Source organism: Sceloporus occidentalis, unplaced genomic scaffold (assembly GCF_023333645.1).
Source record: "Sceloporus occidentalis isolate IW3139 unplaced genomic scaffold, rSceOcc1.0.p SCAF_181, whole genome shotgun sequence".
Lineage (NCBI taxonomy): Eukaryota > Metazoa > Chordata > Lepidosauria > Squamata > Phrynosomatidae > Sceloporus > Sceloporus occidentalis.
Window position 1 is genome coordinate 704,748 of NW_028317161.1, and position 288,358 is coordinate 993,105.

At 40.6% G+C, this 288,358-nt stretch overlaps 6 protein-coding genes across 6 annotated transcripts; 1 reads left to right on the plus strand and 5 right to left on the minus strand.

Annotated features, from left to right (window-relative positions):
* Positions 1-38,184: 38,184 nt before the first annotated feature.
* LOC149278764 (CASP8-associated protein 2-like) lies at positions 38,185-43,485 on the minus strand. Its single transcript, XM_089501761.1, has 5 exons — positions 43,431-43,485; positions 42,387-42,455; positions 41,552-41,652; positions 39,965-40,039; positions 38,185-38,304 (listed from the first exon to the last, which is right to left on the minus strand). Exons 1-5 carry the CDS (start codon positions 43,483-43,485, stop codon positions 38,185-38,187), a joined length of 420 nt encoding a protein of 139 aa, XP_089357887.1.
* Positions 43,486-49,918: 6,433 nt separating this feature from the next.
* Positions 49,919-114,063, plus strand: LOC149278765 (midasin-like). Its single transcript, XM_089501762.1, has 102 exons — positions 49,919-50,005; positions 51,837-52,063; positions 52,339-52,563; positions 53,258-53,365; positions 53,448-53,651; positions 54,441-54,639; positions 54,953-55,084; positions 55,462-55,565; positions 56,081-56,198; positions 56,727-56,911; positions 57,328-57,409; positions 57,853-57,948; positions 58,461-58,573; positions 58,738-58,886; positions 59,624-59,684; positions 60,328-60,536; positions 60,916-61,019; positions 61,507-61,651; positions 61,952-62,048; positions 62,368-62,481; positions 62,581-62,728; positions 64,257-64,367; positions 65,105-65,256; positions 65,566-65,744; positions 67,787-67,995; positions 68,137-68,283; positions 68,442-68,583; positions 68,683-68,817; positions 69,064-69,202; positions 69,478-69,616; positions 69,702-69,832; positions 70,081-70,222; positions 70,875-71,004; positions 71,295-71,516; positions 74,162-74,359; positions 74,830-75,038; positions 75,422-75,544; positions 75,802-75,999; positions 76,207-76,314; positions 76,970-77,158; positions 77,654-77,743; positions 78,349-78,612; positions 78,716-78,986; positions 79,286-79,445; positions 80,534-80,650; positions 80,883-81,091; positions 81,223-81,371; positions 81,854-82,050; positions 82,246-82,466; positions 82,880-82,993; positions 83,119-83,245; positions 83,503-83,609; positions 83,803-83,936; positions 84,318-84,478; positions 84,811-84,931; positions 85,361-85,571; positions 85,972-86,203; positions 86,479-86,587; positions 86,905-87,069; positions 87,351-87,565; positions 87,790-88,177; positions 88,370-88,479; positions 89,161-89,863; positions 90,012-90,173; positions 90,393-90,663; positions 91,446-91,681; positions 92,389-92,484; positions 92,948-93,042; positions 93,140-93,252; positions 93,351-93,494; positions 93,594-93,703; positions 94,572-94,645; positions 95,305-95,497; positions 96,777-96,921; positions 98,234-98,380; positions 98,599-98,725; positions 99,837-99,942; positions 100,339-100,454; positions 100,725-101,156; positions 101,437-101,663; positions 101,835-101,939; positions 102,182-102,354; positions 102,471-102,632; positions 102,821-102,958; positions 104,014-104,155; positions 104,439-104,623; positions 104,754-104,903; positions 105,439-105,589; positions 106,048-106,358; positions 106,568-106,726; positions 107,115-107,216; positions 108,766-108,967; positions 109,178-109,357; positions 109,628-109,788; positions 109,963-110,049; positions 110,911-111,026; positions 111,356-111,530; positions 111,621-111,694; positions 111,779-111,893; positions 112,135-112,198; positions 112,422-112,564; positions 113,875-114,063. Exons 1-102 carry the CDS (start codon positions 49,919-49,921, stop codon positions 114,061-114,063), a joined length of 16,563 nt encoding a protein of 5,520 aa, XP_089357888.1.
* A 2,650-nt stretch (positions 114,064-116,713) lies between these two features.
* Positions 116,714-153,404, minus strand: LOC149278766 (gamma-aminobutyric acid receptor subunit rho-1-like). Its single transcript, XM_089501747.1, has 10 exons — positions 153,283-153,404; positions 140,966-141,019; positions 129,725-129,831; positions 126,143-126,210; positions 123,523-123,746; positions 122,884-122,966; positions 121,704-121,844; positions 121,235-121,387; positions 117,444-117,640; positions 116,714-117,001 (listed from the first exon to the last, which is right to left on the minus strand). The coding sequence occupies exons 1-10, from the start codon at positions 153,402-153,404 to the stop codon at positions 116,714-116,716; spliced, it is 1,437 nt and encodes a 478-aa protein (XP_089357873.1).
* Positions 153,405-177,607: 24,203 nt separating this feature from the next.
* On the minus strand, positions 177,608-216,214 carry LOC149278767 (gamma-aminobutyric acid receptor subunit rho-2-like). Its single transcript, XM_089501746.1, has 9 exons — positions 216,099-216,214; positions 207,370-207,476; positions 185,022-185,089; positions 183,471-183,694; positions 182,523-182,605; positions 181,842-181,982; positions 181,013-181,165; positions 179,924-180,120; positions 177,608-177,919 (listed from the first exon to the last, which is right to left on the minus strand). The coding sequence occupies exons 1-9, from the start codon at positions 216,212-216,214 to the stop codon at positions 177,608-177,610; spliced, it is 1,401 nt and encodes a 466-aa protein (XP_089357872.1).
* Positions 216,215-220,553: 4,339 nt separating this feature from the next.
* Positions 220,554-231,377, minus strand: LOC149278768 (ubiquitin-conjugating enzyme E2 J1-like). Its single transcript, XM_089501763.1, has 8 exons — positions 231,347-231,377; positions 227,708-227,781; positions 227,046-227,177; positions 226,852-226,936; positions 226,632-226,737; positions 226,064-226,187; positions 223,535-223,684; positions 220,554-220,811 (listed from the first exon to the last, which is right to left on the minus strand). Exons 1-8 carry the CDS (start codon positions 231,375-231,377, stop codon positions 220,554-220,556), a joined length of 960 nt encoding a protein of 319 aa, XP_089357889.1.
* A 6,292-nt stretch (positions 231,378-237,669) lies between these two features.
* Positions 237,670-250,764, minus strand: LOC149278769 (ras-related GTP-binding protein D-like). Its single transcript, XM_089501764.1, has 7 exons — positions 250,632-250,764; positions 243,477-243,772; positions 240,834-241,033; positions 240,036-240,150; positions 239,059-239,201; positions 238,504-238,646; positions 237,670-237,827 (listed from the first exon to the last, which is right to left on the minus strand). The coding sequence occupies exons 1-7, from the start codon at positions 250,762-250,764 to the stop codon at positions 237,670-237,672; spliced, it is 1,188 nt and encodes a 395-aa protein (XP_089357890.1).
* Between the last annotated feature and the right edge of the window lie 37,594 nt (positions 250,765-288,358).

Below are 288,358 nucleotides of genomic sequence, written 5' to 3' on the forward strand. Positions count from 1 at the left end.
CTAATCTTATTAGTACTGGTGCTGCAGCTCTTTAGTTTGTGCTTTGTTTTAGCAACAGCAGGAGACCAAGTAAATTTTTCTTAATTAATAATATTTAATTTTATTTCATGTGTTTTGCTCACCTCAGTCCATCAGTGAAGTGAACGTGTTGTGCTAGTGAGTGCAGCCGCATAAGTGCTGTGTGTTTCAGCAAGCAGTGAAGCTATCTGTTTTGCTGTGACATTTTATTTTATTTCTAATTTCTTTTCAAGAAAAATTGACTGTGTGACGACAACAACTATACTAAGCAAAGCTTCAAGCTACTAGCTGTAGTACTAAAATAATTCTAATCTTTAATCTTAATCTATAATATATTATATAATATAATATAAATTCTAATTCATAATCTATAATATAAGTAATTCTAAATTCTAATTCATAATCTATATTCTTCTATCTATAATCCATAATATAAGTAATTCTTCTAATATTTATTATATAACTATAATATAATAAATTCTAATTCATAATCTATAATATATATAAGTAATTCTTTCTAATTCATAATCTATATTCTATCTATAATCCATAACATAAGTAATTCTAATCTATTAATAATATAATATTATATATAACTTAACCTCACTTTAGCTTAGTGGGCTTGAGAGCGTCTGCCTAGAGTTTGACTAGAATACTAAGAAATATAGCTTTAGGTTTAACATAGTAGTAGGATAGGCTCTTAGGCCCGTGTAAATTCAAAGTTTTTAATTTTTTTATCCCCCTTTTTTTTTAAAGTTTATTTTTTTTTTTTTTTGTCAATTCACCGTTTATTCAAACAGTAAGCAGAAAAAGGTTTGAACAGTGATATACACAGTGCAAAGATACAATGAAAGTACAAAACCGGCTTTCAAAGGCATCAATAAAAAGCGGTAGTACAGGCATCGGTGGAAAACAAAAGGGCAGCAGCGACACAAAAAACGAGGTAAACGAAATGTAATATCATCCGAATACATCGTGCATATCATCAGCTGTGCGGGGCAAACGGTATTCAACGAGGACACAAAAAGCGTCAAGGAACCAAAAAGACGCTTCGGACGATAATAGGAACCAAGAAAGAATGCTCCGCAGGGAGTACATGTGCAGTGTACATAATAACAATAAGAAACTAAAAATAAAGAAAATAAAAATATATATAGTCATACCATGCCATCAAAATCGTGTAAATGTGTATGTGTGAGAGATTGAGAGAGAATAATGTACCACGTATCAGGGGTATCCAAATAGCGTACCAGAGCACCACAAATGGGTGGAGATATTTATGAGGAGGCACAATGAGGGCCAAAAATAGTGCGAAAATCAGGCGACGAAACAAACGAATGCCACCAGAACCACTTAAGGTCATTCTGATGGCCCTTACCCCTAGCGGACCAAATGAGATCCTCCATTTGAGCCACAAACATAACTTTTTTAAGCCATGCCTGTAACAGAGGTGGATTGGGAGACTTCCAAAACCGCGGCACAATTGACTTAGCGGTGTTAAGTAAATGTATTGTCAACGAGCGTTTATACGCGGTGTGGGGAAGGGGGTTTAAGTGCAGTAGCACGGAAGCTGGGACGCAGGGAATGTCAGGTGCACACACCAAGTCAATGACCCTCCAAACCGTGTCCCAAAAGGATCGGATCGGAGGGCACGACCACCATAGGTGGAGCAGCATACCTCCCGCGGCACCACAACGCCAGCAGGCATCCGGAACCGAAGGGATAAACCGATGTAAGTCCGCAGGGACCTTGTACCACCGCGTCAGAACTTTGTAGGAGCACTCCTGCAATTTGCTAGAGAGTGATCCCTTATGAATTGCCAGCAGCGCCTTATCCCACTCTTGTGGAGAGGGGGAGATACCCAGATCACTCTCCCATAGGCTGAGGAAAAAGGGTTTAGTAACCGAAACGGAGTCCAACAGTATAGCATATAGCGCCGAAAGGAGATGCTGTGGCTCCGTCTGGTGGGTGCAGAGAGACTCAAAGTTGGAGAGCGGTCTGGACAAAAGGGTGGTCCGGGGTAAAGAAGAGATATAATGGCGCAACTGGTGTAAAAAAAAAACGCTGAGCCTGAGTCGAATCAGAGGAGGCAAAAACCACCTCCGCGGTAACAGCAAGGGTCCCTAAGCAGACATGGTGGTAGCGTAGGGGCAACCGAGCGAAAGAGCGCAGGGGCAGCGAACGGCACAACCTCCAACCCGGCAAAAACTCCGGGTTAGGGACCAGTGGGAGCATGGGACAAGGCATAGACGATATCACACCACCCCTCATAGCGTGCCCGATCACCCGAAACGTAGGCAATAACGTCGTGAAGCGACCTATATCTGAGCAGGGATTCGGGCCAGAGAGCCATGGGAGCACATTTAGGGGGAAAGACAAGAGGGCCTCCTCTACCGCCAACCACTGTTTGGGAACACCGATAGTCCACTCCACGATCCTCCGCAGGTGGGCGGCTCTCCAATAAAGCTCTAGATCAGGGACCCCCATGCCCCCCTTAAGTTTAGGGCGAATTAAATGGGAACGAGCCAGCCTAGGTGACCTAGCCGACCAAATGTAGGAGGTAAAAATCCGAGCACACTTCTTGAAAAAAGTCCTTGGCACAAAAATCGGCAAGGATTGGAATATATATAAAAATCTGGGAAGGATATTCATCTTGAGGACGGCAATCCTGCCAAACCATGAAATATGCGAAGAAGCCCACCCGCGGAGGTCTGCAGAAACAGCGTCGAGGAGCGGCATTAGGTTAAGGGAGAGCAACCGGGTGGAATCAGTGGATATTTTAAGACCCAGGTAAGTCAAGGAACCGTCGCAGATACGAAAGGAGAACTTACGGCCGAGCAGTTGCACATCGGAGGGAGGAATGCCGGTACAGAGGAGCTCCGACTTCTGAACATTAATTTTATAATTGGATAGGCGTCCAAATAAGTCCAGCTCCGAAAGTAGATGGGGCAGGGAGGACCTAGGCCGTGTGACAAAGCATAACATGTCATCAGCATACAAGGCCACCTTGTGTTGAACACCCGCTACAAAAATCCCAGACACCTGGGGGTTAGCGCGGAGCGCAGCCGCCAGAGGCTCCAGCCCCAAAATAAACAAAAGTGGAGACAGAGGGCAGCCCTGCCGTGTTCCGTTCGACAGGGTGACCGGGCCCGACAAAAGACCGTTAACCTTAATATGAGCCTTCGGTTCATGGTACATTGCCCTAAGCCATGTCAAAAAACAACGTCCAAGACCCAATTTCTCCAACAGACGGAACAAATAGGGCCAGGCCACCCTGTCAAACGCCTTTTCCGCATCTAAGGAGACCAACGCAAGCGGCAGGGAGGAATGGGCAGCAAAATCCAAAAGATCAAGGACCCTGATAGTATTATCCCTAGCCTCTCTGCCCGGGACGAAGCCCACCTGGTCAGGATGTACAAGACGGGGAATTAGGGGCTTCAGCCTGTTCGCCAGAATTTTCGCTAATAACTTAACGTCCGAATTTAAGAGGGAAATGGGATGATAACTGCCACAGGAATCAGGGTCTTTCCCGGGCTTCAAAATTACAGAGATATGAGCCGTATTGGTTTGCAGAGGGAAATGCTCCCCAGACGCCAAAGCGTTGAATGTTTTAACCAAGTGCGGACCTAATATGGGAATAAATTTCTTGTAATAAGCAATCGTGAGACCATCCGGTCCCGGGCATTTCCCCTGTTTAGTAGACTTAACCGCATCGACAACCTCGTCCAAAGAGATAGGGGAATTCAAAGAGTCAATTTCAGGTACAGTAAGAGATGTCGGGAAATACTTGGCTAGGTAGGCATCCAAGACTGAGGTATAATCCGGGAATGCATCCCGGACAGAGGGCAGGGCATAAAGCTTTTGATAAAAAGAACGGAAACATTCCGCAATCTGAGGAGTGGAGCACAAGGGTTTGCCCCTATCAGAAACAATACGGGGGATGAAGTTAGTCGCCTTCTGAGACCGAAGAGCCCTAGCGAGCAATCTCCCCAGTTTGTCACCAAACTCAAAAAACCGCTTCCTCGTAAGGAGGAAGTGGCGTTTAAGTCGCGTATTCGTTAGGGACGCTAAGGAGGCACGAAGAACTTCCAATTGGGTCAACACCGCCGGGTCCCTAGTGAGTTTATGCGAACGCTCAAGATCCGAAATTCGTTTAATCAGATCCAGCGTTTCTGCCAGCGCAAGGGTTTTAATATGGAAGCCAATTTGAATAAATTTCCCCCGGACCACCGCTTTATGGGCCTCCCAAACTGTAGGAACAGGGACGTCTGGGGTATAATTGTCTTGAAAATAATTGTCCAGAAGTTCCGTGACGTCCGAAGCATAGGTAGGATTAGATAGGATATTTTCATTAAAACGCCATATCCAGGGCCGAACCGGGAAGGAAGAGAGCTTCAAAGACATAAAGACCGGGGAATGGTCGCTAAATGTAGAAGGCCCAATCGACGAGGAGTGCAACATAGGAAGATGATGGTGTGAAATAAAAAAAGTGTCAATCCGCGTGTAACTGTTGTGCAGGTGGGAATGGTATGTATAATCCCTATCGAAGGGGTGAAGTGTCCTCCAGGCATCAATAAGCTGGGCTAAATGCAAAAGCCGTTTAAGGCGATTGATTCTAGCATAAGCTATATGGGATCGTCCCGTGGAGCAATCTGCGGAGGGGTGAAACACCATATTGAGATCCCCCCCCATAACGGTGAGGCCCTCCTGGAACTCCATAAGGCGTTTAATCGTGGACGTTAGGAACTGAGGCTGCCGGCGATTTGGGGCATAAACGTTTGCTAGAGTAATTTTATGCGAGCCAAGGAACCCCTTAATGAAAATACAATGCCCATCTCGATCCCTCCAACTATCTAACACACGAAAGGGCAATGATTTGTGTATGAGTATCGCCACACCTTTGGATTTCGAATGGGAGTGACTCGAGAGAAAGATGGAAGAATATCTATGGTTAGTCAGCCTAGGTTCTTTAGTGTCACGAAAATGCGTCTCTTGCAAAAAGGCGATACGTACTTTCAGTCTATGGAGCTCCAGTAACAGTCGGGATCTTTTTTCAGGTACATTCAACCCCCTAACATTCAGGGAGACCAGTTTAATAGATTCAAGTGACATTAGGCCGAGTGGAGAGACAACTGGTATCATAAGATGGCATGGTGTGTAGTTGCACATATACCCGAGAAACAGAGCAGAAACGAACAATCAAACATAAAACAATAAAGGAAAACAAATATAAAACCAATCTCAGGAAAACTGCGAGATCAAGATGCCAGGGCATCAACCAGTGAGCATGATGTCCAGGAGACTGAACAAGTACCAGACGGTGGAATCCCAAAGGACTCCACCGGGCAAGCTCCAGGGGGGACACTCTCCCGGAAAACCGGAAGACGTGCGCAGCACGTGAACCTAAGGTAGCAAGACAAGAAAATTCCATATAGGAAGCCTTAGATCACATAACAGAAACACAGGGTACATAGGACATAACAAGTGTGAAGTGTGATGTGGGTGCGAGCGTAGACAATATGTTTGAAGGGCAAATGTAAAACCGGAGATGAACCGGCTATGGCCAGAAGCCCAGAAGGCATATGTCAAGCAAAATAAAATGTAAACAAGAACAAAGAAAAATACATAACGGCGGAGTATACGGACGAAAATAACACCCCCCCCCAGCACGAACCAGTAGCGCTAACAAAAAAAAAAAAAGGGTATTCGAGAATGCCAGCGTCGGAACGACGCCAGGTAAAAGGTCCCAAAATATTAAAGTCAAACCTAAAGAAAAAAAAATAAAAATTTGTAGAGACGACTAGAGGTTGTATCTCACATGAGTCCCGACGACTGGAAACCTTGGGTGTAGGTACACAGAAGGCTGAGACCTGGTGCAAGGGATGCCTGTAGCGTGTTGCAGAGAAGCTGGTCGTCGGACCGTCAGGAAGATCTCAGCCAGACGAGGAGAAGGGCACCAACTGTGCCAACAAAGCCGACGCCAGGAAACAGGCAACAGATCCGCAGGTAGTCCTCGAAGAGGAGGGCACAAGGTCCCCAGGAGGGAGAGGCAGGTAATAAAACTAGGTAAGCATCAACTGTACCAGGCATGACCCTTAGAGAATATCCCGTCGCGATGGCGTCCCAGCAGAACGCTTGGACCGGGGTTGACGTCTCGGCAACTGGGACCATGTCGCAGGTAAGGCGGTCAGGCGCGGAGCAGGAACCCAAGCGTTGGACCATTCCGGGAGAGTAACCGGAGGAAGATTAAGCTCCGCAAGGAACTCCTGAAGGTCGGAGGGCTGTCGGAGAATCACAGAGTGAGTACCTTTCCTCGCAATCAAAGAAAATGGGAATCCCCATTGATATGGGATACCCGCTTCTCGCAGAGCCATCGTGAGAGGGCGAAGTAGCCGCCTGGACTGCAGGGTGATCGGTGAAAGATCCTGAAAGATGTTAAGCTTCTCACCCTGGAAGACAATGTCTTTTTTAACACGGCACAAACGCATTATGTGGTCCTTCACCCGATACTCGTGTAGGCAACAGATTACGTCCCTCGGTGGCATATCCTCTGGCCCCCTGGGGCGAAGCGCCTTATGGGCCCTATCAAACACAATAGGGGTATCCTCAGGCTGAAAGTCCACTAGGGGGCGCTCGTGTGTTCCATTCAATGAAAAATAAAACAGAGAAAAAAAAAAAAAAATATAGTGTAGGAGTAAAACAGTGTGTAATGCCCTGCGTATCGCAGATTTCCCACTCACAGTGTGTTGATGGGGTTCAGTGCGTCGTAGAGATGGCCTTGAGGTCCATATACAGGGATATATACCGAGGAAACAAACCAGAAAAGAATCCAATAGTCCAGTAATTGCTTCCGGATTCCATTCAGACGCCACAACAGATGGTTCTGCACATTTAAAAAGACCTCCACATACGAGAAGAAAATACTCCTGATGAAGCCGCACACGGCGAAACGCGTAGAGTGACTTTTTTAAGGACTTTTATGATATATTCTTTATTTGTATCAGTATTTTTATTTGTACCAGTACTTTTTATGTTATTTTAAAAAAACTTTTTAAAGCTGCAGCTGAGATGGATCCAGCTGGCTGCTAATTAAGAATAAATATTTCTCTTTACATACCTTCTATGTGGATAGTGGCGGTTTCTATACACCACACACACATTGGTATCCAACTATTGGACCCCTCAAACCAGAAGAATACACGGATGTGACCAGATCATCGCCAGAAATTACGGGCATCTTGACACTTATTTAAGTGTAAGTATATCTCCACTTGTTGCGTATTTAGCGCTATATACATAATACACTATTGGATTCTTTTCTGGTTTGTTTCCTCGGTATATATCCCTGTATATGGACCTCAAGGCCATCTCTACGACGCACTGAACCCCATCAACACACTGTGAGTGGGAAATCTGCGATACGCAGGGCATTACACACTGTTTTACTCCTACACTATATATTTTTTTTTTTTTTCTCTGTTTTATTTTTCATTGAATGGAACACACGAGCGCCCCCTAGTGGACTTTTTGCTGTATTACTTCAACACCCGGAGAGTGTTGCTTAAGGGTTGCAGCTGTGGTTCCAGATACACAAGGAAAGTCAATAAGGTTGATTATTCCTACCATTCACTATCCTATTCCCTATACTGGTTTTTCTCACGTTTTCTACACGTATCCTCAGGCTGGTCTGGAATATTGTTAAACAGGGCCTGGAGGGTGGAAGGTAGCTCAGCAGCAAGTATAGTCTCGGGTAGGCCCCGAATCCGGATATTGGATCGGCGGCCCCGGTTATCCAAATCCTCAACTTGACGAAGGAGACGAGATATCATACCCTGCTGGGAGGCACATTGGTCGGATAAGCCATCCACTGTAGAGGCAATCTTGGTATGCCCATCTTCAAGAGAGGCCACACGGTCACCAAGATGGGAAAGGTTGTGTTTTATTTCCTTCAGGTCTTCACGAAGGCCCGATAAGGCGGAATGAATTAATCCAGCCATCTCCGCCTTTGTAGGTAAGTCTTTGACCGCCTCCTGCCATGCATGCTCCGTGTGCGGTAGAGATGGTGCCAAAGAACCCGCCAAGGAAGGTGAATCCGAGTGAGTACTGCGCGGGCTCGGAGGCGGAGACGCCATTTTGGCATGCGGAGGGTCCAAGTCCCGATCCGGAAAACTATTAAAATAAGCCTTCACCAAGGCCGGAGGAGGCTTCTCCCGGTGCCCAGTGGATTTAGGTGTCGGCGCCGACCTGTGTGTCTTGCCCATCATCGAAAAAAGCTCCCAAAATGCGGTAGGTACCCGGTGTTTCCACAGAGCTAGCAACTCATGCGGCCATATTTAGCAAGCGCTAGCCACGCCCCCCCATCTTTTAAAGTTTTTTTAAACACTACACTACACACACAACACAAAATTTGAAATGGATCCTCATTTTGGGACTAAGGAGGGACAAGCTCCATCTATCACCACCACCACCACCACCAGCACCACCACCAGTTCTAAGATGCAGCCTTTGCGTCAGTCTAGTCGGCCAAGTAGGCCAAGCTCTTGCTTATCATTTGGGGAAGCATTGCTTGAAGGATCATCAAGTAAAGGAAAGGCACCAAAAGCAGGCAGTAGTAGTGCGGCTAGGCCCACAAGCTCTATAGTTTTTTACGGAAAGCCTAAAGCACCAGAAGCACGTTCAAAGTTAAAGGGTAGCACAACTAGTACTTCTACTAGCCCAGTGAGTAAAAAGAAGTGCCTTTTGCCCCAAGCAGCATCTTCCCCATCCAAAAGCAGAATGCAAGGTACCAAGCAGAGCCAAATTAGCAGCAAGACTCAGAGGGGTTTTCCCAAACCAAAGCGATCTCATTCCTTCGCAGGGAAAACCACCACCACCACCCCCACCTCTACCGCCTCTACCACCACTAGTGCTGCGCCTACTGTTCCCACCGGTACCGCCACGCCATGTCCTCCTAGTACCTCTAGCAAGCCACCAAGTCCTTACAATATTTTTGTAAAGACAGTTAGAGAGAGGGCTACACATAGTGGAACTCCACCTAGCGAGGTAGCAGAGGAGCCTGAGACTGAGAGGCCAAGTGCAGAGTCTGTTTTTCCTGCTCGCACTACTACTAGTCACGAGTCTCACGACGATATCAGTCTTAGCTCCAGCCTAGCAGGAATTCCATTTGATCTGGCTAATGTAGAACTAGACTATGAGCCAGAGAAAGTAGAGGAGATGAGTGGTCAGGAATCAGATACCTCAGGGAGCAGTGTCCAAATGACTAGTGTACAATTTTCCCCTGAGCCTCCACCTTCTACGCTACGATCATCACCACCAACAGCAGCAGCAAAACCTACCAAATCTAAAGTTAAAGCAATAAGCAGTCCCACTATGGCCAGTACTGTTACCACCAGTCCCACCACCACTAGTTCTACCTCTGTTCATCCACCCCGAGCAGTAGGAGCAGCACCCAAGGCACACTCCAAGGCTATGCGCGCCCCAATTTGGGAGCACTTTGAAAATGTTGAAGAAGGGCGCTATGGAAAGTGCAAACATTGTGGGAAGCTAATAAGCAGAGGGAAAGTGTCTGGCCATTTTACCAGTGCTAGCATGAAGCATCACCTCAGCACTCAACACAACGCTGTGCTATTGGGGAAAGATGCAGAAGTAAAACTTAGTGCAGGCAGCATAGCTGGTGGCTGTGGAAAAAAAACCCAACAGCTGCTTCTGAGCCAATAGCAGCAGCAGCAGCAGCTAGTGCTGGCAGCCAGAGACCAAGGCAGGTTGGAGCACTGCATGTCCAGCCCACCCTGGAACAATTTGTGGCATTCCAATCCAAAATGTCAATGTCCAAACAGAAGGCCAATAAAGTAACGCAACTTACGCAGCCGGGAGAAAACGAAGATGAAACGAGCACGAAGAATGTCCACGAATATTCGCCCAAAAAGAAGACGGGAACGAATATTCGCGGAATACGATTTTTTTTTTCTCCGAAGATGAGTACGGAGACGAACACGAAGAGCCCCCTGGTGCCCAAGTCTAGTAGGAACCCCTAAAATCTGGGGGGGTCTCTCCATCAGATACCTCTTTTCTCACTTTCCCTTACCCCACTTTCTCCCCATCTTGTTTTGCAAACAAGTACAATAATATATATATATATATTTATACTGGTAAAATAATGTATGTTTAATACATTAAAAAACAGCTAATCTTTGTAACAAAAACATTTTTTAAATATTGAAAACTTGGACCCTAGACATTTCCTTAGGCCCTGCTCCACGCTCCCTAGTATGCAATCACTCCCTCCACTGCTGCATCAAAAAATATTTGCCACACTGACTGCAGATTAGGGGAAGCCTGTGAGAGTCAGTGCAGTCTTCCCTCCTTCTGACCCTACTGTGACATTGAGAGATCCTCTCCCCCTGTAATCATCCCCAGAGTCCTTTTGTCCCTCATTCACTAAGCCCAGGGGCGTACATTGGCACCTGGGGCGGATCCTGTATGTGGCACCCCCCACACCCACACACTTTAAAACTTCATAGTGTAACAATCCGACAAGGGACGGGTCCCGTATGCAGAGTGGTGAGCTATCCGGACAAGTAGTTGTAGGAGGAATAGTGGGACAGCAGCGGAACAGTACAAATAGCAAAAACAGGTCACAGTCCAAGGTCAAGGCAGGCAGCAAACAGGCAAAGTTCAAAAAGCAATCCGAAGTCAATCCAGGCGGCGATCAAAGAGTAGTCAGGAACAAAGCAGGAGTCAGAAAACCAGAATATCAGATATATAGCACACTGAGACAGTGATAACGAATGTACCACACAAGGGCTCAGATTAGAGTGAGCAGTGGGCTTAAATTTGGTGCCAAACAGCTGCAGGCAATAATCAGCCAATCAGATAAAAAGCGGGAGGACCCGCCCCCTAGCGTGACATACGCAGTTGCTGGGTAAGGATTCCTGGCTGCCATGACAGCGTGCACGTGTGTGCACTTCCATAGCACCGAGGACGGCAGCAGAGGCGCTCCCTGGACAGACCCGCCGGCGAAAGGTAACAGAACCCCCTCCGCAAGGGCCGGACTCCGGACGGGCACAACCAGGACGGAAGGAAAGCGGCGATGGTAACCTTTCACCAGATGTGGGGCATGAAGATCCTTGGCCGACACCCAGGAACGTTCTTCGGGTCCATAACCCTTCCAATGGACCAAATACTGTAAAGAGCCCCTGTGGAAACGGGAGTCCAGTATAGAACGCACCTCATACTCTTCGTGACCATCAACCTGGACCTTATCCGGAACAGGATCCAGAGTGGTGTACCGGTTACAGTGAAGGGGTTTCAGGAGGGACACATGAAATACCCGGGGTATCCTAAGAGTTGGAGGCAGTTGCAACTCGTAAGCCACTGGGTTGATGCGTCTGAGGATCTTGTAAGGGCCGATGTATCTAGGGGCAACACGTAATTTTATGTTCTTCGTGGATAACCACACACGATCTCCAGGGAGATAGGAGGGTGTTCCCCCTCTTCTTTTGTCTGCGTATTTCTTTTGTTTCTCGGTAGCCAATTTTAGCGATTCCCGAACTGTATTCCAGATTCCTCTTAATTCTGCCAGTCTGTCATCCTGAGTAGGAATGTTACTGACTTGAAAGGAGTCGGGCAGGAAACGTGGATGTACACCGGAACAACAGAAGAACGGAGAGGTTTTAGTGGATTCATGTGTAGCATTGTTGAAGGCAAATTCTGCCCAGGGAAGAAGATTGGACCAATTGTCCTGATGGTCTGAAACGAAAAGGCGAAGGTACTGTTCCAGTGATTGGTTGGTCCTCTCTGCTGCCCCATTGGATTGGGGATGGTAGGCAGATGAAAACGGTAATTTGATTCCCATCTCAGAGCAGAATGTTCTCCAGAATCTCGACACGAATTGGCTCCCCCTGTCTGAGACTATTTCCTTAGGCAGTCCATGCAATCGGAAGATCTCTCTGATGAAGATGGTAGAAAGTGCTGCTGCTGTAGGTAAAGCAAGAAGCGGAACGAAATGAGCCATTTTTGAGTATCTATCGACCACAACCAGAATAGTAGTATACTTGTTGGAAGGTGGCAAATCCACGATAAAATCCATCGATAAATGAGTCCAAGGTTGTTCGGGTAGAGGAAGTGGTTGTAGCAGACCAGAAGGTAGTGAGCGAGGTGTCTTCACCCTGGCGCAAGCTTGACAGGCTAACACGTATTCCTTGATGTCCTTATTCATGGTAGGCCACCAGTATGATCTTTTGATCAATGAAATGGTTCGAGAAACACCTGGATGTCCAGTAGGTAAAGTATTATGATGGATTGACATGATGGGAATCTTCTCCCGCATGGGTACAAACAATTTTCCCTGTGGTAGGTCGGTAGGAAGATGGTGTTGCATAGCCTTGATTCTGGTTATTAGAGGAGACTCAAGTGTGGTTTTAACCATGGCCAGTATCCTATTCCTTGGAATAATGGGTTCTTTTTCGATCTCCTCCTCCTCCTTGATAGTAGTATGTTGACGAGATAAAGCATCAGCCTTGGTATTTTTGGAGCCGGGTCTGTAAGTAATGACATATTGAAAGCGAGACAAAAAGAGTGCCCAGCGGGCCTGTCGAGGGTTTAAGCGTTTAGCGGTGCTCAGATAGGATAGATTCTTGTGATCAGTAATGATGGTTATCGGAATGGTGGTTCCTTCCAAGAGGTGTCTCCACTCTTCCAACGCAAGAATAATGGCTAGGAGTTCCCGGTTTCCCACATCATAGTTCCTTTCGGATGAACTGAATTTCTTCGAAAAGAAGCCACATGGGTGTAACGGACTGGAATACGTTTTCCTTTGGGAAAGTACAGCTCCCGCTCCACATTCTGAAGCATCGACCTCAAGGGTGAATGGAAGAGACGGGTCAGGGTGAACCAGGACCGGAGCAGAGGTAAATGCCTTTTTGAGTTTCTGAAAGGCTTGGTATGCTTCTTTGGGCCAATTGTGTACGTCGGCTCCCTTCTTCGTAAGGGCTGTGAGAGGAGCTGCGACCCGTGAGAAATTCCGGATAAATCGCCTGTAATAATTTGCAAAACCCAAGAATCGCTGAAGAGGTTTTAAGCCTTCTGGTTTAGGCCAGTGAAGGATGGCGTTCAATTTGGTAGGATCCATTTCAAAACCAGACGGACTGATGATGTAGCCCAGAAATGCAACTTTGGAAACCTCAGACATTTTTCAAGCTTAGCATAGAGTCCATTCTCCCTTAATCTTTGAAGAACGAGGGTAGTATGCCGGCGATGGGTATGGAGATCAGGTGAATATATCAGGATATCGTCAAGATATACTATGACGAATTGGGAGAGGTAGTCTCTGAGGCAATCATTAATAAAGTCTTGGAAGACCGCTGGGGCATTGCAGAGCCCAAATGGCATGACCAGGTATTCATAGTGACCTGACCTGGTATTGAAGGCGGTCTTCCACTCATGTCCTTCACAAATCCGTACAAGGTTATAGGCCCCTCTGAGATCGAGCTTTGTGAAGATTTTAGCCCCCTTTAGTCGGTCAAATAATTCAGGAATCAGAGGTATGGGATACTTGTTCTTTATTGTTATCTGGTTCAAACCACGGTAATCAATACATGGTCTTAAATCCCCCTCTTTCTTTTTGACAAAGAAGAATCCCGCTCCTGCCGGGGAGGAGGACCGTCTGATGAAGCCTTTCTCCAAATTCTCCTTGATGTAGGCTTCCATGGCCTCATTCTCTGGTTTCGAAAGAGGGTACACCCTGCCCCTAGGAGGTGTGGTTCCAGGTAATAAGTCGATCGGGCAGTCGTAGGGACGATGGGGTGGAAGGCGATCCGCTTCCTTCTTACTGAACACATCCGCAAATGCTTGATACGGTTTCGGAATTCTGGTGGAGAGAGGAGACATAGTGACACTGTGTACGGGCGTGATTTTACAAAGACAGCAATTTTTACACTCCTCACCCCAAGACACGATTTGAGCAGTTCTCCAGTCTATCACCGGATTGTGTTTCTGGAGCCAAGGAAATCCGATCACAACAGGACAGGAAGGAGATGTGATTATGTTGAAGTTCAAGACTTCTTGATGCAGTGCTCCTACTTGAAAGGTAACGGCCTCTGTCTCATGTGTCACTGTGGAAGGGCTTAGAGGTCTGCCATCAATTGCCTCCAATGTCAATGGTGTATGTTTCTTGACCTGAGGTATGTCATACCGGGTGACAAACTTGGAATCGATGAAATTACCGGCAGCACCGGAATCGATGAGTACCTCTACGTTAACCCTGGTGTTTTCCCAACATAACGAGGCAGGAACAGTCATGCGTTTGATCTGGTGCTCAGGGGAGATACAAAGAACACCCAGAGTAGGTCCCCTGATCCTACCTAGGTGCGGGCGTTTCCCGGCTTGTTCGGGCAATACCTAGCGAAATGTCCCCTACCTCCGCAGTACAAACAGAGGCCTTCACTACGGCGGTGAGACTTTTCTTGCTCAGTTAAGGAGGTAGCACCCAATTGCATAGGTTCCTCCGGATCTAGGCTCTGGGGTGTGGAGTTGGAGAATCGGGGAGCTAGCCGTATATGGGGTTTCCTTTGTTTCTCCTTTTGTGATTGTCGCTGTCTGAGGCGGAGATCTATGCGTGATATGAATAATATTAGATCCTCTAGGTCCTCAGGCATTTCTCTGGCTGCTAATTCATCTTTTAACTTATCAGATAGGCCATGCATGAATGCAGCCACTAGGGCTTCGTTGTTCCAACCAAGTTCAGCTGCTATCGTTCTGAATTCTATGGCATAGTCCGATAAGGAACGGGAGCCTTGTTGGAGGGACATGAGCGATGCAGAGGCTGTAGCCTCACGGCCCGGCATGTCAAAGATTCTTTGCATGGTAGCCACAAAGTCACGGTAGTCATTGATTAAAGGCGACTCTTTTTGCCAAAGAGGTGAAGCCCAGGCTAGGGCTCGGTCTGTTAGGAGTGAAATCATATAGCCGACACGGGCTCGGTCAGACGGGAACATAGAAGGCATCAGCTCAAACTGGATCGCACATTGATTGAGGAAACCTCTACAGGTGGTGGGATCCCCTCCATAACGAGGTGGAGACGGTAGGCGTAACGGTATAGTCGCAGCGGGCGGTGTGGTAACTTGGGGGTTAACAGGAGGTGCAGCGGTACCTGACACTGGATCAGTGCGTGTGAGGAGAGTCTGCAGGGCTTGCGCCAATTGATCCATACGATGATCCAGTCCTTGCATTCTTGCCTCCTGTGACCGAAACAGCTGATCCATTTCTGCGGGATCCATTAAATGGCCCTTGTGTACTGTAACAATCCGACAAGGGACGGGTCCCGTATGCAGAGTGGTGAGCTATCCGGACAAGTAGTTGTAGGAGGAATAGTGGGACAGCAGCGGAACAGTACAAATAGCAAAAACAGGTCACAGTCCAAGGTCAAGGCAGGCAGCAAACAGGCAAAGTTCAAAAAGCAATCCGAAGTCAATCCAGGCGGCGATCAAAGAGTAGTCAGGAACAAAGCAGGAGTCAGAAAACCAGAATATCAGATATATAGCACACTGAGACAGTGATAACGAATGTACCACACAAGGGCTCAGATTAGAGTGAGCAGTGGGCTTAAATTTGGTGCCAAACAGCTGCAGGCAATAATCAGCCAATCAGATAAAAAGCGGGAGGACCCGCCCCCTAGCGTGACGTACGCAGTTGCTGGGTAAGGATTCCTGGCCGCCATGACAGCGTGCACGTGTGTGCACTTCCATAGCACCGAGGACGGCAGCAGAGGAGCTCCCTGGACAGACCCGCCGGCGAAAGGTAACACATAGCTTCTACCATTATATACCGGCGCAGACACTGAAGGTGGTACAGCATTACTGTTATCATTATAGACTGAGGCAGACATTGACGATGGTACAGCATAACACTTATCACTATATACTGAGGCAGAAATTGACGGTGGTACAGCATAACACCTATCACTATATACTGAGGCAGACATTGACGGTTGTACAGCATAACACCTACACCTATATACTGAGGCAGACAATGACGGTGGTACAGCATAACACCTATCACTATACATTGAGCCAGACATTGACAATAGTGCAGCATAACTCCTATCACTATATACTAAGCCAAACATTGATGTGGTGTAGGCCTACCACTTCATTAGTAGTAGGGATGCACCGAAACGAATTCTGGACTGAAACCGAAAATGCAGTCCAAAAAATGTTACCTGCAACACTTTTATTTAAAGTAAGTAACACACCAAAATAGGACAAAACAATTAAATAACAATATTAATATATATATATATATATATATATATATATATATATATACTCTTATTTTACAAGGAAACCGACAAAAAAAATAATCTGTTAATTGTGGCACATTTATGAGAAATCATGTTTGTGTATGTTTATATATATATATATATATATATATATATATATATGATTGTTAACAGCAATCACATTCCTATCATGCCCAGGCATACCCAGATTCCAGGATGTACTCGCAGACTTGGCATGATAGGAGTATGATTGCCCTATCTACCCCTTCTCACTCCCTTCTGCCCTATCTACCCCTTCTCACTCCCTTCTCCCTATCTACCCCCTATCCCGTGTCTCACTCCCTTCTCCCTATCTACCCCCTCCTAACTATCTACCCTCTCCCTCTTTGAAGTTCACTTACCTTTCATGAGTCCTGCGGTGGGGGTGCAAGGCCTCTGTCTCCCAGCTCTGCCACTGTATGGAACAGTATAGAGTGATGGGAGTTATGATGTACTTTAGAGCATAATTATATAATGAAAAATACATTGGAAATGGTACAGCATAACACCCATCACTCTCACACATTTACCAATCCACATTTACCAATCCACACATATACCAATCCACACATACACCAATCCACACATACACGAATCCACACATACACCAATCCACACATATACCAATCCACATATACTAATCCACACATATACTAATCCACACACATACCAATCCACACATACCAATCCACACATATACTAATCCACACATACCAATCCACACATATACTAATCCACACACATACCAATCCACACATATACTAATCCACACATATACCAATCCACACATATACCAATCCACACACATACCAATCCACACACATACCAATCCTCTCACATACCAATCCACACTTACCAATCCACTCTCACTCTCACTGAATGCTTTCCTACCTTTCCTCTTTTCTCCCGGTTTAGAGGGCACGGACAGCGGTGGGCGCGGCTTCAATGTTGTGCGGCAAGATCTGACAACAAACCCCGGCGCACAGCAGCTGTTGCCGCGTGGATCGCAAGGGAGCGGTATCGGAGTTGGCACCCCCCTGATGAGCGGCACCCGGGGCGGACCGCCCCCCCGCCCCCCGCTAGGTACGCTACTGACTAAGCCACACCTCTCTTTTACTTACTCCCTGTAGTTACGGTATAGATCAAATAAACAACACATGTAAACAGCACCTGCATGTATAGATCAACTGAATTAGACATATTTGCAGGTACATAAATAATGTATGGAAACATGGCATAGCAGCTATAGATCAACAGAATAACACACAAACCCAGCTTTGCAGGTACATATCAACTGTAAATCGCAACTGGAAATCGCAAAACAACTCAGCATTAAAGGTATAGCTAAACCCCCTAAATTACAGGCACACCCCAAAGCCAGTGTGTCCACACTGCCCACATAGAACCTGACCAGCACTCAGATAACATTAACAAATTACAGCTCAGAGTGAGCCAACTTTGTCCCCAAACAGACCAGCGTGAGCCATATTTGTCCCCAAACAGCCTGCCCTGACACCAGTACAGGCTCTGCAACATCGACACCCAAACACACACCAGGACAGGCTCTGCCACACCAATACCCAAACACACACAACAGGACAGGCTCTGCCACATAGACAGCCAAACACACAGACACCAGGAAAGGCTCTGCCACACCGACACCCAGACACACACACCAGGACAGGCTCTGCCACACAGACAGCCAAACACACAGACACCAGGACAGGCTCTGCCACACTGACACCCAAACACACACACCAGGACAGGCTTTTTCACACTGACACCCAAATCAGTATGTGTTGATCTACACAAAGCATCATAAAATGCTATCCACACTTGTTTGCTGTTTCTTTGTTTTCCCCCCTTGTGCATTGATGCCCCAGCCAGCCCCCCTTTGGTTTTAATGTATTCCCCCCACACCCTTGTGTATTGCCCCATGTGGATTTGTGCCCCCAGCCAGCCCTTTGTGCATTATGCCCCAACACCCTTGTGTATTGATTTATGTGATGTCCCCAGCCAGCCCCCTCCCTTGTGTATTGATGCCCCCTTTGTGTTGTTAATGACCCATGTGTATTGCCCCCAGCCACCCACCCCCCTTTGTATATTGATTTATGTGGTGCCTCAACCACCCTTTTGTGTACTTATACCACCTAGCCACCCACTTTTTGTATTCAGTTGTTGTCCTAAGGCAGCCATCCCTTTTAATATGAGTCCCCTTCCACCTAATACTCCAACTATTGTTTTATTTTTTTAATACCATATTTGCTCTATTATAAGATGACCCTGATTACAAGACGATGCCCCAAATTTTGAATAGTAATTTGGGAAAAAAGAAACCCCCTATATGCCACTCTGCGTCTCTGATATTCCTTTTAACCCCCTATATGCCACTCTGCCTCACTGATATTCCCTTTAACCCCTATATGCCACTCTGCCGATATTCTTTTTAACCCCCTCATATGCCCCTCTTACCCTCCCCTGACCTACCAGTGCTTCCCTAGACTTCTCTCCATGCTTCAGATTGCTTGGTCTGTAGTGGTGGCAGCCGGAGGAGGTCTGTGCAATGCGTGCAGACAACCTCTGCTGCTGCTGCCAGCACTTCCGCTGAGGCTTCTAAGAATGAGCACCGGAAGGTCATGTGACACTGGCCCGCCGTCATTGAAGCCCCGGCAGAAGTGCCGGCAGCGGCGGAGGTTGTCTGGGCGCATCGCACAGACCTCCACTGGCTGCCGGAGAGGAGGATCCAGGTCCCGTGCAGTGCTGTGGGGAATCTGGATCTTCTATTTGAGGTCTGATTAGAAGACAACCTAAAATATAAGACGATCATCTTATAATCGAGCAAATACAGTACTTTTTTTTTTGCTGCCTTCCTTCCCTGCTGCTGTCCTCTGACGTGCTCTTCTAGCTGTCACGAGGAACTGTGGCTGGACATGGGGCTGGACATAAAAGAAAATAGTGCAATAAAAAACATAAAAGAAAATACAGTAGACAATACAGAATTATCCATCCCCAATAATTGTTGCACTCACAAAGGAAAAAATAGCATTGGCTCTCAAAGCATGTAGCCAGGACCTCCAAATATATGATAGCCATTCCATTTAGAAAAGAGAGAAAGCACCAGTTAATAGACACACAATTTTCAAGCCTTTAATAAATAAATATCCATTAGGAATCTTCAGTTTGTCCAATAACTAAACCTGTCCAGGAGAATTAATCTATGGATACATTTAAAAGACACGCACTGATAAAGCCATTATGGCTTATTAACCCCCAAAGGAAATGTGTACCCTTTGTGACCGAGGCTGTTTCTGCAGTATTTGTGTTTAGATGTCATTTTATATATTTGGGTTTTTTCAGGACAAGAAGGGCTTTCTTTAGATACCATTATTTTAATCATATCTATGACAAACTGGAAAAGCCCTGCTATTTTAACTAATTTGAAAGCGTTTTCTTAAAAAATCAAATATAAATATACTAAAACAGCTGGGCTACTGTGTCCAAATGGCCACGAAATGAAGCTCTACTTTGGCTCAAGGATTTTCAGGGATTGTAGAAAGTCTACTTGTCGGGAGGTCAACATTCGCACCAGAAATTGGTTCACGGATAGTCTACCCTTTATGCAGTGGCGTCGGCAGGGGGGGGCCAGAGGGGGCCATGGCCCCCCCTACATCATGCTGTGCCCCCCGGTGTGCCCCCCCAATTGAAACGCCGTCTTTTTTTTTTTTTTTAATAGACCCGGAGGAGAGAGTGAGAAGCGCCGAGCGGTTGCTGAGGAATAAGTTCTCAGCAACCGTTCGGCGCCTCTCACTCTTCTCCGCGACCGCGAGGCCTCTTCCTGGTTCGCAGTGCCGGCATTTCAAGCCGAGCGCCGGTATATGTCGTCATATCCGGCGCCCAGCAGTGAAGCCGGCAGAACCAGGGATACAGAGACCTCGCGATCTCACCGCTGGACAAGCCCAAGGTAAGTGAACTTCAAAGGGGGGGTTAGAAAGTTAGGAGGGGGCTAGAGAGTCAGAAGAGGTAGATAGGAAGTGAGAAGGGGTAGATAAGGATAGATTGGGAGGGAGAGGGGGTAGATAGGATAGATTGGGAGGGAGAGGGGGTAGATAGGATAGATTGGGAGGGAGAGGGGGGTAGATGGGATAGATTGGGAGGGAGAGGGGGTAGATTGGGAGGGAGATGGGGGTGGATGGGATACATTGGGAGGGAGAGGGGATAGTTAGGATTGATTGGGAGGGAGAGGGGGTAGATAGGATAGATTGGGAGGGAGAGGGGGGTACATAGGATAGATTGGGAGGCAGATGTGGTAGATAGAGAGGCAGATGTGGTAGATAGGGAGGGAGAGGGGGTAGATAGGATAGATTGGGAGGGAGAGGGGGTAGATAGGATAGATTGGGAGGGAGAGGGGGTAGATAGGATAGATTGGGAGGGAGAGGTCTTTATGGGACAAAAATGGCGTACGTTCAGCTGTTTGGGGACAAAGTTGACATAATGTGTAACTTAGGTGCTGGTCAGGTTCTATGTGGGCAGTGTGGACACCAGGGTTGGCTTTGGGGTGTGTGACCAGTGATCTATGCCTGTAATTTAGGGGTTTTTATCTATACCTTTAATGCAGAGTTTATATGTAATTTCCAATTGATTTATATCTGCAAAGCTGGGTTTTGTGTCATTCTGTTCATCTGTATCGGCTATATTTCCATACATTATTAATGTTTACCTGCAAATATAGGATTTGCATGTCTTATTCAGTTGATCAATACCTGGAGTGCTGTTTCCATGTGTTGATTATTTGATCTAAACCTTCAGTGCTGAGTGTACATGTGATTTCCAGTTGATATATACCTGCAATGCTGGGTTTGTGTGTTCTGTTGGTTTATACCTGCAATGCTATGTTTCCATACATTATTTATGTATACCTGCAAATACAAGTTTTTTTTAATCTCATTCAGTTGCATGTGCTGTTTCCATGTGTTGTTTATTTGATCTATACCTGAACTACAGGGTGTAAGTAAAAGAGCGCTATGGTTTAGTGAATGAGGGGACAAAGGGACTCTGGGGATGATTACAGGGGAGAGGACCTCTCAATGTCACGGTGCCAGAAGTCAGAAGGAGGGAACACTGCACTGACTCTCACTGTCTTCCCCTGATCTGCAGTCAGTGTGGCAAATATATTGGCAGCAGGGTCTAATATTAATATATATTGGCTGCAGGGGCTAATATTAATATATATCGGAAGCTGGGACTAATGTTTATATATATCGGCAGCAGGGGCTAATATTAATATATATTGGCTGCAGGGCCTATTATCAATAAATATTGGCTGCAGGGGCTAATATTTATATATATTGGCTGCAGGGACTAATACTATATATCGGCAGTAGGGGCTAATATTAATATATGTTGGCAGCAGGGTATAATTTCTATGTATATCGGCAGCAGGGTATAATATAAGTATGTATCTGCAGCAGGGGCTAATATTAATATATATCCGCAGCAGGGGTTAATATTAATATGTATCGGAAGCAGGGTGTAATATTTCTATATATCTGCAGCAGGGTCTAATATTTATATATATTGTCAGCAGGGGCTAATATTAAAGAATGAAAAATAACTGTCACTTTAGCTGTTATTTTGAAATCATATTTTAATCACAGTCTTTACTTCAAAGAGATAAGTGCATATTATGTAGTTAAAAATGCACGTCTAACGTGTGTGTGTGTATATATATATATATAGTGTATATGTACCGTTTTATAATTGGCCCCCCTACTTTGGTCCCTGGCCCCCCATGTGCCCCCCCTAAATATGAAACCTGGAGACGCCACTGCCTTTATGACAGCTGTTCATTTCTTCTATCGCTGGGCCAAGGAATAGACATTAATCAAGTGGAGTGAGGATGAATTGGGCATGAATAAGAACACAACCGTCCACTGGAACAGCTACATGAGAGAAGTCCGCGCTAACTACCTCATTGAACTACCAAAACAGAAGATTGGAGGCGAAGGATTAATTGTTGAAATGGACGAGGGCTTGTTCACTAAGTGTAAGAACAATGCTGGACAAGTGTTTTCTCAGCAATGAGTATTCGGAGGAATTTGTCGGGAGACCTGCAAGTGCTTCTTGGTCATCGATCGCAGTGGAGCAACCTTAATGACAGCAATTTTGGAAAATATCAAAACGGGTTCTATCATTTACTCAGATAGTTGGGGTGCCTACAAGACCAAGGAATTGGAAAAGGTTGGAATTGAGCATTTTAAAGTCAATCATTGCAACAATTTCATTGATCTGCACACTGCCATCCAGAAGCAGAGCATTGAGCGAATGTGGGAATTGGCCAAATGGCACAACAAACAACAAAGGGGAGAGCATGTCATCATTTGAAGTCACATTCGACAAAATGATGTGGAGGCAGCACGTGGGACACAAGGGTTATTTCAAATTGTGGTATTTTAACTCTTTCCATGCACTAATTCTACCACCAGCCTTTGTCAAAGTTTGTAGTAGTTTTTTTTTGTCATCCCCCCCACACACATTGTATTCAAGGTATGAATTTACAACCCCTGCGATATGTCACTGAAAAATAATACCCAATATGTGTTCGGCAACATCTCCTGAGTACAGGGATACCACCCTCTCAGAGAAAGAGAGGTGCAGAAATGTGTCTCTTTCTGTGAATCTATCTGCAATATTGGGGCTTCTTAGCTAAAGAGCGAAGTCATGGGGACAGCCTCTTGCCCTTTCGGGGGAGCAGGTATGCCTGGAAGCTCCGCCCTTTAGCGGAAGTGCACCAGAAGTTAAGACTGAACAAATGGTGACAAGAGAAAAACAGAGCAAGAAGATACAAGAAAAGAAGAGAAGCCACATGAAAGAAGACTGGAGCACAGAAATAGTCTGCACATAAGGAAGGGGGGAACATTAAAAATGTCTAAACCCTGATAATACACCACACCCCTTTAAGTACACCTTAATGCAGAATACCGCATTTCAAATAAATTAATAAGTCAGAGGTGTCCAACATGCGGCCCGCGGAACCTCGAGGTGCGGCCCGCATGAGATCGGCGCCAGGATCACGAGAGCCCTGCTGCTTACTTGTGGGAGGGTCTATTCTCTGCTCCAGTCCTGCTTCCTCTGTGGGGAGAACGAGGGAGGCCGCGCCCCCCTGCTGAAGTCTGTGAGCGGCATCGAGAGCTGTAGAGCAGGTAAGGGGGTGGGGTAGGTTGTGTGAATGAGTATATCTGATTGAGGGAATGAATCTGTGAATGAATGAATTTGTGTGTGTGTGTGATAGCATGGATGTGTAAGTGCTGGAACCTAGGCATGATGGGACTGTGATTGCTGTTAGCAATCACACCCCTATCATGCCAAGTCAGCCAGTACATGCTGAAACCTGGCTAGCTGCCCCCCTTGTGTATTAATGGTGTCAGCAGTATGGGGTCTGCACTTACAGCCACCCTGTACCAACATGTATTGGCTGACTTGGGATTATAGGAGTGTGATTGCTAACAGCAGTCACAGTCCCATCATGCCTAGGTTCCAGCATTCACTGGTTGCCTGGGTATAAAAAGAGTGTGTTTGCTGTTAGCAATCACACTCCTATCATGCCAAGTCATATTGTTGATTTTTTTTGTCCAATTGTGGTGTGTTACTTTTAATAAAAGTGTGGTTATACACTAAAATTGGACAAAAAATACAATGCCCGGCCAACCAGTACATGCTGGAATCTGGGTATGCCTGAGATTGCAGTTAACAATCATAATATATAATTTTTTGTACAATTTTGGTGTGTAACTTACTTTTATTAAAAGTGTGTGGGGGGTCACTTTCAGTTTCCGCTAAGTGAACCCTGAATTTTCGGTTTTGGTCCAGAATTTTCATTTTAGTGCATCCCTAAAATAAATAGAACTATTTTATTTTTACTTATCCAGAATCCTGAATTTGTATGCCCAGAAATCCCAGAAATCAGCGAGAGGAAAAGTAAAGGTTTTGTGTCATTTACTTTATTTTAATCTACATATCTTATTAAAGGCCATATTTTCTCTCAGTGAAAAATTAGTGCGGCCCTCGCACATATACAATTCTGATGAAGTGGCCCACTGCAGAAGAAACTTGGAAGCCCCTGGAATAAGTATTTCATGAGAACGGTGAGGAATCCGCCTAGAACTACACAGGAGGATCTTGTCAATGATCTCAAGGCATCTGGGACCATAGTCACCAAGAAAACAATCGGTAACACACTACAGGACTGAAATCCTGCAGTGCCCGCAAGGTCCCCCGGCTCAAGAAAGCACATGTAGAAGCATGGCTGAAGTTTGCCAATGAACATCTGAATGGTTCAGAGAAGAACTGGGTGAAAGCGTTGTGGTCAGGCAACAAAGGAGTGGTACATGAAGAAGCATGTTAAGGTCCTGGAGTGGCCTAGCCAGTCTCCAGACCTTAATCCCATAGAAAATCTGTGGAGGAAGCTGAAGGTTCAAGTTGCCAAACGTCAGCCTTGAAACCCTCATGACTTGGAGAGGATCTGCAAAGAGGAGTGGGACAAAATCCCATGAGATGTGTGCAAACCTCCTGGCCCACTACAAGAAACATCTGACCTCCATGAACGCCAACAAGGGTTTTGCCATGAAGCACTAACTCATGTTTTGCAAAGGGGTCAAATATTTATTTCACTGAGTAAAATGCAAATCAATTTATAATTGATTTGAATTGCGTTATTCTGGATTTTTTTGTCATTCTCTCATTTTTCAAATAAACCTACGACTAAAATTATAGACTGATCTTGTCTGTCAGTTGGCACACATACAAAACCACCAGGGGATCAAGTAATTTTTGGCCTTCACTGTACAAAACACATATTGATTCTATTGAGATACCCATAGCTAATTCCCATCTAACAAAATGGTTTGTATAACAAAATACATAAACAGTTTCCCATAGTGTAACAAAAGGATGAGCATATTTTTTTGTAGAAGCATAGTGTGACTGTAAATCAAATGACGGAAATAGACTTTTAGGCAGTATGTACAGGGGTACAATGGAGTCTTCTCTTTTCTTAACCGAACCAAGGCCAAAAAACGCACTGCTGAATCTGTGTGCATGTATTTAATCATGTCTTTGTATAGTTTATCTGCAACCAGGGCCAGCCCAAGACAAAATGCCGCCTGGGGCGAAGTTTAAAATGCTGCCCCCCCATCATTACCTACCCTTCCTTACCCTGCCGCCCCCCCATTATCTACCCTTCCCCCCCAGTACTTACCTTTCAGCAGTCCTGCGGTTAGTCTCCCTGCTCGGTCTCGGTGCTCCATTGTCGGGCCGGCCCTGTCTGCAACAAATCTGCTATATCCAACGCTGCATAACATTTCTGCTTTGCCCCTAAAGATGGAGTTGGCAGGGGAATTATCTAGACAGGTAATGTTTTTTCTCCTTAATATGACCTTTTGTTGTGAACCAGGGAAATTCTCAGTCAAGAATAGCTTTGATGGCCCTGTATATAGCATATCAAAATCGGTGTGAGTTCTTGAAAATCATCTGACCGATGAATCTATCCTTTATTTGGGGCCAGCTTTGCCCTTCTTGCATAGACATTGCCAATGTTGACCCTCATCTTATTGAGTTTTACGGGCTTTTAAAACACACTAAACTGAACATTTAATTATTACTTAAGTAGCTTGAAGTCTATGTAGTCACTGAATGCTTGAGGTTGCAACAGAGAGAGCATGAAATGCATATTGTACTATAAAAGACCCACACTGTCATGATATATTCTTTAGATGCCTAAAATCGTAGATTTATTTGAACAGGTTTTCTAAAAGCACATTTAGATAAATGAAGACATAAAAAGACAAAACGGAAAAAAAAAAAAAAGCCCACACATTTTGAGAAGCCCAAAACAATTTTATAGGTTTTTTACATATTATTTCTATTGCATTTAAACAGGATGTTTATACAAAATAAATCCCTCCTATATTTTACATCTTAAAAAAGGTTGTCTTACATATTATACAAAAGATTGAAAATAACGTCAATCTGTACACCAGTATGCATTAACAATAAAACAATACAAGTTATTTTTTACAGAACAATGGGTGTTCAAAGTAATTATTTCTCCAAGCTCTTTTTTGGTTTTTTATTGTGTGTATTCTAGCAAAAAAGAAAAGCGAGTCTTTAAAACCACGTTGATTATATAAAATTACATTTCTTTGCCTCACTAATACTAATGTGAAAACTACACCTTTAAGCAAGTCAGAGGTTGTTTTCTGCCACACAATGCATCAAAACCAATTGACCTAGGTCAACTAAAACTGTATCAAATGACCCTATTTTAGGCAGACACTGACTCATAACATGGAGATAAAGCAACATAACATATATAACTTAACCATTACATACATAAACAAAAACAATATACATATGGGCAGGAAAAAGTGATGTTCCATCTAATCAAATGAATAAAACATTTTCAAAATCATTTGGCCAGAAGATTTTCAACAACTTTCCCACAGACATTTTTTATTATTGTATTTTACCCAATAACTGAACACATATTGTAATCTGGAAAGCTAGGTATTCTAGAATTGTTATGAAAGTGTCTTATGCATAGGGTATGTGATAGCAAATTTCCACATGAATACAAATTTTAGGCTCAAATCTTCCCCCATCTTGTATGTATGTGTTGACAAAAGACTAATAGTCGGGGGAATTTATCTTAAATAAATACAAAATAAAAACAAAACAAAAAAACACATACAACAGTGAAAAAAACATAGTATGTCTGTATTAATCTTCTACCATTAAACAGATAAGACGTAAAGTTATGTTTACGTATACAAAATAGCTACTGCAAAGCCATATGCACAGTTGAACACATTGATGTAGTATTTAGAGGATCCAAGAAGAACACAAGCAGTACTGTTAAAGAATGAATGAATCAACATATATCATATCATATCATTCACTACACAGGGGACATCTTGTAAGAAATAATTTATATTCCAGAACTGAATGTTAACCATACTTACAGAACAAATAATAGCAGTGTCCCGAAATATACAGTAACAGTCTACAGCTTATGCAAGGTCAAGAACCAAAGGAACATGAGTGTGTGTTGAGTTATTGGAAATACATGATGCTGAAAAGCAGAATAAAAGAAAGGGTTGATTTTGTTTGGACGTACAAGTGAAGAACAATGCTTTGCTCCCCTTAGTGAAACTGGAAACAAAGGAAAGTAGGTTACTGAAAGCAAGAAATTCTAATTTTATTCTAGATCAGATTTCGGTACACGCGGGAAAGGACTGGCATGTGGAGAAATGTGCTGTCCCAAACATGAAATACAGAAACAGCATTTACAAAAGTATAAATCTTTCAAACTTATTTTACAAAATAAATACAGTATTTTACAACATACACTCCCTAATAAACAATTAGAATTTCTGCACCACTGTACAATACCCCTGCCTTGGTATTTTTGTGTTCTCAAATAGCCACGATGTAACACAAAAGGTACTGGAGATTAGAAAATGATTATTACAGATACACATTTTAATCTCACTGGCCGCAAAAAACTGGACACAAGGGTAGAAAATAGAGAAGAGAAAAAAAAACCCTGGAATTCACAGCTAACACTTCAAAATATATTACACTGCACTTGCACATTCTTAATTTACTTGTTGCTGAGGACTTTAATAATTATTTTATTGTTCATTTAAATGAAAGAATCCAAGGGAGAATAAGCTATACCTCTCCAACTTGAGGATCAGCAAATGGACAAGCAGTATACTGGAGAGGCAGTAAAAAGACGAAAACAAACAAAACTGGCACCCAGATATATTTACAAGTTATTATGGACATAAGTAAGTTTACAGTGTAGGTCCCACACTTTACTGTATTCAGCATATTCTTCTTGAATCTAGAAGAAACTGTTCAAGATACTGAAGTCTCAGCTTTTGGCATGTTTGGATTTCTTGAACAACTTGAGTAATTGCCGGAACCTTTCTTCTATCTAAAATAAATAAAAGGGACAAGTTATTACTTGTACTGCAGCCAAATATTTTACAAAAGCTAATTTTTATCATATACATCCCCTTTCCTCTTTGGTATTTTTCTGGAAAAATAACAATAAATATAAATAAAGATTACAGAAATTTCAGGAACCAGGTTTGCACACATGCCTCACAAATATGTCTCAAAAAATCCTAAATAAATCAGTCCAGGCCTGATATTTGCTCAGTCATATACATTTGTATACACATATATTTTGTTTTTCAAGGACACTTTTCATACAACTATATTTCTCTTTCAACTCAACACTGATATAAATTAAAGAAGCCACCGCAAAGGTGTTAAGAACCTGAGAGTAATGAGGGATATCATATGGGTGAACTACAGTATTTCAAATTAAGTCGCACAGAAAACGGAAAATTCATTGTGTACTATCAATTAAAATTGTGACACGGTAATTATTATGCGTACCACCAGTCCAAGCATAATAATGTATATTTAGTGATGACTGAAAAAAGAAGCTCCAACATTGAATAAATCAATTCTATTGGAAATCCATCAGGCAGCATCCAGTCCCAACCTGAAAACTTCTCACACTGACCTCCCCCTCGCTCGCTCAAGACTGCTGCACTTTTTAAACCCAAGTGATACGTCTCCATGATCAAGCTGTGCAGCTCCTGCCTCTGTACTGCAGACAGAATGTTAAAGGCCTGACTCTCTGCCATTGGTACCTTGTTTGGGGAAGGGTTTATACCAGGGGTGTCCAACCTGCGGCCCTCCAGCTGCTGCAGGACTACATCTCCCATAAGGGGCAGGCTGAAGAGTATGGGAGATGTAGTCCTGCAGAAGCTGGAGGGCTGCAGGTTGGACACCCCTAGTTTTTACACTCCATCCCAGTATACTGTAAGTCAATGAAGGGAATTGCATTTAAAGACATGGCAATGGCGTAAAAGAGCCCTGGCTTTAATACAGTTAGTTTTGCTAATAGTTAATTCATCATGTTCTTTCTTAACGTACCTTTTATCTAACATTACACTTTTATTAATTATCTAATAACATTTATTGTCAAATAGCAATGTGGAAACTCTGTTGGGGCAAATATTTTTCAACAACTGTGCAATGGAGGTAAATGTGAGGTAGTAAAGACCTAGGCACTTATTTAGTAAAACTTAATAAAAAAACAAAACACACACACAGTCCTAAGACACTGTTCAAAAACTTTTTGCGTTTAAGTCTACCATACCAATTAAATGCAACAGTAGCCACTGAATACCTGAAACGGGAGTTTATTCATCTTCAAAGATAAGAACTCAAACGTCTTCTCATTTGGTCCAAGCTTCTGACATTCAAGAAGAATTGTACGGTCTTCTTCCCTAAGTAACAAAATGTAAAGAAAATAGTTGTATTGTTTTTTTGTCAAAAAAAGGCTTGTTCACAATCATGCATTATGTAAGATAGTTTTGAGACAGATACCGTATTTCCCCATGTATAAGTCTAAAAACTGGGTGCGGCTTATACAGTGGTTGTAGATTGCAGTTACTACAGTACTTTCCAGTACCTCCCTGCAGTCACACTGCCGATTGGCCCCGCCCCTTTCCGTATAGCATCCACACTGCTTAGACAGCAACTCATCTAACAGTAAGTATAAAATATTTGGGCTGCTGAAAGTTAGGGGAGGTGGGAGTTATTTTAAGGGCAGTTATGGTTGATGGTGTCTTTAGGGTTAATTTAGGGGCAGTTAATGGATGGGAGTGATGAGGATGAGTATAAATTTTATGATAGTACATTTTTTTTTCAAATTTCGGGCCCCAAAATTAGAGAGAAAATGTCAGAGAGAATTCAGCGCAGGAGAACTCTCCAGTGACAGCCGGGGAAGGTCTGCGCGATGGACGCAGACAACCCCCGCTGCTAACGGCACCTCCTTCAGGCTGCAGTGGAAGTTGCCTACGCGAATCACGTAGACGTCTACCTTCTGCCCGACTACACACCAGGGAGTCAGAAGCACTGGTAAGTGCCAGAGAGGAGAATCTAGTTCCCCTGCAGCGCTGCGGGGGACCAGGATCTTAGTCTCATAGTCAGACCTCTATTTGAGGTCTGATTATAAGACGAGGGGCATAATATTCAGAGCATTTGCTCTGAAAAAAACATCTTATAATCGAGCAAATACGGTATGTTTGAAAACTAGACACTTTAGGGTATTTCAACCATTTTCAAGCACCAATTCTATTACGGCTTTTTCTAAAATGCATTAATATCAAGACATTTCAGCAACACTGGTTAAGCTTAGGAGGCGATCACTTATTTTAAAGCAGGCAGCAACCATATTTGAATATTTGCCGATTTGTTAATTGTTGTCGAGGGGCTAAAGGAAAACCTAGTGGGGGGGGGGGGGACATAACATTGTCAACAATTGACGTGCGTGGCATGTAGCGGCTTTAAACAGGGGTAGCTCCACTCAAACGGTGTTGCTGTAATGCCTTGATGTCGAGGCATTAAGCAACACCGAGATCGGCAACTAGGGCCCCGTGGGCCCCCTAATGCAGATGCCAACGTCTGCTACATATTGTATGGCTATGAACGGCTGATTTAAAAAACAAGCTTAGGAGTGATCAACGAGGTGGTCCACAAAAAAATTGTCCTCAAGGACCAATTACATATGTAGTACACTATGGGATGAAACTTGTGCTGCAGCACCATTCACACCCAGGATGTACACAGTTAAAGGGACTTCTGTGGTGCTACCAAGATGTCATCGGTGGGACCCTACAACCACAATAGAGATCCTTGGGGTCAACAAAGACGCCAAGGTGATCATGTCACACCGCTCCATGGTAAATTTCTGTGCAGGTAAACTAGGATTTAAGGAAAACAAACCACTAAAGAGTTTTAACTACTGTGACTAACAATTGTTAATTCTGGTATTTGTGCGTTCAAAGCTTAATGCTTACCTTGTCCAAGACACAATGACTTCTCCTTTCTTTTTGATAATGTTTTTGGCAGACAGATTACTGGGGGAAGACATACATGTTAGATCATCACTAGATGATCTATTGTGCTTTCCACTACACTTCTCTGCATCCAAAGATGTGTTTGCATCAGTTTTATCAATGCACCTGCTTTTACTATGTTCAGTTTCAGAATCTTGGTGCGATGAACCTTTCTGTCTCTTTGGCAGTGACTCTTCCTTTGCTACATTTTTCCTCTTTTTGACCACAGTCGGCCCCGTGTCCTCAGCAATGCATAGATTGGATGCCTCTTCTCCTAATGGATCTACATTGGTATTGCCAGAACACACGTCTTCTTTTACACTTCCAGTGCTGTGTTTCACGGTATCGCAAGACATATTTACGTCTGTTGCTGTTGTAGTACCAGAAGCATTTAAACCTTCTAGTAACTTGGTTACGGCTTCTAGTGCATTAACACTCCTTGTTTCATTACTAAAGGATGGCTGGTCTAAAATCTCTTCAGAAGTCTTACAGCCACCATTGCCACGCACGTACACTTCACTTTGACAACCCACACCTTCACCAAGTAGATCAGAACCTCTCTCTCCTTCATTACTGTTACATGACACATTGTTAAGGGTTTTAACCTCAGGTTGTGCCAGGTGTGCGGTAGCAATACTGGCATCCTCAGTTGATGAGCATTCTGCGTTTGGAGAGTTAGACACAGCTCGTCTAATCTTTACAATGAAGTGATCATTTGATTTCTCCATGACAACTGCTTGCATTGGCTCACTAGGATGGCACTGAAAAGTAGAGGGAGTATCATTTGTATCTGGCAATGAGCAGCTGCTTGAGTTTTCAGAATCCAGTGTTAAATGTATGTCTTGTTCAGTTGCATCTTCCTCAAGAAGAGCATCTTCTATGCAACGGGGATCAAGAATTTCTCCCAAAACTGTTTCAGGGGCGATAGCTTCTTGAAGAAAGCTGAGGTGAGAATCAGACTTCAAAGGTGACGGTACAGTAAGAGACACTGCAAGATCTTCTAAAAGGATTGAAGTAAAGGATTTTGTCCTTTCCTCTGAGCTTGGAATATCTTTGACAGATGAAGCACTGTTGGGAATCTCCAGCATGCAACTTTCATCAAGGACATCTGGGTGAAGGAAATTATCAAACCTAGAAAACGTCTTTGATTGTGAAACAGGAGGCCAAGAACCAAAAGATTGTGTTGGAGTTGTCAGTTCTGTTGACAAATTCACATTTTCACTTTTCTGCAAAGAGTTGTTTTTCTCAGGAGATATACAAATTAATATGTCCTCATCCAAAATGTTGTTAGGGACCAAATGGTCTGAATGGTGAAGTAAGCTTTTAAATAATTCTCCCATGTGGTCATCACTCAGTAAACTAAAGGACAACTCTGAAGTATTTTGTATGGATCTATCAGGTTTTGGTGAAAGAGATTTGTTACCAATGCGTGAATGTTTTGCAGCATGATTTGCATTTACATTTTTGCCAAGTGCAACAGCAGGCCTGGTGTCACTTACAGGGGAAACAGACCCCCCTTTCTTTGGATAGGTCAGCCTGTTACTAACATTAGGATGTTTTGTAGCAGAACCTTTACTTCCATATGGCAATTCAAGTTGCTCTTGTCTCAAACACGTTCCACGTCTAAGCATTTTTTTAGACAACTGAGACAGATTTTTTTTCTTGTTTTTGCTGGTTTTGTGGGGATCACTTACAAGGACAGAAAATACTTTGGGGTTTGCAGTGGTTTCAGACGTCAACAGGTTTGTACTATAATCACGCTGCTGTTTGACTTTGTCACATAGTCTTGTAAGCATTGCTTTAAGTTTATCAAACAAACAATCAAGCTGTTCATCTACGAATTTCCATAGTTTCTTTTTCATGTCCTCTAAGCGCTGCTCAAATATGCGGTCCACAATCCCATTCTTTTTTACCTGTTTCATTTTGGATTCAATGTACTTACAGGCACATTTCTTCACACGGTCAGGTGATGAACACAATGTGGACCAATCAACACTCTTCATTAACTCTAAAAAATATAATGTTCCATGTTCTATTACACTATGGAACTGGCGAACTGAAACCTGCATCTTAAATTTCATGTATTTTGTTCTTATGTGCTTCCTGATAACCCTTGACATCAGAAGCACATCCAGTACAGTTGATGGTTTAACAATTTTCACAATGCCTTCAAGGCAAGACTTCTGCTTTCTTGATGTACTGTTTGGTAATGGTATTAATTTGGTTTTGGTCCTTATTTTCGCTTTCTCCTTGGATGCAGGAGGTGTTTTTGAAACCACCCCATTAGCATCAGTCAAAGATGACATTTCTCTTGTGCAAGTTACTTGACTATGAATGATGTTCACTTCCTCTGCAGAATTATTTTTTTCAGAGCTTTCTAGAGTTTTTTCAGATTTGAAAGCATCTTCGTTATCACTAATAATTTCCCCTTCTTCCACCTCATCTGAAGAAATTACAAGCCAATCATTCCCAGAATCAGTGTCTGCCTTGTTCGCTGGTTGACAGTTCTCCTTGTTTAGTTCCTTTGACAAGGACATACACTGGTGGCTTGTATCTACATCTGGTGAGGAAATGAGGAAAGGTACTTAACGGTTGTAAGAAAAAAAATATTTTAATGCTGCCTTGCAACATGTACAACAGATATGCATTTAGGAAAAATGACTGAATGCGGTCACCCTACTCCTAGGTCACCCAGTTTCTTTCCCTCATTGTACTTTTGCCCTTAAGTTCCTTCATTGTTCCCAATAATTTTTTTCCAGTATATTTTCACTATGCCCCATATAATCTTTCTACCATGTCTTTCCTCATGCCATCTTATGTGTTCTTTCTAGGGCATTTTTTTTTTTTTTCCTCTTACAGCTTGCCTGTACAGAGGGAACTCAACACAAGCTATAAGTTCTGTCCTAAATGACAGCTGAAGTCATCAGGAAATGAAAATAGGCTCTGAAATTATGTCTTATACTGCATGAGAAGACTATTTATAGTGAAACTACATTCAAAGAAGTGCATTCTAAGAAAAATAAAAGATAAACGAACATATATGAAATTGTATAAAACTCCACTATATATATCCAAAATATTCACTATGAGCAAAGCCAAAAATAAAATGCATATGTACACAAATGTACCTTTGTTTAAAACACTTGCTATGGAAGCCTTGGCTATGCACTGTACTTTATAACATGTTGTCCCTGAACACCTTTGTGAGCTTTTCAGTGGGCTGATGATTTTAGGTACGTCTCTCAGAAAATGTATGTCAATACTCATTGGACCGCTTTTATCATCATGCTTAAAATCAATACATTTTGTTCTAAAGTCAATATCTAAGAAATTACCTTTTAGGTTTTCATTTGTATTTGGTTCCAAATTACTTGTGGTGCCAGCAGCAGGATCGGGTATTTGCTCAGCAAGCATTGCTTTATCTTGACAGATTTCAGTTTGCACTATATCTTTGTCTGGGTTTGATTCATTGGGACTTTCACTACCACTACACTTGTCAATTTCAATGAATGACTCAAGTTCACCTATATCTGATCCATCTACACAACTATGTGTCTCCATCTCATCAGAGCTCAAAGAAATTAAGTAATCAGCCAAAAATTCTTCAGGTGGTACTTTTTTTATGGGTGTTGCATTAATGTTGTTGAGTATCAATGCTGGTGGTAACTCCTGAAGACATGTAAGTGGGTCTACAGTTCTTATAGATTCACACACAGATAGAGGCTCTTCTATGTGAACACCACCAACTTGCAACTCTTGTGTCTCTGTTATAGTAGTTGAGTCAATCTCTTCAGTGGTGTTTAAGTTTGATAGAGTTTTTTTCTCCCCAGCATTTTCTAAACAATCAAACACTTCAGAAGACACAACATCCTCTGCCGCAACGATGGTACATTCCACATTAGATTCAGACACGTTTTTACTGCCATGTTCCACTTCACACTGCGATTTCTTTTTAGCTGGAGAAAGAGTAAGATTCAGTGTCTCCATAAAAGACAGTTTGGTGTCTTGCTCACAGAGTGGCTTTTTTTCGGCATTTGTTTTACCATTGCTCAGCGTACTTGGAGACTCTTGCTCTGCACTACAGGAATCTACTTTGTTTCTTTTCTTATTTGGAGATTGGGATATCAACCTTTCTTTTTCTGTGGGTCCTTTTCTTTCCCGTCTACTTGCATCTCGATCATCTCTAGACTTTTTCTTTTCATCGTGTCTTCTATCGCGATCAGATTTTGTACTTTTATCATCTCTGGTTTGCTTACCATTTTTAGATGTGGACATTTCATTTTTACTAAAACACCTCGATTCTTTGTTATATGTGGATCTCAAGTCAGGGGTGCGTTTTTCTTTTCTACCCAAATCATTTCTATTCTTGCTGTCATTAAGGTCATATTTAACAGATTTGTGAGAGGTTTCTTCTTTTGGGAATGGAATAGTTCTTTTTGACCTGCGTGGCTGGTTGTCTTCCTTTCCAGTTGCAATTCTTCTGTATTCTGTTTCTCGGCATCTCTCATATCCTTTGGAGTCCCTTTTCTGTGGTGATTTTTCATGTTTATTCTTAAGCTTATCTTTTGGGTGAGGTTGATCTCTCAGCTGCGTCTTCCCTCTTGTACTGCTTGATTTCTCGTAACCACTTGAGTTGAAATATATTTTGTTGCCCGTTTCGTGATTCCTGTCAGATTTTGTGCCCTTACTTTCTTGGTCACCTTCATTTTTGCCATGGTTTGAAGATGACTGGTTTAACTTTCCTCCTAAATCAAAGTTTCTTATTTCGTTTTCTAAACTTGTAATTTGCTGTCGCTCTTCCTTCCTCCCTCTGAGATCTCTGTCCCTGTTATCTGTGTCTTTTTCTTTCCTTGGTTTCCTTTCTCCTGCATTTAAGTGGCTTTCTGATACCTCCTTCTGTAAAGAAGAGTCCAAACTCCCTTTGCGGTGCATAACATTTTGGCATTTTGTGGTAATTAATGTGCCAATTTCCACAAGACCTGTAATATTCCCCTTTTCTGGGGCAATTTTATCAGACAGGTTTAACTTTCCTCTTAAATCAAAGTTTCTCTTTTCATTTTCTAAGCTTGTAATTTGCTGCCGCTCTTCCTTCCTCCCTCTGAGATCTCTGTCCCTGTTATCTGTGTCTTTTTCTTTCCTTGGTTTCTTTTCTCCTGCATTTAAGTGGCTTTCTGGTACCTCCTTCCGTAAAGAAGAGTCCAGACTCTCTTTGCGGTGCATAACATTTTGGCATTTTGTGGTAATTAACGTGCCAATTTCCACAAGACCTGAAATATTCCCCTTTTCTGGGGCAATTTTATCAGACAGGTTTAACTTTCCTCTTAAATCAAAGTTTCTCTTTTCATTTTCTAAACTTGTAATTTGCTGTCGTTCTTCATCCCTCCCTCGGAGATCTCTGTCCCTGTTATCTGTGTCTTTTGCTTTCCTTAGTTTCTTTTCTTCTGCATTTAATTGACTTTCTGATACCTCCTTCTGTAAAGAGGAGTCCAAACTCCCTTTGCGGTGCATAACATTTTGGAATTTTGTGGTAATTAATGTGCCGCTTTCCACAGGACCTGTAATATTCCCCTTTTCTGGGGCAATTTTATCAGACAGGTTTAACTTTCCTCTTAAATCAAAGTTTCTCTTTTCATTTTCTAAACTTGTAATTTGCTGTCGCTCTTCATCCCTCCCTCTGAGATCTCTGTCCCTGTTATCTGTGTCTTTTGCTTTCCTTAGTTTCTTTTCTTCTGCATTTAAGTGACTTTCTGATACCTCCTTCTGTAAAGAGGAGTCCAAACTCCCTTTGCGGTGCATAACATTTTGGAATTTTGTGGTAATTAATGTGGCGCTTTCCACAGGACCTGTAATATTCCCCTTTTCTGGGGAAATTTTATCAGACAGGTTTAACTTTCCTCTTAAATCAAAGTTTCTCTTTTCATTTTCTAAACTTGTAATTTGCTGTCGCTCTTCCTTCTTCCCTCTGAGATCTCTGTCCCTGTTATCTGTGTCTTTTGCTTTCCTTTGTTTCTTTTCTCCTACATTTAAGTGGCTTTTTGTTACCTCCTTCTGTAAAGAGGAGTCCAAACTGTCTTTGTTGTGCATAACATTTTGGTATTTCGAGGTAATTAATCTGCCACTTTCCACAAGACTTGAAATATTTCCCTTTTCTGGAGCATTTTTATCGGAATTGCCAGAAACAGTGGCCTCAGACGAGGTGCTTTGGACTTTTACTTCAGTTCTCATAATACTACCCACATTCATTGATCTCACATCTCTATAGGGCACGTCCCCCTGGCAGTGCGTCTTATGCGGAGGAACAGACTTAAAATTGCGGAAACTTCTTGGTGTAGACAAGCTAAAAGGAGAGAGAAAAAAAAAACAGTCAATACAGTGGTAATATGTACCGATTTCATAAAGTTAGTTGAAACCCATCCTTGTGTGTATATCTCATTCCAGTAGTTAAAATACTTATTGATTCTAGTAGTTGCATAGATGGGCTGAAGGGTACTACACTTACTGCAAAGCTATAGCTTACTATGTTACTCCATACTTAGTTGATAAAACTCACAGGTTGATCTCATTTGTATTTTAAAAGATACACTAGTGACAGAATGTTGCAACACCTTTTTTTATTGGACTAACACTGCTTTGTAATGACAGGCTTTCGGTAGTCTTCCCTTTATAACGCAAAAGTCTCACAAGTACATATCCTGATACCGGGGGTGGGAGTGACACGTACTTGCGAGACTTAAAGTGTGTGTTTTAGTCTGCTGGTCAGAAATGCTTTTGAGTTGATAAAGGGAAGACCCCCCCCAAGCTTGTCACTACAAATCACTGTTAGTCCAATATAAAATGTATTACAAAGTGCAAAATATTGTATTAACACAATTACCGACGCTCGAGATTGTTGATTTCCTGATCTTTTCGATTAATTTCTACTCTTGCTGTTTTGATAAGGGCCGAAATATTCTTCTTCAAGCAAATATTTTCATTCTGTAAGCTTGTGTTCTATGATAAAAGAATAGAAGCAGTTATATATTTATCGCAGTTACCAGTTGTCACAAACAATTACTTTTTTGCTTGATTGTAAGACAACCCCCGAAAATGTGAATATTAATTTAGGAAAAAAGAAAGCCTGAATATAAGACTACCCCTATAGGGGGAAAAAAAAGTTTTACTAGTAAATACTAAATCACATGTAAACTATTTTAATAAAAACTATGATTGGTTTTTATTTCCTTTTATTTGCCACTCTGCCCTAGTTATGCACATCTGCCCCCCAGATATGCCTTCTATACCCCCTTATATGCCACTCTGTTTCCCTAATAAACCACTGTGATATGCCTTTTATTCCCCTATTTGCCACTCTGCCTCCTAGATATGCCTTATACACCCATATATACCACTCTGCCTTCAGAAAACCATTGAACCCCGCCCCCATGCCACTCTGAACCCCGCCACCCCGACTTACCAGTGCATCCTTTTACTTGTGACCCATGTACAGACTCCCTGGTGTCTAGTGGGGCAGCTGGTGGAGGTATGTGCCAGCAGCAGAGGTTTGTCTACGCGCATCGCACAGACGTTCACCGGCGTCCCCTACTAGACACCAAGGAGTCTGGAGCAAGGGGGTAAGTCTGTGGGGGCAGAGTGGTATATAGGGGTATAAGGCATATTTGTAGGGCACAGTGGCATATTGGGGGGGAGTGGCATATCTGGGGTATAAGGTATATCTGGGGGGGCAGAGTGGCATATCCAGGGGGTATGAGGCATATAGGGATATAAGGCATACCTGGGGAGGGCGGAGTGGCATATCTGGGGGTATAAGGCTAGGGTGGGGGGAACAGGTTGGGAAATAAAAACAAGAAATGCATTTTTTTGTCAGTTTTTTTTATTCTGCTGTTTGTTCATTAAATTATTTTAAATAAACAAAAAATGTACATTTTTTTATCCGATTATGAAGATAATCGTTAGTTGCACCCCTAATCTTAACATATGACTGTCTATACACTGCGCGCTCACACTGAACTCTCCTTTCAGCTGACATCAACCATCACTATTATTTTACAGGCAGCTTAAACTGCTTCTAATATTATTTTGAAACAAAGTTCCCAGTTGTGGAGCAGCGTGGTAGCTAGGGCTGTGACTGAGGGCCACTGGATTGGAATTTATTATTTCTGGCCATGTTGACAAGTAAGCATGTCCAACTATGAAGAGCTACAAAATCCTACCGTCATTACTCCTGTCTCACACCTGTGTTGCACCCCTTCTGTGGAATTCTCTTCCCAACATCCTCGGTCATCATCCTAATCAAGCCATCTGAATGATCAACAAACTCTCATCCAAATGGCTTTCTATTACTGTTTAACTTCCCCTCAACCAGCAACTAGATTGTAAGCTCACAAGAGCTGGGTCCTCTTCTCCCTTTTTACCATTTTTTTTTTATTGTGTGTGACTTTAAATTATCCCACTAATTGTACCAGCACTAGGGAACCTGGTGGCGCTATATAAATGTAATGTAAAATTCAAAATCCTGTCGAGCAAAAGATTACTCAACCAAGAACACTTAGCATATTTATCAAAGACTAATTTTAAAACCCAATATTTCTCTTGCATCATATATTACATCATTAAGAAAGAAAAAAAAATGAAGTTGTATTTTTTACTATACCTTCATTTGAATTTCCTTGAGTTTGTCAATTAGGGCTTTCATTTGTTTCTGACACTTATCATATGCAGATTGCAGCTGTAACATGACAAGAAAATAAGTACACACAACTAATGTATTCTGCTTTACAAACAGTGTATTTTATCTATATAGAATCAACAATTTACACAGCACTTCTTACAATATATTAATTTTAAGGGTATTGCAAAACTAGACTTGACAAGACAAACCAATTCATTAGGTAAATAGGGCCCTGCTCGCAAGCTTACGATCTAGAGAGAATGAGGTGTAGAGAAACATAAGATATACGAAAAGAGGGAGAAAGAATGCCATAGATGGAAGGAGTGGATAAGGGGTAGATAGGTTCTAGCTGCAAAGATTGTATGAATCTCTGAAGATATGGCTTTTAAAGTTGTTCTTAAATATAGAGAGGGAGAGTGAACGCTCAATGTTAGGTGGAGCAGGACAAGTGAAGTCTTGTAACTGGGAAAAGGAGGATGTTATAAGCAAGGAGGAAACCCTTAGTACACAGAAGGAACACAAAAATGGCATATGGGAGAAGTTTGTTATGGAGGGAGAAGTTTCATGGGGACGTGGTATGTTAGAAGAGGGATTCTACATTGAGAGACAGCAGAGGGATTCAGACTGAAGAAGCAGAAGGAGCGCATTGTGTAAGGATACAGTTAAGAACAGTGTTTATCAAAATATTCTTTGTAATATTCGAAGGACATAATAAGGGAATGAGCCAGGGGATTTTGTGGCTTGTTGGGTGAGCAAAGGACAGCTGCAAGTTTTTTTGCAAGTGCAAGGGGCAGGATGTGGCATTGAATGTGAGGGATGAAGGAGTGAGTTGAAAATGACCCCAAGCTATTGGACATGGTTAGTAGGAGAGATAGTCATGTTGTTAATGGAGTCTGAGAATTCAGGTACTGGGGTGAGGATGGGAAGACAATGTTAGATTAAGTTTCAGGTGTGATGTTCAAGAAGTAATAGCAGACAAGCAACTGGTAACATGGGACATGAGAAAAGGAGAGGTCAGAGGAAACAGATCGGTTTGAGTATTACCTGCACATAGGCAAACAGTACAAAAGACAACACATATACCTGCACATTTTATATATTGTAGTACAGTTTAAATGATTGTGCCGACTAAATTACTCATACCTTGTGCATATAAAATCTGTGTCTCAGAACGGCTAAAAGTACTTCTCCCCGACAACACTTTACCCTTTGTAAGTAACCTGTGCCCATCATAAATTATAAAACAGAAAAAAAAAACCAACTTATGTCACTGAAATCGAGGGAATCAGTAACACCATCAAAATAACTGTAAGGCTGCTTGGACACCATTCATGACCCCAGTAGAGGCTGCTTTATGATGGCATTTGTTTTGTGAATAAATCCTGGAAAGAAATTATGTTTACTACATTAAGCAGCAACTCACATACACCCACTAAAAATGTCAATGGTACCAACAAATCTAAAAGTTAAAAGCGGATTGTTAAATTTTACCATGCTCACAGCTTTAGCTTACCAGAAAGATGCTCATTACTATATTCAACAATTATCACACATCTGTTAGATACATACGTCACTATGGGAGGCTTCTTTAGCAGTAACTTCTTCTGTAATGATTTCCTCATATAGGTCCAAGCAGTTCCTGGGGGGTGTGCTGGATTGTGGGAGTTCATCTGAAAACATAAAATATATATTTTCTTCACTGATCATGTCTTTGTCGGGGTACAAGATCAGCAGAGGATCAAATATCTTTTTCCTTCACTGTACATCATTGTATTTTATGCTGAAAGATTTGCACTTAATGGGAAATACTAGATCACGTGATGCACAATTTGCCTTATTTTCCGGTAAATGCCAAAACAATAAAAGGGAAAATAAATAGTCCCCAGTCCAGTAGTAGATTTATGCATTAGATGCACTTTTTTGGATATCACTGGAGCCTCGTAGAATTAAATATCTTAAAAGAAGGACCTGTAGTATCTACAGTTCTGTATACAATTTGTTTTGTGTATGTGACATGTTACATTATACATTTATTCATGAGATTAGGAGCCTGGTTAGTGCACATTCATTGTGACTTTAAATTATCCAGAGAGTGTGGTTTAGGCTTGTTTTGTAGTCTACTTAGTCTTGACCATCAACAAGCTGCTTTTGGCTAACCATTCAGAGTCCCTAAATTGTTGTATACCTTGTCACCCGATTATGGGCAATTAACTGGCCTATTGGTATCTCACATAACAATTACATGTAATGGTTTACCAGTATTCTCAACAAGTTTGTAGGAAAATTATGGATTTGATCAGTTGCAATACCCTGGCTAACACATTACAAACAAATGCGTACGACTGTCAAAAATGTACTAGGATTCATTGAATGAGCACACATATGAACAAAGTGAATTACATACCGGACAAAGATGCCACATCCAATCCATCATAAATATCCAGAGAACTGGTATCACTTTTAGCTGGAGAACCTAAAAGTACAAATTAAAAGTATTGCTGCACTAAAATGACCAGAACATTTTCACATAATACAGAAAACAGTCCTACCAGAGAATGCACGGCAACTGTTTGGTTAGCAATAATAAGCAATATGTTTTTTGATACCATCATAAATAAATGTATTAATACTGTGCTCATAATCGTGATTTTACTTAGGCTGGAAAAATGCTATCATTTTATAATTTATAGAGAAAGTAAGTAAAGCGAAACTAACCTTCTAAGTCACTCCTGACATCATATACACTTTGCCGCTTACCAGCAGACACAAAACGCCAGCTAGTATGCAAAAGAACCAGTAACCATTTATTGGAGAGAATACAAGGTTTTCATGCGACAAAGGTGGCTCTGGGTAAACGCACTGGACACAAATTGGCTCATTTGTGGTTATCTATGGCCAATGGGGCATCGAATGTGATGGGTGAGGGTCCCTTCAATGTGATTTGAACCTGGGTACAGTACTTTCATATGCATTCTTCTTAAGTAGGCGTAACTGGGAAAGTAATCCGTCACGTTAAGGAATGAATAACCAGAAGGAAAATGTATATTTTGAAAGAGTAAAAATGTGTTTAAATAGTGTACATGAGCAGCTATATACGTGTTTCACATGGTAAACAATCTATAATTGCAGATACTAACAATATTTAAAAGACAAGCGTTATAGAGTTATCCTCCCTTCATCAGGTCTGAAGCATTACTTCAGACCTGTGAAGGGAGGATAACTCACGAAAGCTTGTCTTTTAAATATTATGTTAGTCCAATAAAAAAGGTATCACCGCATATTCTGCTGTGTATATATATATATATATATATATATATATATATACACACACACACTGTGTGTAATCATCTAGTACGTTACTCGGGACTAGAGGCCTATCTAGTAGTAGGACAGTAAGACTGAAGTACACATTTATATGGAAACTTTCTAATTCACAAAGAATATTTACCAAAAACATTGAGGAAAATGTCTCGCTCTTCAACTCCCGTATATTTGTCCGTCATTTTGTCGGCGTACATCTCTACCTAGCAGCAAAAGAGAAATGATTTCAAAAAGGCAACCTCTAAGGAGGAACAAAATCTTTATGATCGTCTATCTTTCACTTCAGAGACTTTAATAAGGACTGCCCAATAAACTTGGGGAGAAGGATTGAGATTATCCAGTACTGTTGCTGGGGGTCTTAGGTTTTAGTGCAAAGCATAAGGCAGAACACAGAAACTGAAATGTAAACAGCCAGCTTTTGGTAAAATGTGGGTCTTATCTAAGGACACATACACTTCACTCATTTACAATGCAAACATACAGGAATCGTGAACATGCCATATTATTTTTGGTTTTATTCAGAAATTTATCTCACTCCTGAACACATTTTTAATATTTTAAGTATATCACAATATGACAAGCATATGAACTATTGAATAGGGAATAATAAGTGACTGTAACAAACAAACACCAGTTTACATTTTGAAGAAACATAGCTTACTAAACCGGTAGAAGAAGTAAGCGTTTATATAAACCACTTCCACACACACGCCTGATATGATGCAAATCATTGAAGTATAAAACTCAATAAGTATGATGTGAGGTATAAGTTACTGTAAGTATATCCACAGTATAATAACATAACAGACCTAGTACTACTATTGAAGGGAATGTGCTATTAAACTGTATTCGCACACATACAACAGTTATACATAACCATAATGTACATACATGCAGTAAGGACCATAACAATGTGCTTTACTCGAGAGGATGAAGTGTAACAACTGGAAGTCCCAAAATAGATCATTTATAAACCAACCGATTTAACCAATTCTTCCCCTTAGAGTTCAGGGCAGGCAGGATAAGATACAGTACACCAGGGGGCTATTACATATAGTTGCATATCCCGTGGATTGCACGCACAGTTGTTTGCGCTTTACGCCATGACAGGGGCCTGCTGTTTCTTTTTATTATTCACTCACCAGCTCCTCCCCTATGATAATTCACCGAACACGGCACGGTTTTGCCTTCTAGCACCGGATACCTCTAACACCCGCCCTATCCCGTACTACAGCCCCATGGACAGAAGGTAGACCGGGTCCACCAAAGCCATCCCTGACCTCGCCAAATCTCCACGACCAATCAAAGACAGCGCATGGATGTGACGTTCTACGTCACGATGCCCCGCCCCTGTGTTGGTTTCAGTTTGGCGGGAAGCCTTGTCTGATAGCGTCGTTTCTGCAGTGTAGATAGATACGGCTCCCTGGAACGATGTAGCAATTCGGGGGCAACTGCATATACTCCACTATTGGCATTTTAAATAGTGTTTGTATTAGTCGTGTAATGCTTTCTCCTCCATATTGTGCATCAGCCCAGTTATGGCTTGGTTCACTATGAGATAACAGTATATATATATATATATATATATCTGGCCATTTGCACTCATGCCATGGAGAGAATTAGGGTTTGTTTTGCAAAAGAAGCCCCAAAACTTTGATCTGGGGGTCCACAGCCATGGGGTGTTTAGGTTTGCATTCCAACTGGCACACTGAGCTGATTTAACCCCTTCGTGACAACGGCTGATTTAAATTTTTGTACACTTCGTGACAATGGCTGTTTTAACATTTATGCGGTGCTTGTGTTTAGCAATCATTTTCTTCTTTCCCGTTTACTGAGCCCACATTATATATATATTATATAATATAAATTGTTTTTTTAGGACAAGAAGGGGTTTATTTAGGGCCATTATTTTGATTGTATCTTATCATTTACTGTACTCCCCAAGCGGCCTCATCATAAGTGGCTATTTCAGAGTTACACTGGAGGGAAACGACATACCAGGTACCACTGCAGAAAGCGGCTACAACATTGGAACCAGGTCAACTCATCCCCATCCAAGCAGTCCTCTCCTATTGTCTCACTTCCCCCTCAACCACTGACTAGATTGTAAGCTCGCAAGAGCAGGGTCCTCCTCTCCTTTGCACCACTTTGTTATTGTATGTGTTTTTGTATGTAAAATTGTTCTAACAGCGCTGCGGAATCTGCTGGCGCTTTATAAATAAATGTAATGTAATACAAAAAAAGTATAAAATATGGTGAAACATTGAGGGCTTTTACTGACTTACTTGAAAAATCTTTACTCATCTATAAAAGCTAATAAAAAAACTGCTTAATAGATTCTACTATTTGTGCTGAGTTTAGAAATACTGAATGTTTTTATTTGCTTTCTTCTGTACGTTATGGGGCAATAAGCACAAGTCTGGTAATTCTTCCCCATGTGCTATTTCTGGCCATATATTTTTGAAAACTAGACATCCCAGGGTATTTCAAATGCTGGTATTTTAACTCTTTCCATGCACCAATTCTACTACCAGCCTTTGTCAAAGTTTGCAGTTGTATTTTTGTGTATTTTTCTCACACATCTTGTACTTTAGGTATAAATTTATAGCACCTGGTATATGTCACTGTCACACAACACCCCAATATGCATTCGGCAATATCTCCTGAGTACAGTGATACCACCGTGCATGGGTTTGCCTGGCTGTTTGGGGGCAAAAGGGCCACATTTGGGGCTTGCGCATTTTCCAATGTTAACATTGGCACTGCCCATGCCCTATTTAGTACATGTTTGAGCCTGGCCAATTCAGTGTGCCCTATTAAACCATATATTTTTGAAAACTAGACACCCCAGGGTATTTCAAATGCTGATATTTTAGCTCTTTGCATGCACATTTTTTACCACCATCCTTTGTCAAAGTTTTCAGTAGTATGGAGGCATTACAGCAATACCTTTCGCTTTCTGCACCCATTCAAAGCCATGACGGTCCTGATATGTTAATTGTCACTAACTGGATATTAGTACATGACGTGCCTGGACCGTCAATTGTCATCGATGGGTTAGTAAGGTCCCCATATTAAACAGTAAGAGTCTCAGACAGTAAGATACAGAACAGACTTGTGCATTTGAATTTGTAGAAATCTAATTTTTTTACAAAATTTGCCAATTTTGTTATCATATGAATATCTGAAAATGAGCATTGACCCCCCAATGAAACAAACAAAAATGTTGTAGAGAGCTCTTTGCTTGCATTTTGCTAGTTTTTTTCACTCACTTTTACTCTTGCATGCTCTCTGTCAATCTCTCCATAACTTTTCTGCCTACTGCTTGTGTGTCCCTGTCTTTTTCTACAGCTCTACTTCTTATTTTGCCTCTTCTCGTTCTCCTGTCTTCTATCGTTATCGGCTTCTACCTCCGTATCAGCTCTGTTAACCGGGCACTCTCGGAGCGATTCCCCAAAAGGGCTGAGCCTCCGCACACAACCTTTCCCTCAATTGTACTCCAGGATATTGCAGGTAGTTTAGCATAGTTTTTGTACCTCTGTTTATCCGCAAATCCATCAAAGGACCCCCGTCCATCGCATTCAACACCCCATTGGCCATAGATAACACCAAATTAACCGATTTGTGTCCCTGTGTTTTTCCCAATAATTGGTTACAGGTTCTTCTGCATCCTGATGTGTTGTCATTACTGGTGGAAAGGGTTAGCTTGGGTGACTTTTCCCGGAGGACTACACTTAAACTGTGACTTGGAGTAGGTATCCACCTATAGCTAGCTCATGCTACGAGTAGGGCAGCAGTGCTGGGACCTTCCCGTAACTTCTTTTCAACTCAGCTCTGTTTTATTTACTAAGAAGATACTGTACAAGTACACAAACCTTAATCCTTTGTGTGCCAGAGGTCAGAAAACATTTCTCCCACTGGGAGGAAGAGCTAGATTTGTTTGTAAGCTTGCTTTATTCACTAAATGGAGAATTTGCAGGATAGTTGTGATTTAACTCAATTACTGTACTATTCATCGTTATGAGCCAACACCAGCAGGTTTCTCCAGCTAGAATTATGGCCCTGTATAATACATATTTAATGGGTAAGGAGTCTTTGGAGACATCTCACTAAGGTAACTGCATTATACAGGGCCAAGCTCCTCCTGCTGCAAAAGCTTTTTGAGCATATGCCTTCATGGCGCAAAGGGGAGTCAAGTAGGTGGGTTAAAGTGCAGATTTATAGTGTGCGGCATATATATTAGCTCACGGAAGGAAAACAGTTACTCCGTTATAGGGCTGCCAGATTGAAATGACCTAATTTTATGCCCAACTTGGGAACTGCGGCCATACTTGCAGGATGCAGCCAGGACTACCCACTTCCGATAGTGGGTTTCCCCACTTGAGAGGTAGATAGGCTGGGCATGGGGCATGTTATGACCCCGCTCCTGAGACCCAAAGGATTCGGGTGTCAACCTGGAGAACTTGTGCTTATCCCTGGATCAGTTCCCAGGTATGCCTCAAGGACAAGGATTTAATATTGCGCCCTCTGCTACTTTCAATGATTGTGGTGAATTCCTGAAGTCTGGGCAGACCAGCAACAGAAATAAAAATGCGGCGTCTATGTGCTCAGATGAAGTGGGAGGTTCATTTTTTGGGCTTTCTTTCTTGTTTCAGGTAGCCCAGTGTGAAATATCCATTCCCGAAACATGCCTGACATGAAAAAGCTAGGGCAAAATAAAATAAAACTCCAGTGTTTCAGTTAAATTTGTGGTTGCAGTGGACCACCTAGAAAGGCAAGTAGAGTGTCTTTGACATCTTTAAGGGGTTTGCTTTTTGGGAATACCGTATTTGCTCGGTTATAAGACAACCCTGATTATAAGATGAAAACAATTTGAATATTCATTTAGGAAAAAAAGAAAGAAAGCCTGAATATAAGACTACCCTATAAGAAAAAAGTTTTACTAGTAAATATTAATTCACATGTAAATTTTCATATGTAATAACTATGATTGCAAAAAAAGATTTTTTTGTCTTATACACCACTTTGCCTCCCAGATATGCCTCTTGACCCCCTATTTGCCACTCTGCCTCCCTGATATTCCTTTTAACCCCCTATATGCCACTTTGCCTCCCAGATATACCTTATTTACCCCTATATGCCACTCTGCCTCCCTGATATTCCTTTAACCCCCTATATGCCACTCTGCCTCCAGAAAGCCCTTATACCCCCCCATATGCCATGCTTATCCTCCCCCGACTTACCAGTGCATGCCTAGACTTGTGCCCTGTGCTTCAGATTCCTTGGTGTGATGCGCGCAGACAACCTCCGCAGCTGCCGGCACTTTCACCGGGGCTTCTATGACTGAGCACTGGAAGGTCACGTGATGCTGGCCATCCCGCATCGCGCATACATCCACCGGCTGCCAGAGAGGAGGATCCAGGTCCTCTGCAGGGCTGCGGGGGATCTGGATCTTAGTCTTGTAGTCAGACCTCTATTTGAGGTTTGATTAGAAGATGACATTGAGTATAAGACGATGGTTAATTCTCAGGGCATTTGCTCTGAAAAACACCTTGACTTATAATCGAGCAAATACGGTATATTGTCTTATAGCTATAAATTCAAATATTGGACCTCTACCGTTCTTCAACTGAGACATGGGCCAGGTAAAATGGTCTGATCAACCATGCATGTGGGATATTGCTGTATTCCGTGGGTGCAGTGGAATATATGGTAAATCAAGGACATTTCTGTTCCAAGATTAAAAAAGTGAAATGCGCATGTTCCAATTCTTTCCCTGCAATGTTCGATAAACATGACTTACTCATGCATGTGTACTTAGGGGGTTTGCTGAACACAAATTAATTGTTGTTTCTGTACTCGCACACTGCAATGTGTTTGTTAAAATAGAAAAACAAAACAATCTTAATGCAACATTGGCACAGATTGATGCTAAAATTACCCTAGCAAAGTATTTTGGGCTGTTATTATTATTATTGTTCACCTGTTTTGGTTTTTCTAGCCACAATTAGGGTCCAACTCCCAGCATATCATTTTTATTTTTTAAAAAGCCTTCGTCAACATCGAGGATCAGCGTATCCTGTATTAGTGCATTTTTTTTGCTTCGTCGGTTTTGGTAATGCACTTTGCATTTATATACCTTGTATTCTGATATTCGCCACACACGTTGAATATTATTCAAGTATATTTATTCTGCGTCCTCTTTTTTGTGAAGCGCATGCTTTCAATTATATATACTTGTATGGAGGGCACGCATTTAACATTACTCATTTTGCTTATTTCATTTATTTGGGATGCAGTTGTAATTTCCTAATTTACATAAATACTCTATTACACACTAGCGCTGCACCTAACAAACATAATCAACTATTTGTATTATGTTTTAACAACACGGAAGGTAACTCGAAAAACTTTGTTTCCTGAGAACCGAAACTACGTTACATTATAGTGTCTCCATGTGCCGCTGACATAGTTACGGTCGCGCCGAGGATGACGTCAGGTTGCTCCCGGAAGTGATCCGTTGCGCTTGTGTCTTCCCCACGTGTGGAATAGAATTGGTGTTTGCAGACCGCGCACGGCCGGAGCCGTGCTATCTTTTTCATTCCAAAGTGGGACATGGAGAATTTCCAGCTGAGCCTGTCTGGATTGGGCTCCATCGCTCAGAGGAGTGGTGGGGAACTGAACAAATTCTTGTCTAAACAGGTGAGGGAAGGAGGGGGTAGTGGAATAAGAAAAAGAGGCTAACAGGGACTCCGGTATCTGTAGCAGAGCGGACTAATTTTTGCGATCTCCATCAAACTATGCTATTATCTTTGAAATCACTTTAGGCTTTGATTCATGGAAGTGTATTTCTTATTATAATAGCTAGTTGTATTGTGTAAACAGTGTCCCTTCATTCTGTCAAGGATGTGTATGTCTTCCCTTATTTAACAATCTATTCATTGCCTTAATTAAATGAGGTGTTTGTGTTTTGTTCTGTGCGAGGGTTACATTATTTGATCATACCCCATGCTGCTGTCTTTTGCCTAGATGTGACGGTTACTAATGTTTGGAGACAAGCTCCATTAGCTAACATGTAAACTACTTTGCTTTAGACAGCTATGGAGACCTTCACAATGTTAATAACCCATGATCGGTTAAGGGATGCTAGCATCATGTAAAATAATGCAAATTTTTATTCAAAATACCAAATGTGTGTGTGTGTATATATATATATATATATATATATATATATATATATATATGTGTGTGTTGTTCTGTAAAGACCTTATCTGCAGTGATTTTATAAACTGTCTGGAAATATATATGGAATTGTATTTGGGAAGCCAAAATGCATAAACAGATGAGTGACTTTCCCTTGAGGCGGTCCTGCAATCGGAATATTGAAAAGTCTCCTTATTTATAAAGCGCTGTTCTAAGGGCTGTTTTTTGGGGGGGTTTTTTTACCCGTAACAATATGCAGGCTTTTAAAACCTTTTGTGGAACGTGTGCATCGAAAAAAATCAAAGATTTTTGGAGTATAGGGAAGTAGTAAAGTTCTGGTGCATCAGATATTTGAATAGAACTTTCCACTTCAAATGTGAAACTATAGTAGTGTATATCATAAAGAACTTTGATTTCAATTGTCACTGGGTTCATAGAATGTAAGATTTCTTTTCATTACATGCTTTTCATCCTCCTGTCTGTAACTGTGTTTTGATAACTTAAAAGCCATCATACTTTTTCCAGCGGAATTACTATTATTTGCAATTGTGACACGCATACCAGCAACTTTTCTGAGCCTTTCCTAATCCTCTCTAACTTAAATAAACCAAAGACACTTTGAAATAAACTTACTGTTGAGCAGATGTGTGCATCAGGTAGCTTGCAAAGTTCTGTGTATCAACTCCCATGACTCTCCGCCAGTATTTACTTGATAGGGTTGTAGTTGCAGCCAAAGATAATAAATATATCTTAATTTTAGTTGGAACCTCCCCTTTAGTAAATGTCAAAAGGGCACCCAATGTTCTCCCCCCCCCCCCCCCTATCAATTGTTTTCTTTGAATCTGGGGGAAGATCTGATCTGTAATCCTCTACCATATTTTATAGAGTAGCTAGTTAAAATGTTTTAATTCATCTATAAAATTCCTCAGTGTATTGACAGACTGTATGCTGGAAAACGTGTCATCAGGTAGACTTGACTAGATGCTTTGCAGGAGAGTTGATGAAGGTCCAACCCCAGTGAGCTTCTTCTGCAGGAAGAGTTTGATAGCCTTGTATAATTCATGGTTAAATCAGTGAGGTTTCCTCAGTCTCCTCGCCTATTCAGTTATGCGTAATAGAGCCTTCAATTCTTCGCAATGAATAGTGAAGGAAAGGAGTTGAACCCACAACTCTGCCTTTAGCTTATTAATTCAATTTGTTCACTCTGTCGTTTGGAACACGTTGCTTTGAGGAAATGTAGACTTCTCAAAAGGTTGGCTTAATGCCTGTAGTCTTTCATTTTATGCAATTCACAGTCATCGGTTTATTTGACTCAATACATGTCTTACAGATATGGACTCCACAAGACAGAAATGCCATACTTGGCACTCTAGCCCAGTTACTGCTAGACAAGGAATGCACAATGCTGATTAGTCGACAGCTTCGACCATTGCTGCTGGATCTGCTGGAGAGGAATGCTCTTTCGATTAAATCAGGCACCCAGATTAATCATGACCTACACGAAAGACTGTGTGTGGCCATGAGCAGATTGGTCAGCAGCCATCCAGATGTCCTTCCGTGAGTGCTTTCTGCATGCTTTGTTGTCTTTATGTCACAAAAAGTAACATGAATTTAAGAGTGAACATTCAGACATGCTCTCCCTATAAAATGACAAGGATATTGCTTAAAATTATTTTCTAACTTTTTTTAGAAAGTTAATTTGGTATAAATGATATTGATCCTTTCAGCTAATACATTTTAAGCTAGAATCTCCTTCAAATTTAAAAGCTTTAAATATCCAAAATGAGTTGTATTATCTCTTACTTATTGTTTTGTGTTTTTCTTATTCATAGATTTGCTCTGAGGTATTTTAAGACTGCCTCACCAGTGTTCCAAAGACTCTTCTTGGAGAGTTGTGACTCAAGCACTGTCCGTTATGGGAGAAGACGAATGAAACTGAGAGACTTAATGGAAGCTGCCTACAGATTTCTTAAGCGGGATAAGCTTTCGTTTCAAGAGATGTGGGACTGGAGTGTCTGTGTGCCTCTGCTTAAAAGCCATGACTTAGCAGTCCGTTGGTCAGTACAATTGCTTGCCATTTTGTTTCTAGTAAATGTTCATTTTTGTAGGGCACAATAATATTATTATTAATAATAATAATACACAGTAGTATACTATACAAGCAATCTTGGCAACTTCAGTAGAGTAACCCCCTTAACAAATTTTGTTACCAGGACTTCTAGATCAAGAGATCAACTGAGTTCTAGAAGTGATGGTACACGTTTGTGTTGCACATGTTGCATGGATTTGGATGATCCTTACTCATCAGTGGATGAAGTGGGAAATATTATGGAAGCTCTTCTCATCCTGTTTTAGATTTGGCTGTCTGCATACATACTATACAGTACAATAGTGGCTAATGCTGCATCCTTTTACAGATTGCAAATATATACAGTAGTCATTATGGTGTATTCACTACCTCGGGAATTTGCAGGGAAACGGGCCGACTTGAATATATATATATATATATATATATATATATATATATATATATATATATATATAAGAAAGGTCTGCCCCAGCGTGCTTCTCCTGCAAGACTGGCTTATCTGGGCTGCAAAATATATGGAGATATCTGAATTCAGTTATTCAGCTATATTGCAGCCCCCCACAAACCAGTGCATGTTGTACATTTAGTCTCATGGACACTTTTGATCTTTTAGTTTCCATGTAAATGGCTGCATTTTTCTGAACTTGACATTTGTTTTGCAGGTACACAGCACTTTGCTTATCTTTGGTCACTTGTATGTCTGATGATAATAAACAGACATTCTTGAAGAAACTCTTCAGTGCAGATGAGCTAATTCATTTTAAACTTCAGTAAGTGGCACCTTGTGAATTCTGCTCTAGACTGTCTTCTCTGACAGAAGATTGTCAACTTTTCTTTATATATTTCTTTTAGAATGGTTGATGAGCTACTCGCTCAGAATATTGAAAAGGGTCTTTTGTTGACCAACCCAGAGAAAGACATGTGGCACAGGGAGAAAAGTCAGCAATACACACAGGGACAGATCGTGTCTGTTGATCTGTGTTCCGGCGTCGTGTCAGTGTGTGGAGTAACATTACCTAAGATAGCACCAAAAGAACAAGCTAAGGTATGTTTCACGTTTTTAGTTCACTACTTGTGCGAATGCTCGGTATAGCCAATAAGCTTTTATCTGGGTTCGTTGCGGCTCTGACTGATCATACCACAGTAACAAACTCTCTCTGACCTTCGCTTCCCAAAAGCATTCCTTAAATGCTGCAAGGACTGCTATAATTATTTCTCAAATGGTATAGGACACTGAAAAGATGCAGACGATTATATTAATGTGTGCATATATTTTTCCTATGTGTTTTTAGCAGGAGCACATTGGTGATGACCTATTAAAGGGGAACTTCTGTTTTTTATTACTAGCATCACATTAAAAAAAGATTTTTCAAAAAATTGGCTCTTTAAAAACAGTTCTACATTTTTGCATAACATGTTTTCATGCAGCTGCATATAAGCCTTCTATGTGTTCTTGCTCTGGTATCTTAGCCCCATCTACTATGCAAACACATTGACTCTTTATCATACTTCCCCTGGTAGACATGAAAGTCTTAAAAAGCAAAAAAAAAGACAGTTGGATTTTGTCTGACCAAAAGTTTATGGGTACAGACCCATGTATACTGGTAAAGTTACACATACACGCGCGTACATACACAGTAGCACTAATTCACACTTGCTCATTCTATCTTCACACCTTACCAACCTTACCATGTCTGAAGACTTTCCTTATAGGTCTTGATAAGGTTACATCGTGCTATGTGGTCCCAAAATGCCTCTGCCTCCACTATCTTTTCCTTAATCTGTTTGACTGCTGTTTATTATCCTGATCTTTTTTTATTATTTAAAACAGCCCAAGGATTTTAGAAATCTAGTATTGGTGGAATCGACATGTAGGAGCCTTCACAGCCTTGCCCTTGCAGTCTCCTATCAGAATGCCGTGCTCTTGGAAGGACCGATTGGTTGTGGCAAAACTGCTTTAGTGGAGCACTTGGCTACCGTTACTGGCCGACTAAAACCACCCGATATTCTGAAAGTACAGCTAGGGGACCAAACAGACAGCAAGGTAAGTTAACTTGTAAGAATCCTTAACATAAGGAGCAATCCGTAGGTGTGGCGAACATTTAAAGAGTTAATTGCTAACGTTATAATATATGTGTAATCCCCAATGCTTAAATGATGGCAAAACAAAAGAAAGTCATTTGAAATGTGCCAATTTCAAACGTGACATATGCTAAAAATGCCCCAACAAATATGTATTTGATATTTTAATATAGCACCAAATGGTTGCTGCCAATTTGACTTTGCTTTGGAAGGCAAGGGTTTATTGTGAATCGGTTGAAAGCATTGACTAATGTTCTGTGTGTTTTTGTTTGTAGATGTTGCTGGGAATGTATCGCTGCACAGATATACCAGGAGAGTTCGTATGGCAGCCTGGGACTTTGACCCAGGCGGTTACCAACGGGCATTGGATCGTTCTTGAGGATATTGATTATGCTCCTTTGGATGTGGTATGCTGACCATCTTGCATAAGCAATACATTTTCAACCTACAAATACATTAGAGAGACACTAGCGTATATAAAAAGACGTTCATGTAAATTTTTGAGAGTTACTAATAAGTTCGCCCAAATGTACTTATCTAGATTTAAGAATTAGTTAACAGCAAAGTGTTCGAATGCTAGTTACATAGAAATCTTGGGGTCTAAGGTCTCTCTAATGCACTTATAAAGAGAAGTGCAAATGTTTTTTTATATTTCTTTCATTTGGGCAATGCGGTAGCTAGAACATTTTCTGGTCCACTTTTTATTTCATTTTTTAAGTTACTGTTGAAAATGGGAAGACCCAGTGAAAATTCTTGTGATTTCACCACTTTAAATTTCTTGCAGATATCTGTGTTAATTCCTGTCTTGGAAAATGGCCAGTTGCTGATTCCTGGAAGAGGGGACTGCATTAAAGTAGCTCCTGGCTTTCAGCTATTTGCCACCAGAAGGTAAGTAATAAAGGCAACGTTAACACCACTCGACTCCTGCAAGATGTTTCCTCGTTACTGATAGAGAAGACTTTTTAAACTCCTCTATGGCTTATTTGTGATGGGGCATTTCTGTGTATTCATTCTCGATGCAATACCCTAAAAATATTTGTGCTGGTTAGTTGCTTCTCAGAAAACTACAATGTAGTTTTGGAAAAAATGGTGAATATGTTTTGGTACGTTAATTGAACAAACCTTTTTCATCAAATGATTTTCTCAATGGGGTTTATTCACTAAAGGAGAGCTTTCTTCACTTTACTGTGGCTGTTGTCCTACGTGTGTGTTAACATTTCACATTGAACCCTTTTGAGATCCTTTAGGGACATTGGTCTTCTAGTTTGTTAGAGATAGTGCCGTGATAATGACTGGCGTAGGTGCCTTAGAGTGTCTCAGAAAGAAGAACGCAACAGGGTGCCTCTACATTTACAGTAGCAGGAACAGTCACGTCTCATTCAAGTCCTGTGCTTTTCATCCAGATTGCACAACTCTGGTACTGGTGCTTGGTATCGACCACAGAACAGCCATGCCACGTTACTAGACAAATACTGGACCAAAATCCATCTGGAGAACATGAACAGAGGGGAACTAAAAGAGGTTTGTGTTACAATTGGTAGATTAAAAATTTTAACACTTGGGCTTCTCTAAAGTGTTGTGTTGCTTGTTTTGTTAAAAAAAAAAACAACTAAAAAACAATTTATCAAAAAGTTATCATTGCAATAGAATTGCAAGACAGTTTTAACACTGTTCAATAACGAGTTGTCTTGTATTTGAGAAGTGTGCTGTGTATTATCTTTAAAAGTGAACCATGAGTTTGCAGGTGAGAAATGTTTTGACAGATTTCACTCTGCTATACGAAAGGTAAAGAAACTGCATTAGGTATGCATTATACTTTTTGCAGATTGTTGAAATCTCACACATTTCACAATACATTGTCACTAAATCTCAATCTTCATAATGCTAAATGAGCGGGTGAGCCGAAATAATCGCACAATGTCTTCAACAAATCAATGCTTGTCTAGGGCCTTGGCTTTCTTTGTGTCTGTGATACAAGAGTTCTTAGCGTTCTTAAGACGGCATTTTGGAGCAAAGCAGTAATTGTTCACTGTACGTTTTTGTTTACAGGTGCTCCAAAAGCTCTATCCTAAATTGGACTTGGTAATTGACCGGTTATTAGACATTTACATTCAGCTCACAGGAGACAAACATACAGCAGTGTCCTTGGTTGTCTCTGATGGTACGCAAGGTACTGAAGAAGTAAAAGCCGATGATAAAAGACCTAATCTTGAAGGTCGTGGGTTATCTCTAAGGTATTGTACGAATTATCTGATATTAAAAAAAAAAAACTAGTAAATATTGATACAGTAACAAGTATATCATTTGGAATGTCTCATGACAATTGATTTAAAGAACACACACGTATAAGCAATATTTTTTTAAAAATACCTTTTTATTGGTTTACGTGATTATTTACTCAAATGTTCGCCAATCTCCTACATTTTAGTGCATATGATGTCTGTGTCCCCTTTAAATTACAAATTTGCTTCCATTGAGTTTAATGAAACCCCACTCGCACTCCCATTAGCAGAATGTGCTCCTATTAATTTTAATGGGAGCACTGTAGCTTCTCCTCAAAGCGACACTCGGCCATCATATGCAAATGTTAATTGCATCAATATTATATAATTATTATTAAACAATTAATTTGCTTGTATTTTTCCCTCAGGGATTTATTGAAGTGGTGCAACAGAATTGTACATGTCTTCGATGGGTCTTCTTCCTCTACTTCACTGAACATATTCCATGAGGTAAAGGAACTGTCTGCTTTTCTTTTTTTAATTCTTCAATTTATACAATTTATATTTTTCAGGTACATAAAATGTAGAATTTTCTTCACTTTCAAGTAAATTAATTTCTTGGTAAAAATATTTCATTATCAACCTGTTACAGAGTTTCCTTTACATATTGGTTAATTTGGATCTCTTTCGATCCGGCATTGGACAGTTGGTCATTTTTATAGTAAAACTTCAGAATCGTTTATTCTGCCTACTTTTAATGCTTTCAACTAAATGCAGCATTAGAAACATAATTCATAGTACTAGTGTATTTCTAAATCTTTTAAGAGATGTGATTATCTAATCTTTATATTTTGCCTTTATTCTTGTTTTTGGGTTTTTGGGTTTTTTTTGGTAACATGTAATGCAAAAGAAAGCACACATTGCTAAAAGTATGTTTTTGACCTTGTGTCCAGGCCCTGGACTGCTTCACAGCCATGCTTTCCAAGCCAACTGCTAGCCGTAGAATGGCAGAAGTCATTGGAAGCAAACTGAACATTTCTAAGCAAAAGGTACGATGCATTGGATCTTTTTTTTTTTTTTTTTTTTTTTAATCTTTCATTAATTTAAATGTACAGCCATAAACTGAAAGCCTTTATTTTGTTCCTGGAAATTGTGTAGTGTAAAGTGTCATTTTCAACACACACGTGTGTGTGTATATATGTATATGTTTATATATTGACTTACATGCTTACAATACACTATCATCTGACCTGTCCTTGCAATTTTAAATGGCCTTTTACTAAGAAATGAATATACTGTAGTTTCTTTCTATTTTTTTTTCGCGTCTTCTTGAAATATGCAGCCAAATCCTCTGTAACTTTTTGTTGCTTTAAGACTATGAATCAGATACGCATATTGTTGTTGCAACTGTTAAAATAAATGGAAATAAGTTATGCTTTCTATTTTGCAGCCCATTCAAAAAGAAAATTGTGATGACAAAGAACCCAACTTTTTATTATTGTTATTGTGATCATATTTACACATTATGCATCACAATATCTATGTACTTTTCTGCTTCCAGGCTGAGTTCTACTGTCAGCTATATAAACCTGAGGTTGTTGTAAAAGAATTGCACGTCACTGTTGGAAGGGTAGAAATTATTAGAAAGCAAGTGGAGACGGTTCATATACACAGGTAAACTTACTTTTTTTGGTTAAACTGTGTCCAGTCATGCAAATGTAACTTATTGCTAATAAATATGGCTTAGAAATCTCTAAATCGTTGTGTGCAGGAATATTTAAAGATGCTTTTTTATAGATGCTTAATGCATACACATGTATTTGCCGCTTTGTTTCCAGGGAAAAGATCACTTTTGCAGCCACGCGGCCTTCCTCCATGTTGATTGAACAACTTGCTGCTTGTGTTAACAAAGGAGAGCCTGTTTTACTTGTGGGCGAAACTGGCACTGGCAAGACGTCCACTGTTCAATACCTTTCCCACATTACAGGTATTTTTTATTTTTTTTGTAAACTTTTCATTTGTTTACACAAGTAGGACATGGACTGCTTCACATATTTCACTCTGTTTAAAGCTGCTGTTCCGCATAGACAAAGCATTGTGTGTTGAGCAAATAAACCTTGGCAGATCTGTGATTAAAATTAGTCCTGCGAATCACATAAAACGGCACAAACATTTTGAGTTTTTTTTCCCCCCCTGCAAAGTAAGATAATTATTTCGTGAAAGGGTTTGGGCATTCAACTATGCTAGGAATGATATTTGCAAGGCTACATTGGTTATGAAAGTGCTAAATTCAGCAGAGTGCATGGAGAAGCCCCTAAAATTATCATAGTTGTAGTTCAAATTTCTCTGGGGCAAAAAGTCTTGAAACTGGAACATATATAAACATATATACTTCAGAACCATTTATTTTGGTTTTGTTTGCTGCTGTTATAATTGTGAATTTAGTCTCAGAATGTGTTACCCTAGACAATAGTTTACTAATAATCCCTAGAAAAGCCTCACATTCTAAGGGAATTTTTTGCCACAACGCACACCATATTTTCCCCACAAAATCCATGAAAATTAGCTTTTTCTCCATTTTCCTCCTGTAGTCAGATATAGTTAATCACTGATATGCCGCCGACCATTGAACAATCTGGTACTGTATCCTAATGTTAAACCTAACCCATGAGACCCTGTGTAACGGGAAAAAGTCGATTGATGTACGTCATTTCTTCTGATTAGGTCAGCGCCTGCGGATTGTGAACATGAACCAGCAGAGTGATACCGCTGATCTCTTGGGAGGGTAAGTTGATTGACTTGCGTAGCTACTTATTGCTTTCAGAACCATTCTACGCTTGCAGAATGTTATAGGATAATTATTTTAGTAAACTAGAAATATATGGTTTATATGACATGGTTTTCCTCATGATATTCTGTATCATTCTTTTGTTTAAAGTGCATAATTCTAATCTCAGAACCAGAGAGCCTTTTATCTCCTTCCAATTGTTCTTACCATTTGAGCGTGTGTAACAAATTTCCTAAAAGCTTAAATGCGCTGTTGTGAATGTAGTTTAATTCACTGATGCCCTTAATTTAAATTAATTTACTGATGCCTCCCTGGCAGATTACATTGACTGGTTGTACTGCGCATGCAGGGTTCCATATGTGCCAAACAAAAACAAAATCTCTGAGTCTCAATGTTTTTATATATCTCTGTTCTATATGTATTTATTTTGCAATATCTCTTGAACATCAGCTCATGTGATATGACCTTACAAAGCACTGGTAAATATCAAGAGTGCAAATCTTTTCTTCCATCCAATGCATGCATTGGTAAAACTAATGATATGTACAATTCATTATATGCCAGTTGCATCATGAATAGATCAATTTCGGTTCTGTATGATGTATACATAACGGGCTCCTTTGCTGCTATTGTGTTCCAGCTATAAACCTGTGGATCACAAGCTGATTTGGCTTCCTCTGAGAGAGGGTTTCGAGGAGTTGTTTGCACAAACATTTTCCAGGAAACAGAACACAACGTTTCTGGGTCATATTCAGACCTGCTACAGACACAAACGATGGCTGGACCTACATAAACTGATGCAGCATGTTCTGAAATCAGCAATGACTAAAGTGCAGGCAGAAGATACTGGTTAGTGAATCTAATCCCACAGGTTAAAGGGCTCAAACTCTGAACCAAATTAAATCAGATTGCGTAACTCTGTGTCGGGGAGATGCTGGATTGATTGATCCTCTCCTTACTGCTCTTCCATACACCTAACTTTTGCCTTCATTGATAACTATAAAGGTTAGGCGATGGGATCAATACCATGTGAATGGAACACAGATGTATAAATGAGACGGTAAATGGTTTATTTGGACCTTACAGTAGTTGCGCTATGAAAAACTACGTATATCAAATGGCATAGTAAATTCTTCCAATACCTTGCATTAAAATAAATATGCCCTCTTTTATTCTTAGCAACTTTAATGCAGAAAAACATGTTCCTTAATATTTTTTGTCTTTTAAGGGCATCTTCTGAGAGAAAAGTGGGAGGCTTTCTCCCTCCGTCTGAATCAAGCCCAGCAGCAAATGAGGATGACTGAAAATGCTTTACTCTTTTCTTTTGTGGAGGTAGGTCTCTCTTTTTTTTAAATTTGTTACAGAATCAGAACTCTAATAGATGGCCACGTTCTAATGGAATAAATAGCTAAGCTTATGCTTATGAGCACCAAGCAGTCATCAAAACTTCAAGCTAATCTCAAAAAACATTTTACCACATCATTAGGGCACAGAGTGGTGTAAACCTGATTCATAGTGGCTTTCATGGTACATTATTAAACATAGTAATTTCTATGTAGTGCTCCCCCCCATATTTTTATTCAATATTGCTCCAATAATAGCATAGGATTTTTAGTTAGAATGTTTATGATTAATGACATTGCGAAGGTTATGCAAAAGTGGTGTAATCACCATAGTAACCAGTATAATGTTCAGTACGGATAACTGTTGCTATAGTAGCAATACCATTTTTTAAACTTTGCACCAGAATAATGACTTTTAAAAGTCAGACAAAAGTTTCTTGTTGATATTTTTACATGGTGATATTTTTGGTTTTCAGGGAACACTCGCCCAAGCTGTGAAAAAAGGGGAATGGATCTTGTTGGATGAAATCAACCTGGCTGCCGCAGAAACATTGGAGTGTTTGTGTGGCTTACTTGAGGGATCATCTGGATCTCTTGTTTTACTTGACAGAGGAGACACAGGTATTGCTACTAGATTAAAGTAAATACACAGAAATCAATTTATTTTGTTTAGATATGGCATTCCTTTTCAAACTGATTTGTCCAGGAAAGTTTGTAATACATATAAATCTAATTCATTATTTTTCTATAGCGTCATCATATTCCATAGTGCTGTGCAATTGGTAGACAGGGCCTAATTTGACTTACACAAAAACAGCTGGGGAGGGCTCAAACAATATAATAAATATAATTCAAATATAATACGTTTTTGTTAGATGAGACTTTTTCTTAACCTGTTTTTGCTTTGTAATCTTTATCTAGAGCCTCTAATCAGACACCCAGATTTCAGATTGTTTGCCTGTATGAACCCGGCTACTGATGTGGGAAAGAGAAATCTGCCACCTGGTATAAGAAACAGGTGAGCAACCTACTATTGTGGTCTTATTACTATAGTAAGTCATGGTCTTGCCGATGGTGTTCAGCAGGTTGAAATTGTGGTAATATCATTTTTTCAACTCTGAACAAGATTCAGGGTTTACACACAATTACAGTTGATTAGGATTGTTTCCAATTCATATGTATTGTACACTAAATTTCCTCTTGAACACATTTTTGTTTCCACTAAGATCTTGCCATCAGATCTCTAATTGCATTTCAGTGCTTGCTTTTCAGAGTGTTCACCTGGCAGTGGTATGAATGTCTGTGAGTGTGATTTACACTGCTTGCTTGGGTTTTAGGTTTACTGAGCTTTATGTGGAAGAACTGGAAGATGAAAATGACTTACAGATACTCATCACGGATTACCTGAGATCTATTAATGTGAGCAAAATGACTGTTCAGGGAATAATCAGGTACGACCGTAGTTGATACAGAAGTTGTTTTTTTTTCTCTTCTTCTTCAAATTCTATGTATACATGTCTGTTTTCATCCTGATGCTGTCCATATTGTAGCTTTTACTTGACCATACGGAAGAAGGCAGTTGCAGGTTTAGTAGACGGCACCGGTCACAGACCTCACTATAGCCTACGTACTCTGTGCAGAGCTTTGAGATATGCCTCATCAAACCCATGTAACAACATCCAGCGTTCCTTGTATGAGGTAAGAAAAATAAGAGCCAAATAACAGCAAAATGCTGTAATTTTTAAACAAATTATTGTGTATGTACTTATGTTTACAAACAATAAATATATATTATACTTGTTACAATGCCCCTTCTCGATCTCTTGTAGTTTTGCGTGTTTGTCTTTCTTAAATGTTTTAGATCATCCAACTCATTTTAATATGAGACAAAGATAACCCAAGTAAATGTAAAATGCAGTTTTTAAATGATGGTTTCATATATAGAAGGAAAAATGCTATCCAACCCTACTTGGCGCTATCTGAAAAAGTTATTTTGTCCCCTTTAGTTACTAAATTGACCAATTTAACCACATTTAATTGATAATTGGGTTCAATTTCACTATAAACAACCAGGCATTATTACTGCCAGTCCTGTTAATCCATAACATCAATTAAATAGAATCCGTCATACAAAGTGAAGAAGAGCACAAGGTCTCAAAAAGCAGCACAGGATGCCGCGATCTAGAAGTTCAAGAACAGATGAGAAACAAAGTAATTGACATCAGTCTGGAAGTGATTAAAAAGCCATTTCCAAGACCATGGCACTCCAGTGAACGACCAAGAGATTTGTTATCTACAAATGGAGAAAACTGTGGTGGACCTTCTCACGAGTGACGAGAGGTCACAAAAGAACCCCGACTAACATGTAAAAAACTGCAAAAATGTCATCCATGGGAGATTGCAAGGCATAAACCACTACTGATCAAAAAGAACCCAAGGACCCCTCTTATGTTTGCTAAAAAGAAAAACTTATTGACCAAAGCTTTTGGGATACTAGTCTGTGCACTGATGAGTCAAAAGTGGAAATTTTGGGAAGACAATGGGTCCTTTTAAATTGACCTAAAGCTAACACAGTATTCCACAATAAGATCTTCATACCGCCAGTCACAAACAGTGGTTGTAGTGTGATGGTCTGGGGCTGCTTCATGCACTGGGGGAGATGCCATAATTGATCATAAGTCATAAATTCTGCTCTCTGCCACAAAATCCTGACCAAGTTTGTAATCTAAGCTCAAGCCCACCTCTGAATCGCTCAAAAAAAAATAAATAAAAAATGAACGTTTTGTGGTCTAGCTCTATACCTATGATAAATGAAATGAAATGATCATTTAAAATCTGCGTTTTTACCTGGGAGCATTTAAATGCGACAAGCAAAAATTTAGGAAATCGGGAGCAATTTTTTAAATGTATATATAATATTTGGATCAATTTGCTTACAAACTGGTTGGTACAACAGGAAGTTATAATGTGTGGTTCTACCTGGTGCGTTCTTATAGTTTAGTCCAATTCCATGGTAAAATGATCCTGGTGCACCTGTTAATGTGCTAGTGCTGCCCCGTTCCTTATTATCTTTTTGTGTTGAACAGTATTGCTCGGTCATATTCATTTAAAGTGAAACACATAATTAGGTAGGGGACACGTTATTTATGGTTTGGTTACACGTATTTTTTTTCCTCTCTTTCTCCGGTGTCAATACTACTTTTTTAATGTTACTTCATTCTTTCAGGGATTTTGCCTTGCCTTCTTAACACAGCTTGACAGATCTTCTCACTCCATCGTACAGGCATTAATTTGCCGTCACATCGTGCAAGGAAATATTAAAAACATCCTCAGACAGGTACATGTCTTAATGTTCTGCTAATAATGACAGGATATCCTGGGGATTTTGGTGCAAACTTTCTAAGTGGTCTTAACGTTAAAGCAACCAGTGCACTGATAAGATCGCTTTGCACCTGTATCCCTTTCTGTATAAAAGTATCTTTAAATTTAGACGCATAAGGTAAAAACTCCTTTTTGCGTCTTTTTTTTTAATTATTATTTAGACTGTAACGTTACATTAATTGAATATATTTTGGCATAGTTTAAAAACAATGTTTCAGTTGTAAAGCAGTAAAAGGAAATGTTTTGAAATATAGTGCTTTTTTTTCTTGAATGTTCTGAGATATAAAGCTAAGTAAGCTTATAACAATGTATTTAGTAATGAAACTAGTATTTGTAATACTTACTCTGTTTTAAACAGCCTTACATGTCATCCCAAATTTGAAACCAGAGTAAATATTTAAGTATTTCATATACTAGTTTTATTGCTAAATTGATAAATATGGTATATCGGCATATATATGTAAGGTCCAAAGCACCTCGGATGAAATTCTGTGTTCATGCATTTGGTTTGAGTCTCTTCACCTTTTTGTGTCCATCAATCCACTGCCTATTGCACAGCACTGCACAATATGTTTGTAAATCAATGAATAGGCCTCCTAACATAAGTGTGTTTTAGTTTGTGTTAAAATGAACAAAAATGTTCTATTTCTTCTCAATTGGCTTTTTCCTTCTGTTCTTGTTTTTTCATTTCAGCCCCTTCCTGAGCCACAGGGTGGAAGGTTTGTCCCGATAGAAGGTTACTGGATTCCAGTGGGGGATAAAGACCCCATAATAGATGAAACCTATGTGCTCACCACGTCAGTTAAGCTAAATCTCAGAGACTTGGTTAGAGTGGTCTCTGCGGGGTATGTTTATACTTTCCTAGTTCTTCCATTGTGAAAATTGTTTGTTTTTTGTGGTTACAGTTAAGTTTTTGTTATAAAATTGTATGGGCTGTGAGGACGTTTCTCTCTCATTTTTGTGGGGAAAATTGCATGTTTTGCCATGGCTAGCAAGAAAATGCGCGATATCTTATGCAAAAAATTTCAGTATATTAATTTCTTAAATTTTTGTGCAACCTTATTATAATATGCATTTTTTTATGGATTATTATATGATTTCATTGTCATGTTGTTCTCCTAGCCAGCGCATAAGTGATTTTGCATGTATTGCAGTAACCATCCAGTGTTGATCCAAGGAGAGACGTCTGTGGGCAAAACTAGCTTAATCCGCTGGCTGGCGTGTGCTAGCGGCAATCAGTGTGTGCGAATTAACAACCATGAGCACACGGACATCCAGGAGTACATCGGTTGTTATACTTCTGACACATCTGGAAAACTTGTCTTTAAAGAAGGTATTTCTTTTCTGTTCCTTACATCCAACTTTTTCATTAAAGAAAATGGGAAGATGTGTAAACGAGGGCTGAAACAACTAATCGATAAAATCGATAATCGATTATGAAAATCGTTGACAACGAATTTCATCATCGATTAATCAAATCGATTTTTATCGATTATAACAAGAGGGGGTTTTTTTCAGAGCAAATGCTCTGAAAAACTCCTCTCCTTATAATAATCCGATCTCAAACAGAGATCGGATTATAACACCGGAATCCAGATCCCCCCGCAACGCTGCAGGAGACCTGGATTCCCATTACTGTCGGCCGGTCTCTCACTTCCGTCTCTCTCCCCCCTCCCATACACCCCTCTGACTCCTCCCCCTCCCATACGTCACTCTGCCTCTCTCCCGGCTCCGTTACTGACAAGGACTTTCACTGCAGCTTCATAGAAGCCACAGTGTAAGTGAAGTGCAGTAAGGGAGGCTGTCTGTGCGATGCAGACACTCACAGGCTTACAGAGAATCATCCTCTCTGTCAGCTGGTGGGGGTCTGCATCGCACAGACAGCCTCCGTTACTGTCAGTAACGGAGCCGGGTAGAGAGGCAGAGCGGTGTATGGGAGGGGGGAGGAGTCAGAAGGGTGTATGGGAGCCACCCTCCCATACACCACTGTGGCTCCTCCCCCCCAGAGAGGATGATTTTCTGTCAGCCTGTGAGTGTCCGCTACTGCACTTCACTTACACTGTGGCTTCTATGAAGCTGCAGTGAAAGTCCTTGTCTAGTGAAGATCCATTGCTGACAGGAGGCAGAGTGGAGTATGGGAGGGGGAGGAGGCAGAGTGGAGTATAGGAGGGGGAGGAGCCAGAGTGGAGTATGGGAGGTGGAGGGCCAGAGTTGTATGGGAGAGGGGAGGAGCCAGAGTAGTGTATGGGAGGGGGGAGGAGGCAGAGTGAAGTATGGGAGGGGGGAGGAGGCAAAGTGGTGTATGGGAGGGGGAGGAGGCAAAGTGATGTATGGGAAGGGGGGGAGCCAAAGTGATGTATGGGAGGGGGAGGAGGCAGAGTGGTGTATGGGAGGGGGAGGAGGCAGAGTGGAGTATGGGGGGAGGAGCCAGAGTGGTGCATGGGAGGCGGAGGAGCCAGAGTGGTGTATGGGAGGCGGAGGAGCCAGAGTGGTGTATGGGAGGCGGAGGAGCCAGAGTGGTGTATGGGAGGGGGAGGAGCCAGAGTGGTGTATGGGAGGGGGAGGAGCCAGAGTGGTGTATGGGAGGGGGAGGAGCCAGGGTGGTGTATGGGAGGGGGAGGAGCCAGAGTGGTGTATGGGGGGTATTATGAATTTCAGGGAATATAGGGGGTATAAGGCATATCGATATTAGGCATATCAGGGGGTCATAAAACATCTGGGGGTAAAAGGTATATCAGGGGGCTCAGTTGCATATCACTGGCATATAAGGAGTATAAGGCATATCAGGGGCACAGTGGAATCTGGCATATAAGAGGTATAAGGCATATATGGGGGCAGAGTGGCAAGCTGGGGGTCTGATGTGCATAACCGGGGGCAATTTGGTAAATAAAAAAAAATGTGAACAAGGCTTTTTCCTCAGTTTTTATTAAATATGAAAAATAGTTAACATATGAATTAATATTTACTAATAACTTTGTATTAAAACCTAGTTTGAGAAACACAGTGTTTGGGTTCTTGTAGCTTTTATTATGTCAGTAAAATAAGAAGGTGAATAGAGAGAGGCCATTGCAATAAAGAGATGAAAGTGTAAATTGTACGTTTTTTATTACATTATTTTAAATTTAAAAAATTGCATTTTTTTATCCGATTAATCGAAAAAATAATCGGCCAACTAATCGATTATTAAAATAATCGTTAGTTGCAGCCCTAGTGTAAACAGAAATTATATGGGGTTGGAAGCAAATTGAAGCAGTGATCAAATGTCATAATGCCTATAGTTTCACCACGCAAACTTGCAATTTTAAGTAATACAAGTGTGTAGAACAGATAATCTCTTACTTGCTGTATTTTTCATTTAAATGTGCAATTTTCTAGGGGTTCTTATTGATGCGATGAGGAAAGGTTATTGGATCATTCTAGACGAGTTAAATTTGGCCCCAACTGATGTACTTGAAGCTCTGAACAGATTGCTGGATGACAACAGAGAGCTTTTCATCACAGAAACCCAGGAAGTTGTTAAAGCACACCCAAGGTTCATGCTTTTTGCCACCCAAAATCCACCAGGCCTTTATGGTGGAAGAAAGGTTTGTGAAGTACTTTATGAATACTGAGGAAAAAAATAACTTTTTTCAGTTTCTTTTCTCTTGCTTTGAAGGATTTTTTATTTTTTTTTTATGGGAAGTGCTCTGCCTATTAATGTGTCCTTCCCATTTTGTTATCGACAGGTGTTGTCCAGGGCATTTCGGAACCGGTTTATTGAACTGCATTATGATGCATTGCCAAGTGCCGAGCTGGAAATTATCCTGCACAAGAGATGCAGCCTTCCCCCATCGTACTGCAGCAAGTTGGTTGCTGTTATGCTAGAACTGCAGGTAAATATGCTTGTGTGGGAGCACTGTACGGCTCAATGGTTTCCCAGTAAGCTGAGCTCTACTGAGGCTGCTTTTGCAGCTTATATTGCATTGTAAAGATATTTGGAGCTTCTGATTTAACTTTTATTTATTTATTTATTTTTTCTTTCTCTCTCCAGTCTTATAGACGAGGATCCTCTGTGTTTGCAGGAAAGCACGGCTTTATAACCTTGCGTGACCTCTTCAGGTGGGCCGAGCGATACAGGTTATCAGAACAAACGGAGAAAGATTACGATTGGCTTCAGCATTTAGCAAATGATGGTTTGTTTACCTTTTACTTTTTCACATTATGCAAATTGCATTATCTTATGCATACTCTTGTGCTATCTAATGGCTTGATCATCCTCTCTATGTTACCAGGCTTCATGCTCCTGGCAGGCAGAGTAAGAAAACAAGAAGAGGTAGATGTGATCCTTAAAGTCCTGAAGAAGTGCTTCAAGAAGGATGTGAATCCACAGAGGGTGTTCTCCAAAGAAAGTGTGCAAAACCAACTGGGTGAGCATGAAGATAGCTATAGCTTTTGCTTTCTGTCCTCGCTTACATAGTGGAGACAAGTTAATTGAAATGTTTACATAGGTGTCTACAGTTAACTGATCACTACTTCAAGGATTGTCATTTAATTGTAAGCACTCCTAAAGGGTAGGCAGATTTGTTGGGTCATGTCAGTATTCCTCATATTTGAACAGACATCCCAGCCGTTCATGAAACGTTTCTTGGTGTCTCCATTTCTTTCCCGTACAGACGCAATGTCTTTTCAGCGTACTCTAATGGGTGCCACATTTTCTCACGTTGTGTGGACCCAAGGGATGAGAAGACTAGCCATTCTGGTGGGACGAGCCTTAGAGTTTGGTGAGCCAATTCTTCTGGTTGGCGATACAGGGTATGTTCATTGCTCTCCATTAGCTATCTCCATTTTACACTATTGAAAGCTATTAATATTGTACATTTCCTACAATTTTTGACATTCTGTAAATTAATTGATAATGGTTGATGAGTATATGTAAAATAATGGCTATTTTTCTGTCATTTTTTATCTGTGCATTTTTATTGCATATTTATAAAGCTAGCATTCCAAAAGCCTAAAACTGTTTTACATGGTTAGTTTCATGCTTATTCTGGTTACCCTTGTTAATAATTTTATTTTGTGTGGTGCAGATGTGGCAAAACCACCATCTGCCAGATGTTTGCAGCCTTGGCAAGCCAGAGGCTCTTTTCTGTCAACTGCCACCAGCACATGGAGACTTCTGATTTCTTGGGTGGGTTGCGTCCCATCAGAAACAGGTCTAAAAAGAAAGTAAGTCTGAAAGCTAATCTTCTCTTACATGAACTCTGGATTTAAATAAATTGTGACATTATTGCTTTACATTTCTCATTGAAAGGATGATGGAGAGAATTCCAAGCTGTTTGAGTGGCATGATGGCCCTTTGGTATTGGCTATGAGAGAAGATGGTTTCTTCCTCATGGATGAAATCTCTCTAGCAGATGATTCTGTGTTAGAAAGACTTAACAGGTACAGATTTAATATCTCATCACAACCATGTTTGTTTGCTCCTCTTATTTTCTTCCGTTTAAAGTTTGTATGTGGTTGGTATAGTTAGGCAATGCAATTTATATCTGTGTCATATTGCGAGTTATTTTCAGTCTATCGTTATGAGCTGCCCCTTTTTCAAACGACATCAGGAGATTTTATGGTTGAATGGGATTTTAGTTTAGATTCAATAAGGCCCAATACCATACTAACGCATTTCCGGTTTTCAGTGTTCTTGAAGTGGAGAAAACCTTAGTCCTTGCTGAAAAAGGAAGCAATGAGGACGACAGTGAGGTTGAAATATTGACAGCTGGCAAGAAGTTTCGCATTTTGGCAACCATGAACCCTGGTGGGGACTTTGGGAAAAAAGAGGTAATTATGTTCTGTGATCTGACAGATTTTATTTATGTTGGCACTGGAGACTGACTACATTTGCAGGGTTAGATGTAGTTTTTTCCCCACGTAATATAATATGTATGCAGAAGATATATTTGACTTTCAGTGGCAGTAAAGGATCTAATGTTTTGTCTTCAGAAGGGACAGAACTCAGGACCAGCTTTGATCTTGTTGTATAAGCTACAGTGGTTGGCATTTTAAGATACTGAGAGGGTGGTAGAGATTGTGAATCTAAGACAAGCCCAAGTACTGATTGAGGATTCGGATTTTTACATCTGGGGGAGAAATGGCAGACTAGATTGGTATCAAACACTATGTCTTCTAAATACTAAATTAGGAACAAGAACTACACTTTCAGGTGATTGAAGTCCTCACACCTTCATGTTCCAAATTACTTTGGAAGGTTTGTGGTCCTTCCCATAAGCAAACCTTTTATAACAGACACAAATTTGCAGTTAACAAACATAGTAAATGCAAAGCATCTGCACCAAATGAACTTAAATTGTAATTTAAAGAATATGATTGTTAAAATCTTTGAAAAGGTTATGGTTTCTATGTTAGACCTGTATTTTCATCATTTACTATTGCTATTTTTAGATCTATTTTATTTATTTAAAATCTCCCACAGCTCTCTCCAGCATTACGTAACAGATTCACGGAGATCTGGTGTCCACAGAGCAATGACCGCCAAGATCTTGTTGAAATCATCAAACACAACTTGCACCCCGAGATGTCTTTTGGCCCATCTGATTGTAATGGTAGGACTTAATATGGTCTGATGGTCGCTATTTGTGTTTTAATAATGATTTTTATTAATATTATGCCCAATTAGAAAGAGGTGGGTTTCAGGAAGCTCCATTGTATCAAAATTAGTGGATACATTATTACAAACGGTAGCAGACTGGTTTTCACATCGACTGTCTGCTTTGTCAATAAGACAAAAGGATAAACCGTATGTAAATGCTTAATAGAATGGTGGGCAGGTGTAATCTATTTTTATTATGCTGTAGATTCTCTATTTTAAGCAAAGCTGTGATACCTCTTTCAGGCGCTGATATAGCTGAACTTATGATGGACTTCATCGAGTGGCTGACAAACCAAGACTTTGGACGACGCTGTATACTGAGCATCCGAGATATCCTGTCATGGGTCAATTTTATGAATGTCACGGTGAAAGCTGATGACTTAGAAGAAAATGTGACAAACCTTGATACCATCACAGCCTTTGTTCACGCTGCGTGTCTAGTGTACATTGATGGTTTGGGGTCAGGTAAGCCTAGACTAATAGACTGAAAAGTTTCCCAAGCAGTACTGTATTCTCCTGCCAATATGTCGTGTATGTTCATGTTAATTTGACATATTAACAATTGATTGTATTCTCCCTCATTGTGTCATTGATAATGGTGCCCTGTAACGTAGTAGTAGTAGTGAGAATATAGCCGCTTCTCTTGTAGAAAGCTAATGTCTAAGAATAAATGTACTTTCCCCTTGCTAAATGGCAGACAAAGGGTAAAAATGGGAAGAAATAAGTGTAGGGTGGTAAATGAGCTAGCAGTACCCACTGCTGAATCTTGAGCAAGAATTGTAACTGCAGTTTGAAGAAATAGTAATAAAGCTAAATATTAACCCCTTCGCGACCTTTGCCGGTTCAGGACCGTCATAACAAGAAGGTCACTAAATGACCTTTGACTGTCCTGAACCGTCAAAAAATTAAATAAGCTTAGAAAGTGATCAAGGATCACTTTCTTCGCTTAAACGGCCTTGCTGCAATGCCTCGATGTCGAGGCATTCAGCAAGGCAGAGATCGGCATCGGGGGCCATATCTGGCCCCTCCCCGGGGCGTCAACAGCCGCCATACATTGTATGGCGGCGGACGCCCGTTTTAAAAGCGTTTAGGAGGCGATCAACGATCGCCTCCTAAACTTAAATGGTGTCGCTGGAATGCCTCGATCAGGAGGCATCCAGCGACACCAAACACTTACCTCTGGGTGGGCTGTGGCCGCTCCGGAGAGCGGTCACAGCCGCCGCTGCCGGTGATCTTCGCCATCAAGCAAGATGGCGGCGGCCCGGGAAATAAAACAATAAAGACGAAAAAGTTCGCTAGAGGGTCTCCAGACCCTCTAGAGAACTGGCTCCACTTGCTGGTTGAATACAGGTACTGCATTCAACCATGCAAGTCAATGGAGCCCAGCTTTCTAATCACTATGTGATTAGTAAAATATTCAAAAAAAATAAAAATAAATAAAAAATGAAAAAAAAAAATAAAAAAAAAATGTGCTAACATTTAAAAATAATTATGCAGTGATGTCACTAGATGAACCATCCAGTACCAGCAAAATGTGTAAAAAAAAAAAAAAATATATAAAAAAAGTATTAAAAAAATAAAATAAAATTAAAAAATAAAGTTTATTATTTTGAGCAAGTGCTAAAATTTCTCAAAAATCTCAACAAAGAGTTAAAATAAAAGCACTTCAAATACCCAAGGGGTGTCTAATATATAAAAAAAAATGGCTGATGGGGTAAATTGGAGTGGCCTAGCTCAAAGATAGGGCATAGGTACAGACTGACCAAAATGGAGAAAAAAAGCGCACTTCCCAAATGTGGCATTTTAAATCTGAAACAACCCGACAAACCCATGCATGTCGGGTATCACTGCACTCAGGAGATGTTCCTGAACACACATTGGGGTGTTGTTTGACAGTGGCATATACCAGGACCTGTATATCTATAACTAAAGTACAATTTGTGTGAAAAAAAATAAAAAATAATTACTATTACAAAGTTTGACAAAGTGTAGTTCTATAATTGGTGCATGGAAAGGTTTAAAATAACAGCATTTGGAATACCCTGGGGTGTCTAGTTTTCAAAAATATATGGTTTGAATGGGTTAAATTGAGTTAACCGGCTTCAAAGATATTCCAAAGAGGAGAGGGAGGCACAATGACCAAATGACCACCTGAATTATGCATGCCCCAAAAGTAGCCTTTTACCAGCCAAACAATCTGACAAACCCATGCATGTGGGGTATCGCTGTACTCAGGAGATGTTGCTGAACACATATTGGGGTGTTGTTTGACAGTGACATATACCAGCACCTGTATATCTATAACTAAAGTACAATTTGTGTGGGGAAAAAAAATAAAAAAAATTACTATTACAAAGTTTGACAAAGTGTAGTTGTATAATTGGTGCATGTAAAGGGTTAAAATAACAGCATTTGGAATACCCTGGGGTGTCTAGTTTTCAAAAATATATGGTTTGAATGGGTTAAATTGAGTTAACCGGCTTCAAAGATGTTCCAAAGAGGAGATGGAGGCAGACTGACCAGATTTGTTAAAAAAGATTTGGAAATCATAAAACGCTGCTTGTACTTATTGCCCTATAACTTACAAAAAACAGCAAAAAAACATAAAAACATTGGGTATTTCTAAACTCAGGACAAGTAGTAGAATCTATTTAGCTAGTTTTTTTACTTGCTTTTTTAGGTGAGTAAAAGATTTTTCAAATAAAAGTCATAAAATGTGTTTTTTTTTTCAATTTTTCACCATGTTTTTTTATTTTTTTTATAGTAAATAAGATGATACGATCAAAATAATGGTATCTGAAGAAAGCCCATCTTGTCCTGAAAAAAACAATATATAACTTATGTGGGTACACTAAATGGGTGAGGAGAAAATTACAGCTGAACACAAGCACCACAAAAGTGTCAAAACAGCCTCGGTCCCACAGGGTACAAAACGAAAAATGAGCCCGGTCCTTAAGGGGTTAAATATTTAAAACCAGCCATCTTAATACAACACACTGTAACAATGGTTGAAGCCTTTGTAATGATCATTTTGCCACAGTCATATGTGATATCATCTATTGTTGCTTATTATGTTGTAGTATTGACTAAAAAAATCTTTGTTGACTCAGGAACCACCTTTTGCTCTGCTGACTCCACTAAATTAGCCCGACAAGAATGTATGCGTTTCCTCACTGAGAAGCTGTCGGGCATTGTCCATCTTGCTGAAGACGTGCTGTCTGAATTGAAAATGTATGACCAGACCAAGGAGAGAGACATATCCTGGCTGGACAATTTTTTTGGGATCCATCCGTTTTATGTAACAAGAGGTAATAGACGCGTTTGGAGCTATTTCACACTGAGGGCTATGTGATTAAGGACAGACACAAACATTTGTTATACGTTCATGTGGCTGTATATTTGCCTTTTAACATTTAAAGGGACACAAAAATGCATATTAAAAAAACAAAAAATGCCCCAAATCTTTAAAATGCATTTTTCATCCTGTAAGAAAGCCTCTCATTGAAGTCATTATGCACGGTCGGGGTGTGTTTTTTGTTTTTTTTGTTTCTCACTCATGGCTAGAGTGTCCCTTTTATTCAGAGGGGCAAGCTGTGCATTCCTTAATCTATTACTTAATGTCATTTATTTTATTACTTAATCTATCATTGACTTTGCTTTGCCAGAGATATATTCAAAGATAGTTACTTCATATTATGATAGGTTTATCGTAGTCCTATAAAAAAAAGACTGTATTCATATTTTTTATTTATTTTTTTTTACCTTTTTTAATTTCCAGGTCCTATTTTTGAAGATAACGATATGGCTGACTATGCACTCGGTGCAGAAACTACTTCCATGAACGCACAGAGGTTGCTGCGAGCCTTGCAACTCAACAAACCCATTCTGTTGGAAGGCTCACCAGGTGTTGGCAAAACTAGTCTTGTCACTGCATTGGCCAAAGCATCTGGAAACAGTCTTGTTCGCATTAACCTTTCTGAGCAAACGGTAAAAACCTATTTATAAAACTTCTGAAATACAGAAACTTTTTATTTTTTTTAAATTTTTTTATATATATGCTCTCAGCAAGATCTAATCTTGCACTACTCCAGGATGGGCTTTAAGGCCTACTATTCAGGCACCAGTGAAAGGGTGGAGACTATGGCACATCCTGGGTCACCACTGTGCCATGCACCTTGTCGATATATAGATATTATTTGTATTTTTTTATTTTATTATCGTATATTAGATATCTATTACTGTAAAATACTGGTTATAATACAATGTACCCCTTTTCTCACAAGTCCTTAAAGGATGCATATTGTACCTAAAACTAAAAACTTCTTGTAAGCCATGGTTGCATTGCTCACACACTGCTTTTAATATTGCAGGATGTGACAGATTTATTTGGTACAGATTTGCCTGTTGAAGGAGGAAAGGGAGGTGAATTTGCATGGCGCGATGGACCTCTTCTTTCTGCTTTGAAAGCTGGTCATTGGATAGTACTTGATGAAGTAAGTAAATATCCTAGGTTCCCTTTTCTTCAATGATTGGCTGAAATGACTAACAAGTACAGATTAGAGGTAATTGTGTTCCCTATGGATTAAAACCGATTCATTTGATTAATTCGATTGCTTAGTCTACTAACCTTGGGAAGCTTCCAATGAATAGACATTTGTAATTCTTAACTGGAAAGCAGTCCCTGTTATAGATTGCTGTCAGTCTCTTTGCATGAGTAATGTGCTGATGGCTCCCATTTCTTCCCTACTAGCTGAATCTTGCATCCCAGTCTGTGTTAGAGGGTCTAAATGCCTGCTTTGACCATCGTGCGGAAGTGTATATTCCAGAGCTTGGGATGAGCTTCCAGGTGAATCATGAGCAGACAAAGATCTTTGCATGCCAAAACCCCTTCCGCCAAGGCGGTGGCAGAAAGGGACTGCCTCGTTCCTTCTTAAACAGATTCACACAGGTTGGTACAACGCTTTTTTTCTTTTTCATGTGATTTTGGTTTCTTTTGAAATGTCCAGCATAGTGAAATATCACACTAGTTTCTCTTAACTTTGGTGGAAATGATCTCGCTCATTTAATATATATGTGATATTGTGCTTTTAGGAAGTCGTAGTGTTCTGAAATAGAAAATATTGATTACATGTTTTTGTAAACCCTACCGTTCCAGGTTTTTGTTGACCAGCTTTCCTCTTCTGATATGGAATTCATAGCGAATACTTTGTTTCCAGCTATAAGCAAGGCTACTATTGCCAAAATGGTTGCCTTCAACAACCAGGTATGGTGGATAACAACTATCAACAAATAGTTTTTCAGAAATGTTTTAGTATTGTGTTTTTATTTCAGTACAACACACTTTAACAAAGGATGAAAATTAGATTCTGCATAAATGTCAGGTCTACGTCAACCATATTTTGTCCTTCATGACCAAAATTAACATGGGTTGACAAATGTGATTTGGCTCTAGGAGCCAGCCAAGAAAAATTAGGAGCCATTTTTTTTTTTTTTATTCCGCAATGTTTTATCATAGTGCTGCACCACTTTTGTACAGTACCGCAGTTAACCTTCATGACATAAGCTGGTATTTTCAACCATTATTGTTACCCTTACACACACTAACGTCCCCCCCCCCCAACGCCATCACCTTACAGTAACATGCTTAAATTCTACACCTGTACACGCTGACGCTACAATACATTATACCCTCTCATACACTGCTCCCCCTCTCACCTCGTGGGGACCTGGCATGCCGCTGCATATAAACTATCTTGAATCCGGCACCATACACTTTTCTGTGCTGTGGGGTACCCAGTGGGGTCATGCTCTCTGCACCCCCATAAGAAAGCGTAGGGTACCTAAGAAAACTATTTTGGGTATTTCCATTTTAGTTTTAAGTTAACGCCACAATGATCTTGTTTGTATTCTTGCTTCAGATTGATCAGGAAGTAATGGTGAAACGGGAGTGGGGTCACAAAGGAGGACCGTGGGAGTTTAATCTGCGTGATCTTTTTCGATGGTGTCAGCTGATGCTGGAAGATCAGTCACTTGACAATTATGATCCTTCCCAGCACATGTTTCTAGTCTATGGATGGCGAATGAGAAGCAGAGAAGACAGAGAAAAGGTGACTAATTACCTTTAAACCATAGCCTTACATACAGTAAAAGGTTTAACTTTTAAAACTATTGGCATGTTTAAATGAACGTTATCAAAATGCAACTTTATTTGCATTTCTGTTCAAAGCAGTGTCTCCTAATGCGCTTTAAACAGATCTCTTAGCTTCCTAGGGTTTACAACTGGTAATGCAATATGGCCCTCCTAGCAAAATATGAGCTTAATTAAAACTATCAGTAGATACTGCTATTTGCTGTCATGGAACACCACATTCAAATTTAGATAGCCTTGATTTGAAGAGCTACAAAAATGTGCACATAGATGACATATACAACTGTAATTTGTCCTTACTTTGAAATTATAGGAATTTTTACATGAGTGATGTATCAGTTCTAATAGAGTAAAAATATTATTGGTATATGCAAACATTTTACTAATTTGATATGCAAGGATTGATGCCATTGATAACATAAATTTTGTCTCCCTATTTTAATTTATTTTGCAGATTGTTTCTGTATTCAGGGAAGTGTTTGGTCAGGAATGCAACCCTTACACGGGTACACGCCAGTTACACATCACACCCCATAATGTACAGGTAAATGTTTAATGTGTGCAGGCAAGAAATCTTTTTTTAGAGTGGTTATCCTTTGGGTTGTGGTTCTGTTGCAGTGTGGCCAAGAACAACTTAGTCTTTTTTATAGGACGAAAGCGATACATATGTCTCCCTGCCGCAACACATTTCCTGTCCTCTGATCATGTGTATCGCCACTCACTGCAAGCACGGGTACACGGTCATGCGATCTGGCATTCACCTTTAGTGCTGACACTCAACAGAAGTAAACTCAAGGACAGGAGAGTCCTTCTGGGCTCTCCCTTTGCTATCCCTGATGGCCGATCACACGTCTCATCCAATATCAGTGTCTGACAATAAATGCTCTTTTGGCCACATGGGCACAAATTCTCACAGACAAACTCTGAAGTCTTACGGAACGCCTTTCCAGAAGAATGTGGAGGCTATTGTAGGCGCAAAAGGGGAGGACCAACTCTATATTAATGTCCATGGTTTTTGAATGGGATGTCTAGCAAACCCATATATAGGTGTGATTGTCAAGTGTCCATATACTTTTGACATACAGTGAATAACATTTTGTATTGTGTAAAAATCTGTTTGACACCAATACTGTTGTTTTAACTACACAGGTTGGCTATTCCATGCTTGCACGAAACACAGACTTTGATTCAAACCCAGCCAGGCATTTGTCTCTGCTTCATTGTTCATTGCAGTCACTGGAACCAGTAATGAAATGTGTCCAGATGGGCTGGATGGTTATTCTTGTAGGTCCTGCAGCTGCTGGAAAGACCAGCCTTATCCAACTCCTAGCTCTTTTGACAGGACACAAGCTCAAAGTCATGGCTATGAACAGTGCCATGGACACCACAGAGCTCTTGGGTGGTTTTGAACAGGTAATGTTTTTTTTTTATCCTCTAACTTTTTGCTTTTGAAAATGTTTTCTTCTTCAAGGGTTAGATTAATGTTTGTTTCTTTTACCAAATATAAATTGGGCAGGCTGACATCAACAGGCCGTGGCAACAGCTTCTGGGGCATATTGGAGATGTAGTGACTAAGGTTGTGAGAGGGAGCCTCTTGTCTTCAGATGCATCTCCAGATGAAACAGAGACCCTTTTACGTTCGTGGAGTTTACTGAATCTTAATCACAAGCCCAAATTTGTCGGAGAAGGAGGCCGGGGCATAACTACAGATCTGCTGAACAAATTAGAAGCAGTTCTCTTGTTAATCCAGAGACAAAATGCAAAGCTAAATATCTTTTCTAAATCAGGTATGTTAAAACTGAAAAAGAAAACTCTCAGAATGTGCTGCCTTGATTTGGTTAAGGTATTTGCCAAGTTTCACATAAGTTTGTTCATAGTCACTCTTGGCTTTCAAAATTAGTAGAACTCACTATGAATATTTGACATTGTCTTTAATGATGTTTAGTTTTCTGTTTACATTTTTAGTATACATTAACATGTTTTGTTCATAACCAGCTTAGTTAAAATTGGTAAATATTTATGTACCCTTTGAACAGTGCTGAGTCCGATTATAAAACAATAAATAATATGCCAATTTCTTTCTCAGAATTTGGAGGTATTGTGGAGAGTTTCCATAGCTTCAAAGAGCAGCTGTTGCATTCTGTGGAAGGTCACAGCAGTGGAACGTTTGAATGGGTAGATGGCATGTTGGTAAAGGCCCTGGAGTCAGGAGACTGGTTGCTGATGGACAATGTCAACTTTTGTAGGTATGAAAAGTCATATCTTGTATAAATGATTTAGTACCAAAGTGTGTTCTTCAACTTTTTTATTTTCTATAATATAGAACCTCTTTCTCAGTTTCATCTTTATTGCATTGTGTATACCGTTTATGAGCGGTATACAGAACTTGAAATCTTGAGTGCAGTATGCACCAATCAGCCATAACATGATGACCACTGACAGATGACGTGAATAACGCTGATAATCTTATGGCACCAGTGAGTGGGTGGAATATACTTGGCAGTAAAAGTGTTAGAAGCGGGAAAAATGGGCAAGGGTCAGGATCAGAGCAGCTTTGACAATAGCAAAAGTGTAATGGCTAGACTACTGGGTCAGTGCATCTCCAAGACTGTAACTCTTGTGGGCTTGTTCCCAGCCTGAAGTGGTCAGTACCGAAATTGCTCCAAGGTAGGTCAAGCGGTGAACCAACAACAGGGTCATGGGAGGCCAAGGCTCAATGATGCATGTGGGCGGCAAAGGCTGCCTTGTGTGGTCAAATCAAACAGACAAGCTACTGTAGCGCAAAGTACTGAAAAAGTTAATGCTCGTTCTGAAAGAACGGTGCCAGAACACACAGTGCATCCTGCAGCCGCAGACCAGTCAGGTGCCCGTGCTGACCCCTGATCACTGGTGAAAGTAACTACAATGGGCACCTGAGCATAAGAACTCGAGCAGTGGAAGAAGGTGACCTGGTCTAACGAATCATGTGTTCTTTTACATCATGTGGAAGGCTGGGTGTGTGTGCGTCGCTTACCCGGAGAACACATGGCACCAGGATGCATCCATGGAGGGCCCCACCTCAAAACTTTCAAGACTTTAAGGATCTGCTGCTAACGTTTTTGTGCCAGACACCACAACACACCTTCAGAGATCTAGTGGAGTCCATGCCTCGACAGGTCTGGGCTGTTTTGGCAGAAAAAGGGGGCCTACACAATATTAGGCAGGTGCTCATACCTTTATGGCTGATCAGTGTATAATACACATGTGAAGTTTGCAATTTTGCAAGTGTTCTAAATTGGGAAGCATGAGTGTTATTTCTTAAAGTTATGACATACTTTTCACTTTTTTACAACAGTCCTTCTGTGCTGGATCGTTTGAATGCTTTGCTGGAGCCTGGAGGTGTTCTAACTATGAGTGAACGAGGAGTCATTGATGGATCAACCCCAACTATAAAACCTCATCCAAATTTCAGGTGAGTGCCTTCAGCATTTTATTTTTTAGAAATGCTATATTATTGGCCTTCAGGGGGTAACTATGCTTCATTTTACTACACTTCCTAATTATCAGAGTCCTGGAAAGAACGAAAATAGTCGGCATTGGGAAAATGCTGTAGTGGGTTTGAGTGCTACACGTTATGAAACTATTTAATGAACACTGTCCTCATAAAAATAAAAAATTTATTTTTTCACTTAATAAAACCACAGGCTTTTTCTTTCAATGGATCCATCACATGGGGAGATATCCAGAGCTATGAGAAATCGTGGCATCGAGCTGTACATCTCTGAAGAAAGTGACGGGGTTATGATGGACTCTTTTGATGTAAAGAAGCTACTGCATGGTCTTGGCCTAGTTAGTGATAAAATGTGTGATGCATTGATAGCAGTACACTCTGAGATCAAAGAAACGGTGATCGGTAAGAAAAACAAAATTGACATTTGTTTGTGAACTTCATTAACTTAAGTAAGCCCCTAGTTAATTACCTCACATGTCACTAAGTTTTCCTGTGCTGAAGTAAATTCTAACCCATAAGCTCCTGTTTTGCAGGTTCCCCGTGTGGCTCCCAGTCTTATCTTCTACATGCTGCCGCACTGATATCCCAGCAACTTCAGCGAGGTATTGGTCTTCAGAAGGCCTTTCACAGAGTCTGCACTGAGGTTTTCATGAATGCTCAGCACACCCCGGCCACTCAAAAGGTAAGTTCTCAAACCAACCCTCATAATGGACAAATCGAAATCGTAAGCTGCTCTAATTATTCCCTCGGTATAGAAAATGACTTTGGTTGTAGAAATCATATGAGATTTCAGATATGAGAATTGATTAAAACTCGGGGGGGAAAAAAAAGGAAAATTGTTAGGATTGTAAGAGTGATGAATTATTGTGTGTGTGTGTCTTTTGTGGGTCCAGGGCCAAAACCCTACCATGGTAAAGAAATGCATTCAAATACAAATAAGTTAAGTGGGCATTCTAGCCATCTTTTACGCTCTTATAAATATAGAGTTGTAGTTTTTTTTTAAACTCTTTAAGAGAGATCTGGCTCATATAAAAACAATACATACGTACTATGTTCTATTTGTTTAATACTTGTGAGTTCTGTACAATTACTAGCATGGTAAAATATTTTGGGCTTCAAAGTGCTTATTATGTAATACATTTTCCCTTTTATCTTGTGTTTAAGCAAATCCAAGAGATTGTCCAAAACAAGATTTCTGCTTTGGCAAATCAGCATGGGGAAGCCTTATTATCTTTGGGGCTTTGGCCGAACTCCGTGCCTTCTGTGCTCGTTTCTGCGGAGGACTCCCTAATGGCTACTGTTCTAAGAGATGGTCAAATCCTTCTTTATGTTCTCAACAGAAATAGTCTTCGAAACAGCAGGTATTGTTAATGCTTTGCAAACAAAAAAAGGTCTCAACTTTTATTTACGCGTTTGCTAGCCCAATGTTTAAGTGAAATGCTGTCTCTTAACCTTAAGTGACTATTTCAAATAGCATTTGCACTGTATAGTCATAACTGGTCTTTTTAATAGTTCTATTTTATTTTAACAACTTTTTCTTTTTTTTTTCTTTGCAGAGTTCTACCCCTTACTCTAAAAGATCTCCAACAGACTAGCCAAAGCTCTTCATCAGACAATCTACAGTTCAGCTCTGTTGAGTTGGATTCAGATTGGATGGATGACCTAGCGGTGATTTCATATTCTGTTCAACTGGTCGTTGAAAAGGCAACATCCTCCGATTGGATGCTCAGAATGAGGTGGCTTTCTCACCTGGCAAAGAAAGTGTCCCCAGCACTAGGTCTGCACTTATGTTTTATGTTTTTCATTTAACAGGTTCATTGAGTATAGCTAATGAAACATCACATTTAAATCATGGGTGCTTCGTGTCAACGTTTTAAGGAAATAAAAATATCAGTTTAACTCACAGCCGTAACCTGGTTAAACTGATATTTTTATTTCATTTAAACATGGTTACACTATTGCAGTCTCTCCTTTGCTTTATACACTATGGAGCAAAACCATAAGAAAAGTCCATGAGAATAATCATACTATGTTCAGACAGTGTTGCATTAAAGGGGGGTAGGGTGTCTTCAGGCCCTTTTTTCAAGCATGAGCTTTGTTCATTCTTATCGCTTGATTTCTTGTTTTAGGACCTGTTTATGTTTCTATAACCCTTAATGATAATATAACATCCATGTTTTTGATCCATAGATAAGTTGCGTATGGAAATAGATGCAGGTGCTCATGCTTTGGGTTGGCTGTACTCTGGATCCGTTCCTGGTGAAATCAGCGGTCTGGTCAAACTGCTGCACGCTACCTTTCCATGTAAGTTTATGTACCCTATAGCTAGTGTTTATTTTCTATAGTATTTTCTTATTTTTCTTTACTTTTTTACTAGCAAATAGAGAGATGTATTTATCTTGTTAACACACTTGTTCTGTGATTTCCAGATGATTGTGTTCCACTGGACCCACGCTGGAATATGCAGTATTTGGACATGCTTAAGAATTCTCTAAACTTTGACAAAGGTGTGGACTATAAGCAGCTGCTACTCCTTTTGGACAGTGTTGCCAACAGGTAATTTATGATTTACTGTCTCTTGTGCCTATATCTCTTTTTCCATTAAAATACCAGTTACTGCAAGGTAATACTAAAGTTACAAGGAACAAACAAGATGTTTAAATACAGGAGCTTTAAACATTAGTTTTATTATTATATAATTATTATTATTATATAATTTTATATTCTGCAAACTGTATTCACAAGCATGTTTTGTTACGATTATTTCTTTGGTTTGAAGAGTTCAATATGCGTGTTTAAAATTTCATACGCAGGGCTATCCTACTAATGAATAGGAAAAGAAGTTCTTACTTAGAAACAAACGAAGCACAAAAGTTAAAACAGACGAGTGCCTTGAAAATTGCTGTTGACTTTCACAAAGGTGAGCTGAGCAAGAACAATGAGCATGACGTTACATAAATGGCTTTTATTAACTCTTTACTTAGATTTTACAATCTGTTCTAAGATGAAAAACATAGCACACCCATTTAGCTTACGAAAACTTTGCTACTGTAGTGTGAATAAGTGATATCCATTGATGATTTTTGTTTGTTTGTGTTGTTGCTCCCGATTAGATCCAGGTGTCCATCATGATCTTCCTCACCCTGTGGTGGCACACCTTGCTGCTTTCTTTGACCTGTGTGATTTGATGGTGTATGAGTGTCTTGAAACCAGTCATTCAACCATGACCAATGAGACAGCAGATAAGGTGAGGCCTGGTGTGCTCATTCTTGGTGGTGTTTTTGCTTGTTGTTGTTTATCCACAAAGATTTAATCTCGATCACTTAACTGTACTTAATGAGCTGCCATTTCAGGGGAGTTTCTCTTCCAGAAAAGCAAAGTTGGTCTAGAATAATGCATAGGTACATCGCCAAAGAAATCTCACCATTATCTAGTCATTACTCAAGCCCAATTTGGCTGCCAAGTGTTTAGTTAACTCTTTTTGGCGTTTTAAACCTGCCCCCAAAGATTAATTAGGAACCTTCAAATGGCAATGTTAGCACCGTTTGCTGCAGTATATATAGTTTACCTGTGATTTTTACATTGCATAGCAACAAAGTTTGTTCATGTCTATTTATTTATTTTTTAGATTCTGTCTTGTCTTCAGTGGCGTGATCGCTTCAGGGCCGTGTCGGAAAATGTGACCTTGGACTCTACCGGTCTGGCCCTTTTATCTCTTCATTGGCATTGGCTAGTGAAGCACATGGTGAACCACATAACACGGTTCTGTGAAGGGCAGGCCCCTCAGAGGTCAGTCACCTAGGGATGTATATAGTAATTGTTGGTAAACTTCCTCTACCTGACACATTTACTGTTAAAAATCTTTGTTCTTTTCTGTAAATTGCACAACTTGTGGGAAGCAGCAGGAACTCCTATGGAGCAAGTCTTGATTGAAAGTCTAGACTCATGCTGCTATACATCACATAGACAAATACATTCCAATTTATCACAAAACACATTGTATATAGCAAAAACAGAATAACAATAAAGAGAAAGGGATACCCCTGTTTATTTGCACAAGTAAGACATGATGGATATATGAAGTGATCTGTAATTAAAATACCAATTTTTATATGCTGTAGGCTGTCACAGGAGGTCCATTCTGTCTCCATGCATATACAAGATTGTCTGTTGCCCTCTTCGGGAACACCAGCCAGTATCAAGTTGCTGCAGAAAGTATTGGGAAGACCCTTACCTTTCAAGGTGATTTATTTGTTTAAAAAAAAATGCAAATGATTTTAACATTGATGGTTACACATTTGTGTAATACAGCTTAACTTTGATCAGGGCTGAAACATTTGAAGAAAAAAAGCATTTAATTGTGCAGTTTAATTATTACGCAACTATTCTTGCAGTAATTTCTTACATGACCAGCCGCTGATCTTGTGGCATATCATAGAAAATTTCAGAACCCTGCTAGTTATTGCTCAAAGTGGCTCCTGTAGCCCATTTATGTTTGCTTCGCGGTGTGCAAGTCTTTCAACAATTTATAGTATAGTCAACATGAGATAAGTGGCCATTACTGTGATTTTACATTATTCCCAATCATTTTACTCAATGCGAAGTATTGCTGTCTAAATTTAAATACCTAGTTGTTACAGATAATTAGAATGTCATTTTTCCTGTTTGCAGAACAACTTGGTCGTGCGTTGCTTGGAGAAACTGAAAGCACTCTGTGTGTCGCTGGACATTCTAGATTTAAGACCCATTAAAGAGGAGAACAAGTGGCAACAAGATATCTGTAGACTGAAGGCTGCTTGCTTGGGTTGGGATGTGAAAGCTAACATTCTGGAAGGGTTGGGAACTATTCTACAAGCCAATCAACAGGAAGATTTCAGTACTGGTAAATGTTCTTCTGTTTTGTATGATGTAATATTCTCTCTTTTTTTTTATTTTTTTTTTAAAAAGACCTTGAACCTTATTTGACCCCTGGGCTTATAGGATTAGCATAAAGTAGTGGCTGCAAGTTTGATCAATTTTATCTATTACCTTATCGATGGAGCAAAACTTCCTCAATTACATCTTCACCTCTAACCCTCTTGTTTTGCACCTGGCAACCCCACCCGTGTCATCATTATTACCAAACTATATTTTTGGAAGCTTCTCATGTCCTTCAGTAAAAAGCATTGGAATCCACCATTATCCATGTGGCTCCAGACTTTTTGACCTAGACTAAATTTATTAAAATTCTGACTATATATTTTTGTTTGGGAATGTGTGTTTGTGAAATATTACTATTTCAGGTGAACTCAGCCTGTGTGTGGAATCTCAAACTGCCAGTCTGGAGAAATTTGGAGTTATACTCTGTTCCCAAAATGAGAGAAAAATTGAAGAATCTTGTGGGGCACACGTGGAGCCTGAAGAATTAAAACGGCTTTCTAGCAAAATGCAGATGTGGCCTGGCATGGAGTATCTGATGCTGCTTTGTCAGTATAAAGTGGTTACAGACCTTCTTTCCCACTCATACTACATTAGGTAATAACAATGAAAGCACACTTTTTTTTATATAGAAAAAAATAAAGGAAAATATCTTGGTGTTCCATGTCAACCAGATTCCAGATCCAAGTCTCAATAAACTGTAGTAAGGTGGAAAAAAAGCTTTTCTGTGCTTTTTTAATTTTACTTTTCTTTGAGCGTCTCAAAGATTGGGGCCTTATTTGCACCCTAGAAAAGTAAGCTCCAAATATTGAAGGCATGTGCTGCAGCTGTTATGTAATCTATTACAACACATTTTTTCTCTATGTCCACAGCAAGAACATAAAGTCTGATCTGGCTCAGCTTTTAACATTTTCTTTGAAACAAACTCCCACTTCACCACAAAAACTTCGAGCCTTGTGGTACCTTAAACAGCAGCCTGAGGTAATGGTATTACATAATTGTAACATTTTAAAAACGTAAACCTCATGTTTGATTTCTTTTCATAGATTTTCTTTTTCATTTTATTACTTGTCCCAAAATACTTGTTATCTCTATTATTTCTGGCAGTCTGTGAAATGATATTAAAATTGACCAGGATATACGTGTCCTCAGTAATAAGTCTAGGTCTATGCAGCTAATTACCCCTGTGGTTGCAGAATGTATGCATTTTTTTTTAGGATTTCCTAACTTGGTTTTCAATGGAAATGATTTAATTTTTTAGTTTCATTTATTATTGTTATGGTGTGTGTGTGTTGTAGGTGACTTCTGGAGATGTTACATTGTTGTGGTCTGAGCTTCTGTGCAGTACGTTTTCATCATTCTGGAGTAGTACTGTAACCACTGATCCAGATTATTGGTCATCCTGGAAACCTGGCTCAGAAGAATTTCAGCTTCCCCAGACGCTCATGGATCCTTCTGTGAAGGTTTGTAGAACATGTCATGCATACATGCATGCATGCATGCATGCATACATACATTGAAGTAATGTTTATAGGCAGTAAGATGATTAAACAGGAGTATTTACTGAAATACTAGTTTAAAGTATTTGTCTGTATATATACATGATTAAGATATTTTTGTCATTTTCTCCCTTTCTAAGAAACCTAACAATCCTGTCTTTTAGGATGTGTCTATAGTTGAATAATTACAAATATTGGAATTCTGCAGTGCTCATCAAAAAAATATTGGTTCTATTTTGGATTAGGGTCCTGGTATTTTAAGCACAGCTGTGTTCTCAAAATGCTTCTGTGAAGTTCTGACGAGCAGCAGCAAAGCAATCCCATGGAACGTGAATGGCCTTCCAGTCCTCTTATCTTCTCATGTGTCTCTGGGCGAGTGGGATGAAAGAATGCATCAGTTGCAAGACATCAGCGCAGTACTTTGGTGCAACATGACAGTGTCATCGATGGCTAACTTTGGGTAAAGTACACAATATTTGTTAACTTTTGCTTTACCACGCGCTTTCATCTTCACCCCAGGAGTTTTTCCAATGTGAACAGGAACAATTTTGATCCCACTAATAAAAGAGGGGTTTGTAGATACCTTTTATAGTACTTGATTTTTCCTTAACTGAATTGGCTTACTATAAGCTTCCTATTTTTTTAACTGATGTTTCACTCATAGCAATTTCATATAATACACAGGACCACAGATTCCCGACTGCAAGGCCTTATTTTATACCATCATTTTGTTGCACTGAAAGACATAGTACCCCAAAACATCCAGGAGGAGTTCTTGCAATACTGTGATCATCTTCCTACCAAAGACCTGTCTGCCTATCACTACATTCAGGACATTCTTGGAGACTGGAGCAATCAGGGAAAACTGCCTGAAAATGTTCTGAAGCTCTGGTCTACCTGCCTGCAGCAGTTTTACGCTGAGACGGAAGGTACAGCGCTGGCCTCAGAAGCTGCCCAACGAGGATCTCTGTGGGTTAACTTGGGCTTACTACAGATCCACCTTTGGCTGCCTCAGACTCTTTTCGATCCTGCCGCAAAGAGAGAATACAAACTGAAGTATGCGGAAGAAGAGGTAAATGTGGATTAATGACTGATTTTGTATTTCTTTTTTTTCTTTTTTTTCTTTCTAACTCACAGGTTTTCTTGAGTTGAATTGAAGTTCATTATCTTAAGCCCTCTGAAAAGCTGGTCCACTTGTGGTCCATGTTTGTGTTATGATTTAGTACAAGGTATTTGACTTTTTTGTGGTTTTATCTTTTATCAGTTACATCAGCTTGAGAGTGAGTGGAAGGTGCGAAATCAGCTGTGTAGTCTGCTTACTGGAAAGGAGCTTGATGATCAGTCTCTGAAACAGCATGTCCACCCACGCATCAGGTACAAGCAATGTCCATCTCATGTCAATAGTGGCGTCAGGAACATAAGACTGTTACATTAAAGAACATATGTATGGGGGGAAATTTTCTTTAAATTCCTTAACCCCTAATAACATAAGTGCAGTAAAACTTTAATGCAAGGATACATGAAGTACCTTTTTTCAGCTCCCACATTTCCCATAGAGCATGCTGGACACAACCATATTGTACAAGATATCGGTCGGATCCGACTGAAGATTCACACCTCTCTCTATGTACGCAAAATAAACAAAACGGCCACCACTGTTCATAGCATGTGCATTGTTCTCAATGACACAGGCATAACAATTGATAGCAGCAGACTTTTTTTGTGAGCATACAGATGGGGATGCACATCTTTGGTCGGACCCTTATTTTATGCTATATATATGTGCAGTGTGGTAACTGGGGGAAAAAAGGTACTTTCTATATAAGTTAAACATTTTACTGCAATTATGCTATTAATGTTTTAGGAATTTAAATAAACATATTTTTTCCTCACTACAGTTTAAAGTTGGATTTTTCATCTCGTCAAGTCCGGTTGCCAGGAAACCCTCTAATCGGATGTTCTGTTGTGTTTTAATGCCTTTTATTGTTGAGGAAGTTGCTTACAAAAATACACTACTGACAAATAACTTGCTTTGCAATTCTTTGTTGTTAATAGGACTTTACTGCAAAAAATACAAGAAATGAAAAAACAGATTCTTGATTTATCCAAAAAGCAGGCCTACCGCCCCAAGAGTCCTACATATGACCTCTTATATCAGGATGTACATCACTACCTCACAACCATTGCTAAGACCTCTTCCGTCCAGGACTTTGCTACCCGACTTCTAAAGGCCATAAGCGGGAAGGGTACCAAATCACGACCAAGTCTCCAGAATCTATTGTCTGAGGAGGCGTCGTGGCAGCAATCCCATCACCAGTTCAGGAAACGACTTTCGGAAGAATACTCGCTGTATCCTGATGTGGTTACTCCTCTGCATGCAGCGATTTTGCAAATGCAACATGGCATGAGGCTGATCGCCTCTGAACTCTACACCACCATGAATAGTGCTCTCCTCTCCCCAACGAAAATCACTGGCCTAGTCACGGCCCTTGTAGCCTTTCCATCTACCTCAGAGTCTTTCCCGACATATTTCTCGTATGCGGACACTTTATGCTCCGTGGGCTCTCTGGACATACTGAAAGGTCTAAAGAAGCTGTCACAAAAATACTCTAAGGACAGAAATTTAGGCAGGGATTTAAGCATGTGCCTCACCAAAGAGCAGTTGTTGGTAAATAGCTTGCTTTACCTCCGTTCCCATGTCCTTTCCAAAGGAGAAATGGATTCAGAGTCTTTAAATCTTTTCAGGCACGTATGCCAGGTAAGATTCTGTTTCATTTTGATTATGTATTTCAGCGACAACCTTGAAATGGCTTTTATAACATCTACTAAAGACATTAATGATAGTTTCCTGTGATATTCTACTCCAGCTATTGATGGTAGTTCTTCTTGTCGTTATATCGCACTAGGCCATAGTCAATGAATGGGATGAACAGGAACGATATTCTCATGAACGGGAGCAGCAGGAGAGCAGCTTGTATAAATACAGGAGTAAGTCCCATGGTACAGGTTTCACAGAAGAGGAAGAGGAGGAAAACGATTTCAGACAGAGGTTTCCTCTCTATGAACAGGTATGAAAAAGCTTTTATTATCTAATCAGAAAAATACATCGTTAAACAGGAATGAATGATGGGATGTATGCTGCTTAGTAGAATTTTCAGTCTGGTTCATGGTTGTCCTTCAAATGTTTCTGTTGTAAATTGATGTCTATTAAATTCTCGTTCCTCAAAGTCCCTGGAAAGCCAGGATTGTCGCATATTTAAATCTTGATTTTTAATACCCCCCCACAGGACTTTGCAGATATTACAGCTCAGCCAAGTCTGGAAGGGAAAATGGAAACTGAAGACAATGGAGAGCAGGAGGCAGCACATACAACTCTGGTGTCACAGAGTTCAATGCAAACAGTAATGTTTATACACCAGCAGCTTTGCCTAAGCACTGCCAGATCTCGCTGGTATCATCAGCACACGCCACCACACCAAGCCAAACATTACCTCAGTGCTTTTCTGTCCTGCTACCAGACCAGCTCGGTCCTGATAGAGCACCTTTATCCTATAATGGGTATGTTTTTTTTGTCTTTGTGCTTAATATCTTTTCTGACTGTCACAGAGCTGGATAGTCCGACCGACTACCTCCGCTGACTTGTGTTCCCTTTAGCCCGGGACACACTCTTTCCCCGGTTTCCCAGTCACTATCCGAGACTCGTTGTAGGGTATAACCAAAATAAAGACTGCTTTATTTATCACACAAAGGGCTAGATGTAGCCAGCAAAACACACATTAACATAAAACAAGATATCGGGATACAAGCCACCCCCTTAATCTGCCTCCCAGAGACAACAGGGGCAGTAAAGGGATTAACAATACAATAGGGTCCCAACCTCCACTATCTATTACTGGCCCAAATCAGTTCCAAGGTTTGGCCGGGGTAAATGTCTGTAATGGTGGAACTGGGGGGAAGGGGTGGTCACACCCTGGTTTCAGATCCTGGCTGTCTGCTGGAGATATTCCCCTCAGTAAATCATGAGATGATATACTTCTGGGGGTAGACACAGAAGTCTTTACAAAGTCAGGGCCCATAGTCAATAGGGGTAGACACAGAAGTCTTTACAAAGTCAGGGCCCATAGTCAATAGGGAGGAGGCTGGCAGTCAGGCCTCTCCAGTGGCCCCGGTGATGGAGGGTTCCGTCACACTGACTATGTGAGAACCCCATGCATGGCCTCCTGAAATTATTTGTAGCTCCAGGAAGTAAATGTTCTCTTTACTGATACAGATGATGAGTTGTAAAGTGTTCTCTGCTGGTTTTTGATTTATGTTATGTTTTGCATGTGTGCCCTTTCTAGGAGCTGAGCTGAATGACCATCTTCTCGGCGGCCAGCTGCTTGCCAGCACAATACTGCAAAATACTGTCTCAGGGAAAATGTCTTCAAATCTTATCCTGCGGCATGGAAATCCTTATGATTTTTACCAACACCCCAATATCCCACAAGTTCAACAATGTCAAGGCATACTACAGAGTTTTGTCAAACAAGTCAACAGGTTGTTAGAAGAGTGGCCAGAGCACCCTGGTTTGGTGCAGGTGAGAAATGTCTAGCAAGAATTATCACCATACTTAAGTTTCTCCAAGTAATCCTTACATTGAATGTTTTCACAATAACCCATCAAGGCCGAATGATACATCAGGGTTCCTTCATTATTGTAATATTAGTGAATGTGCTTCATTGATGTATGTTAAAGCAGGATCAGAAGAATTGTGTTTTTATGTGAATCTCTGAAATGTTCTCAAGATAACTTGGCCGCAGTTCTTGCATTATACACCCAAGGGCCCATTAATGGAAGGAAACGCATCCTAAGCTTGAAATATCACAAACTATATAAAAAATAGTAAAAAATAAGGTTTCAAATTCAGGTTACTTATATAATACCTTGCACTAGAAAAAAAGATAGTATGGCAAGCTGTGTGCAAAGGTAAAAAAGGCAATATAAAGTTGTTTTGCGTACATGTGATTGACCATTGCTAATTTTGTTTTGGCATTGAACATATAAATTCTACCTTTTTATCTGAATACAATGGCTAGCATAGTTAATAGTACTGAAAATGTAATTCCATGGCCAAAGTGGGCCTTATTCTTCACTGTGTATTTAATATGAATGTTTTTTACAAATACTTCTTTCTTTATGTTGCTTACTTTATCCTCTCAACATGTCTTTAAAAGCTAATGCACATTTTCTCTGTTGGGTTCCATGAGTCCAAGTCTCCAAAACTGTCATGCCTTTTATTTTCAGATTGTTGTTGTTATAGACCGAATCTTAAAGTTCCCATTGTCCAGTCCTTTGGCCAAATTTCTAAATGGATTAGAGATTCTGCTGGCAAAGTCGCAGGTAAATATTCCAAACAGTAGCTATGATGGTGTGTACATCGAGCTTAATTTGCCGTAAGACAGTGTGATATACATCTTTTTGTGCAATTAAATCAAATATATGTTGTGCCTTGTAGTATGTATTGACTAGGTAAGTCTGTTTTTAACATATTGTAGCCTTCCTTGGAAAATAACTCTGAGATTAAATTGTAGCTAGGCATGGAGTAGTTGGGAATGCTGTTTATTCGTTGCCGCTTTCTTTATTACAATAATTGGCTCAGTACTTTAAAAAAAAATCTTGTAGTTGGAGAAAACAATATAGCCACATCTTTATTAATGATGGAAATGTCTCTTTGATAGTAATGTAATTAATCTCCACTGCATTAAAACATGTCTTCTGTGAACATAGCGAATTTCGCAGTTGTATAATAAAAAAGATAACTATATTGGTCTTTGTTGTATTAAGAAGTGTTTGGTTTTCTAAGGACTGGGAAGAGAACACCAGCCGCTCAATGTCTTTGCGGAAACACCTTGATGAAGTCACCCAGCTGATCATCCAGTGGCGTAAGCTTGAACTAAAGTAAGAACGCTGATGGTGATAATACAAGTTTTTTGTTTCAAAATACAAAACTATATTTTGTATTTACGATATTTTTTTTAAAATTATGTATTTATAGTTGTTGGTCTTTGAGCCTTGACAATGCCATGTGCCGACATGCGCAGAGATCCACAAAGCATTGGTTCTCGGTTTACCAGCTGGTTGAAAAATACTTGCAAGAGGAGGAGGAAGGTAACATCCCGTGTGTTTTTAAACAGGAGGAATTGGGATATTTCCAATGCTTCTGTGCTTGACAATCCATGTTTTGTTCTTCATCCTTTCAAATATAGAGAATAATGAAGCATTACAGTCACTAACAAAGACCCTGCAAGAATTTGTAGAGGGATCCACTTTGGGGGAATTCAGCACACGACTCCAAGTGCTACTAGTTTTCCACTGCCATGTTCTGCTGGCGCCACAAGCAGCAGGGAAAGGTGAGGGTTAGGACAAGATGTGTTGGTGTTGTGAGATTATGCTTTGGGAGCTGTAAAGTATTTTTTAACATTATTTTCTCCTGTGCTATTGTGTTGCAGACTCCCTATGCAGCGTGCTTTGGAATCTGTATAATTATTACAAGCAGTTTTTAGCATCCGTCCAAACAAAAATCACAGAATTACGCAACCCCTTGGAAAAAGAACTCAAGGTATTTATACATCTGGGTTGACAAGTGAGGAATTCAGAAGCCAGGCGGTCACACACACTTTTTTGTCCCCTTTTCTGAATTTTCCGCAGTTGTGCCTTCTTTGTAACTCAAGGTTATTGGATCTTAACACAAAACCTGTTTGAATGAATAATACATAACTTTAATATGTCATTTATTTAAGAAATGTATGCAACAATAACTTGGTTGTGTTATCAGGATCATTGTCTTGCTGCAGTTGCTTTTCAGCTGGACATTCCTCTTTAGAATCCCACAGTACAAATTGTGAATTATCGCCAAACAGTACCACTTCACACATTAGGTTAAATGGTAATTTGAGGTTCTTAATGAGTAATGCAGTAATTGATTTTCTGCAGCTATACCGAGGCCTATCTTCCCCAAACTGTTTACTCATCTGTAAAAAATTGATCCAGAACTTTGAGAAGTATCCATGAGCAGTCATGAATTTATTAAAAGGCAATGCTTTCTGAGCCAAGGTGAGAGTAGCAGCCAGGTTCATGTATATTATTTGGTCCTTTGTGACTTTTGGGATCCTTTTTTGACTTTTTTTACCTCACTTACCATGTCTATTTAAAACAAGCATCACATTTTGGTGTGGTTTTCCTAGACTCCTTATTACAACTACAGAACAGTCTGACCAAAATCAATGCAAAAATGCCGAACAAATCACAGAATCTGAAAGGGGTCAAAAACTTTTTCACAGATGTATCTGGCTTATTCAGCTCTTTATGAAACTATGGTATACATTGGTAATTGTGCCACCTTTCTAATAATAATAATAATCGTGACTTAACTATAATAAGTATGTTAACCCCTTCGCTACCCTATGTACCTTTAATTTCAATTTTAGGACTTTGTGAAAATATCCCGGTGGAATGATGCCAGTTTTTGGTCTGTGAAGCAATCTGTGGAAAAGACTCACAGGTAGGGCACAGTATAGAAAGTCAATGTTTTCCAGTGGTTTTCACTGCCCAGATGGCTCAGTCAGGATGTGTTTTGCTGGTCTGTGCCACATATGGAGAGAAACTGAAAAACAAATACTGCTGTTGATGAGTTCTTTTTATTGAGAAATTATGGCGTAAGAAGAGGACATTGTTTTCAGAAATGATTTTTAAATCTGAAATAAGCCGTGATTGCATTTTTGAAACCCTTTAAAAGTACACTCCAGCCAACATATGGACTTTACAGTAGCTCCTTCAAGTTTAAATGGTGTCTGCTTTGCAAATGCATGGGGTGCTTCAGCAGAATACCCTCAAATGGCATTCACCACACCCCAGCTTAATGCCATGCAGAAGATATTTTTGCCTGAACACATATCTCTGCGTGCTATATACTCCCCTCCGTTGGACTCGGGGAACCCTGCGTGGCATGTGTACCAAGCTGTCAGTCGGTGGCAACAGGAGTAGCTACAAAGGAGGAGACCTGCTGCTGCAGCAGGCCTGCAACTTCTAGGTCAGGTCCAGCACAGCCACAATCTCCAGTCAAAACCTGACTTTTATTGTACGAGTAATACTGTCCTGCTGATACAATATCATCACAGCACTACTTTTACTGTATTAATCATAGCCTTCCCTATCTTCTAGAACCCTGTTTAAGTACATGAAAAAGTTTGAAGGCGCCTTGAATGAACCCTGCTGTACTGCCCTCGTGGAAAGTGTTCAGGAAGAGCGATTAGATTTTGTTGACAGTCTGAGAGAGACTGAAGTCAATAGAGACCCCATACAGCAGTTGAAAAGGGTTCTGATGTCAACACTGACTGGAGCAGAAAACATACCGGTACTACAGTTGTCTTATTCCTTAACACTTAATCTGAATATTTGCCATTAATTATTGGTTATATCTAGGGATGCACCGATATATCGGTGGCCGAAAAGGGCATTATAGGCAAAATGCCGAAATGAAGAAAAAAAAAAAAAAGCCCACAGCCAAAAATCGTCTGCAGGGGCCCTGCTGCTTACCTGCACTAGCAGCGTCTCTTGTACCAGCCAGGAGAAGCAGGAACCCAGTAGAGTTTCATGACTCTGTTCCGTTCCTTCTTCCCCTGGGGGGGCACAGAGGGAAGACGCAGAGACTATGCAGAAGTCTGCGAGTGAGAGATCTGAGGTTCAGGTAAGGGGGTCGGGGAGGGTGTATGAGCAAGTATGCGTAATTAAGGGAATGAATATGAGTGAGTATATGAATGAGTGAATGAATGTGTGTTAATGACTGTGTGTGTATGGGGGGGGTAGCATGGCATAGGGAGGCTGTAATCACACTATCATGCCCAGGTTCCAGCATGTACTGGCTGCCTGGGCATGATAGGAGTGTGATTTCTGTTAGCAATCATATATATATATATTATAACATATGTGTATATATATAAAATTGATTTTTTTTTTGGTCCAATTTTGGTGTTAACCGCACTTTTATTAAAAGTAACACACCAAAAATTCAAACTCAATAACAATATTAATACATATATAATTTCTAACAGAAATCACACTCCTATCATGCTAAGTCAGCCAGTACATACTGGAAGCGGGGTATGCCTGGGCACGATAGGAGTGTGATTAGTTTTTTGTTTTTGTTTTTTTTGTTTTTGTTTTTTTGAAGATGGGGGTCATTTTCGGTTTTGGCCAAGTGAATGCTGCATCCCTAGTTATATAACCTTACTATAAAAGCTTGGTTATATCAAGTTGATATTTTCTTATGTACATACCTAATGAAGTTGAGGTCCACTTGTTACTTTATTTTGTTTATAGCCTATGACTGTTATGTAAATTATCCATTACGCGTTATCTATGGTTTTAAAAAGAGGCCTTATGTCTTTTTGGGGGAAACAGGATGTAAACGTTTCTTTAACCTTTATGTTTAAGACCGTCCTTCAAATACTGCAAATATGATACTGTAAAAATGAAATATGTTAACTTGTGTACAAGCGGTCTGCATACATGAGTGATCTGTGGGACCAGCTTGATAACTTTTCTTGAGTTGTCAGTATTTCATGTAGAGTTTGAGACCATTCAGATGTACCCCTTGCTTTTCCATGTTAATATGTCACGTTGTCTTTTAACAGCTGACTTCTGGACAAGAAATATATTCAGCAGAGTCTCTTCAGTGTCGACTTCCAAAGTTAACCAAACGAATGAAGAAACTGTGTGCTACATTCGTAAAGAAAAGTACAATGCCCAATTCATTTGAAAATCTCAATAAATTTACAGGTATGTCATACTTGTATGGAAAGTTGAATAGATTTCCAACCATAGTGGAAAGGTGTGCATTCCGGGGGTAGGTTAGACATGAGGCTACCCTGAACAAGCCAAAATACAAATAAGATTTGGCGATGAGTTGAATTAGGCCATTTGGCCTATTTGCAAATTTTACTGTCCCTGATGGCCTCACAAAAAAGACTTCCCTTGCTTAAGTGGTCAACCAGTGGTAGGGCAGTACTTTTCATTAAATCAACAGGAATATTGCTGTAATTGATTGACAGCTAAAGCAGCCAATCAGTGACACGAAAGTGCTCTCATCTAAATCAATGCAAATACTTTACACGTGTAATCTGGGGTGTAAATAGACCCCTGCATGCAGCACTGGAGGCGAGTACTTACATACGATTACTGAAGCATGCAGAGGAAAGGGAAGTAATGATTTCTACAGACTAAAGGTGTGTCCAAGGCAATGGTTGCTTATGTTTGGAAAGCTGTGTGGAAAGAAAAAACCCCTGATGCCAAGCTAAGAGGAACAGAGATGCTTAGGCCTGTGGTTCTGAGCTGAGTGGGGAGGATATGAGACGCTAGCCCACGACTGCCCCAGGAAGATGTTCTGTACGGATCCTGTGTACGGGTTCCTGGGGTGAAGCCTTTGGCGAGTAGGACACGCCAATGCTTCAACTGTATTTTGATAAAGCCTGGAACAGGTGCAGGAAATTGACATTTACATTTTTTGGAAAAATAATCCCTCAACCAAGTGTGGCTGTCTAGGGGAGTTTTCTGGAGCCAGTGACTGACTGTTAGTGGATGTTTAGTCGGGCCACCAGAGTGTTGGAAAGGGCACCAAAGGAGCTAGGTGTATATAAACACCACACACACTTTGCCACAAATCAATGTTCCTGAGCCTTATTGCACAGAGGGCCATGCTAAAGATTCTGAGAAGTGACTTAGTGACCCATGGCTAACAGGCTATTAACACAGTTCACAAAACAAGTGCACTCACACGGGTCTTATATCATCTGGTATTTATAGGTTAATCGTAAATTCTTGTAGACACTTTTCCAGTGAATACAATCATTTTTGATTAATCTAATGATACAAGACCTGTAAGTGCACTCTCTCTTGTATATGACGTGTGTGTGTGTGTGTACACATTCATATAAATTTCTCTTGTACGTTGTTTAATTATAATATAACTCTCTATTGCCTGAAACCAACTCACCGCTGCCTTAAACCACAGGAGAAAAAAAAAACTAATACAAAAGAATAGTGCCATAGAGCTCTGCTGTGATATTGCCCCCTCTTCTTGTCTATATTGCAGATGGTGTCATAGATTCTGTGCAGGAGCTGCAGAAGCTGACTGTAGACTTGTCAGCTGAAAAGGAGAAGCAGAAATCAGAGGCCAAACACATTCTTATGCAGAAACAGAGGGCTTTGGCAGAGCTTTTCAAAATGCTCACGAAAGCAGGTAATTGTATTTTAAATTCCCAGTTTCTGTTAGGGAAGATGGGCAGCGACTATATCATTGTTAGTAACCTCTTAGTCAGAGGAGATCATTTTGTACCACTAAACAACTTATTTGAAGCTTGTAGTCCATTTAGCCTAAAGTAGCCATGTGATTATTTGAGAACATTTTATCCTACACACTTTGCAGTGGTAGCCACCTTTCTTCTGATTTCCTTCTAGGGTTGTCCTATCGGAAGGGACTGGCATGGATACGTACTAAACATCTGCAGGACATGCTTTGCCTCCATCCCCTTGACCTGCAGAGTGCTCTGGCTATCTCAAACAGCATCTCTGAGACTAATTCTGTGTATGTGATTTTATTTACTTGAACAAGTTGTGGTTTTGACTTATATGTTTTTTCATATTTCTTTAACCCCTTAACGATGTAAAAATGGCCTTTAAGGCCTAGGGTGTAGTTGCGTTCCTCCAATTCTGACACTAATTTAAGCTGCAATCGGCAGCAGGACCACTGATGCTGGCTGCCTGGATATCCAAGCAGACCAAAAGCAGCCAGAAAGAGAGCAATTTTGTGCATGTGACGGCTCCAGAAGCCAATTACATCAACACCACCATTGCGAGCGATCACTGCCTCTCTCTGCTTCATGCAGATTGTGAAATTGTGACAAATAACTAAATATACCGTATTGTCCCGATTATAGGCTGCACTCCCCCCCTCCCCCCCCATTATGCTGCAGGGGACCAGGATCCTCCTCTCTGGCAGCCGGTGGACGTCTGCGAGATGCACGTAGACGACCTCTGCTGCTGCCCACCACTTCTGCTGAGGCTTCTGTGACGAGGCACCGGCGTGACGTGACCTTCTGCCGCTCCGTCATAGGAGCCCTGGCGGAAGTGGCGGGCAGCGGCAGCAGAGGTTATCTATGCGCATCGCACAGATGTCTAGGGATGCATGGGTGAGTCGGGGCACAGAGTGGCATGTCTATAAGTAAGGTGCATTTTGAATTAAGGGGGGGGGCTTAAAATGGCTATTGGTTTTCTGTTTGTATATAACATATGCTGACTAACTCTATAATAGATACTAAAAAAAAAGTTAAATTACATGTGTTCCTGTACATTAGATAAAATTCTGTTTACCATTCCACTGATGTGTGTTTTTTTCTTTAAAATAGCACCAAACTATAAGGTTGTGGACTATAATCAAAAACAAATTCATATTTCTAGAACACCCCAGCTGACTACTTTCTCTATTTGATGTTTATAAAAACATTGTTTTGCAAAGTAGGTAGTGAGCGTCCAGTCATCTAGACATTCTCGTCTCTCTGGATGTTATATGCCATTCAGAAAGGGACTATATGCCCGGGATCGCTGGGTATATGTGCATGTTTTTTGTTTTTTTTTTGCTTGTTTTTTTTTTTTTTTACCAAATAGGTGATGTGGATTGAAATGGTTATTTATTTCAGGTTATTGTCTGAGATCTCTGTGACTTGGGAAGGGTGTCAGAAATATTTCTACAGGTGTCTAGCTCGCAACTCAAAGCTGGAGATGACCTTTGCTACTCCTGCTAAGGTGAGGTGCCCTGCACTGTAGCTTGCACTTTGTGGCTTGGGTAATTTACAAATGATTTGGTGAATGTTTGCTAATAACATCACTGCTATTGATTGCAGACAATGGAATCTATAGGATATCATTGTAGGAATTAGCAGAGCAATAATAATGGGTGCTGCCTTAATCCCGATCCCATTCTGTGTTAATCTAGTGAAGAATAAACAGGTTCTGTGCCTCTTCCAGCACAATCTCCATTTCTTGCAGAAATATGACATAATGGTTTACCTTAACAATGCTTCTGGTTGGAATACCCAGACGTTATTCCACATAATTCCTGAAAAAATAGGTAGTGGTAATACTTGTGTTTATGACCATGGTACAATCCTCAGCCAGAACCTTATTTGTTTTTCTCATCAGGAACTTGGGCTGGGAACCATTGAACGATGTAAAGGATTCACGGGGCACCTTCTGAAAGTCCTAATGAAGCAGAGGAGTTCCCTCACTAATGTTACTGAACAGTGGATCATTATAAGGTATATCAAAACTCAGTGCAGTTACCAGTAGTTCATGACCCTCAACTTGCTGATCTTTGTTTGGTTCTTAAAAGTAACATGAATATTGATGATCTTGTATACTTATATCTAAACTTAAATATTGTTGCTCTTCATTATTAGAGTTAAAACAATCCATTGTTGGTAAATGTATGTATTACACCGCAATCCTATAAAAAAAAAAAAATGAAGTGAATGCTGGTGGACATAGGTTAAACAGACAGTATTTGGTTTTGTTTTGCTCTGTCCCAGGAACCTGTTGAGCTGCATGCAAGAAATCGGCTCTCGTGTAAATGTGAACAACGACTACAAGATTGTGTTTCCACCACAAGATGCTACCCAGCAGTGGGTTGATAGGCTGCAGCATCTTTCCATGCAATGCGCTGTAGTGCTGGAGCAGTTTTCTTGGTTTCTGGAATGTTGTCCCTTAAGAGGGACCTCAGCGTTAAATATGCAGCAACATGCTGGAGTGGAAGCAGAAAGTCCAAAATGGGCAGCTGAGCCGAATTTCCCATCTCCTGTAGCTGCAGAATGGCTGCCGCCAGCATGCACCATGCATCGATCAGATAAGAACTGGGAGCAGCTGAACACCTCGATCACCAAGATGTTAACAGAGATAAAAGCCACAAAAGCTACTGTTGACAACATCCGCCAGAAGTCTCGTGAAACATTGTACTATTCATGGTGAGATGTTCTGTATTTATGTCTATGTTCATAGATAACACATGGCATGTATTAATAGCAATGAACCTGGCAATGCAACTTTATTTGATGAGAATGAGGTGTTTTTTTAATTGAAAAAATTAAATTAACAGGAGCCTCCTTATAAATGTCTCTCCTACATTGATACTTATTTTAGTGGTTTGAAAATCTGTAAAGGACTAACATATTTAACATCAATGTTTATTAGATCATTACCTTATTAAAAACCATCCAATTTTGAATTTGTCATTTACCACAACAGGAAAGACTTCGAAACATGTTCCTCTGCACTGGACACAATGCAGCACATTGTCATGGACTTGCGGGAAGTGGAGTCTCTGTTTGTTCTTCTTAACACAGATGTGAAAGAGGCAGCACAACACATGACATTCTTGAAGAGTATCCATTACATCCGAGAAGAAGTCCGAACTGCCATAAGAGAATTCACCTTATGGAGATCTCGTCTGCAGGCCATTGGCAGGGCAAAAAGTAAGACACACATCCACATAAATGCTTGTGCATTTATGTACTTGTGTTGCTGACTGCGAGATGTGTACTAAGGACGAGAATCGGCTTAGTATTTGCAAATACATTATATAGCAACAACCTTAAATTGGCAATGATAGTCATTCAACCATGTCTGTTTTGTTTGATCAAAAGGAAAACAAGAGTCGGACGAAGCCTATGTGAAAGATTTTTCAGAGCAGGTGGAATCAACCATCAAGACCGTTCTGTGTGCCATTCAGAACCTAGCAGAGAAGAAGAGTGTAGGGGAGACAAAGATGGGGGATAGCGGTAAGGAGACCATATTGCTTAATATTTTCGTAAAGGTAATTTCACATTTCTGGAGAACACGCAATACACAGAAAGAACTTGTCTAAAATGTTTTGCTTCATTTCCATCTGAAAACGCATTAAAATTAGAATTTGTGCACTTACTGCAACCGTGATAGAGTGCTGCATGTATGAAACATGGCCATCCCTGTCTAAATGTCTGTTTTTGTTTAGGGGAGGAATGTGAAGAAGAAATTCTCCAGCCAGGCCTCATTACCAAATTGCTGACTGAAGATGTTTGCAGTGATCTGAAGTGTCTGAATGTAACAAATATAATATCTGCTGTCTCCGAGCTCCTGGGGAGGCTGAAAACATATGGAGAAGACTGCATAAAAGACAAGCACACGGTTCGCATGACTTTCCTTATGTTAATACGCTGTTGTGTGTCTTGCACTGATTGTGATTGTCTCAAACATACTATTTTATTGTGCTCATGTAACCTTTTTCCCCTCCCTGTTTGTAGAATTTCAACCAGTGCTGTGGCTTACTTGCCCGCCTTTGGCCGATGCTGTCCATCTATTCAGATCTCATCTTGTTTTATCTCACCGTATCCCTGGCAGCGCATAGGAGTACAGGGAAACTGCTCTCTGTCTTGACTCGTCTATTTACTGAGCTAGCTCAGAAGGTAAGCCATGCTGGGACTGGGGAAACCCAATCATCTTGCTTGAGAATCACATACCAAGAAGCTAAAGCGTAATTAAGCTGTGAGGTGATGGATCTTATGTTTTTTTCCTACTGGATAATGTGAGTATTCTGGTCCCCAAGTGAAAAGCATAAGCCTGAGCTTATTTTTCTCCACAATCATCTTTCCAGGGATTCTGTGTGCCCAAGGAGCTGATTGAAGAACAAGCGGCTGAGGGAGCAACAGAGTTTCATGATTATGAGGGAGGAGGCATAGGTGAAGGAGAAGGGAATAAGGATGTCAGCGATAAAATTGAGAATGAAGACCAGGTATGAGTTTATTTTTATATCTGTTTTAATAACACATCTGGAGTTAATGTATCCTGTAATGGCCTCATTTTTATTTTACACGTTCCCCATCTACCTTGCATTGATTTGTCTTTTTTAATCTACTAAGCCACAAACATTAGTTAGTATACATTTAGCCATTCAGATGGAAAGCATGCACTGGCGCACATCAGAAATGGCTTGTCCTGTATAGCAGTATAGTTCATGCAAAGTCTCTTGGGTGATGCGTGAATGAAGCAATTTCAATGGTTCCTACAAGTGTCCGTGTAACTGGGATTTATTCATCAAAGGGGGTTTGCAGGCGAGTTGCAGTTTCGACCCTCTCATTATCCATTATGAAAGCTCCACACTGGCAGGTTTGTGTAGCAATAAAGCCTAACCTGGTCTTGTATCATGAGTGAGGGGGCTCACTGGTTCAACATGTTATACAGGACCAGCCAAGCTCTTCCTGCATCAGAAGCTCGCTGTGGTTGGATGTTCATTATGTACAGTGAAGTTGATGAGTTATAAAACCATAAACCTTTCTGCAAACTCCAGCTTTAGTGAATACGCTTTGTGCTGCTTCCATCTATGGTGAACCTGCTTCACTATTGTACGTTACTTCATATCGCAGGAGAGTCCCTTTTTTCAGGCACTGTTGCCCCACTTTCCTTTGTTCTGCCCTGACCAGCCTTGAGAGGTGAAAAAACAATGGAGGTCTGTGCTTTTGTAGCCGTGCAAAGCTTTTCCTGTACCGAGACCGTGCCAGCTCATCCCATCTTGCATTAGACAATCTCTGACCTTGAACCTTACACTGTCTAATGAATTAAAACACTCCTTTGGTTTAATTTTCGTCATGCCTCCAGTACACGGGTACCCCTTAGTCTTGTGTAGGTTTCATCCTGATGGTGATTATCAGTTTTTTAGACTTGCATCCTTGTTTTTAGTATTGGATATGTTTCAGTACCTGGTTTCTGTAACTTTTTATTTTGAGTATTTACTGAGCTGATTGGTAAAGCTTTTTAAATGCGAATGTCCTAAATATTTTTTGTTTTAAGGTGGAGGACACATTGAAGAAAGGTGAGGACAAAGATAAAGAGGATCCAGACTCCAAGCCAGATGTGAAAGAGGAAGATAACGCCATTGAAATGTCAGATGATTTTGATGGGAAGTTACATGATGGAGAGCTGGAGAAGAAAGGTATGCTAATCCAGCAAATAAACATTGTACTAACGTGGATATACTTAATGCCGAAAATTACTATTACTATTACTAGTTTTTCTACATGCCCTGTTATCCAGGCTTATCTACATGTAACAGTACCAAATTGATTTGGAAACTGAAGCACTATGACTGAAAAAAATGTCCTGTTCTATGACACTTGTTTTTTTTTTACATATGATCATATCAATCCATTAATTAAGTTTTTAATTTAACACTCGCAGTGTTACAAATCATTTTGTATGTTGACTTGGCTTTACAGAGGAGGACGATGAGAAATCTAACAGTGATGAGGAAGATCTGGATAAACAGATGGGGGATCTTGGCGATGCAGAAGCTGATAAACTAGATGAACGACTGTGGGGAGATGATGATGATGATGACGACGATGATAACGAAGAGGATGAAAGTGATAAAGCTGAAGAAACTGGACCAGGAATGGATACCGTAAGACCATAGCAAAAGTGGACTTCATGTGGCATTCAAATGTGTATTTAAATGATAGTATAGATGTGATCTGCATGCCGGTATGCGTTTCATATACATTTGTTTATATATATTTTTTTCTTTACATAAGGGTGATTCTGAGCTTGTTGCTAAAGATGACAATCTAGACACAGGGAACAAAAACAAAGAAGATAAAAAAGATCAATTTAAAGATGAAAAAGATGGCGAGCAGCCTGACGATGGCAACAGCAAGGAGAAAATCCACGAGCAGCTGGATGAAGTATGTCTGGGTGTTAAATGACATTGTGTTATGTAGTTGTCAGATTCCCATTGAGTATACATCTAGGAACATGTTCTCCTCTGAATTGAATTGTGTATATATACTACCGTTCTAAAGTTTGGGGGCACTTAGTTCATGTAAAACAAAAAAAAATTTGTAGCTGTGATAACATAATTGCAAAAGGTCAATTAGTAATTGCTAATGATCAATTAACCTTTTAAACCTAAACTTGGATTATCTAAGTGCGATTGGAACACAGGAGCTATGCCATTAAAATCATCTGTTTCTATCTGCAATGGTCATTTACAACATAAACAATGTCTACACCGTATTTCTATGGATATAATATGTATATGTATGGATCCATAAATACAGTACTGTGCAAAAGTACAATACCATAACCTTCTTTGCTTATACAGTTAAAATCTGTTTCTTGGTTGTAATAATTGTTTGCAGTCATGAACATCCAGTGGCCTTCATGTCCACTAATGATTAATTGTAAAAATATAATAATTTAATAATTTTATACTTGCAGCGTGAATATGATGAGAATGAGGTTGATCCTTATCATGGGAAACAGGAAGCGCAGCAAGAGCCAGAAGCGCTGGATCTTCCTGATGACCTCAATCTGGAGAACGATGAGGATAAAAACAGTGGAGACGAGAAAGAAGGAGAGGAAAGTGAAGGTATGAATCATATAGGTTGTTCTTTTTGCTCTTCCACCTACTGTGTTAAATTTCACTTACAAAATAAAAGAAAAATGTAAGATTGACGTTCATGTGTTTTTCACAGAATGCTTTTTCATATGACACAAAAGCAAGAACTAATAAGCTGTTAACGTAGCATTAGAAAATGCTTCCTAAGCTTTATTTGTTTTTGTTATTATATGTGAAAAAATAAAATGGCAGCTCTAATGTTCATTTTCTTAGCCTATTTTGTCTCATTAATATCCCTAACAACATAATAAAGAGAACTGTGTAATGCAGCTTTTAGCGTAACTAAACTTTATTAAAATGACTTAACCTTCTTTCTGGATCTAAATACAATTCTACTCTATTTTAAGATACTACTTAAGAAACTGTAGAGCTCTAGAAAACTGCTTATGCGTTTTGTGATTCTTCTAATGCTTATTTTCTTTCTAAAGAAAAAAATCCTTTTGACATTGATGAAAAGCCAATGGATATGGGTGATGGGGAGGACACACAAGCCAAGGAGCAGGAAGATACCGAGTGCAAACCTGAGGACGAAAAGGAATCTGATGAACCTGAAAAAGATGCTAGTGAGGACAAGGTTGTAGGGGAAGAGGAAAGTGGGCAAGAAGGAGAGAACCAGGAGGAACCTGCAATGGATGAGGAAGGACAAAACACAGAGGAGGCAACAAAGGATGAGGAAAAACAGTCCATAGAAGAAAATAAAGAAAAGCATCTCCCTTTAGACCGGGGCGTCATTCCTCAGGTAATAAACTTTGGTGTTCTGAATTTCCAAATACCATAACCATAGTAGTTACAGATGATACAATTACAGATTGAATGATGATGTAGCTTACCGCTACCAGTATTACGTAAACAAATTTACTTTATGTCACTTGGCTGTGAATGCTCGTTTGTTACAGCCTGACTAGGAATGATGACTATCATCTGATTTGTGTACACTCCTACTGTCAGGAAGAAGAGGATGTCGAGCCACATAAAGATGAGGAAGTACCGGACTCTGATCAGAGGATGGAACATGAGGCATGTGGACAGACTGCGGAAGATAACTTACAGAGCGAGACTGCTGCTGAGCTTGCAGGAGCTGCTTCAGAAAAGGATCAGGCCAAAGAGGTGAAAAAAGCCTCTGCATAAGGTTACCCAGCACATCCAAATAAGTAGAACATAATCACACGTTTGGGATCCTAAAATATTTAACCACCAGCTACTAAAGCTAGTTTTTGTATGATATCTTCCTGAATCTTACCTGCTGTGAGCTTTATCCATGCTAGAGGGGTTAAGTTTGTGCTGTATAATGCAAAGTTACCATGTCCAGACTACTTTTGTGTAATGCAGTTCTTTCCCTGCTACCCAGAGAATAATAAATGATATGTGTTGTATATAATATTCAATGGAAACAAATCATGAATTAGACAAAAATGTACATAACACTTGGAGTAGATTTTCAAAATGAGAGTATGTCTAGAAAATGTCCACTAATGTGTTTTTTGGGAAATTTAAGGATCATGGCACAGGAACTGCAGATGCCAGCCAGTCTGAAGGACATGAATCCAAACTAATGGCACGCCTGGCATCACAGAAGCAAAGTGTCCGTAACACACAGGTAAGTTGTTTTGTATGCCGTATAGCAGTAGTTCATTAAGTTAGTAGTAAAAATGTCTAGAACACGGTTTACGAATATAGTGTCTGAATACAAAACTGAACATATAGTGACCTTTTAGACATGAAGATTCATGTAGCCTGTTCTCTTGTCTCACTTAATTTTGAGGAATAGGTCATTGTTCATTGTCTGAGTCAGGTCCTCGAGTAAATGCACCTCTAGGCAAGAATGCTATTTGGTTCCCCCACCAATTTTTTTGCCCCAATTTTTTTTAGAGAGCCTTATTTGTTACACATTTGTATATTTATACGAAACATTGTGGTATTGTAGAATGGAGGAGCATCAGGAAAGGCACAGATATTTCTCTCCCAATAAGGCTATTTTCCTCCCTTAGAAGAAGACACTATCTAGCATCCCCATGATTTAGGCACCTACTGGGGGTGCTAACACCATCCATGGTCTGTGATCGTTAACATGTTAATAGTTTTGGCAATATTGTAATGTGTTTTCTGTTCTGTACCTGCTTTGATGTTCAATCACCTCATTGTTAATAAGAAGTATGCCTTCAATGAAGGTTCAAGGGTGGGTGCCACAAAGGGAAAGCTCAGTTGCCAATTTTGAATTTAATGTTGGGCTCGGAGGCATTTCTATTACAGGGCAATAAAATCATTGTGTTAAAATAAGTGTTGTAATTTGTGGTGGAACAGAGATGCTGAGCCTTCTTCAACCACTCCATAAGTATTCAGTACGATAACAATGAGAGCAGACTTTAAAAAAGGTTAGAGCACCATAGATCAGAGCTGTTTGCGAGCATTCTATCCACAAACGTTCCTTAAACCTCTGCTGCTGGCCGGCACTTTCGCTGAAGCTTCTATGACTGAACACCAGAAGGTCATGTAACGCCGGTGCTCCATCATAGACGCGCCCCAGTGGAAGTGCCGGCAGTAGTGGAGGTTGTCTGCGCACATCTCACAGATGCCAACCGGCTGCCAGAGAGGAGCATCCTACTCTCTGGCAGCTGGCAAACGGTCCGCAACGTGCGTAGACAACCTCCGCTGCTGCTGGTCGGTACTTCCGCCGCGCTTCTATGCTGGAGCACCGGGAGGTCATGTCACTCTGGTGCTCGATCATAGAAGCCCCGGTGGAAGTGCAGGCAGCAGCGGAGGATGTCAGCGTGCATCGCCCACCGGCTGCCAGAGAGAAGGATCCAGGTCTCCTTTAGCGCTGCTTAGAATCTGGATCTTAGTGGTATTATCCGACCTCTGTTTGAGGTAAAATTATAAGACGAGGGGTATCTTTCTGAGCATTTTGGCATCTTTGGCAACAATTTTCATTATCGATTTTATCGATTAGTTGTTGCAGCCCTATTTGAAAGCACCTCTAAGAGGGTTGCTGCTTCTGTTAAAACACAATTGAAACTCCTAAAATACAAAAAAACCACCTTTTATTGCACAATTGATTGTATTATTTGTGTTGTTGAAAAAAGGAATATATATATATGCATGTATTTACATGTTTTCCCCAATAACCAAAAAAGCAACTGTTTTGCCAGAGTTTCAAGCGTAAGCCGGGTCAGGCAGATGATGAGCGGTCCATGGGAGACTACAGTGACCAGGTCCAGAAGCGGCTACGGACAATGGAATCCAGCAGCGACATGACAGACAGTTCTAGACAGCCAGAGCATGTGGAAAAGGATGCAGATGCTTACGAGCACATAAAGGATGGAGCAGAGTCTTATGACGCCCAGACTTACGGTATATACAAACAGGAAGTTTATAGTGTCTGTTCTGTACAGGTCTGTTTGCTTTGCTGAGACCATGGCTTTAATGAAACAGGTTGCTTACTCACTAATGTCAACTTAGCTGTCTGTTAAAACCTTTCAGTACACGTGTATATTCTTTGCTGTCAAGTGAGGGCTATTATTTAGCAGTGTGACATTGAACCATATATTTCATGCTGTACAGATATGGCAAGTAAAGATCAGGAGAAAACAGCACAGCCTTCCAATGAGGAGGTAGTTGAGAACTCTCCATCCAGGGGTGAAGACATGGACATAGAGCCACAGGAAGAAGATGATCTTAAGACAATCAATGTAGATAAGTTAAAGCCCGAGGAAATCACAGTCGGTGCCTCCAAAAACCAAGGTAACTCAGCTGTCTCAACAAAGTACTTTTTCTCCAGCTTAAAAGATGCTAACAATTTTTACATTGTTTCAGCAGTTAACGATGAATTAATGTTGATACTTCGAAACAAAGAATTGCAGAAAATATTAATGTATTTGAATATATGAATATGTATTGGAACAAGGCGATTGGAGATTTCATGTCCTTGTAATTGCTGAATGACGATTAGGGCTGTTACTGTTACAATTTGACGGACCTGTTAAATGTTGTACTTCTCATACATAAATGTAGGTCCCAAGAATACTGACCTGGAAAACCAAGGTGTGACAACTGAAGAAGCAAGAGATAGCACGGAGGAGAGCACTCTGCATCCTGAAAAGGACAAGGCAGAAAGAAACACAGACTCTACTATACATACTGCTCTAGAGTTTCTAAAGGAGACAGTCATACAGGTACCTTGAGAAACCACATTTCACAACAATAAGTGTTCTAAAACAATATTTCATTCCTGACAATTTGGTTTGGAATGCCTTTAATCTGCACTGTTTGTAATGGTTATATAAAAGGGGAGTGCTCACTGTTGTGGAGTTCAGGTATTTTAGTAATCAACGTTGTGTTACTGGCAGGTTCCAGAGAACCCAGAGGAGCTTAGACAAGAGCTAGAGAAACAGCTGGAGGCCTGGACCATGCAACCTGTTGGAAATGCAGAGGAGGTAGGTTGTTTTACATTGCTAGTCCAGTAAATATATTCTGAAAAGTAAATTTGCCAATAATTAGTGCCTCTATAGTAATAGAAGCCAGAAATTACTGCTTTTGTGTGGCTGAACATGTAGTTGGCTGTTTATCCACATATTTGTGAGCCACAATTATTGGCCCAAATGTGTACTATTAACCCCTGAAAAACCAACAGCGTGCCAGGCACATCAAAGAAAAAAAATAGTTAAGGACCAATGATGTGCCTGGCATCTCAAGCTTTGTTGCTGCAATGCCTCCAGGAACACCAAAAAAAAGTTGCAGGCACCCCGTGTGATCCCATTCGCCATATTCAATATGGCAGCGGCTGGCTGCTTTAAAAAAGAGCTTAGGAAGCGATCAAATAAAAAGTAAGAGTTTACCCCTGAGGCAGTTATTGCAGACAACCATATAGGTCAGTGAAGCCCAGTTCCAAGAAAATGTAAAATGAGTGTGTATGTATGTGTGGCCACAGATAGTATCATTTGTTGTTCTTGAGAAAGGCTCATTGAGAGCCGAAACGTTGGACCTTTACTAAACCAATAAACTTTATAAAAAGACCTGCTGAGTGCATTAACTTTATTTGCATGCTGTATATACTTTTTGGATTGTTAGCACCCGGGCATATTACATTTGTTTCCAGTCAAGTGAGTGTGTTACATACCATATCTTTTGGTGATAGAATTAGTGCAATGGAAAGACTTCAAATACCAGCATTTGAAATACCTTGGGATGGGATTTTCAGTTGGAGAAGGGGCATTATTGTATTAGAACTCATAGGCAATGATTCTGTGTTTGTTCTTGCACCTTTTATGCAATATCTTTTTGTTTTCAATTTTTAGGAGAAGGCCGCAGCTGAGATGTGGCAGCGATATGTCCTCCTAACAGGTCCTCTTTCTCAACAATTGTGTGAACAGTTGAGACTTATACTTGAACCTACACAAGCAGCCAAGCTTAAGTGAGTTACCACAAGTATATTCTCTCTAGGAGTCCAAAATACCATTCTATATGTACACATATTCAGATGTTAAGCTATAAAACCCATCTGAGTGTAAAGGTTCATGTACACAAAACAAACTTGATCATCCTAAACTATTTTATGAAGGGCCCCAAGTGATCTGTATAGTGTTAGCACTCTATGTAGAAATTGGGTTCATGCTGTTTGACAGGTGTATGCTTATGGGGATTTTTTTTTGGTGTGAGTGTATTCAAATATTGTTTCCTGAACTTTTCAACATGATTTATATTCACAATAATTTTGATGAAATGTTTGTCTTTAACCTACAGGGGTGATTTCAGGTCAGGAAAGCGTCTTAATATGCGCAAGGTTATTCCATATATAGCGAGCCAATTTAGAAAAGATAAGATTTGGCTGAGGAGGACGAAACCCAGTAAACGCCAGTACCAGATCTGTTTAGCTATAGATGATTCCTCAAGTATGGTTGATAACCACTCCAAACAGGTAACACATTGCTTTTCTGGCTCTTACTAAGATATATTCTGTCATGGCACTAACCTATTTTTGATTTAATTAATTTTTTTTTTTTTTAAGCTTGCTTACGAGTCTTTGGCTGTGATTGGCAATGCATTAACACTCTTGGAAGTTGGGCAGATTGCTGTATACAGGTACAAAAATAATTTTTTTAGTTTTTTGGGTTTTTTTATGTAAAAGCATGATGGATTAAAACCTTTTTCTGCTATTTGTTTTAGTTTTGGTGAGAATGTCAAACTGTTACACCCTTTCCATGAGCAGTTCAGTGACCAGTCTGGATCCAGGATTCTAAGCCTGTGCAAGTTTCAGCAGAAGAAAACATTACTTGCTCAGGTAATGCAGGATATATGTTGCATTTACTTACAGTACATACTGTCACAATTTTTGCAAAGAGAACATGAGTCACAAAAAGCTCTTCATTTGTGTGTTGGTTATTCACTATAATTTACTGCATGCATAATGTCAATAATCATTAAGATGGGTAAGAGGGTTAAGGATGATCCTGACTCAGTCTTTTGTTCTAAAATCTACTAAATGGGACCCAGCATCTAATCAGGTTCTTCTTTGCGTACAGTTTTTGGAGTCCTCTGTTCATATGTTCACTGCAGCACAACAGATGTCCCAGAACAGTGGCCCTGGTGAGTACTTTCAGTTTATGAAATGGCTTTTTGAACATGCATTTATGGAAACCGTATTGTCATAAATGGTTGCAAAAGTTCTAAAAACATGGATTGATAAAACCATATAGATATGATGATTTGAGTGGTTTTTTTTTTACTTCAAGGGAGACTAGTAGGTTGTTTTAATAAATTGAAGCATTTTCATTTTAACTTGAATTTAGGATTTTTTTTTGTCCTGCAGAAATCGCCCAGTTGCTTATAATTGTGTCTGATGGAAGAGGACTGTTTGTGGAGGGGAAAGACCGTGTTACAAGTGCTGTGCAGTCTGTCCGCAATGCCAGAATCTTTACCATTTTTATCATTCTGGATAACCCTACTTCCAAGGTCAGTCAGGGAACACAGTTGTGTGTATGTGGATTGTGAAGTCATGTGTTCCATATGTTAACATTTGAAAAGTATCTACAAGGATATTTTTATATGCTATAAATAAAACCGGCATTGGCATGCATGCATATCTATATTTCCCATCCAGTGGTGGTAGCTGTTAGAAAAATGCTTATGTTATCGTAAATATTATTGCTGACAAAGACATAAGAAAGCAGGGAATGTCTAGTCTATGATATATGCACGAGTTCACGCCAAAGCGTCTACTCTGTTGTTCTATATATATATATGTGCAAAGGTTCGAGTCTAGGCCATCCTTAATTATGCAGCTTAAAGAGGTGTAACTTGCTTGAAAAGTAACCAATCATAATGATGCATGCTATTAGAAGTAGATAAGAGGTTATATGAACCCTGTAATTCAAACATGTAATTAGACAACGCTTCGACTTTTGTGTGTTGTGTGCCTTGTCTCGATTATGCGCATGATCTAAATAAAGGAAAACTCTTTCTGAGGAGAATTCGACCATTAATTCAACCAACAGTAGCACTGCAATACTTCTGGTTTGTCTGGTGGTGGTAGTTGAGCGTTTAATAATGCCTCTGCTATTTCTTAATTCTTAAGTGAAGAGGTTTTCCATCACAATTTTTTCCCACCGTAGTTTTTATTATTGGTGTGAGCCACCTACTACCTCCAATCCTTAAGCAATAAGCCAGTATCCAGCCTCACTCTGATGAGTCCCATTAAGGACGTAACAGCTGTCTATGAGTGGTGATCGATCTATTGTACCTCTTTCCAGGGCTTTGTGTAAAGGCTGTGAAGTACAGCTGACATTTGCCCTAAAAGGGAATCCATGTATAAAGTAGGTATAGAGGCAAGAAAGGTGATCGTTGTTAACATTGTTTGCATATGCCTAGCCGTGATGGTAGCACTACAATATTTATCTGGGAAAAGCAAGCTTCTGGCTTGTCTGCTGGATGTAGATGGGCGTTTAATAATGACTTTAATTGTTTCACTTGACATACTGTTGACATACTGTTTTTAGAAATATTTATCAGATGAGTTAGTGTGGTTAGTTTTGTTTCCTGTATGTAGGACTTCATAATTCCTCTATCCATTTTACACCAGTAGCAAAGCCTCATTTAGCTGTATCCAAAAATATACTCACTCTCTTTTGCTGGACTGGTTTTGCTTTCAGCATAACACACTATTTGTGTTAAATGTAAGTGATTGATAGAATTGTATTTTCTCAAGTTTTATACTGCAGTTTACACCCTGTTGGTTATTGTTTGTTCTCCTTTATCCTTTCTAGGACTCAATCTTGGATATCAAGGTGCCAATTTTTACTGAGCCTAAAGGAATGCCAAAAATGATATCTTACATGGAACAGTTTCCTTTCCCGTTTTACATTATCCTCAGAGATGTGAATGCCCTTCCTGAAACCCTTAGTGATGCCCTCAGACAGTGGTTTGAACTGGTGACTGCCTCAGATCATGTCTGAACCACATGCTGATAAAGGAATGGAAAGCTTCTGCAGTTTCACATCGCTCAAAAGAACAAGCATATGTGGAAATCCTTGAAAAACTAGGACATCATTCAGCAAAAATACGATTTATGTCCTGTGGCTCAGGTTGATCTAAGTTTCATTGAGGCACTGATGCAGAATGCTATGCAAAAGATTACCTCTCTATTTAAAATGTCCTACCGACTGCTCTTAAAGAAGAACGTCCAGTGTTTTTCAATGAACATCTGAATAGAACCCTTTGTCACGAAGATGGTGATGTTATGGAGATTATATTCTGGCTGTATGGTTTAGAATGACTGTAATGTTATATAATCTCTAGACAAGTCGCTAACATTGGTATTGATTTGGTTTCGTTTTGTTTTCCAGGCTAACAGATTTTTCAATTGTCCTTTTTATCCAGCAAAGATTAAAAAAAACCTGTATTCCATGACTTGAAAAATATTTTATTAACACGTCTGGAATTGTTTCTAGACTTGTGGTCAGTTGTTTTATTTAAGCATATTTCTGTGATATGCTTTTTTGTAAATCACTATTACATACTGTGAAGTCTGCACATTTTATATCCTGGTAATAGATTAATGTGACAGACAAATGTCTACATAAACATTGTTTCTATACTTGCTATGCAGTCTAAAGAAGACCCTTAATAAAATATTTACTTGCCTTTAAATTAAGTTTAACAATATTTGTATCTGATAGAACAGTAAGACTAACTCTTTAATTACATTCGCAGCTCTGTCAAGCTTTTAAAGATCAGAACTTGCCTTTTAAATGGCCTGTTTCAAGCTTTTCATGACAAACCTCCTGCTCATTCCACCATTCAGATACACAAACTTTCCTGCTATCCCTCTCTACAAAGAACTTTCCTGCTCCAACAAAAAATTACACGAGGGTAGAAGTGAGAATGAATTGCTTTAAAACTTAGGGCAATGCTTGTGCAGATACACAGGCCTACAGACTAAACTTTTGTATGAGGCCCAAAATCATTTTTAACTTCATTTTTGGCTCATTAATTTTCAGGGAACAAATGTTGTTCTTGCCCTTTCAGTTAGGCTACAGTTTGGAGGGCTTTTTTGAAAAATTTTGTTTGGAAACAAAGTGTTATCCAAAAATGAGTCTCTGTGCCCCCTGCCTTTATCTCACTCGTTATCTCTCAACAGCCTTTACTTTCCTCCTTGCCTTATCTGTGCCCTTGCCCTCTCCTCCTGCCTTGTATCTGCCCCATCACTCACTCATCTCCAGCCACTGCCTGGCCTTTGATCTCTCGGATAGGAGAGATGGTAGGGCATGGGAGTCTGTTTGAGAGAGTGTACAGCTGTGGAGAAGATACTGACATGAGAGACTGGGGAGAAGGTAAACTATGTTTAGCTCCCGAAGCCAGTATTATTGAAATATGCCTACCTGGTGGCAGAGTCCAATCCCGCCCGCTCCCGCAATGTGGGTGTTCCACTCTTGCCCACTCCCGCAATGTGGGTGTTCCACTCTTGCCAAATCCCACCTGCTCCCGCCACAAATGTGGTCAATCCCGCCCACCTCCTTACCTGAATTGCAGATTCCCCACACAGTCCCGCAAGACTGCCCTTGAGTTGCTCCCTCACAGCGGGACTTCTCTTGCTCCGCCCAGGAACACAGCGGAGTCACGGGAAGTGACGTCACCTCATGTGACTCCGCTGTGTTCGTGGGCGGAGCAAGAGAAGAGACACTGTGAGGGAGCACCACGAAGGCAGCCGTGCGGGATTACCAGGACCTGCAGGTACAGTGTCTGACTGCTCCCTCTCGCCCGCAATACCAGCAAGCCCGCCCGCCCCCCACATCCCAATGCAGTCCTAGCTCACACCCCCTTTTACATTCATTAGTTATTTATTAGCCCTAACCAGTAACCCAAATATAAGATACATTTTTTCATTGTAGGATCAATTAAGTTTTAATTTACCATACACTTACACCAGAGCTGTTTTTATTATTAATTAATGTACTAATGAAAGTCCACTCATTAAACTCGATGCAGATAAGAATTTCCCAGGAGCATTAGCTTTCAAGTGTGTACAGTAATTTTAATGATGATATTTGCTTCTAGCTATTCTTAAAGTGAGATTTAGGGGTTCTGTGGCTAAATGGCTATAAATGGCTTGCAGTATAAAGGCGACATATTATAGAAAGAGGGGGCTATTGTAAGATGCCTGGGGCAGGGCATACTCAGAGAGTGAGAAGGACCTGGGTGTGGCCGTGATTTGGCACATCTATTTCGCTGACACAGTGCCGTAGGCATAATTGCCAACATTCGAAATGTGACTAGGGCAGTCTTGATTACCAGCTGCTGAAATGCAATGCCCTTGTGACATGGGTGGAGCCAATCATCCACACATCATACCGGGGTGGGTATCCTAACAAACGGAACCCAGAAGTTTGTTACTCTCACATCTGACACTCTAACATTAAAAGTTCTTCCCAAATTGGAAATAAAAAGTTACAGTAAATCAGAAAATTAAGATTATGTAAACACGTAGTTCAGCACAAATGCATTCTGTTTGTAGAGCAGAGTGTAATCAATGCAAGAAGCAGTAAAATTACTTGCTGTTTGATTAATAAAGTCCAGTTTATCCCAGGAATGTCTATTGGCGTGCTTCTAAGAGAAAATTGACCAATATATCAGGTTAAATAGGATGTATGCTGCAGGAAATATCGATCTTGAATATTTGTCAATGGCATGAGTGTCAATGCGCATACTGACATATGCCCGCTGGCTCTTCCTTCTGTTGGAGTTTCTCTCTGCACTGAGAGCCAGTTGCACCATGATTCTGTCTTCTTTTTCCCCATTTTCAGACACAAAATGTCCCAGGTTGTTGACCTCTCCATCACTGTAGCTGCTGTCCATCATTGGCCGTGGCTGGGCTACGCCACACGTACAAGGAAACTGCAAATTCAAAATATAAGATTAGTGTTCTTATGTGGAGTGAAACATTCTGGAATACTGGAGCCCAGTGGCGCTTCTCTCTCTCTCTCTCTCTCTCTCTCTCTTTTGATTCCCTTTTCGTATGCTACCTAAATTACTTTTTCCGCCTATTTTATCCCCTTTCGACTTTTCTTACATAATTAACTGTCTCCATCCTAAGGTCCTTCTCAATGTTTGTATATCCTCTCCCCGTTGTTTACATTATTTCACACACAAATGGCACATCCTACCTACCAATTTCTGTTCAGCCCCCCCCCATCTCCTGCAAACTTTATTAAAGCTGAAAGATAAGAAATTGCTTCTAAGTATCATTTCATCCCACCTATGATGAAATCATATTTTCACTTAAACCATTACGTTTTGGAAAGACGTCTGTAAACCATTCCTCCAATACTATGCTTACCTTCTCTCGCAGTTTCCTTTCCTTCCTCTCTTGCACCGTAGTCAGATAATTCACAGCTGCGTATTCCAGCACCGATAGGAAGACAAACACAAAACTAACCCAGAGATAAATGTCCACTGCTTTTATATATGAGACTCTTGGCATGGAGGCATTTACACCAGTAATTATGGTTGACATTGTCAGCACAGTGGTTATGCCTGTGAAAAAAAAAATTGGTAACAAATAATCCAAACATTCCTTGTGATCCCCATTAGCATTAACATATGAAATGTAGCGTCTCCAGGCAGGGGAAAAACAAATAAAAACCAGTCCCTCCCAACTGTTTTTTCCTACCCAACTACACGTAGCAACTTCATGTATTCACCCCATTTTTTGTGGGTCCATGGGAGGACCCTAAATCCCTAGCTCACTGCATGCTCTCAGTGTTGAGTGACCAGCCAGGTAGCGGTGGGCCCTTGGACAGGAATTGTATATTAGCTATAGTGTTTCCTAGTATCATAGTTTGTGCCTATTTATTTGCATTTTGAAGTAAATATATCTTTGATGTAGGCCTCAGAAGACAAGATTTATTGAAGAATTTTCAACTACAATTATAATTAAACCAATATTATTTAGTGAGGTCAGTACACTTTAATTCCTTCTACACCTGGGAATCATTGGAAGCCTACCGCGGCTATTGGCTGCTAGCTGCTGACTTTCCTGCCACTGTACTTTCCTAGGGGGCAGAAATAATCAGATCCAACAAAACATTGACTTGTTGATTAAACTTCACAAGTCTCAGTTACATCCCTGCCAGAGACTCACTTTCTTGGGAAAAGTCATAGATATCACTTCCTTAGGCTCTGGTCATGCTCTGTCCACTACATACTTTTCTCATTAGAATATGAAGTGGGCTGTACAGATTCTTTCTCCTAAAGAGTTTCCTACTTATTTATAAAGTGTTCTCTTTGCCAGCGGCTAATTTCTCATTGCATAAGCAGAGATCTATCTTGACGGGCTCCACGCTGGACAGTGATCTCTACAGAAGCAAGTCATCACGGCTGGAGAGCATGTCTGGGAAGTCATTCCATCCAAGGAATCTGGTTGTCTGCATATTAATCATCAGGAGCTCCTAGCAGTCTAGAAAGCCTTTATAGGCTGATTTCCAGAGAGAAAATATGAATATAGTCAGACGACATGATTAGTGTAGCTTATATTAACCAGTAAGGGGTACAAGAAGATTTTCCCTGGGACTTTTGGCATCCCGCACATTCACATTGGCAGAAAGTGGGAAGCAAAAAGACAGGTCTTTTTTTTCCCCTATGTTTGGAAGGAAATCCCAGTTACTCCATTACTTCTTCTTTAGTCCAGAATCATTCATATAACAAAAGTATGAATGGACCGAGCGGATGTCATACTCATCGTCCCAGATTAGCCGAGAAGAGTGTGGTATGCGGATCGGAAACAGTTATCCATATGTTTGACTTCCAGACCGCCTAAATCTCATTTCTCAGGATCCCATTCTCCTTCCATCTCTGAACTCTTTCAGCTAAAGGCTTAGAGATTGAAGGGACTCTCCTGCTCAAACATAGACTTTCCTCCGGAGTCATAGACATTCTGTTGGAAAGCAGGAGACTAGGCACTAGGAACAGATATTTGGTTGATCTTTTCAAAATGGTGTTCCCTTAGGAACTCCTCCCAGTTTTGCCTGTCAGTTTCACAGCTTTTCTTTCATTTAGGGTTCTCCAAGGGTCTATGTATAGCCACTATTAAACTGCATGTTGCAGGCCCCAGGAAGGGACTTAAGCTTTGTCAGAAATCAATCAGCAGATGGATAGTAAAGACAATCCAGGAAGCATATACTGTAGGGCTGCAACTAACGATTATTTTAATAATCGATTAGTTGGCCGATTATTTTTTCGATTAATCGGATAAAAAAAAACAATATGCAAATTTTTTGTTTATTTAAAATTTAATGAACTGAATGTTAAAAAACAACTTAAAATTTACATTAACATTTTTATTTTGTTATGATGTAATAAAAAAACAATATGTTCAAAGTATAAAAACCCAAACACAATATTTATGAAACAAAATAACCCCAAACATTCTGAAAAGAGGTGGACTATTACTGTTCAAGAAACTTTGCCCCAGCCCTGGCACTTTGCACCCAGCACTTTGCACCCAGCCCTGGCACTTTGCACCCAGCACTTTGCCCCACCCCTGGCACTTTGCACCCAGCACTTTGCACCCGGCACTTTGCACCCAGCCCTGGCACTTTGCACCCAGCACTCAGCACTTTGCCCCAGCCCTGGCACTTTGCACCCAGAACTTTGCACCCAGCCCTGGCACTTTGCACCCAGCCCTGGCACTTTGCACCCAGCACTTTGCACCCGGCACTTTGCACCCAGCACTCAGCACTTTGCCCCAGCCCTGGCACTGTGCACCCAGCACTTTGCACCCAGCCCTGGCACTTTGCACCCAGAACTTTGCACCCTGGCACTTTGCACCCAGCCCTGGCACTTTTCACCCAGCCCTGGCACTTTGCACCCAGCACTTTGCACTGTGCCCCTGCACCCAGTCTCCAACTCTGCCCTGCACCCAGCCCTGCCCCCACATTCTGCCCTGCCCCCACACTCACACCCTGCACCCACTCTGCCCTGCACCCACACTCACACCCTGCACCCACTCTGCCCTGCACCCAGTCTCCAACTCTGCCCTGCACCCAGTCTCCAACTCTGCCCTGCACCCACACTCACACCCTGCCCTGCACTCAGTCTCCTACCCTGGCCTGCCCCCCCACCCCCACTCTGCCCTGCATCCCCTGAAACCCCACCCCCACCCCCACGAATCGCTCTGTGCGAATGGAGCCACTCGCACAGAGCGAACCGCTCTGTGCGAATGGAGCCACTCGCACAGAGCGAACCGCTCTGTGCGAACGGAGCCACTCGCACAGAGCGAACTGCTCTGTGCGAACGGAGCCACTCGCACAGAGCGAACCGCTCTGTGCGAACGGAGCCACACGCAACTAAAAGAAGGCGGAGAGTGCAGCGGAAGCGGGGAACGCTCGCGGAGGTAAGTAAAAGGAGCCGAGTGCTCCAACAACGAATCGATCACTCGATTAATCGATAACGGAAATCGTCGACAACGATTTCCGTTATCGATTATTATCGATTTTATCGATTCGTTGTTTCAGCCCTAATATACTGCAAAAGGTTCATTGCCCCACTGTGGGGCTGAAAGGTCATGCTACATGGTTGGTAGAAACTTTATGGATTGAACTAGCAGATGTGCCTCAAAACCAGATTTGTGAAGCAACAGTTTGGTCTTCTTGTCATACCTTTGTCAAGCATTATCAATGTAATATGACTACAACTGAAGAATCTGTTTTAGACAGATGAATATTGCAGAATATTCGCAGCCGGCTTTGCTTTTGTATATCTCATCTTTTAGTGCTGCTGGGAATCACAAAGGAAAATGATAAATTCTTACATGGGTATTCTTTTCCTTGTGTATACCCCAGCAGCATTATTTGGGGCAATTGGGAGGGGCTATATTTCTGCGCTACCTGGAGAAGCTACATCCCATCTGTTGGTGCTGCTGGGGTATAGACAAGGAAAAGAAATTACCAAGTAAGACTTTATCGTTTCCTCATTACTGGAGAGACATGGAGAGCAGACTAGCTCCCTCAGAGAAGTGACATATACAGACTTGAGAGAGCAAAAAAATCCAGGCATCATTGACAGGAGATTTAGGCCAATTTCAAAGGGCCCACTTCTGTACCAAGAAGCCTTGTCTAAACTTTAACTCACCTAAAGGAACTCGTGCAGGAACTGCTCTCCGATCTATCCAGAAAGATACCCAGGAAAGCATGACCATCAATGTTGCTGGAAAGTATGTTTGCAACAGGAAGAAGAAGATGTGTCGACGTAAAGTAAAGTTGATGTAGAGGCGATTGTACCATCCTGAGACCAAGAAATAAAAGGTCATTAATGCATCTGTACAATATAGGACATGGGGCTTTAACCAACCGCAAGACTCAACAGGATTTGATACACATCATATACACATGCCAGTCAACAGACCTACACATTCTACAAACTGTACTAGTTTAAAATATCCCCCTGACACAGGGCTTTCTCTATGTAGTTATTGCACCAGAATTTATAATAATATTTTTGCACTGGCTATCCCATAATATGTCTAATTATTTTTCACATAATTCCTGTATGAAGACAATGGATTACCAACAATTTAACAAACTCATTAGCCAGAACTTACCTGTACTGCTATAGAAAGCAAGGCGTGTTGTTGTGTGAAACTTTTGAATAAGGAATTGTGAGAGGGAAATTCTTTCATCTGTTTTTAAGGAATCATTGCCATTCTTCCAATACAACATAAGATCATCTTCTGTGTAGGCATCTAAGGGTATGGGAGCACACAAGTTTGTAGGAACAACATTTGAGCATTTGAAGAAAAAAAGATATTATGGTAGACTGTGTTGCTTTGGTTAAATTATAGCATTAGTTTTTGCTAAAGAGGATTATTCACTTGTTGTTTATAGGTGTAGTGTAATGGTAGAAAAAAACATAATTACTTGAAATGCTAGAATGTAGAAATTCATCACGCTCTCTGCTGGTATATAGGATATGTCAGGGTTTGTGCAGAGTTTTTTTATGCAGTGGGCCACTTCATCAGAAATGTATGCGTGTGTGGATTGCATATATTGACACATACAATAAATTGCTTTCAATTATTTGAGAGTCTTAGTGGGCGAAAATGTTGTGCATTTAGCAATATAGCCATGTAAAATTAAATAGCACTCGTCAAAGATGGGATACTTTGACATAGTGGCAGGCTAAGCAATATATGGCCATATAATGTGACAGAATCCCCAATATTTATGCCTCAGACAGATTTTTTTGAATGGTATTCGCTTGGTATGCGTTGAATTCTCGCTGTTTTTTTGTTTGTTTTTTTACTAACATACCCAAAGACACAAACTCATAAACATTCCCAGACATACGCTGACATAACCAAATGCCACATTCAAACACTAAAATACCCACATTCACATACACTAACATACCCACACTTTCATTAACATATCCAGACAAAGATAATGTTTTCACAATAAACTACCCACATACACTCAACAATACCCAGACAAAAACACATGTTCATAAACACAAACACATACCCAGAGTGACACAAATACATACAGAGACACACACACACAACTAACTTTGCAAACCCTCGGTCTGTCTTTGATGGAGCCCACAAGGCTGCAGTAACTCCGGGTGTCAGGACTTCCCTCTTTAACCCTACTCCCAGAGCATGCTTCTGTTTATCTTGGGGGGTGCAATCTCTCTCTTCCTCTCTCCCCCATCTCTCTCTCCCCTCTCTCTCTCTCTCTCTCTCTCTCTCTCTCTCTTTCTCTCCTCTCTCATGTAATACTTACAGCTCTCGATTTCTAAAGAGCAGGATTGTGTATCAAGTGGAAAGCGACTGAAGTCCATGTTACACATAGCAGTCACCGTAACCCTGAAATCATATCAATGAAGATGCATTTTATATAAATATATTTATTATGAAAAACATCTGTCACCTGTTCTCTGTACAAACGAGAAAATATGTATGTACTAAAGGGAGAGTTTTTTTCAATTTGCTAAATGAGCTATCTGCATCAACTATTCTTTTTTGAAATAACATTGCTTGAAAGGGTTGTATAAGAATAACCCTCAGTAAATGTTGAGTATGATGTCATTTATACCTCTTTTGGGACCAACAGTTCCCCTAAAGCACAAAAAATAAATAATGTAGTACTGTAAGTGATTAAAATTGTAGAAAAGTGGAACAGCTCCTTAAAAATACATGTTATATGTATTATGTGTAGCCATTTGATAACAGTATACTTACTTTATTCCAATACAATTTGCTTTTTGATACTTAAATGCTGTTATCCTACTACATTATAGTCTGAACACATACTGTTCCATTCAAGCCAATCAATTCCCCTGTAGTGTGTATGCTTTGAATTAACTATGTAAAAATAAAAAGTGCTTTCTCCATATTTTCCTATGGCCTTATGTGAACTTACCTGAGACTGTACAGCACTTTGCCATCAGGCTGCACGCGCAACATTATGTTATCTGTGGTGGTATCATGAATAAAGGATCTCTTGGAATGGACAAAGAACATGTCAGGAACCCAAATCTTTTTCACTAGCCTCCCATCAAATGTCATACTTTGATTATTGGAGCTTGGAAAAGACAACCTCTCGTCCTTCCAATAATGCCTGAGATACAACGTCATGGTAAAGTCCTGAAAAATATGGATAAAAAAGACAATATATTTCTCCCACATGGATTTAAATTGTGCTTTGTATTAATTAGATAGATTAATGATTTGGAGTAGGGGTGGGCAAAAAGCTATGCCCATATGTTAAGCCCCACAGAAACTCACAAGGTCAGTGAGGTTATAAGCATCATAAAGCACCGCAAACGTCAGCAGCGTTCCTGCCTGAGTGTTAGTAAAAAGTAGAAAATGAAGAATTGATATAAAGGCTGCTTGATGGTGTCAGTAAATATGTGTAATAAAAGTCTATCAGTGCACAGTAGGGTAGACATTGTAAGATACAGATCCCCCGCAACGGTGCAGGGGACCTGCATCTTACTCTCTGATATGCTCAGACAGCCTCCCCTGCCGGCACTTTCCTCTGGGGGAGTGCCGGCACGGGAGGTTGTCTAAGCGCATCACCAGCAGCGGCGATGCGCGTAAACCCCCGCTGCCGGCACGTCTGCTCGGTGTGCTTTAACAATCTCCCTTGCCGGGAATTCCCACGGGGGGGGTCCCGGCAAGGGAGATTGTTAAAGCACATCGTGCAGACGTGCCGGCAGCGGAGGTTATTTACGCTCGCCGGTGAACGTCTGCGCGGTAAGCTTTAAAAATTCTCCTTACCAGTGCAGACTCCCGGAGTCCCGGGTGTCTTGTGGGGCCGGCGGGGGACATCTATTCTACGCCGAACGGTATACGCAGAACGGTTGTATACGTTCTGCGTAGAATAGATGTCCCCTGCCGGTCCCGCAAGACACCGGGGACTCCGGGAGTCTGCACTGGTAAGTCTAGTGGAGGGGGGCACATCTAGGGGGGGGGACACAGAGTGGCAGCATATCTCGGGGGACACACAGAGTGGCAGCATATCTCAGGGGGACACAGAGTGGCAGCATATCTCGGGGGACACACACAGAGTGGCAGCATATCTGGGGGGACACACACAGAGTGGCAGCATATCTGGGGGGGGGACACAGAGTGGCAGCATATCTCGGGACACACACACACAGAGTGGCAGCATATCTGGGGGGACACACAGAGTGGCAGCATGTCTCGTTGGGACACACAGAGTGGCAGCATGTCTCGGGGGGGATGGGTGCAGAGTGGCAGCATATCTATTACACTTTAAATTACATTTTTTCTTTAAAAAAGCACCTAACTTTTAGGGTGCGGCCTATACTCGGGTGCAACCTATACTCGAGCCAATATGGTGTGTATATATATATATATATATATATATATATATATATATATATATATATATATATATATAGGCATGGATGTGTACTAGTGTGTATGTGTGTGAGCATGGATGTGTACTTGTGTGTATGTGTGAGCAGGGATGTGTAAGTGGGGTGAGATGGAATGTGTGTAATTTGTGTGTTTACATATATTGTATGTTGAATCGGGGGCAATAATTGCACAGAATAGCTGTTGAAGTTGGGGGGCTCGGGGGGAATTTTCCCAGCCAGGGCCCCGTGCTTTCTAGTTACGCCCTTGTTCAGCATTAATGAAGATGTAATTTGACTGGGCATGGAATTTCATTAATGCACTGCCCAGATTTCTGGTAAATGTAGAATCAGTAGAAGAAATTAGACATAACAATGGAAGGGTCTTGTGTCAGCTTCACTGAATTTGGATTACTCTGCCACAAGGATTTGCCCCTCCATCTATTTCTTTGTTTTATGTCGAGATGATCAGTTCAAAACTGGCATCAGTGTAGAACTTTGATGTCTGAGGTACAGCCATACCTGGGAACTCTCCAGGTTTGACCCGGAGATTGCCGGGTGAGCGCTACTCCTCCGGTTCTCCGGGTCAAGACCCAAATCCTTCGGGACGCGGGGCACATTTTTCCTTTAAATGGGGGTGTTTCAGCGGGAATGCCCGCCGATGTCAGCAGGACCGCCCGCCAACGTCAGTGTGCGGTCCTGGTCGCGTCCCGCAAGGGAAGGCTCCGGGTAGCTGGAGCCCAGAAGTTCCCAGGTATGGGTACAGCTAATCTGGGTGGCACTAGCACAAGTAGCTAGCGCAGGACTCACTGTACATTGGGTCCCTTATGAGTGGCAAGCACCATGCAGAGGATGTTATGCTATTGCTACACCTGTGTCAGTCCTCTCAGGGACCAAAGTCAGTCACTAAGATCACATCAGTTAACAAGTTTGATACATTGCTTCATATATTTTATTACAGTTCGGCCTTAAAAGAAATAGTCACTGTGTTCATTAGCAATGTGGCATTTTATCTCAATGCACCTGCGTCTTTATTTTAATATAATTAAATGACTATATTGACATAGCACCAGGTATGAATTGCTGCAGATTAACTTTTCACCAAACTCTTATCTGGATAATTCTATATCACTATCAAATCTTTAACACATGGCTTACCATATCAACTTCAGAAATACTATCTAAGCTTTCCACTTGCACGTCTACCCCAACAGGAATGGCAGGCCCTTTAAAGAGGAAACAAAGAAACAGTAAATAGGTTCAACTACTACTACAAAAAATTCCAGCACTTGACTGAGCCACTAATGCATGGTGCAAAATAAAACAAGTTAGCACATTGATATAGCTACAGAAGTGTTATCAATATATGTATCTTTGGGAAAAAGTAGCTTGTGACATTATTAACTTAACCCTAACACTCACAACATTATGTTGGAAGTTTTGAAAAGAATTGCATAAACAGGCTTTTTTTTTTAATTTTAACTCTATTACTTTTTCCTAAAGCAGGCATTGAATACAGTATCTTAAAAGCCTATAAGTTCAAGTGTGATTAAGAATGATTTAATTATAACGTGCAAAATGCAACTTCTGACACTTTATATGCCCCACATATCATCTTATTAAGTTTAGCTTCTCTTTAATACAACCATATCCGAGTATTGTAACATTTAATTGGGTTCACATATTTCCATGATGCAGATAAATCAAATATACCCAGATATAGGATGATCAGCATATTTTTTTCAGATCATTTTACAATTACTAAGGTCTGAAAACATATTGGTGTTTTTTGCCAGTTTTGCCAGATTATATTTACTATGCTGCCTACTTGTGTACTGCATTGTGTGTGGATTAGCCAGTTGTATACATAGAGCCGGAACAACTAACACTCTAACAGTAGCCTGGATATGTATGACCATCTGGCAGCCAAGAATGTATGATAAATTACAAATTCTAATCCAGCAGGTCAGAAGAAAAGCATGTTCTCTTTAATCCTGTGCTTTTTAACCATTCACATGTCAGAGACATGCATAAAGTATAACCCGTGCCACTGGTGCTAAAAAGACTGTTAACTAAATATGCTTCTGCATAATAGAATGTGTGCACAACACTGCAGCTTCTTCTATACGAATGTGTGGGTAATGGCTAGACCCTAAGTGTATCTTCGTTTTTGTAAAATAAATGAAATGAGGGTACAGCATATGTTGATACGGTGAGGTTTTAAAATCTACATGAGGTTTTATAATTCATGATCTATGTCATCTACAATAAATTAGTAGAAGCCTGTGAGTCACAGTACTGGCTAAAATCCAGTGCTGTCTGCCCACACAGACTTAATTCAGAGGCATCTCTAAACACTGCGTGGGATTACACTATGGCTTTACCCATGTCTGAATATGCCATTCCATGCTATTAAATAGTTTCATAAGCAAAACATTACGTTGAAAAATATGTAACTTAAATTATCCCTCAATTGGGCTGCCCTGGTACTTGTTTAAGTGAATATTCCTCATGGTGCAGTAAAGCTTTCTATACATACATCATAACATAAACAGTTATTAAGGGAAATTTACAACCTACAAGAATTAGACTGTGAAAAGAAGTAATACATTATATTTAATTGGATGACAGACGGTAAATGAATACCATTTTTCATCACCTTACTCATATAGGACTATCTTCATATGTTGGAGTGCAAATACATGTGGGAAACAAAGTGCAGTACTATAATGGCAAAAAGATATAGATAGGAGCGACATTTAGGCACTCACAAAATTCCCATGAAAAACAGGCTCATCAAAAGATTGTTTATTCCATGCTTTAAAAAGAAACCCAATGGCACGTATTAATCCCTTATACAGTGATACTGTACCATTTTTTATTAGTTTTAGAAGCTTGGAATAAAGGAAAAGTGCTGAAAGAATGCTTACAAGGGTGCTGTATATACTAGATTGAGAGAGTATCAAATTTACTTATTGGTTTTATTTATCATGTGTGGTGTTATTGTATTTGTTTCAGTTTTTACATATGGGACTATTCATTTTCTATTCTATTTTCATGTTAACTGCACTTCAGCGTTCATTTAGCATGAACCATAATGAGTTTTTGTGCATGTAAATAAGTACAGGCTTTCCTTACCGAAGTGATCAGTTGCCTCTGCGGAAAGCAAGGAGTATACCTAAGTTTGCTTCTTGTGCATGCTCACTAGAGCTCCTATTCTATTCAATAGGATAGGAGCTCCTACCGAAATCAATTGGAGTAACAGCAGTCAATTATATGTATCTGAACACTGATATTCAGCTATCATACATGCGAAAGCAAGGAGAAAACCATGCAAAATAGACCCCAACTTTCAACAGTTATGCAGTTGCTGAAAACTCTGAAAGGGTGCAACTAGCCTCTGCTTAACCCTATAGGGAGAGAGGACATAATATTGCACCCCACACTTAAAGCCCAGGACATAATATGACAACCTCCTTGCTGACAAGAGATTAAGCAGTTAACAGCTGTCTGTAGACTGACTGAAACAATGTTACAAACACTCTCATGAGTACTAGGTACATTGTGAGCGACTGAATGCCTGAACAGTTCAGGTATTACTTGCATTTCTTTAATATGATTGCAGTAAAGAGACTTTGCATGGTCACATTATGTGGCATTAGTAGCATGGCAAGCTGCCCTAAACACAGGCTCAAGGTGAGTGAGTATGTTAGGGTAAGTGTTTGTGCGTGTTACACTGAGTGTATGTGTGCCTAGGTGTGAGTTTGTCTGTGTGCATCTGTATCTCTGTTTTAGAGAAGTGTGTGTTACAGTCAGGGCCGGTCCAAGATATAATGCTGCCTGGGGCGAAGTTTAAAATGCCACCCCCCATTATCTACCCTTCCTCTGCCGCCCCCCCCATTATCTACCCTACCCCCCCCCCTTTGTACTTACCTTTCAGCAGTCCTGCAGCGAATCTCCCTGCTCGGTCTCGGTGCCGGCTTGTAATGCTGAGTGCCGGAAATTACGTCATCTTCCGGCACTCAGCATTACAAGCCCGCACCAAGACCGAGCTAGAGGGCTCGCAGAGGAGAGAGAGGCGCTGAGCGGGTACTGACAACTTGGTAAGCAAAAACCACTCGGCGCCCTCTCTCTCTTCCGCTTTAAAAAAAAAAAAAAAAAAAAAGGCCTTGTGCCACCCCTTCTAAAGTGCCGCCTGGAGCAATTGCCCCACTCTGCTCCATGGTAGGGCCGGCCCTGGTTACAGTGAGTGTTTATATTTGTGTGTTGGTGCGTATGTGTTGGTAGCCTGTGTGTAAGTTTGTGTTATTAATAGTAGGGGGAAAAGGGTCAGAGATAACATGGCTTTACGTGTCCCCTGGGCCGGAAGATGCCAGCCCTCCCCATGTCATTACATTTAGAGCTGAAAAGGAAACAGGCCAGATAATAATGCAAAGAAGATATTGGCATAAATGAAGAACAATGGTACATTCCAATTGCAACATTTACTTAATGGGACCTTTTAAGGCAAACAATGTCTGTATACAGAATGCAGATGCGTTAGTAGCAGCTCCCTTGTGGTCATCTTGTTTTGCTGTTAAGCTGCCATAAGGTTGCTCATTGGGTAAGGGAGACGATTCTAGTTCTTCCCACTCCCCACCTTTAGGCACAACACAAGTTGGAGGTATGACATCCTTAAGTTGCGCAACTCCTTAAACCATAATAAGCAACAGTCATTAAGGTACTGGCATGTATACATACCCCCAAACCCTGGTCTCATGGTAAAGTCGTGGTCATCTATTCTGAGAAGTTGTTCTGATTTTGTGAGAGGGGACTTTGTGATATCTGGACTCCTCTTAAAAATGGGGCTGTATGAGAAAGAGAAAGGGACTTATGCACTTATACAACCAACAGAATCAATGTTTAGTGTATGAATTGCTTTCTGCATTTAACCTGTTTGAAAGTCTGAAGAAATGAACAATGTTGTTTAAGCATAGTTGACACACAGACAAAAAAACAACATATCAGAACATATTTAAAGTCTTCTTAATAAAGATGATTATGATGTCTTACTTGCAATGATATATGTATTTCACACCCGGAATCTATTAACATGTAAAGCAGAATCCCTAATTTAGGACCGTATTCTTCGTTAGTTAATTTGGCATCTATGCTCCTTTGAACTTTAGAATGAATATTTACTCACCTGTCCTGTGAGGTAGAGTGATACTCTACGATAAGCAATCTTCTGGCTGGCACCACAGCAGGTGAATTAGTTGAAGCATGGAAAATTTTACATCATTCATATTTCTTATAGTCATTGTCATGAAACATATAACCAGGTATTGAGAGTTGCGAAAGAAAAACCCTGAAAATATTTCTTAAAGGTCTCTGTGTTGTTTTATGTTAATAAACCTTAAGAGGAAAAAAAAATACAGATCTGCTAAGGTTTATTTTCTTAACATACTAGAGATTGCAATTAATGTTTTGTCTAAGTGGAAGAGCTCCTTTAATGTAACTGACTGAGAAAAAATAAAATAATTGACCACCACAGAATGAGAAAGGAGATAGCTAAGCAGCAGCAACAGTAGTAAAGAATGAGGCACATACAGCCCATTGCACAGTACTGAAGGATAAACCAAACAATAATTGGTGTCCAGGCTCTAGTTCTCAATTCAGATAACCACAATAAAACAAGGTGCAAAGGGCAATTACTGGAACACAGGATCCCTGGTTCACAAATGGCAGCTAGCCCAGAAAAATAATGCATTTTCTAGCTCAGGTAGGTAAGTAGGAGGAATGACCTGGCTAAAATTGTCAGTGCTCTGTCTAAATTCTTAGGACACATCATTGAACATCTTCAGGACTGCCACCACCTGCTCCATTAATGCAGAGGACGTGGAGTCAGCTGCTGCTCTATGATCTGCTCCATCATGTCCAGGGTGGAGTACCAGCTGCAGTGAAGGTGTGCAGAAATCTTACTGTACTTTTCAATGAGTTTTGAAAGCCTACAATGCCAACAGTTTGAAAAGCTGCCCTTACCACCAGATGTGGTATATATGCCATGCCATGCAATGCAAACCCACAAAGTCCCCATCTCTAACTGCTTTCACCTTGTTTGCTGTTCCGTCAGTCACCACCAGTCCCGCTTCTACTGCTGTGTACACCAGCATCTTCCCAATAGCTGCTAAACTGTGAGCTGATGAGTGCTGCTCATTCATAATGTCAGCATGGAGTAACACTATTGCCCTTTTGCATCAGTTCTGCCCCCTCCTGTTATCCCGTGTGCCTACACCAGCTGGTAGTACTGTCATCTAAAAATTTGGGGAGGCACCAGTGTGCCATCAGTGAAAGATATGCTGTTTGCTAGTGGCGCTGGAGGTGAAGTGGATGGTCTTTACAGCTGCCTTGGAAAGAAGCCTGCCCTTCAATAATGACACAAGACCAGTAAAGGCACTACAGTCCTGCTGAAGGTGGTGCAACAGGAAAGGCAGCAGTGGGGAGTGAGGGTCTCTAGCAGCTGCCTGAAGTACTCACCCTCAATTATGGTGAAGGAAGCACCTCCAACAACAATATTCTGTCAACGCAGTTGTATCAGTTTATTTGCCCCTTGAATTGAAAGCTCCAAAGTGTTCTATGGTAGGGTGGTGCACTAAATGTTCCTGACCCAATTGTCTCTGGGAACCACTCATACTATTAGAGGAGGCTGAGGCCTCATCATACCCCATACCCCTTGTGTCACCCCCTCGCCTTCATCCTCTGCTGCTGCATTCTCTGGGGCAGCAGTCATCAAAGTTCTGGTGGCAGAAACGGAACTCTGTGACACCAACTCCTTGATGTTTTGCCGCATCTAAGATGGCCACCCGACACCAGTCATTGACTTACCATGCATGCATGTGCCACATACATGATGGCCGCATATGTGCAAGCTGCAGATTAAAGGGCTATGCTCTATATTCTTTCTCTGCCCCTCAAATCAACTGTAGGATGGGATTTCTTTAGCAAGGGCTATTTTTGGATTCAGTAGCTGTTCATTCCTTGCCTGCTAAAGATTTGCTTAACTGTTCTCTGTGCTTATTGTGATTATTCTGGTGAAGCTATTTGTATTGACCCCTGGCTTGACCTTTCTGCTTGTTCCGGACCTTGGCTTGAATATTGACCAAGCTTTTGTGTATTGTGTCTGACCTGGCTTGTCTACCTAGTACTGCTACCTGGTCCTACAGTTATACTTACCTGAGTTCTGCACTGCACAATAGATTTGCTTCTTGAGTTTCTACTGTACCTACCAGAATTTGTGAGACTTCCTAACACCTTAACCAGTCTCACTTCCTGACGAGACAACTTTCACCTTGCAGTCTCCCACGCTTTACTACAATGTTGCCCACTAGGTGACATAGCAGTGGTGCTAGTGTTTTTTCATGACATTATTAGTGATGATGGTAGTGATGCCAGTGTATGTAGGGGAACCAGTAAAATAACAATAGCACAGCTAAAGCAACACATTTTACAGAAAATTACTGGAAGATGTGCCACTTTATAATCTAAATCCAAGTCATTGTTGTGATAAACCTTGGCAGTTGTGATAGCACTGTAAGTGGTTTTGTTCCGTGTTTCACCAAAGAATGCCTTACAAACAATATTCCCTTTGATCCCACCAAGGCACCATCACATGACCCTTCCAAGAGTTGTTGGTAGTAACTAAAATCGGGCCTTACTTTGTCAAGTGGGGTGGACAAGATTTTAGTAGTGCAAGAGTGTTCAGTACTGCTGCAGCTTCCAGGCTGTGGTAGTTCTGTCTCCGAGCAAAAAGACATCAGCCTTCTTGGGACAGGTATAGCAGGCATCACCTGACTACTTTTTTGTACACACCTGCAGCTAGCTCTGCCTGACTCATATAAACTTGAATCACTCCCTTTAATAAGTACTTCCAATTTTTTAAACTCACTGGTAAAACAAAATGTATAACCATATACAGGAACAATATTTCCAATGCCTAATTTTGTCACCAGCATTTATAAATAATATGTAGTTTGTGTTGTCCACAAACTTGAGGTTTTGATGGTACCCTACTCAGGAACAATATTTCCCACAGTCCAATGCCCAATTGTGTCACCAACATTTATTAATGATCTCTTGTTTTGCCTAAATTCATTTTTAAATTGAAAAAAAAACAGCCTGCAAAATTAATTGTTATATCAAAATAAACAAAATACTTCTGTTACTGTCCCTGTATAGAGTAAGTGTATATCAATAATAAACTAAAAGTGTATACAAATATACAGTACAGCTTCTCTAATCCACCACACCCTAGTGAGTGTTCTGCCCTACACTATTGACACTTGCAGTATAGAAGATGAGCTTCAATCTTGGCCTCAACACCAATGTTCCCTCTAATTTTTCTTGGGTGATGTGCGCAGAAAATTTCTGTTGTGCACAATTTTTCCCAGAGCCAAAATTTTGTGCGCACAATATGCTTCTACAGTCCATATAAAGTTGGTGGAGCTGAAAAAAAATATCACATTGCAAGGGGGTGGAGCTACATATTTCCAACCCTTTTGACTCCATGGTCTATTCTAAAGGTGAAATTCTCACCGCAAAAATTAATTATGAGCGAATCATGAGCGGGGGCTCCGGGCTGCATAAAGGATCAATATATATATATATTATTATTTTTTTTTATTGGGAAAAACTGCATACCATTGACAGGGGTACAGCATAAAACCTATTACTATATACTGAGGCGCACATTGACTGGGGTACAGCATATCACTGTATACTGAGGCACACATTGACTGGGGTACAGCATAACACCTATATATATATATAGGTATATATATATATATATATATATATATATACCTATATATATATACCTATATATATATCAATATATAGTGATAGGTGTTATGCTGTACCACCGTCAATGTGTGCCTCAGTATACAGTGATATGCTGAGGCACACATTGACTGGGGTACAGCATAACACCTATCACTATAGGTTCCTCTTGACTCTTCTTCTTCTGTGTCCTGTCCTTCCGGTGCAGTAAAGAAGGTGGGCGTGGCTTCAGTGCTGTGTGCCGGGATCTGACATCAAATCCCGACACACAGCATCAGTTGCCTCGCGCATAGCAAGGGAGCAGGATCGGAGGTCTGTATTAACAGACCTCCCACTCCCTTGACTGATTTTAAGCCGGTTGGGGTGAGATTTTTGATCTCCCCAACCGAGCTTGCTCCTCCAGCGGCGGACATTAATGTCCGTCTCTGGAGGAGTGCCAGAGTCACCCTGGACGGACTGCCCGCCCCCCCAGCTCCCTGTTAGGTACTGTGCGCACAATGTTAGAGCGTGTGCGCTCCCTCGAAAAGTTATGTGCGCGCGCACAAGCGTACAGCTTAGAGGGAACACTGCTCAACACTGTTACTGTTAATTTCGGAGATTTTGACATTTGTTTTCATTTGTTGGTGACCATCCTCATTATTAGAGATTTGTACAAATGCACACAGTTGGCAAATTTTATTAAAAATAAAGTTTGTAGGTATCTGAGTGGACTAGAATTCAGTGTTGTATCATATGTCTGAATTAGTCTGTCTGTCCATTATTATTATTAACTTTTTTTTATATAGTGCCAACAGTTTACGCAGCGCCTAATACAATATATATATATATATATATATATATATATATATATATATATATATATATATATATATATATATATATATATATATATTCAAGGGGTATGACAAGGCAAGAATTGACAGACTAAGACAAACCAATACATTGGGGGTGTAATTTTGCGACAGGATCAGCCAGTAAGAAGTTTCTTTGGTAGTCATGTGTTGCAGTCTCTAATAATGATAGCTGCATTGCTCTCTGCTTGTAAAGAAAAGGCAAAGATCAGGGTTACTGTGTTAGGATCCCCCAGTCAAGAAGCTGCAGCTAAAGAAAATATGGCACCGACAGGCTCTTTGGGGGCACTGACAAGCTGTTTGGTTGCAAGGATGGCACATAATGGGTGTTTAGGGCACTGATAACCTGTTTGAGGAAAAAGGTGACACCGTCACACTGTCATCCAGTAGAGCATTTGTGAGGTCAGGCACTAATGTTAGACAAGAAGGCCTGGCTCACAATCTCCATTCCAGTTTATCCAAAAGGTGTTTGGTAGGGTTGAGGTCAGGGCTCTGTGCGGTTCTTCCACACCCAAATGATCCAACCATGTCTTTATGGCTTTGTGCACTGGGGCACAGTCATGCTGGAACAAAAAAGGGCCTTCCCCAAATGGTTTCCACAAAGTTGGAATAATAGCATTGTCCATAATGTCTTTGTACTCTGAAAGAAACATAAACTAACCACTGGATAAGCCACTGGAAAAACCAAGGCTTTTGATTTTAGAAACATGGATTTTCCTAAGATGGAGAGAGACTGGTAGGTGTGTGTGCTTCTAATTAAGTGTGTGTTTGTGTGTGTGTGTGTGTGTGTGTGTGTATGTGTGTGGAGAGGTGGTATTAGTTTGCACATGACAACATGAGAAACACACAATCTGGACCTAACATTGGGGAGGTCCCTTAAAGTATAGTGCCAAAGAGGGCTCCTGTAACTGCTAAGAAAACAATGTGTGTGGTGTTTGTGGAGGATTTCATGTTCACAAAGTTCCAAAAGTGGAGACAAATATAATGGTATAAATCCAGGCTAGCTACACATTCTGCTCTTATCATAAAGGGTGGCACAGCCCCTTAGATTTTGAGAAAGGGAGTACACATCCAGTCCTCTCTAGGATGCAAAAAAGACTGCTCTCTAACCTGAGGAACCTGATGGAACCTCCATTCATATGCTCAGGCCAGGTCTCAAACAGAAGAACACAAAAAGCACCAAATTATGCCAAATCAGTAGGCCGCAGCATGGTATCTTATTGCTTAAAGACTTCCAAAAGTAAATATCTTATGGAGTTAGTTATGTGTGTTATGAGCATACCTGGGAACCCTCCGGGTTTGCCCAGGGTTTGTAGGTTTAAGACCCAAATACTCCGGGTCGCGGGAGCGGGGTCTTGACACGCAGTACTCCCCGCCCATTATCCTTTAAATGGGGGTGTTTCCCCACTGCCGTCGGCAGGAACGCCCCCAATGTCAGCAGGAACTCCCGCTGACGTCAGTGTGGCAGTCCCGACATCACGGGACAGCCCGCTGATGTCAGTGGGTAGTCCTGCTCGCGTCCCGCAAGGGAAGGCTCCGGGTAGCCGGAGCCCAGAAGTTCCCAGGTATGGTTATGAGGAATACTAATAGAAAAAAATCAGACCAAATTTTCCTTAATATGATACATCACAAAGCAGATCTGTGAAGGAAAGGCTACAGAGTCAAGACATAAAAAATGGTACATTTCATGTATAAATATTTTTTTCGGATTTTTAAGCCTATTTAATAATACATATATAACTGCCATATATGAAGATTTCATGATCCAAAACCTCATTTCAACAAAACACTTCTTTGTTGGATTTTTAACTGTATAAACTTTTGGATGTAATTTTCTTGATCGGAACACTAGTGCAATCTGCAGAGACCTAGCACTAGCACTTTATTTCTACAAATCACCTTTAGGAAACACAGCACCTTGAATTCGGGGTTTAGCACCGTGCGCCGGGCACTGCAGGGGACCTGGATCCTCCGGCAGCTGTGGACGTCTGCAAGATGCGCTTAGACAACCTCCGCTGCCGGAACTTCTATGGTGGAGCACCGGCATGACATAACCTTCCAGTGCTCCTATGTTCGAGCCAATACAATAAATACCATAAATTCCCATATAGTGTAAAAATTGGTAAAATTGCTTGAGTAAGGACACTGACAAAATAAAGAGCGTGAGCTGTTAACAAAACAGGCAAATATGGGGAAAAATACAGTATTTACTAATAATACCCAAAACATAGAAGCCATCAAATGAATTAGAAAAAGTAAAAAAAAAAAAACAGACATGTATTTTTTATGTAAATTATAAGAAATGCAGTGAATACATATATATAAAAAATTAGAAATTATGTTAGCTGTGCACTACAGATCACATGATGTTCTGCCAGACAAAAGCATGTGGCTGAGCATCATGAGAAGTGTGGTCCACAGCAGCTGCCGGTAGTGTGTTTTATTTTATTTTATTTCCAAAAATATTTGAAAAAAACAATATGTCATATGTATATGGTCTTTAGCAATCCTTGAGGTGTTGATGGGGTTATCTGGTGATTATTGGTTTGCAGCATAGCAAGCTGCCACATGTATGGCTAGGGGGTGAGGATATGGCTTCATGTCCCCTCAATCCTCTATGATTGGCTGAGCGCGAGGCTTAGGCTATGCAGGGGACAGTTCAGTAGGAGACACATTATGCTCGCTAATAAGGTGGATATCATGTGGCCAGGGCTGGACTTAAGTGTTGAGGTGTCCTGTGTGGGCCATCTCCGTGGCGCTCCCTCGCGTTCACCCCAGAGTCCCTTTTTCCCCTGTTCACTGTGCCATACCTCACTGTGCCTTTCCTTCACCATATACAAATCCAACCTTGTAGATATATATCAACTGAAAAATCACATGTAAACTAAGCATTGAGACCATAGATAAAATAACTAATGAACGGAAGCCCTAAATTGCACACAAAGGAGTTGCCTATTTATTTAAAACTTTACTAAATAGTCCCAATGGATTCAAATGTATTTTCTCTTTATCTCTCTTCTTTCTCAATCTCTCCTCCTCTTTATATCTATGTCTCTGTGATCACGGTAGTGCGGTAGGCCAAAACCACGGCCTTAAATTCCAGCAAACCCCAGGGAGTTGCCCAGAGATCAGCATAATGTTGCACACCTGTGGAGGGGAGGTGAAATCTGCCTCCACCATCAACTATCCACCAATAATGTTCACACACATAAACATTGAACCAGGTGCTGTGGAATCACTCCTCTCTGGCACCTCTCCAGGTGTTGCCCAGACATCAGCATAATGTTACACACCTGTGGTGGTGAAATCTGCCTCCACCATCAACTATCCACCGATAATGTTCACACACAAACATTGAACCAGGTGCTGTGGAATCACTCCCCTCTGGCAGGGGCGTAACTAGACGCCTCAGGGCCCGGGTGCGAGAATCTGTTAAGGGCCCCCCCACCCCCTCACCCCCCCAAAAAAAACATGATTTTTACCCAACAATTTTTTTTCAACTAATTCAACAAATTCAATTTACGTATTGAATCATATCTGTAAAAAAAAATCAAAGAAAAAGGGACGCATGTACAAAGGGCATAATCCAGGGGTGTCCAAGTTTTTTCTGCAGTGGGCCACTTCATCAGAATTGTATACGTGCGAGGGCCGCACTAATTTTTCACTGTGACAAAAAATATGGCCTTTAATAAAATATGCAGATTAAAATAAAGTAAATAACACAAAACCTTTACTCTTCCTCTCACTGATTTCTGGGCCTTGAAAGTTTTGCGACTACAAATTCAGGATTCCCTAGATTTATTCTAGGGATGAACTAAAATGAAAATTCTGGACCAAAACATTCAGGGTTCACTTAGCCAAAACCGAAAATGACCCCACCTTTAAAAATAATAATAAAAACTCACATGTTTAATAAAAGTAGGTAACACACAATTGGACAAAATTAGCAATATGACTTGGCATGATAGGAGTGTGATTGCTAACAGCAATCACACTCCTATCATACCCAGGCAACCAGTAAATGCTGGTACCTAGGCATGATGGGACTGTGCTCGCTGTTAGCAATCACACTCCTATCATGCCAAGTCAGCCAGTACATGCTGGTACAGGGTGGCTGTAAGTGATGTGCAGACCCCATACTGCTGGCAGCATCACTACACAAGGGGGGCAGCTAGCTAGGTTTCAGCATGTACTGGCTGACTTGGCATGATAGAAGTGTGATTGCTAACAGTAGTCACAGTCCCATCATGCCTAGGTTCCAGCACTTACACATCCATCCAGTAAATGCTGGAACCTAGGCATGATGGGACTGTGATTGCTGTTAGCAATCACACTCCTATCATGCCAAGTCAGCCAATACACGCTGGTACAGGGTGGCTATAAGTGATGTGCAGACCCCATACTGCTGGCAGCATCAATACACAAGGGGGGCAGCTAGCCAGGTTTCAGCATGTACTGGCTGACTTGGCATGATAGGAGTGTGATTGCTAACAGCAATCACAGTCCCATCATGCCTAGGTTCCAGCACTTACACATCCATCCAGTAAATGCTGGAACCTAGGCATGATGGGACTGTGATTGCTGTTAGCAATCACACTCCTATCATGCCAAGTCAGCCAGTACATGCTGGTACAGGGTGGCTGTAAGTGCAGACCCCATACTGCTGGCAGCATCACTACACAAGGGGGGCAGCTGGCCAGGTTGGCATGATAGGAGTGTGATTGCTAACAGCAATCACAGTCCCATCATGCCTAGGTTCCAGCACTTACACATCCATGCTATCACACACACTCATTTATTCATATAATCATTAATTCACAGATTCATTCCCTCAATCACACACACTCATTCAAACACCCTCCCCACCCCCTTACCTGCACTGCAGCTCCTCGATGCCGCTCACAGACTTCAGCAGGGGGCGCGGCCTCCCTCTGCCTTCTCTGCTAAAGCACAGAGGAAGTAGGATGTCACGTGAACTCCGCTTCCTCTGTGCTGTCCAGAAGACCCTCCCACAAGTAAGTAGCAGGGCTTGAGGTGCGGCTCGTGTAAGATCGGTTGCCCTGGCTGCCGATCTTACGCGGGCCGCACCTCGAGGTCCGCATGTTGGACGCCCCTGCGCTTATTTAAAAAAAAAAAAAACAAACGTAAAAAAGATTTCGGGCGGCCCCTTGGCTTGGGCCCCCCTGCCGCCAGGGCCCGGTCGCAGTCGCGACCCCTGCGACCCCGGTAGTTCCGCCACTGCTCTCTGGCAACCAATCCAGTGAGGAGCTTGTTCAACACAGTCGAGGAGTAGATACCTGCAGCACTATAAAAACCCCTCAGACTGTGACCGCTTTAGTCCAGTGTTCCAGAACTTTGGTTCCTGTATGTCCTTGGACTCCAGATTCCTGTTCTTCTCTGCTGGCCTTGCTACAGACCATCTTTTGCTCTTATGCTTCAAACCCAATCCTGACATTCCTTTTCTACCTTACAGCTATCATTCTCACAGCTCCCCATCTCTTCCTTGTAGCTATCCTATATTAACCTTGAAAGGTTATAGGGACCATTTATTAATACCCCCGATGAGATGCCTGGAGGCCCTTTCTGTGCCTCTGTACATACTGGCATCCCTTGCCTTTTGGGATAGTGGATAAAGTCAAAATAGAGCTCAAGAGAGGCACTAAGCTCCATCCACCCCCTCACCTCACTAGAGGTCTAGAGTTGTGGGGTAGGTAGGGTTTATTGGTGGTGGTTAAAGGGCTTATGGGAAGGCTCTACAGCCCAAGATTTTTATTCATTTACCCCTACCCCAATGCACAAGAAAAGAGAAAGGGGTCAATCATCTGTGTCTTCATTGTTTATAGTGGGTCTAGGAGACAATCCCCTTTTTGTTTCATGTATTGTGTTTTTTTATTTTTGGAAAATTATTATATATTATATTGCATTATCGAACCTTCAATTCACAAAATATAGAAAAAAGTGTGAGTTCACAAGTAACTCATATATTAGTGAATATACCTGCTTTGCGAGTGTTAGCATGCAAGAGCATGCAACTTCAATTGAGTCTGGTCTTTTATGTTAACTTCTAAATTGACTGACCATTTCACTTTTTAGTGAATAGACCTTATTGTTAATTTTAATGTTAATATTTTGAATTCTCTCTTTATTGTAATATTGCTACAGAATTTGCTGGTGCCTTATAAAGAAAATGTAATAAAATTAATAAGAATCAAAAGAAGTGTTATACAATATTTCTTTACACCATTCGACAAATATAAAATGTTTGTGCATATATAGTAAGATGTTTTTCCCCACTGACAGAATTAAAGTATCATACCTGGCTTGCTTGTGAGTTTCCTCTTGAACTTCCCTTCTTTGTCTCTGGGGTCTGCTGTAAAGGAGAGAGGAAAACAAAATGTTAAAATTGTATTTCAAAAGATACCATCTCAGGGAATAAGTGTTTTGGACAGATTTTGTCAGTTGTTACCACTAATATTGCTTCATGTATGTATTTTCATAATGTAATCCAAAGAGAATTTAATATTTTACTTTAGAGTTCTCAGTAAAGCCTCCAAAAGCTCCTTACTGATGCCTCACTATGTGCGATGTTTCAAACACACTTTTCACAGTCCAGTGAGATAATTTTGTTTTATCATAAGAGGGAATATTACATTTTGTTCTTAACCATTTCATGAACTCTTATTTTAGCTATATTTGAAGTCATTCAGCATTGTACTAGACTAGATATTTAGGTATGTGGTGTTGCAGATGTCAAACAGAATAACAATACTTAGTAAATATGATATTTCATTCTTCTTTTTTTCTATTTCAGAGGTCACACAAGTTTCCAGTGAAAATCAAAAGTGATAACTTTTATAACTTGTATTGGGCTGGCATAGTAAAAACATGTCACATAAGCTTTTGAGACCTCAGAGCAGGGAGGGAAGAATAGTGGGTACAGCTAGTGCACAGCTCCCAAGGGGCCTGGCAAGGGAGATCATAGGCTCTCCCTCCCCACTTGAATGCAAAAAGGAAGAGCGGATCTGTGCAGCCACAGCACAGATCTGTTGGGTATCTTGTGCATGCCACATCTGACATCACATCTGTAGATAGAAACAAACATCCAGATTTCTGGAGTATGCCCATCCTTTCCCCTCCTTCTATAGATGAAACACAAGAAAAGGCAATGCTGGACTTGAATGGCCAGAGCTAACAGCAAGTGGGCACAGTTTGAACTAGAGATGGTGCAGGAGAGGAAATGGCGCTTTACTCCACTATTCCATGTCTGTATGTGCAGGGCCGGACTGGCCCACCGGGATATTGGGACATTTCCCGGTGGGCCGGCAGGTCCGTGTGCCGGGCGACCTGGAGAACAACATTCAAAACAGCCGCTGAGTGGCTGCGAGCGCCATTGAAAGCCTCCCCCGGCCGCCGCGGCCTAATTAAATTAAAGGGGCTGGCGTGCGCACACAGCGCCGCCCAATGGCCGTTCCTCAGCACTTCGTCCCACGTCTTAAAAGGGGTGGGACGAAGAGCTGAGGCAAGGCCATTGGGCCTATAGTGGCCTATAGGGGTATAAGGCATTTCTGGAGACAGAGTGGCATATAGGGGGTGTAAGGCATTTCTGGAGGCAGAGTGGTATATAGGGGGTTTAAAGGCATATCATGTGGCAGAGTGGCATATAGGGGGGTATAAGGCATTTCTGGGGCAGAGTGGCAAGCCTGGGAGCAGATGTTCATAACTGGGGGGGGGCAGGTTGGCAAATAAAAGTAAATACAAACAAAAGAAATATTTTTCTCAATCATAGCTTTTCTTAAATATGAAAAAATTGTTTACATTAATTAATAAAGAAATAAAAGTTTCTTACAAGAATATCATGAAAAATAATGTGATCACTGTTTTGTTCCACTGAATAAAATGGAACTTTTTCATCTAAAAATGCAGTTTTGATTCCATTACGTCTAATGTATTTAATTTATTAGGGCATTTTAACACTTTTGCTTTCTGGTATTTTAATACAAATAATGTGATAAACAAGAATGTTTTATAGGTATTTGTATGGCAAATAGTGTAACTCGGGTATGTATAGGGGTGCATGTGGGTATAAGAGCTCGACCGCGAGATAAACTATATGGGGCTGGTCTCCAAATGTTTCCAGGGCTGCTTTTCATTCCCAGTCCGGCCCTGTGTATGTGTAGTGTACAGTGTATATGCTTAGAGAAAATAGTCTGGCGATAATCAGAGCAAAGAGATTGCAAAACAAAAACTATGTTATTATTATCATATCTCAGTTACTCCTGCTGACTTTCTCTGCAGTGGAAGCACCACTCCTCACAAAGCATCAGCGGCAGTAACTGCAGGTGCAGTGGGAGAGGGCCTCATGTGGGAATGGCTGCTGTACATGCAAATGGAAAGCAAAGGTACAGGTCTCCTGGAGAGCTCCTTCTTGTTGCCAACAAAGTATCAGATCCAGGTCTGCAATCCATTGCTGCACCTACTGCCAAACAGCAGGGCCACCATCAGATAAACTTTGGGGCCAGTACAGAGTTAAAGCTTGATTGCCCATACCCAGTGGCGACTCTAGAAACAATATATAGGGGGGCACACAAGATACCACAGTCAAACTGGGGGGCATTAATAATTTCCACCATTAAATCATACCACTGAAAAAACACACACACATATATATATATATATATATATATATATATATATATATATATATATATATATTGCCAAAAGTAATGTGCTATGGAATGATACTTTTGTTATTGGACAATACAATACTTGATCATTCAACATGGGAAGCCTGAAGCCACAATTTAGTACGACTAATCCTTGAAATCCTTTAAGCAACACAATACCTTAACTTTTGCACTAAATGATTTCAGGGCCTAATATTAGATCCTGCTGCTGATATATATATATATATATATAGTAGCCCCTGCTGCCCATATATATTAATATTAGCCCCAGTTGCCGATATATATATTAATATTAGTCCCTGCTGCCGATATATATATAAATATATATAAATATTAGACCCTGCTGCCGATAGCAGGTATAGATCAACACATTAACACACAAACCGAGCTTTGCATGTATAGATCAATTGAAATTCACTTGTGATCTCAGCACTGAAGGTATATATCAAATAAACTGAATCAGACATACAAATCCTGTATTTGCAGGTATACAATAATAATATATGAAATGTAGCATTGCAGGTATAGATCAAATAAATACATGGAAACAGCATTGCAGGTATTAATCAACTGAACAAGACATACAAACCCTGTATTTGCAGGTATACATAAATAATGTATGGAAACATAGCATAGCAGATATGGATCTACAGAAGAACACACAAACCCAGCTTTGCAGGTACAGATCCACTGGAATTCACATAAAAACACGGCATTAAAGGTATATTTAAAACCCCTAAATTACAGGGATAGATCACAGGTTGCACACCCCAACCACGCTGCCCACATAGAACCTGGTCAGTACCCAGATAACACACATAAGATTTGCCATCTTTGTCCCATATACACCCTGCCTGTGCCATCTTGGTCCCAGAGGCTCAAACATCCTGCTAGTGCCATCTTTGCCCTTCCACAATTATACATCTATGATACACACAAACACATTAACTCATGCTCTCCCTCATTCAGACAGTTCATCCACATATTAACTCATGCTCTCCCTCATTCAGGCAATTCATCCATTTTAAGAAACTACACCCCTTGGAGCTTCAAATGAGGGGCTACATGTATTTCTAGGACAAAAGTTGAGTGCACAAATAATGATGGAATATGTCGCTTTGGCTAGAAAATATGTTTTTTCTAACCATAGCGACATGTTCATTTTTGTCTTGCGCACTCCAGGTTTGTACTAGAAACACATGCAGCCCCTCATTTGATGCGCCAAGGGATGTCGTTTTTGCAAATGTGTACTTTTTGCGCCATAATTTAACTTTCTACGTGAGCAGTAATGCCACGTCAAGGCTTCAACCCTAATTACTGATCATTCACACGCCTTTCATATCTCCATTCACTCGCAGAAGCACACACCATACTTTCCCGTTACAATCCCAAAGAAATGATGGTAAAGGGAGAAAAAAAAAATCACTTTTACAGCAAAAATAAGTTTTGCAGTAAAAATGCAAGGCGCTCCAGGGATGAGATGGTTACTCACGTATCGCACGGGCTAAATGGCTGATTTTAATAATATTTGCAGTTCATCAGGATTTCAAAAATTGCCTCCCTCTACCGTTGGCTAAATTTAACCCCATGATCAAAGGCATAATAGGATTTAAAATTAGTATCGGCCATTTTTAAAAAGGGAATGCAACTTTTTATAGCTATATGATCACTGTGGTAACATTGGCTACCACAGTGATCATTTAGGTAGAATACTTAAACTTTTTTTTTTAAAGTTAAACTACTTTATGTTTAAATAATTTAATTTGGGGGTCTCTAGGCAATTTTGATCTTTTTTTATCTGCCTTTAGAGACCCCCAAATCCATTTTTTTACATTTTTATTTTTTTAACTTAATATTTGTTACAATATATATAAATATTTTACAATCTATATATCGTTGGAAAGGTGAGACGATTACCTTTCCAACGGTATATGTTGGGGGTATGTAGCTGCTTAGATGCCTGAGATACAGGCATCTAAGCAGCATGCCCCCATACCTCTTTAACTGACAATTGTCAGTTGTTAATAAAGTTGCGCGGTGACGTCATCGCGTCAATGCGCGAGACGGCACCGGGCGGATCGGGTGGCCCCGGTGATGGCCTTCAGTTTGAGGGGCAGATCGCCGGGGTAGGTGGTGATGGAGGTCCACAGACCTCCATCAAGGTAAGGTAGTGCTAGTGACGGCAAGGTGCCGTCGTTAGCACCTGACTGGGACTGTCCTGGGTGGTTACAAATTCGGCGGGGGGGCAACAGGGGGGGCAAGGAATAACCTAGGGGGGGGCAATTGCCCCCCCTTGCCCCCCTGTAACGACGCCACTGCCCATACCCTTCTCATCCATTTCTACACCCATCACCCCACCTTAACACCATATGCTGACACCCACACACATGCTAACACCAGATACTAATACAAACTCTTGCTAACAACATACACTAACATATACTCACAAACACTAGCACCCTAACACAATATGCTTCTGCACACACATGCTAATACCATACACTCTGAAGAGGGCATACCAAGACATTTTGGACAATGCTATTCTTCCACTGGAAACAGTTTGGGGAAGGCCCTTTTCTATTGAAACCTTTGGGATGAACTAGAATGAAGATCGCAAGCCAGACCTTCTTGTTCAACACCAGTGGCTGACCTCACAAATGCTCTACTGGATAAACGTACAAATATTCCAGAAACGTTCCAAACTCTTGTGGAAAGCCTTCACAGAATAGAGGAAGCTCCACCTCCAAGACGACCACTGCCTTGCTAAAGAAGCTGAGGGTAAAGGTGATGGACTGGCCAAGCATGTCTCCAGACCTAAACCCTATTGAGCATCTGCGGCCATCCTCAAACGCAAGGTGGGGGAGCTCAAGGTCTCTAACATCCATCAGCTCCGTGATGTCGTCATGGAGGAGTGGAAGAGAACTCCAGTGGCAACCTGTGAAGCTCTGGTGAACTCCATGCCCAAGGAGGTTAAGGCAGTGCTGGAAAATAATGGTGGTCACATAAAATATTGACAGTTTGGACAATTCCACTTAGGGGTGTACTCACTTTTGTTGCAAAGGTTTAGAAATTTATGGTGTTGAGTTATATTTGAGGGACAGCAAATTTACAGGCTATACACTCACTACTTTACATTGTAGCAGAGTTTCATTTCTTCCGTGTTGTCACATAAAAAGATATAATAAAATACTTACAGAAATGTGAGGGGTGTACTCACTTTTGTAAGATACTGTATATAGTGTATATAAACTGTGAAAAGTATTTGCCCCTTTCTAATTTCTTCTATTTATGCTTATTTGTCACATTTAGATGTTTCAGATCAGCCAACTGATTTTAACCCCTATTCTCTGTCATTTCACATACAAGTTATATGTTGTTTTTAAATGGACAGTTTTTTGGGTTTTTTTGGATATCACATACATACATGTAAAATCACACGACTCATCTGAGTTTTCCTCTCACAGTTGTCCAGCATCACCACGGTAACCACTAAACATCCTGCCCTTCTTCTAATTATAGGTCAACTAATAAACCCACTCCTCCACAGAGCCAGTGCTTTCTGATTGTGGAGCTGCCAGTGTGTTAAGCCTGTCTTGCTGCTGTGCCTATTCTGTTGTATTTCTGATCTAGTGTTCCTGACCTCTGCCTGAATTTTGACCACACTCCTGTTCTGACAGCCCTGACCTCAGCATTCAATCGACTACGTTTCTGCCTTACCCTTATTTGTTCACCTTCCTACTTACCGTTTCCATCTCCAGTGAGTAAGTTTGGTTCCCATTGCACGTGTGTGCAAACTGTCTTCTTACACCAGACTCCAGTAAAAGACTCCCGGCATAATAGGACATGCATATTTCAGTTTTTCAACTTGGAAATTTGACATTTGGCCATCCTGGACCCATGTCTTATTTGGAACATCTTTGAAGCCGGCCAATGCAATTTACCCCATCAAACCATATATTTTTAAAAACTAGACACCCCAGGGTACCTAAAATGGTGGTCTTTTAACACTTTGCATGCATTTATTCTACCATCAATCTTTGTAAATTTTTGGAAGTAATTTTTGGGGGGCGTTGTTTCTAACACCTTGTACTTCAGGTGTGAATTTACAGCTCCTGCTATATGTCACTGGTAAAGACCCCAATATGTGTTCAGCAATATCCCCTGAGTACAGTGATACCACACATGCCTATGTTTTGTCAAGTTATTAAGGGGTTCGAAGCATGGGTGTAGGAACCCCTAAAAATCTGGGGGTAGCATTTTTACTGGCAGGTAAACTGAGAATTGTTCATGGCAAATTTTGCATAAATGTATATGTGTGTGTGCGTGCAATTTCCTCACCTTCAAGGCATCCAGCCCCTCCTTTCTTTTATCTTCAATCCTTCCCCTGAGTTTTTGTTTCTCTAAGCAATTTGAGCCTCACGGTGTGCTGTAGTTGTTGCTGCTTGCGCTGCCATGGTAACATGCACATCAAGCAGCAACAAGAGCAGGAGCAGAATCCTTGTGGTGAGACTTGAGCTTTGTGAAGTGCAGCAGCAGTGGAGCAGAGCAATGTAAGTTTCATTGCTCTGCTGCCTCTGTAAAACAATATATGCCTCATTTATCTGGGGGGAATTCTTCATTATCTGTCCCCACACATGATTCCCTGGGGGGAAGGTCTGTGCCCCCCCCTGTTCCCTGGTTAGAAGGCCACATTTGGGGCATGTCCATCTCAGTTTTTCAACATGGAATTTTGACATCTGGTCATATTGCACCCATATCATATTTAGGATATCTTTGAAGCTGTTGGCTTTACCCCCGTCACACCATATATTTTTGTAAAACTAGATGCTATCTAGAATGTGGTGTCTGAACTGGACACCAAAATGCATCTACACTACAGAGATGGGGCATAAAAAGAAAAATAATAAAAAACAAAATGATAAAACATGTATACATATATATTTCTAAACCCCAACTTAACACTAACCCATTTATCCCAACCAATTGCCCAGCTACTAAAATAAAATCAGCTTGAGAGGTACAGAGAGTAACACAAAGACAAAGTCAATGTTTCACAGCATTGACTTTGTCTTATGATCGTCAGGTATCACTACTATTGGTAATCACGGCGATCAGCTGACCCCAGGATGACCGTTCATGTCTTGCACCGAGGAAACCTTTTGAGGGTCTTTTTGAGACACTTTAGCATACTTCAATTTGCAAGACAAGTTTAATTGATGTTTAGATTCAATAGAGCTGGCAGTTATTATGCCTGGTTGCGGCAAGTGAAATGGAACCCAATTAAACTTGATTAATTGGTTGATTGAGTAGCTAAATGGGAATTACTTTTCGTTGGATAGCATTTTTCCTTCTATACAAGAAATCATGATTTAAAAATTGCATTTTGTGTTTACTCTGGTTATCATTGTCTAATATTAAAATTAGTTTGATGTTAGTTCACAAATAGTGCAAAAATAGAAGAAATCGGGAGAGGGACAAGTATTTTTTCACAGCACATATACATATACACACTCTGACAAAGTTACTGAAAAATCGAAATCAAATCAATATTTGGTGTGACTTTCCTTTGCTTTCAAAACAGCATCAATTCTTCTATCTACATTTTTAATTGATGATCATTAGCACATGATTGGTATAATTGCTCAATCATACACCTAACTTTGTGCAAGTGTACCTAGAAGAATGTATGCTGTTTTAAAGCCAAATGGAGGTCACACCATATATTGATTTGATTTAGATTGTTCTTCTGTTCATTCACTTTGCATTTTGTTAAATTATAAAAATAAAAAAGCTCAAACTATTTTGGAAAGCATTTCCAATTGTGGGAGGAGTGGGAGAAGAAGAGAGAAATAAAGTGTAAATAGGTAGAGTGAGGTGAGGCTCCACTCTGAGACCCTGAACTGCAGCCAAGTCACCCAAGCAGCTGAATATGCTGCATACTGGTCCAAAGCCTGCTTATATTTGGGACCAGGAACCAGACTGGCACAAAACGTAAAGTGCAAAACACCTTTATTGTAATAACCAAGCAAAATAGAGGCAAATCATGATCCAGGAGCATATACTAAAAGACGGGGTCAGGAATAAGCATACCTGGGAACACTCCAGGTTTGACCCGGAGATTGCCGGGTGAGCGCTGCTCCTCCAGTTCTCTGGGTCAAGACCCGAATCCTCCGGATCACGGTAGTGGGGTCTTGACACACCCCGCTTCCCGCCCATTTTTTCCTTTAAATGGGGGTGTTTCCTGCTGCCGTCAGCGGGAACTCCCCCAACGTCAGCAGGAACTCTCACAACGTCGGTGAGGACCGCCCACCAACGTCAGCGGACCGCCCGGCGACGTCACTGTGCAGTCCTGGCCGCGTCCCGCAAGGGAAGGCTCCGGGTAGCCAGAGCCGAGAAGTTCCCAGGTATGGGAATAAGGAGATCAGCAATGTCAGGAACAAAGCCAGAAATCAGGAGTCAGGAGGGACATCAGAGAAAGCCAGGTCATGCACAGGTAATCTGGAACACAAGAGCATGCACTTGCAGCCAAAAACTATGCAAGGGCAAGGAGGAAGTGAACCTTGGCTGCTTAAATAGCCAGAAGGGACTGGCTGTGGGCTGGTCTAAATGAGAATTGCCATGATAACTAAGAAGGAGATAGTTACCAGACAGGTGAATAACCCTGACAGGCTGTTAATTAGCCTTCAGCTGTGTAACTCTGGTAGTGAGCAGAAAAGCAGCAGGACCATAACAGCTTAGCCAGTTCCATCACCGCTCTAGTGTAATCTACTCTGTCCACCCAGTCCTCAATTGAGGGAGCCTTGTCCGTTTTCCAATATAAGTGTATCAAACATTTCACCGCATTTGGAAAATCTTCTTCAACTCCTCCCCAGATATCTCTTACTGCACAAATTCCTCCTGTATACCCATAAATCTCATCGGGGGGGAGGAGATCTCCTCTAATGGTAATTTGTAGTGTTTGTAATGTATGAAATGTATGACCTGGGCATAACGAAACCTGATGTAGTGTCAATATTTCATTACCCGAAACCAGCTGGGAGATCCTAGCGCCTGGTGGAAACTACAAGCAATCGTATGATCCACTTTCCATACCTGCAGGAAAGTGTGTTAAAGGTAAAAGGCAGCATGGGGCACCACAACTGCAGATCATACCTGGAAACCTCCAGGTGTGGCCCAGAGAACTCTGGGAGAAGCGCCAGTTCTCTGGGTCAACACCTGAATCCTCTAGGTCGCGGGATCTTGACAGGCCCAACTTCCCGCCCATTTCCCCTTCATATAGGGGTGTTTTCCGCAAAGTCAGCAGGTATGCCGTGGAGAATGGCTGTCAATGGCTCAAAATTCACAGAGAATAGATGAGTAAGATCTCTGGTGAGCTACAACCCCAAGTATTTTATTTTTTCCTGACACCATCTAAAGATATATGAGGGTGTTTGCCAGCGACTAGAGGAAAGAAAGGTTGAGAATTCCTGATTTATTCCAGTTAATGTTGTAGTTGGAGAGATTTCCAAACCAGTCCAGCTCTGGAAGGATGTTCAGCAATGAAATTGAGGTCCGGGAGACTACAAAGAGCAGATAACCTGCTTTTATGATGCACTTGGGGACAGGTAGTGGAGGGTCAGTCCACTCCTCCAGGCCTATATCTGCTCCACAGATCTAGGTTGTAATGTTCCATGAAAAAGGTATCAATCCATGAGTGACTATAAACTATAAACACTTGTATAGATAAAGCTGTATAATACAATGACAATCATTTGTTTGGATGTAGAGCTCTTGGCCAGAAAATGGTTGAGATGGTTCATAAATTGGTAAGTAGCCCATTAAGCTCTGAGAGACATAACACAGGAGCCACAAACTGTCACACTACTACTGGGAGGTCATTACTACTGGCTCCCATCTCCCAGCAGTGAATAGAGAAAAAAAAGTCTGGACACCCAAATTAGCTTTGAATCGAACTGTTGCAGGACACACAGTTCAGCTCTGAATAGAGTTTGATGAGCCCTTGGCCTAAAGGTTTTTAAAATTATTCACCATTTTAAAAGACAGTCTACCCATTCCACCCTGACCTTGCACTTTCCTAATCTCTGCCTCTTCACCTACCCTTCCTTATTCCACATGCCATTTTAATCCCTCACCCACCCTGACCCTATTTTTCAGATAAGTACCGTTTTATTTAAAACAGGAGTATCCACATCTAAGCCCCTTATGATACATCACGTGCCAGTGAGGGGTCTACAAATATGGCTAGACAACCACAATTTACATCTGTGTCGAGGAAGAGTGTAATCAGGGTTGGACTGATGATGACAAGACGACCCTGGCACTTTAAGGCTGTTGTCAGCTTAATGAACAGTGCCCAGTGTTCCAGAAGGCCAGCCTGGGCTTGAGTATAATTATCCTCTGGCATTGTAAGCCAAGCTGAGTGGTCCTCAATGCAGGAGCAGTGAAAAAAGATTGTTCAGCTGATTGGCTGAAATACACACTTACATCATTAGAGCGCCTCCTAAGCCCATTAACAGCTCAAAAAAAAGTAATATGTATACCAGTAGATACACCCTATTTTCTGAAATTCCATTGGCTGATGAAGAATAATTTTGGCTTCAGAGAAGATAAAGGGGAAAGAATAACTTTTTAACCATTTAATAGCTCATAGTTCAGTTACATTAATATTTACCATATTATAGGATGTAAATATTTCCACATAGTCACAGGGGCATTTACTGGTGTTTTTTTAATCTGCAGTTCTAACAATTAGCTTCCCATCCTTTCTTTTGCTTAGACTGCAAGTACAAAATGCAATCTGATAAGAAGCACCTAGGTTTCCTAGCAATGTATTATATTATGAATTAGCCCATTTTGTATATTTATAGACACACCCCTAAAGAGAGTAATCTTACGTTGTATAGAACCATATGATTTTCTATGGTTAATTTTCAGCTTCCAGAAAGAATTTATCGAACATGGGTGAACAAAAATCATGTGTCGTGTAGCCCTGTATATGATATAATTGCAATTTGGCTTGATTCTATATCATTATTTGCTCCAGCAGCACTTTATCTGAACCCTCACACATTCCCTTACTCATAAAAAATAACTTATGGTATTTACATTTCCTGTCATCACCGATGAAAAATATAAATTTGATAAGAGTCTTTCTAACAGAAAAAATACATCGTAATGGCTGGATATCATGCTCACTAATCCTGATAAAGGCCTACTTATTGTTTGAGCAGACATCTTGAAAGAACTGCCATGCGTCCCCAATGGACCACAGTCACCACACAAACAGTTGGTAGATACTAGAATGTCAGCATGCTCTCAGATTGCAGGATCATTTATTATTATTATTATTATTATTATTATCTTTTATTAATATAGCGCCAACAATTTACGCAGCGCTTAATACAATACATATATTCAAGGTGTATGACAAGATGAGAATTGACAGACTAAGACAAACCGACACATTAGGTGGAGAGAGCCCTGCTCGCAAGCATTTGCCAATAAATTGTGTGATAAGTGATGTCAATAACATCTGTGTTTCCTTTTTTATTTTTAGACAAGTAACCATAAAATGTTGAAAGCACAGAAAATGTAGCTTAATGGCCATTGACTCTAGCCTTCAAGGCTCCCTAAAGTTTCAGGTCACAAGTCTAAAAACCAGTAATTGACACAGCCATGCAAATCCTTGTAGTGTAAATGAAACATTGTCAAATGTGTTAAAGAAACTTGTAACCCATTTACTGTGCACCAGAGTAAAAGCCATGCATTGCATTCATTCAATAAATTTCCTGCACACAAGTAGTAAACAGGAAAAACAATATCATTTAGGTAGGTAATTTAGGTATCAGCTAGGTAACTTAAAACCTGTTCTCCAAGAAAACTTTGAGACTCTTAGATTTTATAGAATATATACGTATACATCATAAAGCAACATAAATCTAGTACTTACCTGCCCTGTTTGTAAAGCTCAGGTATTTGTGTCATCTGATGCTGGGATCTGCACTCAATAGATGAAATCCACCCCCAAAATAACAGCAGGATTCCCATATGAATGTTACTGACCGTCAACATTATACTTTGCAATCTACAGTCCAAAAATAGTCCACAGAAGATATAACGATACTATATAATATTTCTTCTTTACGATATTGGTTGGTCACCTCATTATTAGAAGGATGTTTACCCACCAGGGTAAAACGCCACTCAACATTTAATCTGGATGCAGGGGAAAGCAATTTCCACTAAATCTATAAATCCCTCTACGTCAGATGGCTGGGATTTTCAAGCTGTGGAGAATTTGTGTCTTTTTCTGAACTGCTTTTATGTTTCATGCCCAGGGCAATGCAGACAATTGTTCAAATGGAACTTGTGGAGATCAGAAAGCTTCAAATGTGCAGTAGCATTGTAATGATCTCCAGAACAATTTATTATCCAGTATATACCGTGTGTGTGTGTATGTATGTATGTATATATGTATATATATATATATATCATAATTATTGCTTGACGTACAGGGAATCCCTTAGATTAGTTAGGAAAAGCTGTAGGAATTATGTGAATAAACACATTAATTCAAGATCTTCTCTAGGGTAATCAAGATATTTTCCAAAATCTATAATTTGTTAAACTTTTAGTGCTGTTGACGACTTCAAGCATAACTTTTGTTAATAATAAAGTGATAAAATACAGTATGACTCCACTGCATAAAAAAGCTGATTCGACATGCAAAAAAGTACATTGTGGTTAATGATGGACGTATATGTGAGGGCGAGGATGTGTATGTATATTGACATGTGCTGGTTGAAGCCACACTCACTGAAATCCACTCCCTGTGAAAGCCACACACCCTGCCCCTGAATCACAAGCATACAATGTGGCATCCTAATGCCAAATCTACTGAAATAATTCTGGCAGAGTTCAGGAAGCAAGTCACAACACAAGTGACATATGCCTTTTAGTGCTCATATCATTTCAGATGTGACATTTTCCTTTGCAGCCTTCCGGCACCCTGGGAGAATTCCTGGTAGGCTAGTCCCTGACAGTGCCTCCCACCTACATTAGGCATGTAGCCTTATGCTGTGTTTCTAATTGGCCACTGGATTTAAATAACCATGGCTTATATTAGCTGACTGGGGCATCCTGAAAATGTAATCCAGATCCTTGTATTTTTCTTGCAACCTGAGAGCTATGCAACTTACACTTTTACTGGCAATAATGTGACAACAAAAAAAACGCTTTTTACAGGCCATACTGTATTTAAGTGCATACTTACAAACACTCCTGGAGCAGGAGAGAGACTCTGTGGCCCCCATAACACTCAACACAAGAAACATGGTGCAGTGCAAGCAAATCTAAAAATACCCAAGCAAACAGCAGCTGGGGACCAATTGCCACCAGGGGCCCTGGGACAAATGCTCCTTTTGCCTAATGATTAATGTATTTAATTGATAATTAATTTACATGTTTTGTTCATAACTGTGTATTTCTTACACAGAAGTATTAATGTTCCAGATTATTCACAATGCAAATTTTTATACAACATCTGTTTTCCTAAAGATAGGTGTTAAATCTATTTGTTTAGCGTTTTGTGCTGTTGAAGACCTTAAGCTCCTTGCTAAACATATTTGTCACTGAGCTGGTCTGCAAAATCATGCAGAATCTTTCAATTTTAGAAAAATTAAGTGATAAAATACAATACGAGTCTTATATGTAATAAAGATGGACACGCAAAAAAGTCAATTGTGGTCAATGCTGCATGTATATATGAGGGGGAACATGTGAATTTATATAAGCAGGGCTTGATTGACGTGTGCTGGCTGAGGCCACATCCACACTGCTGACACCTACCGGACGGTCACTGGAGGACGAGAGAGACTCAGCAGGGACTAGATGGACTGCTGTTTGCTCTGATTGCTGTAGAGCACAGTGTGATCAGTGCCTGGGGGGATTGGAGGGAGGAGAGTAAGAAACATTTCTGCCTCTTCCCACAAAGGGAAAATGTTTTAATTTTTTTTATGAAATATCAGTAACAATTAATAATAAAGTTAATAAAACATAAACAATACAGTGAGCTCAGTGATGTAATTTTGACATCATAGTAACATAGTAACATAGTTCATAAGGTTGAAAAAAGACCAAAGTCCATCAAGTTCAACCTATATAAATATTGTGTCCCTACTGTGTTGATCCAGAGGAAGGCAAAAAACCCTTATGAAGCAGATGCCAATTGCCCCATACCAGGGGGAAAATTCCTTCCCGACTCCAAATATGGCAATCAGAATAAATCCCTGGATCAACGTTCTGTCCCTATTAATCTAATATCCATAACTTGTAATATTATTGCTTTCAAGAAACACGTCCAGGCTCCTTTTGAACTCTTTTATTGAGTTTACCATTACCACTTCCTCTGGCAGAGAGTTCCATAATCTCACCGCTCTTACTGTAAAGAACCCCCGTCTGTGCTGGTGTAGAAACCTTCTTTCCTCCAGCCGTAGAGGATGTCCCCTTGTTATAGTATACAGTCTATACAGTCCTGGGTATAAATAGGTCCTGGGAGTGATCTCTGTACTGCCCCCTTATATATTTATACATAGTTATTAAGTCCCCCCTAAACCGTCTTTTTTCCAAACTAAATATCCCCAATTCTGATAATCTTTCTGGGTACTGTAGTCCTCCCATTCCCCTTATTACTCTGGTTGCCCGTCTTTGAACCCTCTCCAGCTCCACTATATCTTTCTTGTACACTGGTGCCCAGTACTGTACACAGTATTCCATGTGTGGTCTGACTAGTGACTTGTACAGTGGTAGAATGATTTCCTTGTCGTGGGCATCTATGCCCCTTTTGATGCACCCCATGATTTTATTTGCCTTAGCAGCAGCTGCCTGACACTGGTCGCTACTGGTAAATTTACTGTTAACTAAAACTCCTAAGTCCTTTTCCATGTCAGTTGTCCCCAGTGTTTTCCCATTTAATACATATTCCCAGCCTGGATTTTTTTTCTCCATGTGCATAACCTTACATTTATCTGTGTTGAACCTCATCTGCCACATCCCAGCCCAAGCCTCCAACCTATGCAGATCCATTTGTAACCGTGCACTGTCCTCTATTGTGTTAACCACGTTACAGAGTTTAGTATCGTCTGCAAAGATTGATACTTTACTATACAATCCCTCAAGGTCATTAATAAATATATTAAAAAGAAGAGGACCCACATCACTAGCATACATAAGATGTACAAGAGATCCCATAACTGTAAAAATTATAACCAACCCCTTTTCACTACCACCAAACCCCTTAAGCCAGAAGTATTAAAATTCTACCCTGTACTATCTAAGGAAACAATGTGGCCCTCTAAAAAGATGTTATGTCTTTAACCAGGGGATGTTGCCGAACATACATTCGGTCATTGTTCATCAGTGGTTTCCATTGTGTATAAGAAATTTTAAGCAAAATTTTTATATTTTTTATATTTAGTATAGATTTTTTTTATCTTCTACTGATCTTCTTGGCACTGTTTAAGGGCTAAGATAGCACAAACAGATAACCTGTTTGGGGGCACTGGCAAGCTGTTTGGGGAGAAAGATGGCATTGGCAAGCTGTTTGGGGACAAATATGACACTGACAAGCTGTTTGAGGGCAAAAATGACACTGACAAGCTGTTTGAGAGCAAAAATGGCACTGAAAGGCTGTTTGATGGCAAAGTTTGTACAGGTAAGCTGGCTGGGGCAAATATGACACAGACAGTCTGACAAGCTTTTAAGGGGAAAATGGCACAGGCAAGCAGTTTGGTGGCACAGGTAAGAAGTTTGGAGGCACAGATGGCACAGACAAGCCTTTTGGGGCTGCTTTAAACGACAGTTCCCACGGATATCAGAAGACTAATCTCTCACAGACCTCATCTCCAGAAGGATATTGACATTTTGGAGAGGGATCAGATGAAGGCTACCAAAATAAATGGTTTGCAGAAAAAAATTATCAGGAAAGACTAAATTTAACACAGAACAGGAGAGAAGTTTACTTTAAGGGAGGATAAATGTTAGAAGAAGTTGTAAACTTTAAATCAGAGCTTTAGATGTAATGTAAGGAAGGTTTACTTTACTGATAGGGTGGTAGATAAATGGAACAGCCTCCCATCAGAGGTTGTAGAGGTTAATACAGTGAGAGAATTCAAATATGCATGGGATAGGCATAAGATCTGAGTCTTCCCTGAGGACAATTAGGCAGAAGAGATGGGCCGAATGGCTGTTATCTGCCATCAGATTCCATATTTCTATGGCAACATTTGATAAATTTTGACAGCCTACACTTCCCCTCATTTGGAATAGCTGCCCTTAGTACCAATTGAGTAAATGTGCAGCACAACTAAATGACCACTTTGTTCATGTAGCACTGAACACCTGCCTAACTATTAGTAATTATTAACGGCACATATTTATTTTCTGCTTTACAAAATACTCTGCTTTACTTGTAGAGCAAGTATACTACTTAAACACAATTCAGGAACAGTACAAAATTAGCTTCCTTAGCTAAAAGCGTGCAACGGTAGAGCTGACTATGTTGAACACAGAAATTAAGTTTGTACGAATCTGAATGAACAAGTCTACTATACACTCTCAGAGACCTATGCAATAAGTACCATCAAAATGTACTCAAATGGCCCACTATTTGTAATTGGACAATACAAGTTATTTATAAAAAAAGCTGGAAATGGCTTTTACCGTAAGAACCCAGAGGGAGGCTTGAAAACTAAAGAAATAGAACCAATTTATTTGTAATGCATTGCCCATAGGTATTTTATACATTATCCTACACAGCCTTTATCAGACATACATTGTGTGCCACATGATATTTTTCAGACTTTTGCATGCATGAGTTCATGAAAAATATATTTCATTTCATATTTAACTTAGAAGTTTGATGCTTTTGCCTAACGTGGGAGGTACTGGAAATATCTGAAATTGAGTTGTTTTCTTATCCCCACATTACCGGCACATTATGAAGAGATACTCATGTAAATAAATGATTGTTTGAATACATTTGGGCTTTTCGGCGACTACACATCTTGGCCAAAGAATAGAAATTGATGACGATTTGTTTAGTGGCTCCATAGGCTGTCTGGATATGGATAATAAATAATAAAGGTTTGGTTTATCATTTTTATGGAAATCAGTGAAATGGAAAGATTTGGAATAAAACAGATTAAATGCAGTAAGCTCTTGTAAACAATAGAAAATGTGTAGGTGGTAGAGCAGAGTTAAGAGTTACTGTGTAAGTAGTTTTGCAATTATTATAAAAAAAGATCTAACTGCTTCATTTGTACCAGTAATGTTACCAGATTAAAAATTTAGTATGTAACACAAACTAAAATCTGAGCTGTGAACATGTACCCACACACGTGTTTCTGGTGAGATAACAACAATCAACATTTTGTAATGGGAATCTCTATGTCATGACTATAATTCATTAAAAAATTATCAGAACAAATATATGTATTCCTAAATCTCTGAAAAACAAAATCCCAGACTGTAACCTATATCTAAATTATTACATTTTGTTTAGTAAGATTATATGGTGAGTGGGTAATTATGTGGGTGGTTGCATGGTTTACTTTTATTTAAGCATATTTAGTAGTTCCACGCCACTACAATTCATTCAGCACTTTGTGGAGATAAACCTTTTGAGGGGGGAGATTGCCTCCCTAACAAATTTATATGCTGCTTAGTTTTTGGCAGCAAATCCTAGTTGCGCAGTGGCCAGCATCAGTCATGGTATCCAATGGATGTGGCTGAATTAAAAGTAATCTGGGCCTTGACCATGTTAATAGGAATAATTAAACAAAAAATTGGGGGGCAATTATGGTACAGACCAGCTGTTAATTTGGGGCAATTTTTCCTCCAGGGCCCTCTGGTTTCTAGTTACCCCCCTGCACTAGCAGGTTACCAAAAGATCAGGTTATCACATCACGTAATACTGGGATATCTTCTAGGAACATAGCACACTCAAGAACAATCATTTCCACTCTCTGGCTTCATCATGGTACTGATTGTGGTATTGTCCTAAAAGACATCACAGTAACCTAATATTTTGGCTAGCAGGCAGCATAGCTTTGCAAGGAATTAATAGATTGCTCCCTGTGATGCTATTCTTTGAAAGTGATTTTGAGTTTCTTTTCTGTCTCTGTATCAAGACTTGTATTACAGCATAACACCTATCACTATATACTGAAGCAGACATTGACGGTGGTACAGCATAACTGCTATCATTATATACTGAGGCAAACATTGACGGTGGTACAGCATAACACCTATGACTATATACTAAGGCACGCACTGACGGTGGTACAGCATAACACCTATCACTATATACTGAGGCACGCACTGACGGTGGTACAGCACAACACCTATCACTATATACTGAGGCACGCACTGACAGTGGTACAGCATAACACCTATCACTATACATTGAGCCAGACATTGACAATAATGCAGCATAACCCCTATCACTATATACTAAGCCAAACATTAATGTGGTGTAGGCCTACTACTTCAGTATCTGGCCTAGTATAGGGATGCACCGAAATGAAAATTCTGGACCGAAAATTCAGCATTCACTTGACCGAAACAGAAAATGACCCCCCCACCTTTAAAAACAAAACAAAAAAAACACTTTTATTAAAAAATAACAATATGATATATATATATATATATATAATTGTTAACCGCAATCACACTCCTATCATGCCCATGTTCTAGCATGTACTGGTTGTCTGGGCATGATAGGCGTGTGATTCCTGTTAGCAATCATACATATATATTAATATTGTTATCACATTTTTTGTCTAATGTTGGTGTGTTACTTACTTTTAATAAAAGTGTGGTTAACACATCAACAAAAAAAATCCACTATATATATATATATATATATATATATATATATATAATTGGTAACAGCAATCACACTCCTATCATGCCCAAGCAGCCAGTACATGCTGGACCCTGGGCATGATAGGAATGCGATTACAGCCTCCCTATGCCATGCTACCCCCCCTTACACATCCATGCTATCACACACACACACACACACTCATTCACAAACATTCAGCATAAACTACAGCATAACACCCATCACTCTCACACACTTACTAATCCACTCAATGAATGTTTTCTCTGTCACTGTCACTTTTCCTCCTCCTCTTCGTTCTTCCTCTACTTCTTCTGTGTCCTGTCCTTCCGGTGCAGTGAAGGTGGTGGGCGTGGCTTCAGTATTGTGCCATTTGATATGACATCAAACCCCGACGCAGAACATCAGTTGCCGAGCGCATCGCAAGGGAGCAGGATTGGAGGTCTGCATTAACAGACCTCCCGGTCCCTTGACTGTTTTTAAGCCGGTTAGAGGGAGATCCTTGATCTCCCCAACCGAGCCTGCTCCTCTAGCGGCGGACATTACTGTCCGTCTCTGGAAGGGGTGCCGTGCGCACAACCAATAACGGACCAACCCCCCCGCTAGGTACGCTTCTGGTTGTGCGCACAATTTTCTGACCTGTGCGCCCCCTCTGAAAATAGCTTTCAGAGGGGGTGCACAGGTCAGAAAATTGTGCGCACAACCAGAAGCGTACCTAGCGCTATGTGCTATGAGGGAACAATGCTGTTGACAATACTTCACAGACTTCAAAACTGCCCAACAAAGTTTTTTGTTTTTTTTATTCAGCTTTTTATTTTTATTTATGGTCACAACACAATTCAGTATGGGACTGGAAAGCCAGAATAATGTCCATTAATCATATTTAAGGGGGGGTAGGAAGTTAGCCACAGAGAAGGCTAAAGGGAACATCATTCAAAGTAAGAATTTATTCCTACAAAGATGTATGAAAGTATACAGCTAATTAAATATCTACACATAACCAAGTACCCATTTGTATTTGTGTTGCTACACCGATATACACACACAAATATAAAATGCTATACCTCCCAGGTAGAGTCCTTCTTTTTCCTGCCTCTTTTCTATTATATTAAATAAATATAGCCATTTGAAATTTTGGGTCATGTGCATACCTGGGAACTTTTAGGCTTCTACTACCCGGAGCACCCCTTGTAGGACGCGGCCAGGACATTTCGGGCGGTCCTATTGATGTTAGTGGGTGTTCCCACTGTGGGACCCCCCCATTTAAGGGGAGAAATGGGTGGGGAGTGGGGCATGGGGTTCCACACATAGCATAACAATTTTTAGAATTTATAGCCTAGCAACAAAAATCCACATCTGTTTATATTTGACCTGTAAAATATGCTAATAATGTAGGCATACTGTCACGCACAATGAGGTTGGGAGACACTGATGCAGGTAGTACCACAAGGAGTGGACTCTAACAAGGTCAAAGAAAAGCCGAGGTCGGGGTGCCAGAAACCAGGGAACAACGATGAACAAGCCGATTTTAGGAATCCGTATGTCAGAATAAACAAAGTCAGGCCAAGGTCAAACACTGGACACTGTAATAGAATCTGCACTGAGGAATAGGCACTATGAAGCATAGCCACGAGTGAACTGGCACCAATTAAGGGTTTTGGCGCCAAAATATTAGAAAAGTCTGACATCACTTCCCTTCAGGGATTACTACTTCCATCTTGTGTGGCATAATCGTAATCTGTAAGTATAGGAACCTCCCCTTCCCACTGTCTCCCTCTCCCCTGTTACAGCTGCTGTTGTTATTTTTTGTTTCTGCAATTTCTAATGAGTAAAAAGATTTTTTTTTTATTTGTCCCTGCTATTTGTATCTTCACACTAAATGAAAGCCTTTATAAAAATGAATGGTTTTAGAAGACAGCGCTACTTGACCTGAAAAAAATAAGGCTTGTGTATTACACTAAGTGAGAGAGGGGAGAAATGCAGTTAAACAAAGAAATAGCTAGAACTTTTTGTGTCCTCAAATTTAAAATACTGTGTGTCCTTTAGAACTTTGTATTAACATTACAAAATATTCTGCACAGGGTAATTTACCAAAAGCCTTGGAATTTAAGAAGTTAGAGAGTTGTGTTGTGGACAGACATCCAATGTATATTGTATATTAATCATAATTAACCATCACCCTAAAAATGCTTTATGAGAATTACTTTCAGTGTGGGCCATGAAAGCTTTAGAGTATACTTGGGAAGTACGGTAGTAACTATTGTTATGAAACACACTAAATCAGTTTAATATTGTACACATTCTGTCATTAAGACAGTTCCATCAACTCTTTTTTTTATGACACTATTGTGCTGCATTAGGACGTCATTCACAGAACAGTAAAAAGTCTGAACCCTTCGCAGACATGTAGTCTTTGATCATAACATTTTGCCTCATTCATAATTTTTGACAGGACCACTTGTCTAGTGACAAGCAGAAACTTATAGGTATACCCGTGAACTTGTGGCCTCCAGTGGAGCCCACCCTTGCAGGACACAGCTAGGACAGCCCCCGAAAACATTGGTGGGTGGTCCCACTGGAATCATGGGGAAACATCCCATTTAAAGGGTAAAAGGGCAGGGAGTGGGGCATGTCAGGACCCTGCTCCCATGACCCGGAGGATTTGGGTGTCGACCTGGAGAACTGGTGCTTCTCCCAGAGTTCTCCTGGCCAACCCAGAGTTCCCAGGAATGCTTATAGGTTGTCACCATAGAAACTAAAATTGATACTTAAAAATATCTGTGTTATATGATTAAATGCTCACGGGAAAGAATAAAATGAAAAGTTCTGCTACTGATTGTTTGCTTAACACAACAGAGAGTGCAATTAATGCAAAAAAGCATTAATAATCAGCACCTTTAATAACCATTAAACCATTTCTACATTAAACATTTTATTGAGTTAAGGGTTCAATGGAAGGTCCATAAAATTTTAAGGGGGAAGTAGAGGTAGGACTCTGTGCCTCTCTAAATGTTTAATGTATTTTAAACCTATTGCAGTTGGCATGGGATGGGTGGTAAGGAGAAGGATTTAATCATTATAATTTAACTTGCATTTGTCCCTGTCATTGAAATGAAATGGCCAAAAATCTGTTTTCTCTCTACCTCCAGTCTCTCTCTCTCTCTTCCCTCTGTTTTCTCTTCCTCTGCTCCTTCTCTCTTCCCAGCACATTTTCTCTCAAGTGCAAATGCAGGGTGGCAGTTGTGGATATGCTACTACAACTACAAACAAGATTATTGAAAACTTGCACTCCCATGCATTTTTGTGAATAGGCCTCCCCATCCCCTGACAAATAATAGTTTTCAGTTGAAGAGTTTTTGGTTTAGCTCATTTATTCGGTTTAGTTCAAGGTATGTTCATATGGAGTAGAAAAGGAGGAGTTTCATTTGGGAATACTTGGATAAGTTACACATTACTCAGTTTAAAGTAACTCTAGTGCCATCTGCTGTACTAACCAGACATAGGAAATATTGGGCCAGACACAGTGCCTCATCTTTTTTCTGCACTGCTGCAGTTTAAGAAAGAATGAGTGCTAAATTATATAAAGTAGACAGCAACTTAAGTTTCAGGGCACAAGTGAGACACTAACTTCTCAACCTTGTTTATTCTAATAATTCATATCAGTAAGTATTGAAATATATATCGATAGGATATATCAATACGATGTGTATATATATATATATATTAATTAATTTGTACAAATGCATAAATGACGAGGGTCCCCTAATGAAGCAGAGAGCTCAGAATTTTCATTTGCATTTTGTTGCTTTTTCACTCGTGCTCTCTTGCACGTTCTCACACACTCTTTCACGCTCTCATACTCTTACTTACTCTATACAACACTGTCTCACACTCTCTCACCGTCTTCCTACCTTCTCCGCCAAACGCCTCCGTGTCCCTGTCTCCTTTTCTGTAGCACTGCTTCTTCTCTTGCTTCTTCTTGTTCTTCTGTCTTCTTTTTTCATCCGCCTATCCTTGTTTCAGCTGTTAACCCAGCCTCCAGGGCCACCTCTGCCAAAGAGCAGGTTTGGATACGTGGATACGTCTGCATTATTCTGGCCTTTCAAAATACTTCCGCAAAAGGGAAGAGCCACGGGGACAGCCTCTCCCTCATTTCTGGCCTTTTTGCGAAACTGCCATAGGATTAACTAAGCTGATACTGGGGAGAAGGGGAAGAAGAAAGAATACAGAACAAGAAGACAGAGCTGTAGCTAGCTGCTTTTGCGCCAGAGGCAAGAATGGAAAATTGTGCTCCAGCTATTTTTTTTTTACAGAAGTTATTTTATGTATACCCTTACACACACCTGCCCATAAACAAATACATACACATACACTGCCCTTACACATACCAGCCCAAAAACACACATAGACTGCCCTTACACACCCCTGCCTTTACACACACCAGCTTACAAACACACAAATGCCTACACTGCTCTTACACACACCTTCCCATATACACGCTTACAAACACATACACTGCTCTTACACCCCTTTCTCTCCATCTCTTAACTTTCTCATCCTCCATCCTGTCATAGGAACAGAGGTCTGTCATTTCAAACCTCTGCTTTAGTGCTCCCTAATCACTATGCACTGGCTATTGATGCAGACATCATACCCCGGCGCTCAGCATAATTTGCCGGCACATATTGATTAGGGAGAGGGATTGTGATCGGACACGTCCTACCCAGAACGTTTCTCATCGGGTGCCCAATGAGCAGGGCTGGCTGGGGAGATCACAATCTTATAGCTGCCTCAGTAGCTCACCCCCTACCCTGTAGATACACTACTGTTTTTTAAGGGCTTTGTGGTGAATCATATTACTGGCAGTAATGTGATTCGCCACTTGACCTCTAGGACACAGAACCCTTAGGCAACTGGCCAGTGTGTATACACTTAATGACCAGAGCAGTTTTTTTGCTTTTGCTATGACTTTATTCAACTCTGCGCAGAATCGAAATTTTTCCCTTGATCGTAAGGTCTCTGAGGCTACAGTACATTTATGTTCTCACACACTTACACATCAATGGTCACACATACATGCTCAGAAACACACATCCATGCTCACACACACGCACATACATGCTCCCTCCTTCACTCACTTACCCTATTACCTCAACTGCAGCTTCCCCTACAGCTGTGAGCAGGCTCACATTTAACCGCAGGGTCACATAACCTAGAGTTGCGTGGCCCTGCTTTGTTCCTGCCTCCCTGGTCTGGTCCAGAAATGTTCACAAAGGGATTGACCTGGGCTTGTCCCTTTGTGAACAACCTTTGGACCGGCCCGGGGGCCTCTATGTACGCCACTGCATGTAAACAAAAGAAGAATTTTGGAGCACATACTTGAGTCTTCTCTTCGTGCCCGGAAAGCCCACCAGCAGTAGAAATAAATAAATGCTCCAGATAATAGATAATATGCATGGTTTTGCTTCCACAAACCCTTAATCAGGCATTGATGATGCAACTTGCTCTACAGTGATACAGTGAAGATAAACAATGCACATGTTTAAAAGCACGCAGATTCAAATAAATTGATGAGTGTTTTGGGACAAGGTTTGTGGACAGAATTAATTACATGAGATGTGATCAATTGGAGTAATGTGTAATTTTGACAAAATAAGATTTGTGTTCACTAGAGTCATGTGGAATAAAGCATAAATACCCCAAGGTCTAGATGACCTTCTTGGACAGTCTTCCCCACTGTTCCATTTCACATGGTTCCCAAAATTGGTAGCTGTTTTGTGTGGAAGGTAGCGAGGAGTTGATTCATCACATAAGTTTCTTTTAAAGGTAGGGGAAGTCTTGCAAAGTCAGCAAGTACAGATGGTAGGGGGCATTTGAGAAACACATGGTTAAGAGAAGGGTTTATTCAATAAAGACTTAAGTTCAATACACAAATGATATTTCTTGTAGTGTAGTAGGACACCTATATATATCACAAAACACAAGACTCCCAAACACTTTAATATAAAGTTGTCTTAAAATATAACTGGTATGTTTTAGTTTAGAACAGTAAGGACCTGAGCATTTAAATAACACCAAAGGTATACAGCTAATCAACAACTATATCATAATCAACCTGAACCCAAATCACCCCCTCCCCAAATTATTAGGAATCCACCCTTGTGCTGTTTTTCAGTTACCTGGAGGGGGAGTGCATATAGATGTTGAGGCCCTTGATGGAGGTAGTACTACCCCTAAAGTGGATAGTACAGGTACTGGGGATTTTAGTTGTGAGTACTTATGTTGTATCAGCTCTTATACACAGGGTCTGGTCTGTAAATGATCTTGAGTACCTTCCTTTGACTGCTGCTTCTGGTGTAGTCTTGCAGCTTTTGATCTCACAGGCTGGCTTTATCACACCTCAGAATGCAGGCTCCTCCTGCTGTACACTGGATTCAAACAGCAACCCAAATGGGAACTACAAATATCCCTCAGCCACATGGCAGCCTGGCACAGGGATAAGTAGATCTAAACAATGTCAGCTCTTGGTAGCAGACACTAGAGAGGTCCTCGGCAGCAACAGCAGGAAAAATGAATCTCTTGCAGTATCTTACTGCAGAGCAAATCATTCCAGTCTTCTACTAGCAGCCACACTTCTCTTTTTCTTCTCCCAACTCCCAGGGCCGGCCCAAGGCAAAATGCCGCCTGGGGCGAATTTTAAAATGCCGTCCCCCCCTTATCTACCCTTCCTCTCCCCCCCCCCTTGTACTTACCTTTCAGCAGTCCTGCGGCGAGTCTCCCTGTTCGGTCTCGGTGCCGGCTTGTAATGCTGAGCGCCGGAAATCTTCCGGCACTCAGCATTACAAGCCGGCACCGAGACCGAACAGGGAGACTCGCCGCAGAGGAGAGAGAGAGAGGGGCGCCGAGCGGGTACTGACAGCTTGGTAAACGAAAACCACTTGGCGCCCCTTTCTCTCTCTTTCACTTTAAAAAAAAAAAAAGGGGCTTCAAAAGTGCCGCCTGGAGCGGTTGCCCCACTCGGCTCCATTGTCGGGCCGGCCCTGCCAACTCCTATAGGGTTACACTAGATAAAATGACCCAAAGTGGGTTACTGCAAAGCTTTTTTGGGACAGAAACTTGCTTGAAGATTGGAAGAAAAAAAATAAAATAAATTTTTCTAAATTTATAAAATGATATAAACTTTTTTGCCAGCATTTATGAGTTCATGTAGCTAGAATTGTCTGGTTACACAAAAGTGCACTCTACAGTAGTGTGGAAAAGAGAGTACACCCTCTATGAATTCTATGGCTTTATATATCAGGACATATCATCTATTTCTTAGCTGGTCTAACATGACATATTGCACTGTTTTATGATTTATTCAACAAAAAAAGCCAAAATGGAGAAACCATGTGTGAAAAGCTAAGTATACCCCATACTGCTTACATAGGAATTAAGATACTAAGTAGCAGAAAGATGCTGCTAATAAAATACCCTTGATTAATTGATCATCAACAAGTGTGACCACCTCTCCAAAAGCCAAAGTTTTAGCAGTTTTCTTATCTGGAGTATTCAGGTGTGTATTAACATAACATGAAGAAGGAAAGACATCAGCAATTTATTTTAGAGAAGCAATTGTTGCTAACTACCAATCTGGGAAGGGTTATAAGGTAATTTCCAAACAATTTAAAGTCCATCATTCTACAGTGAGAAAGATTATTCAAAAATGGAAAACATTCAAGACAGTTGCCAATCTTCCCAGGAGTGGACATCATACAGGCTTCAGGCAGCATGTTAAATGTTAAAGTTCACAGTGCAACTAGAAAAAGACAGAACAAGTATGGCATGTTTTGAAGGGATGCCAGGAGAAAGGCTCTTCTCTCTAAAAAGAACATGGCAGCACAGGTTAGGCTTGCAAATTTGCATCTGCACAAACCACAAGACTTCCGGAACAATGTCCTTTGGACAGATGAGACTGAAGTGTAGATCTCCCACAAGAATGTGACTCTCGTGGCTGGTAGAAGGACCTACACAGGGATTTAAAAACTCACTGGGGAGGGATCCATTGGACACAAAACAGCCTGTTCCTTCTTCAGATTGCTTGGCATTACTGATCCCACTGCAACCAGCACAGCAGGATCATCCAGTGGCGGGATCACCATTACAGGCTCCTTCAGGTCAGCTGTAGAGGAGGGCTAACTTGAACCTGGATTTAATTTCCCAGGCCATCCAGCAGCCATATCTGCCCAGGACCGCCAGGGCTTTTTGGGGCAGTCTTTATACACATGGTCTGGCTTGCCACATCAGTTTCACAACTTGGATTTATCACAGCTAGCAGTGAGGTGGTCCCATTCTCTACAGTTCCTGCATAGAGGCCTAGGGTCAGCTGTGTAGGTCGTGTGTGTGTGCCCATAGCCCCTACACCTCCTGCACAGGAATGGCATCCCTGCCCCGTGTTGCTACCGATGGAAAAACTCTGGGGGGGGTGCACTATTCCACAGACCCCTTCCTCGTGCTCTTTTAACTGCACAAGGAACCTCCTCTTACCGTTCCAAATCCCCATCTCATTCTGTACCTTCTGTGGGCTAGATACTTTATTACAATAACGATTTAACCAGGCTATGATAGCTTCATCAGACACATATGGGTTATACATGTGAACAGTAAGAGGGATTTCCTCACCACCATACAGCAACGTGAAGCGGAGTCCATCCATCCAGTCCAGTCATCTTTCTTTCCTCTGAGGCTCTTGTAGATGTTATGACCCACACCGATGTTCAGTAGTGTTACTACATATGTACCTTTCACTTGGCCTTGCATGCAGTAGATGTCTTTAAGATCCAGTCCAAGTGTTTTAATTAGCACCTCCTCTACAACATACTTTGTTCCTTTTTCTTCCTTCTCTCTCTCAGGAACTCCAATCTTAATCGAATTTCAGTCTTACGACCTTAACAGATGCAAAATTGATGGTTGCATGCATTTTCATTTCACCAGAGCAATACAATTACTCAGGCTTAAGTTAGGCAGCCTGCTGCCTTAAATTGTTTTAACACAATCAGGGCCCAAACACACCACAATGCAAAGCAAGGGATTTGTAGCTGCTAGCAGACTAACAGGAACCAGAGCCAAACAATGCAAAGGGCCAGATTGAAGGACAGAACAGGTATATAAGAGCAGGGCTAAACTCAGGTAACGTGGTTCAGCTGTCCCAAGTAATTAGAAAGCGGTGCTCCTGAGAGGGAAGGGTGGCCACTAGTGGCTGCAGGTAGACATAACAATGTTAAAATTATCACACATGGCTTCTCCATTTAGGCTTAATTTTTGTTGAATAATATGGTTAATATGTCATGTGTTGTTCATCTGAGGTTCATCTGAGGTTGTACCTAAATTTTAGACCTGGAACAGATGATTGTTATTTTGTCCTGATATGTAAAACCATAGAATTCCAACTAAGTAATCTCACTTGTTTTGGGATGCATAGCAAGAAAGGGGGAGGAGTGGCCCTAAGTCTAACCTAACACAGTTTGGGTTACATTACAATTTGGTAAGCGTACAGCAACTTGTGTAGGTGTGATTTATAGACCCCCTGTAGAAGAGCTCAATAGTCTACTAATTGAGGAGATAGCTAAAATGACAGTGAAGGGGGAAGTTATAATCATGGGTGACTTTAATCTTCCTGATGTGAACTGGAAAAACTAGAGTCGGAGGTTCTACTTTAGTTATCTAACGTAAAGACAAATAAATTGATGGGGCCTGATGGGACACACCCCAAGTTATTAAAAGAGCTTGGTGGTATACTAGCAAAACATTAATGGATTTATTTAACAAATCATTGTTAACGGGAGACGTCACAGAGGATTGAAAATTAGTGACTGTTGTGCCCATTTACAAAAAAGGCAGTAGGGAGGATCTGTAGTGGGGAAATTAATGGAAACTATGTTAAAGGATAGGATTGTTGAACATCTGAAGTCACATGGGTTTCAAGATCAAAAACAACATGGGTTTACCTCAGGAAGATCATGCCAAACTAATCTTATTGATTTTGATTAGGTGACTAAAGCAATCGATCAAGGTGGTACAGTAGATATTGGGTAGTCAATGGCGTATATTAAGAGCAAGGTCTTTTCGCCAGTGGGGTACCTCAAGGATCTGTGTTTGGACCCATTTTAATATTTTTATTAGTGATATTGCAGAAGGTCTTGATGGAAAGGTATGTATTTTGCAACAGGGTTGACTCACTGCTAAATCCAAGGGCCACTACTCCATGCTAATACTACTGGACCTTTCAGCTGCTTTTAACACTGTGGACCACTCTCTTCTCCTTCAAATGCTTCATGATCTCGGCCTCCGCGACACTGCTCTCTCCTAGTTCACTTCCTACCTCTCTGATCGTACCATCAGCGTCTTCATTTCCAGTAACACTTCCCCTCCTTTCGCTCTCTCAGTTGGGGTACCCCAAGGCTCAGTTTTAGGACCCCTTCTGTTCTCTCTTTACACTTCCTCACTTGGCAAACTGATCTCATCCTTTGGCTTTCAATACCACCTGTATGCTGATGACACCCAGATCTATCAATCCTTCTCATCTTCCCTCCCTCCAATACTAAGATTCCCCCATCATGTTCCCTCATTGTTAATGGTGCCATCATCTCCCCATCTACTCATACACACTGTCTTGGTGTCACCCTTGACCTTTCGTTCACCCCCGCCACATTCAGTCTGTCTCCATCTTAAAAACATTGCCCGCACCTGTCCCTTCCGAACACAGCATGTCACTAAGGCTCTTGTCCATGCCCTGATTGCTCTTGATTACTGTAACTCTGTCTTAGCAGGTCTCCCTCTTAACCGTCTCACCTCTCTACAATCCACCATGAACGTCTCTCTCCTCTGTCAGTCTCTTCACTGGCTGCCTGTGCGCTTCAGGATTGATTTCAAAATCCTCACTCTTACTATCCCTTACTAAGCCCTTCACAGCGGTTCCCCTCCTTACATCTCCTCACTCATCTCTAAATACACTCCTAACCGGTCTCTCCGCTCATCCAATGATCTCCTTCTATCCTCTCTCCCCCTGCCTTAAGACCCACTTCTTTAAGGACGCTTATAATATTGCACATTAACACCCCCCATATTCCCTTAGCTCACCTCTCCTAGTCCCTCTAATGCAATATTTACACTAGTGTGGCTGGTCCATACCTACAATGGAACTTTTACGTTTTACCTATTGTGTAATACACCCTAAATCCCTCTAGATTGTAAGCTCGTTTGAGCAGGGCCCTCCTCACCTGTTGTCTCTGTAAGTCAATTTGTTATGTTACATACTACTTGTTTTGTCCTGTCTACCCATTGTACAGCGCTACGGAATTTGATAGCGCTATATAAAACAATAAATAAAAATAATAATAATGTTCCTGGAGGGATAAGCCAATTGGCAAATGGTTTAGGTAAACTGGAAAAATGGTCAGAGCTGTGGCAACTGGCATTTAATGTGGATAAGTTAAAAGTAATGTATTTTGGGCATAAAACCCCAAGGGCAGAGTATAGAATATTTGATACTGTCCTAACCCCAATGTGTGAGGAAAGGAATTTAGGGGTAATTATTTCTGAGGATTTAAAGGTAGGAAGACAATGCAATAGAGCAGCAGGAAATGCTAGCAGAATGCTTGGTTTTATAGGGAGAGGTATTAGCGGTAGAAAGAGGGAAGTGCTCATGCCGTTGTACAGATCGCTGGTGAGACCTCACTTGGAGTATTGTGTACGGTACTGGAGACCGTATCTTCAGAAGGATATAGATATGTTGGAGAAGGGCTACTAAAATGGTTCATGAATTACACAATAAAACTAAGCAGAAAAGTTTAAAGGATGTTAACAAATATAGCCTGGAAGAAAGACGTGACAGGGAGCATATGATAGAAACATGAATACTTGAAGGGAATCAACACGATAAAGGAAGAGAGTTGTGGTAGTATTTAAAAGGATAAATACTACCACAACAAGAGGACATGGTCTTAAGCTAAAGGGGCAAAAGTAACATCAGGAAATATTACTTTACTGAAAGATTAGTGGATGCATGGACTTGCATTCCAGCCGAAGTTGTAGATGTTAATGCAGTAAAGACATTTAAGCAAGCAAGGGATAGGCATAAGGCTAAGCTAGATATACTGTAGGATAAGGCCAGGGACTAAGGAAAGTATTCAGAGGATGGGCAGACTGGATGGGCTGAATGGTTCTTATCTGCTGTCACTAAACACGCTCAAATGCAACCAGCAGACTCTTATTTTTTTGCATTGTTTTTAACTAATTTTTCTGTCTGTCTGTATGTAGGATTCTATTTAATGTATTATTATTTAGAAAATACTATTAACCCTTTCATTCCACAGGACAGTGGATTTAGAGAGGGGGGGAGGCACAGGTGGGCTCCTTGGCTCTCCAAAGGATTAATATCACGTTAAACCCCATCTATGCCTTCTATAGGTTTATCTAAAATATTTTAACAACCCCACCCCCTGAGCAAGGAATAGGGGATACAGGTGGCATGGGTGGGCTTTTTTAATTATGTTCTCTATTTTTGGAGTTGCAGATAAGGAAATGGAAGTTGTAGGATTCTTTTGCATGCACTTTCCTGGCTTGAATAAAATGGCATCTACTTACAAGCAACTTACTGTCAGGGCTCACCTGAGATCCATAAATCATGTAGATGCACCTTCTACTCCACCTAGTGAAGCTGCATATGCTGCTTCCTTCTCTTAACAATGTTTACGACATCAGTAGGCAACCTCCATGTCCTGTATGAAACCCTTTTTGTGGTTAACTCCATATATATGCTCCAGCTTTACTTGACCTTGTTTGCGCTATGGTACCCTGACCCGGCTTCTTTTGACCACATGATCCTGTATTCAACTCAATTCAGGGGTTCCATTCCTGAACATAGTGACATGACACATATATATATACAATACAAGTTGCTATGCAAGCGTCAGCATGTAAGTCAAATCTAATTAGAAGAGTGAATTCATCCCTCCTTGCCTGACCATCAACTTCTTATTAATAGAATATTGTGCCTGATAATAAATTAAATCAAAACATATTAACATCAAAATGGCATGATCATGTAAAAATAAGTTTTTCTGCAACTTTTCATTTCCTGACATTTTATGTGATAAACAACATAGTCTGTTTTTTGCAGAAGAGCAAATGTGTCAAAATCTTAAAGGTTTCAATTCAGCTATGACTACAACAAAGACAGTTGTCACCAGAATTGCATAGATAACCACCTAAAGTCTGCTGAATATTTTAAGATGGGTTGGATCATCAAAATTCAATTACAGAGCACACATAGCCCTAAATACACAATGAACTGGTGTTAGGAAGAAAGGTAATACACACCATTTGTATTTTATAGCACCATTGGATGAATTTGGAAGCAGAGATGAGTTTTGTTTTGGTTTTATTATATTGCACATTAGAGAGCTTATCAACTTGTTAGAGGCCCAAAGCCATGGAAGAGGCATGCTTTAGGACATTGGATAGAGAGAGACACCTCCACAGGCACAAACCTCACTGCATGGTGCATGTAGATTGGAGCATGTAATGTATGCACACACACATACTTACAGTATCTCACAAAAGTGAGTACACCCCTAAGTGGAAATGTCCAAATTGGGCCCAAAGTGTCAATATTTTGTGTGGCCACCATTATTTTCCAGCACAACCTTAACACTCTTGGGTATGGAGTTCACCAGAGCTTCACAGGTTGCCACTGGAGTCCTCTTCCACTCCTCCATGATGACATCACAGAGCTGGTGGGTGTTAGAGACCTTGCGCTCCCCCACCTTCTGTTTAAGGATGCCCCACAGTTGCTCAAAAGGGTTTAGGTCTGGAGACTTGCTTGGCCAGTCTATCACCTTTACCCTCAGGGGATCATGCTCTGCTTCAGTATGTCACAGTACGTGTTGGCATTCATGGTTCCCTCAATGAACTGTAGCTCCCTAGTGCCGGCAGCCCAGACCATAACACTCCCACCACCATGCTTGACTGTAAGACACACTTCAGAGTTCTTTGCCATGAGGTGCCATGTTGAACTTCCCGTGACCAGTATGAGAGAGTGTGAGAGTGATGACACCAAATTTAACACACCTGCTCCCCATTCGCACCTGAGTCCTTGTAACACTAATAAGTCACATGACACCGGGGAGGGGAAATGACTAATTGAGCCCAATTTAGACATTTCCCCTATGGGGTGTACTCACGTTTGTTACCAAGGTTTAGACATTAATGGCTGTGTGTTGAGTTATTTTTAAGGGAACAGAAAAGTTACACTGTTATACAGGCTGTACACTCACTACTTTGCATTGTAGCAGAGTGTCATTTCTTCAGTGTTGTGACATGAAACGATATAATAAAATATTTACAAAAATGTGAGTGGTGTACTCACTTTTGTGAGATACTGTACACATATAAATGTGTGTGCAAGTCTATTGCCCATGCTCAAAGTGTAGATTTCACTTGTTCACATGAGTGGAAGTATAATTCAAGGTGATGTTCATTGTGGGACAAAATGCTTTCTGTACCCTACACTGGAGCCAGATAACAAAGATGTCTCCTTACCTGATAATTTAATTCACATTAATTAGTCCTAAATTTCAGAAACAGAACTTTTTAAAATTTGAAAAATATATATATTTATATGTTTTTACCATAAATTTACATTGGCACTAACCCTTAAAGTTCCTTTGTATATGCTGATTAAATTATGTTTTTTCACTCCTGGCTCTGAACTTGATTTATGTACTCTGTCTTATGATTAAGCACCTTGTTCGGCTCCGTTACGGTTTTGGTTATTGACTTTGTACTATACTTAGTTTTTGCCTCTGTCTTAAACCTCACTACATCCCTTATGAAAAAATGACTGCAGTTTTTATGAAGTAATACTGCACATTTACTGCACTTTTACTGCACATTTACTGCACTTTTTTTTCAGTATTACTGCACATTTACTGCACTTTTTTTTTTATATTGCAAACCTACAGTTGTACTTCAATGTACTGCAGCTTTATTGCATTTGTACTTCCGTACAAAAATAACTGCAGTAAGTACAGTGAAGTACCAATGCAGTAATAGTGCAGTATTGCAGTTTTTTCATGTCCAAAAAACTGCAGTATTACTTCAGAAAAACTGCAGTAATTTTTTTCGTATGGATATAACTCTTATAAAAGGGATCTCCCAATATTCCCCTGGTATATATATCAATTAGAAAGACACCACTGTTCAGTATGGATAAAAAAAATGATCAAAGGGAGAGGGGCATTTCTGACAAAATCGAAACGCTGTAGTACTAATTATAGTAAAGGCGTCCTTTTATGCACCAAACAAAACCTTTAGGGTTAAGCACAATGTAGTTCCTGGAAGGGGGATGCCTTGTGGAGGCAGCGACGTACGTTCCGATAAGAATTAGTTGAAAACCAGCCGCGTCAAGGACAAACTGATAATAAAGGTGCTTCCTTTTGATTAAATGATGGAAAAAGTATTTATTGATACAAATCCCTGAGGAACTCAACCCAGTCTGATGAAACGCCTTTCTGTTTACTTTACATGTGAAGGATTACATATTTTAATGTTTATTCCTTAAAAGAAACGCCTTTATTATCAGTTTGTCTGTGGTACATTCAAGTCAGTTTTCGACTGATTCTTATTGGAACATACAACTCTACCTCCATAAGGAATCCCTTCCAGGAACTACACCATGCTTCTTTTGGCTGCTTTTCAATGGCTTTACTATAATAAACGCTAAAGCATTTTTGTTTTGTGAGAAATGCCACTTCCTTTGATCATTCCTTATCCATACTGAACAGCTCTGGGCCTGTAGATGGTACCTAAGAAGAAATTAAAGGCTGCAGTAGACCGCCATCAGCAACCACGTACGTGTAAACCTGCCTACCCCACACAGGGTATTGAGCAAGAACGTGTCCCTGCGGACGTGACACCTATAAATGAATAAAGCAATACAAAAAAAATCTTTAAATTGACGCATCATACATATTGGCAGTTCTTATTCTTCATACCTGATACAATTTTCAATCCATGTACAAATAACAATGTTCACATATAAAGAAAAAAATATAGTACATATATACATACCAATACACATATACATTAATAATCAAGTTCCAAAGTTTTTTTACTACATACAAAATATGTTATTGCCTTCTGACTTGTTACAATTCAATGTGTACAATATATATATGCATATTAACAGATCAAATGCCTGACATTATCTAACTTTATTGCTCCTTAAATCTAAAACATAGGTTATATTTGAATTTCGTGTTTCACATTGCTGTTAATTCATGACAATGGAGTGGAGGATCAGGGGGAGAGGACATCACAGAAAGAACCGTCATTTTGCCCTAACTTGAACTCAAGACAATATGTTATTTTTGGCCCTTTTGCACATGTTTAATATATAATGTTATACTTTGTGGATAAAAAGTTAATCTTTAATTACGAAAGATGACTTTGAGCCAAGTGTTATGCATGAAATATAAGAGGATCGGCAGACATGGATTCAGTTTGGGAGATTATGGATTAGCGATTAGAACTGTCTAGGGTAGGGTTTGACCAAGTGGAATAACACAATATCTCAGGGCCCAGGTGCAAGCCTCCATGTATACATCCTGTTTTGGTCTGTTGTGAATCTAATTATTATGTCACAAGTGCAAAATGCAATTATATACATCATTGATAGGAGATTAGAGCCAATTTCAAAGGGCCAAGCCTTGCCCCCCCAACACCTGGAGTATCCCCCAAACCACAAAGGCTTTAGGAGTCAGTATTATGCCCCTGGATTAAAGTTTTTTCCCATCAGTCTTGCGTTTGGGGGACATACTCTCAAGTTTACAGTATGCAGCTTGCTCCTCCAATAAATTATCTCCGAGCATTCTAAATCGATTGCTTCTAACTGATGTGTCAAAGTTGTAATGTCTATTCAAATACCCTTGCATTGCCTACTTGAATTTTTTTTTTAATATCTTCATTCCTACAACTAGTGGTTTTTTTTGGAACCATGTGGCTGCAACCATTAGCAAGAGTTTAGTACTGTCTATTTTCTACACATTCTGTATCTGTAACATGGTTTTCATTTACACGTGTGCCATACATGAATATCAACAATGCACAGATTCCTAGAAGGGAAAATTATCGTTTTACAATGTTTATACAAACATCAAGTTTATTTTGTCATCAAAGGTATTTTAGTACTGCAGTGAGCTTCATTTGAAAACAGTTTGAATACACCAAATGGCAGATTATGTACATGTATATCATTCAGCCATTCAGCTCCTTTTCTCATGTTGTCGTCTTTGTTAAATAATCAAATCATCATCTTTCAGTGTAACTCTTCTTTCTAACAGAAAACAGACCAGTATATTAAGTTAAAGAAAATAAATGATCCAGGAAAAATCATCCTGGAGTATGTGTCGATGGCATGCGTATTTTGCATTATGCGTAAGCCAACATGGCCCTTCAACCCCTTTTTCCTGGAAGTGCTGGAATTTGGGCTCATAGACAAATGGACCACCATTTTGTCTTGCTTCTCCACATCTTCAGGTACAATATGGCTTTTTGTGTATCCAGCCAGACTACTGGTTTCAGGATCACCATATATTCCATCTAACATCATTGTTTTTGTGTGAGATATTCCACATGTACAAGGAAACTGAAAATAAAAAGAGGAAAAAGCAATAGTTTTGAAAGAATGTCTTCAGGACACACTTAGAGTGAAATTTGTCATGAACTCTTGCAACAAACATGTATTTGTTTTCTTTCATTAGCATGACAAGATCTTTCATAAAGAAATTGATTGGTGCATCTGATGTGGCAAAGAAACATTTTTAAAAAATGCCCTCTTCATGCATCCTTCAGAGAAGCATGCAAAATAGTTCTCAAATATATCACTTTAGTTGCCTGACATACTTACATACAATGAAAACTGAAAGGAGTGCCTGAAAAAGTTTGGTCTATCACCCTAAAGTGACCTTTAAATTAACGTTTGGGGGGGGGGGTTGCAAGAAAATGCATGGAGCCCCTGTGTGTATTTGCACTCATTCCCCGACCAATAGCTACATGCATTGCAGGAAAAAGTGGTGTTATGTGCATCCCGTCCACTCACTCAAAGAGATGACTTTCACAAGAGTTCCAAGGGGGTCTAATGACCCTCCCCATGCTCATGTTCAGAAAGTGCTCTAATTACTTGAGCGAGAGTGGTTTATGCCAATAAATGGCTGCTTCAAACAGTTAAAGCTGTTTTAATACGTGGGCAGAGAAAGGGGAGTCTGGCCTTGAAGATGAATTATCTTCTGCAGGTAAGTAGGTTTTCTTTTTGACTATACTATAACATAAATTCTTCATTGGTGGGGATTGCCCTTTTAACTTTGTTGATAATGTTTGTGCCCTAAGAAGACATTTCTCTTTGGGCTTTTACTTTGTACGCTGTTTTTCGTTTAATTACACCTCTTGTTTTTCTTATATTATCAGCATGTGAAAGTTATAAACATTTTATTACTTCTTGCTTTGCACACATTCATTTTGGGGAATATTACATGTAGGACTCTATTACCAGTAGGTGTATAAAACAGTGCCAGAATGCTAGGACACATTTTTTCATAATGTAAACCATTAAATGGATGCGCAGCCTATAATAAGGATTTATTATATCAGGATGGGGTGAAGATATTTAGGTGATCACAAGAGAGTCACTTGACTTTCTTGTCAAAGGAAAAATGCTGCATGGAACATCTTGATGACGGGGACTCTTGGGCCCTTCCTTTTCCTCTCTATGTCTTTGTCTCTGCAGAGTATATCCATGTTGATGTCAGAGAAGGTGAGAGAGAGCTGGAGAATCCCAGACACACAAGGATGAAGTTGCCTACAAACAACTACTAATAAAGACAATGAGATATTCACACAAAAAAATGCACACATGCAACTAAAGTAAAACAAATGTACTCTTGCCAACTCACATTTGCACTTGCATAAATTAACACTTAACTTGCATACATTCTATTTCAATCAATGCAGGTATAAAAAAAGAAAGCAACTTGTGGATATATTAACTTTTACATTGTGTTTAATATTTTACTTTATTAAGAGGGCGGTAGATAAATGGAACAGTTTCAGAAGTCAGCCTCAGAAGTACTAGAGGCTAAAACAGTGAGGGAATTTAAACATGCATGGAGTACGCATGATGCTGTCCTGAATCTAAGACATGACCAAGGACACAGATTATAAGGACTGTTAAATGAGAACAGATGCTTGTTGTATCCTGGGATGCATCATCTTTTTTCCTGAAGCATCTAGAATTCATAGGTGACCAGTTTTAAATACCCATACTGTCAAACCTAGCTGCAGGGGGTAATTGCCTCCTGGGCTGGTCCCCATTCTCAAAAAAGGGCCGGTTCACTTGCAGAGGCAGTGCTCAGTGGGGTCATGTACCATGACATTACTTGACTCCACTATAGTTGCGCAGTAGCTTGTATAGTTCCAGCCCTCTCCTGCCTAGCTGTTAACTAGATGTTTCATTTTGTGCCAGTCTTGTTATTTTTTATTCTTATGAAGCTCTGCCACTGTGATATTATGGGAGTAGAAGAAAACAGACTTTGCATAATTTTCTTGTTAGCTGCAAAACACCCAAAGGTGTAGATTGAGCATTGATGCTCCTTACCTTCTCTCGCAGTTTCCTTTCCTTCCTCTCTTGCACCGTAGTCAGATAATTCACAGCTGCGTATTCCAGCACCGATAGGAAGACAAACACAAAACTAACCCAGAGATAAATGTCCACTGCTTTTATATATGAGACTCTTGGCATTGAGGCATTTACTCCGGTTATTATGGTTGACATTGTCAGAACAGTGGTTATACCTTGAAAATTAAACAAGATAATTTGTTCAGTTCCCAGATAGTAGTGAAGCAACTCCATGTTTTGCTATAAAGCAGCAATAGAAAGATGATTAAACTCTAAATCAGTATTTTTCTATATAAAAACACAAACAATTGTGAAGAAAAGCAAATAAATTATAGAAGACAAAAAAGATATTATAAACAAAATTACAATATTATGTGATTTGCTTGATATTTACAATTATGAAAAATAACTGCCCCCTTTATAAGTCAACCCTTAATGTAAATATAATGTCATTTTATAAATGAAAGGTCCAGAGTGCGATTGCCCACTAGACAGACTAGGCATGTGCCTGAAGCACCAAAGCACAATAGAAGGTGAAAGGGGAGGACTACCAGTAGCTCCACTTGGGCCCCAATTGGCCAGTCTAGATGTATGCCCCTCCAGATTTATGCCCCTCCTAAAACATATTTTTTTATTTTTACATGTGGGCAGGATTCGAATGATAGGCACTTCTCACATTCTTTAGTGTGTGGCCTCCTGCTGGATACACTAGTTTGCACATTGGAAAAGAGGGTTGCAAATGCAAAATGCAGAATTCTATGCCATTTTTTTTCTTTCTATTAAAGTATGAGGTGTATGACATGGGGTACAGTACACAAAGTAGCTCAAGCACAGACTACAGAGACATTTAAAAAAAATCTTGAGTCACGTGGTCAGGTGTAGCAGTGATTGTCACCCAACAAGAATTAGGCATACTCAGCTGTCCTCCTATTTATGGCATTAGCTCCCTTCTTATGTATGTGTAAACAAAAGCTATGGATTTTAAACAATATATCCCATGGGGTTGCACAAGGCTTAGCTATGTAACTGTATTGTGCACTGCAGGTTAGGCACAGAGTTTAGTCTTACCAAGAGAGACTCGTGCAGGGACTGCCCTCCGATCTATCCAGAAAGATACCCATGAAAGCATGACCATTAACGTTGCTGGAAAATATGTTTGCAGCAGGAAGAAGAAGATGTGGCGTCGTAAAGTGAAACTAATGTACAGCCGATTATACCATCCTAGAGTTTAGGAGGAAAAGCCAGTTGTTTAGAACTGTTAAATGTGGAATCTGACGCATGTTACTACATTAAATGGAATATGCTATACAATTTTATCTACTAGAGTACTAACACCAACAGGTCCTTTACACATTCTTACTAAAAAGCTAATTTGTAATTCTATTTCTGACTTTTGATACACACAAGTCCTAAAAGATTGTGTTCCAGCATCTGGCAAGATCATTCATCCCTTTTTTTTTAATGCAGGGTCCAACTATTTGTATCTGTCATTGTAGGCAGTAACGATACAAAGTAAATGAAGTAACAGATACCTGCTTTTAGAGGTCAGATGACTATTTAATCAATATCTTTATTGCTAAAGAGTCCTTTTAATTTAGGTCTTTCCGAGGTCCTGAAAGCTGATGTAATTCATAATGTAACCTATATTTTTACATGTTTGCCCAATAAAAGGTATCAACTTTGACTTTATTGGTTAAATTACAGAACATGCTAGTGTTCAGATCAATGTTATTTTACATCTCTTTGAAATGGCTACCTGACCTCCAATAATATATTGCCATGAAAAATATAAATGTGTTAAGACCTTATGGACATTACTTAAGACACATAGAAATTTTTTTGTATAGAAAATATATCCAAGGACCCATATATTTGAACAATAAATGATGCTAGGTACCAGTGCTGCTATAGAAGGCAAGTCGCGATGTCGTATGGAACTTCTGAATCAAAAACTGAGACAGAGATATCTTCTCATCTGTTTTTAAGGATTCATTTCCATTTTTCCAGTAAAGCATCAGGTCCTCATCTGTATAGGCATCTTTACATAACCAAAGGAAAAAACAAAATGTAAAATCCCTAGTATCAGTTAAAGGCCAGGCAATTGCAACAGTTACACGAGGGTACACTTTTATTATATGACAAAATACTGTGATAGGAGTAAGGTAAATCATGCCGTATCAAAGGACTCTTTAAGGAATGCCCAAGGATCTCTCAATTCCAAAGCGAATTGCAGGTCAGCACTTGTTATCATTGCACCTGTCAGTGGTCATAATGTTATGGCTGATCGGTGTAAACTAGTAAGGGAGATACTGTTGGAGGGCACAGTAGATATGGGTATGCAAGTGCTGGATAGTTAATGCATATTTATTTATATCTATGTAATATATTAGCGTGTAATCATTTCCAAAAGCTGATCAATTTTAAGTAATTTTTTAAAAAGTTGAATTTGATAAACGTGTGTCCCTTTTCAACCCCAAACAATGCACATAAATGTAATAATAACAATAATAAAAAAAAATAACGCATGTAATATTGGATTGCCAAACAATGAGATTATCTAAATAAATGTATTACTTACAACTTTCTAGCTCCAAGGAACATGTCTGAGTATCCAATGGAAATCGACTAAAGTCCATGTTGCACATAGCTGTCACGGTAATTCTTAATGAAAGAGATTAAAGCAAATTAATATAATATACCCCTGCTATACCGCTATGATAAAAACATCAGTCCAATTCTTCATTACAAAATTACTTTTTCAATTTGGCCATTTTATTGCTCATCGACTTGACTACTGACCTGAACAGTAAATGTGTCAACTTTGACACCACACAGTTTAATGTCTATGGCTTCACCTGTAAACAGCCAGGGAAAGGGGCCCATCACTGTAATCGATTTTTGATTACAGGGAGCTTTTTTTTTATTTTTTATTAACCATGTTATTCTAAGGGGTATGAATTATTTTAGACATTTTTTATGTGTAGACTCAAAGCATTATGTTCATTAGCGTACCTCGAAACTTCCCAGTATGTCGGTTTTGAGGTCCTTCCTTCCCATTTGTTAGAGGGGTGGGGCTCAGTCAAATGAAGAAGGGCTAGTCATATGGGGCTGTGGCTAGCCACATGTGGTGGAAGCAGTAAAAAAAAATGCCAAAACAAATGGGGTGTGGGCAGAGCTAAATGCCTCTTCCCCTACCCGAAGAATTAAAGGGCTGCCATGGAAGACAGGTAATCACCTGCCATACCCAGAATCCCCAGGGAGATCCAGATAGTTCCAAATTATGTTCATAGGTGATTGATAAATGTACCCTATAAATAAGAAAACACAGGCTTGTGACTTACCAAAAAACTCTTACCATTGCAAATCTTTACAGATTTCTTTTTTCTTTTCGGAACACACCAGGTAAAACACCAGGTACCAGTAATATTTTGTTCTTTATTTCTTGTTTATGCATTTAATAGCTATTAATCTGTCATGATATTAAATTAAACAAAGCTAAGGTACGCACTTGACAGTCCAGTCATACCTCATACTGTATAGAACATGTCCATCTGGGTACACACGAAGCATTATGTTGTCTGTTGTCGTGTCATGAATGAAAGATCTTTTGGAGTGAACAAAGAAGACATCAGGAACCCATATTTTTTTCACCAGTCGACTATCAAAGGTCATGCTTTTATTGGTGCTACTGGGAAATGATAACCGTTCATCCTTCCAGTAATGCCGGAGGTACAGAGTCATGGTGAAATCCTGGAGTAATTACAAACATATCAATCAAACCCACCACTATCAATATCCTCTATCAATATAATATCTTTAATTTATTTATAAATATGTACGACTTAGTCTTAATTCTTTCACTATGCAGCAATGAAGCAAGGTTCATATTTCTGAAATATTTACTACGTCAAAACGTCCTATTCTATTTAGTATAATCATTGTTATATTTTATATTTCATAAAACTAACAACAAAAATTAAGCATTCTTGGTTCATAAAGCTGCATCATTACTGCCCATGCAGAGCAGAGTTTTTCTATCTTGGTCCCCAACTAGCCTCAACAGTGCCTGCTTTCAGGGTGTCCTTAGATGAGTGCAGATTGCTCTTTTTCTGCATTGCTGGCCTGAGTAAACTAAGGAGTCATTAGTGGTAATTAGCTAACTTTAAGCAGCAATTTATGGACGTCTACATTGGAACTCGCTGCCAACATTGTAAGATCATGCTTATATGTATGAATGTATTCCATATCCTCAACCTGTTTTCCCTTACTGTAGGTTTGGGGCATGGATTCATCAATACTTGTGAGTTATTTATTTATGTAACCAACTATTCAGAATAAGAAGAATGTATTTTATTTACATATTTATTTAATGTGTGTTTAATTTATAAACCAATTTGCTGATGTTCATATGCACATTTTTCAGCCTTTTATGGCTGTAGAAGCCTAGGGAGAGCCTACTGCTGAGGTTTCATGTGAGTTGATATTGCACCTTTTCCTCTATATGAAAATAAGGAGACATTAGATTTTTTGTATAATTATTAATAAAAGCTTAGTGTTATGTTCTAGTTTGTGTTTTCACAAAGGTAGTGATACTCCCTTTTTCTTAGAGTAAGAATAACCGAGACCTTCAGCTCCATTGTACAAAAGCAGGACTGTCTCTCCTAAATATAGACACTTGTGAGGTATGATTATTTATGTGTATGCCTTCTATTCCAGTTTCCATCCATATTCGTTCATTAGTATTCTATTGTAGGCTTCCGCTATTGTTTCTATATAATCCTGAGCCTGTTATTGAGGATGATGGGATTGGTTCAGCAATAGCTGTAGGGCAGTAGCTGCCCAGGCCACTATATTACGTGATGCTATATTCTGTGACAATATTGTGACACCATGGTGCAATACGGTGGTAGGATGCAGGAGCTGAAAATGAGCAGTGAGGCATCAGAAAAAGCAGGAGCTTGTATTCCTGCATGCTGTGTATTGGAAAGAATTAGATTATTATGACAACATATAATATTCCAATCAGCAGACTACCATTCTTATATTCCCCTGTCTCTGCAAAACAAATTAAACATACCATATCAACTTCTGAAATACTATCCAGACTCTCAACTTGTACATCAACACCCACAGGTATTGCGGGACCTAAGGCAAAGGAGATTTTAACATGAATTATTGGTCATTAAAATCAATGCTAGATTACACTCACACATTTTATGGCATTTTAAATTTCATTTGGAATTATGAAGGTTACACAGTGAACTAATTATAATATAATCTCGAAATTGATTTGGCTTCCAACCTACTTGGACTGTGATCAGTCTGAGATATTACATGGTACCTTCATCTTATTTGTTTTGGCACTTATGGTATACATCAATTTCCCCTCATCCCTTGAAAGACCTGAATTTACAAAGCAGTTTATTTACGAGAGAGTTGTGGTTTCAACTCCCTCACTTCACTATTCATAATAAAGGGCAGAATTTAAAGACATCTATCTGATTTAACGATATCTGGCACTGGCCCAGGACTAGTTCAATTATTTTTGCCACCTTAGGCAAAATCTGAGTCCCCCTTGGCTCTGCCCTTGATAATCGCCCTTGGGGGCAGAATCATGTGAGTGCATCATGCACATGCCCCACCCACCCTTTGTTGATGGTGCCTAAGTCTCCAGTACTCCTCCTGTTACAAAATGGACTGGAGGACTTGGGTGTTCAGGCACCCTGGGCAGGCCATCACTGTGGCACCCCTCCTCTTTTTCTCTCCTTTGATTCTCCTCTCTCATTTTTCTTTATTTTATCTCTCCCCTTTCTCTTTATCTCTCCTCAATTTCTTCTATTTCTTGTTATCTATCATTTTTTCTTGTTATCTATTACTTTTTCTCTTTATCTCTCCATTTTCTTGCTACGTCTCACCTTTCTCGTTGATCCGCCCTTCTCATTATCTCTCCTCTCTCTCTTTCGCTTAATCTCAGCATTAAGCGTCAGCACTGAGTGAGCAGTGAGACAGAGACCTTGCACTCCCACCTTTCCTCAGTGGCAAACTGGACTGCCTGCTGCTGGCCCTGCTCCCCCAACAGCGTGTAGTCTAGTCCACCGCAGAGGAGGAGAAATTTGTAAACTATTCCATTCAAATGCACCTGGGATGGGTTGTCTCTGCCCCTTTATGAATTTATTAACTCCTATCCCACTGTACATAGGATGCAGGGCAATGTGTTCACTGCCTTCTACCCTGTTTGTTCACTGTAGGAGGATCAATGCTGTTTCAACTCGCTCAAAGTGCAAAATAATGTATTTTCTTGGTGTTCTAGAGTAGAGTAGAGGTTGCTTAATTCAGTGGACATTTTTTCCAAATGCCTAGTTCCTTTGGAATTCTGCAGCTGCACGATGCCAGCTACAGATGGTAGCATCACCATCACAATTTTTTTTATTTTTTATTTTTTTTTACAAAAACTCCATCTCTCCTCTCTTCACATGTGCAGCAATGTATTCTAGCCTAGGCCAAGTAGGTGGTTGGCAGATCCTCTGTGTCAAAACTGAGGGGGCAGATCACTCTCTTGGGAAATCAGATTGTTCAATGGGCTAGTTACAGGGGAGATCTCTGATCTCTCCAACCAGACCGCTTACCCTACTACTTTATAAGGCACTTCCTAGAGCAGTCCCCAAAAGTAAATATGCCGGTGCATTAAATGGCAAAGGTAGAAAATGTACCTGTTAGGAACATGGCCAAGATACAGCACAGTTAAGGAAAAGTTTTTATTATGTTTATTATGTAAAGCAATATATCTATTCCCCCCAGACAATGTGCCAAGAGCATTTGGTTTACATCTTGTCATGATTTCTATGTACTGAATACTACAATGTATCTCCCACTGTGTGGCTAGGAGGTGGACGTATATAGAGACATACATGTGATAGTATTTATATACACTGATATAAAACTATCCTGTATCTAAGACAAGACCAGGGACTGATTGAAGTCCCTACCATCTGCGTCAGGAGAAATGGGCAGACTAGATGGGTTGAATGGTTCTCATCTGCCATTAAATTCTGTTTCTTGTAAAGCTAGCTATATTCTTACAGATAAATATTAAAAAAAATGTAAGATTTCATTTTGTTGAAACTGCATTAAGCTTATGAATGCATAAGTAAAAAATTAAAATACATAAAGGGATCTAACAAAGAACATGAAGGATGTTTCAAATGAGCAGAAATGTTAAAACAAGAGGTCATAATCTGACACTAGAGGTTCATGTAATGTAAGGAAGTTTTACTTTTCTCAGAGGGCGGTAGAAAAATGGAACATACTATGATTAGAATTGGTAGAGGCTAATACAGTGATGGCATTTTAGGAGAAGCTATCCTGAATCTAACACAAGACCAATAATTGATTAAGGTCTGAGGTAGTTCCATCAGAAAAATGGACAGACTAGATGGACCAAACGATCTGCCTTCAAAATCTAGGTTTCTATATGACTTTAGAATATTAATAGGTTTTATATAGCTCTCAGACCAGCTAGAGCTTTAAACTGAGAAGATGTATTTTGACATAAGCGCTCCTTACCTGCCAACCCTTTCCATAATACAATCTTCTAATGCGGATATGATTTCTGGCTGGTAGACAGATAGAATGTGGATACATGCAAACAGAAACTGTAACCAAATGAATGCTTGGGGAGTTCTTAAATATTGCAGGCTGTAGGCTAACAGATCTACGCATGACATCTCAAGGGCTTTCTATTATATGGTCTACATTCCATCTGTGCTTTGATGCTATTTACTTTTATAATACTAGCAAAATCAACTGTATTAATAATAAGGTCATTCTCATCTTGCAGCAAAATCACTGGAGCAGAAACACAATTGTACTAATGGTCTATCTTATTACTGAAAAGCATGTCATCTCCTAATATTCCGCTTGGCTTGTTTCTATGGGGATTCAGAGAAATATGAAATCTCTGGCACAAAGGATTTAAAATCCAAAGAGCCATGCAATGGTATCCCTATGATTTGTATCCCCAATTCCCCATATAAGCTTGTCATCAGGTGAGGAAGGGATAAACCAAAGCTGCAGTTACTTGAACACTATAAAGAAAGTATAAGCAAAATCAGACACTAAATACAGGTGCCTGTGTAAAGATAGCTGATTACTGCCAATTGATCCCAAATCAATAATCCATCAGAGCCATAAGTAGGGCTCTTGGAACATGGGGAAAAGTAGGAGGTCTGAATGATGAATGTGGGGCATTGCTGTCAGGCGACTTAAGTGCACCCCATATCTCTCCTCTCTCTCTTTCGCTTAATCTCAGCATTAAGCGTCAGCACTGAGGGAGCAGTGAGACAGAGACCTTGCACTCCCACCTTTCCTCAGTGGCAAACAGGACTGCCTGCTGCTGGCCCTGCTCCCCCAACAGCGTGTAGTCTAGTCCACCGCAGAGGAGGAGAAATTTGTAAACTATTCCATTCAAATGCACCTGGGATGGGTTGTCTCTGCCCCTTTATGAATTTATTAACCCCTATGCCACTGTACATAGGATGCAGGGCAATGTGTATACTGCCTTCTACCCTGTTTGTTCACTGTAGGAGGATCAATGCTGTTTCAACTCGCTCAAAGTGCAAAATAATGTATTTTCTTGGTGTTCTACAATGTCATTCTCTGTGAAGTCTAAATTGTAGCTTATCCAAAGGAAGCAAAGTAGAGGTTGCTTAATTCAGTGGACATTTTTGCCAAATGCCTAGTTCCTTTGGAATTCTGCAGCTGCACAATGCCAGCTACAGATGGTAGCATCACCATCACAATTTTTTTTTTTTTTTATTTTTTTTTTACAAAAACTCCATCTCTCCTCTCTTCATATGTGCAGCAATGTATTCTAGCCTAGGCCAAGTAGGTGGTTGGCAGATCCTCTGTGTCAAAACTGAGGGGGCAGATCGCTCGTTCCAAGAGCCCTACTTATCAGAGCCATAAGTAGGGCTCTTGGAACATGGGGAAAACTAGGAGGTCTGAATGAGGAATGTGGGGCATTTCTGTCAGGCGACTTAAGTGCACCCCATATCTTGCAGCGCATCTTGAAAGTTGCTGGTCACATTTTCTTTGCCTTAAACACATGCCTTACAGGGCCGGTAAAACTTTGCAACAAATAAGCCTTATTTACAAAGGCAATATCAGCAGAAACAAATTATCATACTTACTATTTTTAGTTTGGTAGAATGTGGATACAATATCACCAGATAACTGCTGCATCATGTAGAGAGTAGTAAAAGAAACATTTCTGCCATTTTGTTTTTCTCCATAATGCTTCCTGGCATTTAAAAACTGTTTTTAAAAGTTTATTGAAATACTACAGTTGCCTAGAAACCTAGTCTTTTCAGTGCTCCAGAGCCCTCCACTATGTATTTACATCACGGCAGTCTAAACACTTACAGCTTGACCTACCTTACGTTAACATCCCTTCTACATATACAGCAAAAGCTATGTTATTTTTAAATTTTCCAATTTTGATTATTAGCATGACTGTCTGAAAATGAGGAGTGGGCCCCAACAAAAACTAAGCTGAAAGCTCAGAATTTTTATTTGTATTTCATTTTCTCACTGACTCTCTGTTACTTTCTGTCATGCTGTCCACATTCTCCATCTCCTTTTGCACATCTCTGCTTCTTGTTCTCCATGATGTCATACTTCTCCGGGGATCTGCTTCTCCCAGTGATCCCCTGGGTTTCTGCTTTTCCTTTTCTCTGCAGATCTGCCAGCAGTTTTCTGGCCTCCTAAAGCACTCCTGCATCCAGTTGGTTGGCCCTGTGGTGCTTGTTGAGGCTCCGCCCTGATGCAGAAGTGCTCCAGAAGGTACAGGGAGAAGTTCACCGGAAAAGGAGGAAGAAGCATAGAACAGACAGAGAAAGAAGAATTTATTTGAATTTTTTTTGGTCCATGTGCACAAGTCTATTTATTTGAGATGGAGGGCCGGCCCTACCACGGGTCCTGGTGGGTCCATGGGAAATCGCAGACAAGACAGTATTTCAGGATACTTTAGCAAAAAAATCTACCTGTTCCTGTGAGTGCAATATTGTGTAGTGGGGGTTTCTCTACTTTGACATATTACACTATTGTTTCTATTTATTTTCTTTTATGTTACTCCTGGATTTAAATCCGAAAGGATGTGCATTACAGATGATTTGTATTTTTGAAGGTTGTATTCCCTCTACGTATATTTTTCTACACCATTTGGTGGCGACTGTATAATTTTCTATTTCTATTTTGTTTTTTGAGCGCACTTTTACACTTTTATTTTTCATTACCTTATTTATAACATACAGTTAAGTACTATCATTCTATATCAAAATTTGTATTGTATTCACAACTTGATACTGGTTTACATTTTGGGATTTTAAATGAAAAAGAGTACCTTAAATATTTAGATCAGACCCTATTATACCTGTTTTTAATTTTCATAGGTCTCTGGTGAATCCCCAGAGCATAGACAGTTTAGGTGAAGGTCTTTCAGAGTTTGTTGATTTCTATTGGCAACCAGTTGCTGGAACAATGTCTTATTTCAAACAATAGTTGTCCTTCTAAACATTTCATTAGAGTTACACCAATTGGTCAATTCTATTGTTTATAAAGAGATGGTTCAGATATGGCTCTGTTTGAGGCACAAGCAAAGGCTCTAAACTTGTCATGGAAGCTACCGTCTTGTGCATATGATTATATATACCAGGGGCGTCCAAGTTTTTTCTGCAGTGGGCCACTTCATCAGAATTGTATACGTGCGCGGGCCGCACTCATTTTTCACTGTGAGAAAATATGGCCTTTAATAAGATATGCAGATTAAAATAAATTAAATGACACAAAACCTTTACTTTTCCTCTCACTGATTTCTGGGCCTAGAAAGTTTTGTGACTACAAATGCAGGATTCTGTATAAGTAAAAATAAAATAGTTCTATTTATTTTAGCGATGCACTAAAATGAAAATTCTGGACCAAAACCGAAAATTCAGGGTTCATTTAGCCGAAACTGAAAATGACCCCCCACACACTTTTAATAAAAGTAAGTTACACACCAAAATTGTACAAAAAATTATATATTATGATTGTTAACAGCAATCTCAGGCATACCCAGATTCTAGCATGTACTGGTTGGCTGGGCATTGTATTTTTTGTCCAATTTTAGTGTGTAACCATGCTTTTATTAAAAGTAACACACCACAATTGGACAAAAAAAAATCCACAATATGACTTGGCATGATAGGAGTCTGATTGCTAACAGCAAACACACTCTTTTTATACCCAGGCAACCAGTAAATGCTGGAACCTAGGCATGATGGGACTGTGATTGCTGTTAGCAGATTGCTGTTAGCTGTTAGCAATCACACTCCTATCATCCCAAGTCAGCCAGTACATGCTGGAACAGGGTGGCTGTAAGTGCGGACCCCATACTGCTGGCAGAATCAATACACAAGGGGGAGAGCTAGCCAGGTTTCAGCATGTACTGGCTGACTTGGCATGATAGGAGTGTGATTGCTAACAGCAAACACACTCTTTTTATACCCAGCCAAACAGTAAATGCTGGAACCTAGGCATGATGGGACTGTGATTGCTGTTAGCAATCACACTCCTATAATCCCAAGTCAGCCAGTACATGCTGGTACAGGGTGGCTGTAAGTGCAGACCCCATACTGTTGGCAGTGGCGTCGGCAGGGGGGGGCCAGAGGGGGCCATGGCCCCCCCTACATCATGCTGTGCCCCCCGGTGTGCCCCCCCAATTGAAACGCCGGCTTTTTTTTTTTTTTTAATAGACCCGGAGGAGAGAGTGAGAGGCGCCGAGCGGTTGCTGAGGAATAAGTTCTGAGCAACCGTTCGGCGCCTCTCACTCTTCTCCGCGACCGCGAGGCCTCTTCCTGGTTCGCAGTGCCGGCATTTCAAGCCGAGCGCCGGTATATGTCGTCATATCCGGCGCCCAGCAGTGAAGCCGGCAGAACCAGGGATACAGAGACCTCGCGATCTCACCGCTGGACAAGCCCAAGGTAAGTGAACTTCAAAGGGGGGGTTAGAAAGTTAGGAGGGGGTTAGAGAGAAGAGGTAGATAGGAAGTGAGAAGGGGTAGATAAGGATAGATTGGGAGGGAGAGGGGGTAGATTGGGAGGGAGATGGGGGTGGATGGGATACATTGGGAGGGAGAGGGGATAGTTAGGATTGATTGGGAGGGAGAGGGGGTAGATAGGATTGATTGGGAGGGAGAGGGGGTAGATAGGATAGATTGGGAGGGAGAGGGGGGTACATAGGATAGATTGGGAGGGAGAGGGGGGTACATAGGATAGATTGGGAGGGAGAGGGGGGTATATAGGATAGATTGGGAGGCAGATGTGGTAGATAGAGAGGCAGATGTGGTAGATAGGGAGGGAGATGTGGTAGATAGGATAGATTGGGAGGGAGAGGGGGTAGATAGGATAGATTGGGAGGGAGAGGTCTTTATGGGACAAAAACGGCGTACGTTCAGCTGTTTGGGGACAAAGTTGACATAATGTGTAACTTAGGTGCTGGTCAGGTTCTATATGGGCAGTGTGGACACCAGGGCTGGCTTTGGGGTGTGTGACCAGTGATCTATGCCTGTAATATAGGGGGGTTTATCTATACCTTTAATGCAGAGTTTATATGTAATTTCCAATTGATTTATATCTGCAAAGCTGGGTTTTGTGTCATTCTGTTCATCTGTATCAGCTATATTTCCATACATTATTAATGTTTACCTGCAAATATAGGATTTGCATGTCTTATTCAGTTGATCAATACCTGGAGTGCTGTTTCCACGTGTTGATTATTTGATCTAAACCTTCAGTGCTGAGTGTACATGTGATTTCCAGTTGATATATACCTGCAATGCTGGGTTTGTGTGTTCTGTTGGTTTATACCTGCAATGCTATGTTTCCATACATTATTTATGTATACCTGCAAATACAAGGTTTTTTTAAATCTCATTCAGTTGCATGTGCTGTTTCCATGTGTTGTTTATTTGATCTATACCTGAACTACAGGGTGTAAGTAAAAGAGCGCTATGGTTTAGTGAATGAGGGGACAAAGGGACTCTGGGGATGATTACAGGGGAGAGGACCTCTCAATGTCACGGTGCAGTCAGAAGGAGGGAACACTGCACTGACTCTCACTGTCTTCCCCTGATCTGCAGTCAGTGTGGCAAATATATTGGCAGCAGGGTCTAATATTAATATATATTGGCTGCAGGGGCTAATATTAATATATATCGGAAGCTGGGACTAATGTTTATATATATCGGCTGCAGGGCCTATTATCAATAAATATTGGCTGCAGGGGCTAATATTTATATATATTGGCTGCAGGGACTAATAATATATATCGGCAGTAGGGGCTAATATTAATATATGTTGGCAGCAGGGTATAATTTCTATGTATATCGGCAGCAGGGTATAATATAAGTATGTATCCGCAGCAGGGGCTAATATTAATATATATCCGCAGCAGGGGTTAATATTAATATATATCTGCAGCAGGGTCTAATATTTCTATATATCTGCAGCAGGGTCTAATATTTATATATATTGTCAGCAGGGGCTAATATTAAATAATGAAAAATAACTGTCACTTTAGCTGTTATTTTGAAATCATATTTTAATCACAGTCTTTACTTCAAAGAGATAAGTGCATATTATGTAGTTAAAAATGCACGTCTAACGTGTGTGTGTGTGTGTATATATATATATATATATATATATTATAGTGTATATGTACCGTTTTATAATTGGCCCCCCTACTTTGGTCCCTGGCCCCCCATGTGCCCCCCCTAAATATGAAACCTGGAGACGCCACTGACTGTTGGCAGCATCAATACACAAGGGGGCAGCTAGCCAGGTTTCAGCATATACTGGCTGACTTGGCATGATAGGAGTGGGATTGTTAACAGCAATCACAGTCCCATCATGCCTAGGTTCCAGCACTTACACATCCATGCTATCACACACACATAAATTCATTCATTCACAGATTCATTCCCTCAATCAGGCATACTCATTCAAACACACTCCCCCACCCCCTTACCTGCACTACAGCTCTCTCAATGCCGATCACAGACTTCAGCAGGGGGCACGGCCTCCCTCGTTCTCCCCACAGAGGAGGCAGGACTGGAGCAGAGAATAGACCCTCCCACAAGTAAGCTGCAGGGCTCTTGTGATCCTGGCTGCTGATCTCACGCGGGCCGCACCTCGAGGTCCCGCAGGCCGCATTTGGCCCGCGGGCCGCATGTTGGACGCCCCTGATATATACCATTAATAAATATGTTTGGATTAGATTTTTACCTTTTCTAAAACAGGCTTCATAAGATAAATATGTTTGTGAGTGTGTCAGTGGCTAATTATACACTTTGTGGTTTAAACACTTAAATATGCAAATACATAGGTGTCAGGCTCCGCATACCGAACCCCGACAAGTCACTCACCTGAGTACCCGCTATCCGTAGGTACCGGCTCCAGCGTCACACCTCCAGCTGTAGAAGGCGTGCGTGCGTGCCTTCTACAAACTTTATGCGTCCCCGAATGGACCCGGCGGGGAACACGCTCGGAGGACGTCACGCACGGAGGCGGGCGTCCACCGAGTGGCAAGTTTAAAACCCAGTGCTCAGTTATTGTGTCAAGTACTGATGTTTCTTTGTGAGTTCTATCTTCCTGTGTTCCCGTATACCGAACCTGGCTATTCCCTGGATTCCACTGAGCTCCTGAAACCTGATCTTGGCAACTAAATGGCTTCCTCTGATCTTTGTGTACCGACCTTGGCTATTGATTCTGGACTCTGCTAACCTCCTTGTTTATGACCCTGGCTACTAAATAGCTCTTTCTGATTCCTGTGCTCTGACTCCGGCTATCTCGTGTCCTGAATTTCAGACTCCACAGTAACTTGCCTTCATCACCCCTGACAATAGAAGGCCTTCTGGTCCTTTCAGATTGACACTTGCAATATGATTCTGTTTTGTTATGAAGGGGATTTTATTTAAAGTTTTTATGTGACTATTAACAATGTAATATGCTGTAATATGCAAGGATATAACCATATTAATGGTATGGATATAACTGGTGTGTGTGTGTCTGGGTATGTTAGTCTGTGCATGCATATCTAGTATATGTTATGGTAGGCAGGTGTTTGGTTATGTTAGTGTGTGTGGGAATTCAATACTTTGTATTTATATCTGTGAGGCGGCAGTGTACAAAAAAAAGTTATCTGTGTCTATTGATATTGAAGTTGCTGGCTGCTGCATAACTGCAGAGCCATAGCTAGCTCCTTTTGTGCAGTACAGTATAACTCCTATCATTATACATTAATCCAGACACAGACGGTGGTACAGTTTGACCCCAATCATTATACAGTGATCCAGACACAGACGGTGGTACAGCTTGACTCCCAATGTGATATAGCAATTAGACTCTGAGGGTGGTACAGTAAAATTGCTAATATTATATAGTGTTTAACACACAGATGGTGGCAGAACATGACTCCTATCATTATATAGTGATGCAGACACAGGCGGTGTTTGTAACGTATGTAATGTGGAATTCAAGTAAAGAACCCATAATGCAGTGATAGGCACAGGTAACGAACACAGTCCCAAGAATAGAATGGTCAGGCAAGCCGGGTCAGGAATAGAGAAATTAACGTAGTCAGAAACAAGCACAAATCAGCAATAAGTAGTGTAGGATATCTACTGCAAGAGTAGTAGCTCAGCCAGAACAATAATTCTCTCTAGTTTCCCCTGTCTCGCTACAGTTCCCCCTTTTCTGTAATCCATTCCTGGATTTCCCTGACATTGTTCGTGACATACCAGCATAACTCAGAAGCAGACTCCAGGAACAGCAGACAAGCTGAAAGCGCTGCAGTCTCCACTCTGCAAACTCCTGGCCTTTTGACTGCGGCCATATGTCACGAACGGGGTCTTTACAGACGACTGTAATGACCCACAGCACCAAATGATGGAATTTCAGGAGTGGAGATACAGGACCAGATGCAGGGTAACCACACTTCCCTGAGTGTTGGGTCATCAGGATTGTGTGGCATCACACCAGGGCCCTGACATAGCAGCGGATGTTGTCCAGAACAAAACAAAGTGATATCCTGCAGGTACCCTGGAGCAGGCATGAGACATAGCTCTACAAATGAATGTGCTGGATGCTGCAGGCTGGGAGTAGGGAAGCTAAGCAGAGTAAAAGCAGAAACATAGCAAGCAAGGGGGACAGAGCAAAGAACAGGGAGACCGAGCAAGGAACATAGCCATACAAGACATACATGGTACAGGACACAACAGAAGGCAGGGAAACAAGGCACACCAGGGACAGAGTGAGGAGCCAGGATCCTCAGACGCTTCTTATTTCAACAAGAATAGGATATCTTAAATTGGGACATGGGGAGAAGAAAAAGGAACCAAAATCCTGAGATGATTCAGGGAAAAGAGGGCAAAGGCACATAAAACACAGATACACATGAATACAGGAACTAACCTAGGACTATGTGATAACAATTGGAGATTTAGTCACATCATATGGCCATGGTATGCTGAGCCCACCACTATGCAAAAGTACTCCAATATTCGGTGGGTCTTACACTAAACCCTGCCTACTGAATTACTAACAAACTAAACATTGAATCTAAACACATATCAGAGAAAGACATACCTATAGACTGCAGACTGAGACAAATATAACAAACGGGTGGGGCACAACTTATAAAGGAAACAGAAGCTGAAGCTAAGAGCAGGACCGAAACAAAGTATCAGAAGTATATGACAGAATACAGGGAAATCCAGAAATGGATTACAACAAAGGGGGAACTGTAGCGAGACAGTGGTAGAGTATGACTTCCATCATTATACAGTGGTCCAGACACAGACGGTGGTACAGCATGACCGTTATCTTATATAGTGATCCAGACACAGACAGTAGTACAGCATTACTCCTATCATTGCATAGTGATCTAGAAATGAAGGGTGGTACACCATAACTCCCATTACTATATACCAAGCCAGACCCAGATAATAGTGCAGGATAACTTCTATCATTATATAGCAAGCCAGACAGACCATGGAACAGCATAACTCCAATAACTACATACCAAGCCAGACATTGGTGCAGTGTAACTCCCATTACTATAAAATAAGCCATCCCTCGGTGCCTTGCCAGACAAAAGTATGTGGCTGAGCATCATGAGAGGTGTGGCTATGGGCCATAGCAGCTGCAGGTAACATTTTTTTCTTAGAATATATATATATATTAAGGGATAAGGAATATATAAGGCAGGGGTGTCCAAGTTGTGGGCCACTTCATCAGAATTGTATACGTGCGAGTGCCGCACTCATTTTTCACTGTGAGAAAATATGGCCTTTAATAATATATGGTTAAGGAAAATATTTAATGGACATGTGCAAATTCACACTTCCAAAACACTTAAATTGTGACTTAGAATACACAGCAAAATATAACTATTCTTTGACTATTTTACATAATTTTAGACCCTAATGCCCCCTTCATGAATCTCTGAAGAAGACAAGCTGTCAAATAATAGTAATCACATAAAGTAGGAGAATGCATTGTCCTTTTCATTCAGTGCTTATATATGTCATGTACTGAAACAGTAAAGCTATCCTGGGTAATTGGAGGGGGGGGGGGCAACTGGAACCATCTCATGTCATCCTGTTTCTATCACAGCACCAAAGAGGATTTGTTTATTCCTGTAATGAAAGCAACCTTCCCTTACTGTTATCTGCTCCTGCATCTAAGCTTTCCAATAACTGCTTGGTAATGAGATATTCTTTACCCATCATTCTCGTTTTCAAAATTATTTCAAACAGTTAATCTCTTTTTTATCTCCTAACTGATTTGGTATCTTCTTTAATCTCTGCATCCATACCACAGTGTAGTTCAGTCATTTTGTCAAAATGCCTTGGATATGTTTTGAGTGCAAATATTTTAAATGTCAGACCTAAAAGCTAATAACATAATTGGGACTTTCTTCCTAAAGTATGTATACCAATTGTACCCCAATCAGGAGTGTCAGTCTTGATTATATTCTGCTCACAAGTTTACTAGAGATAATGGTAGTTTTAGTCATAGCAGAAACTGCCGTTGTGATTTTCCTTAGTGTTGTTATTTAATATTTAATTTCTATATATCGGTACTGTAGTACAGCATTCTTCATGCATTATACACAACACATGCTGGTCAACGTAGTGATTGCCAGCAAAGACTAATTCACTAGAACGCAAGGTACTCTAACTTTAACATCTCAACACTGTCATATGGTGGTACAGGGTCCTCCTAAGCAGAGGGATCAGGATGATTACGATATTGCCATTATAAAAAAGACATTTATGACTTCATAATTACGTGAACTAACCAAGCGCTAAGCACCACTAGATAGCCCTGATGCATTGTGTTACCAGAGGGACCTATATTGCGGACATTGACGCCCCAGGATGTGGCTATACGGGGGCCCTGCTGCAGATTTCAGTGTTGCTGAATGCCTTGACATCAGTGCATTACAGCAACACCGTTTAAGCGAAGAACTTAATCGCTTTCTAAGCTTATTAAATGCCATGACGTGCCAGGCACGTCATCGGTTTTTAACTGACTGTTTTTCCATAATGTGCCTGGCACAACATTGATCGTTAAGGGGTTAATAATCTAAATTGTGAAACTATATTATTATTCAACTAGCAAAATACATTCATAACGTTACATGAAGCGAAAAAAGCCCATGTGATGAAGCTGTGGAAATAATAAAACAATCAAGTACTAGAAAAATCCCAGACAACGGTTTCATCTGTAGCTTTTGTCATCCCTTTCATTACAGTTATGTTATTAAGGAAACACTCACATAATCTATATTCTACATACATTTTTCTGTCTCTGCAGTGGCTTGAAACTGCAGAGAGCATTGTGACCATGTGTAAATAAAGTTATGCAGACCGTCTGCAACAGCAAAACTTCACACATCTCCCAAAGGATCAGTTGAGTAGATCCAATTTGGGACTCAATAACTTTCTTCCCTAGTCCCTTCTATGCCCTGCTTTGTGGATAAAAATAGTACTGCCTTGGCATTTTATAGGATGACTGGTTTCTACATATGTATCCATAATTACTAAAGCATCCTTTTTTTGTAACCAAAATGTTCCCATAATTTTATAACATTTTTTTGTAAAGCCTCTGATAACTGGGAAAAATGATTACTTTTTTTCAATCAGGGGAGGGCACACCAGTTTCTTTTTACATTTTCTCAACATTTCCCACAGTAAAATTAGATCTTTTGTACTGATCACAAAGTGTTTCATATTACTGCCAAACTGATTATTTCTATAAATGGAAAACAAAGCCTTATAGTTGCCAAGTGTAAAGAAAAAAAAAAACTCTTTGTGGCCAAAGAAATGTGAAATTCTACATAAATCTATGTATAAAGAATATGTCTGTGCAGTAAGCAGGCTCTATGGAATAACATAGAATTGGACAAGACACTAATTCGAAGACCCACAATACTTAAATGGGAAATCCCACCATATTTTGTATTTCTACAAACCATTTTTGACAATAGCATATTAACAATAGGTGGCCAACGATAGACTATCTCAGTCTTAATTACTCAAAGGCACAGTCTGGCTTATGAAGGTCCATGGGGAAAGAGGATGTATTGAACAAGCAGGACTTCACTGATCAGTTACCTAGTGTGACGTTTTGTTATTTTTCTAGGAATAACATAAAAATACCCAATAAAATAACCACTAGTGCTTTGGTTATCCATGTAAATGCTCTGCACATAATATATATTGTCCAGTAGGCTGCTAGAAACCATGGAAAATATACTCTAAAAACAACAAATATGTATTTATAGTACGTGTATATACTACTAGGCATATTTGCATCTTTTTTAAAGAAAAACTACTCTTATTAAATGCAACACTGCATTACTGTTTTTAAAGCTCTAAGAAAAATACTTTAAGCTTCCAATTCTACCTCCTGTACCATGAGTGCTAGCCTCTCCCAGTCCCTCTTGTCTGTTCTTCTCTATTAGGGAACTGTTGATGCATGGGTGTTTTTTCTGCATCCTTTCAGTGGTCAGAGGTGAGGTGGTTCTGCTAGTACCACAGGACACCAGCCCCTTCTCACATATTTAAAGATACTGCCTTCAGATCAGGTCGCATTTACCGTGCATGTGCTCTGGGGTCTTGTTCGATCCCCCTGGAGTGTCTCTTCTAGGAACTTTGTAAGTAATATGCATTCAATACCCAGATATGTTTAGGAGACGCTGCAGTGCACCATCCCATCCACAGTGTGCTATTTGTGTCACTTTTGGCTGCTCAAAGTAGCCAATCAGTGGCAGAAAAGGACTCACAGGGGAAGAAAAATAGACAGCCGGGGGTAAGGAAACCTAGTGACGGGCCCCATACAGTCTGCAGAGCTGCTTATCTCTGGTTTCCCCTGTCCTCGCTACAGTTCCCTCTTTGCTGTATTTCCTTCAGTATTATGCTTTATGTTTGTTGTTATATTCCATTCCTGGATATCCTTATGCTCTGCCATTAACATTTGATTATTAAATGTTGGTCCTGCTCTTGGCTTCAGCTTCTGTTTCCTTTATAAGTTGTACCCCACTTGTTTGTTATGTTTGTCTGCCTGCAGTCTAAATGTATGTTTTATCTCTGTTCTGTGTGTTCTGATTTAATGTTTAGTTTCAGCTTATTAGAAATTCAGTAGGCAGTGTTTTTCTGGTTAGGTTTAAAATGGGTGTTCTGTGTATTCCTATGTATGTTCGGCTTTGCTGTTTATGCTTTATTCAGTTTCATGTATTTCTCTATCGCTATGTTTCTTGCTCTGTCTCCCTGTTTCTTGCTAAGTCCCACTTGCTTACTCTGTCCCCCTTGCTTGCTGAGTCCCCTTGCTTGTTATGTTTCTTTAGACCCTTTTATAATACTCTGCTTAGCTTCCTTAATCCCAGCCTGCAGCATCCTGCACATTTCTCTGCATTTCTCTTCATGTCTCATGCCTTCTCCAGGGTGCCTCCAGGATATCACCAGGTATTGTTTTGTACTGGACAACATCCACTGCAATGTCAGGGTCCTGGTATGTGGCCACACTACCCTAGTTGCTCAATACAACTGCACCAGGCCCTGTCCAACTCCACTACTGAACCATAACTCCCGAATACCATCATTGGGCGCTCTGGGTGCTTGAGGTAAGCAGTATGGACCTCACCTCTTACACCTAGTCTAATAAATCCCTATGTGCACCTGAAGAAAATATTTTAAAGATGGGACTCACCTATCATATGCATTAAATTATATATGATAGCTGATATGTCCCTTTAAAATGTAAAGCAAATATTATGGGAAAATGCAGAACATTACCTGAGTGAATGGGGCTACAGTTAAGCCCTCCTTGTTGCCCCCTAGGCTCATAAATAGCCTGCTTATGGAAAATCCGGCCATTACTTTAATCAATGATTTCATATCCAGTCATATCTAGGATTACAATAAAATCATGTCTGAAAATCCTCCTTATCCACACTAATAATGATAATGATGTGTATTTTTTTTTTATTGTTAATCTCCAAGCAATGACCTGTAGCTAGCTGTTGGATCCATTTGCAAGCAATGACTGGTGCCTAGGTGTGTTTTCTATTTCCAAGCAGACTAAACTTGTCAAATCTCATGTCCATGTCCATGGCCATGGGAGACCAATACAATGTCTGCCCCTGTAAGCCCATCTCCCTCCTTCTACATGGAGGCTACTAATTTCTTGTTGCAATACGACTGTGTGAGCATATGCAAGTAATGTTGTGCATGCACGTGTGATGTCATTTGCCTGCTTTTTTAAAATCTATGCTGTTTAACCTCTACATAACCTCATTGCCTGCAGAGTTTTTTCTATTCATATTCTGACCTTGCCATTTGTTGCTTCAAGTGTTGTGACTGTTTGATTCTTTGTCTGCTATTTAATGTCCAGACCGACTCGTTGCTGTTGATACAGAGTTTTGTTTCCTGATTCGATTTTGTTCTTTGCAACACTGTTCTATGCTTCCCAGGACTGGCCTGTTCCTGATTCAGATTAGTTCTTGTTGATGCTGTTCTTCAGCTTCCAGACCAGGCTTGTTCCTGTTTGTTTGTTGCAGCTTCCTACACTACTACCTCGTTTTTTTATTTTCATTGTAGCTGTCACAATCTTATTTCCACATCAGGGTTCTGATTCCAACGAGTGTTACAAAACTAATGTTTACAAAAGAACATTGGGAATTGTCACATCTACAGTAAGATAAAACTAAAAATAATTACATTCAGTACTGAAAGTCATCCATCAACTGTGTTCTTGTTATTTTTACTTGGTGTTCACTTTTTGCATTATTCAGGATTTTATATACAATTGTTAAATACACTAAGACTGTAGTCTAGACTTTTCATGCATATTTTAAATAATTTCTCATGATTCACCAAGTAAGAACTGTTCCAAAATCTTATCATATTATTACCTGCATTATTTTAGCAGTCTGTTAATACCAAGATTGACCCTTTCCGGGGTCTCTTCTTCTCTGGGCAAGGGAATGGCAATTGTCTATACTCACTCCAACCAATGTTCTGGCTACCGCCTTACCTACTATTCCATGTTCCCTGTCCAGTTCCCTCCCACTAAATGCTGTATGGGGCTATACACAACTAACCTGGCCTCTGACAGAAGAGGGAGAGCTCCAGGGAGCATACCCTGGGAACTTACCATGTATGCTAATGAGCCTCTAAAGCCAGGTATTGTTTACAACCACCCAGTTCCTCAGTACAGAGGGGCTGGAGCACAAACCACACAGTTTTTTTATGATCAGGGTTAATATCTGTAGCATTTACATCACTGATTTTATTTTACCCATAAGAGTTAATTTTGTAAAAATGTTTTAATCGATTTAATTGTATTCATTGTAGTTAGGGTTACTTGGTAATGAGTTTTAGTGTTAAGTTTGCTGAGTAGATAATTTTAGTGTAAGGCTTACAGTTATTGAGTGGGAAATTTTAAGGCTAGAGTTTTTATGCTAGTAATTTGGATGGGTTGAGACTCGTCAGTCTAGGTTTCGTTAGTGGGAATTTTAACGTTTATTCATTTTATTTTAATTTGTTAATATAATTGTTTAGTGGGTATTAAAATTAAGTTTTTAGTTTGCCCACTCCTAGTGAATGGAGTATTTTATGAAACAAAATTAATTTTATTTATAAAGACTGTTTGGTAGGTGGGCGGGTAGTGAGTGAGACATACAAAAAAGTATGTTTAGATGGGAAGTGTTTCAGTTTAGCAACTCTAAGTTAAGTGCCAGATTTTATTTTATTTTATTTATCATTTGATGGTGGCTGATTAAGTCTGCGGCTTGAAATCAAAATTATGCATGTTCCAATTCTCAAATGACACATGGGCCCAGTAAATCCATCAGTCAAAACTCAGTTTGATCTAAACACAATTTCTTATAGATGCATAAAGCATGTCCAAATACCCTTAGCCTGGTTTAAATTGAAATATGGAACCACAATACTGGCTCAAATGAGACATGCTCCCGGCATATCTATCAGTACAAAATCCACGTTTAAAAAACAGAAATGCACATGTTCCAATTTAGGTCTCATAACATACCCTTTATTAGGTACACCTGTTCAATTGCTTGTTAACACAAATAGCTAATCAGCCAATCACATGGCAGCAACTCAATGCATTTAGGCATGTAGACTGCTGAAGTTCAAACAGAGCATCAGAATGGGAAAGAAAGGGGATTTAAGTGACTTTGAACGTGGCATGGCAGACGGGCTGGTCTGAGTATTTCAGAAGCTGCTGATCTACTGGGATTTTCACCCATAACCATCTCTAGGGTTTACAGAGAATGGTCCAAAAAGAGAAAATATCCAGTGAGCGGCAGTTGTGTGGACGGAAATGCATTGTTGATGTCAGAGGAGAATGGGCAGACTGGTTCGAGATGACAGAAAGGCAACAGTAACTCAAATAACCACTCGTTATGGTATGCAGAATACTATCTCTGAACTTGCAACACGTTGAACCAAAATTGGACAATGGAATACTGGAAGAACGTTGTCTGGTCTGATGAGTCTCGATTCCAGCTGCGACGTTCAGATGGCAAGGTCAGACTTTGGCGTAAACCACATGAAAGCCTTGTATCAACGCCTTGTATCAACGGTTCAGGCTGGTGGTGGTGGTGTAAAGGTGTGCGGGACATTTTGGCACACTTTGGGCCCCTTAGTACCATTTGAGCATCGTTTAACAGCTTACTAGAGTATTGTTGCTGACCATGTCCATCCCTTTATGACTAGAGTGTTCCCATCTTCTGATGGACACTTCCACCAGGATAATGCACCATGTCACAAAGCTCACATCATCTCAAACTGGTTTTGAACATGAAAATTAGTTCACTGTACTCCAAGGGCCTCCACAGTCACCAGATCTCAATCCAACAGAAAACCTTTAGGATGTAGTGTAACGGGAGATTCACAATTTTTGCCGGCTTTTTGGGGTCATACTAAATGATGAGTTATATATCAATCAGAATCGTTTTAGAACAAAGCCCTTGGTGTCCTGACAAAATATATGGTTTGTGTGGGTGCAATAAATGAGAAAGTAGGAAATTACAATTAAACAAAGACATAGCAAAAATGCTGAAAACCCCCTGCCTCTTCAAAAGTAAAATAGCGTATAATCCCTGTGTTTCAAGGGGTTAATTATTAAGTTGTGCAAAGTATTCCTGGGCTAAAACACAATTGTCTTTAAACAGTCACATTTACTTAACATGGCTAATTCTACTATTATAAATCTTAAGTCTCCCGAGTCTCCTTGTGTTCGTTGCAGTATTTATATGCAAAGCTCAATAGCATTGACAGGTTTGCAGCTGTTTTATTCTGAGTACAAAATGCATTGGATGCACATAAGTACATGCTCGCAATAATTGCGCATGTGCATTTTTTAGTAGAAATGTTGAGCTTTTGTTTGCTTCCATCAGCAACAAGAATACATGGAAGAATGTAATCAACTCACCAATTATATTGGCCACACAACAATGAACACTCATTTTGTTAATATCTATATATACATCTATATATTAAATTACTAATGGAGAATGGAGCCCAGCAAGAAAAGCATCACTTATTAAAGTTTAAGCAATCATGCAATTAGATTTGTTATAACAATACGCATACCCTGTAGTATCCCCACTAAACTTAATGGGAGCCAAGGTTCCATTACAATAAACGGTAGTAACAGCTGCCAATTACATGTATGTTAGCTGAACATATATGTTCAGCTAGAATACATGTGATTTGCTGCTGCTGTTCCCATAGGCTGGGAGTGCTACAGAGCATGTCCACGAAGAGGATGGTAGGTGAGAGGGAAAATGAGTCCAAAGTAGTCCATTAAGTGTACAAAACACCTTCTTAATTTAGTTTCTTTGACACATACAGGTTTATCCACTAAACAGCAGATAGGTATCTAAATGATGTATCTGATTGACTCTGGTCAAGTTTAGTGCACTCATCTTCTACCTACCCTAAGTTTTGTTCTTATTGACTTCAAGCGGAAGTACTATGGTGAATTGTGCATGCATCAGGCATTTTGTGTTGGTACTTAGAGTGCCCTTTGTTGCCAAAAGAACCGCTCAATGTGTGAGCACCCAGCCACCACACATAAAATAATTATATGGAATGTAATTAGAGAATATTTGGTAGCTAGAGATCAAGGTCAAATAGCAGCAAAGCACACAGAAACACTGTATAGACACTGGGGTTAAACATCTGTTGTTCACTCACACAAAGATGCCCTGCTGTTTTTGTTCAACTAATCCTTATGATCATTAGGAAGCTTCTCTGTTTAATCCTGATGCCCTGTAAAGACACCCACGCATGCAGTACTGCTCCAGATGTTCATTACACACGTGCACCATTAAAACCATGCAAGAAAAAATATTTTGTGTGTGTTTTGCTGTTGACCAAGTTAACCAAAGCTAAAGGGATTTGAAACTCTGTGCTCTTTGCGTGTATTTACTATTCTATAGTATTATACATAAACATACTGTAACACTAATATCAACATATTAGCTGTGTTCTCAAATATTAACTTACTCTCTCTCTCTATCTATATATACATATTCCAAATATTTCATTTTTTTAGATTGTGATCAGCAGCAGTGGGGACAAAATTAAGAAAGGGGGAAACAGAGTGATCAGCAAGCAGGGCTCAATTGCCCTGCTTTGCTGATTGTTTATCAAAGGTTTTAGGAGGGTCTGGATAGACCCTCTGGGAACCTTTTTTACAATTAATATTGTTTCTGGTGGTGTAAGGACTGACACAGCCATCAGAGAATGCCCAAACATCTGTGTGTGCATTCTCAGTTATCCTAGTGCAGGGGAAGGCGACCTTCGGCACTCCAGATGTTGTGAACTACATTTCCCTTGATGCTTTGCCAGCATTATGACTGTAAGAGCATTATTGGAGATGTAGTCCATAACATCAGGAATGCCGAAGGTTGCCTACCCCTGTCCTAGTGTAACACAGGAACAGTCAGCTGTTTAACTTTATCTCTTTAGCAAATACCATAGAATGTACTTTTATGTCCCCTTTCATCTAGGGTATCATCCAACTTTACAGGTATCCAAACCTAGAAGGGAAGGGCGGGACTGTGTTTGAAGCAGCATAGACCATCAATTTTATAGTTTCTTGGGACTGTCAAGGGAGATCAGAGGATCAGAGGATTTTCTCATTGGCTCATGATCCGCACTGCCCGCATAATTAAAGAAGATTTGGTAGCTCGACAGAACAGCAGTACAATGCCTGAAAAGTGTGACTATCCCACTGAAAATGGGACAGTTGGGAGGTTTGTTATTGTTTACGCTCTGATCGGAATTTTTTGTCAGTATGGTAGCCAAAAAAAAAATCTTAATTACACATAAGGATTCTCTAGTCCTCAAAGTAAAATTGCGATGTATGCCAGGACTAGGCAAAATGTAGCTTTTATTGCATTTTCTGAAAACATCTATTCTGATAAATATGCAAAGTATATGGGAGCTTTAAGATATTTAAAATGCTAAACAATACAAGGAATAATTTTATTATTATATTTACCAAATCTGTTATTGAATTCTATGACCCAAAAAAGTAAAATAACTGGGGCATGATGAGATCTTACATATGAAAATTAGATTTTTTATTAGTAATTAAGGTTTAGGCTTGATGCTTGCATTTGCTAGGACACACTCCATGCCTACAAAACAAGCCTCTGTGAATTAAGAGGACACTACACAAAATATGAAGCTTTAGCTATATGGGGACTCTTTAATTTACAATATTATACTAGCAAAGCAGAAATGTGTATTTATAGTACTTGATACAAATGAAATTGTTCCATCTTACCTCCAAACGCGGGCCTCATTGTAAAGTCATGCTCATCAACACGCAGAAGCTGATCATTTTTACTCTTTCTGAGTTTAGTTATGTCGTGGGGTTTTTTCAACACATGGCTGCAAAGAATAAAAAAAATTTGAATGTTAGTTAATTGGTAAAGGATATATATGCCTTTGTAGGTCTTTGCTATCTGGTGTCGTCGGCCATACCTGCAGGTAAGGTATAGGGGGAAAACCACTTGTTTGCCTTTTTTTTTTTCCCATGTTATTGCTTTTCTAGTTAACTAAAAATCAGGTGGCTTTTCCGGAAAGTACAGCATTGTTTAGTGTGGTAACCTAATTTAACTTTGGCTCTTGTTTGAAGAAGAGGGTTAGTTGAAAACAGTGACGTTGAGTCCTGGCCTTGGGCCCCAAGCAACTGGACACTGTATTGCCAATGCACCCTGATAGATGACCTTGAATACATATGATCAATGTATCCTGGCTTATACAAGTTTTATTTATCTTTTATAATGCTGGTGATAACTTTGAGCCTTCTGTATTTCCATATTTAAACTATCTTAAGTACCCTTTTTAATATTTTATGACTGTATCTCTATAAATTAAAATCTCTTGAAAGTGTCCCTATCACCCAAAAAGACCTGAAAAAGGCTGTATGTCATATTAACCATTTCAAGAAACAATGTGGCAGTTTTAATGATATCTACTGGAATTTTTTATTAAAAAAATGTAATTAAAGTATCATATATGTAAGGTGTAACATATGTAAGATTGTATGCACTTTTGAATAATTGGCAAGTTTATTTAAGACAAACTAAGAAGTGAATAGTTCATTGGGTCTTTGTTGGTTATATAATTTATATTGAAGTATTAAGAGAACCTATTTTTGAATTTAGACCTTTAATGCACACTACATCAAAGGTGGGGCCCAACTATGAGAGAAGGTTTCCTGCCTGTAACAGTTATGTTGCCATTTGGTTTAACCCCCAGGTACTGTGACCAGGGGAGGGCTGGCAGCCTAAAGCCTGGGGGGCAAGTCAAGTGAAGTGGCTCCGCCCCCTCGCACTCACCTTTCACCCCTCACGTTGCTCCCATCACTATGCGGCCATCAGACTGCTGGAAAACTTATCTAAACGGCCGCTGGGTGCTGATGCCACCGGCCAGAGCTACTTTAATCCTTTTTTTTATTTATTTAATATGCCGGATCGGCTTGCCATATTAAAAATAAATAAAGTATTAAAGTAGCGCCGGCCGGCAGCATCGGCACCCAGCGGCCGTTTAGATTCGATTTCCAACAATCTGATGGCTGCATAGTGATGGGAGCAGCGTGAGGGGTGAAAGGTGAGTGCGAGGGGGCGGAGCTTTCACCCCTCACGCTGCTCCCATCACTTGGCGGCCATCGCATACGGCCGCTGATGCCGCCGGCCGGCGCTGCTTTAATTATATTTTTTTTTTCATTTAATAGCCGATCCGGCTTGCCCAGCGGCCGTTTAGATTAGATTTCGGGCGCCCTGGAGGGCAATTGCCCCCCGACCCAGCCCGCCCCTGACTGTGACCCTCAGGACTTAGCAGTTCTGTTGAAAATCAAACCGAACCACAAATCAAAAAGTTGGAAGAACAGGCCAAAGGATCAGGGCAGAGTGGGTAGCAGGGGCAGAACAATAGGGGGTGCAGCCAGTGCAAGGCACTGATGTAACATTAAGTGGGGCCCCCAACACCAGCCCAGACACCCCCAGGCTGGGTATACTGCTAGGCCAGTGGCCATTGTCTCATTAAGTCTGAACGCCAGGATATGACATTGTGCAAGGACTGAGGAAAGAGCTGACACCAGCTTGTGGACAGTTAGCAAAGGTAAGGGTGTGTGTAAGTATGTTAGTTTGTGGAAGTAGTATAGTGTACGTGTTTGTGGAAGTATGTTAGTGAGTAAAATTGAAAAATCACATAAAAAAAAATCAGAGTTACATATGTATAGAATAGATGCTTACCCGTGCATGGCTCGCACAGTGTGAATCTCTTGAATCCACCCAGGGGAACCAGGAACCCAGTGGAGTCACGTGAATTTACATCACGTCACGTGACTCCGCTCTGTTCCTGCTTCCCCTGGGCTGTACAAGAGAAGTGCTCACACAGAGTGTGGCAACACAGAGGGTAACAGCAGCCCTGCAGAAGTTTGTGGGGTGGGGGAACGAATGAGTATCTGTGAATGAATATCTGTAAATAAGTATATTAATGAGTGAATGAATGTTTGTGAATAAGTAAATTAATGAATATGTGTGTGATAGCATGGATGGGTAAATGGGGAGGCTGTTTGAGGCTATGATGCCACAGGCAGGCAAAGATGGTATGATAAAACCCTCCATCACTGGGGCCACTGCAAAGGCCTGAGAGCCAGCTTCCTCCCTACCGACTATAGGCCCTGGCCTTGTAAAGGCTTCTGTGTATAGGTACAGGGGGTCAGTTTCTACTGATTTTCCCCCTGGAACAGGCTTTACCATATTAATTTAGGATTGGCCCTGTACTTTGCCAACATGGATGATATTGTATATTATAACTTTTTCCTGAGTCTCACCATGTTTTCAGCTACCCCCAGAAGTATATTATCTCATCACTTGCTGTGGGAATTATCTCTGGCAGACAGCCAGGATCTGCAACCCAGGAGAGACAGCCATTGTTTCAGTTTAATGTCAGACTCTTCTCCCCTACCCCATGGTGCACACTAATATGTTGTATAAGTCAGCCCCCCCCAAGTTCCACCACTACAGACATTTACCCTGGCCAAACCCTGGAACTGAGTCTCGGCTAGTGACTGGGAAACCGGGGAAAGAGTGTGTTGTCCCACGATAAGGGAGCACAAGTCAGCGGAGGTAGTCGGTCAGACTATCCAGCTCCGTGACAGATGGCAAGTCCTAAACTTCCAATCTGGGTGTTGGGCAGTTCATGTGGATGCAATCTGGGTGCCACAGCAGGCATGATACTAAAGTGGGGGCAAAATGCAAGGGTATGGGGGCAGTGGCGACTCTAGAAACAATATATAGGGGGGGCACACAAGATACCACAGTCAAACTGGGGGGGCATTCATAATTTCCAAAAGTAATGTGCTATGGAATTATACTTTTGTTATTGGGCTAAAATAATACTTGATCATTCAACATGGGAAGCCTGAAGCCACAATTGAGTGCGACTAATCCTTGAAATAAAAATTATAACACAATAAATAACTTTTCAACTAAATGATTTCAGGGCCTTGAACGTTTTGTCCCCTGAAGTCACTACAACTTCAGGAGGGCATTTTATCTCTGGATAAATATAAATTAGCTAATTCCTACTGTAAGTTAAGTGCCAGGAAACAGATGACCAAACACACACACACCAACACAGGCTCTGTCACACCGACACCCAGAAACACACACCAGGACAGGCTCTGCCACACCGACAACCAAACACCCACACACACCAGGACAGGCTCTGCCACACCCACATCCAAACACACACCCTAGGACAGGCTCTGACACACTGACAACTGAACACACACACCAGGACAGGCTCTGCCACACTGACAATTGAACACACACACCAGGACAGGCTCTGCCACACCAACACCCAAACACACACCAGGACAGGCTCTGCCACACCAACACCAATACACACACACCCGAGAACAGGCTCTGCTACACCGATAACCAAAAACACACAAACAGCAGGACACAATCTACGTCACAGACGTCTACATCAGGATGGATTTTTCACACTGCATTGTCGTTTATACCCCCCTTAGTGTTTTTGCCCCTTGTGTATTGATGCCCCTGCTGCCCATATATATTAATATTAGCCCCAGTTGCCGATAGCAGGTATAGATCAACACAATAACACACAAACCAAGCTTTGCATGTATAGATCAACTGAAATTCACTTGTGATCTCAGCACTGAAGGTATATATCAAATAAACAGAATCAGACATACAAATCCTGTATTTGCAGGTATACAATAGTATATGAAACGTAGCATTGCAGGTATAGATCAAATAAATACATGGAAACAGCATTGCAGGTATTAATCAACTGAATAAGACATACAAACACTGTATTTGCAGGTATACATAAATAATGTATGGAAATATATAGATATGGATCTACAGAATAACACAAAAACCCAGCTTTGCAGGTATAGATCAATTGGAATTCACATAAAAACACATCATTAAAAGGTATATTTAAAACCCATGAGCCTGGTGCTGATGTTTAAAATAAACAGAATCTTAACTCCTCCCACAGGTAAGTAGCAAGGCTCGAGGTGCGGCCCACGTGAGATCGGTTGCCCTGGCTGCCGATCTTACTTACGCAGGCCGCACCCTCTCTCTCCTCCGCATTAAAAAAAAATAATAATAATAAAATAAAAAAAAGACGGGATTTAAAGTCGCATTGCGACTTTATTCCAAATTCGGCAGGGGGGCAACAGGGGGGGCAAGGACTAACCTAGCCCTTGCCCCCCTGTAGCGATGCCACTGTATGGGGGCATTAATTCACAAGGCAGTGCTGGCTGGGGGCATCACATAAATCAATACTAAAGGGGTGCTGGGTGGTAAGATAAATATACAATGTGGGGCTAGCTGGGGACAATACACAAGGGTGTGGGGACATTAGGGTGACCACATCGGCCATGTTTACCAGGACATATAACTTTTACATATTGCTGACCCGCCCAGATAAAACGCTGCCCTACAGTATGGGGGATGTATAGACTCATGGAAGGAACCAACTAGTCAAATATACATCCTGGGCAGTATTTTATCTAGGCCGGCAGCATCAATACACAAGGGGGGCAGCTGGGGCCATTGCATAAATCAAAACTAAAGTGAGGGGCAGGCTGAGGGCATAAATACACATAGTGCTGGCTGGGGGCGATACATAAGCGGGCAAAAACACAAAAGGGAGGGGTCACCAACAAAGCAGTGAGTAAAATACTTTTTTTTTTATAGTTTAGCCAGTCCAGATGTGGGTGTCAGTGTGGCAGAGTCTGTCCTGGTGTGTGTGTGCTTGGGTGTCTGAATTTGTCACTTCATAGGACAAAAAACTTTCTTGGCCCAGAAATCATTGAGAGAAAAAGTAAATGTTTTGTGTTATTCACTCTATTTCAAACTGCATATTGTAGTAAAAAAGATTATTGGCACAAAATTGTGACTTTAGGTGTCCCATGTAATATGACTTTTTTTAGTGTGCTGATTCTATCTTATATTATCTGCAGAGCACTAATGTCATCTTTATACAGTACACATGGATGCCGAGGAGTTAAGATTCTGTTTATTTTAATCCTCAGCACCAGGCTCATGATGCTTTTAATCCGGCCCTGTCTCATGGACAAAATGTGAGAAATAACATATCATACAATCACTTGATAAACACATATAAAATACACTGCATATATAGTTTGAAGAAAATATGCTTAAAAATAGTTTTTTGCCAATTAAAAAAAAGTACCCGGATTTCATTTTAAAAATCTGGACACCTTAAAGCTGGGGTGAAGGAGAAAAACTACATATGCAAGGATGATGTCAAGACTCGATTGCACACATAGAGCAACAGTTACAGACACAGCATAAAAGACACCAGGTGTGAACACCCATGCACGGGGAGAAGATGTGTGCATACAACATGTAAGGTAGACAAGGGGCTGCCACCACATCAGATCTATCTCCCCGAGTATAATGTGCCACTTCCCAGTGCACCCAATGATTCAGGCACTGGAGGCATATCCTTAGGTTAAAAAATGCCAATTGGAGGCTAATATATTGCACAATCTAACATTTCTTCTGTAGACAAAATCAGATTTAGCAAATAATCTTAAAACATATTTTTGTACAATGACATAAACATAAGGCACATAGAGACTCCCAACAGATTATGTAAATGGTTTATTTTATGATGTTATTGCAAGCACAAGTGAATAAAGAGTAATAACTGTCACTAGCTACAGTATGTGACATTTAGTAAAACTAGGTGAATAAGTAACTATTGCTATAGAGAAATATGCAATCACGGCAAGTCATCAAATAAGTAGTCATGTAACTGGCAAAGCTGCAAATCATTGAAACACAAAAACGTGGGAACCATCCGGCCCATCTTGTCTGCCCATTTTCCCTGCTGTAAAGACATCATCCTTAATCTGTCATTTGTCTTAGATTCAGGATTGCCATATGCCTATCCCATACATGTTTAAATTCTTTCGGTGAATTACGTCTACCACTTCTCCTGAGAGGCTGTTCTACTTACCTACCACCCTGATATAGTCATTGCTAGTTCACTTGAAAAATTTAGGGGAAGAAAAAGATAACAGACTGCTTGTGTGTTTTATGCATAGACACAGGGCCGGCCCGAGTGGGGCAGCCGCTCCAGGCGGCACTTTTGAAGGGGCGGCACTTCGCCGCCCCAAGCCCCTTTTTTTTTTTTCTAAAGCGAAACAGAGAGAAAGGGGCGCCGAGTGGTTTTCGCTTACCAAGCTGTCAGTACCCGCTCGGCGCCCCTCTCTCTCTCTCTCCTCTTCGGCGAGTCTCCCTGTTCGGTCTCGGTGCCGGCTTGTAATGCTGAGTGCCGGAAGATTTCCGGCGCTCAGCATTACAAGCCGGCACCGAGACTGAACAGGGAGACTCGCCGCAGGACTGCTGAAAGGTAAGTACAAGGGGGGAGGAAGGGTAGATAATATGGGGGGGGGCGGCAGGGACGGAGGGAGAGGAAAGGTAGATAAGGGGGGGGGCGGCATTTTAAAATTCGCCCCAGGCGGCATTTTGCCTTGGGCCGGCCCTGCATAGACATAACTAGACACAAAGCTAAACATATAATGTACGAGCATTGCAGAAACATTAAGCAATTGATTTGTATGGTGGTATAATAATATCAATCACATGCAGCAGTATAAATAAACAATATCATTTTAAGTATTTATGTTGTGATAGTTATACCATAATTGGAACTTGGGAAGCATGCATAATGTATGTAATATGTACAGAACATATTTGCATTTTAAGTCTGCATTTATCTTAAATACATAATGTGTAAAAGCTATAGATATTGCTTATGAAGATATGTTGCCTGTAGGGTCATTAATAAAGGGTCTCTTATATGTTTAAAACAACCACGCTTAGTGGCAAGTTAAAAGATAAGCCTCCTTTTTGTGCAAGACAATGAGCAGTTATATTTATTTAAGCACCTACTCTTTCTTGGAAATCTATTCTTCATGTAGCATGTCCCCCCTTTGCTGAGCACCATGAGTTAGGACATGATGTTATGTCCCAGAACTCTGCTTCATATGGTAGATTTTATTCACTAAAGAGAAAAATTGGAGAGAGTTTGGTTGCAGTTTCATCTCGGTGACTTCACTTTACATTAAGAAGACCTAGCCCTATTGAGCACCCTTACCAAAAATAGCTTGGGTGGCACTGTAATTAAATCGGTGAGATTTCTTGAAATCCATCTCACTGGTTGAACTACAAATTATACAAGACCAACTCAGCCACTGTTGCAGAGAAATTTGCCAAGGATGGCTCTTGAAAATGTGTAATAAATTCCGAGAGATGGAACCTCATTCCTCCGGCAACTCCAGTTTAGCGAGTAAACCCAGCAGTGCATGGGGAAGCATCCTAGGGAAATGGTCGTGGCTATGTACAGAATTCTGTAATGTAAATGGGCTAATTACAAAGATGAACACTGAACTGGGAGGCTGATTGTCCAAGATACTGATCTGCCACACATAATTTGACACCGGACCTGCTGCCCCTTCTATGCCAATATACCCCTAAGTCAGCCTAGGCAAGAATATACCGCTGCCAAGAAGATAATGTTCTAATAAGTGTAAAAATGACACATCCAATAAAACAACAGATCTGGTCTCCCTGTAATGCAAATACACCCTGACAACTCTGCGGGGGGGGGGGGGTCCAGCAATATCTATGAGAATTCTTGCCTATACTTAGGTTTAGAATGCCTTCTTTTAAAGCATAATCCATAGCTGAAGGGTTGATGTTAAATACAACACAATGCTTTCTGTCCCTATTTAACCCTCTGAATGGCAGAGGAATGTCTGCTCCTGTATAAACTCTATTTCCCGTAAATCTGGTACAGTCATGTTTCAGCATCCGCTAAGGTGTACAAAAGCTGTAAAAAAAGTCGAGTTACATTTGTGCTTACCTCTCGCTCACTGTTAAAAGATATATGCAAGAGATATGTTACATGCATTGGCCGGGTCATGGATATCCATGGAAGAATGATGAAAAGCTTAAAAAAAAAGCTTACAATCATAGTCATGGTTAACACTTAGTTAAAAAAAGTTCCTGGTTCAGTGACCACTGTTGCCATAAGTCATACCTATAGTTGCTAGGAGTATCTAAATACTCAAGTATATACAGCATTTTTTTTTTTTACTTATAAACCTGTTTTAGTTGTGCCAGACCTCAATATCAAATCATGTTAATTTAGTTATTTGCTGTAAAACAAATCATTTACTTATGAAAAACATCAACATACTCGTATTAATCTTACCCCTACTTCTCTTTTGTTTTCATGGTTTTAAAAAAATATATGCAAATCTAAGAACATTTTTTTTTTTAAATGTTTAAATAATCAACATTCTTAAATTCTAATCATTCAAATAAATGTTGTTATGCCGGTTGTGTAAAGGAAGGCACGTTGCTTATATCTGACTTGGAGCCGTAAAGATACACGTGTATGTCTAGGTGTGAAGATGATTACCTGGTTTGTTTATGCACTTCCATTGGGTTTGTCCATCGTCTTCGCCTATGCTTCTTACTCTCTGTTAGAAGAACGAGGCAAAAAAGAAAAACAACGAGTTTGAACGAATAAGGCATTGTCCGTGCAGCAATAAGGAAATGGTCTGCTCTGCAGTATCTCTCAGCAGTGAAAATCTCTACTGGTGCAAACATCGAATCAGCTGTTCGTCCCAGCAAGCATAGTCGCCAGACAAATCTGAGTGCAGGCTGAGCCTCTAAATGACACAGTGTTCACTGAGATCACAGCACTGGCCATATCCAAGGGCCGAGAGAAGTTGGCTGTGTCTCATAAAATATCCCCTAGGGTCTAGGAAAGAGATTTTACTAAACCCCTTATATAACAGGCATGTGGTTCACAATGCAATTACACTCTGGGTGATTCATCTGGGTGAATCTACAATCTGGGTTAGATTCTCCTTTTACTGCATTTTTAAAATGACATTTTGGTGACATGAAATTAGGCAATTCCATTTTACCTCTGGTTTCTAATAAGGAAGATTGTGCAAAGATAGTTTATTAGTATTAACTATCTATATACTGAAATTCTAGCAAATTGTGCCTACTTTTTTCTACTGCACACTATTCAGTATTGTCCAAAACACATTAACAGAAAGGGAACGCATACAACTGTATAAGGAATAAGGTAAAAACTTAATACACACAGGACAAGTTTAGATTACTCTTTTGTTAATTAGGTTCTTAGGATTCTATGATGGGATATTTCTAAATAGATTAATATGTTGGCCTAGGCTACAACAGTAGATTTAAGGATCAATTGTCACGTGACTTTGCCTAATCTTCTAAAGGAATAGCCAACAAGTTTTGTGATGGACATGTTTAAACATTTTTAGCATAGGGTAATTCTCGGGACACTGTTGCATTGTGCTTTGTTTGTTGTCTAATCGATTGTATTAAAGCAAACACAAAAAGATGACTAGAAGGAACTTTCCCGAAAGCCTGCATTACACACAGGCAAGTATGAAGAGAACTTCCACCCGAAATTGTGGCAAATACCTTTCAAGCTGTATAAACAAACAAATAACAGGGGTTTATTTTACACACATAGGTTTGTGATAGACATTTGGGTAAAAGCTCCATATGCACTATTGATATCCACACAATGTTGTCACCAACACTGGTGTCTATGTGCAGACAACTGGCTTACCAAAAATATGGAAGAAATATATTAACAATATATCTGCTATATTACTAAATGTAAGCAAAGTGGTTTTAAGTTGGAAGGGTCATTAATGTGGTCTACAATCTCTCGAGGAAAGCAATTTTCACTGTAGGGCTGTCAGGGAACTGTTCCTTGTAAATATTTATTTTTAGACTTTTTTTTTTGTTTTTTTTAAGACACTGAGAAAGGCCAAAGCACTTTTCTACTTGGTAATTGTGGATTAACGAACTCAACTCGGGGTAACCAAAACATGAATCATCTCAATCAGCCCTCATTTCTCAAACATGTGACGTGTGCTTTTCTGGGGTTGACACTTTGTTATTGAGTGTCCTCTGCTGGCTGAAAATAGGCAACGCTTTGCCATTGTTTAGGAGGAATGGATTTGCTTGACAGCCTGTCCAAACAGGAAATAAAAGCCTAACTAATAAAAACAAAATTATAAACAGATGGTGCAGTGGCTTTCTTTAACGACCGCCAAGGGTTCATTGCATTAAACAAAAACGTATGTAATTAACTTAAATTGTTAAGATGTTGCTTACACTCTACACATTTAAAAACCACATTATAAACCCTTTCCTTGGGGGAATAATAAACCTTGAAAAGGAAATGCATTGTCAAGAATAATACATTTCTCTCCAGTTTCATGGTTCAACATGCAGAAGATGTTGACCATGCTTATAGTAATACCATATTCCTGTGAGATTTGTTTGGTCCTGACACGTAACCATATTTCACAGATGTATAGTACAATATACATTGCAGCTTTCAAAGAAGATACATGTAATATGACATTAACGATCAGCAGTCCAAGGTTTAAATCACCATCTGCATAGAACTGTAAAAGTACCATGTAAGCATAGATTATCCACTATGCAACCAGGAGTAGATATGTGAATCTGGCAGACTTGTTGAGCTGGATTTGTTGTCACCAAAATAGTAAATCTGACCAGGCTCCTTGTATTGATGGACGCAGATTTCAGCTCAATGATATCACACTGGCACTGGCTAACCATTTTGCTTTATATTCATATTTAGTCAACACTTTTCATGTTTTATTTTTGAAAAAAAAATGTATTTATTGCTGGTACATTTCTTAGAAGGATAGTAATCGCCTATTCAATCGCACTGATAAATGCCAGGAAAGATCATGATTATGTTTAATTAATAAAAATGTAAGATATACATTTGAAATGAACAGTAGACTATTAGATACTTAGCATATCATCTGCAAACCCACCAAAGCAAACATTTACATTTTTAAAAGTAAATTTAGATGTCTTAAAACAAATGACATAGGAGGTAAGGCTATACATAAAAACGCACAGGGCATCAAAGATTTTGAGTAGCGAGTCTTACAAATGTTGACAACACTGCTTCCCAACCATCTTCAAAACCAAATGCAGCACAGGGTTTTTAAAAAAGTTAAATAGGACACTACTGCCCACATGGAGCTCTCCAAATATCACCACACTACAAATCCAATTATAAAATATGCATAATTAGCTGGTAATCTGTGTGGAAAGCAAGCTATTGGATGTTCCCATGCAAAAAAGCAATTCCATTAATAATGAAGCTCCACATGGAGATTTTTTGTTTTTAATTTATATTAGATTATTTAAAATGTATACATAACCGGTTACATTCTGCCTGCACTTGTAGTTATTACCACATTCCTTCAATGAACAAACCGTAATTTTGCACTTTGTATTTTTTTCTGACAGTACTGAAAGTGAACTAAAAAAAAAAAAAACTAAAAAAAAAAAAAACTGTGGGTACAGAGAGTTCACAAAGGGTGTCAATATTTCACATCCAAATATGTATGGCATGAAAGCTTTCTCTACTTTGATAAATGTAAAGTAATGATAACATTTCTTACATGATAAAAAAAATGTGCAATATGCTGTAAAGTAAAGAGAGATGGCAAGAACTATCCCTCACTGGATATGGATTTTTTTCCATTTATCTCTCTCTCTATAAAAGCCATCCATTCTAACCACCACATCTCTATTTTAGTTAAACAACATTCATAATATTGATCATTGAATTGCCTCAGCTGAGAAAAACCCAAAGGCCATATATATATTCACAACAGCTATGTACAGATACATGTGTAATAATTGAATAACTGCCAGAATGTAGAAGTTGACAAGATTTGTTCTCATGCTGTTTAATGCATTTAAAGCCAATAAACATAAGATCTTTTACAAAGCCAATCTTAGCAAGACTCTCACGTTGATAGAAATGTGGCTTAGCTAGGGTTCTTCCGCTGCTCCGACTACATCCGCAAATTGGATTCAAGGTATTTCTTCTGATGCATAGGGCTTCTCGCACACTCAACAGAAATATAAGGCAGAGGAGGAAAAACTGGTTGCACTCAACAGTAAACTGAAATGGACCACACAAAATGTTTTCTATGAAGAGCCTCTCCCCACCGGGGACCTTCCAGGTTTCCAAGGTATTTTTCACAGTGGGATATGCAGGATCTACACATTCAGAAAGGTTCTCTAAAACATTTGTGTTTTTGTAAATCTGGTTGGAGAAAGTTTTTCATTACTGGTTATCTCTGAATGCAAGAGTTGTTTTCCTTTTTCCACCATTTAGTGGTTGCTTAAGTATGTTAATTACTGGCTGAATCCTCTAAAAAGACATTTCTTTAAATTACAGTACTGTTGGCAGGTTTTCCATCTGATCACACGGGCAGCAATACTACGCTTACACATCTAAGTTCTGCTGACATGTTCTCATGGCAGAAGTGAAACAAGGACTGGGTAGTTTGGTGATGGGACCACCGTTAATCCCATATGTGGCATTAAATTGGAGTAGGTCGCATTGTTAATTATCAAGAATATCGGTAGTATTTAGAAAATGGCATGATCTGCTGAGTTCTATGGAGAATAAAGTACACTATGGCTGATACCTTTGGTGAACTTCAATAGACTGGCTAAATGCCAACATCAATCTAATGAAGGAGCAAAAAAATGAAAACCCTCATTGGTAAAATATTAAAAGTTATCTTAAGTAAATGGAGCCCAAAGACCTTCTACTAGTCTTCTAGTATTTTAGAAAAAAAAAAATCCTATTACCAAAGGACATTTGCATTATTCAATAAAGCCATAAAACATTAAGTTTTATCACTGAGGGGCAAATAATTACATCAGTAAACAGTTCTGGTAGCATACCTGATGCACATTGTTTAATGAGGCATTCATCCCATGCCAATTCACAGCAAACCAAGTATTATAGTTCATAATCAAAGATGTAATCGTTGGCCAGGTATATTCTACGGAAAATAAGCGCAGCAAGTGCCAGTGTCAGCAGGACAATAAGCACAGCCGAGCCAGTGTTACTTCCGTTAACATTGTGCTGCTGGACCTGGATGAGACCTGGTGAGGCTGGGATTCTCCTCTGCTGGGCTCGGCGTTGTCTAGGGCTCCTGGAGGCATTTGCACTGGGTACAGCTTGAGGAGTCTCTTGACCAGATGAAATTGTTGCATCCTTTAGAAAGGGCAATGGAACAGATTGTGTGCAATTAGACAAGTATGTGTCGCAGTTACATAGCCTCTGAACCCTACCGAGCTCACGCGGCTACATATACAAAAACTTAAATAATAATGCTGAATGCACAAAATAGTTGTAACCAAGAACAAGTTTCCATAAGCCATGATATTTTCTGACACTAAAACGGCACTGGTGCTTAAAGCTAAAGCAAAGTGCTAAAACATAATCATTTGAAACACTAATCTGCTGTCAACACTCTGGTGGAGTCATTTTCTGTTTGCCATTTGCATAATCTTAAATATTTAAGATATTCAGCAGGAAACAGATATACCAACCATTTGTTATATTTATAACTTTAATAAACCAAATGTGGAATAAAAGCCAACTGCTACTCTGTAGATGTTTTTTTTTCTGTAGTGTAATAAAATGTACTATAATACGATATATATATATATATCACTTTTCGCTAAACCATCCTTAGTAGGCTATTGTGTTATTTTAAGTTATTTCAGTTATTTTAGTGACATACATCCCCAGCAAAGCTGCCCTATGCAAATATTTTATTTTATTACATTACGACTGAAGAAGTGAAATTCACAGATCACCATTTACAAATAACATAGGTCTATGAACCTAGGTGGGGCAGGAAGCACATGACAGATTAAATTCAAGCTTTAAAAAAAATAAAATAAAATCCTATGGTCCTTTCTAAACGCTAACATGTAAGCTGCTGTAGATACATAATGTATAGCACAACAAAAGTACAGAAGTGTTTTTTAGTTGGGATAAGGGAGAAAGGGAGAACTGGACTTGCTGGGTCCTTGTTTAGACCAAGTGAGCTGCATCTAGCTTTACCTGCAGAAGCTTCACCCCCTGGTCCCAAATCCAGGCCCCTCCTGCTCTCTAGATACTCTGCACCAACAATCCATAACTCAGTAGACATGTCTAACTATACAACCTTCTATATACGCATACATAACGAGATTGTTTATCTATTAACCAAGTTTCAAAACCGTATTAGCCTACTGCAGAAAAAAAACATAATTTAAGTTAGTGTGCGTGTGTGTGTGTGGCAAAGGGAATGCTGCGAATGTAACACTTAATATCCAGAATGGGGTCTTCTCCTGCTCAAAAGAAAGCAGTAGGTATATCACAGTCTGTTTTTGTTCATGCAAAACAGCAAGTTCACGAATGATAGTGTGAAGTTATGCTTCATGGGTATTCCCCCATTTACTGAGCTTGTAGAATGCAAAGCCTGCCGCAACAGATGGTCTGACATTATTAGACGTGTTTTTGTCTTTACCAATCCCCGGGCCCACCACCGCTAAAATAAACAAATAAATAAATAAAGTGCAGCTTATCTGGGATTTGAGCACAATTTATCACTGAATTTAGATTGCATTTACCAAAGTCTGGTGGCAGCTGCCTTGGCTCAGCACCAGAGCCAATGCACTCCCATAATGGATGTGTTATATAAGTATCAGCCTGGGAGAATTAGGGAAATGACAAATTAATACTTTCAATTATAGGAGCATTATTAGGTAAGCAGGAGGCTCTCATCGCTTCTTTAACTATTTCTGAACCCATAGAGTCTATTTGCAGCCTATTCTGTAAATTCTAATGTTAAAGCGGGTGCGGTGAATGATATAGTTGTAATTTGTGATATCTGTTTTTTTAACCTGGGACGTGTTTATTTTTGATGCAGAGTATATGTAACATATGTGCAAACACTACCTTTTTTTGTCTAAACACTTAAGTCGTGTAACTTTAGTATGAGTTACTAGTATAGCCATTCCCTTTCGGGGATCTGGCATGCCCCATCCTTGTCAACTTCACCTTTAACAGTTTCTTCTATTTAATGATTTAGCCTGCCTATGTCCTTTACTGCCCAACGTGTGCCCTAATTTTCTGGCTTTTGGTCACACCAGTTTTCCTTCTTGCATCACACCCCACCAACCCTGTTCAGTTATAATTAGTGAACTAAGCAAGGTATGTGGGTTTCTAAAACCAATGGAAAAGACTTGGTAATATCCATGCCTGACGGAGGAAATATGGTGCTCTAATACGATTGTTTTCCCTACATATATTACAATGAACAGAACAGAAACTGTACTATTTGGCAGTTAAATAAATCAAGACATAAAGGCTCAGCAAACTAAAGCTTTGTGGGAACCTCTACACTGACTCAACACTATTGTGAAGTTTTAAGTGACAAGCAGTGTAATGTATTTTCCTATTGTTTTCTCAATCTCATCAGATAAATCTCCTGTTCACTTTCAAGCAACCAACCACCGTCCTGTCACTTCTAATCTCTTAACGTTATTCTTCACATATATTCCCTTTCTCCTTTAAACTCCTATTTTCTACATAACTACTTAAATTAGATATTAAAATTTCTAACTCTTGGTAGTAGCAGCCTTTAGTTCACCCAAAACTGACTGCTTACTTTTTATCCATGAAAGCAGTCTTTCATACCATAAACTTTTACTTTATTCAGTTAACACAGTAATGTACTTATTGATTATCACACTGGTTTAAACCATTTTTAAACTGCCCAGTGCCACCCCCTGACCTTGAATAGTTAGTTTTCCAATGGTAAAATTATCTATAAAGATCTGCTGCAGCATATTTCATGTGTACATTACTGGCATAAGTTTGAGATTAACTAATATATCAATGTATTAAAGTCTCTTTATCTAAAGAATAATGTTTAAACAAACAACAATGGTAAGATTACGGGTGCCAAATGTAGTGGAAAAGTACCAGACCTCCTCAGATGTGCCAGCACTTGAAGCTGGTTCAGGTTGATCTTGTGGCTGCTTGGGGAGATTTGCTTCAGCTTGAGAGCCCCCGGGTGGATTCACCTCTGCCTGATGGACACAAGAAAAATGCAGATCAAACACATAATATTCAGTAAATGCATATGATATATTTTATCTCATACTGGAATATCTTACCAATTCAATCACTCACTTTACCGTTGACCTACCTATGTTTACAATACATTCCCAGTAGCCATATGAAAATATTCTGATACTGCGTAAAAGGGTCTTAGTTTGAAACTTTAATACGAACATTTGGAAAATGAATACATTATACATGAGAGGTAATGTGTGCTTATATATTTTATTACATATATGGGAATTTCCTTTCCCTTGTGTATCTTGCAGCAGCTCTAACAAGTGAGCTGTAACACCTCCTCCTCCAGGTAGGGCAGGAAATCAATAATCAACAAGCTCCTCCCAACTGCCAAAAGAAATTCTCAGGTAAGAATGTAATGTTTTACTTGTGATCTCCAGCAGGATGAACAAGTAAGATGTACATATGCAGAAAGTGGGTGGGAAGAAAATCAAAGAACAGACTGCAAAACTCGTCTGCTAAACACAGATGGTTCAAATGCTAGTTCAGCCCATGAGGTACCTACTGATTGAGCTTTCAGCACCACAAGCATCAGCGAGAAGACTTCTACGGCTTCTAGTTCACAAACTCACCTGACAGAAGTAAACATCACAAGGAATGCCAGCTTCAACGCTCACAGCGCGTCTTGGGGTGGGTGTTCGGTGTCGCTGAATGCCTCGCTACCCAGGCATTTCCGCAACACCATTGAAGTTCAGGATGCGATCGCTGATCACCTCCTAAAACGCTTTTAAAATGGGTGACTTCGACGCCCCGGTGAGGGGCCAGACATAGATCACTTTCTGCACCCATTTAAAGCCATGATGGTCCTGGCACGTCAATTGTCACCTGTTTACGTTGTGGTAACTACAACTTAACACCTGAGGTACGCTCCAATAAATCCTCCAGATCTTTATCAAATAAATACTTGCCAAGGAAGGGAATAACACACAGTCTGTTCTTCTAGGCAGAATCAGCTGATTCTGGCTGCCTTCTAGGGGAATAGTGGATCTCCACCAGAGCATCAACCGAAAGGATGTAACTCTCTTCTCTCCAAATGGAAAAAAAGACAAAAAAAATTCCGGAGGTGGAAAACCTCTTTTCAGGCTAACTCCACTGGTCCAAGATCATGGACTTGAGTGCCTCTGGTACAGGAAAAGTTTTAGGCTGTTAAGAATAGCTAACAAAGAATCAGATTTGTCATCTCCTACTTCATCAAACATCTTCAAAGCTGTCCTAATGGCTGAAAAAGGTTTCTCCATCTCATCTGCCAGAAAGAAAAAGTTCTCTCTGAGTTCACCCTGCTCATCAAGAAGTCTTTATAAGATGGACCTCCATGCTCGGAGGTGGGATCCAGCTTATGGACAAAAACCCTTGAAGTAGATGGTAGGGCCACGGCTGGAAAAGCAGAAATCTGGCTCCTAAATAGCTCAAAAGTATTCTGGAGCTTGAACGGAACCATTTAAAAAATCCACTGTAAGTATCCGCTCTTGTTCTGGAACAGGAAGAACAAACATGGGACTTGGACTGAATCAATCAAAGGCTTCTTGCACAAGGAATATATGCTTAGACTTTGAGGATGCTTTTCTAGGAGTCTCCTTTTTGATTATCTCAACTTGCTTGTCAGCCATAGTAAACAACTCCTGCACAAAAAAATACTGTACTTCCTCTTAAATAAACAGCGTGTGTCCACAACCTCCGGAGAAGGCACGCAAGCGGGAAAATTAGCCATTTAAATGGCGCACATGACGTCACAATCCCACGCACAGAGGTTTCAAGTTGCCCAGAAACTACCAAAGTAGAAGACTGCCAGCAAGTGAAGAGGCCATGTAAGGCCTGAAGATACCAAGGAATACAGTTGAGTACATTCAACTCAAAGGAGCTCACCTCCATCCAAAATCGAATGGAGAAGCCTGTCCAAGGGCCCATATACCAGCAAAGGGTCCAGGCAGCTCTCATGAGACCGCCCAAGGCTCCAAATGCTACCTGGCTGCTTGCTCTACCGAGAGCATGTGGGGAGCTGGGGATACAGGTTCTCATTTGGAGCTAGGAAAAATGAAAAAGGAGCGAAGGAATGAAGCTCCTACCTGCAGTAGGGCAGAAAAAACACTGAGGGGGCAGTTTTATTGATTTTTACTACCTATCTGGAGGAGGAGCTACATCTCACTTGTTAGTGCTGCTGAGGATCACAAGGGAAATGATAAACCTGTGTCAATTCTAATAAGTCTCTACTTTCTGTCCTGAGGTAGGATACTTAGTTAGAACAGCTTAGGTAATTACACTCGTGCCAGGACTGCATAAGACAGTGGAGTCTGCTGTAAGAAAGAGTTTAAATGACAGTGTGTTTTACGTACCTTAAAACTGATTTGTCTAGCAAGTTCCCTTGCCTCTTTGTCATCTGAACTGGAGGCTGAACTGAGTGGAAGCAAAACTGCCTTCATTTTAACTCCACATGCTTCACAGTAGTAGTCCTGGGACCTGAAAATGTTAATAAACATAGTTACATCATCATGGCAGAATGTTTTTTAAAACGCAGTTTTTAATTCATTTTACTTCTTAAGTACCAGTAGATTCCGTTGCGTTATTACAATACTGGAGTAATCCAAAGTTACCAATAACATTAAAACCAACAATATATAAAAATAACAAATAACTTGAACACACATTAAGGCATACTGGTACATATAGAGAAAACGGCCTTGCTCTTCAGAGCTTACAATACATTAGTACGGTAAGGAATCTGGGTGATAATTAATCGACAGCACTTTTAATTTAAATATTCAAATGTGCCTAGAAACCTTGTACATTTGGAGGTTGACTCTGATACCTAGATATCAACTAGCACAGTTGTAAGGACTCAAACAACACTTCTCGCACTGAAAAGTAGCAATCCGGAAATAACATCAATTAAGATTATCTTACTTTTTGGCAAGTGCTTTTCTTTCTTCAGGTGTGTAATCCAGAGAGCCTATGGCACCTTCCCCCTTTGTTGGCATAAATCCAATAATGGCCAACAATGCTGTTCGTACTAAAGATAAACATGGATGATACAGCAAGGTTATGGATACATTATCAAAGAAAAGAGAACAAAACACAGCAGAGAATTAATGTTACATTGCCTGTTCATCTGAAATATACTTACTACTCCAGGAGGGTTGCCACGTTTCAGGGTGATGCCCAGAAATGCTTAAACAAATTTTCTTTCCTACTTCAAACCTGCCATTAGCCTGACAAAACATAGTCAGAAGACATTGATTTGCATGTGGTTTTTTTTCAAAGCAAAGAATGAGATGACACAAGTGATAATTTATCCAAGGAGTGATTAACAGTAGTTACCGTCAATAAAATTATGCTGGGTGGCTTCATTGGATATTCTGGTGGAAGCACTATTCTGCCATGATAAACTCCACCATCAAAGTCTGAATCTGGGGGTCCTCTGACTGTAAAATGCCATTCAAAGAGGTTATCCTGAAACACAATTAAAGTTATAGATTTATCAAATAAATTATAAAATCATTTATGATTTTTGAGACCAAATAACAATTATTATTAAGCTATGTGCGCTTTTAAGTCATCAATATAACCAGTATAAGAAAACATAGGCAGTATAAAAAAAAGCCTTTTGAAAGTAACATAAAAAACATTTGTTTTACAAACTGCCTTGCAGTTAGGTTCAGTACTTATCAGTTGTCTCCATGCATGTGGTGCTGTGCAAGCGTGAACAAGCATTGGCAGTACACATCATGTGCTCCCAATGGATTCTCCCCAGTAGTTTAGTTCAGGATATAATCCAGCAACATACATTTAGTGTCACTGGCATACTAGAGAGAGGAGGCCAAAAGAGTTGTGCTCTATTTAAACAGACCCCTGTAAGCTATGCATGCGCAGTTACTTCTTGTGTATGGATATATCTGACTTGTGCATCAAATGCATACTAATAATGCTCAAAAATGGTTTAAACTGAAATCAGCTTTCACCAATCCGGACACATACTGTACCTCTAGTGGCTGGGCATGGTAATGATCAGTGGGATCTCTGAACTCTGCAGCTTCTTTCATCAAACGCTTAACCGCTGAGGGAAAAAAAACAAACATCATTTATATCTTTAATAACCCCAATTTATAAAGTTAACTAAAAAGGTTACTCTAGACCAGAGCAACGTGCATCTAATATCTGGGCAAATCTATGAATCCATGTCATACACAAATGAAGAACCAATGCTGAGACCAATAGAATTTGAATGCACATTCTGTTCTCACATAATAAGGAGGGTGTATCTTCTGAGTATCTGAGACGTATAGAGCAATTCTGCACGAAACTATGTACCCATGTGGCAAACAAAAGGGTGTATTTACCAACCTCTTAGTTTCACAAAGTGTGAAAATGATTGATACTTATGTAATCTTTGGTGCCCTTTGTTTTAGACCCAACAGAAGGGAGAACTGCTCACCGTTTATGAGATATACAAATATAATACTAGATAATAATTAGATTGGACACTGCACAAATTTGAGTGAATAGGGACATGTACTTTCGAGTTAGTCCAATACAGCTATGACTATTGTACTTATAATATGTAAAGGAAACGCAAACCTGAAAACTCAAAAGATAAAATACAAGGCTTGAGAAAGTAGCACATCAGTGTTAAAGACTACAGTTTTTCTTGTTTAATAAACATTTTGTTTTACCATAAGAAAGTAATTATTTTAAGGATATAATAGGTATTTAAATAACATCAGTGATTTACTCAATGACACTTCTACCTACAAGCAAAGTTATCACGAAACCCAAAATGAAAAACGGAAATGTGCAAATCCAATAGTGTACACCATGCTAAATAATCACTATGCAGCACTTGTCTTACATCTTCAGCCACTGACGCATACTTTTTCCTTATTTGCCTCCAAAAGCTTGATGCCTCATCAGGACCCAAGGCATATGAACGAAAGCAAAGTTCTACAGTTCCCTCAAGTTTAGAGGTTTATTAGAATGTGTAGAACGATTCTAATTCTAACGATTACATTAATAGTTTTACTAATATTACACTGTTTATTTACCTACATTTTCCAAGCGCCCTGGTGAGGATTGAATGTTACTACAAAGTCTTCTGCCATGGTGCAACCATGTGCACAAAGTAGAAGAGATACAGCAAATACTACATAAAAGAATATGCAGTATAGGGACATCTGACCATTACACCAACAGGGACTTTTATGACACTGCATTCCCTTTGCAGCTATAACAACTTCCTTTTCAGGCTGCCCACAAGATTTGAGTGTTTCTGCAGGTATTTTTGCCCATTTATCCAGTAGAGCATTTGTGAGGTCAGTCACTGATGTTGGACAAGTTGGAATATCCATTCCAGTTCATCCCAAAAGTGTCCGAAGGTCAGGGTCTGTGCAGACCAGTTAAGTTCTTTCACATCTTTGTGTATTGGTGCACACAGGGCCGGCCCAAGACATAATGCTCCCTGGGGCGAAGTTTAAAATGCCGCCCCCCCCCCTGCCGACGCCATGGGTCATTATCTACCCTTCCTCTTCCTCCCTATTATCTATCCTTCCTCTCCCTCCCTATTATCTACCCTATCCCCGCCTTCGTACTTACCTTTCAGCAGTCCTGCGGCGAGTCTCCCTGCTCTGCCACGGCGTGCGCTGCTTTACTGCTGAGTGCAGGAAATGACGTTATTTTCCGGCGCTCAGCATTACAAGCTGGCACCGAGACCGAGCTGGAGGGCTCGCAGAAGAAAGAGAGGGACGCCGAGCGGGTACTGACAACTTGGTAAGCCAAAACCACTCGGCGCCCTCTCTCTCCTCCACTTAAAAAAAAAAAAAAAAAAAAAAAAAAAAAAGCGCTTGGGGCGGGAAAGTGTTGCCTCTTCAAAAGTGCTGCCTGGGGCAATTGCCCCACTCTGCTACATGGCTCTGGGGGCACAGTCATGCTGGAATAATAGTCATTTCTATAATGTTGGAAGCATAGCATTTGTCCCCTCTAAAAAGATGTATAAGCACTGGCGTAACTACAGGGGGCGCACCATGGCTCTAGGGGGGCCCCAGTGCGGCCCCGTGTTCCTCTCTCCTCATATCGATTCAAAATAGTTTAGAAAAGGGCCCTTCTAACTTGGTCCACACCACTCCAGCTCGGAAGGGCCCTTTCTAAACTATTTCGAACAGGCCCTGCGGCATTGATGTGTAATTGTGTTTGTGTGTGAGCATGGATGTGTAAGTGGGTGAGATGGAGTATGTGTTACAATGAACGTGTACATGTGTGTTAGTGAGTATGAGTAAGTGTGTTTACATACATATGCCAGAGTGTATGTCGGAAGAGGGCAAAGAAGGCACAGACCAGCCCCTGGGGGCCCCCGGGCAATTTTCCCATCCCTGTGTATAGGTATAGATAAGGATGTATTCTCTCGCCAACCAAAACAAAGCTTTCACTGACAGGACAGGTTGCATTTTTTCAATCCCTTGGCCAATCAATTCGCTGCAGGTAGAAACTAAAATCAACTTAAGGTTACGTGGCAAGATTGGAGTTTCTAAACCTGCACATCTGTTGTTTTCTCACACCTAGCTTGTTGGTAGGACAGTAAACAAGTTTAGCTGCACAACGATGGCTTTAAATACAGCCTAATCACTTTTATCATGTAAGGTCTTGTCAAGTTATTTGTCTTTTGACAATCCAGTAAAACATTGTACGCTGAAAATATAATTAACTGTCTCACTCTTTAAAGGTTGTGTTATATGTCCAGGAAATAAATGTATTTTAGCTGAAACATGGCATCCACATATGCAGAAAGAAAGAAAAAAACAGGTTTTCAAACCAGAAATGAGTCACTCCGCGGGGTAACCATAGGTCATCCATGAAGGTGCTTGTACTGGCCCACCAGGTGTATTCTAACACAAGGCAACAGGTGGGGCCAAAGCAAACAGCAAGTGCAATAGTGGGACTGAAGCAAGGAAATGGGGTGATAACCCCAGGCTATAAGGGTGGCTTTCATGACAAAGTTACATTCCTCGTGTCATTACAACACTTCTATCTAAATTATATTTATACATCATCTCATGCAAAAAGCTGGGAAAATGACTATATTTACACACAGTATACACACAGATGCCTGTATCTGGTTGAGAGCAAATCAATAAGAAAGTATATTTTAAAATTATAAAGACATGCTGTTAACCTATGGTACGAAATACTGTTGTGAAGGAGTGAGATCACAAGCTAACAACAAAAATAAAGGCAAAATCAATGTCTCTATAACAGGCACACACAGGAAAATCCCTATAATTTAGCACATAAAACACATAAATACAGGACACCTAGAAATAGTCACATAGAAACAGACATTCTGGGTTCCATACATGGTTTACAAAGTATGATCCTGCTTACACAGTTTTTGCAGTTTATGTATACATTATAAGATCATACCCCAGCCATTCAAACCACATTAGCAGTAATAACACACAAGCCCCAAAAACCCAGCAGTGACAACCATGACATCACACTCCCAGCACATCCTAGATGCTGCTGTGCGTTTGGGTGGGGGTCGCGAACTATTAGGTTCCCCTACAGCAGGTGACGTAATCACACAGAGAGGTAAACACACGAGACAAAACCCCGCGAACCCCTCAAAAGGTTACCTGGGCTCTTTAGATTGTACCGAGCCTCCATGGCTAGATGAAAACGTCCTCCTCCGTTTTCTTCCGTGAAAACGCCCCCTGCGCATCACACCATCTCCTGGCAGCCACGTCACGGGACGATGCGAGGAGGGGACGTGAGGACGTTATGTGACGTGAGGTGGAGTCAGCGGCGTGTGGTAAACATTGTAGGTTTGGTAGTAGCGTGCTCTTATCTGACGTTAGTAATTTGGGGTGTTATTACTAACGTCGATCATTAAATTGGGTTACAAAACGTTTGCATCTTTCCTTAAGTCCTATATTAGCATATATGTTCATGCGTTGCTTAGCAACATGTCAAGTTATGTCTTGTCTACCAATTGTACGGCGCTACGGAATTTGATGGCGCTATATAAAACAATAAATAATGTATGTGCAGTACCTGGGTGCTAACATGGTGTGGTTTTGACGTTGCCTGTACATTCATTCTTCATACATTTTCATAGAAAGTTGCAAAGTATGGTACAGATCGGTGCTGTCAAAAGTTTTAAAAGAGTTGTGTAAGATATGCAGACCTCCAAGATTATGCAGGTAGATTACGTAGAACATATGCTACACGCTATTGCATGTGCCCATCGTTAAAATTACGTGCACTTTTTTTTTGTCTTAATGATAAGTGATTTGTATGTTTTGTCCTTCTGCCTGCCTCTGCTCTATCAGACGTGTCCATCTGTTGAGTGGGGCTTTCCACCGTTGCCAACCCCATTGTAATGCTGCACAATGATGACTGCCGCTTTGAAACACTTCCTGCTACTGCCCGCCACTCTGCAACACTTCCTGGCGCTACTCAATGCTGCGTGAATCTCTGGATTGGCCATCGAAGCTCTCTAATGATGGGTGAAGGCAGAGAGAGAGAGGAAAACGAGTGAAAGAAAAAAGGCAATGAGGCAAAGGGAAAAGAGAAAATAGGAGAGAGACAAGAAAGCGGGCAGAAGGAAAAAAATCCAGAGAAAGAACGTGAAAAGACGAAAAGAGAGCTGCTTGTTTTTCAATGTTGAGTATGTAACGTGAGCCTGGATGGAAGTGGAGTAGGCTCCTAATGGCAGGGAAAATACAGAAACTTCCAGGCAAGGTATACGAGGGGTTAAGGCAACATTAACCTGAGGTCACAAATCAGAAGTTAAGTAAGGATCACGGTACAGTAGATCCGAAAAGGGTCTGGTACACAAGTACTCTAAATAGCTATAGAGAGAGAATAGGCACGTCAGGGTTTAAATACCGAGGACACAAACTCATGGCAACCCTGGATCGTGTCTTGTTGCCGGTGTCAGCCAAGATGGAAAAGGATGCGTCGTCATGGCAACCCTGAACCTTTTTTGTGTGAGCAGACAGAGGGGAAGTGTTGCTTCGGACATCAAAAGCACAGTGGTTATTGTGACAGAGACCCGTACTCCGACTGAGTATCTCTGCCGTGTAGATGTTCCTTGCTGCTGAAAGCTCAATTGCTCAAGAGATTAACCTTCTGTGATCACCGAAGCACTCGTCGATACTTTGTGTAGGGTACAAAAAGAACTAGGTTTATTGGAAACAGCACAGATATTTATACACACAAACATAATTAGATCAGGAGTATAATCCCTTCAACTGCCAGACAGCCTGGTGCCTCCATACTGTTCTACAGCCAGCAATGCCCACCTGACAAAGTGTCAATATTTTCGGGAGATCTTGAGGAAGCGGCGTTAATCTCGGGGTACTGATGGAGAGCTCAGGGTCCAAGGATGTTGTGTTCCAAAAAGCAACTTGATCCGTCGCAGAGACCCTGAGCCACAGCGCTGGAAACGTCCCAGGGAATAGTCCGTGTGGTAGCCATGGCTGGTTAAACCCCGCTTCTAAGGATGGGCAATAAAACCAGGTTTCTCAAATGAGCTCCCTCTTAGTAAACACCTCTGATTGTGACCTACCACCTGCAGAGTATAACCCCAGAAGTGCGACATGGTAGAGCAACAGTCGTCACGGTTTCCCAGTCACTAGCTGAGACTCCGTGTAGGGTATAAACAAAATGAAGACTGCTTTATTTATCACACACAGGGCTAGATGTAGCCAGCAAAACACACATTAACATAAAAATGTTACGCGCGCCGCCGTGGCTCCCTCTCCGGCTGCTAACGCCGGCTTGCCGGGCACCGGCAACCCCACCTCCGTCCCGCACGCGGGTTGCCAACGGGTAACGTGCGCCGCTGCTGCACTTACCTTGGCCGCTCATGCTGGGTCCCCCGACGTCGGCGGCTCCACCTCCAGTACTGCCGCGGTCACTCGGGAGGCTTGCGGTCCTGCTTCATCGGGCGCGCGCACCCGCTCACGATCCAGGCGCGTCGCCACGCGCACACGCCGGGAAAACAGCGGAAGTGCGCCATCTGGTGGTGCCAGCCAACGCACCTGAAATCTATTTAGGGCGCGACACGCTCTACGGCGCGGCTGATGACGTGAGTGGTTCCTTTTCTATTTAAACCACGTTTGTTTGCCTTGTCTTTGCCCGTTCTAAACGTTCTCTAGCGTTGGCTGTGCTATATTTCTCGTTCTATTTGATCTCTGCCTTGTGTACCGACCTCTTGCCTGTTTAAACGACCACGATTCTTCTCTGCCTGCCTACGAACCCGGACCTGTTTACCGTTTTGCACCTGATCTACCTGCCCTGACCTCGGATTGTTTTTGACCTTGCTGCCTGCTGTTGCCCTCGACCTTGGACTGTGTTCTGGACTTTCTTTAGCTGTGCTTACCTGCATTGTTGGATCCCTCGTCTACCTGACCGTAACAGTAACAAGATATCGGGATACAAGCCACCCCCTTAATCTGCCTCCCAGAGATAACAGGGGCAGTAACGGGATTAACAATACAACGGGGTCCCAATTAGAGCTGTGCATGGGACTCTTTTCTTAATCCTGCTCCCACTGAATTTCTGACCATTACCACCCGCTCCCGCAACGTGTGTGTTCCACCCCCGCCCCCTCGCGAAACATATGTATCCAATCCCGGCCACCCCCTTACCTGAACTGCAGATTTGCCGCACACTCCTGCAAGGCTGCCTTTGCTTTGCTCGCACACAACAACTCTTCTCTTGTTCTAAATTCATGTGACTCCGCTGGGTTCCTGGGCGCAACCAGAGAAGAGACGCTGTGTGCGAGCAACAGGAAGGCATTACTGGGACCCGCAGATACATTGGCCACCCACACCCACAAGTTTTTTGACGGGTCCCGCTGGACCCACATCCCGATGCAGTCCTCTAGTCCCAACCTCTGCTATGTATTACTGGCCAAAATAAGGGAGACAGATAGTTTGACCGGGCTAAATGTCTGTAGTGATGGACCTTGGGGGGGGGGGGCAGGAAAAAGTAATTATTCTGGTGACACAAGAAATACTTTTCATTGGGTGAAAACAGTGGTTTTTTTTATTGAGATCGAGCCAGGTGATTATGGATAGACATACAGGGCAAAAGTTGTATCAGTTGTCAGTATTACATATAACTGCTGCAAAACCCTGTGCTTTTAACCAACCACCAAAATGACAACCATTTTCTAGCATTAACACCGCTACTTGTTTAATGGTATTATGATAATGGAATTTTGATTTCCAGTTTATGGCAATTAACAACTTTAATGCAATTGATATACTCATGGCCAACCTTCTTACATACAAATGTATTCCTTCTGAAAGCATGTCTAACAAAAATAAAGCTGGAGAAGCCTTCGTAGGGGTTGCAAAGCTTTTGTTAGCCCAAACTGCTGAAGTTGGGGACATTTCCACCAAATATGAAACATAGTATCTTCACTCCAACACCACCGCCAACATGGAAATGAATTGTCTGTTCACCTGTTAATCTGATGATCCCATTGTAGTGAATATTTGGTCACATCCATCAGATTTACTACTCACACTGGCAAGGGAACACTGCGGGTGCTCAAATGATGTGCAATATAAGACAGGGCTGGCCTGGTGCCGGATTAAAAAATCTGGAACTACTCAATACTGTTACTCTCTTGTGGTTGTTATTGTGTTTGCTGAGTTAGAGAGATCATGTTTTGCTGTTTTTGACCCTTGGCTTACCTGACTACTTTTCTACCTAGTGCTATTGTTCCTGTATTGCCCTACCTGTGTAATATACCTGGCTTGTCTACTTGCTCCATGAACCGACCCCTGGCTTGTATGACTACCTGTTTAGTGAACCTGTGTCTGACCAGCCATCCTGCATTAACCTCTGTAATCCTGTGTTACCTACCTAGAAACTCCTCCTGCAGTTTACCTGCATAGGTATCTGCCTCCCTATGTGCCTTGCCTATACACTCAGTACCAAACTTTACCTCCCTACACCTGAGCCACCTCACTGTTGGGATTGTCTAAGTTCCTGTCCCCTTAGCTTGGGGCTCAAACCCTTGTTAGGTGTTTCAGGGATTTGAACATTATGTTTACTGGTGCTAAAAACTGTTCCGGAAAACTACAGCAAGTTAAGTTTCTTTCATATATCCCCAATTTATTATTTTAAAAGCTTTTACAGCATCGGGAGATAACAGAACCGCCTGCCATTTCTGGTTATAGAAATTAAATAAAAACATTTCCTACATACAGTGCTATCCAAAGGTTTTTGGCAGGTATGAAAAAATGCTGTAAAGTAAGAATGATTTTGAAAAGAAACATGTTAATAGTTTATATTTATAATTTAACAACGCAAAATCAATATTTTGTGTGGCCACCCTTTGCCTTCAAAACAGCATCAATTCTTCTAGGTACACTTGCGCAAAGTCGGGGAGTTTGTAGGCATAATACTGTAGTTAGGTGTATGATTTAAAACAATTATACCAAACAGATAACGATTATCAATTTAGTATGTAGGTTGAAACACAATCATTAACTGAAACAGAAACCGTTGTGTAGGAAGAGTAAAACTATGTGAGGAACAGCCAAACTCACTAACAAGGTGAGGTTGGCAAAAGTCATACACCATGGCAAGGCACAGCAACAAGACACGATGTTGTTATACTGAATCAGCAAGGTCTCGCACAGGCAGAAATTTCAAGGGTTTTCCCAGATGTTCTGTCCAAGCTCTTTTGAAGACGCACAAAGAAACAGGCAATGTTGAGGACCGAAGACGTGGTGCTGTAACCTTTTCCTCCTGTTCCTCTATATTCCAACTACAACATCCCCAGGTTTAATTCCTGGCACCTTCGCATTTTTTTTTTTTGCCCCTAGGACTGTAGTAACTTGACTATTGGTGTTCTGCTGTGTCACAGTAGAGTAATTACTGATGAGTGTTTTATGTTTTTAGTATGCATTTTTCTGCATATACTTGGTTATGCTGTTGATGTCTGTCTCTGGCTTGGCTATTGCTAGCCACAAAGTCTCTCCAGCTATATCTACATTGTGCAGGCCCACTTGGCCCCTCTTGCAGGGGAAGCTCGTTGGGACTGTTGCTTCATAAGTGCATAATGATATCTGTGAGCTGAAGCATTCAGCACACTTGTAAATTCTCGGGTTAGTGAATACATCCTAGAGTCACCTGGGCCCTGCATTAATTACTAGAGGTAATTAAAAAAAAAAAATTGCAGTCGTCTAATTTGTTTCTTCTTTTTAATCATCTGAGACTTAACACAACTGTTACAAAAATGAAATGATTTAAAATACTATACAAAATCTAGTACTTTTAATGTAAAAAAGTAGACTGCAGTTTATTGAAATGCATTTCTGTATTCATGCTGTAGTTAATGTTTGGAAATAACTTTTTTTACTAATTAAAAAAACTGGCTTAATGATTTAAGTGATTGCCCAAAAAGGTGAATTATGGTTGAAAAATGACAGTGTCAATCATATATTTTTTGTATATGTATACTTAAATAACACAACACTACATATTTTTTAGCATGCTAAGAAAAATACATGTACATTTGTAAAAACATAACAATATAACAGGAAGGCCTAGAAAAGGCAGAAAAATAGATTCAATGCTTTGTTTTTTTTATGTAATGACAATCATTGTATTTAAGTGTTTACGTTCCACATTTGTGAAACTTTTTCACACATTGTGACTAATCATCATTGGCCTATAATTAAGCGCCTCAGTAAGTGCGAAGCACACAAAGTGTTCGGCATGTCAGACACATCAAAGCCAATTTGTTGATATGTACTAGTTTTGTTATTTTTTATGCCTAGTAAATAAATATTTACTGAGACCAATGAGCTCTTGACCAGTTTTTTGCCAGCGTCTCCTGAACACACCAATGTGTGAATTACTTCAACAGTTTTTGTAATGTAATAACATTGAAGTAACTGTCACTGCTTCTAACAGTTTGTGTACTTCTCTAGGTCTGGGAAGGAGTTCTTGATGTACCATTCACAGCTGACAACCTTCTGCTCCTTATGTGGTTCAAATGTTTTCGAGATCTCAGAACTTTAACTCGGATTTCAAATACTTCTTGAATAGCTTTGCGAAAGCAATGGAAATTGTAGTCAATTAATCCTATTCAAAAAAAAAAGAGGAAGGGAGAAATTATTTAATTCTTGGAAATAATGGTTTGTTAGAGCAGCATACAATTTGTTTCACACTGGTACAACAGATGTCCAGAAGATTATGAAAATGAATACTAAGTATGTTACTTAACTCTGCTATAATTTTGAATTAATCAAATAAAAAAATAATAAAAAATGCAGGGGCTTTATGAAGTGTTTTTTTAGGTGCGAATAGTTAATGTATCGTGGGATTCAATACTCTCAAGCAGTCAGATTTATCACCAAGCTTCTATGAGCTCATCTCTAATGCTCTGAGCTGTCTTAAGCTCTCAAAATGTAGTGCCACAAAATGCAGATTATGACTAGGTCAAATTGCAGTGCCTTTTCAGAGTTTTATCTGTTACCAGTTTAAAACAAATGTTCACATGGTTTATTGCCGGAGTGGTGTCATTCTGGACTAACATTTGGTCTAAAAACAGAAATCTCTCATTCATATCTTATAGTTAAATCTCAATCAAGGGTATAGACAGCTTTCAATTTGCTTCTGTTAACAGGTCTAACTTGACTAGTTTGGGCAACCTTTCTTTATAGACCACATACACTATTATATTTATTTTTTGGTTGAGTTTAGTGCGAAGATGGTGCAGATATACTGATGGGCACTTTTAAAAAAGAATGAATATTACCTTTCCTTTCAAAACTCTCTTCTCGAACAAAACACACAAGAGCTAGGAATTTTGTCACCTCTTTCAGATACAAAACCGTAGTGTTGTTAAGCCTTATGATTGCCAGAGATTCTTTGTCATAAGGTGTCCCCTCTCCATCCAGCCTGGAAACACAATAGAGGGAAATAAATGCAAAATCAATACATTACTAAGCGGGTTCAGCTGTACCTTTTTCAGATCTAAGAATCAATTTACATTGTAATCGTATATGTTCTTATATTTTCATCAAATGAGTGATTAATCAAATCAGTTTTCTAGAATAAACATGTTTCACAATGCAAAATGCGTGTGGTCAAGTACTTACTAAAATCGGATGTAGAAACACTGGATATGATGACACACAAGAAAGTTTAGCTCATCTGTCCAGCAGTCTTTCTATAAAAACCTCAAACCTTGTTAGATTTTTAGTATTGTTTAATGTTCATGTTTGTATTATGCGTGAAATCCACCACTTCTGCTGGAAGCCTATTGCAAATATCCATCATCCTCACAGTGAATTAACTTGGTATCACCTACCCATAAATGCATGAGATATCAATAACTACATCAATCATATCACAGCATAGCTCATAGGTCTGCATGTCCACCGGAGTGCTGTCTGTTGCAATGTATATCTTACTGACTACATCAAACAGGAATGCCTTTTCTATACCGGAATTCTACAAGAGAAAATTTACCGTTACTGAAAAATAATGCCGATATACAATCCCCTAACTCAGACAGGTTAGCTGTAGTACAGGTTAGATGAAGCCTTCATGTCCCAGCCAACAGCCCCTGCTGGCACAGGTCAATAGCGTCAGAGCCGGCCTTAAGTGTTCTGGCGCCCTGTGCAGACTACTCCTCTGGCGCCCCCCATCCCAAAAAAAATAAAAAAAATCTCCCCGCTCTGCCACTTCTCACTATCTACCACCTCTGCCCCTTCTCACTATCTACCCCCTCTCCCTATCCTTACTTACCTTGTTGCCAGAGTCCTATGGTGGGAGCGGGAGGCATCCGTCTTCCCGCTCTGCGCGCTTCACAGCTGAGCGCCAGAATCCGACACTCAGCATGAAACGCCAGCACCACGACGGCGTCACGGAGAGTGAGGGGCGCCGAGCGGTTGCTGAAAACTTCATGAGCGACCGCTTGGCGCCCCTGCTCGGGACTTAAATTAAAACACCGGGGGTTTTTTTGTTTTAACTTTATTTCACCTCCTCCATGTTAAATAAAGTAAAAAAAAAAAAAAAGTCCCGGGCAGGCGCCCCTGTTGCCATGGCGCCCTGTGTGGCCGCACGGGTCGCACACCCCTAAGGCCGGCCCTTAGGCAAGTTATTAAGCTTTGCTTACTGTCTGCTGACCTACATACATTGTCATTTGTATTCCTGTTTATTTCAACAAGTCAGCAATAGCAGCAATTGTAGATGTGTTAATTACTCAACAAATTAAACATTGTTTGGCCACTCAAATGAGTCATTGTGGAACATGCTACTTTCCAGAAAACACTATTTACTTACAGAAATAAAGATGTTCAGCAGGTTTTCTAATGTTGGAAGCTGTGGAATTAATTTCTGTACAACTTTACTGAAAGCTTCAAAGATTGAATGGTCATAAATGCTGGTGAGGTAAAAGCTGTAACAAAACGATATGTAACTTTAGTTTTATATACTTTAAGTCTGCACAAAATAATAATAGCTAAACAATTGTAGATATATTTACTTGTTTTTTTCCCCTGCTTCTACCTTCTAGCATGGAGTGCGGGAGGTCTTGCTAGACGTGGTAGCTATAGAAAATACCATAGAGAGGTGTTGTATTGTAATATGCTTAATTGAGCATAAAAAATGTAAAATGTGAAAAAATAAATATTTATAGGGACTATAGTGATGTCACTGTAAAATCATCACAGGTACCCCCTACTTACATGGGACATCCTTGGGATATACACCCAATGGGGTCCCTAGTTGCACTGCTCTATAATGAGAGCCATCCAAAGAAATGCTAAAAAAACCAAAACATAATTTAAAATAACTTTAAAAAGTAAAAACTACATTAAAAATAAAACAAGCACCCTCTACACTTGCCAGTAGCAGTTTTGTGTTCGTTTTTTTTTCTTTTCCAGCAGTGGTAGCCTCTTTGGGAAGAATCCTAAGCACTGAAAGGAAAAGCTTTTTTTTCCACTAAATTTAAAACCACAGTTTTATATTTTAATGCTAATATAGATTGTGAATACGTGTTCAAAGGAAAGACTTACTCCACTCTGGGGTACAAAATAATTTGAGGTTAGTATTAATTGACATTGATTTATGGCCTCCTACCTGAGATGGATTTTCTCCAGTCCAGCATCCACAAGATCATCATTAGCCCGCTGATGGATATCCCTTTGGGTTTCAATTTTGTGGTCATCTGACAGACCATCCACTTTATGGATAAACACCTCAAAATTAATATCTGGGTTCACTTTATATGCACTAGTCACAGTTAGGTGAAGTCTAGCAAGGGCTTCCATGTAATCATCCTGAAAAACACAGAAAGAAACACATATAGAATTACATTTTACTTTTTTGTAATACTTTTTTATAATTGCCCTCAAGAATATAATCATAATTCTGTTAAGGCAAAATGCAATGGACAGGGTTTTACCAAGTAGAACTTAAAGTCAAATGTATCATGTCAAATAGTCGTGCATAAAACCAAATCAAAATAAATGAGGATATATAGGCTAAAGGGGTAGCAAAGAAGAAACAAAATGAGCAATGGAAGTGGAGAAAAGGTTGAGAGGATTTACAATTTTACTAGGCACTTCTGGATGGGGGTGTGTAGCACATTATCTTGGAAACCCCCGCAATTGCAGGAACAAAAGACCTACGGACGACTCAACTACCGTAAATCATTTTAAGAGCAATTCTTATGGAAAGGTGTGACAAGATCGCAAATATTAGCAAAAAAAGTTTGATAGATGTATGAATACTTAGCAGGTACTAGTACATTTTTTGTTGGAATGTAGTTCCTCCTTTAAGTCCAAATTCTTAAGGAATGTATAAAATATACTATATGACCAAAAGTCTGTTACTGGTGTACTGGGACCCAGTGGGTTCTGCCCCAGCAGTTGTAGAGACAAGTAACAGAGACCGCACTTCCTCAGTGCCAACATGCTGAGTCTGAGTGCTATGAAGGAAGCAGAAGAGCTGGCACCTGCCTACCCCCCCCCCCAGCAAACAAAGTTAGGTTTTGTGTGTGTTAGGGGAAATAAGTATGTTACTGTATGTTTGGAAGTATGTTAGTGTGCATGGGAGTCCTAATTCTACATCTTGCAGGGGGGCCTGGCATTTTTTGTTATGAGAGTTGAGAACAAGCTGCATGAGTGACAGGAGGTAAGAGGTGAAGGGGGAAAAGAGTGTGTGTGTTTGTGTATGTATGTATGTGTACTGTTGTGTTAGAATACATTGCATATGCATATATAATGTACACACAGACTCTAACATTATATATATATAATATATATAATACTGATCAACTATTACATTATGACCACCTTCCTAATAGTGTGCAGGTCCTCCTTTTGCCAACGCAACAGCCCTGACCTGTCGAGGAATGGATTCCACTAGACCTCTAAAGATATGCTGTGTTATCTGGCAGTAAGACGTTAGCAGATGATCCTTTAAATCCTGTAAATTGTAAGGTGGGGCCTCCATGGATCAGACTTGTTTGTCCAGCACATCCCACAGATGCTCGATTGAGTTTAGGTCTGGGGAATTTGGCGGCCAAGTCAACACCTTTCTCAAACCGTTTCTGAACCATTTTTGCTTAGGAATACCATGTACATGGTCTGCAACAATGCTTAGGTAGGTGGTACGTGTTAAAGTAATATTCACATGAATGGCAGGACCCAAGGTTTCCCAGCCGAACATTGCCCAAAGTATCACACTGATTTCGCAGGCTTGCCTTCTTGCCATAGTGCATCCTGGTGCCATGCGTTCACCAGGTAATCGACACACACGCACCCGGCAATCCACGCGATGCAAAAGAAAATGTGATTCATCAGACTAAGCCACCTTCTACTGCTCCATGGTCCGTTTTTATGCTCATTTAGGTGCTTTCAGCAGTGGACAGGGGTCAGCATTGGCACCCTGACTGATCTATACAGTCCCATATGCAATAAACTGCGATGCACTGTGTGTGCTGACACCTTTCAATCTGAACCAGCATTAAATTTTTCAGCAATTTAAGCTACAGTAGCTCTTCTGTTGGATTTGACCACACGGGCCAGCCTTCGCCCCCACGTGCATCAATGAGCCTTGGCCACCCGTGACCCTGTTGCCCTGCTTTCCTTCATTGGACCACTTTTGATAGATACTGACCACTGCAGACTGGGACAAGAGCTGCTGTTTAGGAGATACTCTGACCCAGTTGTCTAGCCATAACAATTTAGCCCTTGTCAAGGTTGCTTAGATCCTTACTCTTTGTCCTTTTTCTGCTTCTAACACATCAACTTTGATGAAGAAATGTTCACTTGCTGCCTGATATATCCCATCCACTGACAGGTGCCATGATAACAAGATCAGTGGTCATAATGTTATGGCTGATTGATGTGTGTATATATACTGTATAGTGTAAGAGTCAGTGTGTATGTTAGTGTTTGCTAGATAATTTGTGCTTTTGTTTTAGTGTGTGTGTGTGAGCATATGGTGTGTGCTACGGTGTGTTCTACTGTATATCATTAGCCCTGGCCACATCTATTGCTAACAGGAGTAAAAAAGCACATAGGCATGAAATTGCCATAGAAAAAATCGGAAATAGAATGGCATTCACTGAGCTTTAAATGTGACACTGTCATAGAATGCCACCTTTGCCACAAATTTCTGTCCTGCTAAATCTCCCCCGTTCCCCTGTAAGTGCTATTTTTGTGAAGTGAAAGTGCCTAGGAGCAGTCCAGCCCAGCCCAGGACAGTGGCTTTTACCTGCGAATCTATAACAAATATCAGTGCTCCTGTTCCTCTGAAAATCATTTCATAGTCAAATGTTGGGTCAAAAAAATCAATCTGTCCAGGAAAATCCCAAATCTGAAAGTTCACGAATGAGCTGTTGGATACATCCTCTCTGCAGATTTTATTGGTACTTTCTAGAAAAAGTGTCTCATTGGGCGACATTTTATGGAACACCACTTTTTGAATTGAAGACTTGCCACTTCTCCGTAATCCCATTAGAAGAATTCTTGGCTTCACCTCTGTAGTGAATGGATCAGTAAAGTCTAAGACTAAAATAAATAAATAAATAATGTATTATTAATGAGGCATGCAAATAGCTTTGAATGTTAATTATCTATAATTTTAACAATCTTTAAAACCTCTAAAAAAAAAAATCACATTAATTCATGCGCAAGGTGGCTAGATAGGCACAAGAGGCGTAAACCACAATACAACATTAATTTAAAATGTAATTTGAAGATGTTTGGCTGGCTTGTTCACATTTTCAATTCTACATATTCATCTGGTAGGAAATTACCGTATTTGCTCGATTATAAGCAAATGCTCTGAAAAATAACCATTGTCTTATATTCTAGGTCTTCTTCTAAGACGCCCATATAAGGGGGGTGTATGGCATATCTGGGGGGCAGATGTGCATAACTGGGGGTCAGGTTGGCAAATAAAAGGAAATAAAAACAAAAAATGCATTTTTCTCAATCATAGTTTCTATTAAATATGAAAAAATAGTTTACATGTGAATTAATATTTACTAGTAAAACTTTTTTTCTTATATTCAGGCTTTTTCTTTTTTTCCTAAATTAATATTGAAATTTTGGGCAGTCGTCTTATAATCGAGCAAATACGGTATATATGTCCAACTATAGACAACTATATATATAAAGAATTATCAGATCTCATGCTGATCTAGCTCTAAACCAAGCAGTTAATTGTTCATTGTTTTCCTGGATTGAGAACACAATTAAAACAAGTAAATACCTCCCCACAGGTCATGAAAAACACATCAGTTACACCCAGAACTCATCAAATACTAGTTACAATGCTTAGGAATGTTTTCTATGTTGAGCAAGACAAGCTTTGCTGAAGGATCAGAGCTTTGATTTTCTGTGCGCTATTAATACTCAACAAATGGACGGTCGAGCAGAAAGTAGTTTAATGTAGTTTTACGTTCCAGAAACAGTGTGACAGCCCTGCATAAACATCAAACTTGGCTGTTACTATGTGTTTCTACAGCACAGATGCTACCAACTGGCACATGGCATGACATTTAAAGTGGATCTGCCAACACATACTTTTAAAACCCTACGTGTAATAATCAAATGTTTTCTAATTTTAGGATACTTGATGCATAGCACTGTCTATAGTCTCTTAAGACCCACTTATTTAATGAAGCCTTTCAACTGCAAGGTTAACAACTCTCTTCCTATATACCTCCACATCACCTTCCCTATGCTCACTCATGCTGTCAGTCTGTACATATATCCATTGATATTATTTATTTAATAAATGTTCCCCATCTTTTGTTTCTGTAAGTCTTAATTGTTTTGTGATGCACTGCTAGTTATGTCCATTTTACCCATTGTATGATGCTGAATATGATAGCACTATAGAAGTCAATAAATAGTAACATTATTATTCATCTCCTTTTTTACAGTTGCTGAACATTGATGATTGGTTTAGGCAGCTTCTGTAAGTGTAGATGAGGACAACGGATAAGGGTAGATGAGGACAACGGATAACTTCAGGAGAGGACGTTGATTAGATATGCCAATTCTGACATAACGTTTTAATCTAAATCTCTAAGACAATGACAATGGAGATTTATGAATATCGTTTAATGCTCTTGATATACACATTATAATAACTTTTATGAAGAACTGACACTATCATACTCGCCAAACATTTTGAGCTTCTAGAAAAGAGGGACATCAGAGGGAGTAAACGGGGACTTAGAATTTCCATTCTAAGGAGGGACTATGCTAAGGAAGGACACTTGGGAGGTATGAAGTTATAATGTGCTTTGTTTTCATACTTCAAGGCAAAAAGACTCCTTCCTGCTATCGTTTGCTTGAAGTAATACATATTTACTGGTAATAATATGAATTACCAGTGTGTGCTATACATCTGAATAACAAATAAGGAACTTGCTCTCTTAAACTGCAGGGCAACAAGACACCTGCTACCACTTTTAACAAGACCAAAAAAGTATGTGTGCAGCATAGTAATACTGACAACCAGGCCCGGACTGGCCATCGGGCCAGGGTGGGCCGGGCCGGATTGACTTAGGGGCTGATGGAGCTGCAGCTCCAGGCCCCTACCTTAAAATAGGCCCAGTCAGGACCGAACTGACTGGGCCTATGCGGCCTCTACGGCCGCATTAACGCAGGGCATAAGGGGCATCTGCCCCTTAAGCCCGCCGCAACTGCGACCGGGTCCGGGTCCGGGTCCACTCTTAGGGGTCGGGAAGCCCCCACCAGGGCCTGCCTTACGGGTGTGCGGCCGCACAGGGTTTAAATTAAAACATCGGGGTTTTATTTTTTATTTTTACTTTATTTAACATCCATGGAGGATGTTAAATAAAGTTAAAAAAAAAACCCCAATGTTTTAATGTAAGCCCTGTGCGGCCGCTGACCCCTAAGGCCGGCCCTGGTTGGGCTTCCCGGCCCCTTAGAGTGGCGGTCGCAGTTGCGGCGGGCTTAAGGGGCAGGCGCCCCTTATGCCCTGCGTTAATGCGGCCGTAGAGGCCGCATAGGCCCAGTTAGTCCGGTCCTGCCGCGGGCCCGGCCGCAGTTGCTGCTTGCTCCGGCAACAAGGTAAGTAGGGTGAGGGAGGGGGGTGCAGTGAGAAGGGGTACATAGTGAAAAGGGGGAACAGTGAGAAGGGGCAGATAAGATGGGGAGAGGGGGTAGTGTGAATGCGTATTAGAATGAATGAATTAATTAATGTGTGGATGAATTGTGTGAATGATTTGTGAGACTGCATTAATGAATGTGTTAATGATTTGCGTGAATGAGTTAATGCAAAGATGGTACATGAAGGGTGGGCTTTAACAATAAATAAATAAATATGGGCTGCTCGGGCTTAAATGCCCTGGCCTATTTTTTGTCCCAGTCCAGGCCTGCTGACAACCCAGCAGAGACGGAGACAGGGAGAAGCCTGTTGTATGAATCAGGAGAGGGTACAGAGTGTCCTGTGCCCTATGACATCACGCCATTGCTAACGTAACATAGGTGGCGCGTGAGATAATGATGCACAGCTGCCATGTTCATGTGTGATGCCATGTACCCTACCTAAGTATGAAAACAAATAAAGGAATTACCCATAGGAAATATTGCCAAAAAAACAGATGATATTTCATTCCTGTCTGGCCTTAGGTTGCATATAACTATATGAAACGAGGAAAAAAGTGATTCTTGTTAGCTGTTAAAATCTGAAGCCAGGGCACAAACTACCACCATCTCCAAATGTCACGTTTTGGCTTTCTTCAGTTTTTTTTAATTATTAGATAATAAAAGTTTCTGTATGGTAGCAGACTATGAAAAAAAATAACAGAGCTTGTGTTGGGATCTAAGGGGGTTATAGACGTGGAGGTATGAAGGAATCAGATTGAAAATCAATGGGAAGTTCCTGTGCCTGTTTAATATCTAGAACACACTTTCGCGCTCACATATGACAGACATATCTATAGCTATTGAATAGCATTCCTGCCATGGATTGCAACATAAACAGAGATAAAAACAGAGATATATTAGCCTAGACTCATTAACTTGGATAAAATATATAATTTTTGCATTGAAATCTGTGTAAGGATAGTTACTCATGACATTGAATCTGGCCCCTGCTCTATCTACATACAGTACACCTTAATGGTTCACTAATCATACCCCCAATATTTAAGTATAAATGTCCAATTCTTGTGAGCTTCAGGTGGTATCACCCAGATTTTTAGAAGGGGCATCACATATATTTGTTTTACATATAAAACATTAATCTGAGACATTATTCTCAGATTAAGATATATTTAGATGAAGAAGATACAACTTCCCCTAGTTATCCCTATGGTACCTGTTGCCCAGTAACATGGTAAACTACAGTGTAAATAGAAAATGGTCAGCGCAAAATAAAACACAAACTGGGTATCTAATTACTTCAGATTTTATTTATCCTGTGTCAAGTGTCCTTTGTCAGAAGTTAATAGCTGCCCACCCTATGGCATAGTTACACACCCCATGGCATAGTTACACACCCCATGGCATAGTTACACACCCCATGGCATAACTAAAAACACCCACCCTATGGCATAGTTACACACCCCATGGCATAGTTACACACCCCATGGCATAGTTACACACCCCATGGCATAACTAAAAACACCCACCCTATGGCATAGTTACACACCCTATGGCATAGTTACACACCCCATGTCATAGTTACACACCCACCCTATGGCATAGTTACACACCCCATGGCATAGTTACACACCCCATGGCATAGTTACACACCCCATGGCATAACTAAAAACACCCACCCTATGGCATAGTTACACACCCCATGGCATAGTTACACACCCCATGGCATAGTTACACACCCCATGGCATAACTAAAAACACCCACCCTATGGCATAGTTACACACCCTATGGCATAGTTACACACCCTATGGCATAGTTACACACCCCATGGCATAGTTACACACCCCATGGCATAGTTACACACCCCATGGCATAGTTACACACCCCATGGCATAACTAAAAACACCCACCCTATGGCATAGTTACACACCCCATGTCATAGTTACACACCCACCCTATGGCATAGTTACACACCCCATGGCATAGTTACACACCCCATGGCATAGTTACACACCCCATGGCATAACTAAAAACACCCACCCTATGGCATAGTTACACACCCCATGGCATAGTTACACACCCCATGGCATAGTTACACACCCCATGGCATAACTAAAAACACCCACCCTATGGCATAGTTACACACCCCATGGCATAGTTACACACCCCATGGCATAACTAAAAACACCCACCCTATGGCATAGTTACACACCCTATGGCATAGTTACACACCCCATGTCATAGTTACACACTCACCCTATGGCATAGTTACACACCCCATGGCATAGTTACACACAAACCCCATGTCATAGGTACACACCCAATTGCATAGTTACACACCCCATCGCACATACACACACCCTATGGCACCCCCCCAAGGCATAGTTACACACCCACCCTATGGCATAGTTACACACCCCATGGCATAGTTACACACCCCATGGCATAGTTACACACCCCATGGCATAACTAAAAACACCCACCCTATGGCATAGTTACACACCCTATGGCATAGTTACACACCCCATGTCATAGTTACACACCCACCCTATGGCATAGTTACACACCCCATGGCATAGTTACACACCCCATGGCATAGTTACACACCCCATGGCATAACTAAAAACACCCACCCTATGGCATAGTTACACACCCCATGGCATAGTTACACACCCCATGGCATAGTTACACACCCACGGCATAGTTACACACCCCATGGCATAGTTACACACCCCATGTCATAGTTACACACCCACCCTATGGCATAGTTACACACCCCATGGCATAGTTACACACAAACCCCATGTCATAGGTACACACCCAATTGCATAGTTACACACCCCATCGCACATACACACACCCTATGGCACCCCCCCAAGGCATAGTTACACACCCACCCTATGGCATAGTTACACACCCCATGGCATAGTTACACACCCCATGGCATAGTTACACACCCCATGGCATAACTAAAAACACCCACCCTATGGCATAGTTACACACCCTATGGCATAGTTACACACCCCATGTCATAGTTACACACCCACCCTATGGCATAGTTACACACCCCATGGCATAGTTACACACCCCATGGCATAGTTACACACCCCATGGCATAACTAAAAACACCCACCCTATGGCATAGTTACACACCCCATGGCATAGTTACACACCCCATGGCATAGTTACACACCCCATGGCATAACTAAAAACACCCACCCTATGGCATAGTTACACACCCTATGGCATAGTTACACACCCCATGTCATAGTTACACACCCACCCTATGGCATAGTTACACACCCCATGGCATAGTTACACACAAACCCCATGTCATAGGTACACACCCAATTGCATAGTTACACACCCCATCGCACATACACACACCCTATGGCACCCCCCCAAGGCATAGTTACACACCCACCCTATGGCATAGTTACACACCCCATGGCATAGTTACACACCCCATGGCATAGTTACACACCCCATGGCATAACTAAAAACACCCACCCTATGGCATAGTTACACACCCCATGTCATAGTTACACACCCACCCTATGGCATAGTTACACACCCCATGGCATAGTTACACACCCCATGGCATAGTTACACACCCCATGGCATAACTAAAAACACCCACCCTGTGGCATAGTTACACACCCCATGGCATAGTTACACACCCCATGGCATAGTTACACACCCCATGGCATAACTAAAAACACCCACCCTATGGCATAGTTACACACCCTATGGCATAGTTACACACCCCATGTCATAGTTACACACCCACCCTATGGCATAGTTACACACCCCATGGCATAGTTACACACAAACCCCATGTCATAGGTACACACCCAATTGCATAGTTACACACCCCATCGCACATACACACACCCTATGGCACCCCCACCCCCCCCAAGGCATAGTTACACGCCCACCCTTTGGCATTAGCTGTGAGTGTCAGCTGCTGCTGACAGCTCCAGACCAGCCCCTTGTAGCCAGAGAGCAATTTATGACGCTTTGCAGGCTGCACCATCGCACATTCCTGGGTCTCTTTATGAGAAACATGTCAGCCTCCTACTGCTCCAGAGGTCATGGTGATTTACCTAATATATATCCGGCAGTCTTTCTTTCTTACATAGTTGCTGAGGCTGGAAGTGCGCGTTAATAGTGATGGGGGAGTTTTTCTGTTTTCTGTCACCACCAACAAGACACACAATCTAAGCTACGCATCTGCTTTCCATGTGAAAAGAAGAATATAAACCACACGGGTTTCTGTACCTTCTTCGTCTTCCTCAGTCCCTGGGTCCCCATCCGTGAAGGATTCTCTATCTCCATAATCCGAGATCCTGACCACGTCATCTTCTTCATCATCCTCCTCTTCCTCCTGTCGGCTTTTCACATACAGACTCATTCGTTCCGAGTGTGTAACTCCCTTTCGGTTTATTGCACAGGGCTTCGTGATCACACTTGTTCCTGTTCTTTTCCAGATCCCAGGGCAGCTCTCAGCAGCTACCCCCAACAGAATGCAGAAAGAGACTGCGTGACCCAGTCACCTGACACCAGGCTCAGAGCTGCTGAAACAGTTTACTGTGCAGTCTATGGGGCATCACACACACACACTCACACTCACACAACACAGCCAAATACAACAGGTGTGCTTCTTGGTCCATGATTCATTATTGTAACCATTTCAGTGCTAGATGGGTGAGTAATACCCTAACATTTAATCCTCAGACATAATAACTGCAATTGCAATCAACTGACTGGTACACATTTACTGCATTTACTTCTTTTCTACAAAATGTTATTTTAATATAATATGGTGTGGTGGTATATAAGTAGGACTATTGCCCCATGGTATGTAGCTGATATGTCTGGTTACTTTGCTGACTTTTGGGAAGGGAAGCTGTCCTGGACATGAAATGTCCAACCAGATGCTTGGGACCTGTTCTGGCACTAGAATTCTGATGATGCTCAGATAGCAGTAAAGTATAATCTATTGTTAGGAGCGTATTATTGTAGTTACGAAGAAGCTTGAAGGCAGATACGAACCATTCGGCCCATATATCTGCTCGTTTTTCCTGTTGTAAAGACTCTTCATTCCTTGGTCATGTCTTAGATTCAGGATGGCTTTATGCCTAGCCCGAGCATGTTTAAATTCCCCGAGAGTACTCTTTCAGTCTGTTCTTTAGATTTTCAGAAATAAAGAACAGCCTACTGGGTACCCTGACCCATGGTCCATGACCCATCATAAGCCATACTCGATGAAATGAAAAACGCAAATTATAACAAAGGTATGTAACAAAGATATGCTATATCACAGAGGCGTCTCATCAGGACCTGTCTTGGTACTAGGCATCCCAGGCATGTCATTCATTAGTTAGAGGGGCATTTGAGAGGGTGGGCACCTATGCTGGTTTCATAAAGACAGTCAAGGGGTCCTAGAGCATTAAACACATTCGCATTATTCTACCTTACTGTTTAATATATACAGTAAGGTAGAATCATGTGTTTTATTGTGAAGACATATTCATCCATAACAGAATGTTTCCTCAATAAATTTTAATTTTATTTAATTTCAAAATGTAAAAAAAAGGTGGCCAGTAGACATTATTCTTGCCTGGGGTGTCATTTAGTTTAAGATCATCCCCGTGCCTCATAGTCACTTTCACAGTCACATTCCGGTTTTACTGCCTAAGCTAACACAGTTAATCCTTCCTCTACCTTGACATAATACTATCCTTTTATACGCTGACTATGTTCTTCTATTAACCTCTACTGTCAAAGGCATGTGTAAAGGTCAGCCTTAGGCCATCAGATGCCCAGGGCAAAATCCATAGAAAGACACTCTTAAAAAAAGATATACAAACCCTCACGAAATTCACACCTGTTATGATACACTCACATACAAACTCTTATATGTCCATTCTTACATGTGTAATATACTGTATATGTGTGTATATATATATATATATATATATATATTATAGACACACGCAATGTGCTTATTAGTGAACTACAAAAGCTGACTGAAACTTGTGAATGTGATGATCTCCTTAAGGTGCACAAAACCTAGAAATTATTTGTGATAGAAACATTTGCGCAGGTTTTAGTACTGATTGGTCACCATCTAGTGTCCAAACAGAAGATTGAACTCACGTGTTGCACTTTTTTAAATGCATGTGTGTCTATTGATATTTTTTATTGAATGTAATTAAATACATGGCTCCTGTCTCCCCTCGAAGGCTCCAGTGGTTCCCTTTTTCAGAGGAAGACCAAGAAGATTTGGCCATCTAACATAATTTTTGGCCAGGGAGGGATGAATTGTTCATATATCCCTTCTGAGAGAGTGGCCCCAGGAGATAAACATACTTAGGAACTCTCATGGTTTGACCCTGAGTCTCCGGGTTTTTGCCCCAATCTCAGGGTCTCGGGTGAAGGACAGAATATCAGGGTCACAGCTGACTTCTTCCTACTCTACATAGCTGTGATCATATATATAAGATTACTAGTTGATGCTTTTGCTACCTGTATGTTGTGGTTCTGTCAGGAGGAGAAACCCGTATGCAGGATAATACACAACAGGCAGGGGCTGATCAGCAAAACACAGCTATGCCCGATGAAGACATCCAGAAGTCAGGAATGGAGAGAGCAGCGTAGTCGATAATCGATAGCCAAGGGTCAGGATCGGCGAGAGCAGCCTAATCAATAATCGATAGCCAAGGGTCAGGATCTTCGAGAGCAGCGTAATCAATAATCGATAGCCAAGGGTCAGGATCGGAGAGAGCAGCGTAATCAGGAGCGGTGACAGTGGTGATGGCAGCGTCGTGGGAGCTGGTACCTTCGGTGGGCGGGTATTCGGGTGAGTCTCGGGTTTCGGACCCTGACAGGTTCATATCTCTGCTTGAATGCAGATGGCTCAATTAAGGGTATCTTTAAATAATGGCAACTCAAGGTTTCCACGAGGACTGGTTTTAGAGTCAATACATAGAATTCTCGCATTGGGCTATTAAAGGGTTAAAATCTCCAGGTCAGATCATTTAGAAAGTTCCCATGTATGGAGATAAAGCTTTGGGGATCCAGTGACCCACAGTGGCTCTTATTGGTACTTTTGATTCACCCTCCACTACTTTACCTTTTGGCTAAGATCAAGTGAGGAGAAAAGCCTGATTCGCTGACCTTAAGGGCAAGGCAGCTTGATGCCCAAGGTTCTTTTGGACCACCAGCAGGTCCAACATGGAAGCACTGTATGAAGATTGTTTGGTACAGCTATCACTTCACATGGAAGCAGCTGGTAAGAACATGGATGCATGATATGTATTTTTTTCACATGCCAGTCAACACCAGGTTTGCAGGCCTTTTGCTTGCAATGTAATGGAACAGGGCCCTTATCCCTTCAATGAGTACAATCCCAGAAGAAGATGTTTTGAGATCCTGCAATTCACTATAACTCCTGGAGATTTTGATATACCCCCACTTGTTCCTGAGCTATTGAAGCACTAGCACCTTGGGCTTCTACTACCAAGGAGAATCTTTAATCCATTATTCCTGTGTGGTATATAGGACGCACCGACTACAAAATATTAATTTTAGTTTATTGTTAGCAATTATTCATAAACGTGGTGATTATTCATAAATGAGCAGAGAACCAGTTTGTTCAGGATCTCTGCCAGATATCCAGCTCTGTTAAAGGGTGAACTCTGTTCACAGACCCAGGGATGTAACATGTTTTCTTTAAAACAAACAGAACGTGAGATATAATTCTCCTATTCCTTGTATTCAAATTTGATCTAGAATGAATAAACAATTATCCACAACATATTATCTGTCATGGTTATGCTCCAATCTGCATCCCAGGCCCGAAAACAGCTCATCAGGATTGTGCCTGATATAGGACTTGAAGTTGGGAGCCTCGTAGCTGCAAGCAGGTTTTTAGTTCACACTGTGCTGTTTCTCGCCTGCTCTCCATTATTGCTAACCACACAGTGTTTCCACCTGTAGCCAGTGAATACTGATCAACTGCATTTACCTATGTCCTGTATTCCTTGCTCAGTGACTCTTGAGACCTCTTGAGCTTGTGCTGTGGGTTGTTATTTTGCGTTTGAGGTATACCTATTTACCCGACTATGAATTTGTGCAGCCTTCCCCTGAATCTGGACTGACTATGCTTCTCCTTCTGCCTACTCACATTGCTTGAATGATGTGTGGCCTGCAAGATTGGGTGTGCATTCCTGCTACTGGACTCCACTATTAGACTGTGACATACCGTACATACGATATGTAGTATGTAATAAAAACTGGAAAAAAATGGATGGAAATTAGCCATCATGCTTACTAAAGAGATAATATTACCCCATACCTTTCTAGGTTATTTAATATGCATTCTTTAAAAAGTTAAAAAAATATAGTTAAAGAGAAGCTGCAGCTCCAGAATTACATCTCCCCAGCTCCTTCTGATTGGCAGTCAGTATGCACAGCACTGCAGAATATGGTAACATTGTGCAAAGAGGGTGACTATAAACAAAATGTCTCCTCTTTAAAATTATTACAAAACAATAATATTTCAAAGTGTATTTGCTGTTTTAACACTTGTAAATGTGCTCTATCTCCTGTTTATTTTCAATATTTACTTTTTATAACAATATCCATGTCCCCCACGACTGGCCCTTTATCGCTAAATGCTATCACCATCTTCAGTGTAGATCATTAGTCACAATAATGTGTATAGAAATTTGTTTATAAATTGTGTCAATAAAATATCTCCTTCTTAATACTTCAGTTACATGAATATACGTCACATAACCATGCCTATAACTACACCCTAAACCAAATGTGCCCCTGTGGGAGATTGGTAATAGCTGTCCCTGCAAAGTGTTGCCTCGGGGTGCATGTAATGTGTACCTTAAAAACATGAACTGATATAAAGAAATAGATGTAATGTACATACATGTAATGTATAACTTGAAAACATGAACTGATATAAAGAAATAGATGTAATGTACATACATGTAATGTATACCTTGAAAACATGAACTGATATAAATAGATGTAATGTACATAGATGTAATGTATAACTTGAAAACATGAACTGATATAAATAAATAGATGTAATGTACACACATGTAATGTATACCTTGAAAACATGAAGTGATATAAATTTATACATATCATTTATAACAGCCTTCTCAGAAACAAAAAACCAAAACGTAATTCTATGATATAGTATTTCTTTGACCAGCAGGGTGGGAGCTCAGTGTTTAGCTGGTGCGGAGATTCAAAGCTCGTCCAGTAGGTGTCGCTAGTGATACAGTTGGATGATATTGCAGTGCTGCGTGTTGAAACACTGGAGTACCTGGAAGCCAACGCAAGCGATGTATAGGAAGTAACAGCTAGCTCTTCGCACCAGACCGATGTGCTGGAAGGAAAAAGAAGCTTATTAGAGGGGTGAAGGGCTGTCTTGTACCCTTGGAAGGCTACCTGACTGTTAGGATCTCGTGTACTCCTGATAACCACCCTACTTGTGAAAAAGGCAACAGGTAAGTCCAGTGTCTCCATGCCATGTTGTTATGAAGTACAGTGGGGATGCAGAAGGGAGGCCAGGCGTGGCATATAACTCGTCCTGGCCATGGGATTTTCCTGCTAGCCATGTGGCATATGCCATAGCTTGTTAGGCAGTAACCAGCGGGTGTACAGTGTGGGCCACACCAGAGGCTACAGTTTGAAAAACTCAGGGGAGCAGCCAGGAGAACTGGGGTGAAAATTCCCGTATGTACAAACGTACGCACCTTGAAAAGCAACAGGTCTCCGAGATTAACTAGTGGATTAATGCCTTGCAACAAAGTAAATCTCAATGCGCATTTTTCAAACCATTTTGGACTAATTATTGTATTGTAGAATCCTAAAGGTGGGGCAATGAGTGACATATAAAGTGAGTGATCCATTGCTTGCACTTTGCTCCAGAATGGAAATAGCAGATCAGTATAGTAATAGTAGATCAGTATGGCAATAATAGATCACTATGGCATTAGCAGATCAGTATGGCAATAGCAGATCAGTATGGCAATAATAGATCATTATGGCAATAGCAGATCAGTATGGCAATAATAGATCAGTATGGCAATAATAGATCAGTATGGAAATAGCAGATCAGTATGGCAATAATAGATCAGTATGGAAATAGCAGATCAGTGTGGTCCCTTGTTTTCCAGATGGGTGTGTGCAGGGTATGGGATTGAAGTGTGTTGCATTGCAGAACATGCCTGCACCACAAGAGTTAAAATCCATATCTGAGTATTATTCCAAGGATTTTATTCTTTTTGCATTATGAAATCAACCCATTCAATATGTGTTGCATTACTATAATGTTTCAAGGTCTGTTTTATGCAGCAGTGGCTTCATTTGATTAATAATTAAAATGAATAAGTAATATTAAAGCTCACAGATCATATTCTCCTTGTGTTTGGATTTAGCTTTTGTTTTTTTATTTCTAAAGCAGAAATATTCCGTGTACAGGTTCAGTGAAAGGTAAACTCTACCTGTCCAGCACTTATTGGTGTTGACATTTCCAAAATGAACAGAACATTTAATTGAAGAGCATTGAAAAAATATTTTTACCCCTAATATGTCAAAATACTCCACATCATCACTATTATTACAACAACTTCACCATCTAGATATAGATTTTATTTAAGTCCTAAAGTAAATAATATTCCCCTTTAATCACTTTAACGCAGGCTGAGTATCATCATGGGGTTCTTCAAAATACACAAACTGTTATTGATAGAAGGGGCATATTGGGCTAGGTTTAGTAATGTGATGAATTTTTAGCTCTAGCAATGTGGTGCGGGTCAAGCAAATAAAAATAATTAATATATAATATATATACATGCAGGCACACACACACACACAATAATACACTTAGAAGGGTATGTGTGCTTGATATGTGGAGCAGAAAATATGTATTTTTTTGTTGCCCCAATCATTGAGATGCATTTCAGCCATTAAACAGTTTAATGTGGGGCACGATTTGCACAGACCTAGTGGCCTACAAAACATTTTTCCTACTTACTCAATTGCCAGGCCAAGGTATTTGAAGTCCACTTTAGTTTTGTTTGCAGTGCGATGCATTGAAAACCAACAGACTTGTGTATCCTACTTTCATGGACATTAATATGAAGTTACTCCCTTTGATGCTGCCTCCACTGTCCTGGCTTTCCAGTAGATGTTGGAGAGTTGCTGAGGAGATTTTCTTCTATTCAGCCACAAGAGTCACAACTACAACAGTTTCCGGATTTACCTCGCTTCCCCATATTTTATTAAAGGGACACTCCAACCATCAGGTGCCCTTTTGTGTCCCCCTTGCAAATACATGGGGGGATTCTGTAGAATCCCCCTATATGAATTTGCCCCCCCCCCGACTTTTTCTGGGCATGAGATGTGTTCAGGCAATAGAGGAAGCAGGGAGCTGCAGCTTCTCCCTAAAGTAAGCACTTTTAAGTACTGCATATTACAATTTTCACAAATACCTTTTATATGCATTCTGCCTTGATGAGGCTATCTGATACATTAACATGTCCCTTTAAACCTCTTTAATGTTCCTTTGAAGATATATGCTTTAACATCCAGCCATAAAAAGTATGGTCCTTACACTTTGAGTCCTTCAATGCATGTAATAGTGCATGGCATATTTTCTTAAATATATATTATTTTGCATGCTTTACTCCTTAAACATTTTTTAGAAAATGAACTAAAGCAACGTTATGATGAGTTTTCATTCCACACATTTCAGACACTTTATTCACAGCAGATAGCGTTTTTATGATGCAATAGAAATATTCAGAATTAGATCTTTTTGCATTTTGAAGGATTTCATTATATTTGGATATTGGAATAAAAAAGCCTTAGGGGGTTTGAGGGCTTGGGAGAACATCCTTTAAATGGTTTCTATATGAATTAGAAAAAAAAGATGATAGATGGTTTGTAAATAAATTTAAGGTGGAGCAATGCTTTCCTGCCGCAAATCTCCCCACTTCCAGACCAGAGTATAGGAAATCCAGTAAAGTTGGCAGCAAAACCATGAATAGTCTATATCAGTAGCAGCGTTTTAAATAGTCAGCTTGGATCTAAAAACACCACTACTTCTTTCTGCTATTTTCACTTCCTTTTTAATGAAAGGCATATTATATTACTATTCCCTGACCGCCTCTGCTTCTGAACAAACATGGGTGTTTGTGTAATAGTTTTAAAACATTCCAGAAAAAAATGTGGGGTTTGATTGCACCCTGTTTTATGTTTACACAACTTGTGGAATGTGTATTTTAGCATTTTAACTGTCTCTTCACTGAACGGAATCAGGTATATAGTGATATATTGTATTCTAAAGCCATAGTAACATTTAATAATACTTTTCAATGTAAAGGGCTTTATTGCACAGTAGCGTGCCTTAAAGGTCAATCATAACTGCTCTTATCGCCACAATGACTAGGAGGATGCTGTATATAACAAAAGCTGTTTATATTTAATTATATTTAAAGTGTGTGTTCAGCAAGTTAGTCTCATGTGAAATTGTAAATGTGTTCATTTACTTATAAGTATACTTGTATAATGTACTGTGCAAAAGTTGTAGGCAGGTATAAAAAAGTGCTGTAAAGTAATAACACTTTCGGAAAAAGACACACCAACACCCAAACACACAGACCAGGACAGGCTCTGCCACACCGACACCCAAACACACAGACCAGGACAGTCTCTGCTACACTGACACTCAAACACACACCAGGACAGGCTCTGACACACTGACACCCAAACACACACCAGGACAGGCTATGCCACACTGACACCCAAACACACGCCAGGACAGGCTCTGACACACTGACACCCAAACACACACCAGGACAGGCACTGACACCCAGGCACACACACCAGGACAGGCTCTGCTACACTAATAACCAAAAACACACAAACAGCAGGACAGTCTCTGCCACACCGACACCCAAACACACACGCCAGGACAGACTCTGCCACACTGACACCCAAACACACACACTAGGACAGGCTATGCCACACTGACACACACACCAGGACAAGCTCTGCTACATTAATAACCAAAAACACACAAACAGCAGGACACTATCTATGACACAGACATCTACATCAGGATGGATTTTCCACACTGCATTGTCGTTTATACCCCCCTGAGTGTTTTTGCCCCATGTGTATTGATGCCTCAGCCAGATTAATTTTGGGCCTAATATCTGAGGATGTTGGTGTTTTGCAGTTCTTGTTTATTTAACCCAGAGTTGACATATAAATCAGCTATTTATTCCCAAGTTTTTAAATGTGAGAATTGTACAATGTCCCCCATGGCTCTGCCCTGAGACCAGTTTTTTAAGACCTTAGAAAATAAACTGTAGCCTGCTGCAAAAAAGGAATGTAATGCTTGGCATGTCCATCAGTGTGGTCAAAATCAGCCCTGACCCCATGACACTGATATGAGGGTCGTCTACCATTCTAGCCACATAAAGACTTTTAGGGGATTCGATGAAGGGGTTAAAGCTTATTCAATGGGCCCTTTGCTAGATTTTAGCAACTAGTCACCATACGGCATAGTATTTAAGGGAAGGTTCATGTCAGATGTATGATATTTTTTTCATTACTGTTTCATTCCTGCAGCTTCCCTCTGCCTACAGAATGTGACAGGGCACATTAGTCTAACAGTCTAGAATTCCAGGGGTACAGTTTGTGGCTATGTACAGCCCAGGATAAGTATGCATAGCCAATGTGAGCTTTAAAGCCCTAACATAAAAGGATAAATGTGCCACTGAATATATAGTACTGCACTCCTTTATTAAGAATGAATAGATGGTAAGACTATGACAGTACAGCCTGTTGGTGTCATTCAAGCACCTGCTTTGGTACTAAACAAGTGTCAGCCTTCAGATGTGTAAATTTAAACTTAGTGCCTGACTGCCTACTTTGTCATATACCATACTTGAAACCACCAGGATGCAGTACTCTGAAAATGTGCAAAATTAATTCTAAATTGATTTTGGTTTATATATGTGGAACACTGCAATCATCTCCAAGATGTGTCCATAACAAGCTTATAGCTATTAGCTGCAGAGTTACAGTGGAATAAAGTAACATTAAGCTACATGCTTGAATAGTATGGTAAAGGTATGGTAAAGGCTTTAAAACGAAAAGCTAAAGCATAGTTTGACGTAGCAGGTGAGCTTAATTATGCTTTGGCCAATTCATATAACCAAAACCTCTCATTTATATTATGTTTATATATGTGTTGCCAACTTTATTAGTGTGAGAAGCACGAGAAAAGCAGACAGTTTTTGTTTTTTGTATACAATGTATGCACCAACCAAAAAATGCAGGGTCCAGGAGTTGTTGAGCTACTACTACAAGGTCACGCAACATTGCATCTTGTGACCCAGCTGAGCCCTTTTCTCCTGACAGCACATAACATGTAAAGAACAAAAATCCATAGAGCCACTTTGAGTGTTTAGCAGGTGAAACCCTAGGTGCCCGAATGAAATTCCTAGTAGCCATGGCAACCTGACTCCTGAATCTTGTTGAGCCCTGCACTAAGCAAATTAAAAGGATTTGGCCTCGGTACAGAAAATGATGTTCTGTGATAATGTAGTCATTTAAACATTTTACATTAAATATTGGGACTGTTGTCTCTTTTTGCCTAGTGTTTTTTTGTTGTTGATTAGAGCCGTTATGTAACCAGTTGGCAGTGTCCTTATTTCCTCACTTTTTCTTCACACGTTCTACCTAACAACAAAGCTATGCATAACTGCCTCTTCTCTGCAATGCTGTCTGATGTGACACTGTATAATGTCTAGCCTGCTTCACTGCATGTTTATGTGCAGGCCGAATGTAGCCCTGTCCTCTCAGAGGCTTTTAGTACTCCCTCGCCTAGTGTCTGGGATTGTTCCAGAGATCATGTGATAACCTTTCAAATACTTGCTTAGTGAGGTTTTTGTTTTCACGCCTCACGCAACTTCAAACAATGTTGAGGGGCCAGAGACAAGTCAATAGCAGGAGAAGCCACCAGGAGACCAGTTTCTATTCCCACTGGCTGTAAGTGAATGCAGTTTAACTCTATGGTATATAGAGAGAAGTCCTGATGCACAAGGCACATTCACATACATCAATAAATCTACACCAAATGAAAACAGCTGCTGATATCATAGTCTTTAACATTTTTACTATACATTTTAATTGTTCTCCTTTACGCTGCACAAATCAAGAAATGTTTCCTGAAACATAATCCTATAACCTCCTTACCACCCCCCTTTCTATCCCAACAATTAAGGTTATTAAAGTATTAAAAAAATAACTGTAATAAGAGCTCAGCCGTTCTTTGGGTACATGCACTTTCTAAACAAAGGCTCTACAGTTTAAGAACATGGGGAGATGACAGCAGTGGGCAAATCCAGTCATCAGGAGTGCTGCCACACAGCACAGAGAACTATTTTGGGTCCTAGGAAACTATTTGGGTTCTTTTAATTATTCTACATGAAGGAATTGATATCTTGAGAAGCCAGTCAGCCAGCTTATACATGCACTCACTCTCTTTTCTAGTATTTGCTTTTAGTTTTTTTATGAACGTGGATTATGTGGGAACTCATAAAGGCGTACATAGAGAATTTGGCACCGCAGTGGATTCTGTGTTTGCTCCCCCTCAATTTAAAAATGTAAAAACATACTCATTAACTCTTACTCACGCTCCCTTACACTTTAATTCACGCTAACACTCTAACTCACTCTCTCTCGCAGTGACAGTGTATCTGTCTCCTTTCCCGCAGCTCCACTACTTCTCTTGCCTCTTCTTCTTCTGTCTTCTTTCTTTGCTCTCTTGTCCCCTGTATCAACTCCTCTGACCTTTAACATGGAGCGCCTCCGCGCACACCTTCTCACCCTATTAGAAGAATTGGGAGGGGCTGTTCACGCGATGTGCGCCGTGGCGTTTCAGAGCCAATCTCTTGAGCAGCATCGGATCAAACTTAGGGCTCTTGTCTCCATATCAATTTGTGCTATATATGTCAATTTGTGGGTGACACCTGGGGAATGTATGCTGATACATTCATTAAAGCCATATGTTTGCATTTGTTTGGATGTGCTGATCGTAATCTCTTACAAGTTTTGTGTGCTGTGGCTTTACTTGGTTGGTGTGATTTTGGTTTTTCCTGTGTGCTCTCCAGTTCATGCTTTAAATATACATCGCTACACATTTTAAGGAGTAGTGGTGATTGCCCTATAATATTTCTTATCAAACCCAGCTGCAGCCAGATTATGATGTTATTGTTTTGACCCTCATGCAGCTGCATTGATAAGGAAGGGATATGTGAGCCAAGTTACTAGGTGAATAAAAGGCTCTTTTAGCTTCTAATTGTTTTCATTTTCCTGCACATTCGCAGACATGAAAGATACGGAAGGATTTGCTTCATTGTTGAAATATCTGCATATAGACCTACTGTTTCCATGCAGTGGCTGACCTTCAAAGCAGAAGGTCCAACTTATGTCTTTAAAGAGTAATCTTCTAAAATTGTTACCAGAATGTGCTATAGTATTGCATGTGGATTCAGGAGACAAGTGGTATTAAAGTGATAGTTTGTAATACCAGGAATTTGCTTTTAGTAAATTTAACAAGGCAATCCAGACATCATTATTCTCAGAAGATAGTCAAGGTACATATACTACTGGCTGGTGCATTCCTTAAAAGGTTTGTTCCATTGATTTCAGTGGTAGCTTAATGGTGCAATGGTGAATTACACTCACAGTCTGTATGGGCACAACATGAAAAGATGTGCATAAAAGCTTGTAACGCCACAAGTCCGCAGTAGTGCAGCTACAAGAGTCCATGAGAAGAACGGGATGACGTCAGGATCCCTTGTCAACTACTGGTTATTACATCCATTCACTGCTGCGGACTTGTGGCGGTACGAGCTTGTATGCACATCTTTTCATGTTGTGCCCATACAGACTGTGAGTGTAATTCAATCCCTCACATCTGTTTTGCCCAAAGATACTGCACTATTTTAGTCTGCTTTTTTATAGATTCTTAACGAAGATTATTAAAAGGATTTTTTCACTATATGCTGATGGGTCTGATGTATCTAGATCGTTTGTGAGTGCATATCACATCACACGCAGCACTGATTATTGTTTATACATATTGCACTGTATGTATTTGCGCCCCAATCATCTGTATACTGGTATATCTACACCTTGAGGAAGAGTGTTTTTTTGGGTTGCAGCAGTCATCTGGGAAGTATTATAAGATTACCGTATTTGCTCGATTATAAGATGACCCTGATTATAAGACGACCCCCCAAATCTGAATATTAATTTAGGAAAAAAAGAAAAAGCCTGAATATAAGACGACCCTATAGGAAAAATTTTTTACCAGTAAATGTTAATTCATCTAAACTATTTTTTTTAATAAAAGCTATGATTGAGAAAAATATTTTGGTTTTATTTCCTTCTATTTTCCAACCTGCCCCCCAGTTATGCACATCTGCCCTAGAAATGCCTTATACCCCCTATATGCCACTGTGCCCCATGATATGCCTTTTAACCCTCTAAATGCCACTGTGCCCCATGATATGCCTTTTAACCCTATATGCCACTGTGCCCCATGATATGCCTTTTGACCCCCTATGTGACACTCTGCCTCCATAAATGCCTTATACCCCTATATGCCACTCTGGCATTTAGAGGGTTAAAAGGCATATTATGGGGAAGAGTGGCATATAGGGAGGTTTAAGGCATTCAGGAGGCAGAGTGGCGTATAGAGGGTTAAAAAGGCATTTCTGGAGGCAGAGTGGCATTAAGGGGGTTAAAAGGCATTTCACAGAGCACTCTGCCTCCAGAAATGCCTTATGCCCCCCATTTAACACTCCCCCGCCCCCCCCCCAAACTTACCGGTGCTTCTGACTTCCCTGTCATGTAGCCGGGGCAGCGTGTAGAGCGCTATGTGATTGGCGTAGACAACTTACGCTGCAGCCGGAAGGAGGTGCGGCTAGCAGCAGGGGTTGTCTGCGTCCATCGCGCAGACCTTCCCCGACTGTCGAGAGAGAATTCACTGCACCGCACTGATCTCTGACAGCCGGGGAAGGTCTGCGCGATGGACGCAGACAACCCCCGCTGCTAGCCGCACCTCCTCCCGGCTGCAGCGTGTAGATCCCACGCACTTACGCTGCAGCCGGAAGGAGGCGTGGCTAGAAGCGGGGGTTGTCTGCGTCATCACCGGTGCGGGGAACTCTGATCTCTGACAGCCGGGGAAGGTCTGCGCGATGGACGCAGACAACCCCCGCTGCTAGCCACACCTCCTTCCTGCTGCAGCGGAAGTTGTCTACGCGAATCGCGTAGACATCTACACGCTGCCCCAGCTACACACCGGAGACTCAGAAGTACCGGTAAGTGGGGTGGGAGACAGGAGGATCCAGGTCCCCTGCAGCTGCGGGGGATCTGGATCTTAGTCGTCTCATAGTCAGACCTATTTGAGGTCTGATTATAAGACGACCCCGATTATAAGACTAGGGGTATTTTTCAGAGCATTTGCTCTGAAAAAAACCTCGTCTTATAATCAAGCAAATACGGTATATTATTCTTCCACATATACTTGTGAGCACGAGAATTTGTTTTGTAAGCACTTTCTTCCTTTATCTTGTTGCATTTGAGGGAAGGGGGGTAACTGTTCTCATGTATAGTTGAAATGTTCTAAACATATACACGTTGTGCTTGTGTGCCCTATTATAGACGCTTTCGGCAGTGGGCGGGGGTCAGCATGGGCACCTTGACTACGCAGCCCCATACGCAACAAACTGCAATGCACTTCTTACAGCTATGTATCAGAACCAGCATTAACTTTTTTAGAAATTTAAATAACAGTAGCTCGTCTGGTGGATTTGACTATACAGGCCAGCCTTCACCCCCGAAGTAAATCAATAAACCCATGACCCTGTTGCCAGTTCACCGCTTTTCTTTCCTTGGACCACTTTGGCTGAAGGGATTTAGTCCTGCTGGTGGGTCAGAACCGAAGGATGCTATGGGGACCAAAGAAGAGCAGAGGGGGTAGGAAGGGGTTGGGAGGATAAGAGGGGAGACATTTGTCCATGTTGGAATTTTAATGCTGGTGGGACAGGGACCAATCAGAGTGCAACACTTACCTTACTTTAAGCCCTGCCAGCGTGGCCAACAATTCCCACAACTATTTTATATATATTAGATATATGTACAATATGTGTTCATGCATATATTGTGTACTGTATCTATTTGAACAGGTTTCCACCTCAGTAGTCCTGTATACAAAATTTCCACAAACTAGAGGGAAAAATAAATACATTCATAACTGTTTCTGAAAAGCTAAAATAAGTGTAAATTTAAAACAATCACAATTAGGGTAATTAAAACATCACTGGTTGATTTCATAGGTTAACTATCAATTGTTTGTTCTTGAGCTGGATAAAAATCACCAATTAACCCAAATTATGGTGAAACTGTGCAAAATGTAACAAAAAAGCTCAACATGGGCAAAGGGCATTGTGAGGACAAAGGACGTAGAAAACCACTCTGCATCTGCTTCCTGCAGTCTCACACAGAATAAAATCCTAGTCGTCTGTTTGGATTGAGTAGCTGATAAAATAACTCTGGATCTAGAGAGACAACATGATCAATTTGTCTAATGGACTGCACCGTCTTTACAGAGTAGCAGGTAGAACTGGAACATTTGTTGCAATATACCAAAAAGGGAACACACTGCATTCTAAATGAGCGACACCATTACGGCTACATACTGCAATTGCCAGATTTTACTAAATTATGACGTAAAGTCATGATTTATAAAGACACGGAGGCGAGCATTATGCTTATCTCTTTTCTTTATTCCCTCAGCAGCAAAGAAGAGGAAAAAATGTTAACAAGAACAAATATATGTAAAATAGGTAAATACACCAATCACAACACATATGAGCATCCAATGAGGGGCCTCCATGGATACCCCTCCTCTTCCTATATAACAGCTTAACTCCATAAACCTTCCTCTTTTCTTTGAACTGGAACCGAAGAACAGCCGAATAACCGAACAAAAACAGGAACTCCGGTGAACGAAAAAGGACTCGCACCTCAACCACCGAAACGGACGGAAAAAACATCATCCAGTCGACAGCAGAACCCCAAGGAGACCTCACGCTGAAAAGAGAGAGACCGAGACGAGAATTGAACCAGAAACAGACAAAGCACAGTAAATCACCTGATATCATAAAACGAGTCAAAATATATATATAGATATATATAGATATAACATCATACAAAATAAAGCATAATAACAGTAAAATCACATAATCACATCGCATAAAAACGACAGGGTGGGAAAAACAAACGAAACACAAAATACATACCTAGGGTGGGAATAATGCTCGCCTCCGTGTCTTTATAAATCATGACTTTACGTCATAATTTAGTAAAATCTGGCAATTTATAAAGACACGGAGGCTCCCATTATGCTAGTTCAAAGCTGGCCAACAACCACAGAAGAACAATGGATCAGAGGCTTGAAATAAAACTCCCGAAACGTAGACTCTCGGGACCAATCAGCTGTCTTAAGAAGATCCTCCAACCGACAACCCAGCGATGCAGCCTTAGAAGCCATGGCCCCTCTCGTAGAGTGGGGGCCGAAAACAGAAGTGTCGATACCCGCAGACCCCAACAACCATTTAACCCAACGAGCCAAAGTCGTAGTAGCCACAGGAGAATGAGGCCTGCGACAAGACAAAAACAGATCAGGACAAGAAAGGTCCCTAAAGGGGGCCGTCCTCACCTCGTATTCCTTCAAACATGCCACCGGACACAATTGAAGTTGGTGAGGAAAAGAAGGATAAAATACCGAAGTAATAGACGTCTTAGTACGCCTAGAGATGTCAAACCGCACACCATCCGGAGTAAACGATCTAGCTGAGATATCTAAAGCCCGCACATCAGACACACGCTTACAAGAAATAAGACAGAAGAGCATGACCAACTTGGCAGACAACTGCTGAAGAGACAAAAGGGCGTTATCCGGCCAGGTGACCAAAAAGTGAAGGACAATATTAACATCCCACAAAGCCGAGTAGCGAGGCCGAGGGGGACGAGACAGCCTCATGCCCTTAAGCAAACGACATATAACCGCCTGCTTCCCCACAGGGACGCCCGCAACGCCCACATGACCAGCGGAGATAGCAGACCGATACACATTAATCGTGCGGTAAGCCAAACCACCGTCAAATAATTCCGTTAAAAAGCGGAGAATCACCGTTACAGAAGCCGAAACGGGATCCACACGTTGTCCCACGCACCAACGTTCCCACGCATCCCAGGCATGACCGTAAGCCCGTCTGGTTCCTGGAGCCCAAGCACCTGCCAAGAGGTCCTGAGTCGATCTCGAAACGCCCTGGACACACCAGGGTCCCCTGAAACCATCCAAGCCATCAAGGGCAACAGGCCCTGCTGTAGAAGAGGATGAGGGCACCCTTCCAAGTCCACCACCAAATCCAGGCTGGACGGGAGCAATCGTGGAACATCCACCAGCATCTCCAAAAGAGTCGGGAACCACGGTTGAGTGGTCCATAGCGGGGCAATCAGAATGAGCAAGGATTTGCAACGTCGGAGATGGAGCAACGCCCGCGCCAGGAGGCAAAAGGGCGGAAAGGCATAACTCCTGCGGAAAGACCAATCCTGCAGAAACGCATCGGAGGCGAGAGCTTCCGGATCCGGCCTCCAACTGAAAAACCTGGGAAGTTGGGTGTTCAGCCGAGAGGCGAACAGATCTACCTCCAATGGGCCCCAAAGACCCGCGATCCGCGCGAAGACCGACGGGAGTAAGCGCCAATCCCCGGAATCCTTGAGGTGACGAGAATTCCAGTCGGCGATAAGGTTGGTCATTCCGGGGATATGCTCTGCCTGAACCGCAATGTTGTGCGCCAGACAAAATTGCCAAAACTCCATGGCCAGACCCGACAGGTCCCGGGACCTTGTGCCCCCCAGATGGTTTATATACCTGACCGCCGAAACGTTGTCCAGACGAAGGAGAACAGAGCAGCCTAAAGAATCCCTCAAGAAACTTCGAATGGCGAATGAACCTGCCAGAAGCTCCAGACAATTTATATGGAGCCTCTTTTCCTCCAGCGACCACTTGCCCCCCGTGGCAAGGTGACCGCATCTGGCTCCCCAACCTTCGAGGCTGGCATCGGACTCTATCACCACATCGGGAGTAACACCGAAGATCGCTCTCCCGTTCCAAGCATCGATGTGGCCCAACCACCAAGACAGTTCCTCCCACGCCTCGCAGTCGATCGGAACCACTTCGTCGTACGAGAGGCCCTGACGCAGGTAACGGTTCTTCAGACGCTGCAATGCACGATAATGGAGAGGCCCAGGAAAAATGGCCTGGATGGACGCCGATAATGTTCCTATCACCCGCGCCAAGTGTCGGATGGAGATGACTGGACGTCCCAGCACCCTCCTGATCTCCTTCTTGATCGATTTCACCTTGGAGGGCGGCAGATGCATGGATCCGTGAATCGAGTCGATCAGGAAACCCAGAAATTCCATGGACTGAGATGGAATGAGGACTGACTTCTTCCAGTTGACCAGGAAACCCAGAGACTGTAGGAGTGATACCGCCCAGGACAGATGAAGCCTTAGGGATGCTATGTCTTGAGACATAATGAGCAAGTCGTCTAAATAAATGATGAGACGCACTCCTTTTTCGCGTAGCTTGCCCACTACCGGCTTCAGGAGCTTGGTGAAACACCAGGGAGCCGACGACAGGCCGAACGGTAGGCACGTGAACTTCCACCTCCGCGAGTCCCAGCAGAAGTGGAGAAAGTCCTGGTGTTCTGTCGCCATCGGGACCGTCAGGTAAGCATCTTGTAGATCGAGCTTGACCATCCAATCCCCCAACTGCAAGAGATCTCGTAGGCAATGAATGCCCTCCATCTTGAAATGCTGGTACGTGAGAAAAGCATTTAGCGGACGAAGATTGATCACCGGACGGACTCCCCCGCCTTTTTTGGGCACCAAAAACAGGTTGCTGAGAAACCCAGGCGCCCCGCTGGGGACAGGGCATATGGCCCGTTTGGCGAACAGAGTCTGAACTTCCTCGGACACCAATGCCTTGTCCGTCTCGGAAAACTGTATCACCCCGGGGGGCTGATACTGAACGGGAACCCGAACGAAATCTATATGGTAACCCAACACCGTGTCTAGAACCCAAGGATCTGATGTCAGAGACCTCCAGGCACTGAAACAAAACCGGAGCCTGCCTCCGACCTGAGAATCGAGAGGCAAAAAAGGGAGAAGTGTACTCACCATAAGGACGTCTGCCTTGGTAGGACCCTCTAGCTCCTCTGTTCTGCCACGGACGCGATCGCTGGGGGAAGAAGGGCGCGGCCGGCTGCTTGTGGTCCTGGAAGTGTGACCTGGATAAACCGGGGCCTCGGGAACCGGAGTATGGTCCTCTGGAGTTGCGGCCAGGCAGACGGCCCCTGTGTCTGCTGGCCCCTGTAAAAACCTGTCCCCTAAACACCTTACGCATGTTGGACTGCGCTTTATCTAGGGCGGTAAAGGTGTGCACGAAGGACCCCAAATCTTTGACGAAAGAGTCGCCAAAGAGGAGGCCTTTTGCCTGTGGGCCAGGCTCCGAAACCGCCATATTAACCAGTTTAGGTTCAATTTTAAGTAAAATGGCTTTGCGCCGTTCCGACGCCACAGCCGTATTGGCGTTGCCGATAAGGCAAATGGCACGTTGTAACCAGCCGCGCAGCACCATAAGGTCCACAGGGACATTATCGGACAGGGCCGCCTCCACCATGTCAAAAGCTTTGGTAGCCGGGCCAAGGATGTCCAGGATTTTATCCTGACAGTTCCTAAGGGAAAATTCCAGCCCCTTCTTCGACTTCCATCCCGATTTCCCCAAAAATTGTGCGATCTTGGGGTCCACCTCAGGAGTGGCGCAGGCGTCATCGGGTACGGACGGCCTAGGACATTCCGCCCGTAACTTATTTCTAGCCGCCTTATCTAGGGGCTTACGGACCCTGGAAGCCACGTAATGAGCCACATGAGGCGTAGGAAACCATTCCGCCGATCTGGGATTCTGCAGAGAATCAGGATCAAAAAGGGGCTCGCCCTGAGGGTCCACAAGGGTATCCCCATCAGAAGGAAGGTGGACGGGGCTCGTCTGGCTTCCGTCACCGGGCACCGTCTCCCCATAAGCAGAACAAGCGGCCTGGTCCGAATCAGAGGACCCTTCTGAAACCTCCTCAGATGCCGACTCAGAGTCGGACGAGTCAGAAAAGGACTTAGCCTTCTTCCATCTACGCATCGATTTTGCCCGATGGTGGGCTCTTTTACGTGGTGCGACCACGTCCTCAGTGACAGGGCGTACCTTGTCCGTCATAACAATTTTGGAGGGTAAACGTGAAATGTGGTGCGATTTCGCAGAAGCCTTACGCCTGGAGGGAACCTCAGAAGTTTCCTGCCCAGACAAAACAGGGTTAAACGGCATGGCAGGAACCTGAGCAGCTTTAATGGCAGAGGAAATAGATTGGGTAATATTAGAAGACATAAGTCCCATGGCTGATTGCAAGGCCTGGGTAACCGATTTTGTCATGGTAGCATCAAGGAGGGTATGGAACTCCTCCGAAGAAATAACATCCCCTTGTGACTCACCCAGGACCGAAGCCTCATTATGGGTAGCAACCTTATGCTGGCCAGAAGATGCCGGCAGCTCAGCAGATGAAACAGACCTGTGAGGGAGCATCACAGCAAAAGAAACCCACCTAGATGAGCAGAAACGAGTGGGAAAAGACGAAAAAACCCCACAAAACGGCGAGGAAGCACCGAGGGAAACGGTACAGGCACCAAACCGCGCGGTAAAACAGTAAAAATGGCCGCCGCAATACGTACCATTAATGACGCACGAAGACCTGGCAAAGCGGGTACATACCTAATCCAAGATGGCTACCGCGCGTCCGACGTCCGACGCGCGCATGCGCGAGAAAGGAACTACAGGAGAAACTGCAAACAGGAAAAATGGCCGCCGAACACGAAGCCAGTGCAACAGGCGGCCGGGAGAGACACAAAAGAAACGGAGAAATACGATAGGCACCACGGACGAGGTAGGCACAACCGCCCCCTGACCGGGACAACGGACAAGGAAAAAATCATATAAATACGGAAAAAACGACCAAGCACAGTATAAACGAGTAAAATCGCTGTGAAGAGCAAATAACTGATGTACTTATCTGAGGGAGCAGCAAAGAAAAGAGGAAGGTTTATGGAGTTAAGCTGTTATATAGGAAGAGGAGGGGTATCCATGGAGGCCCCTCATTGGATGCTCATATGTGTTGTGATTGGTGTATTTACCTATTTTACATATATTTGTTCTTGTTAACATTTTTTCCTCTTCTTTGCTGCTGAGGGAATAAAGAAAAGAGATAAGCATAATGGGAGCCTCCGTGTCTTTATAAATCTGAATTACCAACACCAGTTTGCCAACATACTGCTATCAAAATTAACAACACAATTTTTCCTACATATTGCAATCTAAATTACCAACACCATTTTGCCCGTGCACATTTATCTTTACACATATCTACATAACTATGAATAAGTCATTTAGGTCTTTCTCATAAATATTGACCCACTAAAGGAAAATAATGCAGAAGAAAATAGAAGCATTTACGGTCTGCTTTCTGTGCATTTTTAAAACATTATTGAACTTGGGGGTGAATTAACCAATTAACCTTTAAAGCATTTTTTTTCTTCTAATAGCGTGTTATTGCTGATTCTCCGGGGGTTATATGGAGTAGCTTCTTCCCACAAATAACAGAAACTCTGCATAGACCAGACTGCTGCTTTGGAAACCATCCTTACATACACAATAGGCCCATATGAAAGCCTTCATTGACATGTAAATGGGCACTGTCCTCTGGTTGGCTTGTAAAGGATTAGTCCTGTGGGTACTGCAGATGTCCTGTTGACTCACCATTCACTCTGGAGTTCCCTTGTGGGAGGATATCTTGCTGTTATTTTCCTTACATATGGACTCCTAACACGAAGGAATACTACCGACCCTAAAACCTTGGTGTAAGTAACATTTGAATGAACATAGTGATTTGTATCTTACTTGTAATTAGTAACGTCATTGGTATACTGTTAAATTGTATTTTTCAGTTAAGTTTCACGATTTCTAGCGCAAATAACATATTATTATTTTTCTCAAACCATACTGACTGAACTGTGATATAGCTGTGTGTACCCTTCCCATCCCTGACACCAACTGAACGATGTTTACGCATTCATTGGAAATCTAGGTTGAAGCTCCCAGGGTGTTCAGTCACACACGATAGAGCTGGTGTTCAAAGGATGTCCATGCTTTGGACATAAAGCAGGACGTAGAGCACATGCATAATCCAGTCTGCTGCATAGTGGATTTGTAACCCTTGTTCTGGTTTTTGCCACTTTAATTCCAAACGCACTTAGGTCACATTTAATATATGTAATTTTATGGTTATCTAAGTGGACAACAAATATTGTAATGGCATTAATACCACTAACTAATGTTAAAACCCAAATGTATTTTCTTAATTGCTTGTAATTTAACAATATAGGCAGAACAATCATATAGTACACTAAATAGGCTCACATCAGTACATCAGCAAAAGGAAACTAGAATGTTTTCATGGAGATACCCTATGAAACTGGAACACAGTGTAGTAACTGCATGTTGGACCTTGCTTTTAACAGTTAAAGCATGTCTTCTCAACTTCAGTGTTTTATTCCTATAGGAGTAATGCTTCTTTATTCTAACATGCTTGTAAATTTTGTGTCTATGCTGGAAGCATTCTTTATGAAATCATGACACCTGATGTATTAAGTTTTAAATGAAGTTAGCTTTGCATGCAAATATAATTGGTATGGATTGCAGGCACTTTATATTTCAGTTTGCAATGCTCTTCATCCATTGTTTGATCAGTCGATGTAATCACTTACTGCAGATTGACTCTTTTCATAAACTAGATAGAAATGTTTACCAAAAGAGAAGATACATTACTAACAAAGTATGTAATGTGTGATTGCTAAATCCCTTTAGACGGATCAAGCAATGCAACTGATTATTTATTATTTGACTTGCAGTGTATACGCAGGGAGAATGCGTTTGTTATTTTTGATTGATTAGTATGAGGAGATCTAGAACAATACAGATCAGTACTGTATCTTTTCCTTTAGATAATGATTAAGAAACGTATGTGTGGATGTACATTTATATATATGTATGTATATATATATATAAAATTCAAAATGTTTTGCTTTTTGTGTTCAGTGCATATTTGAGGTGTTTGGTTTTTTTATGTTATTCTACATCAAAAAGTATAACATCGTCCCCCAGTAATAAATCAATTAATGTTGGTATATCAGTATTGACAACAGAGAAGGGAAGGGGCATGAAGCTTAGTGGAAATTAATGATAAAGCTTGCATAACTTACTTTGTGTCCTGAACCCACTATCCTAAGGATGCCAGAGCCAATCCGGGTGCATCAGAAAGCGAGGTGCATTGTTATAGGGATGAGCAATCATATAAATCCTGTGACAAGGCTGCAAACAAGACAGATATGTGATTGATGAATATTGGTTTATGAAGTACACTTATAGGGAAAGTTTATGAGCACTCTAATATGTGTTTATTTAAAAAAGTTAAAAAATAATAAAAGTACTATAGGGAGAAGTTGCAGCTCCCTTCCTTTTCTGTAGTCTGGGGATTCCCCCTACTGAATGCATATGGTGGTGGTCTCTTTAGCCCTACGTGACGATTGGTGATCCAGTGCTAGAGCTGACACGACAAGTAAAACATCTGTCACGAGATGTGTTCAGGTGTGGGGGTTGGGAACAGGGCAAATGCATATTCTGCAGAATCACTCCATGCATTTGCAAGGGGAATGCTACATACATTTAAAGGGATCTCTCAGCCATCACATATATTATGGTGGATATAATGGCTGAAGTGTCCCTTTAATGTAGGAAAGAGTCCAATTAAGTTAGCAAACTAGTTGGTAAATGTTAGTTTGATTAAGCAGCCTTTGAATAGTTAAATAAACTACATGGTCGCCTATCCCATTTTGTGATCAAGAAACTCCTGAAACAAATAGCTTTACTAAAATCTGAAATATGTTTAGTTATAATTATCTGTTGTATTTGCCATAAAATAAAATATAATAGGAACAAGTAACAAAAAAACACTCTGAAGTGGATAAGATTTAGTATGTGTTTCTTTACACTGTGGCCTATTACTGGAGACATTTAAACATTTCTAAATAGCCGCTTCTTTTGTATCTATACATTGTGATGCAACAAAACAATGCCTCCTCTTTTTGTAAAGTGCAGATTCGCACTGACATATCCCATGTACTAAAAGTGAGAACATCTGTCATATCCTAATGAATGCACTGTGTTCTTGTGTACATTTGTTATGAAAACATTGGCCCTTCCTTAACCCCTTAAGGACCGGGCTCATTTTTCGTTTTGTACCCTGTGGGACCGAGGCTGTTTTGACACTTTTGTGGTGCTTGTGTTCAGCTGTAATTTTCTCCTCACCCATTTAGTGTACCCACATAAGTTATATATTGTTTTTTTCAGGACAATATGGGCTTTCTTCAGATACCATTATTTTGATCGTATCCTCTTATTTACTATAAAAAAAATTAAAAAAACATGGTGAAAAATTGAAAAAAAAACACATTTTATGACTTTTATTTGAAAAATCTTTTACTCACCTAAAAAAGCAAGTAAAAAAACTAGCTAAATAGATTCTACTACTTGTCCTGAGTTTAGAAATACCCAATGTTTTTATGTTTTTTTGCTGTTTTTTGTAAGTTATAGGGCAATAAGTACAAGCAGCGTTTTATGATTTCAAAATCTTTTTTAACAAATCTGGTCAGTCTGCCTCCATCTCCTCTTTGGAACATCTTTGAAGCCGGTTAACTCAATTTAACCCATTCAAACCATATATTTTTGAAAACTAGACACCCCAGGGTATTCCAAATCCTGTTATTTTAACCCTTTCCATGCACCAATTATACAACTACACTTTGTCAAACTTTGTAATAGTAATTTTTTTTATTTTTTTTTCCACACAAATTGTACTTTAGTTATAGATATACAGGTCCTGGTATATGCCATTGTCAAACAACACCCCAATATGTGTTCAGCAACATCTCCTGAGTACAGCGATACCCCACATGCATGGGTTTGTCAGATTGTTTGGCTGGTAAAAGGCTACTTTTGGGGCATGCGTAATTCAGGTGGTCATTTGGTCATTGTGCCTCCCTCTCCTCTTTGGAATATCTTTGAAGCCGGTTAACTCAATTTAACCCATTCAAACCATATATTTTTGAAAACTAGACACCCCAGGGTATTCCAAATACTGCTATTTTAACCCTTTCCATGCACCAATTATAGAACTACACTTTGTCAAACTTTGTAATAGTAATTTTTTTTATTTTTTTTTCACACAAATTGTACTTTAGTTATAGATATACAGGTCCTGGTATATGCCACTGTCAAACAACACGCCAATGTGTGTTCAGGAACATCTCCTGAGTGCAGTGATACCCGACATGTATGGGTTTGTCGGGTTGTTTCAGATTTAAAATGCCACATTTGGGAAGTGCGCTTTTTTTCTCCATTTTGGTCAGTCTGTACCTATGCCCTATCTTTGAGCTCGGCCACTCCAATTTACCCCATCAGCCATTTTTTTATATATTAGACACCCCTTGGGTATTTGAAGTGCTTTTATTTAAACTCTTTGTTGAGATTTTTGAGAAATTTTAGCACTTGCTCAAAATAATAAACTTTATTTTTTAATTTTATTTTATTTTTTTAATACTTTTTTATATTTTTTTTTACACATTTTGCTGGTACTGGATGGTTCATCTAGTGACATCACTGCATAATTATTTTTAAATGTTAGCACATTTTTTTTTTATTTTTTTTTCCATTTTTTATTTCTTTTTATTTTTTTTGAATATTTTACTAATCACATAGTGATTAGAAAACTGGGCTCCATTGACTTGCATGGTTGAATGCAGTACCTGTATTCAACCAGCAAGTGGAGCCAGTTCTCTAGAGAGTCTGGAGACCCTCTAGCGAACTTTTTCGTCTTTATTGTTTTATTTCCCGGGCCGCCGCCATCTTGCTTTATGGCGAAGATCACCGGCAGCGGCGGCTGTGACCGCTCTCCGGAGCGGTCACAGCCCACCCAGAGGTAAGTGTTTGGTGTCGCTGGATGCCTCCTGATCGAGGCATTCCAGCGACACCATTTAAGTTTAGGAGGCGATCGTTGATCGCCTCCTAAACGCTTTTAAAACGGGCGTCCGCCGCCATACAATGTATGGCGGCTGTTGACGCCCCGGGGAGGGGCCAGACATGGCCCCCGATGCCGATCTCGGCCTTGCTGAATGCCTCGACATCGAGGCATTGCAGCAAGGCCGTTTAAGCGAAGAAAGTGATCCTTGATCACTTTCTAAGCTTATTTAATTTTTTGACGGTTCAGGACCGTCAAAGGTCATTTAGTGACCTTCTTGTTATGACGGTCCTGAACCGGCAAAGGTCGCGAAGGGGTTAAAGTGCTATTCCACTGACAGAGAATGTTAATTGAACTCTGTAGTATAAATTAGCAAATTAACCTTGTTTTATTCCTTATCTCAAAGATTAAAGGGACACTTCCTACAAACAAAGAATGCAGATGAACCCGTTAAAACCTTCATCACATAGAAGGATCCTAGAGGGTTAAAAATGCTTTGCGCCGAACAAAGCTGTATTTGTGAGTCTCTGTGAGGTGTGCTCACCATTCAGTTTAGTAAGCATAATATTATTTTGCTATGTTTGTTTTGGAGCAATAAAAATTCATAGTTTATTATAAGTGTTTAGAGTCTTTTACCTGCAATCTGCACCATTAACCCTTTAGAAGTGTTATATATGAGCATTACCCCGATCAGCCATACCATTATGAACATTGACAGGTGAAGTGAATAACATCTGCAAATCTTGTTATGGCACCTGTCAATGGGTGAGATGTACTAGGCAGCAAATGAACAAAGTTGATGTGTTAGAATCAGGAAAAATGGACAAGCGTAAGGATCTGAGTGACTTTGACAAGGGCCAAATTGAGGTGGTTAGAAAGTGTCAGAGCATCTCCAAAACTGCAGCTCTTGTGGGGTGTTCCTGGTCTGTAGTGGTCAGTACCTATAAAAAGTGGTCCAAAGAAGAAAAAGAAGTGAACCAGCAACAGGGTCATGGGCGGCCAGGGTTCATTGTTGCACGTGAGAGGCGAAGGCTGGCCCATGTGGTCAAATCCAACATACGAGCTACTGTTATAGTTAATGCTTGCTCTGATAGAAAGGTTTCAGAACACACAGTGCATCACAGTTTGTTGTGTATGGGGCTGGGTAGCCGCAGAGCAGTAAGGGAGACCCCTGTCCACTGCCAAAAGCACCTACAATGGGCTCACAAGCATAAAAACTGGACCACGGAGCAATGGAAGAAGGTGGCCTGGTGACGAATCATGTTTTCTTTTACATCACATGGATGGTCGGGTGCGTGTGTGTCGCTTACCGGATGCACTATGGGAAGAAGGCAAGCCTGCAGAGGCAGTTGGATGCTTTGGGTGGTGTTTTTCTTGGAAGCCTTGGTCATGCCATTCATTTGGATATTACTTTCACACGGACCACCTACAGACGCATTGTTGCAGACCACGTACACCCTTTCACAATATTCCATGTTTGCATTGGCCACTTTCAGCAGGATGATGCGCCCTGCCACAAAGCAAAAATGATTCAGGAATGAGTTGAGGAACCCAACAACGAGTTCAAGGTGTTGAATTGACCTCCAAATTCCCCAGATATCAATCCATTGGAGCATCTGTGGGATGTCCTGGACAAATAAATCCGATCCATGAAGGCCCCACCTTGCAATTTACAGGACTTAAAGAATCTGCTGCTTACGTCTTGGTGCCAGATACCACAGCACACCTTCAGAGGTCTAGTGGAGTCCATGCCTCAAAAAATCAGGGCTATTTTGGTGGCAAAAGCGGAACCTACACAGAATTAGGGAGGTAGTCATAATGTTATAGCTGATCTGTATATATGCTCTACCCCATGTGAGTGAGATCCCTTGAATTTTCTGACTCAATTTACATACACAGATTTCTCTGTTTTATGATATATTCTATATATATATTCTTTTTTATGTGAATTGAAATATCATGGTAGAATTTTGAAAATTCACCCAATTCAGGACAGGAGATTTGTGTTTACAACATTACATAACTATCTACAATAATTTTGGTCATGGTGTCGCTTTAATTTGCTCACCCTATATTCGATATTTATTTTTTATTGGTCACCAAAAAAACCACACATAAACTTTATGAAGATATTTGTTAAATTCATCAGCGTGGGTAGAACAGCACCCTTAACACATCACCCACATTGAGTTTTTACTGTGCATAACATGGATGTTTCCCATGACTCAGATACCTTGGATGCATGCCACTATCAGCCATTTGTGCTTTCTGCCAGTAACCATGGATACCAAGAACTACATTTCAGCTAGGCTTCAAAGATATATAAGACAATGAAATGAGCATCCCTATAAAATATATATTTATATATATATATATATATAAGTACATAATGTGGTTAGTGAATGCATTTAATGCATAGAAAAATTCATACTTAACAACCTACAAGCTGTAGATTTGCAGAGCAAGTTTCTTTTGAAGACCCTTGGAGTCTATTTTGTATGGGCTTTCCTTCTCTGTTGCCATCATCTTCTTTAAGTATAGAGCTGGATCAAAAGATCAAAGTGGCACTCCTGCTAAAAGAAAATCTTATTTTTTCTTCTGCATCTCAGGTTTCAGACATCATGTGGGCAGAAACCTGTAGAGGAATTTTTCATCTTTTTAGCCAGTCCCTCCTCATTTACACTGCCCACACAGGTGCAGTAGCACACGGCAAAACAACTTGCTGTTTGAGATCCTATTGAAATTTTGACTTTATATTACTGTTCGGCAGAACCAGAAGAAGTAACTTTCCATCGTGGGAGTCTGAGTGGGAAAAACCTTGATTAGTAATTGTGTTCTGATGTCACTAATATCTCAAGACCATAAAATGGGAAATATTCCAACCTTTCTGTCTTGAGTATGCTTGGAACACACTTAAGCCCCTCTGGTTCCTATTTTTGTCAACAAGAAAAAATGTTATAGCGATTTAAATGTGTTAAGTTAACAGCCAAGCAAGAGAAATTAAAGGTCATATAACAGATATCTTAGGAACTGCTAAATTAGTTAAAAATAACATATAAGCAGTTTGTGTTGTATTGATGTATTTTATTTTGAAGCTTGCAGCCACTTTGAATTAATCTGTTGAAAAAAAAATAACATTCGGAGATGCAGATCAAAGTTATTTTCGAGCCTTATAACTTACTTCATGGAGCTCTGTTGACATTATGGTGTACATTGCAAATAAATGGTTGTTTTGACAATTGAAGTGGTTCTTTTTCCCTCAAATATCCTGATACTGAGGATAAGATTAGTACAATTTGTACATTCTTATAATGTGACTCAGTGATGTGCCAATGTCTGCCAGAAAAAAATAGCCTCACTTGGCTGGAGTTAGTTTAGGCTCTTAATATTCAAGTGGCATATGGCAAACAAGGAGGAACATTTGTTCTCATTTAGTGTTCAGTGAAGGGACCTCCATTATTAGGTGTAAGCCATGGCAGTAGTTGGGTGCAAATCTCTTGTGCAAATCCTTAGCTCTTGCTTTTGTTTGTTAATCCTCTCTCCAGTTAGACTGTAAAGTATCATAGATTAAAAACTTCCTTGGTATGAGATTGCTTGGATATTTAGCTACAGTGAGGGTATTTATTTAGTACTTCACTTTAAGGTACTCCAAAAATGTTTGACAAAAACAGGGCATGTGTCAAAACGTTTGGCTGGGTACTGTTTTGGATAAGGCTAGCCTTTGCACGCGTTCACTGGTTTTTTATTTAGTTATTGTTATTTTTTAAGGAGAAATTTGGCCTAACCTATCTTTCTAATGCTTCTGCAGAAGGATTGCTGGTATTTGTAAGTGAAGAGTTTTTGAGACACTTTATGCCAAAACAGTATCCACTGCATTGATCAACACCTATTGTAGACTATAGAATCATTCACTAATCCTACAAAAAAAAATGTCTTGGTGTCCAAAATGCGAAAACCTTACATTTACTATATAAACGCCCCTGTGGAATGGCATCAGAAAATAAGTAGGTCCAGTGGGACAGAATTTGTATTGTTGTTGAACAAACCCTTTAATGTTTTTTTGTAATGGGGAGGTACCATGTTTATTACTAGTATCTGATTGAAACATAGTTTTTCAACAAGTATCTTTTTACCACAATTACAACAGACTATGTTAGCTTTGCTATAAGGAATTAGGTCAGCGTGGTGACTGAGCAAGGAGAATCACTCCAATTCTGTAGATTGGTGAAGTTTATTGGATAACATGAAATAAAACCAAATTTTCCCAATGCTAACCAACATTAATGTGTGGGAAACAATTATGTTACAAGGTGCAAGCTCTGCCTGTGAATCCTTTTTTTTCGTCTTGCAAAAAATGAATATCAATTTATACAGAATATAGGATTCCTTTTACTGGTTGTTTTAACAAATACAGCATTGACCCCAACGCTTCTCTTTGTGATATGGCCAGCTGGTAGAGGAGATACAATGATTCACATCATTAAGGCTCAGCCATTCAATCAAGTAAAATTCTTTTAGTTAACACACTGAAGGGAAATACAAAACAAACAGTTGCTCAGTTGTGTAAGTGAAATCTCTATCCTATATATTGACACAATCCATTCATCTTTTTTTCCATAGAGTATACCAATACAGAACTCATACTTTATTATCATGTTAAAAGAAAACCTTTGTGTGACTTGATGGGTTCTGCCATGTCAAAGAGAACCTGCAGGGTCTTTGCAAGTTATAATACCTAAGCTTTTGTATAGAAACAATTCCTTTAGTGAGTTGTGTGATTGCATGATTAATCAAACTTTATCACACTCAGATGCACAAACCAGCCATGTTTAGTTAGTGGAACTATATTATGTTGGCATACCCTTTGTCTCAGTTGTTTAACAATAAACTAGCATTATGTTTGCATCTGTTGTAGTCATTTAGAAAAATGCTTCAACAGTAACAGAAGTCTAAAATTTAGACATAGAAAAAACAGAATTTGATGGCATATAAACATTTGACCCTTCTAGTCTGCCCATTTTGGTCCTTGGTCTTGTCTTATATTCAGGACAACCTTATGCCTAGCCGATGTATGTTTACATTTCCTCAGTATTTTAACCCCCTTAAGGACCGGGCTCGTTTTTTCTTTTTGTACCCTGTGGGACCGAGGCTGTTTTAATACTTTGTGGTGCTTGTGTTCAGCTGTAATTTTCTCCTCACCCATTTAGTGTACCCACATAAGTTATATATTGTTTTTTTCAGGACAAGATGGGCTTTCTTCAGATACCATTATTTTGATCGTATCGTCTTATTTACTATAAAAAAAAATAAAAAAAACATGGTGAAAAATTGAAAAAAAAACATTTTATGACTTTTATTTGAAAAATCTTTTACTCACCTAAAAAAGCAAGTAAATAAACTAGCTAAATAGATTCTACTACTTGTCCTGAGTTTATAAATACCCAATGTTTTTATGTTTTTTTGCTGTTTTTTGTAAGTTATAGGGCAATAAGTACAAGCAGCGTTTTATGATTTCCAAATCTTTTTTAACAAATCTGATCAGTCTGCCTCCATCTCCTCTTTGGAATATCTTTGAAGCCGGTTAACTCAATTTAACCCATTCAAACCATATATTTTTGAAAACTAGACACCCCAGGGTATTCCAAATGCTGTTATTTTAACCCTTTCCATGCACCAATTATACAACTACACTTTGTCAAACTTTGTAATAGTAATTTTTTTTTATTTTTTTCACACAAATTGTACTTTAGTTATAGATATACAGGTTCTGGTATATGTCACTGTCAAACAACACCCCAATGTGTGTTCAGGAACATCCCCTGAGTGCAGTGATACCCGACATGCATGGGTTTGTCGTGTTGTTTGAGATTTAAAATGCCACATTTGGGAAGTGCGCTTTTTTTCTCCATTTTGGTCAGTCTGTACCTATGCCCTATCTTTGAGCTCGGCCACTCCAATTTACCCCATCAGTCATTTTTTTTTTATATTAGACACCCCTTGGGTATTTGAAGTGCTTTTATTTTAACTCTTTGTTGATATTTTTGAGAAATCTATATTTTTTTACACATTTGCTGGTACTGGATGGTTCATCTAGTGACATCACTGCATAATTATTTTAAAATGTTAGCACATTTTTTTTTTCCCCATTTTTTTTTATTTTTTATTATTTTTTTAATATTTTACTAATCACATTGTGATTAGAAAGCTGGGCTCCATTGACTTGCATGGTTGAGTGCAGTACCTGTATTCAACCTGCAAGTGGAGCCAGAGTTCTCTAGAGGGTCTGGAGACCGTCTAGCGAACTCTTTCTTCTTTATTGTTTTTTCTACCGGGCCGCCACCATCTTGCTGATGGCGAAGATCACCGGCAGCTGCGGCTGTGACTGTTCTCCGGAGCGGTCACAGCCCATCCAGAGGTAAGTGTTTGGTGTCGCTGGATGCCTCCTGATCGAGGCATTCCAGCGACACCATTTAAGTTTTAAACGCTTGTATGGCGGCTGTTGACACCCCGGGGAGGGGCCAGACATGGGCCCCCGATGCCGATCTCGGCCTTGCTGAATGCCTCGACATCGAGGCATTACAGTAACGCCGTTTAAGCGAAGAAAGTGATCGTTGATCACTTTCTAAGCTTAATTAATTTTTTGACGGTTCAGGACCGTCAAAGGTCGTTAAGCGACCGTTTTTCCATGACGGTCCTGAATCGGCAAAGGTCGTTAAGGGGTTAAATCTTAAAAAAATACACAAGTTTTATGTGGATTTCAGTGCTGAATTAATTATGGGTTTAACTCAGATGTGGCTTAGTTCTAATGGTCCCAAAAATGTAACATGTAGAAAAAAGGCTGTACTCGGGGTTTAGCAACTGATATGAAATACCATGTATATATGATACAAATGTATCTAACATAACCACCAAACACCAGTGTTTGGTGGTTATTTTTTCTGAAACCCAATAAAGACTGTTCCATTGTGAGAATCCTGACCCGATGGCTGTTTTACATACTTTGTGGTTAGAGCAAATTGATTACAGCTTTACACTGCTGATGGTTTAATCTCTTTTCATTGGTATCCTTCACAAAAGGTTGGATTTGATACATTTTTATTAAATATATATATACATTGGCTCATGGGACTGTGTTCACTTGGTTAGTCAAGTTATTATTGTGGTATATAGCTAAATATACCACTCTGACTTTATAAATTATAGAGTATGCATTCCAGCCTTTATAGTTGGCTTATTTAATTATACAGATAACCTTTAGGCTGTAAACACAATATGTTATATTCATTGTACTGGCGTTTCTTATTCCTTTAAAATTCCAATGCATTGAGTAATACATTGCATCCCCTACTGGCACGTAATATGGAGTATTAAACTGCATAAAACAATTGACTCCACCAGAACTTCTGGAAAATGCTATACTACATGCTCCAGTCTAAGTTTTACCAGGACATCTTCTCTATCTGACTGTAATGCAGCCAATCTTGTTTTTCGAGAAAGCAATGTAAAAATAAATATGTGTAGATGACATCATCAACCGTTATAGACTGTACAAATTGTGGAATATTAGTCTGCCCCCCTACAAAAAAATGGTAAGTGGGCCATAATACTTTCATGATGAATATTAATGTCTGTTAATAGTGCACAGAAGAATGATCTTGTTTAGACACTCTTCCTTCAATACAGACTGATACAGCAGATTCTTGGAGGCGTTTGTCAGGGGTAATAAACTCCCCCACATTTCATGCATTCCAAATCATAACTTCTTAAGAGGGGGGTTTCTTCTGTGACCATGCAGCAGCTGTAAGACATTGCTGCTTTTTACAGAATAGGACAGCATGGTCCCTGCTTGAAACAGGGCACAGAGAAACTGAGAGAAGTTGAGTTATCTTTTTTTTTTTACATCACTTTATTTTAGAAAGTGACATCTTTATTACTGTGAGGTGCATTAAAAAGAACAGTTTAAAGGAATTTCGAGATGTATGCAATTGAACTTACTACAGCAGCAGTCTTTCACATTCCATAAGTGTCCTGATAACATACAGTTCAATAAGAACTCTGCACCCATTGACCTAAATGGGAGGTCTTCTGGGCATGGGCAAGAAGTGATATGGTTAAGATCAAACAACTAAAGCTATAAACTATGCCAGTGGTCGATAAATTTGGTTTGGATCTAAGAGCCATCCAAAAATTTATGAATCAACTTTTTTTCTCCCCAATTGTTTTTTTTTATTTCTTCAGTCCTGCACTACTTTGATAACCTCTTCATAAAAAGACCATAAAGACTCAAACTTATATGTTTAACTAGTATAACTCTGTTTGTATTTTAGTGTACTTGCCAATAATTTAATTATTTTAAGGTTTCATATTAAACCATATTCATAAATATTTATTGGGGCATGTACCTGGACTTGTTTAAACTATCTTGTATGCTGTGCAGCCGAATTAGTGCTTATAAAATGTAATCATCTTATAGATTAGTACAAACACACATAATACACAGCACCCCTCCTTCTCCCTTTTACTCCGCGGAGATCTGTCTGCGCTGAGTGCAAGCTGCCTGCTGCTGCCTCTCTACCACTGCAGGGTCACATAACAAAAATGCTTGGATGCCGTGCATCCACCCCAGCACCCACCTGCATATAAGCAATGGCTCAATGTCTTTCCTTTGGTGGTGGATCAATTCTTTAAGTTTTTACTAATATGAGGGGGATTCACTCTATCTACCAGTGCCTGCCCTGTTCCCTGCTCTGCCCCTGCTGCTGCAGCAGCTCAGTTTCCACCCTTAGGGATAAATAGGGATACATAATTTTGTAACTTTGGTGGAAATTCAGTGATCCGTACAGTGGGGCTGAATATGTGTCAGTGTCTTCCCATTCCCAAATGCCCTGCTACCACTACTGCCATATCACTTTCCTTACTCTGAGGGATCAGTTAATAACACTGGTCCAATTTTTGGAGGTATTGAGTCCCATAGCATGCTGCTGGATATGTGTGTCTGTTGGTGCAGTCCAGTGGTGCTGCAGTGCAAAATTGAGTGGGGGTTTCCTCCTTAACCTTGACATAGTACTGCAGTAGGTGAAAGGTGAGTCCATAAGTTGTTGGGGACCTCCTCGTTTGGGAACACCCCCTGAATGTCATTCCTGGATCAGAAAATGTTCCTGAATTTCGTCTGAGCCGAATGACCAAGAAACAGAATTTGTCGCCCGCAAAAACAAAACAACATTTGTTGCAGCACAAACAAAATATTTTTTTTGTCCGATTCCATTTTGCACAAGTCTAAGGTATTAATTGTAAAACCTAAACAATATCCCATGTAAGGATGCAGAATGCTGGGAAATACTTCTACTTCTGTGTAATCTGGCTTATTCCACCAGAAACATTATACATCTGCTCAAGGGTACATGTAAATGACCGTTGGGATAATTCGGTTTTCTTGTTCCTGGATGTATCTACAGTATCTGGATATAAAACTGAAACAGTTCTCTGTTTATCAGGATGGCTAAAAGTATGCTCTAATACACCCTTCTACAAAAATATGGTTAGAGCTATAGAATTAGCAAATATATTCTCCTTGTATACTGTAATACAGGAGATAGATTGTGTTGACTTTAAAAAGCAGCACAGCACAAGAGAAACAGGTGTAGAATAATAATGGAATAAAACTTGGTATATTTTGTTCCCTGATTTGCCTGAAGGCTCTACTTTTATTAATTTTTTTAGTTTCTGTATTCAAATCCATGGGTTGAAACATTCATCTCTCGTGTAATAGGATATGTTCATGATGTAACCAGCCGTTGTCTCTCCTTTGTGAAAGAATATAAGAATATATATAAGAATATAAGTGAGGGTAGTAGAATTTTAGAAAATATATATATATAGTAATAATTCAGATATAAGTATTTTTCATACCATTGTGATTAAAATTATATATATATATGTTTTTATATATATATATATATATATATATATATATAAACACAATGATTTTTTTATTTGTATTTTAATTCTTATGTCACTCGGGGATGGAAGGGCTTACGACCCTTGTAATTGGCTTAACACTATATGTAGGTTCAATCTTGTTTTCTTAGGAAATAGCTACTGGAATATGGATTACTTCTGCTTTCAGATGTTCAGTTACTTGATTTTAAGCAGTTCGTACAGCAATAATCAAACTTTTGTTGTGTGTTGTAGATGATTAGGATGGAAGTTTGACCTCTATCCCGCTCGTTTTTGTATTCATTGTGTAGGAACAAGCAATTAGTACAACCAATCCATATGTGAAGATCTGCTGTCATAGTAAAGAAACTACAATTAATTCTGACAGTGCCTGTGCTGGTGACAATTTATTCATCAGTATTCATTATTTCTGATTATTAATTACCGTTTGTCTCAGAGCTGCCGGATATTATTGTGTTCATTTGTCTTTGGCTTTCAGTAGGTTCAAATGCAATGAACACACTACTAATTGAAAATGTGAGACTTGTAGAAAATATTTGCTGTTTTATTTATTTATTTATTTATTTTCTATGTATGTATAGAGCTGTTCAAAAAAAATGTGAAGAAAAAAAGGTTTCCTTGAGTTGTGGATCAACTTTTGGAATGTGGATAGCCATGTGCTATTAAGAAACAGAGAATGTAATGAGGAGTGTGCAAAAATGAGTTTTGCACCCCTGGTTTATAGACATTTAACAGATCAGCAGTACAATTGAACAGTTTTAATCTGTCCCCTGTCTAGCAATGTTTTTTTTTGTAGATTGTAAGCTGTAGGGATCAGGCCATTTTCTGCTTTCATAGTTGTGATTACCTTATTGGTACTCTTTGTATAAACAGTAGCATTCCTAGGTCTAAATGGGGCAACCTTAAAAACATCTCTGTATAAGGTCATACTGTATACCAGTAATTTGACTCATACGGGAGGAAGTCATAATGTGGGATGAAAGCCATTCTGAGGTAAAATGATAAATGTGGAGGAATCACCACTGAAACCAATGGTCTGTTCATTCTATACCCCATGTGTTACTTTGTCTCTGATTTATTACTATATTTTAGTGATCTATGTTTCATTTGTAAAAATAAATTCCCAATTGTAGAGATGCGCGAGAGGAGGGGGCAGGGGGCTTATGCTTCTAATGGAAATCTTTTTTGAGCAATCACTGGCAAATGTTGACCTGTAGAACTCATGTTATAAATGAACCCTCAGAGGTCACAGACAGATGGCCAGCACGGTGGGTGACCTTCAGATGTAGATACAAGTGTTGTGTCCTACGGCAGTTGAGGTCTAGGGCTGTCCTACCTTGAGTTAAAAAAAAATACATTACAAAATTGCTTTAAATAAAATCTTCTTCTTTTACCTGTGAAACCTTTTTCCTTGTAGATCGTACTACAAAGAAGGCTAAATAACAGACTACACACAGAAACCTTCAATTAACAGCCAGCGTGTTTAAAATTGTACCCAGATAACAGAATGATGCAACTAAAACTGACACTCGATTCAAGGAAACACATTTTATGGGTAATATAATAGTTTGTACGAATCTATAATCTGCAAACTTTGTTCTAGGGGTAGGATCGCCAAGAGTAGATGGGTTAAGCGGCAACCTCCCGATCCCTGAAGAGCTTGTGTGCGTAAAGTGCGCAGCTCAA

Coding starts and splice junctions, on each gene's coding strand:
- LOC149278769 (XM_089501764.1), bottom strand. CDS start 250,764: ATGAGTCTGTATGTGAAAAGCCGACAGGAGGAAGAGGAGGATGATGAA. Junction 240,151..240,833: donor CTGGAGAAAATCCATCTCAG/GTAGGAGGCCAT, acceptor GTTTTGTTACAG/CTTTTACCTCACCAGCATTT. Junction 237,828..238,503: donor AGAGAGTTTTGAAAGGAAAG/GTAATATTCATT, acceptor TTTTTTGAATAG/GATTAATTGACTACAATTTC.
- LOC149278766 (XM_089501747.1), bottom strand. CDS start 153,404: ATGTTGACGGTCAGTAACATTCATATGGGAATCCTGCTGTTATTTTGG. Junction 117,641..121,234: donor TCCTGCACGAGTTCCTTTAG/GTGAGTTAAAGT, acceptor TTTTTTTCACAG/GCATAACCACTGTGCTGACA. Junction 117,002..117,443: donor AAAGGAAACTGCGAGAGAAG/GTAAGCATAGTA, acceptor TTGAATTTGCAG/TTTCCTTGTACGTGTGGCGT.
- LOC149278764 (XM_089501761.1), bottom strand. CDS start 43,485: ATGACGGACAAATATACGGGAGTTGAAGAGCGAGACATTTTCCTCAAT. Junction 42,456..43,430: donor CATTTTCCTCAATGTTTTTG/GTAAATATTCTT, acceptor TTGTACTTTTAG/GTTCTCCAGCTAAAAGTGAT. Junction 38,305..39,964: donor TCAAGGAAATTCAAATGAAG/GTATAGTAAAAA, acceptor CTTTTATCATAG/AACACAAGCTTACAGAATGA.
- LOC149278768 (XM_089501763.1), bottom strand. CDS start 231,377: ATGGAGGCTCGGTACAATCTAAAGAGCCCAG. Junction 227,782..231,346: donor GTACAATCTAAAGAGCCCAG/GTAACCTTTTGA, acceptor TTTTTCCCTCAG/CGGTTAAGCGTTTGATGAAA. Junction 223,685..226,063: donor CTAGACAAATCAGTTTTAAG/GTACGTAAAACA, acceptor TGTGTCCATCAG/GCAGAGGTGAATCCACCCGG.
- LOC149278767 (XM_089501746.1), bottom strand. CDS start 216,214: ATGCCTTATTCGTTCAAACTCGTTGTTTTTCTTTTTTGCCTCGTTCTT. Junction 185,090..207,369: donor AATGAGGCCCGCGTTTGGAG/GTAAGATGGAAC, acceptor CCTTTGCCTTAG/GTCCCGCAATACCTGTGGGT. Junction 180,121..181,012: donor CCCTGCACGAGTCTCTCTTG/GTAAGACTAAAC, acceptor TTAATTTTCAAG/GTATAACCACTGTTCTGACA.
- LOC149278765 (XM_089501762.1), top strand. CDS start 49,919: ATGGAGAATTTCCAGCTGAGCCTGTCTGGATTGGGCTCCATCGCTCAG. Junction 52,564..53,257: donor CATGACTTAGCAGTCCGTTG/GTCAGTACAATT, acceptor TTTGTTTTGCAG/GTACACAGCACTTTGCTTAT. Junction 70,223..70,874: donor GGGACTTTGGGAAAAAAGAG/GTAATTATGTTC, acceptor AATCTCCCACAG/CTCTCTCCAGCATTACGTAA.